The 288,358-nt window shown below is 44.6% G+C and overlaps 1 protein-coding gene across 6 annotated transcripts; it reads left to right on the top strand.

Moving 5' to 3' along the window:
• The first annotated feature begins 65,266 nt into the window (after positions 1–65,266).
• On the top strand, positions 65,267–266,319 carry AMOTL1 (angiomotin like 1). Of its 6 annotated transcripts, XM_027979153.3 has the most exons (16): positions 65,267–65,478; positions 81,444–81,493; positions 101,626–101,760; positions 115,576–115,626; positions 175,990–176,136; positions 182,562–183,495; positions 200,024–200,315; positions 207,570–207,714; positions 208,905–208,994; positions 233,274–233,419; positions 237,805–237,954; positions 243,696–243,886; positions 249,160–249,285; positions 250,366–250,592; positions 258,388–258,663; positions 260,324–266,319. In XM_027979153.3, the coding sequence occupies exons 3-16, from the start codon at positions 101,676–101,678 to the stop codon at positions 260,428–260,430; spliced, it is 2,967 nt and encodes a 988-aa protein (XP_027834954.1). In that variant the 5' UTR covers positions 65,267–65,478; positions 81,444–81,493; positions 101,626–101,675; the 3' UTR covers positions 260,431–266,319. The 6 variants fall into 6 exon arrangements, with proteins under 6 accessions (XP_027834954.1, XP_060255242.1, XP_027834956.1 ...); XM_060399259.1 differs by lacking the exons at positions 81,444–81,493; positions 101,626–101,760; XM_027979155.3 differs by lacking the exons at positions 65,267–65,478; positions 81,444–81,493; positions 101,626–101,760; positions 115,576–115,626 and adding an exon at positions 143,771–143,977.
• Positions 266,320–288,358: the final 22,039 nt, after the last annotated feature.

Below are 288,358 nucleotides of genomic sequence, written 5' to 3'. Positions count from 1 at the left end.
CAGTAGAAGGTCCAGAGCAGCGGTCCCCAACATTTTTGGCACTAGGGTCTGGTTTTATGGAAGACAATTTTCCATGGACCCTGGTGAGGGAATGGTTTGGGGATGATTCAAGTGCGTTACATTTCTTATGCACTTCATTCCTATTATCATTACATCAGCTTTCCACTTTGGACCATCAGGCATTAGATCCCAGAGCTTAGGGACCCCTGGAGAAGATCTAAAGCTGTATGAGGCCAAGGACAGTGCATCCTTGCTCTCAGCAGTAGCTTGCTGAGCAAAGGGCAGCCGGAGCAGGTGTGGAGAAGCACCTATGTCTCTCTGGGGCTAAGAGAAGGTGGTAGCCTGCACGTACAGACCGGCAGGGCCTCCGAAGAGATGCACGTGCTTGTGTGCTAAGTCGCTTCAGTTGTGTCCAGCTCTTTGCAACCCCATGGACTGTAGCCCACCAGGCTCCTCTGTCCATGGGATTCTCCAGGCAAGAATACTGGAGTGGGTTGCCATGCCCTTCTCCAGAGGATCTTCCTGACCCAGGGATCGAACCCAGGTCTCTTACATCTCATGCCTTGGTAGGGAGGTTCTTTATCACTAGGGCCACCTGGGAAGCCCTTAATTCCAAATCTGCTCTTCTTTGTACCATATGAAACCTCATTTCAGGAGGAATTATCTCAATATGATTTTACTCTGTGAACCCCAAGAAGAATCCTTTGGGGGACTTTGATCCTCAACCAGTGTTCCCTAGTGATAGACACATGATGCTTAGGAAATGGGTGGGGGGTGGCTAGGGAGAAGACACCCATCACTCCAGGTGGCATCACTGACTTTGGAGAAACCACTACCATTATTCAGGACTTGGGGGAAAAAATCATTGAAATACTACTGAATGAGGCCAAGGAAATCCTTCAGGATAATTTCAGTGGTCTCAGGGATATCTGCAAAGAACAAGAACAGCAGAGTTGGAAGAGAATAAAGTGATGACATTTGAAACTGGGGTACTTCTTCAAGCCTACAGTAAAAGAAAGTTTGCCTGATATCCACAGGGACTGGAGAGGAACGGACTGTGTGACGCAGAGGGAATTGTCAAGTGGTGTCTGGCTCTTTGCGATGTAGGACTCTCCTCATCTCTCCTCATCTCCATAAGGGAAAATTCACACTCCAAACAAAACTCAGGGGCCCTCACGGATGTGGCCCAGGCCACCTCTCCAGACTCAACTCTTTGCTTATTATCCCTTGCCCACCCCACCATGACATTTGCTGTGTTCTTATTGGACTATTTGCCTGCAAAAGCCACGCTCCTTAAAGATGGTACACTTGTTGCTCCCTTGGCCTGCAATATCTTTTTTTGACGTCATCAAGACTGAATGCAAGAGTCTTTTTTTTTTTAAGATTTTTTTTGATGTGAACCATTTTTAATGTCTTTATTGAATTTGTGACAATACTGCCTCTGTTTTATGTTTTGGTTTTTTGGCTCTGAGACATGTGGGATCTTAGTTCCCTAACCAGGAATTAATCCCATACCCCTGCACTGGAAGGCAAAGTCTTAACCTCTGGACCACCAGGAAGTCCTGCAAGACTCTTTTAGGAAGACTCATTCAAGGGGAATTAATTACTACATGCTTCTCTCTACTTTTCGCTTCATGCACCTACTGTACCCAAGGTAGTTGACACTTGTTATTAATAGCAATTTCTGATTTAAATTCCATTAGTTTGAATGCTATTAAGCAATTGGAACATTCGCAACATATAAAAATGTGCTAGTTTTGCTGGGGCTACATTTTGTAGTATATGTGCCGGGAGGCAGGTTTCCAGAAGGTGGTTACTAGCTAGGGAGAGAATTTAGTCAACTACTCAGCATTTGCCTCTCAAAGTGACATGTTTTCCCTGCTTGTGGTCACGTAGGCACTAACCTCAGGAAGGAATGAAAAAATTATGTAGACCCCTACCCACAATATTACCTATTCAGCCCTATACAAATAGCTTTTCATGTAACTCTTACAAAACTCCCATGAGGTCTTCTTAAAATTCCCATTTTGCAGGTAAGAAATTTGAAACTTCAGTACTTTTCTGACACTTAAACAGTCAGCAAGTGAAGTCAGAAATCAAACTCAGCTTCAAAACCAACAAAATGGAACGGAGAACATATTATACAACTTGCACCAATGATTTCTAAAGTTGGTGAGAAGGGATAAAGGCTTTCAAGAAATTTAAGAATGGGATTATTCTTGACTTTAAAAAAGATTTTTAGTACATGAAACAGAGGGGAAAATTATGTTAGAGAAGAGTTTGGCAATTGGAGGATGCTTGAAGTTGTCCTGACAAAGTTTCTGGACACAGAGCTTCAGTTGTTGTTATTATTCACTGACCAAGTGGTGTCTGGCTCTTTGCGATCCCATGGACTGCAGCACTCCAGTCTTCCCATCCTTCACTATCTCCCGGAGTTTGCTCAGACTCATGTCCATTGTGATGCCATCCAGTGATGCCATCCAGCCATCTCATCCTCTGTCACTCCCTTCTCACCTTGCCCTCAATCTTTCTCAGCATCAGGATCTTTTCCACCGAGTCAGCTCCTCACATCAGGTGGCCAGAGTATTAGAGCTTCAGGTTAAGTGTCAGTCCTTGCAATGCACATTCAGGGTTGATTTCCTTTAGGATTGACTGGCTTGACCTCCTTGCAGTCCAAGGGACAGATCTTTAGGAATAGCACTTAATGCTAAGGATCTGCCCTTCCTTGACCTCCATGTTGGTAAATCCAAGCATCAATCCACAGATTTCCAGAGTAATGGGCAGAGTCGATTGTGTCTCCTCCTGGGAGAGCTCTCTTTGCCTGGCTTCTGGGACCCCAAGCTCACCTGGGTCTCCTGCCTCCTCACCAGCTACTCCTTCTCAGTCTCCTTTGCGGGTTCATCCTTATCTCTCCAGCCTCTAAGTATCAGAGGACCCAGGGACCCCTTGAGTCCTTTCTCCTTTCTATTTACATCCTTCTTGACCCTTTCTAGTTTCCTGGCTTTACATTTCCCCTATAACCTGGCAACTTCCCTTGACCTCCAAGCAATGATATTTCCATGCCTACCAGACAACGATATTGCAGACCTCCAAGTTGGATACCTGGTAGACATCTCAAACATGAAATGTCTCCAAGTGTTTATCTTCTCCTTCAAACCTGCTCTATTTTTAGTCTTTCACATTGTTGCTGATGAAAATATGTTCTAGTTGCTTCAGACAAAAGCCTCGAGTCTTCATTGATTCTTACTGATCCCTCATGTCCAGTCTGTAAGGAGATTTCTGTCAGATTGAACTTCAGCATCAACCCAGAACATGGCTACTTCTCACCACCCCCATTCTATCACCTGGCCCAGATCCTTGCGCTTCTCTCTTGGACTGTAGAGGATTTTCCTAACCGTTTCCTTTCTTCCACCCTTACCACCTACTCCCAACCTCCACTGTTCTCAGAACAGCAGCCAGTTGATGCTATTAAAGCATAACTCAGATGATGTCACTTTGTTAAAAATATCTCTTAAGGCACCCTTTGTTCAAAAAACTCTATATTTCTCAAAGTAGGAACCAAAATCCTTACATTGACTTATTCTCTCTGACACCACCGCTGACTGACACACCATATACTTCTTTATGTAGCAGACATCATCTCTTTTCCCTTCCATCAGAGAGCAAACATTTTATTCTGCTTTACTTATTATGATTTTTATGTATCACCTACCTAGGCAACACTGGGAGATATTGGGTGCTTAAGAGGTATTTGCCTAATGTTGCAATGGAATGTCATTGAAGGCCAGTCCTGAGTGATGTGATTCTTGGCGTCTGTCCCACGGGTGGTGGATGCTCTCCTGGAAGAGAGTAAAGTGCAAGTTAATATGGGAAATAAATTAACAGCAGTATAACTGTTACTCTTGAGAGTCCCTTGGAAAGCAAGGAGATCAAACTAGTCAATCTTAAAGGAAATCAACCCTGAATACTCTTTGGAAGGACTGATGCTGAAGCTAAAGCGCCAATATTTTGGCCACCTGATATGAACAGCTGACTCACTGGAAAAGACCCTGATGCTGGGAAAGTTTGAAGACAGAAGGAGAAGAGGGTGACAGAGGATGAGATGGTTGGATGGCATCACCAATTCAATGGACAAGAACTTGGGCAAACTCCAGGAGATGGTGAGGGATAGGGAAGCCTGTTGTGCTGCAGTCCATGGGGTTGTGAAGATTTGGACATGACTTAGTGACAGAACAACAACAAATGTTATGGGTGTTTGTTTGTGATACTGGTTTCCCAAATGGAAACTTCATTCTTAATGAAATCCTCTTTTCAAGTGAAACCTCTTTCTAAATTAATCAGAGCAAACAAACCAGGCCAGTGCCAGTTTTTTTGTTGAATGTCAGTATAAAATCGCCCGTCTGCTGCTTTACAAGGAGTCAGCAGTTGCCTGGGCACACAAGGAATCAGTTAGGTGGTGGCGAGGACAGATATGGCCTATCCTTCACCAAGACTGTTGATGGAGAATGGGTTAAATTCACCAAACTTTGAGTGAAACTTTTCCCTCCAAAGAATCTGATTCTTCTTTATAGAGTTCTAGTATTCACCAAGTGGCTTCCCTGGTAGCTCAGCTGGTAAAGAATCTGCCTGAGATGCAGGAGACCAGGATTCAATCCCCGGGTTGGGAAGATCCCCTGGAGGAGGCCATGGCAACCCACTCCAGTATTACTGCTTGGAGAATCCCCATGGACAGAGGAGCCTGGTGGGTTATAGTCCATGGGGTCTCTAAGTGTCAAACATGACTGAGCAACTAAGCACATCACAGCATAGTGTTAACCACATGCAGAGATAAATTTTGTTTAACACAGTAGATGTGATCCCAGCAAGCTGCAAATCAACATTCTGTGAATTAAATTGTGTGAAAGGAGATGTGCACACTCTTAACAGGACCCTGATTAGGGGCCTAGTGGGTATAGGGAAGCCTGGGCCTCCCACTTCCAGGGGAGCCTCCTCAATCTCTCTGTAAGTACTATGCTGCTAAGTCGCTTCAGTCGTATCCGACTCTGTGTGACCCCACAGATGGCAGCCCATCAGGCTCCGCCTTCCCTGGGATTCTCCAGGCAAGAACACTGGGTTGCCATTGCCTTCTCCAATGCATAAAAGTGAAAAGTGAAAGTGAAGTCGCTCAGTCGTGTCCAACTCTTAGCAACCCCATGGACTGCAGCCCACCAGGCTCCTCCGTCCATGGGGTTTTTCAGGCAAGAGTACTGGAGTGGGGTGTCATCGCCTTTTATTTAATAGGTTTGAATACTACCTAAGTCATAGGGTTGTTGAGATTATCTGAGATCATCCGTACCTATGAAAGCATTTTGTAGAGTATGAAGTGATGTCTAAATATTGGTCTATGACTAGGTAGTAACACATTTCATAAGTCAGAATGCTCTTCCCATGATTGTCCTATGATTTATCTATCTTGTCAGTTTGGATTGTTACCTACAAAGCTGGGTCAGATTCTTTTTTTTTTTTTTACATTTTTTTTTTAAAATCACCATTTCTGTTATGAAAACTGAAAGTTGCCTAGTCCATTCATTATTTGTTTGATGAGTTTATGCCAAAAAAAAAAAAAAAAGGTGTTTTAGGTCAGCATCTGATTAAATGGATAATTTTCTGAACTTTCCTAGGCCTTCACCAGATTGCTTAGGTTGGCCACTTTCATAGGTTGAATTGTGTGTCCCACCCCCCGCACCCCTGCCCCCCACTGCCACCATAAAAAAAGATGTGTTGACATCCTAATTGTCAGTATCTGTAAGTGTGACTTTATTTGGAAACAGGGTCTTTGTAGATGAAATCAAGTTATCGTTAGGTGAACCCTAACCCAGTAACTGGGGCTTCTCCATAACTCAACAGTAAAGCATCTGCCGATAAAGCAGGAGACGAGGGTTCAATCTCTGGTCAGGAAGATCCCCTGGAGGAGGCCATAGCAACCCACTCCAGTGTTCTTGCCTATGAAATCCCGTGGACAGAGAAGCTTGGAGGGCCACAGTCCATGGGGTAGAAAGAGTTGGACACAACTTATAGACTAAAAAGCAACAACAATCCAATAACTGGTGACCTTGTGTAACAAGAAGAGACACAGACTCACACACAGAGGGAAAACAACGTGATGACACACAGGGAGACCTCTAAGCGATGCCGACGATCGGGGTGAGGTGTGTCAAAGCCAGGGACTGCCAGCAGTTCACGCCTAAGAGAAAGGAGTGAAACAAACCATCTTTTAGAGTCTTCAGACAGAGCATGGTCCTGCTGATACTCAGATCTGGGATTTCTAAACTCCAGAGCTGTGAGAGAGTAATTTTCTGTTGCTTTAAGGCATGGGGTTTGTGTATTTGCAGCCCTTGGGCTTTCCTGGTGGCTCAGCCAGTAAAGAATCTGCCTGCAATGTGAGAGATTGACCAGGGTCCGATCCCTGGGTCAGGAAGATCCCTTGGAGGAGGGAACGGCAGCCCATTCCAGTACTCTTGCCTGGAGAATTCCATGGACAGAGGAGTCTGGTAAGCTACAGTCCATGGGGTCACAAAGAGTCAGACACAACTGAGTGACTAACATTTTCACTTTCACGTCATGTCAGCCCTAGCAAACTAAATACAGCTGCTTCTCGCACTGGCTCATTTGAGCTGGGGCTGGTCACTGTGATAGGCACATGGCTTATTGCTGAGGTTTGATAAATGATCTGCCAAGTCCGCAACACTGCTAAGAGACAATGAGGAGACCTTGAAATAAGAGGTCTGGAGTGAAGGTTTCATCCATTTATGTTCCCAAATGAGCAGGCTTAAAACCTCTGTCATATAACTGACTGTACTAATGGACTACTGGTATAAGAACACCCTTCTTGTTGATTTCTTTCTCCCATCACTCTCTTTCCACTTGTACTTGTGAATGGTTAAAAAAAAAAAAGCAATTTGATGTTTTAAATTTTGTTTTATAATATTAAGTTTTTGAACTTAGGAAAAGCTGCTTTGTTTTTTTTTTTTTTTCCCAGCACTCTAGAGTAAGATAGATGCATACTTTTTTCCCCCCAAATATCTTTGGGGAAGATATAAATATGTTGTTAGAAATTTTCTATTTTGACTTGTCTTCATGCTTTGATGCCATTCCAAGACTTATTTAGCTCTTTGAAATGCATGTATATTCCTTTCTATAATATCATATATTATTAGATTTTTATTAGTGAAAAAAAGGAAGGGGAGAGCTGTATCAGGCTTATGTCAATATGAAAGAGAAAAACTCAGGAAACATAGTGACCTGCTATTCCAGTGGCTCATGACCCTGGTTGCACTTCATAATTACCTGGGGCCCTTTCAAAATACTGTCACTTGAGTTCTACCCTTAATGGCTCTGATTTAACTGATTTGAGGTGGGGCTTGGGCTTTGACACTGGTTTAAGAACCCCAGACAAGTCTCACCTCTAGCCAGGATTCAAATTCAAGAACTGTTGCGAAGATCTCATCTCACAGAAATGTTGAGATCAAGCCAGGTTACTGACTTGCCTTGGATCAAAACATCTAGTGCCCAGCCACTCCATCCTCAGATCATCCTGCTCTCACCTCTCCATCTGCATAGTTCTTGGCCATTCATCAATGTTTAGCTCAAGTGTTGATTCCTCTCTTCCTCTCGGGGCCTTTTCTGACCCATTGACTCCTAACTTCACAGGCCAGGTCGGGCCTCTCTTCTGTCCCCTCACCTTTCACAATCACTGCCCTTGTCACACGCTCATTTTCTGTTCATTTTTAAAAATAACTTGGAGTACAGAATGAAGCAGGGCAAAGGCTAATAGAGTTCTGCCAAGAGAATGCACTGGTCATAGCAAACACCCTCTTCCAACAACACAAGAGAAGACTCTACACATGGACATCACCAGATGGTCCACACCGAAATCAGATTGATTATATTCTTTGCAGCCAAAGATGGAGAAGCTCTATACAGTCAGCAAAAACAAGACCAGGAGCTGACTGTGGCTTGGATCATGAACTCTTTATTGCCAAATTCAGACTAGAATTGAAGAAAGTGGAGAAAACCACTAGACCATTCAGCTATGACCTAAATCAAATCCCTTATGACTATACAGTGGAAGGGAGAAATAGATTTAAGGGACTAGATCTGATAGACGGAGTGCCTGATGAACTATGGATGGAGGTTTGTGACACTGTACAGGACACAGGAATCAAGACTATCCCCAAGAAAAAGAAATGCAAAAAAGCAAAATGGCTGTCTGAGGAGGCCTTTCAAATAGCTGTGAAAAGACTGGAAGTGAAAAGCAAAGGAGAAAAGGAAAGATATACCCATTTGAATGCAGAGGTCTTAAGAATAGCAAAGAGAGATTAAAAAAAGCCTTCCTCAGCGATCAATGCAAAGAAATAGAGGAAAACAGTAGAATGGGAAAGACTAGAGATCTCTTCAAGAAAATTAGAGATACCAAGGGAACATTTCATGCAAAGATGGGCTTGATAAAGGACAGAAATGTTATGGACCTAACAGAAGCAGAAGATATTAAGAAGAGGTGGCAAGAGTATACAGAAGAACTGTACAAAAAGAACTTCACAACCCAGATAACCACGATGGTGGGATCACTCACATAGAGCCATACATCCTGAAATGTGGAGTCAAGTGGGCCTTAGGAAGCATCACTACAAACAAAGCTAGTGGAGGTGATGGAATTCCAGTTGAGCTATTTCAAATCCTGAAAGATGATGCTGTGAAAGTGCTGCACTCAATAAGCCAGCAAATATGGAAAACTCAGCAGTGGCCACAGGTCTGGAAAAGGTCAGTTTTCATTCCAATCCCAAAGAAAGGCAATGCCAAAGAATGCTCAAACTGCTGCACAATTGCACTCATCTCACACGCTAATAAAGCAATGCTCAAAATTCTCCAAGCCAAGCTTCAGCAATACATGAACCGTGAACTTCCAGATGTTCAAGCTGGTTTTAGAAAAGGCAGAGGAACCAGAGGTCAAATTGCCAACATCCGCTGGATCATCAAAAAAGCAAGAGAGTTCCATAAAAACATCTATTTCTGCTTTATTGACTATGCCAAAGCCTTTGACTGTGTGGATCACAATAAACTGTGGAAAATTCTGAAAGAGATGGGAATACCAGACCACCTGACCTGCCTCTTGATGCAGGTCAAGAAGCAACAATTAGAACTGGATATGGAACAACAGACTGGATCCAAATAGGAAAAGGAGTACGTCAAGGCTGTCTATTGTCACCCTGCGTATTTAACATATATCCAGAATACATCATGAGAAATTCTGGGCCGGAGGAAGCACAAGCTGGAATCAAGATTGCTGGGAGAAATATCAATAACCTCAGATATGCAGATGACACCACCCTTATGGCAGAAAGTGAAGAACTACAGAGCCTCTTGATGAAAGTGAAAGAGGAGAGTGAAAAAGTTGGCTTGAAGCTCAACATTCAGAAAATGAAGATCATGGCATCTGGTCCCATCACTTCATGGCAGATAGATGGGGAAACAGTGGAAACAGTGGCTGACTTAATTCTTCTGGGCTCCAAAATCACTGCAGATGGTGATTACAGCAATGAAATTAAAATACGCTTGCTCCTTTGAAGAAAAGCTATGACCAACCTAGACAGCATATTCAAAAGCAGAGACATTACTTTGCCAACAAAGGTCAAGGCTATGGTTTTTCCTGCGGTCACGTATGGATGTGAGAGTTGGACTGTGAAGAAAGCTGAGTGCTGAAGAATTGATGCTTTTGAACTGTGGTGTTGGAGAAGACTCTTGAGAGTCCCTTGGACTGCAGGGAAATCCCACCAGTCCGTGCTGAGGGAGATCAGTCCTGGGTGTTCATTGAAAGGACTGATGTTGAAGGTGAAACCCCAATATTTTGGCCACTTGATGCAAAGAGCTGACTCATTTGAAAAGACCCTGATGCTGGGAAAGATTGAGGTCAGGAGGAGAAGGGGACGACAGAAGATGAGATGGTTGGATGTTGTCACCGACTCAATGGACTTGGGTTTGGGTGGACTCCAGGAGTTGGTGATGGACAGGGAGGCCTGGCGTGCTTCGATTCATGGGGTCACAAGGATTCGGACATGGTTGAGCGACTGAACTGAACTGAACTGAACATTTGGATGTATGTTTTCAAATTGATGTTTGGGGTTTGTTTGGATTTTTTTTTTTTTTTTTTTGTATTCATACCTGGGAATGGAATTTCTGGGTCATATGGTAGTTTTAGTTTTAGGCTTTGAGAAACCTCCATACTGTTCCCACAGTGGATGCACCAATTTATATTCCCACCAACTGTGTATGATGGTTCCCTGTTTTCCACATACTTGTCAACATTTGTTATTTGTGGTCTTTTTGACAACAACTATTCTGACAGGTGTGAGGTAATATCTCATTGTAGCTTTGATTTGCATTTCTCTGATGTTTAGTGATGTCAAACATCACATGTGTCTGTTGGCATCTATGTGTCTTCTTTGGAAATTATCTATTCAGGTCTTCAGTCCACTTTTAAAAATTGGTTTGTTTTTTTTTTTATATTGAATTGTAAGAGTTACTCATATGTATAGTAGATATGAACCTCTTATTGGTCATATCATTTGCAAATATTTTCTCTGATTCATGTTGTCTTTTCATTTTGACAATTGGTTTCATTTGCTGTGAGAAAATTTTTAAGTTTCATTAGACCCAATTTGTTTATTTTTGCCTTTGTTTATTTTGCCCAAGCAGACTTCCCTGGTGGCTAAGATGGTGAAAAAAATCTGCCTGCAATGCAGGAGATTCAGGTTTGCTCTCTGGATCATGAAGATCCCCTGGAGAACAGAATGTTTACCCACTCCAGTATTCTTACCTGGAGAATTCCATGGACAGAGGAGCCTGGTGGGCTACAGTCAATAGGATAGCAAAGAGTCAGACACGACTGAGTGACTAACACTTTCACTTATGGTTCGTGTCAAAGAATATTCTGTCTATGTTTTCTTCTAGGAGTACTATGGTTTCTGGTTGAAAGGTCAGGGCGAGGTCAGGATGAAGGGTCAGGGCAAGGCCAGGAAGAAAGGTCAGGGTGAGGTCAGGCACGCCTGGGCATGTCGGGACATGCCCCAGCAGAGGGCGCTGCAGACACACCCCGGAGACGGGCCAGCAACCAAGCCGACCAATCAGGAGCCGACACGAAGCCCTCACCGTCCAATCAGGAGCTGACACGGAGCCCTTGGACACCAATCACCACTGAGCCCGCGTTTTCTTCCTTATATGGGAGGCCCAGCCCGGGCTATAAAACCCCTTCCCCACCCCTCACACTTCGCAGAGTCCTTTTCCCCCGCAGACTCGTTTTCCACCCGCAGACTCCCTTTACCCCGCTGACTCCCTTTGCTTCGCAGACCCCCTTCGCTCCCCTGCTTACCCGCCCCCGGGAGTTCTGCCCGAGAGCCACCGCCCAATAAAAGGCCCTGAACAACGGTCCGTAGGGGTGGTTCCTTCTTCCCGCGGCGTTTCTTACACTGGTCTTACATTTAAGTCTTTAATTCATTTTGAGTTTATGTTTCTATGTGATGTTAAAGAATGTTCTAATTTTGGGAATTCCCTGGCAGTCCAGTGGTTAGGACTCCTCACTTTCATTGCTACATGCTTGAGTTTATTCCCTGGTAGAGGAAATAAAGTCCTGCAAGCCATTCAGTGTGGGGAGAAAAAAGTTCTAATTCCATTCTTTTACATGTAACTCTCTAGTTTTTTCAGCCCTGCTTACTGAAGAGACTGTTTTTTCTCCAGTGAATATTTTTGGCTCCTTTGTTGTAAGTTAACTGACCATACCTGCGTGGGTCTATTTTTTGCCTCTCCATTCTGTTCCATTGACCTGTGTGTCTTTGTGTGTGTGTGTGTCAGTTTTGATGACTGTAGCTTTGTAGTATAGTCTGGAGCCAGGGAGCATGATACTTCCAGCTCTGTTCTTTCTCAAGGTTGTTTTTCTCAGAGTCTTAGTTTCACACAAATTTTAGAATTATCTGTTCTCAGTTCAGTTCTGTTGCTCAGTTGTGTCCAACTGTTTGCCACCCCGTGAACCACAGCACACCAGGCCTCCTTGTCCATCACCAACCCCTGGAGTCCACCCAAACCCATGTCCATTGAGTGGGTGATGCCATCCAACCATCTCATCTTCTGTCATCCCCTTCTCCTCCTGACCTCAATCTTTCCCAGCATCACAGTCTTTTCAAATGAGTCAAGTCTTCGCATCAAGTGGCCAAAGTATTGGAGTTTCAGCTTCAACATCAGTCCTTCCAGTGAACACCCAGGACTGATCTCTTTTAGGATGGACTGGTTGGATCTCCTTGCAGTCCAAGGGACCCTCAAGAGTCTTCTCCAACACTACAGTTCAGAAGCATCAATTTTTTGGCACTCAGCTTTCTTTATGGTCCCACTCTCACATCCATACGTGACCACAGGGAAAACCATAGCCTTGACTAGTCAGACTTTTGTTGACAAAGTAATGTCTCTGCTTTTGAATATGCTATCTAGGTTGGTCATAACTCTCCTTCCAAGGAGCAAGCGTCTTTTAATTTCATTGTTGCAATCACCATCTGCAGTGATTTTGGAGCCCAGAAAAATTAAGTCAGCCACTGTTTCTACTGTTTCCCCATCTATCTGCCATGAAGTGATGGGACCTGCTGCCATGATCTTCATTTTCTGAATGTTGAGCTTCAAGCCAACTTTTTCACTCTCCTCTTTCGCTTTAATCAAGAGGCTCTTCAGTTCTTCACTTTCTGCCATAGGGTGGTGTCATCTGCATATCTGAGGTTATTGATATTTCTCCCAGTAATCTTGATTCCAGCTTGTGCTTCCTCCAGCCCAGAATTTCTCATGATGTACTCCGCATAGAAGTTAAATAAGCAGGGTGACAATATACAGCCTTGACGTACTCCTTTTCCTATTTGGAACCAGTCTATTGTTCCACGTCCAGTTCTAACTGTTGCTTCCTGACCTGCATCAAGAGGCAGGTCAGGTGGTCTGTATTCCCATCTCTTTCAGAATTTTCCACAGTTTGTTGTGATCCACACAGTCAAAGGCTTTGGCATAGTCAATAAAGCAGAAATAGATGTTTTTATGGAACTCTCTTGCTTTTTCCATATTTGTTCTAGATCTGTGCAAAATACCATTAGTATTTTGGTAGTGATTGCATCAAGTCTTTAGACTGCTCTGGGCAGTATGGTCATTTTAGTAGTATTAATTCCCCCAATCCATGAATATGGTATATCTTTCTATTTGTGTCATCTTCAATTTCTTTTGTTAATGTCTTATAGTTTTCTGAGTACAAGCCTTTTATCTCCTTATTTAGATTTATTCCTAGATATTTTATCCTTACCGTACATTTTTAATTATAGGACTTTCTTTCCACTAGAGAGTAAGCTGTTTTGGTGAGACAGGAAATAGCCAAGTGGAAAATCATAAGAATTTGTTCCAAAGTTCAACAAAGATGGACCCCACAATAGTGACAGTTAACTAATTTGCATATAATTTTTATGGTCAAATTCATCTCTGATCTTCATTAACTTCTCTTGACCTCTTCCTTACACTTGTTTGCTCATGTTTATTGGATTTTTTAATTAAAAAAGTAATCCACATTCATGGTTTGAAATTTGGAAAGCATTAATAATTACAAAGATAAAATAAAATTCCCACTGAAACTTCACCTGAAGATTTGTTGTTAGTGTGATTCCTCAATTAATCTGGGCTTCCCTAATAGCTCAGATGATAAAGAATCTGCCTGCATTGTAGGAGACCTGGGTCTGATCACTGGGTCAGGAAGATGCCCTGGAGAAGGGAATGTCTACCCACTCCAATATTCTTGCCTGGAGAATTCCATGGACAGACGAACAAAGAGTTGGACATGACTGAACAAACTAACCCACTTTCAATTAATCTAGCATTTACTGAGGGCCTATTATATGCCACCTGGTATCAACACCTGGCTTCAGGTCAACCTTCCATCTCTGTGTCCTTTATTTGTAAAATGTGATTTGATTGTAAAATGTTCATTCTCACAACAATTCCATAAAGTGAGAGCCTGAGCTCTGCTGGTTACCATAAAACACAATGTTAAGAGTGAGTAAACAGTGTCACAAACAGCTGCACAAGTTGTACAGTCAACCCCGGGAGGTGTCATTCACATTACAGTCCACATGAACTGTTATACCAGACACTGTGCTGTGACAGAGACTTGAAGACTGGAGCCTGCACTGAACCCAGGACTGTAGCCCTGAGCTGAGCCAGAACATCTGCAAGTTGTGGAATGACAGAGGGCTAAATCACCTCGGATGGATGGTCAAGCCCCATGACCCACTTAGCCGTGGTACTGAAATACCACACTCATGCTGACCTTCCAAAATGCTCTGAAATGCTGCCAGTAACACAGAACAAGAGGAGGAACGCTGGACAGGAGCTTTGCAGAGCAAGTCAAAGGCCACACTTACTCATCTCAAGGCAAAGCGCTTTTTCTGAGTGTAAAGCAGGAGGATGTGTTGATGGGCTGGCTACAGGAGGAGGAAGGCTCCTAGGGGCACTGAGAAAGTGTAGTGAGAACTACTCTTTAGGCCAGGGAGCTTACAGCAGATACATCCATGTCTGCTTGAGAAATAGCCTCACTGATTCCCGGGCATCTTGGGGAAGTGAACAAAGCTGGCAGGGCTTTCTTCTCAGCAGGAAAGTGTTGGCCATGTCCCATAGACCCTCAGAGTGAGAAACAAAGTGCTCTCCCTTAAACTCAGAAAAACAATTAGGAGGAAGAGTTAGGAGGATGGTGGGAGGAGAAAAGAAACAAAAGACACTTGTAGGAGAGGCAGCATGCTGAGCTTTAATAATCAACATTGTAACTCTAGCAAACCTTGGCATTTCCAAAGCATTTTCATATGCTTTTCCCATTTGGTCCTCTCAACCACCCTGTGAAGTTGGAATCATCAACATTTTACTAATAAGGAAACTGATGCTCAGAGGGACCTGAGATCTGGCTCCTGTATATCAAGGACCACAGACAGGACCTGATCTCCACATACAGCCAAGGCCTCTGATAACACATCTGAGTTCCCATTGTAGGGGACTCTGTGGGAGAGGGAGAGGGTGGGACGATTTGGGAGAATGGCATTGAAACATGTATAATATCATATGTGAAACGAATCGCCAGTCCAGGTTTAATGCATGATACTGGATGCTTGGGGCTGGTGCACTGAGATGACCCAGAGGGATGGTACAGGGAGGGAGGTGGGAGGGGGATTCAGGATAGGGAACACGTGTATACCTGTGGTGGATTCACGTTGATGTATGACAAAACCAATACAATATTGTAAAGTAACTAGCTTCCAATTAAAATAAATAAATTTATATAAAAAAAAAAAACTCATGGTGGGAAGATGGTCTTGGGAAACATTGGGAAGAATGATTAGGAAAAACTCCTAGAAAAACACACAGGACTCTAGCAGGCTGGTCCACCTTTGATCTTGCTGGGGATGGCCTCCTGATCCCTCAAGGTCTGGCCCCTGATCACTCTCCAGAGTCTTTACTTTCTATTATTCTTATTTCTGAAACTCCCAACGCCCTGAAGCCTAGCCATTTTGAACTGCTACTCTGCTCTACTCATGGAGAAGATAATTCTTTCCTTGTTTAATTGCTAACCAGCATTTGCCTACTCCAGGAAGTGTGCCCTGATCTTCAGAGTGGGCGCTCCTGCTCTGAGTTCCCATAGCTTCCTTTTTCGTATTTCTTTCAAAGCATTGACTAACTGGCTATTAGCTGTCTTGGTAGTTCTTGATACCACCTCCCACAGAGATCCCCCGTTACTACTAGCCAAGCCTTCACCCTCTCTCACCTGGTGACAGCTTCTTTTCTGCTTTTGTTCCCTTATAGTCCATCCTCCATATGGCAGTCAGAAGCAACTTTCTAGATCTAAATGAGAATATATCACTATTGCTTAAAACTCTATTCAGAAGCTGGCAAATTACAACTGGTTGGCTGAATGGCCCTGAACATGTTTTTGTAAAAAAAAGTTCTACTGAAGCACAGCCATGCTCATTTATTATGTATTGTCAGTGACTGCTTTTGCTGTGAAACAGCAGAGCTGAAGAGTTGCCACAAAGATCCTCTGATCTGCTAGGCTCCCAATATTTACCATGTAGCTCTGTACAGAAAACCTTTGCTGAAGAACTCCTGTTTTATCAGCATCCCATCTGTTTGGGTTATCTATAGTTACATAACAAGCCACCCCAAAACATAGGCGACTGAACAACAGCAATTGTTAATTTTGCTCATGAATATACAATTAGCACATGGCTCATAGGAGCAATGCTGCTCTGCTCCATGTGAGGTCAGCTGGCTGTGTGATTGGGGTGAAAGGTCCACTTTAAAAAAAAAAAACATATTGTATTCAAGTATAGTTGATTTGCAATGTTGTGTTAATTTCTGCTGTGCAGTAAAGTGATTCAGTTATATATATATAGGTAGATATATAAACATATATACACCTTCTTTTCATATTCTTTTCCATCATGGTTTATCCCAGGATACTGACTATAGTTCTCTATGCTATAAAGTAGGGTCTTGCTGTTTCTCCATTCTACATATAATAGTTGCATTTGCTAGCCCCCAAATCCCAATTTATCCTTCCCTCACTCTCCCTCCCTCCTTAGCAACCACAAGACTGTTCGCTATGTCTGTAACTCTGTTTCTGTTTTGTAGATAGGTTCGTTTGCGTCATATTTTAGATTCTACATAGAAGTGATATCATATGCTATTTGTCTTAATCTCACTTACTTCCTTAGCGTGATAATCTCTAAGTCCATACATGTGCTACAAAAGGCATCATTTCGTTCTTTTGATGGCTGAATAGTATTCCACTGTATGAATATACCACAACTTCTTTATCCATTCATCTGTTGATGGATATTTAGGTTGTAAATAGTGCTGCAATAAACATTGGGGAGCATGTATATTTTCAAATTATGGTTTTCTCCAGATATATGCCCAGGAGTGGGATTGCTGGATTATACGACAACTCAACTTTTAGCTTTTTAAAGGCCACTGTTGGTGGGTTCCCTCTTTTCCCACACCTTCTCTACCATTTATTTGTAGACTTTTTAATGATGGCCTTTCTGTTCAGTGGAAAGTGGTACCTCATTGTAGTTTTGATTACATTTCTCTAACGATTAGCGATGATGAACATTTTTTTCAGTGTGCCTATTGGCTGTCTGTAGTCCATCTTTAGTGACATGTACGTAGGTCATAGGCCCATTTTTTGATTAGGTTGTTTGGTTTTCTGTTATTGAGTTGTATGAGCTATTTGTATATTTTACAAATTAAGCCCTTTTTGATCACAGTCTTTGCAAATATCTTCTCCCAGTCTGTAAGTTGTTTTTCCTTTTGTTTTTTACAGTTTCGTGTGCTGTACAAAAGCTTGTAAGTTTGGTTAGGTCGCATTTGTTTATTTTTGCTGTTACTTCCATTGCCTCTAGAGATTGAGAACTGGTCACTGCTTGACTTGTCCACTCCCACGGCTCACACATTGATACCCTCTGTTTTCTGAGAGCTCAGCTTGAATTCTTATTCTAGGATTTCTGTTCCCCTTTGTGGATCTCTCCAAGGAGCTGTTTGGATTTCCTTGTAGCATGGGTTCCAAGTGTAAGTTTCTAAGAGACAGGAAGTAGAAGCTGTCTTTTAAAACCTGACACAGCGTCATGTTTCCTGATTTCTATTGGCCAGGCAGCCACAAAGGAAGAGGAAGAGACAGATCCCTGAATTCTCGATGGGATCATGCACAACACAAAATCTAGGCTCTCCATGAGTCAAGCACGGACCCCCACTTTGCTCTTGTTTCTGCACGCTCCCCCTTATTTCCTTTGCTCCAGCCACACTGGCCTTGTTGCTGGCCCTCAAACATGCTGAATGGGTTGCTTTTTGCCTTTGTCCTGGCTCTTCCTTGTGCCTATTCCCACCGGAACCCTCTTGTCAGCTCCTTCCCATCTCTCAGCTTGACTGTCAACCCCCACTAGTGGCCCTCTTCCGCCTTCTCATCCAGTTCAGTCCTCACCCCAGTCACTCCCTCTTGAACACATCCCTTTCTCTTCTTAGCATCTATCTACCTGAAATTCTCTTGTTTCTTGTTATGTGTTATGTATTTACTTACATGTTTACTGTCAGCTTCCCTCTCCCACAACAGAAGGTAGAGACTTCCAGGGGAAGGATAGATTAGGAACTTGGTATTAAAATATACACACTGCATGCATGTTAAGTCAATTCAGTTGTGTCCGACTCTTTGCTACCCTATGGACTGTGGCCTCCCAGGCTCCTCTTTCCATGGGATTCTCCAAGCAAGAGTACTGGAATGGGTTGCCATGCCCTCCTCCAGGGGATCTCCCCAACCCAGGGATCAAATCTGCATCTCGTGTGGCTCCTACATTGTAGGCAGAATCTTTACTGATGAGCCAATAGGGAAGCCCAAAATACACACAATACTATATATAAAATAAACAAGAATCTACTGTATAGCTCAAGGAGCTATACTCAAAATTTTATAATAACCCTTAAGGGGAAAGAATCTGAAAAAGAATATATATGAATCACCTTACAGTCCGACACACCATAAGTGCTTATTAAGTAACTGTTGAAAGAATCTGATTTGAGTATCCTTAAATCAGAAATAGGAAAATCAGAGGTAGGTATCAGTCCACCCCACCTGGCCTGCTCCTTATAGATTAAGCTATTGGCTCAAAAGAGTCTCTCTGCTAGTTGGTTGGATTCTATAGCTGACAGCATGCACTGTCTCCACCCTGTGTCTCTCCCTTCTTACTTCTTCCTACATCTGTGTCTCAGTCTCAAACGGCTCTGAGGCTGCCCTCAGGATGTAGGTAGTCCATAGCGTACTCCATAGTCTGATGCTCATAGGCTCCAGGTACCACTGTTGGTCCTGACACTTTCCCAAGTGTTTGGATCTGCTACAGGATGGTCCCAAGATGAACTTAGGACCTAGATCTCTGACTCACTCCAGAAATGGGACCCTTTAGGCTATAACGTGTGAGTCCCAGTGTTGAGCCATGAGTAGCTCTGTCCAACCAACATTTGTCGAGTGTATAAATGAGTGTAAGGATAATCCAGGTCCCCCATCTGATTCTCTATCCTGACCAGAGATTCTCTTTTCTGAAGTTAAAGAAGGAAGGCGCAAGTCTGGCTGTGAGTCCCAGGGTCTGAATCCCAGGCCAAGGGCTTCTCCGCTCCTGCCTGATCCCTCCTGTTCTCTTCCTTTCCACCCTGAACCCCTGACATGTCTCTACACTCATTGCCCTTTGGACTGGGAACAGTGAGCTCTGATGCTGGGAACCTTGGGAAGGAAGGATACCCACATACACATATATTCTAGAAAAAGAGGAGAAAATGGGCCAGAAGATGACTCTGGGCTCCTGCTCCTTAGGGAAAAAAAAAAAAATCTCCTCATGAAGGCATAAAGTAGAAGGAACCTGGCAATTCTGTTTTAAATAAAACACTTCTCCTCCTTTAAGGTATTTCAAATTGGAATCACATCCTCCTCCCCTTTGGCCCCTGCCCCATTGCTCTTTCTTCCGTGTTCAGTTGCAGTGGGGAAATGTGAATTTCACTGATTAAAAGCAGCCCATGATGGGCCTGCCACCAGCTAGTTCTGAAGAGACATGTCCAATTAAAACAGACAACATTTCAAAGACCCCAGTCAGGCATTTCATATCCTCAGCACTTTCTCTAATGTGTCAGTATTACCTGTGGCAGTTCTTTCTTTTTTTCAAAATTCTCCCCCAAGTGTGAAATTTAGGTCAGTGACTACAGAATCCACAAAAGCAACCCTGGCTGCCTGTCTCCCTCCTCCCACTTCTCTAGCTGGATGTTTGGAAATAAATCACTGGGCCCAGATATTGGCCCTGGCTGACCTCAGGGTTTGGGTGGGAACCCAGCCCTGGAATGCTGGGTGGCTGGTAGGCTCTGCTGCCCACAGGACCTGTGATGAGAAAAGGGCCCCAAAGTTGGTTGTGTGATCCAATAACAAAGTCAAGCCATGCTCCTGGCCCAGGGGGCTAGTGCGCTATCTCACTGTGATACTAAACTCAGCCCCACATTGCAAGTCAACGGTGTGACCTCAGCAGAGCCACTGGCCCTCTCTGGGCCCATCTTTTGTTCATAAAAAGAGGTGAGCCGGCTGCACCTCTACACCACCCCTTGTTGCTTTTATGCCAACTCCTCTGTGCTTTGACAGAGCGTTTTGGGGACAGTTGCCCTCTCAGGGAGTAAAGAGCTCTCCTACTAATCGGCTGATGGTGAGTCTATGTCCACTTGTTTCTCTGGACGCTTTTATGAGAATGTTCAGGCCCCAGGGAGATGCAGAAATGGGCCTCTGGACAGAGGAGCCTCCCTCAGCCAAACAAACAGAGGGACTCAGCTTCCTTCCCATACACGAGCCAGGATGAGCGCTGTGCCTCCAGAGAGACAGCACTATGTTCTCAAACACAGGAGTAAACTCCAGGCTTGGACAGCAGGCTGGCTGGAGCCAGTCCCAGAGGAAGAGGACCCAGAAAATGTCTCTCTGCTCTACTCCTCTCTAGCCAGCTTCTCTTGCATGAGAAGATCTCTGGCATTTGCCAGGTGAACTCGGGAAAACCTTTTCATGCCTCATTTTTCCATGGGAGAAAGCAGGGGAGACTGACGTAGGAACTGTCCACTGGTTTTATCTGACCCTGTCTGGCCCAGTACTGCAGCCCTGACGGGCCACATGGGGACACACTGGGGTGAGCTGTGGTCATTCATTCTCTGTTGGGTCACACTCACTTCAGGAACATATTGCTAGGAGAACTCTCAAGATGTTCTAGAGTCCAACCTCTCCAACCTGCTGAGAGTTTGGAGGAACCTGAACCTGAACCAGGCTCAGACAGAGGAAGTGACTTGCCATGTTCATGCAGAGTTATTGACCCAGTTGGTGGGCCACGGTTTCCTAACTGCCCGGCTAATAAAATCTCCATCATCTTACGGCCTTCACACTATCCTAGCTTCCTTCTTCCCTGTCTGAGAATTAGTTAAACTTGATACAAGGGGTGTTTATGGAGGACCTGCCTTGTCCCGGGCACTGTTTGAGAGGTGAGAGGTGAAAAGTCACAGATTCTGATCATAAGAAGCTCACTGTACGCCAGAAAGGAAATTTTTATGGAGAAAGAAGTGCAGGTGAGCATGATAAACCCTAAGCTGAGCCCCAGGAGTACCTTCCTCAGTAACTGCACTGGCTATGTTGAATTATAAGTGATGGCCGCTCGACTCCAAGATCTTGGAACACAAGGTGTTGGCTTATTAATTTTGTATCCTCAATGCCCAAGACAGTGTCTAATACATGTTAGATGCTTAATAAAAAGATATATATATATACATATATATACACACACATATATATTTAATAAATGAGTAGATGTTTTACTTAAACATAGTAATGTGAGGAGTCATTGAACATTCCTATGCTTCAGTCTCCTCATGTATGAAATAGGGACTAAATACTTTTTCCAGCTCTGGTGGACGAGTTTGTATCAGAATATCTCTCTTGTTAAGAAAAGTATAAAAGCAGAACTATATATATTTGAATTATATTAAAAATATCTATTTATGTGCATATGTGTATATATACATATACCATTACATAAATGCATATTTTAAAAATTACATTGTGTATAGATAAATATATTTTTAAAGGGCATTGGCAGGAACAAGAAAAGTAGGACTGCAATGGTCTAAACCCCAAAGAGAAGGAAAAAGGGAAGTTAGCCCAACATTTGGAAGCAGTTTTCTCCCCCGAGGTATTTGCTGGTTTCCAGCAGCAGCCAGGAGCCCAGGAACAGTAAAGAGCAGCCAAGGAGCTGAGAAGCTGAGCAGGGTTTCAGTAGTCACTCGGAAAAGTCACTTTGGAAAAGTTAAAAATCGAATTTGGCTGTCCCCAGGATGGAGACACACCGAAACAAAGATGAAAAACCCCAGAAAAAAAGAGGAATTTGAACCACTAGACATCACAGACTGAGGCACAGCTTAGAATCAGCTTAATCTCGGAATCTGTGAACCTGATCTGCTTTGATCTTGACTGCCTTCAGAAGCTGAAGTAAATCCTGTCTGGAGAAAAATAGCATCTCCGGAACCTTGAGCTATCTCTACCATTTTCCATGCACAATTACTAGCATTCAATCCCAAATCATCAGACATACCAGGAATCAAGAGCAGAAAGGAGCAAAGTCAAGAGAAAGATTGACAAGAGAAATAGACCAATGAGCGATCCAGCTACTGGAATATGCTTAAAATGGAATATACATAAAATCAAATATACATAAAATGGATATAACAGTAATGCTTATTAAATAAGTTAATACATGTTTAATGCTCAGAATATTGCCTGGTATAGTGAGCCTAAGATTAAGTGTGTGTTATATATATAATAAATACTTTGGAATCATGGGGGTTCTGATAGAAAATATCATTCGCTAAACAGACACTTATTGGATCAGGTAGGCACTGCACTAGATCCTGATTACAAACAGGCGATGATCCTCGTTTAAGATGGTCATACCGGATGAAGAGGGAAATTGTAACCAAGCAGGACACTGTTAGTCTTTCCCATGATAGAGCCCTCGCCCTAGGTCTTCTGCTTTGGGTCCTCTCTGAAGTACCTAGATACTCAATAATAGTATCTGATGAACATTTCCTGAATTGTTTTACAGATGCATAAACCACCACCAAACGGAAGAAATTTACTACTTGATGACCATGAGCATTTAGTGCCCAGACTTACTGGCACCTAAGGGGTGATCACGGAGAAGGCAATGGCAACCCACTCCAGTACTCTTGCCTGGTAAATCCCATGGATGGAGGAGCCTGGTGGGCTGCAGTCCATGGGGTCATGAAGAGTCAGACATAACTGAGCAACTTTACTTTCACTTTTCACTTTCATGCACTGGAGAAGAAAATGGCAACCCACTCCAGTGTTCTTTCCTGGAGAATCCCAGGGACGGGGGAGCCTGGTGGGCTGCCGTCTATGGGGTCGCACAGAGTTGGACACGACTGAAGCAACTTAGCAGCAGCAGCAGCAAGTACTGATCATGACATGACACTGCCCTGTTACCTCACCATCAACCAATCAAAGAACTGTGAATAAGCTGATCACTTATCTTGGGACTCCCCTCCATCACCTTGCCTTTAAAAATGCTTCTCTGAAACCCATTAAGAAGGTTGGGTATTTTGATCACTAGCTGGACCCTGCAATAAACGCTGCACTTTCCTTCACCACAACATGGTTTCACTAAATTAGCTATGCTGTGCATGGGTGAGCGCACCCAAGTTTGGTTTTTTAACAAAATTTCTCTGTATGGGAGGGTCATATAAGGTTGTTTTAAAGAAAACAAAGAAAGGAACAATCATAGTGTATGGGGCCAGTGGATCTAAGTAAACAAAATGAAGAAATAAACACTGTGGCAGGCACTGTGGACAGGGCAGTGGTCAGTTGGGTCTGATGCCTCCCTATCGCCCTTGGCATTGGTTTGGGTAATCTCCAATTCCTCAGGCAGCTGTACTTGTCAACAGAATTCACATTTTATACACCAGAGAGCAGAGACTAAGAGAGGTTAAGGGGTTTGCCCTGGTTGGCCAAAGCAGAGCTTGTGTTCAGATCAGGATATTTCCTAACTGCTACCTAGTATTCTTTTTCCCTTTCTATTATTCAACTATTTCAGAATATAGAGGTTAAGGGGTTTGCCCTGGTTGGCCAAAGCACAGCTTGTGTTCAGATAAGACTATTTCCTAACTGCTACCTAGTATTCTTTTTCCCTTTCTATTATTCTACTATTTCAGAATATGGGACTTTGGCTTGAGATGAAGATATATAGTGTATAGCAAGACTCTCTCTTACTAGATTCCAGTTGAGTTATTTCTAACCCTAAAAGATGATGCTGTGAAAGTGCTGCACTCAACATGTCAGCAAATTTGGAAAATTCAGCAGTGGCCCAAGGACTGGAAAAAGTCAGTTTTCATTTCTATCCCAAGGAAAGGCAATGCCAAAGAATGCTCAGACTACGGCACAATTGCACTCATCTCACACGCTAGTAAAGTAATGCTCAAAATTCTCCAAGCCAGGCTTCAGCAATCACGAACCATGAACTTCCAGATGTTCAAGCTGGTTTTAGAAAAGGCAGAGGAACCAGAGATCAAATTGCCAACATAAGCTGAATCATCAAAAAAACAAGAGAATTCCAAAAAAACATCTATGTCTGCTTTATTGACTATGCCAAAGCCTTTGACTGTGTGGATCACAATAAACTGTGGAAAATTCTGAAAGAGATGGGAATACCAGACCACCTGACCTGCCTCTTGAGAAACCTGGATGCAGGTCAGGAAGCAACAGTTAGAACTGGACATGAAACAACAACTGGTTCCAAATAGGAAAAGGAGTATGTGAAGGCTGTATATTGTCACCCTGCTTATTTAACTTATATGCAACATACCTCATGAGAAATGCTGGCCTGGAAGAAACACAAACTGGAATCAAGATTGCCAGGAGAAATATCAATAACCTCAGAAATGCAGATGACACCACCCTTATGGCAGAAAGTGAAGAGGAACTCAAAAGCCTCTTGATGAAAGTGAAAGAGGAGAATGAAAAAGTTGGCTTAAAGCTCAACATTCAGAAAACGGAGATCATGGCATCCGGTCCCATCACTTCATAGCAAATAGATGGAGAAACAGTGGAAACAGTGGCTGATTTATTTTTTTCTGGGCTCCAAAATTACTGCAGACGGTGATTGCAGCCATGAAATTAAAAGAGGCTTACTCCTTGGAAGGAAAGCTATGACCAAGCTTGACAGCATATTAAAAACCAGAGACATTACTTTGTCAACAAAAGTCCATCTAGTCAAGGCTATGGTTTTTCCAGTGATCATGTATGGATGTGAGAGTTGGACTACAAAGAAAGCTGAACTCTGAAGAATTGATGCTTTTGAATTGTAGTGTTGGAGAAGACTCTTGAGAGACCCTTGGACTGCAAGGAGATCCAACCAGTCCATCCTAAAGGAAATCAGTCCTGGGTGTTCATTGGAAGGACTGATGAAGCTGAAAGTCCAATAATTTGGCCACCGGATGCGAAGACCTGACTCATTTGAAAAGACCCTGATGCTGGGAAAGATTGAAGGCAGGAGGAGAAGGGGACGACAGAGGATGAGATAGTTGGATGGCATCACCAACTCAATGGACATGTGTTTGGGTAGACTCCGGCAGTTCATGATGGATAAGGAGGCCTGGCATGCTGTGGTTCATGGGGTCACAAAGAGTCTGACATGACTGAGCGACTGAACTGAACTGAAGACTCTCTCTAATAGTTTACTTCTTTATCCTCCTGACACTCCATGCTCAGCTTCTAACAGTCTGGAAACCCAGACTGCTTCTCAGCTGACGGTCTGCAGCTGGGAGGAGCTGTGTCAGAGCCCTTACAAGGCAGAAAATTCTCCAGGACAGGACTTGTGGCTGTGTACCAGGAAGCTGGGTTAGAGCCCTTGACCTTCTGCAGCTCACTCCAGGGTCATCAAATGTCCAACAGTCAAACGGCTGTGGAAACCACAGAGCTGAACTTTGGAGCTTTCCCCACAGCTTGCTGCTTGGAGGAATGGCTAGATCATAACTGCACATTTAGGGACTTCTTTGGTGGCCCAGTGGTTAAGAACATGAGTTCAGTTCCTAGTCAGAGAACTAAGATCCCATATGCCATGGGGCAACTAAGCCCGCACATTGCAACTACAGAGCCTGCATGCCACAACCAGAGAATCTATGCCCTGTGATGAAAGACTGTGCAAAACACAACAAAGATCCCAAATCTGCAACTAAGACCCAATGTAGCTAAATCAATAAATTATTTTTTTAAATAACTGAAGATTTATAATTCCTTAGGCCTGGAGGATCCCTTCTCTCCTGTCCTGTGTGACTTCTCCCATAGCTGTCTCCACTTGCTCTTGGCTTCTTCATCTAAAGGGGAAAAAAAAAGTAAAAGAATCTCTGTCCAGGGAACTGTATTAGAAGGGAGTAGAGGGGGTCACTCACCATAGTACCTTGGCCCAACCTGGCAGGGTAAGAGCAACACGCCTGGAATCAGATCTGTGGAAAATGAAGCCTATTTTGATTAGCTGCCTGCTGTATCTCTGAGATAATCTCTCCCACGGGGCTGATGCCAAGCCCTTCTGGTAGTGAAATGTCAAGCGTTCAAGCAGAGCTGGAAGAGGCCCTCCTGGGATGGCTTCACAGTGGGCAGATGGAAAGGGAGAGTCACCCTGCCTCTATTTATGATGCTGCAGAAATATGAGACAGAGGAACATGAGAAAGGTCATATGGGGTCACACATGTGGCCAGCTATTCCAGATTCTCTTTCTGACATTTGTTTCTAGGGACGTGCTGGCCATGAAGCCCTCTCACCTCTCAGCATTGCTTTTCCACACAGCCTGGAAGAGAGGAGGCTGGGAGAGGCCTCCGGGCTTCAAATCCTGGCCTCCAATATCACTGATGAACATAGATGCAAAAACCCTCAACAGAATTGTAGCAAACAGAATCCAACAACATATTAAAAAGATCATACAACATCATCAAGTGGGCTTTATCCCAGGGATGCAAGGATTCTTCAGTATTTGCGAATCAATCAATGTGATATACCACATTAACAAACTGAAAGATAAAAACCATATGATCATCTCAATAGATGCAGAGAAAGCCTTTGACAAAATTCAACATCCATTTATGATAAAAACTCTCCAGAAAGCAGGCATAGAAGGAACATACCTCAACATAATAAAAACCATATATGATAAACCCACAGCAAACATTATCCTCAGTGGTGAAAATTGAAAGCATTTCCCCTAAAGTCAGGAACAAGACAAGGGTGCCCACTCTCACCACTACTAATCAACATAGTTTTGGAAGTTTTAGCACAGCAATCAGAGAAGAAAAAGAAATAAAAAGAATCCAGATCAGAAAAGAAGTAAAACTTTGCAGATGACATGATCCTCTATACAGAAGACACTAAAGACACCACCAGAAAATTACTAGAGCTAATCAATGGATATAGTAAAGTTGTAGGATATAAAATTAATACACAGAACTCTCTTACATTCCTAAACACTAACAATGAGAAGACAGAAAGAGAAATTAAGGAAACAATCACATTCACCAATGCAATGAAAAGAATAAAATACTTAGGAATAAATCTACCTAAAGAAACAAAAGATCTATATATAGAAAACTATAAAACACTGATTAAAGAAATCAAAGATGACACAAATTGATGGAGAAATGCACTGTGTTCATGGACTGGAAGAATCAATATAGTGAAATGAGTATTACTACCCAAAGCAATCTACAGACTCAGTGCAATCCATATCAAGCTACCAATGGTGTTTTTTACAGAACTAGAACAAATAATTTAACAATTTGTATGGAAATACAAAAACCTCAACTAGCAAAAGCAATCTTGAGAAAGAAAAATGGAACTGGAGGAATCAACCTGCCTGACTTTGGAATATACTACAAAGTTACAGCATCAAGACAGTATGGTACTGGCTCAAAGACAGAAATACAGATCAATGGAACAAAATAGAAAGCCCAGAGATAAATCCACACACCTATGGACACCTTATCTTTGACAAAGGAGACAAAAACATACAATGGAGAAAAGATAATCTCTTTAACAAGTGGTGCTGGAAAAACACCAATACAGTATATAAATGCATATATATGGAATTTAAAAAGATGGTAATAATAACCCTATATGCGAGACAGCAAAAGAGACACAGATACAACGAACAGACTTTTGGACTCTGTGGGAGAAGGCGAGGGTGGGATGATTTGAGGGAATAGCATTGAAACATGTATATTACCATTTGTGAAATAGATGACCTGTCCAAGTTCGATGCATAAAGCAAGTTACTCAAAGCCAGTGCACTGGGACAACCCAGAGGGATGGGATGGGGGGAGAGGTGGGAAGGGGGTTTGGGATGGGGGACACATGCACACCCATGGCTGATTCATGTCAATGTATGGCAAAAACCACCACAATATTGTAAAGTAATTAGCCTCCAATAAAAATTAATTAATTAATTATTTTTTAAAAAGTATGAATGGGAAAAAAAAATCGTGGCCTCACTGTTGACCTGCTGTGTGACTTGAACCTTGACCTCTCTGAAGTTCACCTTCCCTCGTGTAAAATGAATACATGGAAACCTGCCTTGCCAAGCTCACAGGATTTTTCTGAGGGCAAAACCTCCATCTAAAAACCATTTGTTAGTGATTCCATGAAGGAGCTTGGGCTGGAATGTGAATCTGTGGTCACCAAACACACAGTTGAGAGGACAGTTCGTGTATGGTCAGGCCACTAAAGATGGTTGCTCTCTTGCTCTCTGTACATCCCATGCCAAACAGCGTCTGCTTCACCAACACACTACTCCCATGACTGAACTTCCTGCATTCTTGCCTCAGGCCATAGCTAGTAACTGTTCTTACAGGAGAAGTTGGTAGGTGCAGCCAATAGCAACATAACATGGATTCCTCATTGCTTACAATGTTGCTGTCCCTGTTGTGGAAAAAGCACAGCTCCCAGGGTAAAAAATTAATTTTTATCTGTTTACAAATGCAATTATTGAGAAATTTTGATTGCCAAATACATATTTTATGGTTTATATTGTAGTGGTGTGTATAAAATATTTAGAATTTTACTTGTGGAAACTGTATATATAGAGAAAAGTATTGAAATAGGTCTTTCCAAATTATTTGAATGAAGAACCAGATATGACTGTACCTGATATGCAATAAACCAACTAGAAAAAGTGTTATGTGCTTTAACTTCTCAAGTCAACTGCAGCTGAAATGCTGCTTATGGCTTCTCCTTCCAACTCCCCACACATGTATAAATATCAGAATAAAGAATGCACGTTTCAAAAAAATAAATAAAAAGAGGGCACTGAGAGGCCTGCCCCTCTGCTGGTTTCCCTGGTAGTAAATGAGCCAACATGAGGTCAACTCCCCTTATAACTGCCAGTCTCCACCCTCTGCCCCTGGAGTGAAGTCTGCTGCCATGTCCTGCCATCTGCTATACATGGTGGGTTGTCACTCTAGGAGCTTGCTTCAGGCATGTACATGTCTCCATCTATTAAACCAGTGATGTCTCTGTCTCTGACTCCAGAGGCTCTCTCTTCAGCCTTGAACTGGGCAAGTACAGGATTTGCAGGCCTGTGGGATGCAGCCCAACAGTTTGTTTATCCTAAGACTTCTTCATGAAAGGAAGCAGTGCTGGGGTGAGTTCCTTAGCCCTTTGAGTGGCACTGCTGTAAACATGATACCTATGGGGATCTTTTGTCTTAGATGCTCTTGTTCCAGCTACCGTATGCTCTCCCCTGGCCCTCCCAGCCTAGCCACATACTAGGCTACAGCCTGCTGAACACATACACATTTTTCAAGATGGAGCTCAAGCATCTCCCAACTAGATTGCCAATCCCTTCCTCCTTGAGGAGGCAATTATGAATGGCAATTATGAATGCCATATCTGTAGTCCAACTGGGCTGTGACATTCGTGAGGTCACATTCATCTCTGTTTCCAGAGACTGGCACAGAAGAGATGCCCAAAGCACATCTGTCAAATAAAATAAAGTTTAGAGATATGAGACGTGAAACAGTGGAATATTACTCAGTCATAAAAATAAATGAAATAATGTAATTTGCTATAATATGGGCAAACATAGAGATTATCATGGTAAGTGAACTAAGTCAGACAGAGAAAAGCAAATATATATCACTGCCATCTGGAATCTATGGCTTTTTCAGCGGTCATGTATGGATGTGAGAGTTGGACTAGAAAGTAAGCTGAGCGTCAAAGAATTGATGCTTTTGAACTGTAGTGTTGGAGAAGACTCTTGAAAGTCCCTTGGACTGCAAGCAGATCTAACCAGCCCATCCTAAAGGAAATCAATCCTGAATATTCATTGGAAGGACTGAAGCTGAAGCTGAAAGTCCAATACTTTGGCCACCTTATGCGAAGAGCTGACTCATTTGAAAAGACCCTGATGCTGGGAAAGATTGAGGGCAGGAAGAGAAGGGGGTGACAGAGGATGAGATGGTTGGATGGTATCACCAACACAATGGACATGGGTTTAGGTGGATTCTGGGAGTTGGTGATGGACAGGGAGGCCTGGTGTGCTGTGGTTCATGGGGTTGCAAAGAGTCAGACATGACTGAGCAACTGAACTGAACTGAAAAAATAATACAAATGAATTTATTTGCAAAACATAAATAGTCTCACAGACATAAAGAACAAATTTGTGATTACCGGAGAGGATCGGGGGGGGGCGGGGTAGAGATAAATTAGGTGTTTGGAATTAAGATATATACACTACTGTATATAAAATAGATAAACAACAAGGGCCTACTGTTTAGCACAGGGAACCATACTCAATATAGTAACTGAGTATATAACTATTATATTGAGTATATTATATAAGTTATCTTTTAATAAACTATAATTAAAAATTGAAAATATATATATATAAGTTTAACTAAATCACTTAGCTGCATACTTGAAACTAACACAACATTGCTAATTAACTATAAAAAAGTGAAAGAGTTAGTTTCTCAGTCATGTCCAATTCTTTGTAACCCCATGGACTGTAGCTTGCCAGGCTCCTCTGTCCATGGAATTCTCCAGGCAAGAATACTGGAGCAGATAGTCATTCCCTTCTCCAGAGGATCTTCCTGACCTAGGGATCGAACCCGAGTCTCTTGCATTGCAGGCAGATTCTTTACTATATGAGCCACTAGAGAACTTCATCCCTGCCCATTTCATGGGTTCAGTTCAATTCAGTCACTCAGTCGTGTCTGACTCTTTGCAACCCCATGGATGGCAGCATACCAGCCTTCCCTGTTCATCACCAACTCCCATTTACTCAAACTCATGTCCACTGAATCAGTGATGTCATCCAACCATCTCATCCTATGTTGCTCCCTTCTCCTCATGACTTCAATATTTCTCAACCTCAGGGTCTTTTCCAATCAGTCAGTTCTTGGCATCAGGTGGCCCAAGTATTGGAGTTTCAGCTTCAGCATCAGTTCAGTTCAGTTCAGGCTCTCAGTCATGTCCGCCTCTTTGCAACTCCGTGAACTGCAGCACGCCAGGCCTCCCTGTCCATCACCAACTCCCAGAGTTCACCCAAACTTGTCCATCGAGTCAGTGATACCATCCAGGCATCTCATCCTCTGTCGTCCCCTTATCCTCCTGCCCCCAATCCCTCTCGGCATCAGAGTTTTTTCCAATGAGTCAACTCTTCCCATGAGGTGACCAAAGTACTGGAGTTTCAGCTTTAGCATCAGTCCTTCCAATGAACACCCAGGACTGATTTCCTTTAGGATGGACTGGTTGGATCTCCTTGCAGTCCAAGGCACTCTCAAGTGTCTTCTCCAATACCACAGTTCAAAAGCATCAATTCTTTGGCGCTCAGCTTTCTTCACAGCCCAACTCTCACATCCATACATGACCAGTGGAAAAACCATAGCCTTGACTAGATGGACTTTTGTTGGCAAAGTAATGTCTCTGCTTTTAAATATGCTATCTAGGTTGGTCACAACTTTCCTTCCAAGGAGTAAGCGTCTTTTAATTTCATGGCTGCAATCACCATCTGCAGTGATTTTGGAGCCCCCCAAAATAAAGTCTGACACTGTTTCCATGGTTTCCCCATCTATTTCCCAAGAAGTGATGGGACCACATGCCATGATTTTAGTTTTCTGAATGTTGAGCTTTAGCCAACTTTTTCACTCTCCTCTTTCACTTTTATCAAGAGGCTTTTGAGTTCCTCTTCACTTTCTGCCATAAGGGTGGTGTCATCTGCATATCTGAGGTTATTGATATTTCTCCCGGCAATCTTGATTCCAGCTTGTGCTTCTTCCAGCCCAGCGTTTTTTATGATGTACTCTGCATAGAAGTTAAATAAGCAGGGTGACAATATACAGCCTTGACGTACTCCTTTTCCTATTTGGAACCAGTCTGTTGTTCCATGTCCAGTTCTAACTGTTGCTTCCTGACCTGCATACAGGTTTCTCAGGAGGCAGGTCAGGTGGTCTGGTATTCCCATCTCTCTCAGAATTTTCCACAGTTGATTGTGATCCACACAGTCAAAGGCTTTGGCATAGTCAATAAAGCAGAAATAGATGTTTTTCTGGAACTCTCTTGCTTTTTCCATGAGCCAGCAGATGTTGGCAATTTGATCTCTGGTTCCTCTGCCTTTTCTAAAACCAGCTTGAACATCTGGAAGTTCATGGTTTACATATTGCTGAAGCCTGGCTTGAAGAATTTTGAGCATTACTTTACTAGCGTATGAGATGATTGCAATTGTGCGGTAGTCTGAGCATTCTTTGGCATTGCCTTTCTTTGGAATTGGAATGAAAACTGACCTTTTCCAGTCCTGTGGCCACTGCTGAGTTTTCCAAATTTGCTGGCATATTGAGTGCAGCACTTTCACAGCATCATCTTTCAGAATTTGAAATAGCTCACCAGGAATTCCATCATCTCCACTAGCTTTGTTCGTAGTGATGCTTTCTAAGGCCCACTTGACTTCACATTCTAGGATGTCTGGCTCTAGGTGAGTGATCACACCATCGTGATTATCTTGGTCATGAAGATCTTTTTTGTACAGTTCTTCTGTGTGTTCTTGCCACCTCTTCTTAATATCTTCTGCTTCTGTTAGAATCATCTCTGTCCTTTATTGAGCCCATCTTTGCATGAAATGTTCCCTTGGTATCTCTAATTTTCTTGAAGAGATCTCTAGTCTTTCCCATTGTGTTATTTTCCCCTATTTCTTTGTATTGATCACTGAGGAAGGCTGTCTTATCTCTTGCTATTCTTTGGAACTCTGCATTCAGATGCTTATATCTTTCCTTTTCTCCTTTGCTTTTCACTTCTCTTCTTTTCACAACTATTTTTAAGGCCTCCCCAGACAGCCATTTTGCTTTTTTGCATATCTTTCCATGGGGATGGTCTTGATCACTGTCTCTTGTACAATCTGTCCATAGACTGATTTCCTTTAGGATTGTCTGTTTGGATCTCTTTGCAGTCCAAGGGACTCTCAAGAGTCTTATCCAACACCACAGTTCAAAAGCATCAATTCTTTAGCACTCAGCCTTCTTTATGGTTCAACTCTCACATACGTACATGACTACTGGAAAAACCATAGCTTTGACTAGATGGACCTTTGTTGGCAAAGTAATGGTCAAACTCTTTTGTAAAAATGTGTTTATATGTCTGCTTCTATTCCTGGGCTGTGAGTTCCCTGAAGCACAGACCAAGTTTCATTCTTTTCATTTTTTATCGAGTGTGTTTATTTCTTGCATAAATGGATAATTATCTATACTTACACAAATGAAGACCTGGGTTCAGGAATACTGTATTCTGCCTAGTGTCACAGGCAGAGGCTGGACATGAGCCAAATCTTCTGACTCCAGCCCTGGGCTCATTCTGAGGTCCAGCCAAACCCACAGGATGGCCCTGGGGACTATAATTAGAAAGCCAACTACCCCAGATCAACTTTCCTCTTCTGAGAAGAGTAGAAAAAGCAGAGACATTTCTTGGGTTGGTTCCATTAAATCTGTTAAAGAGACTGAGTGGTCCAGGTGTGGTGGTTGAGATGCACTTTTGCTTGGAAGCTGGGAAATCAATGAGGCAATGATTGAAATTGAAAGAGCCCATGGAGTTTTGTTTATTCAGGACACAAGTATTGGTCACCTACCATATCCCAAGCATGGCATGAGGCATTAAGAACACAACTATGAACTAAACACAGTGCCAGCTCTATGGAAACTACCGTACCTCGTCTCCATATATTGATGTCAGCTTATGGAAGGTGGAACCTTCCACCAATGATGCATCCAGCTCGTGATGTTGGGGGTTAATAATATGGACTAAATTGACATTTTGCTCTTTGATGAATCCCTCAGGGTCTCACTTGCAGGTAAGGAAGAGGATTGCTATTTAGATGGCAGGAGGGAGAGGTAAGGGTCACGGAAGGGCAACAAGAGTTAGGGGAGGGGACGGGAGGCTGAGTCTGACTCTTTCGAGGCAGAGCTGGCCCTCCCACCCTCTTCCTGATTGTCCTCATCCTATCTCTAGATTCTGCTCCTGCACTTACTGGTCCTTCCCTTCTTTGGCCCACCTCCCTCCATCTACATTTTTCAGCATCCTGGCACTGGTCAAGCTCCTTTGTAAAAATTTGTTTATATGTCTGCTTCTCTTCCTGGGCTGTGAGTTCCCTGAGGCACAGACCAAGTTTCATTCTTTACATCTTTTGCCGAGTGTGTTTATTTCTTGCATAAATGGATAATTATCTCTACTTATACAAATGAAGACCCGGGTTCAGGAATACTGTGTTCTGCCTAATGTCACAGGCAGAGCCCGGACGTGAGCCAGATCTTCTGACTCCAGCCCAGGGCTCGTTCAGAGGTCCGGCCACACCCACAGGATGGCCCTGGGGACTATAATTAGAAAGCCAACTACCCCAGATCAACTTTCTTCTTCTGAGAAGTAGAAGCCGAGGCCTACCAGGGGATGGTGATCTGCACTGTGACAGTTTCAAAATAATGGCCAAGCGCGGGCTTGGATCCAGTTCTCTGGTCTTCATGCCAGTAAATCTGGAAGTCATCCTGCATGTCTCCCTCTGCTCACATAGCATCTTATATACTAAGAATTTCTCAATTCAGTGGATTCTGCCTCTTCACACCTCTCGTTTCTCTCTCTCTCTTGCCATTGTCACTAAATCAGTTTGGGCCCTTAGCAGCTTTCTAACTAACTACTCACCCTCCCCGCAGTGACCCTACTGCAGCCAGAGTGGTCTTTCTAGAATGCAAACCCAATCATGCCCCTCCCCTTGTTGAAAACGTTCCAGGGTTCCCAGTGTCCCAGGAATACATACAAGCCTTACCTTGGCATCCTTTTCATCTAACTCCTCACCTCTCCAACTCTTTCTCACCCTTCAACTCCAGCCTTAAGACTTTTTCACTCTGCTCTGGAGTCCTGTGTTTCAGTTCTAAGCCCTGGGAACTGGGTCTTTCTCTGACCAGTCCCTTCGGGTTGATCACATCTACCTGGCTTTGCTTATTATTTCAAACTCACCCTGATGGCTCCAATAACCCCTGTGGGGTGGTCAAACAGCATCTTCATCCCTCCCTTCATCCCCCTGCCCTCACTCCATGAGCTACTCCTGCCCCCAAGTTGCCAGTCTAGATCTGATCGTTCCAGTTCCCTCTTGTCTGGAAGGACTATGAGAATGAATGAATGAGTGGGTGAACAAATGATAGAATGAATACATTTCCATACTTTCTCCCCTACTTTCTGTTCATTGGAAAAGACCCTGATACTGGGAGAGCTTGAGGGCAGGAAGAGAAGGGGATGACAGAGGATGAGATGGTTGGATGGCATCACTGACTCAATGGACATGAGTTTGAGCAAACTCTGGAAGATGGTGAGGGACAGCAGGGAGGCCTGGCGTGCTGCAGTCCATGGGGTTGCAAAGAGTCGGACGCGACTGAGTGACTGAACAACAACTTTCTGTTCAGATTCCCAGGGCCCTCATCTTGTGCTCTGGTCTTAGACGAGTCTCCCTAAGGTTTCTACCAACCCAAGCCTAAGCTCTCTGAAGTGGCTCATTCTCCAAAATAATCTCACCCTTCCTTGCTCTATTGGCTTTCCCTGTGGCTCAGCAGTATAGAGTCGCCTGCTAACGCAGGAGGCGCGAGTTCAATCCCTGCGTCGGGAAGATCCCCTGGAGGAGGGCATGGCAACCGACTCCAATATTCTTGCCTGGAGAATCCCACGGACAGAGGAGTCTGTGAGGTCTCAGAGAGTCGGACACAACTGAGCATGAACGCATGGGCATCCTTGCTTTATCTCCAAATCAGAATGTCCCTCCCCATTGGGGTGGCTGATACGGAGACTGGGTACAGGAATAAGCCTCAGGAGGCATAGAGTTTAGTCTCAGCCCTGTCCCTTAGCTCCTGTGGCACTTTTCCTTCAAGGTTTCCCCTTCTAGAACCATGTGAGGCTCAGTAAGATCATAATTGTGGCAGATAGCCGTTTGTGTAAAAGTTTAAGGTCCAAAGAAAAGCTGAAACTGTGGGCAGGGCTTTCCTCTACCCTCAGGTCCCAGGCCTGCCTGTCTTCCTGAATTGAAGCCCACTAACCCACTGCTTCTTTTCTGTTTTCCCCAACCCCCATACCCACACCGGCTTGGTAATGTAGCTCTCCCCATCATAACTGGGGATAGGTCACATCCTAGCAACGCTGCTCTTCCAGGCTTGCTCACACTAAAGCACTTGGCCATGCTTTATGGTATGCTATCCTCACAACATCTTTCTGAGTCAGGCAGAGCAGGTGTTAATACCCCCATTTTATAACTAAAGAATGCAAACTCAAAAATGTGGAAAAACTTGTTCACGAACATAGAACTAAGTGGCAGAACCAGGATTCAACACCAGGTTTCTTGAACTTAACGCTGTATTGCTGCCCTTGTAGCAAGGTAATGCAATTGACTGGGGCCCCTTTAATCCTTCCTTTCCTTCCTGCCTTCCTTCCATTTATTGGAATGCTGGGAATATGAAGAGACTGGTTCTGGCTCAGGGGACTTAATCCAAGGTGATGAGAGCTGTCTTTAACAGATGCAGACCTCATAAAGAGCTCTGGGGGCCCAGGGCAGGGCGCTGGCACACCCACAAGTGTGCCTGCAGATAGAGACATGCATCTTTTGAATAGACATGCAAGCCTTATCCAAATAACCTTGCTCAGGGAGGCAGCAATCATCATGTCTACAGGAAAACATGCTTCAATTTGCCTGCCATGCCCTAGACTCCATTCCAACTTGATGTGAAAAGCTCCCATGGTGAGAAAGACAGCAGGTCCCGTTTCCAGGCTTTTCTCTTGAGGCTGCTTTGAAGAGCAGCCAGTCAGCATGGCACTGGGGATGGCTGATGTTCCTCTTTGGGGTGAACTAGGTGAGAAGCTGCCTGGGCCCAGCCTGAATCTGTCTGCCCAAGGCTCACCCAGTCTCCCCTGCCGGTTAGAGAGCCAGAGTCTTCATCCAGAGCTGTTGACACAGCTCTAATCGCCCCACTGAAAGTGAAAATCAAGTGAAAGCCAGCTCTAATCGCCCCCCCTGAAAGTGAAAGTCAAATGAAAGTCAGCTCTAGTCGCCCCTGAAAGTGAAAGTCAAGTGAAAGTCACTTTCACTTTCAAAGGTGCGATTAGAGCTGTGTCAAGAGCTCTGGATGAAGACTCTGGCCCTCTAACTGGCAGGGGAGACTGGGCGAGCCTTGGGCAGACAGATTCAGGCTGGGCCCAGGCAGCTTCTCAAATGCACCCTGGGCACTAAAGGGGAACAGCTCAGAAGTCTTCCTTTCCCAAGGAATCACCCACCACACAGCCTTTGAGAATCCACCTCACCCCACTCCTGTGGCTAGGGTACCCAGCCTTCAGTGACACCGGGTTCTAAGGTCATCCTGTGAGAGCAGAGCTCGCCCTGGAGCAGACGCTGATCAGCTTCATGTCGTAGCTCTGTCCTAGTTTCCTCCACTGTAAAGCTAGGGCAGTGATAATACCCACCTTGCCCGGCAGCAAGGACGACAGGAGCTCACCCAAGTGTGTTTGCAAATTCTAAACTGTGATTATGGAGATGATGGGGCTTCCCTGGTGGCTCAGATGGTAAAAAATCTGCCTGCAATGCAAGAGTCCAGGGTTCAATCCCTAGCTTGGGAAGATCCCTTGGAGAAGGGAATGTCTACCCACTCCAGTGTTCTTGCCTGGAGGATCCCAGGAGGAGCCCGGTGGGCTACAGTCCCTGGGGTCACAAAGAATCGGACACGACTGAGCGACTAACACTTTCGTTTTACTTTCACGAGGATGATTACTGTTAATATCAGGATCATATGGCCACTCCCTAGTTTGGGCCCAGAGACCCAGACAGTGAATTCAGGTGAGGGCTGAAGACAAGCTGAAGTCGTGGGGATGTGCTGATTAAAATGTGCCTGCCTGCCATTGGAGGGCTAGAAAGAGAAGGGGGGTTCTGTCTTTTCAGAGAGGGATTTCAAGAGCAGGGGTCCCCAACCTCTGGGCTGAGGACCAGTGCCTCCTGTCAGACCAGCGGCAGCATTAGATTAGAAATGAACTGCACAATAAGTGTAATGCACTTGAATCATCCCCAAACCATCCCCTCAACCCCCTGGCTATGGAAAAATTGTCTTCCATGAAATCAGTCCCTGGTGCCGAAAAGCTTGGAGATTGCTGCAATAGAGCATTTCCGGGTTCATTTTCTGGAGGAAGAGAGATGGGATGGAAGCTCCAATGTAATGAGTTCCCTATCCACCTCCACACTGCTGAGCACTGTTCAGGGTCACTGTCCTGGGAACAGCGCCTGCACGCCCAGCTGACACTAATTGGTTCTCGTGGCACGTTTGGCTGCTCAGCAGAAGCACTAAATGGCTGGGCAGAGCTCCTGTTTCTGAGTCTCCCAGGATGGCACCCACAGAGGGAAAGAGGCTGAAAACCAACCTCACATCCCAGGATTTCCCAGGGCTCGGCCCACTTGACCACTAGGTCACTTTTCATCTACACAACACCTAAGGCTCCCAGTGTAAGAGGACCTGGAAATACCAATTAATTCCATCTCTTATGGGGCAGGTTTCTTGTTGTTCAGTTGCTCAGTCATGTCTGACTCTTTACAACCCCATGGACTGCAGCACACCAGGCTTCCCTGTCCATCACCAACTCCCAGAGCTTGCCCAAACTCATGTCCATCGAGTCGGTGATGCCATCCAACCATCTCATCCTCTGTCGTCCCCTTCTCCTCCTGCCTTCAATCTGTCCCAGCATCAAGGTCTTTTCAAAAAAGTCAGTTCTTCACATCAGGTGGCCAAAGTCTTGGAGTTTCAGCTTCAACATCAGTCCTTCCAATGAATATTCAGGACTGATCTCCTTTAGGATTGACTGGTTGGATCTCCTTGCAGTCCAAGGGACACTCAAGAGTCTTCTCTAGCATCATAGTTCAAAGGCATCACTTCTTTGGCACTCAGCCTTATTTATGGTCCAACTTTCACATCTGTACATGACTACTGGAAAAACCATAGCTAAATCCAAGTACAATCTCCTAAAAAGGCTTAATGATAAGAGCTTGTTAGGAATGAATGGGATGATGGAGGTTTCTGACAAGTAGCCAGTATTTAATATTTTTGTGGTTTGGGATTTCTTGATCTAAGATACTTTCACTGTAGAGGTGGATAAACAAAGCATTGACTAACATTATCTGTCATGAGAAAATTAGTCCAACTGCCCAAGTTAGAAACCTAGGTGTCATCCTTAACTCCTCTGTCATCTTCATCACCAAGTCCAGTCAGCCAGGTCCAACTCCCAATTTTCTTTCATATCACAGCTGTTTTAGAATTCCTACAAAGGGCGCCTGCCTAGCAGCCTCTGCTTATTTTCGCAGACAGCAGTCAGTGGGCAATAGCCACCTACTGTGAATTTACAGCCCAAATTACTTCTCCAAGGCAGTCCAAATGGGAAGTGGACTGATTTCAGGCTGCATTTCAGTTTTTGTAACACTGAGTGTCTTTCATATTTGCCCTAATTTGGGGGGCACAGCTTTCAAAATAACAAATGGAAAGCTGAGATTTCCAGGTCCCCTCTCCTTACCATGCTTAAGTGGCTGAAGTCTCAGTTCTCAGCCTCTTATTTGATGCTTTTGGCTTGGCTGACCAGCATGACAGCATGCAGTTTATGAACAGAGGGATGCTTTGAGGAGAAGAGCATCTCAGATAGTCAGATCACTTGGCTGCACTCCTTTCTCTCTTGATCCCTCTATTCCCGTCTCCCCTGGTGGTCCTGAACTTCAGTTTGTGTCCAAAGCTCTACTAAGCTTTGCTTTCTGCTTGGCTTCTCAGTCTCTCATCCTAAACTGACTATGAACTGACAAATCCTTTGAGGAGAAAAGCAAGACAGACTATCAGGCTCACCTGAATGAGAGTTTCCTCTTCTCTTAGAGACTTTGGCCCCTCGAGTTCTGGCTTCCATGGAAACATTCTAATGCCTTCAGACCCTTTTAAAGTCTAGCCTTCTGCTATGTGTTTGCTTGCTTGCTTGTTTGGCAATGGGGAGGTTTGGTCTCTTGCAAATCAGGCTGATACAGCTGACACCACTGAAAGTAAAGCCAGTTCCCCCCCACCACCCCACCCTTTAAAAAAAATTCCACTAAAAGGTAGTTTCCACCTAACGACACATTCTCAATAGGTTTTAAGATGATGAAAAATTTGAATTATTATATGGTAACAGCTCATTATAAAGCAAATCAAATTCTATGAACTTGGGGTTCAAGAGAGAGAACAACCATTTAAATATCGTGGGCAATTCTACTTAATAGACAATTCTATATAATAAATGTGCTCCAGAAGGAATGGGAGACATGAATTTCAGGCTGCCTCTGTCAGCTTCAGTTTCAGATAGATAGTTGCCATCCTGAATGTGATTCTAGATAAAAAGAGATAGCACAACGCTTGTTTGTCTAAAAGCCAGCTACCTTAACTGAGGAAATGGGAGTTCACTTCTGTATAGGATGCAGCTGTTGTGTTGGACTTACTGAAAAATAGCACTTCAGTCTCCAAAACTGATAGCTTTATAAGAGATTTCCTATGCTATTTTGAATTCTATGCAATTTTCACCTTGTATGCTAACTCTCAAGGTCTCGTTTTGTGTCAAATTTAACTCAACCCGTGGATCAAGCTGGATTTAGAAAAGGCAGAGGAACCAGAGGTCAAATTGCCAACATCTGTTGGATCATCAGAAAAGCAAGAGAGTTCCAGAAAAACATCTATTTCTGCTTTATTGACTATGCCAAAACTTTTGACTGTGTGGATCACAACAAACTGTGGAAAATGCTTCAAGAGATGGGAATGCCAGACCACCTTACTTGCCTCCTGAGAAATCTGTATACAGGTCAAGAAGCCACAGTTAGAACCAGACCTGGAACAACAGACTTGTTCCAAATAGGAAAAGGAGTACGTCAAGGCTGTATAGTGTCACCCTCTTTATTTAACTTATATGCAGAGTACATCATGAGAAACGCTGGACTGGAGGAAGCACAAGTTGTAATCAAGATTGCCGGGAGAAATATCAATAACCTCAGATATGCAGATGACACCACCCTTACGGCAGAAAGTGAAGAGGAACAAAAGAGCTTTCTGATGAGGGTGAAAGAGGAGAGTGAAAAAGTTGGCTTAAAGCTCAACATTCAGAAAACTAAGATCACGGCATCTGGTCCCATCACTTCATGGCAAATAGATGGGTAAACAATGGAAACAGTGACAGACTTTATTTTGGGGAGTTTCACAATCACTGCAGACGATGACTGCAGCCATGAAATTAAAAGATGCTTGCTCATTGGAATAAAAGCTATGACCAAGCTAGACAGCATATTAAAAAGCAGAGACATTACTTTGCCAATAAAGATCCACTAGTCATAGCTATGATTTTTCCAGCAGTCATGTATGGATATGAGAGCTGGACCATAAAGAAAGCTGAGCACCAAAGAATTGATGCTCTTGAACTGTGGTGTGTGGTGTTGGAGAAGAATCTTAAGAGTCCCTTGGACTGCAAGGACATCCAACCTGTCAATCCTAAAGGAAGTTAATCCTGATTATTCATTGGAAGGACTGATGTTGAAGTTGAAACTCCAGTACTTTGGCCACCTGATGCAAAGAACTGACTCATTTGAAAAAAACCCTGACGTTGGGAAAGATTGAAGGCAGGAAGAGAAGGGGACGACAGAGGATGAGATGGCTGGATGGCATCACTGACTTGATGGACATGAGTTTGAGTAAGCTCCAGGAGTTGGTGATGGACAGGGAAGCCTGGAGTGCTGCAGACCATGTGGTCACAAAAAGTCAGACATGACTGAGTGACTGAACTGAACTGATCTGACTGATAGGGCACCCATTATTCTGCTCTAATTACCTCACAGAACCAATGCTTTATGGGGAAGGGTCATCACGCCCTTCTAGAAGTGTGGAAGGTGGGAGCCACACTCAAGAATAAGAGAAGACAAAAATCCAGAGGCATTTTCTGCTTTCATGGAAGTCAGGAGCTGAAAAAGAGCAATGGAAAGATACCGTAATCTTTTATCAGTTCTCCACATTTTAAAAAATACCTGCAGCATGTTTTCCTCAAGTGAGTAAAAATGGAAAGGGCTTCTTTGGATGAACAGAGAGCCTCAAGGATTGGGAAGTGGCAGCTCTGAAGGCCACAGGCAGCACACTGAGTGTCTAGGACCCACCACGAAGGAGAGGAAAGGAAGCCTCAGCAGGAAGCCTGGGCTTCATCAAGTTTTACATTTTTAAGATTTGTGGACATTTTTTATAATTCTCTAAGAATTTACTTTAAAATGTGGTAAGCTCTTTCCGATGGGACCAAGACCATCATGCATGATGTAAGAAATCTTCTTTTTCTGAGGAGATGAGAGAAGAAAGAGGGAGAAGGGGTGGAGTTGGGAGGAGACCAGGTATAAGGGAGATGGAGAAAGAACCAGAAAGAAAGAGAGAGGCTGGGACCAGGTAGGTCAAAGACTCTGTGCTACTCCATACTGGAGCTGCTTCAGGAGGATTTTGTGCTAAGTCACTTCAGTCATGTCCAGCTCTGTGTGACCTTGTGGACTGTAGCCCTCCAGACTCCTCTGTCCATGGGATTCTCCAGGCAAGAATACTGGAGTGGGTTGCCATGCCCTCCTCCAGGGGATCTTTCCAAACCAGGGATCAAACCTGCATCTCTTATGTCCCCTGCATTTGTAGGGTTCTTTACCACTAATGTCACCTGGAAAGCCCCAAGCGGGACTTTAGCATCATGTTTTATAAAGCTCCCTTTAAAGTCTTTGTATTAGTTTGCTAGTGCTGAGACAGGAAGAAAGCAGGGCACAACCTTTAGAAGAATGACAGTCAGGCTTCCCTGATGGTCCAGTGGTTGAGAATCCTCCTGCCAATGCAGGAGACTCTGGTTTGATCCCTAGTCCATGAAGATTCCACATACCTCAGGCCGACTAAGTCTATGAGCCACAAATCCTGAGCCTGCATGCTACAGCCCATGCTGCGTAACAAGAGAAGCCACCGCAATGAGAAGCCTGCGCACCGCAACTGGAATACTTCTCACTTGCCGCAACTAGAAAAAGACTGCGTGCAGCAACGGAGACCCAGCGCAGACAAAGATAAGAAATGACACACCCACCAGGGCCATGACAGTTCCAAGGCCTCCCGTAAAAGGTCTCAAAGTGGTGGTGGCCCAATGCCTCGAAGTCCCCACCCCTTCCCCAGAATAGCTGGGATACGCCTCCTAATCATTAGTCTATGAGATTACTCACCTCTACAAAAACTGACAATCCCGTATCCTAATACCTTTCTTGCCTTCCAAGACGGCCCACACTCTTGTCCATGGAGTGTGTTCCCTCCTTAAATAAACTTTCCTTCACTTCACTATGGCTCGTTCTTGAATTCTTTCCTGCCCGAAGTCAAGGACCCACACTTGGTGCCCATCCCAGGGACTCACCTGAGACCTAGGGCGTGACCAGCCTCTCACGCCCCGTTCTCTTTCCTGCAACAGTGCTGCCATAATGAAGTACCACAAGCTGGGTGGCTTAAACAGAAATATATGTGTCACAGTTCTCAAAGCTAGAAGTTTGAGACCAAGGTGCCGGCCAGGTTGGTTCTTGCAGGAAGACTGTTCCACGCCTTTCCCCTAGCTTCCGGTGAAATCTTTGGTATTCCTTACCTTACAGAAGCATTACCCTGATCTCTGCCTTCTGGCTTCACACGGTATTCTTCCTGTGTATAGTTCAGTTCAGTTCAGTCACTCAGTCGTGTCCAACTCTTTGCGACCCCATGAATCGCAGCACGCCAGGCCTCCCTGCCCATCACCAACTCCCGGAGTTCACTCAGACTCACGTCCATCGAGTCAGTGATGCCATCCAGCCATCTCATCCTCAGTCGTCCCCTTCTCCTCCTGCCCCCAATCCCTCCCAGCATCAAAGTCTTTTCCAATGAGTCAGCTCTTCGCATGAGGTGGCCAAAGTACTGGAGCTTCAGCTTTAGCATCATTCCCTCCAAAGAAATCCCAGGGCTGATCTCCTTCAGAATGGACTGGTTGGATCTGCTTGCAGTCCAAGGGACTCTCAAGAGTCTTCTCCAACACCACAGTTCAAAAGCATCAATTCTTCAGCACTCAGCCTTCTTCACAGTTCAACTCTCACATCCATACATGACCACAGGAAAAACCATAGCCTCGACTAGACGGAACTTAGTCGGCAAAATAATGTCTCTGCTTTTGAATATGCTATCTAGGTTAGTCATAACTTTTCTTCCAAGGAGTAGGCGTCTTTTAATTTCATGGCTGCAGTCACCATCTGCAGTGATTTGGGAGCCCAAAATATAAAGTCTGATACTGTTTCCACTATTTCCCCATCTATTTCCCATGAAGTGATGGGACCAGATGCCATGATCTTCGTTTTCTGAATGTTGAGCTTTAAGCCAACTTTTTTACTCTTCTTTTTCACTTTCATCAAGAGGCCTTTTAGTTCCTCTTCACTTTCTGCCATAAGGGTGGTGTCATCTGCATATCTGAGGTTATTGATATTTCTCCTGGCAATCTTGATTCCAGCTTGTGCTTCCTCCAGCCCAGCGTTTCTCATGATGTACTCTGCATAGAAGTTAAATAAGCAGGGTGACAATAGACAGCCTTGACGTACTCCTTTTCCTATTTGGAACCAGTCTGTTGTTCCATGTCCAGTTCTAACTGTTGCTTCTTGACCTACATATAGGTTTCTCAAGAGGCAGTTCAGGTAGTCTGGTATTCCCATCTCTTTCAGAATTTTCCACAGTTTATTGTGATCCACAGAGTCAAGGGCTTTGGCATAGTCAATAAAGCAGAAATAGATGTTTTTCTGGAACTCTCTTGCTTTTTCCATGATCCAGCAGATGTTGGCAATTTGATCTCTGGTTCCTCTGCCTTTTCTAAAACTAGCTTGAACATCTGGATGTTCACAGTTCACGATTGCTGAAGCCTGGCTTGGAGAATTTTGAGCATTACTTTACTAGCATGTGAGATTAATGCAGTTGTGTGGTAGTCTGAGCATTCTTTGGCATTGCCTTTCTTTGGGATTGCAATGAAAACTGACGTTTTCCAGTCCTGTGGCCACTGCTGAGTTTTCCAAATTTGCTGGCATATTGAGTGCAGCACTGTCACAGCATCATCTTTCAGGATTTGAAATAGCTCTGCGGGAATTCCATCACCTCCACTAGCTTTGTTCATCGTGATGCTTTCTAAGGCCCACTTGACTTCACATTCCAGGATGTCTGGTTCTAGATGACTGATCACACCATCATGATTATCTTGGTCATGAAGATCTTTTTTGTACAGTTCTTCTGTGTGTTCTTGCCACCTCTTCTTAATATCTTCTGCTTCTGTTGGGTCCATACCATTTCTGTCCTTTATCGAGCCCATCTTTGCATGAAATGTTCCCTTGGTATCTCTAATTTTCTTGAAGAGATCTCTAGTCTTTCCCATTCTGTTGTTTGCCTCTATTTCTTTGCATTGATCGCTGAGGAAGGCTTTCTTATCTCTTCTTGCTATTCTTTGGAACTCTGCATTCAGATGCTTATATCTTTCCTTTTCTCCTTTGCTTTTTGCCTCTCTTCTTTTCACAGCTATTTGTAAGGCCTCCCCAGACAGCCATTTTGCTTTTTTGCATTTCTTTTCCATGGGGATGGTCTTGATCACTGTCTCCTGTACAATGTCACAAACCTCTGTCCATAGGTCTTCAGGCACTCTATCTATCAGATCTAGGCCCTTAAATCTATTTCTCACTTCCACTGTATAATCATAAGAGATTTGATTTAGGTCATACCTGAATGCTCAAGCGGTTTTCCCTACTTGCTTCAATTTAAGTCTGAATTTGGCAATAAGGAGTTCATGATCTGAGCCACAGTCAGCTCCTGGTCTTGTTTTTGTTGACAGTATAGAGCTTCTCCATCTTTGGCTGCAAAGAATATAATCAATCTGATTTCGGTGTGGACCATCTGGTGATGTCCATGTGTAGAGTCTTCTCTTGTGTTGTTGGAAGAGGGTGTTTGCTATGACCAATGCATTTTCTTGGCAAAACTCTATTAGTCTTTGCCCTGCTTCATTCCACATTCCAAGGCCAAATTTGCCTGTTACTCCAGGTGTTTCTTGACTTCTTACATTTGCATTCCAGTCACCTATAATGAAAAGGACATCTTTTTCGGGTGTTAGTTCTAAATGATCTCGTAGGTCTTCACAGAACTGTTCAAGTTCAGCTTCTTCAGCGTTACTGGTCGGGACATAAACTTGGATTACCGTGATATTGAATGGTTTACTTTGGAGACGAACAGAGATCATTCTGTCGTTTTTGAGATTGCATCCAAGTACTGCATTTCAGACTCTTTTGTTGACCATGATGGCTACTCCATTTCTTCTGAGGATTCCTGCCCGCGGTAGTAGATAATAATGGTCGTCCGAGTTAAATTCACCCATTCCAGTCCATTTTAGTTCGCTGATTCCTAGAATATCGGCGTTCACTCTTGCCATCTCCTGTTTGACCACTTCCAATTTGCCTTGATTCATGGACCTGACATTCCAGGTTCCTATGCAATATTGCTCTTTACAGCATCGGATCTTGCTTCTATCACCAGTCACATTCACAGCTGGGTATTGTTTTTGCTTTGGCTCCATCCCTTCATTCTTTCTGGAGTTATTTCTCCCCTGATCTCCAGTAGCATATTGGGCACCTACTGACCTGGGGAGTTCCTCTTTCAGTATCGTATCATTTTGCCTTTTCATACTGTTCATGGGGTTCTCAAGGCAAGAATACTGAAGTGGTTTGCCATTCCTTTCTCCAGTGGACCACATTCTGTCAGACCTCTCCACCATGACCTGCCTGTCTTGGGTTGCCCCGCGGGCATGATTTAGTTTCATTGAGTTAGACAAGGCCGTGGTCCTAGTGTGATTAGATTGACTAGTTTTCTGTGATTATGGTTTCAGTGTGTCTGCCCCCTGATGCCCTCTTGCAACACTTACCATCTTACTTGGGTTTCTCTTATCTTGGGCATGGAGTACTTCCAAATGCATCCTTTTTATCAGGATACCAGTCAGATTAGGGCCCATCTTAAGGACTTCATTTTAACTTGATGACCTCTGTAAAGAATTTACCTCCAGAGAATTCCCTGGTGGTCTAGTGGTTAAGAATCTGCCTTGTAATGCAGGAGACATGAATTCGATCCCTGGTTGGGGATTCGAAGATCCCACAAGCCATGGGGCAATTAAGCCTGTGCATTGTAACCACTGAGCCTGCATGCTCTGGAGCTGGCGTGCCACAACTAGGGAGCCCATGTGCTGCAATGAAAGATCCCACACTACACGGTGAATTACTGTGTAAAGCAACTAAGATCTGACAAAGTCAAATAAATAAAATAAAATTTAAGAAAACAAACCAAAAAAGCTTACCTTCAAAAGAGATCTCATAATGAGGTACGGGGCTTAGGACCTCAGTATATCTTTTTGGGGGAACACAATTCAATGCAAAGCAGCCTTCCTCTCACTCCTCACCAAATCACCAGGGCTCATAGGAATTGAATTTTATTTAATAGAACCCCCATGAATAAAACAATGTACAGTCAGAGACAACACAGGAGCTATAAGCAGGAGGTCAGAGGGCAAAGGGGTCATGGATTAACAGAAAACTTGAAGAAGTCTTTGCCTGTCTTTGCCAGGTCACCGTGCCAGGGTGTTAGAGGCAACTTTTCAGAAAATTTCATTGACAGCACAGGTCAATGTTTTATTACAATCTCGTGGCAAATGAAAAGGCCTCCAGCCAACCAATTCATGCCTGTCCTCGTGTTCCCGGAGCTGGGAGTTCTCCTCTTATCAAGTTCGGACTCCTTCTCAAGGCCCTGTGTCTTCCTTCTCTCTCTCATCTGACCTCAGTCTGCCTCTTCTTGGCTCACTGTCCCCCATCCACACAGGCCTCCTTCCTACTCTGCAAGCTGTCAAGCTCTCTGCTATTTGGGGGGTTTTGCACAGGATCTTCTTTCCACCTAGAGTGTTCTGCAGGGCCGCCTTCGCCTACCATTGAGAGCTGGGTCCCAAGACTCTTCCTCAGAGGCTTCCCTTCATTGTTGTTCAGTTTTTATAGCACACTAAGCTCCTCTGTCTTTCACTGTCTCCTGGAGTTTGCTCAAATTCATGTCCACTGACTCAGTGATGCTATCTGATCATATCATCCTCTGCTGCCCCCTTCTCCTTTTGCCTGCAGCCTTTCCCAGCATCAGGGTCTTGGATTTTCAGTGAGTAGGCTCTTCACATCAGGTGGCCAAAGTATTGGAGCTTCAGCTTCATCATCAATCCTTCTGATGAATATTCAAGATTGATTTCCTTTAAGATTGATCTCCTTGCAGTCCAAGAAGCTTTCCTTACCCCTCTCCAAATGACCCTCCACCCTTCAGCCTGTTCATTTTATTCACAGCTCTCAGCACCATCTGTCTTGGTCTTGCTCTGCGCTCTCATCTGCCTTTTCTTCCAGATCATTAGATGCATCTGCACAAGAAATGGGTCTATTTACCACAGATCCAACTGTCTGGGTCACGCAATAGATGCTCAGCACACTGCTGGTGAATGTTCCGTAAATATATGGAGTAACTGTAGCTCAGAGCAGTTGAGCAATTTGCGTAACATCATACAGCATTAAGTGATGGAATGAGGAAAGTAGTTTGACTCACTCTAAAGACTATTCTTTTCACTGATCTTCTCTATCTTCTTTATTAGCCCTGGGGAACCTCAGCACTTCTTTGCTGTTAGCCTATGGACCTGATCCTGTAAGAGTTAATTTCTCCTTCCATTTCCCTCTTGATTCAGAGGCCACAAATTCCTTCTGATGCTGTGGATCCCTTAGACCGTCCTTTGACACCCAATTTGCTCCAAGCTGGTTGCCCTTCCTTCCAAAGCACGAGATGCTCACTGGGCATTCCCAAAGTGTCTCTCTTTCTCTACCTTAGAAGGCCTTCACTCTATGCTCATGCAGCAAATAGTCATTAAAAGCTTCCTCTGGGCCAGGCCTGTTCTAGGAGCTGCCAAGTCATCCTTAGTTTTCTCAATCAGGGCTTTCTGTCACCATGCTGCTTCATCCTATTTCCTTCTCAGTTTCTCCAAAACACAAATAAATCAATAACTGTTTCTATCTTTTCTCTTAATTAGCCTCTTTTCTGCAAGCTGTCACGTCTGAGGGCCCTGTGCCTGCCTGCCTGGTCTTGTCCCTGGGGAGGCAGAAAAGAATCCATCCCAGTTTAGAACAAGCATTAGCATATCAAAAACTCAGGTTGACACTGTGGCTACTCCCACTCAGCACAGCCCCTGAGGCTCATATCCAAACAGATTTTGAGGCAAATGATTTCTTGAATTATGTTTCCATATAAGGTACCCGGTAGGATGCAGACACAAACCCTGTGGCAACACCTGCACAACTTTTCTCTGTAAATTCCAACCCAGATACTAAAGAGGGGTGGGTACTAAGGTTGGACTTGCCTGGCCTTGCTTTTTCTCAGATGTTAGTCCAGGACAAATGTAAAATTAGCCCCACCCCCTCCCAGTGCTAAACTCAGCTGGAGCCATGATGAGGCCAGTTACTTTTAGAAACCATCACTTTGGGGCTTAGAGCTGAGCAACAAAAACAGGTGTTGGAAACTGGGCCGCCTGTAACTTGCAAGGCAGGAAAGAAGAGCCATATCAAGTTCAGGGGCCGGGATCAGAACGCCAGATCCAAAGACCAGGGCTGCAAATCCAGAGTGATCCAGGGTCATGGTCAAATCAAGGAGAAACAGCACAAAACCAAACCAGAGCTGCCCATACCTCTTATTGCAATGCTAAGGTAGGGTGAGGATGGGAGGTACAGGGAAAGCAGGAAGTCAGATGTTTACTAGATAAAGAGTGTGCTGGATGCTTTGTATATGGGGTTTTGTGGAGGGTTTCCCAGGTGGCACAGTGTTAAAGAGTCCACTCCTGCCAATGCAGGAGATGCAAGAGACGCAGATTTGATTCCTAGGTAGGGAATATCCCCTAGAGTAGGAAACAGCAACTCACACCAGTATTCTTGCCTGGAAAATTCCATGAACAGAGGAACCTATTGGGCTGCAGTCCATGGGGTCCAAAAGAGTCAGACATGTTTGAGCACACACACCATACACGCACACACACACACACACACGCACACATGGAATTTTATTGCTGGGAACTATTGCTTTGCCTCTTTTAGCATTGACTGAATGGAATGTCAGAGCTGTTGAGTAAGTTAGCCAATATCACACAGTCAATACACAGCCAAGCAGGGATTCAAACCCTAGCCTGTTCAACATAAGGCGTGGCTGCCTCTAGGAGCAGCAGTAAGGGAAATTTCAAATCCACCCACAGCCCGTGAGAATGGATCACTAAGTTGCCTCATCGGTATTCCTCACCTTGGATCATGTACTAATTTCCTAGGGAGCCTTGACAAAAGTACCAATGCCTGGGCACCATCACCCAGTACTTCTGTGTAACTGCTCTGGGGCAGGGCCTAAGCAGAGGTATTTTACAATCTCCTGGGAGAGTCTCTTATGGTACCTGGGTCAAGAGCAAGGCTCTTGTGGTTGATTGCTGATCAGTTCCCCCATTTATGTCTGACTTATCTGGGTTCCACTCCAGACCAGCTGGCTACTTGGTCGGTAATGGCCATTTTCCATAGAAGATTGTCTGGTTGAGGATTGATCATCTATGAAGTCAGGTAAAAAATTAACATACATCCCCATAAAGAGAGGATAGAGGCCAGGAACTTATAAAGGATTCTATAAAGCAGAAAATTTCAAAAATGGGAGGAAGGGAGAACAAGATGGCAGAGGAGTAGGTGGACATTGAGTACGTCTCTCTCTGCAGATACATCAGGAATACACCTTCAGACACAGCAGTGCATACAGAACAGCCACTGAGAGCGGAGAGGAGTACCTGAACAGTGGAAAAGAATATTTAGAACCACGCAAAACTCGGTAGGATGAAAGAACTAGGGGGAAAAACAGGACTATTAGTAGAATTGGACCTGCCCTTGGCGGGTGGGGGAACTAAAGCAGGGGTCCGATCCCCACATAGGGACAAATGTCTGAGTCAGAAGAGAAAGATTTAAGGCTAACAGTGAAACAGCTCATCTGTGGCAGCCTAAATGGAATGAGAATCAGACAGTCCTTGCCACAGCTATGCATACCCCGGACAGGGACGCAGGTGTCCTGCGCAGCAGGAAGGCACAGCAGCTGGGAGCTGGAGTGTAGGGATTGTGGAGCAATCCCAGGGCGAGGGCTGCTGTTGACTGTGGAGAGACAGATTGAGGGGATGTGAGGGAGGAGATTTTGGTGGGAAATGCCTGTGGAGGAAAGCCAGGCAGCCACGGAAGCAAGGCTATATTGCTGAGTCACACATATGGGGCTGAGCCATCACCATAGCCTCTCTCTTCCCACGCACCAGCATCAGCAGCTGAACAATAGAAAGACTGGCCCATCAAATGCCTGACCCACTGATCTACAGAGTAGGACCCCACCCAGGGTGTACTGTTCTTTTCCCCTTGCAGTTAATCCTTAATGTATATAAATCTTGTTCATTTACTTCTATTTAATTTTGCATACCTATTCTTTCTTTCTTTTCATTCTTTCCTTTCCTCTCAAAATGTTTGTTAGTTTTGTTTTCACTGCTTTATTCCCCACTTGGCACCCTGCTTTAGTTTTGTTTTCCAGTTTGTGCTTTAGTTAGTTTTGTTCTTAACTGGTAAATATAATTTTTTATTTCCTTTGTTCACCAGGTTAATCTACTGTACTTTATTTTTTTTTTGTTGGACTGTTTTGACTTTGCTTCTGGGTATATATGCATATGTGTATATTCCATTATTTTAATTATTATTTGCCTGAATTTGTAACTGCCATTTGTCTGGAGTTCATCTTTGGTTTCTCATTTCTGGGTATTTGTTTTAATCTCACTTAATGCCATAACAAACCGAATCTTCATTCCTGACCAGAGATCAAGCCCTGAGCCTTTGGAGTGGGAGCACTGACTCCAAGACCCTAGACCACCAGAGAACTAACCCTAGGGAATATCAAACAGTGAGAACTCACAGCAAGGAAACCAGTTAAATACAAGACCTGGCATCATCCAACCACCAGTAACACCCTGAGCAGGACACCTCATCTAAACAACAAACAAAACAAAAATACAAATCAAATAATCAGCAGACAGGATTACCACCTCACTCAGCCTTGCCTATCAGAGGAAAAAACAAACAAACAAAACCTCAGCACAAATCTCATCCAATGCAAAGCTTGCACAAACCACTGGATCAACCTTAAGAGGGCAGAAATGAAAAGGAAGAAAGAATTCAAACTTGAAGCCTGGGAAAAGGAGACCTCGAACACAACAAGCTAAAACAAAAATAATGAAAAGGCAGAGAAATACTACACAAATAAAGGAACAAACTAGAAACACAGAAATCCAAATAAATGAAAAGGAACTAGGCAAACTACCTGAAAAAGAATTCAGAATAATGAAGTAAAGGTGATCAAAAACCTTGAAAACGAAATGGAGAAAATGCAAGCAATTAACAAAGACCTATAAGAATTAAAGAGTAAGGATTCAGAGCCAAACAACACAATTACTGAAATTAAAAATACTCTAGAAGGAATCAATAGCAGAATATCTGAAGCAGAAGAATGAATCAGTGAGCTAGAAGATAAAATGGTGGAAATAACTTTTGAAGAGCAGAATAAAGTAAAAAGAATGAAAAAAACTGAGGATAGTCTCACAGACCTCTGGGGCAATATCAAATGCACCTACATTTGAATTACAGGGGTCTCAGAAGAAGAATAGCAAAAGAAAGGGCATGAGAACATTTTTGAAGAGATTATAGTTGAAACTTTCCCCAACATGGAAAAAGAAATAGTCAGTCAAGTGTAAGAGGTGCAGAGTCCTATACTGGATAAACCCAAGGAGAAACACGCCAAGACACATACTAATCAAACTAACAAAGACTAACACAAAGAAAGAATATTAAAAGCAGCAAAGGAAAAGAAACAAGTAACATACAAGGGAAACCCCATATATTTAACAACTGATCATTCAGCAGAAACTCTACAGGCCAGAAGGGAATGGGAGTATATATTTAAAGTACTGAAAGGGAAAAATCTACAACCAAGATCACTGTACTTGGCAAGGATCTCATTCAAAATTGATGGAGAAATAAAAAGTTTTTCAGATAAGCAAAACTTAAGAGAATTCAGTACCACCAAATAAGCATTATAACAAATGTTAAGGGGACTTATATAGTCAAGAAATATAAGAGAAGAAAAAAGATCTACAAAATCAACCCCAAACAATTAAGAAAATGGCAATAGGAACATATATATCAATAGCTACTTTAAATGTAAATAGATTAAATGCTCCAGCCAAAAGACACATACTGAATGGATAAAAAAACAAGACCTATATATATATACTGTCTACAAGAAACCCACTCCAGACCTAAAGACACTGAAAGTGAGAGGATGGAAAAATATATTCCATGCAAATGGGAAGCAAAAGAAAGCTTGAGTAACAATCCTCGTATCAGACAAAATAGACCTTAAAATGAAGAATGTTACAAGAGATAAGGAAGGACACTACATAAAGATCAAGGGATCAATCTAAGAGGAAGACATAACAATTGTAAATATCTATGCACCCAACATAGGAGTAGCTCAGTACATAAGACAAACACTAAGAGACATAAAAGGAGAAATTGACAGTAACACAATAATAGTAGGAGACTTTAACACCCCACTCAAACCAAGAGACATTATCGAAACAGAAAATTAATAAGGAAACACAAGTCTTAAATGATACATTAGATGGAATGGATCTCATTGATATCTTCAGGACATTCCATCCAAATGCAGAAGAATAAGCCTTCTTCTCAAGTGCACATGGAACGTTCTCCAGGATAGACCACATCCTGGGTCACAAATCAAACCTCAGTAAATTTAAGAAAATTGAAATTGTATCAAGCATCTTCTCCCACCACAATGCTATGAGACTAGATATCAATTACAAGAAAAAAAACTGTAAGAAACACAAACACATGGAGATTAAACAACACATTTCTCAATAACCAACAGGTTACTGAAGAAATACAATGGCATTTTACTCAGCCATTAAAACGAATACATTTGAATCAGTTCTAGTGAGGTGGATGAAACTGGAGCCTATTATACAGAGTGAAGTAAGCCAGAAAAAAAAAAACACCAGTACAGTATACTAACGCATATATATGGAATTTAGAAAGATGGTAATGATAACCCTGTATGTGAGACAGCAAAAGAGACACAGATGTATAGAACAGTCTTTTGGACTCTGTGAGAGAGGGGGAGGGTGGGATGATTTGGGGGAATGTCATGGAAACATGTATAATATCATATAAGAAACGAATCACCAGTCCAGGTTTGATACAGGATCCTTGGGGCTGGTGCACTGGGATGACCTGGAGGGATGGTACAGGGAGGGAGGTGGGAGGGAGGCTCAGGATGGGGAACACATGTACACCGTGGCAGATTCATGTTGATGTGTGGCAGAACCAATACAGTATTGTAAAGTAATTAGCCTCCAATTAAAATAAATAAATTTAAATTTAAATAAATAAATCACTGGAACTAAAAAAAAAAAAGAAAGAAATCAAAAGGGAAATCAAAAAATTTCTGGAGACAAATGACAGTGAAAACATGACAACGCAAAACCTGTGGGATGCAGCAAAAGCAGTTCTAAGAGGGAAGTTTATAGCAATGCAATCCTACCTCAAGAAACAAGAAAAACATTGAACAGACAACCTAACTTTAGCCCCTAAACAACTGGAAAACGAAGAACAAAAAGCCCCCAAAATTAGTAGAAGGAAAGAAATTGTAAAGATCAGGGCAGAAATGAGTGAAAAAGAAATGAAAGAAACAATACTAAAGATTAATAAAACTAAAAGCTGGTTCTTTCAGAAGATAAACAAAATGGACAAATGTTTAGCCAGACTCATCAAGAATAAAAGAGAGAAGAATCAAATCAACAAAATTCAAAATGAAAAAGGAGAGGTTACAATAGACAGTGCAGAAATACAAAGGATCATAAGAGACTATTATGAACAACTATGTGGCAATAAAACAGATAACCTGGAAGAAATGGACAGATTCTTAGAAAGTTCAACCTCCCAAGACTGAACCAGAAAGAAATAGAGATTACGAACAACCCAATTACGAGCACTGAAATTGAAGCTGGATTCAAAAATCTCCCATAAAAGCCCAGGACAAGATGGCTTCACAGGAGAATTCTAGCAAACATTTACAGAAGAGCTAATGTCTATCCTTCTAAAACTCCCAAAAAAATTGCAGAGGAAGGAACACTTCCAAACTGATTCTATGAGGCCACCATCACCCTGATACCAAAACCAGACAAAGACAACACATAAAAAAAGAAAACTGCAGGCCAACATCACTGATGAACATAGATGCAAAATTCCTCAATAAAATTTTAGCTAACAGAATTCAGCAACACATCAAAAGCTCATAATCAAGATCAAGTTGGGTTTATTCCAGTGACGCAAGGATTCTTCAATATATGCAAATCAATCAATGTGATACACCACATTAACAAACTGAAATATATAAACCATATGATAATCTCAATAGATGCAGAAAAAGCCTTTGACAAAATTCAGCACCTGTTTATGATTAAACTCAAAAAATGGGCATAAAAGGAACATACCTCAACATGGTAAAGGCCATATACGATAAGCCTACAGCAAACATTGCATTCTCAATGGTAAAAAACTTAAGGCATTTCCCCTAGGATCAGGAACAAGACAAGGGTGTCCACTTTCACCACTGTCATTCAACGTAGTTCTGAAAGTCCTAGCTATAGCAATCAGAGAAGAAAAAGAAATAAAAAGAATTGAGAACAGAAAAGAAGTAAAGCTCTCACTGTTTGCAGATGACCTGATACTGTACATAGAAAACCCTAAAGATAGCATCAAAAAAGTATTAGAGCTAATCAGTGAATTTTGCAAATTGCAGGATACAAAATCAATACACAGAAATCACTTGCATTTCTATATACTAACAATGAAAAATTAGAAAGAGAAATTAAGGAATCACTCTCATTCACCGCTGCAACAAAAAGAATTAAATATCTAGGAATAAACCTACCTAAGGAGAAAAAAGGACTATACTCAGAAAATTATAAGACACTAATGAAAGAAATCGAAGATGACATAAACAGATGGAGAGATATTCCATGTTCCTGAGTAGAAAGAATCAATATTGTGAAAATGACTATACTTCCAAATGCAATCTACAGATTCAATGTGATTCCTATCAAATGACCAATGACATTTTTCATGGAACTAGAACAAAACATTTCACAATTCATATGGAAACACAGAAGACCCCGAATAGCCAAAGCAGCCTTGAGAAAGAAAAATAGAGCTGGAGGAATCAACCTTCCTGACTTCAGATTATACTACAAAGCTACAGTCATCAAGACAGTATGGTCCTGACATAAAAACAGAAATATAGACCAATGGAACAAGATAGAAAGCCCGAAAATAAACCCATGCATCTATGGGTACCTTATCTTTTACAAAGGAGGCAACAACATGCAATGGGGCAATGACAGCTTCTTCAATAAATGGTACTGGGAAAACTGGACAGCTACATGTAAAAGAATGAAATTAGAACACTTCCTAACACCATACACAAAGATAAATTCAAAATGGATTAAAGACCTAAATGTAAGAACAGAAATTATGAAACTCTTAGAGGAAAACATATGCAAAACATTCGATGACATAAATCAACGTAGGATCCTCTTTGATCTACCTCCTAAAATACTGAGAATAAAAACTAAGTGGGACCTGATTAAACGTAAAAGCCTTTGAACAGCAAAGGAAACTATAAGCAAGGTGAAAAGACAACCCTCAGAATGTCAGAAAATAATAGCAAGTGAAACAATTGACAAAGGATTAATTTTCAAAATATACAAGCAGCTCATACAACTTAATGCTAGAAAAAGAAACAACCCATTCAAAAAGTAGAAAAAGACCTAAACAGACATTTCTCCAAAAAAGACATAGAGATGGCTAACAAACACATGAAAAGATGCTCAATATCGCTCATTATTAGAAAAATGCTAATCAAAACTCCAATAAGATATCACCTCACACTGGTCAGAATGGCCATTATAAAAAGTCTACAAACAATCAATGCTAGAGAGGGTGTGGAGAAAAGGGAACACTCTTGCACCATTGGTGGGAATGTAAATTGATAGAGCCGCTATGGAAGATGGTATGGAGATTCCTTAAAAAAAACTAGGAATAAAACAACCATATGACCCAGCAATCCTACTCCTAGGCATATACTCTGAGTAAACCAAAATTGAAAAAGACACATGTATCCCACTGTTCTTTGCAGGACTATTTACAGTAGCTTGAACATGGAAGCAACCTAGATGTCCATCAACAGATAAATGGATCTTTATCCATTCTTTAAGTTGTGGTACATATACAGAATGGAATGTTACTCAACCATAAAATGGAACACATTTGAGTCAGTTCTAATGAGGTGGATGAACCTAGAACCTATTATACAAAGCGAAGTATGTTGGAAAGAAAAGGAGAAATATTGTGTTCTAATGCATATATACAGAATCTAGAAAAATGATACAGAATTTATTTACAGGGCAGCAGTGGAGAAATAGACACAGAGAATAGACTTATGGACATGGGGAGAAGAGGGTGAGATGAATGGAAAAAGTAACATGTAGACTTACATTAGCATATGTAAAATAGATAGCCAACAGGGAATTTGCTGTGTGTCTCAGGAAATTCAAACAGGGGCTCTGTGTCAACCTAGAGGGGTGGGATGGGGAGGGAGCTGGAAGGGAGGTTCAAAAGGGCAGGGATATATGCAGACCTATGGTTGATTCATGTTGAAGTTTGACAGAAAGCAACAAAATTCAATAAAACAGTAAATTTAAATAAATAAATAAATAAAATCACAAAGCATTCTCAACAACCCTTCATAAAAAGAAAAATCGGGAGGACAAGAATTAGCATCATCTATCATTTTAACGTGTGACTGTGCCCATTTCACCAAAACTTTATAGAGGGAGGAGAGTCCCTTGATGTAACTCGCAGGGCTCCCAGCCAAGAAGTAAGAAGTACAGATGAGTGCACTTTTGCTATCACTCAGGAATGTCTGTCCAGGCACATTTAACTTAACAGCTTCTATGCAGTTTAGCACTTGATTATGTATCTTTAATGTTCTGATTTCTACTTGTTTCATATTTAATTGCTTCAAGTCTTGCCTAGTTTGAAGTCTCCTGGAAAACAGGGACTGTATCATCTAGGAGACAGAAAATAAGATCTGAAAAACCTCTGATAGTCCCAGCTGGGACATCTTTGGGTCCTCTTAATTGCATATTGGCATCATCTTGGAAATTAAAAATAGTACTAACTCCTGGGTCCAATCCTTGAGAATGTGATTAAATTGGTCTAGATGTGATATGAACATTATCACTTTTCAAAGTTGCCCAGAGAATTAGAATATGCACCCAAGGCTGAGAAGCAAAACTGAAGGATAATAAAAAGCTATGTGAAAAAAAATGATTAAAATGGTTATGTCTGTGAAGGGAAAAAATGGGGTTTGTTGATTTATTTTATTTTTGCTGATCTGTGTTCTCTATTTCTCTACATTGGTTATACAATTTCAAAAAGTAAGACTAAGGTAAAAATGAAACTGGATTGTGCTGTGCTGTGCTAAGTCACTTCAGTCATGTCCAGCTCTTTGACAGCCCCATGGATTGTAGTCCACCAGGCTCCTCTGCCCATGCAATTTTCCACTGAAGAATACTGGAGTCAGTTGCTATGCCCTCCTCCAGGGGATCTTCCTGACACAGGGACTGAACCTGTGTTTCTTATGTCTCTTGTATTGGTAGGTGGTTCTTTACTACTAGAGCCACCTGGGAAGCCCCAAAACTGGATTTGGTATTTCTAAATTGTCTACTTTTTTCAGAGATAAATTGCTAACAATGATAACTTGTACCAAGTTGGAATGGGTCCTGATCGCACACTATTCTCATTCACTTAGCAAATATTTATTGAGAACATGCTATATTCCAGATGACAGACACTGGTCATATAAATGTGAATTTTGCAAATACAAATCCCTGCTCTCAGGAAGTTTACAATTTAACAGAGAAGATTAACAGTCAAACAAGTAAGTACAAACTTCAGGAAGATGTTCTGGTAGGTACAAACAGCTAAGTATTATATTGTTTTGTAAATAACCGTAATAGAAATTGCAAACATCCAGCTTACACCTCCCCTCCTTTGCTTATTGATTATGTCACACTTTTCTGCTGTAACTCAGTATCCATTTCAACATAATCATTCACTCTGAGGTGGTACTTGAAATAAAACATAACTAGTACCCCAGGAAAGAGCTATGAATTATCTTTTTGAAGGTAAACTAGGTGATTCAAAAGGTAATTGAATGTTATGGCCATGTAGCTCCTCTTGGATCATACATCTTATAGATAACAAATATAAGCTCTGGACAAAATGTAAAAATGTCTAATTGAAGCTGCTAAAGAGGAAAAAAAAAAAAAAACAAAAAACAGACAGAATCCACAGGAGACTGAGCCATTGGAAGAAGAAAACGGCATGGGTTAAGTTCCCTGATTTACAGCTTTTAGCCTAAGAATAGGGCCCTATCTGTCATAAACAGGGAAAAAAGGAAGCCCTACACTCTATGGATAAATTCTGCCCAGATCTATGGCTGATCGTGAACCATATATAGAAGAAGAAGACTTTAAAAGTCCCAGCTAAGCTAAAAGAACTGAATTAAAATTCTAGCTACTACAGGGGAGATAGAGTTTTGTAGTTTGAGTTCAGCCACTTCAAATATTTGAATAAAGAAAATTTAGTACTCAGCGGAAGAGCAATATAGAATCCAGACTTTCTACAGCATGTCATTCTTAAAGACAATAGTACACTCCAAAACTATTCACCATATAACAAAATAAGAAAACATGACTTATTTTAAAAAGAAAAGACAATCACCAGAGACCAACATCTGAGACAATTTGCATGATGAAATTAACCAACAAGAATTTTCAAGAAGTTATTGTAAGTATGCTCAAGTACCTAACAGAAAATGTTATAATGAAGGAAAATATAGAAATAATATCTTAGCAGATAAACAGAAATTATTTTTATAAATCAAATGAAAATATAAGAACTGAAAAATAAATTTCTGAGATAAAAATTCAGTGTGTGCTTAAAAGCACAAAGGAAGGAAATGAAAGAACAAAAAGTTGGTGAGCTAGAAGACAGATGATAAGAAATGATTCAAACTGAGGAGCAGAGATATAGTAAATGTACAGAGACTCATAGATCCTTGCAATAATATCAAAATGTCTTATATACATATAATTGAAGTCCCAAAAGGTGAGGAGAGAAAGAACAACACAGAAAAGTATTCGAATAAATAACAGGTGAAAAGTTTATAAATTTGGGAAAAGACAGATATTTATAGACTCTAAAACTTCAAAAAATGCCAAGAAAGATTAATATCAAAAACAAGCAAAAGAAAGATAAAAAACCTTTATGCATATCACAGTCAAACTGCTAAAAATCAATGATAAAGAGAAAATCAACAAAATGCTGAGAGAAACTGAAGAAGTAACTAAATGGAGAAATATACTACATTAATGGATTGAAAGATTTGGTATTGTTAAGACGGTAATTACTAACTTGAACTATGGATTCATTACAATCCTAATCATAATCCTGGTATGCTTTTTAGTCAAAATTGACAAGCTGATTCTAAAATTTCTGTAGAAATGTAAGGAATTTAGAACATTAATAGAAAGTTTGAGAAAAAGAAGTCAAAGTTGTAGACTTATTCTACTTGATTCAAGACTTACCCTGAAGCTACAATAATCAAGACAGTGCAGTGCTGGCACAAGGATCAACAGATGAGTAAATCAGAATAGAGTCCAGAACTAGGTCCATTTTTAGACATTTATTTTATTTTTGACAAAGGTGTTAAAACAACCCTGTTAGGAAAGGAACAAACGGTGTTGACATGATTACGTATTCATATGAAAACAAATTAATCTTGCCCTAAATCATACTATTCACAAAAATCAATTTATGATTGACCATGGATCTAAACATAAAAGCCAGAGCTATAAAACTTCTAGAAGAAACAGGAGATTATTTTCATGACTTGGGGTGGGGTGGGGGAGACAAAAGCAAAAAAATAAAATCTGTGCTTAATCAAAATTGAGTTTTTGTTTATCAGAAGAAACATCATTAATAGGCAAGCCACAGGGCAGGAGATGATATCAGCAAAACATGTCAGACAAAGAACTGGTATTCTGAATACACAAAATGCTCCTAAAACTCAATAATAAAATGACAATCAGTTTTTAAATGGCCAAAAGATTTGAGCAGACACTTCATAAAAGATGGTAAATGAATGGCCAACAGGCACATGAAAAGGTGTTCAACTTTTTAGTTATCAAGGACATACAAATTGAGCCACAGTGAGGTACCATTCCACATGCACCAACAGAGCTGAAATTAAACTGACAGCACCAACTGTTGTCAGAAGAATGCAAAGCAACTAGGGCTCTTGTACATGGTTGGTAGGGTTAGTAGGAGGGAAAAATGGTCATGACATTGGGAAAGATACATACCTATTTTAAGACCCAAAGAATTGATCCTTTCAAACTGTGGCATTGGAGAAGACTCTTGAGAGTCCCTTGGACTGCAAGGAAATCAACCCTGAATATTCACTGGAAGGACTGAAGTTGAAGCCAGTACTTTGGCCACGTGATGCAAAGAGCTGACTCATTGGAAAAGATTCTGATGTTGGAAAAGATTGAAGGTAGGAGGAGAAGGGGACCACAGAGGATGAGATGGTTGGATGGCATCATCAACTTAATGGACATGGGTTTGAAAAAACTCCAGGAGATGGTGAAGAACAGGGAAGCTTGGTGTGCTGCAGTTCATGGGGTTGCAAAGAGCCAGACACGATTGAGCAACTACAACAATTTTAAGACCCAGCAATTCTATTCCTAGATATTTACCCAGGGGAAAAAGAGGGAGGCCTGGCATGCTGCAGTCCATGGGGTCGCAAAGAGTCGGACATGACTGAGCAACTGAACTGAACCGAAACAAATACATGTCCACAAAAATTTGGTTAGAATATGTTCATGTTAGCTTTATTCATAATAACCCCATAATAAAGTCATAATAAGTCGTAATAAAATTGAGGACCCAGTGTCCATGAACAGGAAACTTGAAAAAGCTTGGCATATTCATACAATAAAATACTATTCATCAAAGGAAAGAAACCAACAACATGGATAGGTGAATCTCAAAACATGCTGAGTGAACACAAATTCCACAAAAGAATACAAATTATTTGCTTTTATTTATATGAGGTACTAGAATAGGTAAAATTGATATCTGGCGAGAATAAGAGGAGGTTGGATCTCTCTAGGAGTGTTAAGGCTAGAGTTTGCTGGGAAAGGACAAGAGAAACATTCTAGGGTGATGGTCCATGTTCTGTTTCCTGATAGGGTCTGGGCTGCAAAGGTGTGTGCATTTACAGGAACTCATCGAATGATATAGTGACAGTTTTTGCATTGCATAGTACAAGATTTTCATCTGAAAAGAGATAAAAGAATTGTAAACAAATTTTGAACTCTGATTAATAACATTGAAGTATTTGGGGGAATGTATTAATGTCTGGAACTTTCTTCGAAATTTAGTAACAAAGTTAATTAGCTGCTGAGTGTATAAAGAATAAACATATAATAAAGCAAATACTGTAACATGTCAGTTTAAGAAACTACGTGGTATGTATTTGGGTGTTCACTATAAAATTCTTTCAACATAGCTGTAAGTTTGAACATTCTATATTGGAATGTTGAGAACAAAAGAAAACTGAGGAGAATTGGCAGATTGCCTGTGAGAAGGAGTCCTGGGCCTGAGGAAAGACACCAGAGTCTACTTGATGTAGAGGGAAATAGGGTTAAAAAGGGGGCTCCTGGGTCCAGATATTGGCTTTCTTTGCTCTGTTCTAACTGTGGCAATGAACCTGGAGACTAAGACAAAGCAAAGGACAAAATGCCTCTTGCATTTCATAAGACCCACTGGTTCATGCTCTCTGCAATTGCCTTGCTTACCAGATAGGGGCTTTAAGAATTCTTAATGCATATAAATATCAAATCACAATGATGTACACTATGATGAACACATATAAAACTACTATGCTATTGTGTGTCAGTTATGCTTCAATTTAAAAAAAAAAAAGATCCTCAACAGATCTGTTCTAAAAATCTGGAACAGAAGGGATTGTCAGACACCATTTACTCTCTGGCTACTGGGCACTTAATATGTACTACTCTCTGTGAAAGGATATGAGGAGTCCGTGATAAATCAAATAAAAGTAGTTCCTGCCCTTTTTTGACTTTATCATTGATGAAACTCTGCTCCTCTTCTACTCTCAATGTTTACACCCCGACTAAGAGATTTGCAAGTTTCTTCTATAAGGCCATGTTGACATTGCTTAATCTCTGAATTCAAAAACTCCTTTCTAATGTTGGAACTGAATGTCTTCATTTCAATAGAAAGAACTTTTTTTTTTCTTGTTTTATCCTCTCTGGAGTGAAACTTGACACAGGAAGATTCCCCAAAGTCTCAAAATAGTTCAGCAAGAAACTGGACATGTGTGTAGTGACCCAAAGTCACCGTACACTCTCCTAAAGTACAGACGTGAGAGGGAAGGCAGCCAGCTGCTAAGCTCTGCCCTACTTCCAACGGAGGTCACTGGCATTACCGTGTCTCATCCTGGCATCACAGCCGGAAGGTCTGCCCAAAGTTTAACCCAAGGACGTGGCATCAGGCAGAGGTACCCTGCTTACTGGGTAGCTTGACGTGGCCTTGAATTCCATGTTCCAAATCCCATTGCTTCAGTCTTACCTTTGACATATAAAAGAGACAACTCCTGACTTAAATAAATGTCTCTTCCCAAAGCTTGGTGGAATGTGGGCTTGTTATAAGCTAATGCATAAATGTTACAGATGATTCCAAACAGATTGAGTGGTACCATATTCAATAAAAAGAAAACAAAAATAGGTCACCTTCATTTAAAAGACCGTCACCTTTTTCCTAAGTTTAAACTCAAGCTCATTTCCCCCATACCATTACCATTACAACCATTTCTTTCATGTACACACTGCTATATTTAAAATAGATAACCAACAAAAACCTGTTGTATAGCACATGGAACTCTGCTCAATGGTATGTGGCAGCCTGGATGGGAGGGGAGTTTGAAGGATAATGGATAAACGTATATGTATGGCTGAGTCCTTTCACTGTTCACCTGAAACTGTCACAACACAAAATAAAATTTTAAAAGAAAAGAAAAGAGAAATCAGAGGTCCTATCTTCTAGACCAAGTGTTACCACCATTTGTATTATTAACAAATTACCTTCGCTTCAGTTTTCCAGTGATAATTCAAAGTTCACATCAGTCTTAAAAAAAAGAAAGACTATCACCTTTCCTTTCTTACAGTGACTCATTCCTTTTGTTGAACTAGATACTTTCCCTCCTGAAAAGTCCAGGCCATCACCTATTTGTCACCTTTGTAGGCTCGCAAACTCACCAGCTCTGCAAACCTCTTAGCACGGTGATCGGTGATCGTTCCCAGCTTCTTACTGCCCCCCACCCGCATCCTGCTTGAAAGATTTTCCTTCTTCTCTCTCCCCTTCTTTCCCAAGAATTGCTACCTCTCGGAAGTTTAAATACCTGTTTTCCTTCCCTAGAGTGCTGGATTCTTGGGAGATAATAATATGACTCGGGGGGAAATAAGTGTGTGGTTTCCCTACCCCTGGTGCCAGTGAAGGCGACTCGTGCTTCCGGACTTTCTGAAACTTACTGAAAATGACGGGGCAAGTCAGATTCCAGCGATCCACCTTCTGAAGGCTGAGCATGTCTGGGCAGTGGCTGCATAATTTGGATGGAGTCATCGCTGGTGAGACAGAGTTGGCTCAGCCAGGCAGCATTCACTGTTCTTCTAAACACCACGGCACCGGGGATGAAGTCACCTTTCTTCTTTTAAAAGCAACAGATCTGCTCTATGAGTCCCTGTCACGTCTGCTGGAACTTGGTTTTTGGGTTGTTTTTTTTCCCCCACAGCCGGGCACCGAGACCTTCTCTCAGGTAAGGAAGCTCCTTTTTAGAGGGTTTCCATGCAAGAAAGCTTGATTTGAGGGGGAGCTTTTTAGGGCCTCTCTGGGTAAAGTTGGAGTCGGGTCAAAGGACATTCTGAATAAGGAGGGCAGTTGGTTCTCAGGCAGCTGGTCCCCACCTGGTGGTCTGGCAGGCCCTGAGCTGGGTGACCACTTAACTAGCACTGCAATGAGAGTTTAACCAGGGCTTGGTTTTGGGTGTCCTAACACAGGCACGGTGAATACAGCGAGGAAGCAACTACAAGTAGTCTCCTTGAGCTGGGAGACCCTATGCAATTTACCTTCCTAGCAACTGGCTTTGGATTTGGGGTAGAGGGTTTCATGATGAAAGTTCATGTGCGGAAAAGCAGTAGCTTCCTGGGGAGTCTTCATCTGCTCATTCACCCGCTTGAATGCTTCCCTTCTTCCTCTGTAGCAGGCACGAAGGCCCAGGCTCCCTGTCCTGACATGCAGGGGCCTCGTGTAAACAATGCCAGTGCTCTTTTGTGGGGCAGAAGCGTGCAAAAATGTCTTAGAGCCTGTCCATGCGAGTTTTAACCTATGAGGTGTGTGTGTGTGTGTATGTGTGTGTGTATGGCCAAGCTGTGGCCCTAGGGGCCGCTGAAACCTCCCTGCCACAATTTCTATGAGTTATGTGAGTCACTGCCACTGGTCGAATCATACTGCCCCTATGAGCTTTGGAAGTCTCAATAAAGACATCTTGGTGATGACAGAGGCCCCTACTGGGTGATAAATGGCTTTTGAGAGAGAGTTGAACCACAATAAAGTGAAAACATTGGGAACTGCAGAGTTGCTTTATGACCTGACGCAGAACCCTGCGTCACACAGGCTTCAGTGCTTTCATCCACAGCCTCTGAAGGAGACAAAGAATCTCACTGAGATAAGAGAGGCTTGTTTTGTTTTAAATGTAATTGCATTCTGGCTGCCAGTGCCAGCTTACACATTCACCTCAAACCTGGCACATCCAGAATCCCTCTTTGCCTGCAAGCTGCTTGCGCTCCCCCCAGCCCTGCGTCCCCCACCTCTGTGAAAAGCACCCGGCTGTCCGCAACAGATTTCTGGACTTCACCCTTGGCCCCTCCTTCGCCCTCACATTCCCACGTCTAGCTTGGCGGCACATCCCCTAGATTCTTCTTCCATGTTCTTTCTAGATCCATCCTCTCTCCCACTTCCACGACTACTTTCAGCCCTATCATCTTCTCCCTGAAATACGGAAATCTCCCATCCCGGCTTCCTCTCTCCAGCCTCGTTCTCCCGGAGCAGCCATAGCAGCGATTCTACAATGACTGATCAGCGCCTGCACAATCCAAATCATCACTAGTCTATTGATCTGTCTTCTAATAGTTTTCACACCTTCCCATCCCGCCACTCTTACCTTCGTCCATCCCATCAATGCTTTTTGCCTGAACTATTGTTAAGAGCTGCTTAGCTGACCTCTTGGACTCACTCCCTTCCTAGTGTAAGACACTTTAAGCATCTTGCTCTCCCAAGCTGTTTTTTTCCTTTTTAAACAGTAGAGTTTTTTTTTTTTAATTAATAACTTATTTTCACTTTTGGTTGCACCGGATCTTTGTGCTGCCCAAGGGCTCTCTCTGGTTGCGGTGAGCGGGGACTACTCTTCGTTGCAGCGTCCAGGCTTCTCATTGTGGCTTGTCTTGCAGCAGAGCACAAGCTCTAGGTGTTCAGGCCTCAGTCGTTGCACACGTGGGCTCAGTAGTTGTGGTGTGTGGTTGTAGGGCACGCGGGCTTCAGTATTTATGGCCTGCAGGCTCAGTAGTTGTAACACGCGGACTCAGTTGCTCTGCAGCGTATGCAATCTTTCTGGATCAGGGATCAAACCCATGTCCCCTGCACTGGCAGGCAGATTCTTATCCATTGTGCCACCAGGGAAGTCCTCTCCCAAGCTTTTTAAGGATGTTTCTTACAAGAGCAGAACTTGAAACAGCTATTAGTCTATCTGGGGTTTAAAAACATTAACATTTCTATGACTTTTGTGACTACTTCAAGGTGCGGGGGGCAAAGAGAAGTAGAGGGGAGATGGGAGTGGATATTTCAATGGGAAAGAACACGTAAAGCTCTGGCTTGGACCCATGCAGGTCTAGGTTGGAATCCTAGCTCCCTGCTTCCTAGTGTGGATTTGACCAAACTGGTTAAATTTTCTTGAGAGTCATTTTCCTCAACTGGGAAATGGAAATGATAATGCTTACTTCACTGGATGAATATGAGTTAAATGAGAACTGTTATGAAATACAGCCATTGAGAGCTTTTAGTTCTTTTCCTTCTTTCGTTATCCTTTAAGGTTTATAAGCTCCAATTATCATATCTCTTATAAGTAGCCATGTGTATGTGTATGTAGGATTATCTAGTTTGGGTAAGGTGGGGAGAAGGAATGGCAAAGAAAGACATGTGAACTCTGTCAAGGAATCTGCAGTTTACTCACAGAGGTAGAGCAAACGTACCTAGGATGAAAATATCAATGAAACAAGCAATCTACCATTGTTATGTGTACAGTCCCAGTTAAGCACGTAAGTGGGACGGGCTTGAGTAAACAGGTCTGTGAATACTGGCAGACAGAGTGTAAATAGATCTATATCAAGCAGCGTTAGATTTAGGCTCTTTGGGGACTTAAAGGTCACTGGCCTCTCTGATGTTGATGTAAAACTTTCCAGAAGGCTTTACACTTTCAGGGTGATTTAAGGAGATACAGATTAGAGTTAAAGTGTCTTTTCTCATTCATTCATTCATCAAACACTTGTTGAATGCCTATTCTGCGCTGGCTCCTCTATTATACAATTTCTTTGCTACTCTTCCATGGGACATGGGTAATTCTCCTCTTCTTGAATCAGGCATAGCCCTAGGGACTTGATGATCAACAGGATAAAAAGAAAGTGAACTATGGGAGCATCCAGATAGGTTCTCAGAAGCTTTGCAGCCTCATCCTGACTTTCTTGGCATATTCTAGGGGAAGCCAACCACCATATAAAATCATGTGCTGGTAACCTGGATCTCTGGGGGTTGGGGAATCCCCCTAATTTGCACTATTTACCAGTTTTCATGATATAAATATTCCATCCCACCATGGCTGATTTCAAACCACCAGAGTGACAGCACTGAAAGCAAGAGTTGGAAAGAAATACATTGAATCAATTCTTACAAGTTCGTAAAAGCCAGCCCCAGTGCGTGACTGCTGGTGACTCTGAGACCGTTACACCGTGAGAAAGCCCAAGCTAACTACATGGAGAGGCTCCATGGAGAGAAACCCAACCTGCTCCAGATTTTCCAGCCATCCACACTTAGGTTACAGGGAAAAAACTCTCAGATGACTCCAGACTCAGCCACTGTGTGACTACATTGTATAGGAGACCCTGAGGGGCAGCCTGTCAGCTCAGCCCACTCACCCCACCGCATCCTGAGAGATGTGACAATTCGTATCCTCTGAGTTTAGGGGTGTTTGTTACACAGCAAAAATAACTGGAACAAGGTGGCATGTATTCTTGCTAATGCAGAAGCCAGCCTAGATTAAGCCTCCAAGAGTGTTGGAGGTCTAGAGGGGTCTATCCAGAGAATTCTTTGTCCATGTGTAGTCTCAGGCCTCTGCCTGGAGAATCCCAGGGATGGGGGAGCCTGGTGGGCTGCCGTCTCTGGGGTCGCACAGAGTCGGACATTACTAAAGTGACTTGGCGGCGGCAGCAGCAGTCTCAGGCCTCAGATCACAAACGGAGAAAACATTTTGATTAAAAAGGCCTGAGAGGACTTCCCTGGTGGTCCAGTGGTTAAGAATCCACCTGCCAATGTAGGGGACATGGGTTCAATCCTTGATTTGAGAAGATTCCATATGCCACGGGACACCCAGGCCCATTCACCACAACTACTGAGCTTGTGTGCCCTAGAGCCTGTACTCTGCAGCAAGAGAAACCGCCGCAATGAGAAGCCCGTTTACTGCAACTAAGGAGTAACCCTTGCTCGCTGAAACTAGAGAAAACCCCTACGTAACAGTGAAGACCCAGGGAAGCCAAAAATAAATAAAATGAATAAAATAAAAATTCAGCATATTATTTTTTAAAAGCTTGCCAAAGAGACTCAATTACTTTATTACCTAGTTTTACCCTTATAGCCAAATCGGTGAAAGAACTCTGTCTCTCTCTCCTCTTGCCATCTGCCCCATCACTTCTGCATCTAACTCCACGCGTGCAAAGCTCTGCCGGAAGCGCTCCTTCACTTGCTCCATCCTTCACCTGGAATTTGCTGGGAGAAACAGGCAGAAAAACACGTGGAGTTGAGAAAATGCCCAGAACCCTGGGGGAAAGCACGTGAAACCCTTAGAAAAGAGCAACCAAGAGGAGGATTTAAAAACACGCTCTTGTCTGGACACAGGGATGAGGAGTCAAAGCACGGGCTTTGAAATCACATGACCTGGGTTCCAATCTGGATTCTGACATTTTCTACTTGGCTGACCTTGGAAAGCATCTAGACATCTCTCTTCTCAGTCTCTTTCTTTCTATTGAAGTACAGTAGTTGATTCATACTGTTGTGTTAGATAGACTCAAGTGTACAGCAAAGTGATTCAGTTATTTCAATATCTATATATGTATCTTCTTTTTCAGAATCTTTTCCATTATAGGTTATTATAAGATACTGAATATAGCTCCCTGTGTTATACAGTAGGACCTTATTGCTTATCTGGTTTATTATATATATAGTAGTGTGTATGTGTTAATCCCAAACTCCTGAATTATCCCTCCCTCATCCCCTTTGGCAGAGAAGGCAATGGCACCCCACTCCAGTACTCTTGCCTGGAAAATCTCATGGACAGAGGAGCCTGGTAGGCTGCAGTCCATGGGGTCGCCAAGAGTCGGACACGACTGAGCGACTTCACTTTCACTTTTCACTTTCATGCATTGGAGAAGGAAATGGCAAATCACTCCAGTGTTCTTGCCTGGAGAATCCCAGGAACAGGGGAGCCTGGTGGGCTGCCATCTATGGGGTCTCACAGAGTCGGACACAACTGAAGTGACTTAGCAGCAGCAGCAGCAGCATCATCCCCTTTGGTAACTGTAAATTTGTTCTCTACATCTGTGATTCTATTTCTGTTCTGTAAATAAGTTCATGTCCTTTTCTTAGTTTCCGCATGTAAGTGATATCATATGATATTTGTCTTTGTCTGTCTTACTTCACTCAGTATGATAATCTCTAAGTCTATTCATGTTGCTGTAAATGGCATTGCTTTGTTCTTTTTTATGGCTGTCTTTTCCGTTTCTTCATTTTTAAAAGCTGGATAATAATACCATCTCATAAAGGTCTCATGATGATTGACTGAGATGATGTTTAATACATAGTGCTGAATGAACAGCAGTCAACCCATCAGTAGTGATAGTATTGGAGTCCTATGGGTTACTGCTGTCACAAGTGCCAAAGCCACAGGCTCCCCACAAGACCAGAGACTGTCAACCAGCCACACCACAGATGGCCAGGAGAAGTGTTCAATGAGTACTCAGTACAGACCAACTATCTATATTCTGACTATTTAATCTACCACCAATGTTTTTTCTTATTTTCTCCCGAATGTATTTCCAAAGGCTTTAAAAGCATGACTGTGCATTACTTCTCCTGTGTCTTAAGCAATAAGCTAAAATCATATTTTCTTATTTTTCCATGAGTCATCTTCTGACCTTCTACTGCATAGAAGTTGAGCAGTTCAACAATCAATACATTTTAACTCATTATTCTAAGCATTCTATTTAATAAGTTTGGGTGACTTTGCAGGAATCCTGAGCCCAGGGTGCTACAGAAATGTCAAGACCATTTTGCAGATGCCATCACTTTGGTAGGGAAATCAGGGTGAAGGATAATATGATTCTTGAGAGCAAATGTGAGTGTTACGTTCTCCTGCTTTATTTATACTTTGTGAATGAAATGAAAAAGTGAAAGTGTTAGTTGCTCAGTCCTATCCAATGCTTTGCGACCCCATGAACTGTAGCCCACCAGGCCTCTCTGTCCATGGAATTCTCCAGGCAAGATTAGTAGACTGGGTTGGCATTCCCTTCTTCAGAGGATCTTCCCAACCCAGGAATCAAACCCAGTTCTCCTGCACTGCAGGCAGATTCTTTACAGTCTGAGACACCAGGTAAGCCCTAAGATTTACTAAAACCATAAACTATGAGTTGACATTAGGCAGACTTGTTTTGTTGAATTTGTGATTGGTCTAGTTATGTGGATCTTTTTTAATGAAGAATAATGCAAGAATTCTGACTATTTAAAGAAACACTAATCTGCGTTCAGTTCAGTTCAGTTGCTCAGTCATGTTCGACTCTTTGTGACCACATGGACTGCAGCACATCAGGCTTCCCTGTGCATCACCAGCTCCCAGAGCTTGCTCAAACTCATGGCCATTGAGTCAACAATGCCATCCAACCATCTCATCCTCTGTCATTCCCTTCTCCTGCCTTCCATCTTTCCCAGCATCAAGGTCTTTTCCAAGGAATCAGTTCTTCGAATCATGTGACCAAAGTATTGGACTTTCAGCTTCAGCATCAGTCCCTCCAATGAATATTCAAGACTGATTTCCTTTAGGATTGACTGGTTTGATGTCCTTACAGTCCAAGGGACTCTCAAAAGTCTTCTCCAACACCACAGTTTAAAAGCATCAATTCTTCAGTGCTCAGCTTTCTTTATAGTCCAACACTCACATCCAGACATGACTACTGGAATAACCATAGCTTTGACTAGATGGACCTTTGTTGGCAAAGTAATGTCTCTGCTTTTTAATATGCTGTTTAGTTTGGTCAAAGCTTTTCTTCCAAGGAGCAAGCCTCTTTTAATTTCATGGCTGCAGTCACCATCAACAGTGATTTTGGAGCCCAAGAAAATAAAGTCTGTCACTGTTCCCATTGTTTCCCCATCTATTTGCAATGAATTGATGGGACCAGATGCCATTATCTTCGTTTTTTGAATATTGAGTTTTAAGTGAGCTTTTTCACTCTCCTCTTTCACTTTCATCAAGAAGCTCTTCAGTTCCACTTTGCTTTCTGCCATAAGGGTGGTGTCATCTGCATATCTGAGGTTATTGATATTTCTCCAAGCGTTCTTGATTCCAGCTTACACTTCACCCAGCCTGGCATTTCTCATGATGTACTTTTGCATATGAAAGTTATGACCAGCCTAGATAGCATATTGAAAAGCGGAGACATTACTTTGCCAACAAAGGTCCATCTAGTCAAGGCTATGATTTTTCCAGTAGTCATGTCTGGGTATGAGAGTTGGACTATAAAGAAAGCTAAGTGCCGAAGAATTGATGCTTTTGAAGTGTGGTATTGGAGAAGACTCTTGAGAGTCCCTTGGACTGCAAGGAGATCCAACCAGTCCATCCTAAAGGAGATCAGTCCTGGGTGTTCATTGGAAGGACTGATGTTGAAGCTGAAATTCCAATACTTTGGCCACCTCATGCGAAGAGCTGACTCATTGGAAAAGACCCTCCTGATGCTGGGAGGGATTGGGGACAGGAGGAGAAGGGGATGACAGAGGATGAGATGGCTGGATAGCATCACCAACTCAATGGACATGAGTTTGAATGAACCCTGGGAGTTGGTGATGGACAGGGAGGCCTGGCATAGCTATGATTCATGGGGTCACAAAGAGTCGGACACGACTGAGCGACTGAACTGACTGACTGACTGACTCTGCATATAAGTTAAATAAGCAGGATGACAATATACAGCCTTGACATACTGCTTTCCCAATTTGGAACTAATCTGTTGTTCCATGTCCAGTTCTAACTGTTGCTTCTTGACTTGCATACAGATTTCTCAGGAGCCAGGTAAGGTGGTCTGATATTCCCATCTCTTGAAGAATTTTCCACAGTTTGTTGTGATTTATACAAAGGATTTGGCATAGTCAGTGAAGCAGAAGTAGATGTTTATCTGGAATTCTCTTGCTTTTTTGAAGATTCAACAGATGTTGACAATTTGATCTCGAATTCTTCTGCCGTTTCTAAATACAGCTTGAACATTTGGAAGTTAATGGTTCACATACTGTTGAAGGCTGGCTTGGAGAATTTCGAGCATTACTTTACTAGCGTGTGAGATGAGTGCAATTGTGCGGTAGTTTGAGCATTCTTTGGCATTGCTTTTCTTTGAGATTGGAGGAAAACTGACCTTTTTCAGGTCTATGGACACTGCTGAGTTTTCCCAATTTGCTGATATGTTGAGTGCAGCAATTTCACAGCATCATATTTTTAGGATTTGAAATAGATCAGCTGGAATTCCATTACCTCCACTAGCTTTGTTTGTAGTGATGCTTCCTAGGGCCCATTTGACTTCGCATTCCAGGATGTCTGGCTCTAGGTGAGTGATCACACCATCGTGGTTATCTGTGTCGTGAAGATCTATTCTGTATAGCTCTTCTATGTATTCTTGCCACCTCTTCTTAATATCTTCTGCTTCTGTTCTGTCAGTTCAGTTCAGTTCAGTTCAGTTCAGTTCAGTCGCTTAGTCGTGTCCGACTCTTTGTGACCCCATGAATTGCAGCATGCCAGGCCTCCCTGCCCATCACCAACTCCCGGAGTTCATTCAGACTCACGTCCATCAGGTCAGTAATGCCATCCAGCCATCTCATCCTCGGTCGTCCCCTTCTCCTCCTGCCCTCAATCCCTCCCAGCATCAGAGTCTTTTCCAGTGAGTCAACTCTTTGCATGAGGTGGCCAAAGTATTGGAGTTTCAGCTTCAACATCAGTCCCTCCAATGAACACCCAGGACTGATCTCCTTTAGGATGGACTGGTTGGATCTCCTTGCAGTCCAAGGGACTCTCAAGAGTCTTCTCCAACACCACACTTCAAAAGCATCAATTCTTTGGTGCTCAGCCTTCTTCACAGTCCAACTCTCACATCCATACATGACCAAAGGAAAAACCATAGCCTTGACTAGACAGACCTTTGTTGGCAAAGTAATGTCTCTGCTTTTCAATATGCTATCTAGGTTGGTCATAACTTTTCTTCCAAGGAGTAAGCGTCTTTTAATTTCATGGCTGCAGTCATCATCTGCAGTGATTTGGGAGCCCCAGAAAATAAAGTCTGACACTGTTTCCACTATTTCCCCATCTATTTCCCATGAAGTGATGGGACCAGATACCATGATCTTCGTTTTCTGAATGTTGAGCTTTAAGCCAACTTTTTCACTCTCTTCTTTCACTTTCATCAAGAGGCTTTTTAGTTTCTCTTCACTTTCTGCCATAAGGGTGGTGTCATCTGCATGTCTGAGGTTATTGATATTTCTCCAGGCAATCTTGATTCCAGCTTGTGCTTCCTCCAGCCCAGCATTTCTCATGATGTACTTCTGCATAGAAGTTAAATAAGCAGGGTGACAATATACAGCCTTGACGTACTCCTTTTCCTATTTGGAACCAGTCTGTTGTTCCATGTCCAGTTCTAACTCTTGCTTCCTGACCTGCATATAGGTTTCTCAAGAGGCAGGTCAGGTGGTCTGATATTCCCACCTCTTTCAGCATTTTCCACAGTTTCTTGTGATCCACACAGTCAAAGGCTTTGGCATAGTCAATAAAGCAGAAATAGATGGGTTTTTTTTGAACTCTCTTGCTTTTTCCACAATCCAGCAGATGTTGGCAATTTGATCTCTGGTTCCTCTGCTTTTTCTAAAACCAGCTTGAACACCTGGAATTTCATGGGTCACGTATTGCTGAAGCCTGGCTTGGAGAATTTTGAGCATTACTTTACTAGCATGTGAGATGAATGCAATTGCGTGGTAGTTTGAGCATTTTTTGGCATTGCCTTTCTTTTGGATTGGAATGAAAACTGACTTTTTCCAGTCCTGTGGCCACTGCTGAGTTTTCCAAATTTGCTGGCATATTGAGTGCAACACTTTCACAACATCATCTTTCAGAATTTGAAATAGCTCAACTGGAATGCCATCACCTCCACTAGCTTTGTTTGTAGTGATGCTTTCTAAGGCCCACTTGACTTCACATTCCAGGATGCCTGGCTCTAGGTGAATGATCACACCATTGTGATTATCTTGGTCGTGAAGATCTTTTTTGTATAGTTCTTCTGTGTATTCTTGCCACCTCTTCTTAATATCTTCTGCTTCTGTTAGGTCCATACCATTTCTGTCCTTTATCGAGCCCATCTTTGCATGAAATGTTCCCTTGGTATCTTTGATTTTCTTGAAGAGATCCTAGTCTTTCCCATTCTGTTGTTTCCCTCTATTTCTTTGCATTGATCGCTGAGGAAGGCTTTCTTATCTCTTCTTGCTATTCTTTGGAACTCTGCATTCAGATGCTTGTATCTTTCCTTTTCTCCTTTGCTTTTCGCTTCTCTTCTTTTCACAGCTATTTGTAAGGCCTCCTCAGACAGCCATTTTGCTTTTTTGCATTTCTTTTCCATTTCCTTGATCCTTGTCTCCTGTACAATGTCATGAACCTCAATCCATAGTTCATCAGGCACTCTTATCTATCAGATCTAGTCCCTTAAATCTATTTCTCACTTCCACTGCATAATCATAAGGGATTTGATTTAGGTCATACCTGAATGGTCAAGCAGTTTTCCCTACTTGCTTCAATTTAAGTCTGAATTTGGCAATAAGGAGTTCATGATCTGAGCCACAGTCAGCTCCTGGTCTTGTTTTCGTTGACTGTATAGAGCTTCTCCATCTTTGGCTGCAAAGAATATAATCAATCTGATTTCGGTGTGGACCATCTGGTGATGTCCATGTGTAGAGTCTTCTCTTGTGTTGTTGGAAGAGGGTGTTTGCTATGACCAGTGCATTTTCTTGACAAAACTCTGTTAGTACTTTGCCCTGCTTCATTCCGTATTTCAAGGCCAAATTTGCCTGTTACTCCAGGTGTTTCTTGACTTCCTACTTTTGCATTCCAGTCCCCTATAATGAAAAGGACATCTTTTTTGGATGCTAGTTCTAAAAGGTCTTTTAGGTCTTCATAGAACCATTCAACTTCAGCTTCTTCAGCATTACTGGTTGGGGTATAGACTTGGATTACTGTGATATTGAATGGTTTGCCTTGGCGATGAACAGAGATCATTCTGTCATTTTTGAGATTGCATCCAAGTACTGCATTTCAGACTCTTTTGTTGACCATGATGGCTATTCCATTTCTTCTGAGGGATTCCTGCCCTCAGTAGTAGATATAATGGTCATCTGAGTTAAATACACCCATTCCAGTTCATTTTAGTTTGCTGATTCCTAGAATGTCAATGTTCACTCTTGCCATCTCCTGTTTGACCACTTCCAGTTTGCCTTGATTCATGGACCTGACATTCCAGGTTCCTATGCAATATTGCTCTTTACAGCATCGGATCTTGCTTCTATCACCAGTCACATCCACAACTGGGTATTGTTTTTGCTTTGGCTCCATCCCTTCATTCTTCTGGAGTTCTTTCTCCCCTGATCTCCAGTGCATATTGGGCACCTACTGACCTGGGGAGTTCCTCTTTCAGTATCCTATCATTTTGCCTTTTCATACTGTTCCTGGGGTTCTCAAGGCAAGAATACTGAAGTGGTTTGCCATTCCCTTCTCCAGTGGACCACATTGTGTCAGACCTCTCCACCATGGCTGCCCGTCTTGGGTGGCCCCATAGGGCATGGCTTAGTTTCACTGCGTTAGACAAGGCCGTGGTCCTAATGTGATTAGATTGACTAGTTTTCTCTGATTATGGTTTCAGTGTGTCTGCCCTCTTGCAGCACATACCGTCTTACTTGGGTTTCTCTTACCTTGTACATGGGTTATCTCTTCACAGCTGCTCCAGCAAAGCGCAGCCGCTGTTCCTTACTTTGGATGAGGGTTATCTCCTCACCGCCTCTCCTCCCTAATTGGAACATGGAATAGCTCCCCTAGGTGCTCCAGCACCCACGCAGCCACCGCTCCTTGGACGTGGGGTCACTCGTCCTGGCCGCCCCTGGCCTCGGGCATGGGGCAGCTCCTCCCAGCCGCCACCCCTGGCCTCAGGCGGGGGTAGCTAGGTCCATACATGCTTCTGTTAGGTCCATACCATTTCAATCCTTTATTGTGCCCATCTTTGCATGAAATGTTCCCTTGGTATCTCTAATTTCTTGAAGAGATCGCTAGTCTTTCTCATTCCATTGTTTTCCTCTATTTCTTTGCATTAATCATTGAGAAAGGCTTTCTTATCTCCCCTTTTATTCTTTGGAACTCTGCAATCAGATGGGTATATCTTTCCCTTTCTCCTTTGCTTTTAGCTTCTCTTCTTTTCTCAGCTATTTGTAGGGCCTCCTCAGACAACCATTTTGCCTTTTTGCATTTTCTTTTTCTTGGGGATGGTCTTGATCACTGCCTCCTGTACAATGTCACTAAGCTCTGTCCATAGTTCTCTAGGCCCTCTGTGTATCAGATCTAATCCCTTGAATCTATTTGCCACTTCCACTGTATAATTTTAAGGGATTTGATTTAGGTTATACCTGAATTGTCTAGTGGTTTTCCCTAATTTCTTCAATTTAAGTCTGAATTTGGCATTAAGGAGATCATGATCTGAGCCACAGTCAGCTCCTGGTCTTGTTTTTGCTGACTGTATAGAGCAATCTGATTTTGGTGTTGACCACCTGGTGATGTCCATATGTAGGGTCGTCTCTGGTGTTGTTGGAAGAGGGTGTTTGCTATGACCAGTGCATTCTCTTGGCAAAACTCTGTTAACCTTTGCCCTGCTTCACTTTGTATTCTAAAGCAAAATTTGCCTGTTACTCCAGGTGTTTCTTGACTTCTACTTTTGCATTCCAGTCCCCTGTGAGGAAAATGACATCTCTTTTGGGTGTTAGTTCTAGAAGATCTTGTAGGTCTTCAAAGAACCGTTCAGCTTCTTCAGCATTACTGGTTGGGACATAGACTTGGATCACCGTGATAGTGAATGGCTTTCCTTGGAAACAAACAGAAATCATTCTGTCATTTTTGAGACTGTATCCAATTACTGCATTTAGGACTCTTTTGTTGCCTATGATGGCTACTCCATTTCTTCTAAGGGATTCTTGCCCACAGTAGTAGATATAATGGTCATTTGAATTAAATTTGCCCATCCCAGTCCATTTTAGTTCATTGATTCCTGAAATGTCAATTTTCACTCTTGCCATCTCCTGTTTGACCACTCCCAATTTACCTTGATTCATGGACCTATCATTCCAAGTGCCTATGTAATATTGTTCCTTACAGCATCAGAATTTACTTCCATCACCAGTCATATCCACAGCTGGACGTTGTTTTTGCTTTGGCTCCATCTCTTCATTCTTTCAGGAGTTATTTCTCCCCTCTTCTCCAGGAGCATACTGGGCACCTGCCAACCTGGGGAGTTCATCTTTCAGTGTCATTTCTTTTTGCCTTTTCAGACTATTCATGGGATTCTCAAGGCAAGAATACTAAAGTGGTTTGCCATTCGTTTCTCCAGTAGACCACATTCTGTCAGACCTCTCCACCATGACCTGTTGGTCTTGGGTGACACTACGTGGCATGGCTCATAGTTTCATTGAATTAGACAAGGTTGTGATTCACTTGATCACTGAAGTGATCTGTGTACTTCTTTAAAAAATTTTTCTAGTGAAATATTTATTGATTCATGACTGTGTGCCTGTTGAGGTCCTTTATTGGACCAGAACCTGGTGGTCCGGAGTCGACGATAAGAAAGTAAAGAGAGAAAGAAGCTGATATTCCTTGGTTTACACAGAAAGCCAATAAAGCCCCTACACAGTGCTTGCTCTGTTCACAAAGACCTCAGGCGCCCTCTCGATGGGGTGAAGGTGCAGAGCACCTTCTCGAGAGGGTCTTAGAGACCCGGCCTGGGCAGGAAAGTGAACTCAGAGAGCCTCTGCTCTCCAGGGGATCAGCCTGAAAAAGAGAGGAGGAGAGAGAGAGAGAGGGAAAGAAAGACATGGGGACCAGAGCTCTGATGGAGCAAAGGTGTTTTAATCAATAAGGTGTAGGCATATATACTGTCTTACAAGGTAGTTATTCTCAGAAAAGATAAATATTAAAATTCCAGACTTACAAAACATAGGCAATCCATATTAAAGAGAGAGAGGGTTGTAAACAATCACTTTTACCGTATGGTTCACAAGATGGAAGAGGATTCTTATCACTGTATAGAAAAACTAATGAAGGAAATGCCTGGATTCTTCAGCCCGTGGGAGAGTCTTGCCTCTCCTATTAATTCCTGAGTATTCAGGAATTAATAAGGAGCAGAGAATTCCTGACAGATCCAAAACAGCACACAGGAAGCCTCCTGTTCAATGCTTCCTGACATGTGCCCACTTCAATCAGTCTCCCCAATATTAACATTTTGCATAACTATGGAACAATATCAAAATTAGATAACTGACCTTGGTACAATCTATCAACCTTATTAGAATTTTATGTTATACATGAACTCATTTGTGTACATGTTTATAACTGTGTGCCATTTTATGATGTTAATATCATATAACTATATGGTATAACTATCACAACAGTTCAGATATAAAACCCTACCATCACCACAAGGCTCTCTTTCACTATCCTTTTGCATCCACTCCACTCATCTCTAACATTTTGAAACCATTAATCTGTTGTTCATCTGGATGATTTTATTGCAGAAGCATTATATAAATGCAGTAATTACATGGTATAGACAGTCTTTTTCCACTCAGCAAGATTTTCTTAAGACCTATCCAAGTTGTTGCATGTATCAATAGTTGATTCTTTTTTCACTGCTGAATAGTATTCCTCAGCATGTGGAATTGTTCAGTTTGTTTAATTAGTCATCCATTTACCCACTGGAGGCTATCTGGGTAGTTTCCAGTTGGGGGAACTACAAATTATTAGCATTTGTGTATATGTTTCTGCATGAACATAAATTGCCATTTCTCTGAGATAAATGCCTGAGAGTACAATATCTGAGTCTTATGGTAAGTTCATTTCTAGTTTTAGGGTGAACTGCCAAACTATTTTCCAGGGTGGCCGTAACGTTTTGTATTACTCTTAGCAGTGTAGAAGTCATGGAGCTTCTCTGCATCCTTGTCAACATTGGTGTCATCACTATTTTTTACTTTAGACTTTCTGATAGGTGGGTAGTGATATCTCATTGTGATTTTAATTTGCATTTCTCCAATGGCTAATAGTGTTTAACATTGTTTATGTACTTATTTGCCATCTATATATCCTTTTCAATAAGATGTCAAATTAATGACTTTTATTCATTTTTAAATTGGATCTTTAGTTTGTTTTGGGTTTTTTTTTTTTTTTTACTATTGAGTTCCATGAGTTCTTTATATATTCTTGGTAAATATCCTTTTTCCAGATGTGTAGTTTACAAATATTTTCTCCCACTCAGCAAATTTGTACTTCATCCTCTAAATAAGATCTTTCAAAGAGCAAATGTTTTAAATTTTGACAAAGTCCAATTTATCAATATTTTCTTTTGTAGGTTGTTCTTTTAGAGGAAAGAATAAAAACTTTTTGCCTAGTCCTAGTTTTCAAAGATTTTCTCCTGTTTTTTCTAAATGACTTATAGTTTTACATTTAAGCCTCTAATCCATTTTGAGATAGATTTGTATAGTGCCACCTGGGAAGCCCTGTACACTCTGTCTCTAGAGTTTATTCATGTTATAACTGAATGTATACTTTGATCAATATCTCTTCAAAATACGATTAATTTTTGTGTGTTGATGTTAAATCCTGCAATCATGCTTAACTCAATAGTTTTGGGATATTTTTTCTTTTATTAATAGATTCTTTGAGATTTTCTACATAGATCATCATATCATCTACAGATAGAGATTGTTTTAATTTCCCCTTTCCTATCCGTATGATTTTGATTCCTTGTCTTGTCTTATTGCACTGGCTAGAACTTTCAGTACTATGTTGAGTGTGAGTAGTGATTCAGGCACCCTTACCTTGTTCCCAATCTTTTTTTTTTAATCAAATGTTTTAATCTGTAGGAAAAGTGACAAACTTCCTAGAAAATTGAGACAGATGTATATTAACTAAGGTAAGTTACCTAATGTGATTTTTAAATTAATTTATTTATTTTAATTGGAAGCTAATTACTTTATAATATTGTGGTGGTTTTTGCCATACATTGACATGAATCAGCCACGGTATACAGGTGTCCCCGCATCCTGAACCCCTCACCCATCTCCCGCTCTACCCTATCCCTCTACATTGTCCCAGAGTACCAGCTTTGAGGGCTGTGCTTCGTGCATTGAGCCTGCACTGGTCATCTATTTTACATATGGTAATATACATGTTTCAATGCTATTCTCTCATATTGTCCCACCCTCTCCTTCTCCCACAGAGTCCAAAACTCTGTTCTTTACATCTGTGTCTCTTTTTCTACCTTGTATTTAGGGTCATTGTTACTGTCATTCTAAATTCCATATACATGTGTTAATATACTGTATTGGTGTTTCTCTTTCTGACTTACTTCATTCTGTATAATAGGCTCCTGTTTTGTATACCTCATTAGAACTGACTCATATGTGTTCTTTTATTTAGCTGAGTGATATTCCATTGTGTATAAGTACCACAACTTCCTTATCCATTCATCTGCCTATGGACATCCAGGTTGCTTCCATGTCCTAGCTATTGCAAATCGTGCTGCAATGACCACCGGGGTACATGTGTCTCTTTCACTTCTGGTTTCCTCGGTGTGTATGCCCAGCAGTGGGATTGCTGGGTCATAAGGCAGTTCTGTTTCCAGTTTTTTTAAGGAATCTCCACACTGTTCTCCATAGTGGCTGTATTAGTTTGCATTCCCACCAACAGTGTAAGAGGGTTCCCTTTACTCCACACTCTCTCCAGAATGTATTGTTTGTAGACTTTTTGATGGCAGCCATTCTGACTGGCGTGAATTGATACCTCATTGTGGTTTTGATTTGCATTTCTCTGATAATGAGTTATGTTGAACATCTTTTCATGTGTTTGTTAGCCATCTGTATGTCTTCTTTGGAGAAATGTCTGTTTAATTCTTTGGCCCATTTTTGGATTATGTTATTGACTTTTCTGGTATTGAGCTGCATGAGCTGCTTGTATATTTTGGAGATTAATTCTTTGTCAATTGTTTCATTTGCTATTATTTTCTCCCATTCTGAAGGCTGCCTTTTCACCTTGGTTATAGTTTCCTTCATTGTGCAAAAACTTTTAAATTTAATTAGGTGCCGTTTGTTTATTTTTGCTTTTATTTCTGTTACTCTGGGAGGTGGGTCATAGAGGATCTTGCTGTGATTTATGTCAGAGAGTGTTTTGCCTATGTTTTCCTCTAGTAGTTTTATAGTTTCTGGTCTTACATTTAGATCTTTAATCCATTTTGAGTTTATTTTTGTATATAATGTTAGAAAGTGTTCTAGTTTCATTCTTTCATGATGGTTGACCAGTTTTCCCAGCACCATTTGTTAAAAAGGTTATCTTTTCTCCATTATATATTTTTGCCTCCTTTGTCAAAGATAAGGCCTCCATAGGTGTGTGGATTTATCTCTAGGCTTTCTGTTTTGTTCCATTGATCTATATTACTGTCTTTGTGCCGGTACCATACTGTCTTGATGACTGTAGCTTTGTAGTATAGTCTGAAGTCAGGCAGGTTGATTGCTCCAGTTCTGTTCTTTCTCAAGATTGCTTTGGCTATTAGAGGTTTTCTGTGTTTCCATATAAATTGTGAAATTATTTGTTCTAGTTCTGTGAAAAATACAATTGGTAGTTTGATAGGGATTGCTTTGAATCTATAGATTGCTTTGGGTGTATGCTCTTTCACTATATTGATTCTTCCAATCCAGAAACATGGTGTATTTCTCCATCTATGAGTGTCATCTTTGATTTCTTTCATCAGTACTTTATACTTTTCTATATATAAGCTTTTGTTTCTTTGGGTACATTTATTCCTAAGTATTTTTATTTATATTTATTTTGTTCTTTTTGTTGCAGTGGTGAATGGGATTGTTTCCTTCATTTCTGTTTTCTCATTGTTAGAGTATAGGAATGCAAGAGATTTCTGTTTATTCAGTTCAGTCAGTTCAGTCGCTCAGTCGTGTCCGACTCTTCGCGACCCCATGAATCGCAGCACGCCAGGCTTCCCTGTCCGTCACCAACTCTTGGAGTTCATTTAGACTCATGTCCATCAAGTCAGTGATGCCATCCAGCCATCTCATCCTCAGTCGTCCCCTTCTCCTCCTGCCCCCAACCCCTCCCAGCATCAGAGTCTTTTCCAATGAGTCAACTCTTTGCATGAGGTGGCCAAAGTACTGGAGTTTCAGCGTTAGCATCATTCCTTCCAAAGAAATCCCCAGGTAGATCTCCTTTAGAATGGACTGGTTGGATCTCCTTGCAGTCCAAGGGACTCTCAAGAGTCTTCTCCAACACCACAGTTCAAAAGCATCAATTCTTCGGTGCTCAGGCTTCTTCACAGTCCAACTCTCACATCCATACATGACTACTAGAAAAACCATAGCCTTGACTAGATGGACCTTAGTCGGCAATGTAATGTCTCTGCTTTTGAATAGGCTATCTAGGTTGGTCATAACTTTTCTTCCAAGGAGTAAGCATCTTTTAATTTCATGGCTGCAGTCACCATCTGCAGTGATTTTGGAGCCCAAACAAATAAAGTCTGACACTGTTTCCACTGTTTTCCCATCTCTTTCCCATGGAGTGATGGGACCGGATGCAATGATCTTCATTTTCTGAATGTTGAGTTTTAAGCCAACTTTTTCACTCTCCTCTTTCACTTTCATCAAGAGGCTTTTTAGTTCCTCTTCACTTTCTGCCACAAAGGTGGTGTCATCTGCATATCTGAGGTTATTGATATTTCTCCCAGCAATCTTGATTCCAGCTTGTGCTTCCTCCAGCCCAGTGTTTCTCATGATGTACTCTGCATAGAAGTTAAATAAGCAGGGTGACAATATACAGCCTTGACATACTCCTTTTCCTATTTGGAACCAGTCTGTTGTTCCATGTTTTTTAGTTGTTCCCAATCTTAAAGGAAAAGCCTTCAGCCTTTCTTTCACAATTAAGAATAATGTTCATTTTAGATTTTGTTATAAGTGCTCTTGATCAAGTAGGGAAAGTTTTCCTCTATTTTTAGCTCATTGAAAGGTTTCTTTGTTTAAATCATGAGTGAATGTTGAATTTTTTAAAATGTTTTCTCTGCATTAATTGATATGATCATATGATTTTTCATCTTTAGCCTGTTGATAGAGGGGATTACATTTGAATGATTTTGAAATTTGAGGAAGCTTTGCATATCTGAAATTAAACCCCACTTGGTCATATTATTCTTTTTTAGAAAAAACTGCTGGATTCAACTTACTGATACTTTGTTGACAATTTTTGTATATCAGTTTGTGAGTTACTGATTTGCTATTTTCCCTTTTTGTACTATCTGCTTTTGATATCAAGGTAATACTAGTCTCATAAAATGAATTACAAAGTGATTCCTTCTCTATATTTTTTGGACATGATTATATAAAATTGGTGTTAATTCTTCCTTAAATGCTTGATAAAATTCTCCAGTGAAATAATTTGAACCTAGAGATTTCTTTTTTGTGAGCTTTTAAATTATAAAATCAATTTTTATAATAATTGTAGAACTATTTAGATTACATTTCATCTTGACTTGAATTTTCATTATTCATGGTTTTCAAGCTATTAGTCCACTTCTTTTCTGGATTTAAAACTGCAAAATTGTCCATTTATTTCTTTATTATCCTTTTAAAGGCTACCAGATTTGTAGCAATATCTCCTATTTCATTCCTGATGTTGGTAATTTGTCTTTTTTCTTTTCATATCTATCAGTCTAGCTAGAGGTTTACTAATCTTGATTTTTTTCTTATAACAATTGGATATTTGTTTTTATTGATTTTCTCTATTGTGTTACTGTTTTCAGTTTATTTCTGATGTTATCTTTATTACTTCTTTCCTGTTTATTAATTTCTGTTATTGTATATTTAATGGCTTGATTTTTACACTTAAAAAAATTCTTCAGCATGGAAACACACAACTATATATGTATAAAGATGTTCATCACAGTACTGAGACATAACCTAAATTTTCATGGTGGGAGATGGGTTAATTAAATTATAGTCTATCTATACAGTGGGATACTATGCAGTCTCAGTTCAGTTCAGTTCAGTCTACTACTACATAATATCCTATTAAAGGGGCTTCCCTTGAAGTTCAGCTGCTAAAGAATCTGCCTGAAATGCAGGAGACCTGGGTTTGATTCCTGGCTTGGGAGGATCCTCTGGAGAAGGAAATAGCAACCCACTCCAGTATTCTTGCCTGGAGGATCCCATGGATAGAGAAGCCTGGCAGGCTACCATCTATTGGGTTGCAAAGTCAGACATGACTTAGTGATTAAACCACCATAACTTTCATTTCTTTGCTGAGATTGTTTCATTTGTTTCAAGAGAATTTGTAATTATTCTTGAAACATTTTTATAACAGCTGCTTTAAAATTCTTGTCAGATATTTCCAACATCTGATTCACCTCAATGTAGGCATTGTTTGATGGTCTTTTCTCATTCAAGTTATGCTTTTCCTGGATCTTGGTATGAGAGTGATTTCCAACTATATTTTGGACATTTTGGATAACATGTTAGGAGACTCTTGATCATACCTAAATATTTTATTTGAGTAGCAGTCACCTTATTTAAACTTAGAGTGTAGGTTCTGGCCAACTTTTGTGAGCTATAGTTGCAATGACAATTTGTTTTCAGAGCGCCTTCAGTACTGATATGGGATACTTTGTTTTGGTATTATTGGGCTCTTGCTTTATTACTGGGCTTCCCTGGTGGCTAAGTGGTAAAGAATCCACCTTTAACGCAGAAGACACAGGTTCAATCCCTGGGTCGGGAAGATCCCTTGGAGGAGGGCATGGCAACCCACTCCAGTATTCTTGCCTGGAGAAGTCCATGGACAGAGGAGTCTGCAGTCCATGGGGTCCCAAAGAGTCAGACAAGACTGAGCATCTAACACCTTCACTTTCACTTTATTATTGTAAGTGCCTCCTGGGCTGCTTAGTCAGTGTGGAGAAGGTGATGAATCCCTAGCCAGGCAATATTTGGGGGGAAAAGTAATGTCAGGAAGGAAGTCTAATCATACTAGATATTTTTAAATGTCACAACATATAATAATTAAAATACTGGTGCAACACTAGAGAGATTATGGAAAAGCACCGAAGCAATCAGAAATAGATCTAATAAACCTGTCAAGGTAGCATTTCATTCTAGCAGAATTGGGAATCCACCAGTGACCACCACTTGGAAAGAGTCCACCTTTTAAAAAGTAGCCAATTACCCCAAAACAATTTATTGAGTAGTCTATCTTTTCCCCTACTTATCTGAAATGCCAATTTTTTCATATACCAAATCAATTTCATTATTTTTTAAGTTTTTTATTCTAGTCAAACAAACCACTTATTCTAGGAATAAGATCACACTGTTTTAATCACTTTAGCTTTATAATTTGTTGTGTTATCTGGGAAAGTAAATAACTTCTCAAACACTGCCCTTATTTTATATATATATACCTATATCAACTAATAGGATGTTGCTCAGTCATGTCTGATTCTTTGTGGCCCCATGGACCATAGCCCACCCTCTCTGTCCTCGGATTTTCCAGCAAGAATTCTGGAGTGGGTTGCCATTTTCCATCTCTAGGGGATCTTCCTGACCCAGGGCTCAAACCTGCATCTCCTGTGTCTCCAGTGTCATCTGAGAAGCTTATTTGTTTATTTGGCTGTGTCAGTTGCAGTACTTGGGATTTCCCTTGCATCACGTGGGACCTTTCCTTGTGGTATACAGACTCTCGAGCTGTGGTGTGGGCTCAATAGTTGGCAGCATGTGGGCTGCAGAGCATGTGGGTTCCAGTAGTTGCAGCGTGTAAGCCTAGTTACTCTGTAGCATGTGGGATCTTAGTTCCCCAACTGCAGATCAAACTCGTATCCCCTGCATTGGAAGGTGAATTCTTAACCACTGGACCCCCAGGGAAGTCCCCTGCTATTATTTTTTAAATCACAAATTTCTAGGCTAATAACTAAAATATATTAGCATGAAAAAAGCCAACCATAGGGAAAAAATGTATATGTGCACACATATTTGTTTATATGTATGCCTCTCTCCACAGATATACCTATGTTTCTGTATATAAATACATGTGCATATATACATATATAAAAGATGCTTACTCCTTGGAAGGAAAGTTATGACCAACCTAGATAGCATATTCAAAAGCAGAGACATTACTTTGTCAACAAAGGTCCATCTAGTCAAGGCTATGGTTTTTCCAGTGGTCATGTATGGATGTGAGAGTTGGACTGTCAAGAAAGCTGAGAGCTGAAGAACTGATGCTTTTGAGCTGTGGTGTTGGAGAAGACTCTTGGACTGCAAGGAGATCCAACCAGTCCATTCTAAAGGAGATCAGCCCTGGGTGTTCATTGGAAGGACTGATGTTGAAGCTGAAACTCCAGTACTTTGGCCACCTCATGCGAAGAATTGACTCATTGGAAAAGACTCTGATGCTGGGAGGGATTGGGGGCAGGAGGAGAAGGGGATGACAGAGGATGAGATGGCTGGATGGCATCACCGACTCAATGGACATGAGTTTGAGTGAACTCTGGGAGTTGGTGATGGACAGGGAGGCCTGGCGTGCTATGATTCATGGGGTCGCGAAGAGTCAGACATGACTGAGCGACTGAACTGAACTGATATACATATATCCATACCTATATTTACATGCTGTGCTGTGCTCAGTCACTCAGGCATGTCTGACTCTTTGCAACCCCATGGATTATAGCCCACCAGGGTCCTTTGTCCGTGGAATTTCCCAAAGAAGAATACTGGAGCAGGTTGCCATTTCCTTCTCCAAGGGATCTTCCTGACCCAGGGGTTGCACCTGCATCTCCTGTGTCTTCTGCACTGCAGGCAGCTTCTTTACCCACTGAGCCACCTGGGAAACCCCATATATTTGCTTTGGCACAGACAATTTTTGGATAGGGCACATATGAAGCTAAAATAGTTATTTCCAGGGAGTGAGACTGTTGGGAATTCTATTGATGAAAGAGACTTTCCCACTTTGGACCTTTCTCCACTTTTTATGTATTCTTTGGAAAACAAATATACATTTCTTTTATAATTAAGAAAATACCTGATTTGATCTGCCATAAACCCAAACCTATACAAAAGCATATCCTGTATATCAGTATTTCTCAACTGTGGCTGCACATTAGAATTATTTGGAGACGTTTTAAGAGATCCAGATGTCAAGGGACCTGCTCCCAGAGATTCTTGTTTCATGGGTCTGGGAAGGGCTGTGGGCATCGATAGATTTTAGAAGTACCTCAGGTGTTTGTGGTGTGAAGTCATAGTTGAGAATCACTACTGTTGATGATGTGCAGCTTAAAAGGGTCCCTGGAAGGTCACTGAAATGAGGTCTTCTCAGAGCATAATTATTTGAGAATGCAACCCAAAGTAATCTATCATTTCTCTGTCAGGCTAAATGTAAGCATGAGACAGACTGCAAACAAGCCTGGAAGGGAGTGATGGAAAAGATCTTTGCTTGAATGTGTGTAGAAGCATCCATCTCTGTGGTAGGCCTTTTTGTTGAAAGGTATAGACTCATTAAGGATTCCTCCACACGTATGCCTGCATGCATGCTCATTCGTGTCTAACTCTTTGTCCATGAGATTTCCCAGACAAGAATCCTGGAATGGAATGCCATTTCCTATTCCAGGGAATCTTATCAACTCAGGGACAGAATCTGCCTCTCTTGCATCTCTTGCATTAGTAGGCGGATTTTTTACCACTGCATCACACATAAGGGAGTCTTATAAGCTAATCATAACCATGAAAGATACAGGAATCTCACGGTAAACTAGAAACAGCAAAACAGCTATGCTTTAGGAGCCCAGAATGTGGTTGATACTAGAAGATTCCAACAGAGTTCCAAGAACCGGGGTTGCTTGGAGACCCTCCCATAGGAGGCTTTGAAAATTCTTTCACCTGGAGAAGTGCTTTGTTAAAATGAAATGCCTTGGGAATCCTGAGGTGGAAAGTAGATCTGAGAGGAACCTGAAGAACTAACTGAAAACACAATTTTATTGAAGCTCTTTCTGCTTCTTGTGTGTGTGTCTTCCTCTGATGCTTCTCTCCAAGTCTGATTCTGCCTCCATATTCCTGACAGGGGAGCTGATTGGCCCAACTAGTCCTCAGTGGTCAGTCTCTGCTTGGACAAGCTTTTCCACACCAGGTGACTATAGAGATAATTCCAACAGTTCATGGAGTCATGTGCCTATTCATCCCTGGTCACCTGAGCCAGAGAGGGTATAGCGAGAAGAGGTGGGTACATAAAGCTGCCTTGGGATTGCAGGGAGAAAGTGTGGGTCAGGCAGTTTCCCTTAAAATGGGAGCGTGGACAGAACATCCACCATGATTAACCTGCCCAGACCAAGCACTTGAGCTTCCCCAGTGGCTCTGTGGTAAAAGAATCCGCTTCCAAAGCAGGAGATACAGGAGACAAAGGTTCGACCCCTAGGTCAGGAAGATGCCCCGGAGAAGGAGACGGCAACCCATTCCAGCATTCTTGCCTGGAGAATCCCATGGACAGCGAGACTGGCAGGCTACAGTCCATGGGGGAGCAAAGAGTAGAACACGACTGAAGTGACTTAGCACATGCACCAAGCACTTAGTCAGTCATCAGCGAGTGTTCAATTAGAGGAGGTTTTCAGTGGGGTGTGAACTATTTAAGTTGAAGCAGAGATGTTAAAGAAAAACTGTTAGGAATAAATAGATAGCCCTTGCCCATAGTACATCTCCAAAGGTCTTTTCTTGCTCTATGAATCTGAACTTCTGAAAGGTCTTAAACAGCAGCCTAGGTCAAGAGAATGGAATTCATTTTCCCCTGGGATTAGCTCTGGGCTACACATGGCTACTGAGCACTTGAGGTGTGGCTGATACAAGTCAGCATGTGCTATAATTGACTGGATTTTGAAACTTTGGTATAAAAAAAGAAATCTGACATATTCATTAGTAATTTTTTTTATTAAATGCATATAGAAATATTGTGTCGACCAAAAAGTTCTTTTTCCCTAAGATGTTATGGAAAAATCCAGACCAACTTTTTGGCCAACCACATACTATTTTGGATATAGTGGGTTAAAGAAAATATATTATGAAAATTAATTTCGTCTGTATTACTTTTTGAAAAAACTATGTCTATTAGAAAATTTTAAATGACACATAAGGCTCACATTATGGACACAGAGACAGCTAGGTTAGATGGTAACTCTGCTGTTTTCCCCTGCACGGATTTGGCTGTAAAGATCTGTATATAAATGACAGGTCTTTGCTGCGGGGCCCAAGTCTGTATCTTATTCTTGGTTCGTAATTAGAGCTGTGGCAGTTCATCCTACTCTGGTTCTTTCTGTTTGCCTCATAGACTGCGGCCCAATTGCTTTTCTCAAAGAGAAACACTTAATCCTCTCCTTTGGTTTCCCAACATCCCCCAGACAGGCAGCCCTGTCTATGGCTCTGCCTCAGAGAATCTTTACAGAATTTCACTCTGCCTCTAGGTCTCTGTTATTCTTTCTTGCCTCGATTCCCTCCTTCCTTCCCAGGACTGGCCCACAGCAAATAGCTTGTCTTTGTATTTTTGCCCACTTTTTACAAATGTCCTTTCCTCTGGGGACAAATGTCTGTTTCTTAATGCTTTGTCACCCTTTAGATTTGCTCCCTATGGAATGAAGTTTGTGGATGGAACTAAGTCACTTCTGGAGATGTATCAGCTTCAAAAATTAATAATGATCTTAATAAAAACAACTACTGTCATTTATTGAGTTTTATTACTGGCCAGGATCTATACTGGTTACATTACAGATAGTTTTCATTTAACCCTGACAACAATCCCACAAAGCCTATGCTGTGATCCCCTATGACAAATGGGAAAAGTTATATTTAATGACATTACAGTCCTTGCTTACCTATCACTGGGAAATGGTGGCCCTGGGGTTTAAATCCACATCTGTCTCAAAGTCCTTGCTCTTACCCACTACACTTAGCACTGCCTTCCACATGCTGTTTCATCTCCCAAGTTAGGAACTCAAAATTGGAGTTAATGGATCATAGCAAGTGACATGTATAAGCAGATTTGCTGCAGGATAACAGTGACGTGCATTTGTATACTGTTTTGATGATTCTCTAGTTGACATACAATTCTCACAAAACTTTGATTAAAAAATTATAATGGGCTTTATAAGCCCTATTTCACACACTGGAAAAACTGAGCTCCAAGATGAAATAATTCTTCTGGGGTTACTTAGTTGAGTAACAATCCCCAGCCAGGCAAGAACCCAGTTTTCTGGAAATATTTATTCTCCTTTTTCTTTCCTCTTCAGAGTATACTAGGCATTATGCTGCTTGGATGGCAGAATATGGTGGCAAATCATGTGTTATGATGCCTGATTTAATGTGAGTTATGGGAAGTGTTTGCAGGTACAGACTCATACGAGTTTCTCAGCTGTAGATGTGTCAGTTTCATTCATTCAGCAAAATTTCCTGACCCTAAATCTGGCCAGCCAGTGTGCTAACAGTGGGCATGCAAAGGTGGATAAGATACGACTTTGTCCTAAGAAGATTACCTTCTAACAAGGACAGGAATCATCTTGCAAAGACAGTATTATCCAATGGGAAAGTGTAGTCTTAATGGAATTTTAAAAGTTAGGAGAGGCAGAAAGGGAGAAGGAAATAACTCTCCCTGGGAAAGTTTCATGGTGGAGGGAACTTCTGAGTTCTGGTTTCAAAGGACTGACTTTAGAGATGAAAAGCCTGAGTCACTGAGTGTTCTGCAAAGGACTTCTTCATCTTATAACTTCATTAAGTTTCCTAAAAATATGCTTGTTGCCACAGCTCCTTAGAGAGTAATAGCATGAATTATTCAGTAGAGTACTTAAAATATTAAAACATCAGTAAATTCCATAGGAATTTCATGAATACTCTGCCCAGTTGGTTAAGCCAATTTGGAAGAATGGTTTCCAATTCTACAAAGTTAGTAAGACTATGTGGAAAAACAAATGAAGCCCAGAAGAATCATGTCAACTCTCTAAACATCAGCCCATTTCAGAGAAAGACTTCATGCCTCTAGATTCCATGTACTTTTATTCATCAAAGAGGTATTTTCTTTCACAGGGGATATTTAGAGTGTTCTACTCTCTCTTCTCTTCCAACCAAGCAAAAGTCTTGTATGTGCTCCTGAATTTAATCATTGGAATATCAAGAGCCCAGATGTACACTCTAATGTGTTTGTTTTATTTGGAGTTAAAATCAAACCTAAAGGAAATCAACCCTGAATATTCATTGGAAGGACTGATACTGGGGCTTCAGTTCTTTGACCACCTGATGCAAAGAGCTGACTCATTGGAAAAGATTCTGATGCTGGGAAAGATTGAGGACAGGAGGAGAAGGAGACATCAGATGATAAGATGATTGTATGGCATCACCGACTCAATGGACAAAAGTTTGAACAACCTTCGGGAGATAGTGAAGAACAGGGAAGCCTGGTGTGCTGCAGTCCATGGAGTTACAAAGAGTCAGACACAACTTAGCAACTGAACAACAACAACAAAAGGAAAATATCCATCAAAGTTTAGAAATTGAAACTCATCAGAGTCAAACCCTTGGGGCAGTCCAAGAGGAGAGTGTGGTCCATAAGGGTGCCTATGATTGAGTTTTCTGATAGCTAATACCAGGCTAGACATTGTGCAATGGACTGAGGGTTTGTGTTCCCTCAAAATCCATATGTTGAAGTCCTAACGCCCACTGTGGTGGTCTTAAGAGGTAGGGCCTTTGGAAAGTAATTAGGTCATAAGGGTGGAGCCTTCATGAATGGAATTAGTGCCCTTATAAGAGGACCCCTCTCCCCAGAGAACTCTCTAGCTCTCCTGCCATGTGAGAATGCAATGAGAAGTCAGTATTCTATAATGGAAGAGAGTTCCTCCAGAACCTGACTGTGCTAGCAACATAATCCCAGACTTCCAGCCTCAAGAACTATAAGCAACACATTTCTGTTGTTTATAAGCCATCCAGTCTGGGGTACTCGGTTATAACGTCCCATCTTGACAAAGACACCTAGCCCCTAGGTAATGGAGATCTTAGCTAGAAATTCCTAGTTGAGAAGGAAGATCTCATCACACGACCTCTTCCCTCCTGTGCTTCAATTTAGTTGTTTGGTTTGTTTTCTGGATGTAATCAGACAGATTACATTCAAAGCCCTCCCTATTCAAACCCAAGATGGAGCATTCCTTCTGATTCCTGACTCACTGAAGAATAAGCCCCAGATCTGCAAAGCTTGGAGAGCATTAGAACTGGGGTAAAATCTTAATATTCCAGGAAGAGTATCTCATCTTCAGCAACCTATGAAGAATAGGACGAGGGGCAGGAGGTCCCAGAATGGCTTAGCAGCACTGAGGACTTTTGGTGACTTGATATTTTGTTGAAAATTTTAAAATGGATTTCTTGACAGAAGAGTTCACAGATACAATGTCTGTCTGGGAGAAAATTAACTCCTTACTGGGTACTGAAGTACAGGTTGCAAAGCCATAGACTGGAGAGTCGTGCATAATGGAAGGGTTAGACTAAAGGTCCTCAGCTGCTGTCTAACTTCCTGATTCTATTATTTGCAGATCCTTGATTCATCTGTGCATGCCTCAAAGCTTGCACTTGGTACATTGTTCTATAGTAATATGCCAAGATATGTGTCTCCCCCTCAAGGTTGAAAACTTCCTGAAGGAAAGGCAAGATTTATCCTTTTCTATCCCAACCACTTAGCACAATGACTAGTATATCGGAGACATCAAGTAAGTATTTATCAAATGAAGGAACAAGTTTATTTTATATACTGATATCTCTAGCTAGACACACACACACATATATGTATGTGTATGTATATATATATATATATACCTTGATTTATTGTGTAAGTTATCAGCAAGTGGAGGGTGTTCAAATTCTTCATGGGTTCCATGGCTGCTTGAATGCGTGAATGATGGAACATGCCATACGAATCTCCAGACATGGCACTTCCAATTATTTCACCACTTCACTACAAAATGGAGCTCTGTTATGCTAGCTAAGGCAGAATCAAAGTTGGGACAGGGTTTTTATGAATTTGTATTTCTAGATTAAACCCCCCACCACTAGAGAAGACCCTGGAGGTATTGGTTAGAGGTCTAGGTGTGACTTGGCTGCATTCAGTGGGCAGGAGTCTCCTGCGGATGATCAGAAGTGTAGTTTCATCCAGTCTTGGGAAGGGAAGCAGGTAGGTGTACAATGGGCAGAGGCATGCCGGGTGGAGGAGCAGGTATGTACACCGAAGTGGGAGCATAAGTGGGAGAATTGCAGCCAGTTAGACCAGATGAGAAGGTAAGAATAAAGCCAGGAAGCAGAGGCAGATAGGGTGTGAGTTTTAGGTGGAGAAATTACCAGAGAAGCAGAGGAGGTAGCTGAGGTTGCAAAGGGAATCCTTGCTAAAGGGACATGTTAAAATGAGGCATGCAGTATCATGCATTGAACCTGGACGGGCGATTCATTTCATGGAGCTGGTGCCCTGGGATGACCCAGAGGGATGGTACGGGGAGGGAGGTGGAAGAGGGGTTCAGGATGGGGAACACGTGTATGTCCGTGGTGGATTCATGTTGATGTATGGCAAAATCAATACAATATTGTAAAGTAATTAGCCTCCAATTAAAATAAATAAATTTATATTAAAAAAATGAGACATGCTTGCACCAAACACCACCATTCAGTCATATATTCATTCATTCAACAAACAAATAATCGGTGCTTGTGAAACCCCTGTATCAATGCTAGGGATACAAATAGAATCTCTGCTCTTATGTACATAAACTTGAACTAAACTCTACATACATATTAACAGATAATTACAGTGCAGCGTGATACCACTGTAATGAAGCAAGCACAGGGCAGTCTGGGAGACAAGGAACCAAATACAAGATGAAATGTGAAGGATAAATTGCAAGGTGAGGAAAGAGGAGCACTCTTGCTTAAGCTCCGGGAATAGCTGAATATCCAAAAATCCAAGAAGGGAGCTAATTCAGGGATTGCAAATACTTTGCAATAGTTGGCCCTTATATGCCATGTTAAGGGGTCCAGACTTTCTCCTGGGAATAATGAATCATTAGAATATTTTGATCAAGGAGGGACATGATCAAATCTGTGTTCTAAAAATATTACAGCAAAGTGTAGAGAAAGGGTTGGAGGAAAGAAAGACCAGGGACCCACTGAAGTCACCACAGTGTCTCAGTAAGAGGGGATGGTGGCTGCAGTAAGGCTGAGGCAATGAAAGCAGAGGGTAGCAATTGCCATCTTGAGATATTTAGATGTTATACTGGACAAAGTTTGGTGATTGATCGGATGTGAGATGCAATCAACTAATCAAGGATGACCAGGGAATTCCCTGGTTGTCCAGTGATTAAGACTTGGTGCTTTCATTGCCAGTACCCAGGTTCAATCCCTGCCTCAGGCAGCTGGGGAGGTGGCTTGCTCTAGAGGCAGCTCCAAAAAGAATTCTGGTGGTTGGAGAACCTGAGCCCTAAACTCAAGTCCAAAGATCCATTTGGCTTCACACCCTCTCTTAGGGTAGAGAGGTTGCCTTTGGGAGCTTAATAGGATATAGTATCTGACTAGGGTCCTTACCCACACTGGCCATTATCATTTATTCATTCGTTCAATGCTTTTGAACTGCGGTGTTGGAAGACTCTTGAGAGTCCCTTAGAATGCAAGGAAATCTAATCAGTCAATCCTAAAGGAAATCAGTCCTGAATATTCATTGAAAGAACTGATGCTGAAGCTGAAACTCCAATACTTTGGCCACCTGATGTGAAGAACTGACTCATTGGAAAAGATCCTGATGCTGGGAAAGATTGAAGGCAGGAGGAGAAGGGGACGACAGAGGATGAGATGGTTGGATGGCATCACCGACTCAATGGACATGACTTTGAGTAAACTCCGGGAGTTGATTATGGACAGGGAAGCCCGTCATGCAGTAGTCCATGGGGTCGCAAGAGTTGGACACGACTGAGGGACTGAACTGAACTGAATCATCCAGTATTTATTAAATATCAATATTAAGCTCAAAGTACTCCAGTATTCCATAGATCCCAGTGTCCAACTCTGCTCAGTTCTTTCTGTCTCTCTCCCCATTTTTTGCTATTTATTATTTTAATTTTTTTAGATTTATTGAGGTATAATTGACAAATAATATTGGAAGACATTTAAAGTATACATCATGATGATTTGAGATGTATATATATGTACACACACATTGTGAAATGATTCTCCCATCTAGTAAACACATCCATCATTTCACATATATTTATCTTATTTTTTCTCTCAGTGAGAACATTAAATTCAACTCTTTTAAAAAATTTCAATTATACAATAGTGTTATCAGTTATAGTCACAATGTTATACAATTAGATCCTTAGAACTTGTTCATCTTATAATTGAAAGTTCTACCCTTTATACCAACCTTTTCCTATTTCCCCTGCCACCCTGCCCTTGGCAACTGTTTTTTATACTCTTTTTCTATGAGCTCTTTCTTTTCTTTAGATTTTACATGTACATGATACCATGCACTATTTGTCTTTCTCAGTCTGGCTTATTTCACCAGCACAATGCCCTCCAGGTCCATCCATGTTGTTGCAAATGGCAAGATTCCCTTCTTTCTTATGGCTGAATAATGTGTGTGTGTGTGTGTGTGTGCGCACTAAGTCTCTTCAGTCATGTCAGACTCTGTGCAACCCTATGGACTGTCGCCCGCCAGGCTCCTCTGTCCATGGGGATTCTCCAGGCAAGAATACTGGAGTGGGGTGCCATGTTCTCCTCCAAGGGATCTTCCTGACCCAGGAATTGAACCTGGGTCTCCTGCAATGCAGGTGGATTCTTTACCGCTGAGCCACCAGGGAAGCCCCAGCTGAATAATATTTAATTGTATGTATCTTCCACATCTATTTGTCCACTGACAAGACACGTAGGTTGTTTCCATATCTTGGCTATTGTGAATAATGCATCAGTGAACATGGGAGTACAGATATCTCTTGGGAAAAAAAAGAGCTTCTCAAAGTCAGAATTACAACAGTAAGTTCCCAGTACTTTCCCACTCATGCCCTCTTCTCTGCCTTATCATATGTATTATTGTTTGAGCTGCCATGTGCTGCTTTACAGAAAACTTTCTTTACTTCTTATTCCTATGCTTGCTTTTTTTTTTTTTTCCTTTTAGTTTCTTTTACATGGACTCGGTCCTTGATAGAATTTTGACTTGGCTACAGATTAAACATTTTATAGAAAACTCTGGATAAGTTGTCTTATATGGCTAGAAGCTAGGAAAATATCCACTAGCCTCCAGAGTTTTGTGAGCAACTCTGTGACTGGTGTGATGGTGTTAGAATTTCAGGAACAGATGCAACTGGTCAGTCTTCCTTGAAATATTTGTGTTTGATGCGATTTCATTTCACATTTTGTGCTTAACTTTCCCAAGTTGAGGTGTGACATTCAAGCATCAGAGAAACCAGCAGGGCTTTCAAGTTGAATTTAATAAAACACTCAACATGAACCTATGTAGTTCAGATTAATAAAATGAAATGTATGGGTGTGAGAGCCTCACCTCCCTCATCCAGAAGATAGCACCTTACAAATCTCTTTCCTGGGGTCCAGTGGGTTTCATCCCCCTGCCTTCTTGGTGGCTCAGATGGTGAAGAATCTGTCTGCAATGTGGGAGGTCCAGGTTCAATCCCTGGGTTAGGAAGATCCCCTGGAGAAGGGAGGTGGATGTCTAGGCCATTGGACCAAGAGAGATGAAGAATCTACTTTGAAAACCCTTCTCCAATGATTCAGTAAAGTTCCATCTTTGTCAAACAAAGTTATTATAATCTCCAACTCACTTCTCAAGATTAATAAAATGATTTTGAATGAACAATATATGACAAATACATGTTGCTTTTAAAGGATGTAATATTATTATTAATGTTATTTTACCATTGGTAAAGATATAAGACTTTGAATATTTAGCTTATTTGATTAGATGATGATACCTGTATGACCTTCAGCCATGAAATTAAAAAGTACTTTCTCCTTGGAAAGAAAACTACAACAAAACTAGACAGTGTATTAAAGCAGAAACATCAGTTTACTGACAAAGGTACATATAGTCAAAGCTACGGTTTTTCCGGTAGTCATGAATGGATGTGAGAGTTGGACCATAAAGAAGGCCAAGTGCCAAAGAACTGATGCTTTTAAACTGGTGCTGGAGAAGACTCTTGAGAGTCCTTTGGACTACAAGGAGATCAAACCAATAGATCCTAAAGGAAATCAGTCCTGAATATTCATTGGAAGGACTGAGGCTAAAGCTGAAGCGCCAATACTTAGCCACCTGATGTGAAGAGCCTACTGATTAGAAGAGACCCTGATGCTGGGACAGATTGAAGGCAAAAGCAGAAGGGGGTGACAGAAGATGAGATGGTTGGATGGCATCACCAACTCAATGGACATGAGTTTGAGCAAACTCTGGGAGATAGTGAAGGACAGGGGAGCCTGCATGCTGCAGTCCATGGGATTGCAAAGAGTTGGATATAACGTAGTGATTGAACAAGAAACTGGTATGATCATGGCCCAGGATTGAATTTCTGTTCCAAACATGTTTTTAGTTTTGCACAGAGCACCCATCTTGTTCCAAAGGCAGACTACCTCTAGTCTCATCAGCCACCTCTCTCACATGCTGAGGCTGAAGTCTCAAATTTGCTAGTGGACAAATAACACAGCTTTCTCAGCCTACTAACGTGATTGGATAGGTGACCTTTGTATGTAAAAGCATAGTGTTACAGACTTCACAAACCTTTGACATCATCTAGTCCTAATTCCTTCATTTGCAGTTGAGGAAATTAAACCTCAAGAGTATAAATGGATTTTCCCAAAGTCACCCAGTTAGTACCAGCATTAGCATTAAAATCTGAGTCTAATGACAAATCCAGTGTTGTCCCTATGGTATTAGGCTAGACCCATTCTGGTCTAGAATTCCCCTCTAAAATTTTGGGGTGCTTGGATTGAACACAAACCCCTAGTGAGCCAGGACCCAGTTAAGTGCAGTACAATCTTTGGTGCCTCCTGGTATTCGACTAGAGATTTGTGGATGTTTGTTGCAACTCTCCAAGAGTACCACCCTTCTCTAGGCAGACAGCCAAAACCCATCACATCAGTCTGCCTTGTCCACGGACAGACTGGCAGTGCAGGAACCTGCAGGGCAACTCTGAGCAGCATTCTTGAGACCGAAGGAAGCCAGCTGCTCTGATTGCAGCTGGTGATCACCAGGGCCCATCCTAATGAGGCTGACAAGGTTTCTGCCCTGGAGAATGTCTCATTGGCTGTACTCACAGACTAGGTCCATCAGTCACCTTCAATTATTCAGTCATGTTCTTTGGAGGACCTGCAATGCAGAGCATTATAAAGTCTCTTTGAAATGTAGGGAGAAGTTTGGCTGTGAGTTGTAATCTTCCCAGATACAGTTTACTGGAAGGGATTCCCAGGCTGGATTTCTTGGAGACAGCCAGTGAAGCGTCCTTTTTATGAAAACTAGAGCCTTCGTGACATGGACGTTCTACCATGGTTTTCAAGAGAAAGTGGAAAATACATGGTCCTTCTCAGCCCTGGGATTTTCTTTCAAAATAATATTTATTATATATTTTTTTCAGATTATAAAAGTAATGCTTGTCTCTCATGGAAAATGCAGAAGATTACAAAGAAAATGAGAAGTACTCATATTTCCAATATGATGGGATTTACCTCCAAAGTTTAGTTCAGATTTTCCAGTCTGTTTCTTAGTCACATATAGAAGTATATACTTAATTTTTTTTTAAATGAAACTCTTATCCTACCCTGAAGTTCGAGGATTCTATAAAACCTGCAGAACTAAATACAGTAAGTTTCTTGCTCAAAGTCTTGAATGTGATTGTTGTTCCACAAACATGCTAATTGAATGAAAAGGGGAACCATGGTTTTTTGACTCAATTAGACTTGTTGAAGATCTCACACTCAGACTATGCCTGAATCTTTTAATTTTTATGTTTTATTGAAGTACAGGTGGCTCAGATGGTAAAGAATCTGCCTGCAATGCAGGAGACCTGGGTTCAGTCTCTGGGTTAGGAAGATCCCCAGGAGAAGGGAATGGCAACCCATCCCAGTGTTCGTGTCTGGAAAATCCCATAGACAGAGGAGCCTGGCAGGCTACAGTCCATGGGGTCACAAAATGCCAGACATGACTGAGCAACTAACACGCACACATGCACGTGCACACACACACATAGTTGATTTACAATGTTGTGTGAATTCTTGCTGTACCGCAAAGTGACTCAGTCACATACACACACACACATACATATATTCTTTTTTATATTATTTCCCGCTATGGTTTATCCCAGGTCACTGAATATAGTTCCCTGTGTTATGCGTTAGGACCTTGTTGTTTATCTGTTTTGTTCTATATGTAATAGTTTGCATCTACGAGCTCCACTCTCAGTCCATCCCCCACGACCCTCCTTCCCTGTTGGCAGCTACAAGTCTGTTCTCTATGTCTGTTTCAGCTTCATCGATACCTTCAATTGTGTCACATTTTAGATTGCTCATATATGTGATATCATATAGCGTTTGTCTTTCTCTCCCTGACATACTTCATTTGGTATGAGAATCTCTAGTTGCATCCCTGTTGCTGCAAATGGCATTTTTCATTCTCTTTTATGCTTGAGTAATATTCCATTGTATATATGTACCATTTCTTCTCTATCAATTCATTTGTCAGTGGACACTTAGGTTGCTTCCATGTCTTGGGTATTGTAAATAGAGCTGCTATGAACATAGGAGTGTGTATATCTTTTAGAATTCAGAGTTTTCTCCTGGATAGATGCCCAGAAGTGGGATTGTCCTGGCTATTGTGAATGCCTGAATCTTGACAATGATCTTCACGTGCTAAAGAAACATAATAAACTAGAAATTGACTGCTTTCCTTCAAGAATATGTTCCTGCCCCAGCAGAGTATCAGTAGTCAATTATCTCCATTTTTTCGTGCTCATTATTTCAGGAGATTCCGTTTGATGAGAGAGCTGCACATACAAGAGACTTGCGGGAAGCATGGACCTTAGTGAAACATGGCCTTTGGAGGAAGGAACCTGGCTGTCTCACGCTGGAGTTCATCATTTTGCCAACACCAGAGGGGGTATGGCTGCTTTTGCTGTCCCAGATACACGCGGTCCTCTTCAATTCATGCACCCACTGGGTCAACCCAGCTGTACACACTACGTGCCCAGTGCTATCTACCTTTTCAAAACCAGCTGGGTGGAGAGGCGAAGGCATGGACTTTGGAGTCAGACAGACCCAGGTTCAGATACAGAATTTTCTCTTTATACACTATGGGGCCTTAAGAAGCTCTATTGTTTCCTCAGCCTTAACATGAGAGTAAGAAATCCTACTTGGAGGCTTGTGATGAGCACCATTAAATAATGTAAGCTGTCATTGACTGAGCCCTTACCCTAGCTGGGTGGGAAGCCAGTCACATAGCTTTGAGCACCTAACATCCAGGCGCTATTTTCTTGCCTGTCTCCCATCTCTTCCCTCTCATCTCCTCTCCACAGCCATGCAAAGATTAAAACTGGGGATAATGCAACTGGTATAACCGGCGTAGATTTCCTTCTGTGTCCACATGCTAGCATCTGATTAATGCAACTCAGTGTTAAGTTGTTACTGTCCTGGCATGGAGCATATAGGTGTCAAAACCATACCCCTGACACAGGCAAGTGGTCCTCTGTCAGGTCCAAGGTCTGCCCCATTGCCCGTCCCCCAGATCTAATGGGGATCCACTTTGGTAGGAGCTAATCTGTGGATGAGAAAACAGAGGCCACTGAAGTTAATGCAGTCACATGATCTTTTTAGAAATGGTATGCCTCTCATTTGCTGTTATTTATTCATTCACTCAATTAATAATGAGCAGCTACTACGTGCCAAGCACTGGGAATATAAGAAAGAGATTAAGATAGACACAGAGATCACCAGACTGCACTCCCTACAGTGCCCCATCTCTAAAATGCAGTAACTTAGATAGCAATAAACACTTACTTAGTTTTTGCACTGCATCAGGGTACATTTTCCAACCAAGACGACTACACACAATGGGAGTTTCCCCAGAGGGAAGCTTTAGGTTCTGAGAGAAGAAACTTGGATGCAGTCCAGACAAAAACCAATCTCTGTTCACTCCTACGCCCTGTCACATTGCCACCTGAGCCACTTTTTAGAGGTTCTTAAGCCCTGTCTCCTCACAGCCCAGGGCACAAAGTTGGACCTCCTCAGCTCCACACATAGCCTGCCTTTCCTGGTCTGACCTCTGCTTGCCTCTCTAGATTCATCTCCTGCTGCTCCTCACTAAACACGAAGCCCTTCCTCATCACCATATCTACCTCCCCCTGCATCCTTGAGTACCGCATGCCCTCATACACCTGTGAGCCTCTGCAAAGACTGTTATTAGTATGTGCCTTCTACCTGGCCAGGTCCTGCTCATCTCTGAAGCTGCAGCTTCAGTCATCTCTTCTGGAATCTCTTTACCCGTCCACCCCCATCCTCATCTGAACGAGCTGCCGTGTTACAGAGTTGCTATGTTGTATTGTCACTGCCTGCATCCTAGATGACCTGTGAGCCTCTCAGGGGCAGACATCTTCTTTTACTTGCCTTTGCCTCCCTTTCACAAGCAGCCTGGCAAATATTTGATATGTATTTGGTGGCTGGCTGGCTGGCTGGCTTGATGAATGAATGGGTGTATGAATGAATGATGGCTGAGACCAGGTCCTCTGCATATTTCTGTGGTCACTGAGAATGTTTTTGAACTGTGGCAGCCCAATGCATTGCACAACTGCTTCTGGCATCACTTCACCTTGCTTTTGGCACACCTAGAGCATTTTGCTCGGTGACCCCAGGCTTGTTCATCAAAGCTGGATGGCATAAGAAAGAATTAAGTATGGTTTGTCTGCATCATCCATCATGGAAGTTTAGAGCAGAAAGAAGCCTCAGGGGTCACTGTGACAAAGGGGTGGCTGGAAATTCTACCGTGAGCTGTTTCAAGCATTACCACACATCTCCTTGAGTTCACCACATCATGTATCTACAGTCTTTGGAGATACAGCTGGCTTGTAGGAAGGGGACCCAGGCTGGTGTCTAGATCTGCCTGATGGAGAGGCACTTTGGGTAAGTGATGAGCCTCTGGAGCTGATGGAAAAGCTTGGCTCAGATGGGCAGCAGATACCATGTTATCTGGCCCCAGTTCAGACAGTCCGTCTGTGATGTTGGAGGTGTTGTCCTGCGTGGGTGAAGCACCCTCACAAGGAAGAGGTATGCTGAAATGTGAAAGTTCTTGTGAGCGGCTGGATTAGGGTGGTTCTCAGGCTGGATTAAGCTGGGCTTCCCTGGTAGCTCAGTCAGTAAAGAATCTGCCTGCAATGCAGGAGACCAGTGTTCCATCCCTGGATTGGGAAGATCTCCTGGAGAAGGAAATGGCAATCCACTTAAGTACTCTTGCCTGGAAAATCCTGTCGATAGAGGAACCTGGTGGGCTACAGTCCATGGCATCTCAAGAGTTGTACATGACTTAACAACTAAACCACCACCACCACCAGAGGCCTAGGTCAGGGTTCAGGGAAAGGATGCAGGTCCTGAGAGGACTAGGTAGGGTGGTAAAATGGAAATACGGTGAAATGTTGAAACGAGGTGAGGAAACACACTCAGAAACAAACAGACTTGCACAGTGGGAGACTTCCGTGCCAGACTTAAGTCAGAACTGGATGAATTACAAAAGAATATTTGTAATCCCTCATTAGATAGATACCTTACACCGGATGTGATACTACACCCTTTTTTAGTATAAAGACCATCACTATTCACTCTCACACAACCTTATTCTCCTTTTATGAATGAAACAAATTGAGCCTGAAGATGCTGGGAAACTTGCTCACGGTCACAGGCAATGTGGGGATTTGAACGGAGGTCTGCCTAACACTTAGCCCTGCCAACTTATTGCCTGACAATTCACCCTCCAAAACTGGGTACTCTGCCTTCTCCATTAAAAGCTCTGGGGGCCCAGTTACAGACTTTTTTTTTTTTTTTTTTTTGCTGCTTATTTTGTTTTCACAGTAGAAAAGAAAACTAGCTCTTAACAAGGCCAGAAAACCAACAGTGCTGTCGCAATGTGTGGATTACCATCCAAGAGCCACCGATGGCCACCTCAGCTAATACATTGCCAAGGCCTTGATCCACCTGCTTTGGACCATCCTCCCTCCACCCCTTACCCCACGTCCCCCATCTCCCAACACTGGCTGGTGCCAGCTGCTCCATCTCGGAGGCTCACTGTAGGCTAGTGGGGTTTACATTTCTAGCGAGCTACCAGAGAAAGTCCTGAAAGTGTCCAGGCCTTGAGATCTTATTCTTGGCTTCACCAAGTCGTTTGAGAACCGTGTTATCTGCCAGAAAGGCTCAGTTATCCTGGTGAGTCATGAGCCTGGAGGCAAGGCCAGTTCCATGCAACATCTGGGCCTCTCAGCTACCATGAGGGGGGGTCAACCTCCTGGAAAGCTGGCTGGGAAGAGCCCAGGATGTCTGGGGGAGATACAGAATTTCTCCAGGAAAGTCCCTCTGCCACTCCCAATGCCTACACTCTTAAAATCCCCTCAAGGGCCTGGGCCAGTGGTTACGCAAATTTATTTTAAAGGCCTGGAACACATTTTCCAAATGAAATCAAATGCAGAGCCTGACACACAAAATAGAAGGGGGCCAGAGCCCTGGTTCTGACCGCTGTGCTGTAGGCGCCTCTGATTCACCAGCTGCCCCATCAGACATGTGGGGATTTGGCACAGGAGGGGAGGCTTCCTCAGACCTTCACAGTGAATCCATAAAACACATCTTCCTGTTATACATGTGTTCATTCAGCTGTGTGGGAACCCTGCTGTCATTCACTATTCCCAGGGGACCCAACCTGCTTAAACTTATCATCAGGGAAGAGGCAGGAAGTGTGGGGAACATAACCTGGCAGCCCGAGCCAGGTGTGTCTAGAAATTCACTGGCGCTGTTTCCCCATTCTGGTTATAAAAACAGGAAGGGGCGGACTTCCCTCCTGCACGAAGGAAGGACATTTTTCCGAGTGTGGTCTGAGTGCCAAGCACTGCTGTAGACATTATTTCGTTTTGTTCATATCCTCACTGAAATCTCTTTGAGCAGTTACTATTAACCCCATTTTGCGGATGAGGAAACTGAGGTGTGTGAAGACACAAATATGAAGTCCAGCTTGCACAGCAAACGACAGTAGAGCTCACAGTCACACTTAGGTCTTTGTTCTCCAGGGCTCTGCTCCATCCAGTTCACTTCCCTGTCAGTTTCAAGGGGGCAGCGCCATGTGTCTAGGAAGCTTGATCCTTTGAGTCTATTTCTTAAAATATATATATATATATATATTATTTGCTTACTGTTGCTGTGTTCGATCCTTGTTGCTGTGTGCGGGCTTTCTGTAGCTGCAGTAAGCAGGGACTACTCTCCAGCAGCAGTCTGTGACCTTCTCATTGCTCTGGCTTCTCTTGTTGCAAAGCATGAGCTCTAGGGCACGTGGGTTCAGTAGCTGTGGCCCACCAGCTTAGTCGCCCTGCAGCACGTGGCGTCTTCCTGGATGAAGATGGAATCCCCTGTAATGATTCAGGAACCCCCTGAAATGATTAATTTCAATAAGCACTGCTCTGACTTAGACAACCTGAAGGCAGCACTCCACGAAACGTGTCTAGGAAGATTCTGCATGCTTTCTCTAGTTTGGGTGAGTGGGGCTACTTTCTAATGGCAGGGTGAGGGCTTCTCACTATGGTGGCTTGGGTACGTGGGCTTAGCTGTCCCGCAGCATGTGGAATCTTCCCAGATCAGGGATTGAACTCGTGCCTCCTGCATTGGCAGCTGGATTCCTAACTGCTGGACCACCAAGGAAGTCCTATTTCTTTTTTTAAAAAAAAAATTATTTTATTTTATAAAATAAAACTGGATATAGTTGAGCTTTGTGTCTGTTTCTCCTGCATACAGGCTGGTAAAAAGATACAACATAATCTGTCATCCCTGGTCTCCTATTGGCATTTGTTTTAGCAAGTTTCATAAACGTCTGTTTTTTTTTTTTTTTTTTTTTTTTTTTTTACAGAGGAGATCATAGGCTAGGTGGGTCTGGAGACTTGTCAAAGATTTAGTGGCAAAACTAAGGCGAGAACTCAGGCTTCTGCTTCTCCTTTCAGCACCTACATTGCTAAGACCATAGTTTGTTGGAAAAACCATTTTAATGTGAAACAAAGAGAGGCTCTTATGCACCAGGTAGACTCTATTTGCAATGTCTGAAAGAAGTGATTCCCTCTAAGGCCTCAGTCCAAAATGGGAGATGAGGACAGTCTCTGCATGTCAGCAGAAACTCACATCCATTCTAAGGACCTCTCATAATGGTTTAGTTATAGATTTCAATGACACCAAATGTTTTTACCTTTCGTCTTAACCCAAGGTATTTTGTCTGATTTCACTCAATAGATCCAGCTGAATGCAAGCTGGAAGTGTATGATTTTCTTCTGCAGGGACCTTTTTCTGTGTGTATTTTTGGAATGGTTTGTTCTGAGTCATAGCCACATATACCTTCTAGTCGCTTCTTGGCTCAGCCAGAGTTCATTTCCTTTGATATGATGCTGAGTGAAGAGTCTTTTAAATCTTCACCTATTCCATAGTTGGTAACAGGGGGTGTTACCTAGGGGTGGGAGGTGGGCTGGATGGATCGCAGTTCATATACTTCATAAAACACTTTGCTGTGGTTAGTAGCATCTACTGCATTGGTATTTCAATTGTTCAGAGAACATACTAAGCATTTTTACCAAAATGAATCCTTGTCTTCCTGTCAGACTTAGTACCATATCATCTCTTGGCTTGTACTGTTTCTGTAAGAAGAATGATTTTTTTTTTTCTTTTCAAGTGACATATAGTGACATATAGGTGGCACTAGTGGTTAAAAAAAAAGCCCCGCCTACCCATGCAAGAGACATGAGACATGGGTTTGATCCCTGGGTGGGAAAGAGTCCCTGGAGGAGGGCATGGCAACCCACTCCAGCATTCTTGCCCGGAGAATCCCATGGACAGAGGAGCCTGGCGGATTACAGTCCATAGGGTCTCAGAGTCGGACACGACTGAAGCAACTTAGCATGCACGTACCCACAATTCTTCCGTTAGGGCCATTTCTTTCTTCTGGACAGTATCAAACACTTAAAGCATTCTCTGAGGCTTGATTTTCATTTAAAGGGAACGAAGCAACTCTGTTTTCTTTCTGCCTTTCATCAAGGATTATTAAAAAAAAAAAAAAGTGGGGTTGTGCTTAAAGAAAAGAATATTAAACCCTAGGAGAAGAGAGATGTCCTTTGGGCCATTTCATCCCTGGAGCTAATGCTGAGACCAATTAAATGAAAATTTTCTTTGATGAAGCCCTATGGGTGGGTGCATATGTGTCCCTGCTGTCCTCTGTCTTCTTGTCCTAAGAGGATGCACACAGAGACGGGATAACAGCAGAGAGTCAGCCCGGCCCGGGCAGCCACAGCCTCTCTCTTCTCTCCTAAATCAGTCTCGCCCTCGCTCCCCAGGGTGGGGAGGGGAGGAGAAGCGTCACATCTCCACTCCCTTCTGCCATTAACTAGCAGAGAGCCTACAGGAGACAGAAGGCTACCCACAGAGAAGATGAGCAAAGGGCAACATCAGGGAGAAGAGGGAGGCAGACGGAAGGTTTAGCTCTCTCCTGCTTGTCTTTCATGCTTGAAATCGGTGACCTCCCAGGGGTAGGGATCGGAAGGCTGTGCACAGATGCTAGCCTGTGGCTACCATCCTAACTTACTACAGAATCCATGCAGCTGTTTCTTGCAAAGGGAATTGATAGCATACCTTAGCCGAAAAATAACCTTTTCCCTGTGTGGCATTTTTTTTTTCTTTTTAACTTTTTGTTTTTAAGTTTTTGGCGGCATCACAGGGCATGTGGGATCTTAGTTCCCCGACCAGGGATCAAACTTGCATCCCCTATATTGGAAGCATGGCGTCTTAACCACTGAAACACCAGGGAAGTCCTTGCTAGGGTGGCATTTAGACCTCTCATCCATCTCTTGGGGGAAGAAGTCACCTCCTGTATGAGGCCCGTCTCCTCCTTTTCTCCATTGACCAAGGGGCCTGCGGTATCAAAGCAGCCCATCTAGGCTGGCCCTCCCTGTGGTCTCTGCTCTAAGCGGCGCTGCAGCAAGGCAGGCCCTGGCCCCGTTGCAGCAGAGGCCAGCCAGGGGCTGATGGCATCCCCAGCCTCCTGGGGGCAGGGACAGGTACACAGCTGCCGTCCTGCCCACCATGCAGGATATTAGTGATGGCTGCTTTGCTAGAAACACCTCCAAAAGCATTTTCTAGTGCTTTTAGCTTTAGAAAAATGGATCAAAGAATTCCTTTGATTTTAGCATTATGTTCCATGTTGCCACGTGAGCGTAGCTCCTGGGTGGAGGGATGAGAGCTCTGCTTAGTGAGTTTCCAGGATAACTGAAATAGAACCCTTTAAATGCCTACATACTGTTCAAGATTTTACTGTTCTGTACATAACAGTTGATAAGACTTTTTTTCCAAAGATGTGTTTATACACTTTCTTGCCCTACTAATAAACAGAAAATAGTCATACCTCAGTTTATGATTAAGGTTGGACCAATATCTCATTTAGAGATGCACTGTGTCTTTCATTTAGAAGCCATCATAGGATACCTAATTTGTTTCAATAATTCATAAACATGTTTGAATGTGCCTAAAAAGCAATCTCGATGAGCACACAAGAAGGTGTGGATGGTATTTCAGTTTGTGGATGGAAACTGAGAAAGGAGGACTTCCATTTTTGCAGTTTATACCCATGGGGAATAAATATCTTTTTCTTTCCCCTTGAATACATATTATTTGCTTATAAAATAAAATTATTTGCTTATAAATAAAATTAATTTAAAACATTTAAAGTTTGATGTATTCTTAACTTTGTATATACAAAGAAATATTAAAGCTAGGGGTTGGGTTCCCAGGTTAGCTCTCAAAAGTCTGCTCACCTCATGTAGAGGATAATAGTAAGAGTGGAGATTAGCCATCAGCCCTTTGTTGTACTCCGCTTCTGTGGAAAACCTGAATCCCAGAAATAATTCACCCTGAGCCCCAGAAATATTTCCTTCTTGCTGCTTTCACTCCATATGTCCCACTTTCTAATAAATGCTGCCCTAGAAATAAGATCTGAGATTACATCCCTGTCTTTAGAGGCCATAGCAGCAGGAAGCCCACTCTCCTGTGGTGGTTGAGTTGCTAAGTCATGTCTGACTCTTGAGACCCCATGGTCTGTAGCCCGCCAGGATCTTCTGTCCATGGGGTTTCCCAGGCAAGAATACTGGAGTGGGTTGCCATTTTCTTCTCCAGGGGATCATCCCAGCCCAGGAATTGAAGCCGGGTCTCCTGCCTTGCAGGCGGATTCTTTACCGACTGAACTACAAGGGAAGCCCCAGTAGGAGAGTCAAAAAAAAAGGGACTCCAGCATGCCCAAGCCTTCTGTGTGGGAGAGAAAGGAACATTTCTTCCTCAGCATCCACGGTGTCCAGCACTGTGCTTGGTCTGTTTCACACTTGACCTGCTCAGCTTCTCCCAGCAATACGGTATTAAGTATTATCGTCAGGAAACTGAAGCTCTGGGAGATCTAGTAACAACCCTGTGATTTCTCCCCTAATAATTTGACAGAACTGAGATTCCAACCTATAATATTGTGTACTCTCTTTTATAACTTCCCAGCAGAACAATTTCTTTTTATATTGGAGTATAATTGCTTTGGGCTTCCCTTGTGGCTCAGCTGGTAAAGAATCCACCTGCAATGTGGGAGACCAGAGTTTGATCCCCGAACTGGGAAGATTCTCTGGAAAAAGGAATGGCTACCCACTCCAGTTTTCTGGCCTGGACAATTCCATGGACTCTATAGTCCATGGGGTTGCAAAGAGTCAGACACAACTGAGAGACTTTCACCTTCACTTCACATAATTGCTTTACAATGTTATGTTAGTTTCTGCTGTACAACAAAGGGACTCAGCTATATGTATACATACATCCCCTCCCTCCTGAGCCTCTTCCCTTCATCCCACCCCTCTAGGTCATCACAGAGCACCAATCTGAGCTCCCTGTGTTATACAGCAGCTTTCCACGAGCTGTCTATTTACACACAATAGTGCATATGTCAACGCTACTCTCCCAGTTTGCCTCACCCTCCCCTTCCCCCCGCTACGTCCACGAGATCGTTCTCAACATCTGCATCTCTATTTGTGTCCTGCAAATTGAATAGTACCTGTCATGTGGAGTAAAGTAAGTCAGAAAATCAAATATTGTATATTAATGCATTATATATGAATCTAGAAAAATGGAACTGATTAACTTATTTGCAGAACCATTTCTTTATAAGAGGTCTATAAGAATCCAGTTTGAGATATTGCCTAAGGGTAGGAAGGGCTTCTGAACCTATTGGAAGGTGAGCAACATGAGGACAGGAACCCATTCTGACCACTATTGTATCTGCCTTGCCTCGCAGATGCATTGCCTACCATCCTGGCAGCATGGTGTGTATGCTTAGTTGCTCAGTCGTATCTGACTCTTTGCAACCCCATGGATGGTAGCCTACCAGGCTCCTCTGTCCATGGGAATTCTCCAGGCAAGAATACTGGAGTGGGTTGCCATTCCCTTCACTAGGGGATCTTCCTGACCCAGGGATGGAATCTAGGTCTCCTGCATTGCAGGCGGATTCTTTACCATTTGAACCACCAGAGAAGCATGGTACTTCCCCATAAATATTGTTTAACTAACAGGAAATGTTATTGTTTGCTCTGCTTTGCTTCCTAAGATAGAAAATTGGAATCATACATTTTAGAAAAATTGTCAACAACAAATATTAAAACAAGAAAAATATTTTTTCATTAACTTTCAGCTGATTAGGAAATTTAAATAACTGAAGGGCTGCAAGAAAAGTTCTTAGCTTATGAGTCATCCATTTATAGGGAACAAATTGAAAGGGAGTCCATTGTGAGTTAGAACAATCTGGCAGGCTCCAGAACCTAATCACCTGGTAGAATATTTGTAATGCTCTTCCTATGGGGAATGGCTGATCCTAATTCCACATAACCGACTTTCAAGGAAACTCTTAGAAAGCAAACTAAGAGGTGGGACCATGTACATTGCTTTTAATTGGAAGCGTAATCTGTGGTTAGTGATTTCTTTCAGTAACTCGAAGTCGTTAAAGAAAAGAGCCTCATTTTCCTCAGTTGTGAAAGAGCATACCATCTAATAATAATTAACATGTACTTGATTTTCAGTGTGACAGTCTCTATTCTACAGGCTCTAAATGCTGTAGTTTATTGCATTCTTGCTACAACCTTATGAGTTAGGTGTAATTATCTCCATTTTTATAGAAAACTAAGGTTAGTAGAAATTAAACTACTAGTTAATAATGAATCTGGTATTAGAGCCAAGGTCTGGTTGACCCCTAACCAGACTGTTGCTCTCATACCAAAGCCCTCTGTAGATTCTCTCTCTTGGAACACAAAGGCTAGTTGCCTCCTGATCTGACAGGGAATTGGAGGCGACTAGTCCTGCAAACACGCCATCTGAGCTCACCTCCTCATGGCATCAGGGAGTCGAAGGCTCCTACTCAGATCAAGAACTGACCGTTGGAATTTGGCAATGCCAAGGTCAGTCTTGACCTTGACAGGAGCTACTCTGGAAGAGTGATGAGCTATAAGCCTGTTTGCCTTTAAGATTAAAGGAAGATGGTGGAAACAATGAGTGTAAACAATTCTTTGATGAATTTTGAGGTAAATTGTCACTGAGACTTGAGATCGGTAATTGGAAGAGAGAGGTAGAGTTGGAAAATTTTTTTTTAAAGATAGAAAGATAGTAGCATAGTTGTATACTGATGGGAATGATCCAGAACAGAGGAGAACATCAACTTAGAGAAGGGAGGGGGCAGAAATCCATGTGAGAGGGCACGGAGGATCTGATACACAACGGAGGAGTTGGCCTTAGCTGGAGAACGGATGGTTCATCCATAGTAACAAGAGAGCAGGAGAGAAGTAAATCAGGCAAACACAGAGGGATTGCTGGGCTGCACTAATGTCCACTTGAGGCTAGTGGTCACACATTGAAAATAAGACCAGTCAGCATGATGCTATGCTTCTCTGATCATGTTTCACTGGGTGCTGGCAGAGAGAAGATAAAGAAATAGATTTTATCAGGGGTATAGTTTTCCCAAAGACTTAGTAGACATAGAGAGAGGTGGATTTGAAGGCACATATAAGAGAAATGATAATAGTAAACCTAGAAACTAGGCTGGTTAAAAGAGAAAAGAATGTCAAGAGGGACAGTAAGGGACACAAAGAAGGTCACAGGATCAGCAAATTACAGGAGCGGTTGGGGTCAAGGAGACATTGGGTGAGGATAACAGGAAGAATAAGCTGGAAAGCTTGGAAGGCTGAGTGATGGTGATAGGAGAGTGGAATGCTTGGTGTTGAGATTACAGATGGTGTTACTAGGAGGGCAGGAAGCTGGGATAGCTGGAGCTGCAGGAAGGGAGAGGATGTTGAAGAGCTGAGAGACCAGAGTATGAGAAGAATCCACTGGTAGATTTGGAAATAAAAATTACCATGGGAACGGTATTGGGGAATGTGACAGTGAGCCAGATGCCAACACCTTCAAGAAATGAGGTAGAATAACACAGAGGCCTGTAGACGGCTGCAGTGAGTAAAGGTCGTGGACAACGTGCTCTGTTATTTTCAAGGAGAGCCAGGTTTCCAGCAGAGTGAGGAGTTGAAAGAAAGTTTGACGAACCATGAATGAAAGTGAAAGTCGCTCAGTCGTGTCCAGCTCTTTGGGATCCAGTTCATGGAATTCTCCAGGCGAGAATACTGGAGTGGGTAACCATTCCCTTCTCCAGGGGATCTTCCCAACCCAGGAATCGAACCGGGGTCTCCTGCATTGCAGGTGGATTCTTTATCAACTAGCCATCAGGGAAATCCATGAATTCCTGAGAGCAAATGGAGGTTTTCAGGAGATGGGAGGGGATGTCTTGATATGGCAAACATACACCCAAGCACATTCACTTCTTGGATTTCAGAGCTCAGACTGTCAGGAGTGGGGAAAACAGAAGAGGATAGAGAGATAGGCTAGGCAGTTCAAGAATGGTTGCTTTGGGGAGTCCCTTGCCCTAGTGGTTAGGATTCTGGGCTTTCACTGCTGTGGCCCTGGTTCAGTCCTTGGTCAGGGAACTGAGATATCCCTCAAGCCGCTCTCAGGGCAGCCAACAGAAAAGGAAGAAGAAGAACGGTTACCCTGGTGTGGAAGGAGGACAGTCTCAGCCTGGTCCCTGGCCATTCCTCTGTGGGTACTGGGGCCAGGGTGCCTTCTTTCTGTTCTCCACGGTAAATTGTAGACTGACCATAGAACACTCAGAGATGACCGAGGTTTACAGAATGAGAGCACCTCAGCACAGGCCCATGGGCCCTTGGGCTGCTGCAGCTGGCGATCTGATCAGTCTGAGACTGTAGAAGGTCCCCGGTTCGTTGCCCAGACTGTTACCTCTCCAACTATCAGTGTCCAAGGCCGGGGACGGAGAATAGAGAGCCGTTTTCTATGTCTGCGCCTTCCTTCCTCTGCCTCCTCCCAGCATCTCTAGAGCACTTTCCCATAGTCCAGGGCCCTCCTGAGTGAGGTGTCAGTCTGGTCCGATAGGAAACACATAATCCATCTGTACAAGTTATTCAGGCCACTGACCCAGGGAGGGAGATTCCCGCAACCTGACATCAATTTCTTTAGGACCTACAACTCAAACTTTCAGATCCAAACTTTTGTTTCTACATTCTGTACGTGAAACTGCTCAACTCTTTTTATATTAGAAGGAATATGGCTCTGCTCTTTCCTGATACGTGTAAGCGCGCGCGCGCGCAAACACACACACACACACACACACACACACACACAGTATAACAACAGTGCGCAGTCATATATAAGTTACTTAACTTCTGAGCCTCAGTTTCCCTATCTGTGAAATGAAGGCATATTATCTTCCCTGCTAGTCTCTTAAAAGGAAGAAATATTGCTTGGAGTGGAGTCAAAATTCAGGTTCAAAGGAGAGGGTTGGGGGCGTTGGAAACCCTTCCTTGCTGCAGGGAATATTCAAGCTCTGAAACTCCTGCCTTTCCCCAGGAGAAGCAAAGCAAAAAAACAAAAACAAAAATGATTTCTCAAGCATGGGAACAGGACAGACATAATACAAAAATGCTGCAGAAATCGTTTTACAACTGGTTACCCGCTCTTTTGTCATAAATGGTCAGAGAGAGTGGGGGTGGGGAAGATGCCCTCCCACCGGGAGTCGGGAGGCAGCGCGCGCGCCACTGCCAAGCGTGAAGGCCGCGGTCTCCTAGCAACGGGTAGTGGGGATGCGCAAGGGCGCTCCATCGGGTGGGCGCAGGGAGCTCGCAGCCGCCGCCGCTGCGCGGTCTCGGGCCTCCCGGACCCGCCAGGAAACTTTGGGGCTCCTGGGCGCCGGGCGTCAACACTAGACCCGGGGGACGCCGCGATGCGCCCCGCAGGCTGAGCGCAGAGGGGGAGGTCGCTGCCTGGCGCGGCCGGCCTGGGGGATCCATGGGCTCGCACCTACGGAAAGTTGGCGCACACTTGCGTGCGCCCAGAAGACGCTTGGTTCCTGGGCCGAAATGCTCCCCGCCAAGTTTCTTTAACGATTTCTTCCCCCCAGTGGATCTGGCATCTGGAACTCCGTGAGGCCCCGGGTTCACGGATTCCCGTCTCTGGGAGAGAGAAACGCGCGCTTTTCTAAGGGATCTGCGCGGTAACTGATTTTTAATCGATTAGCCCTGAATGGTTGAGATTCTATTTTTGTTTTCTGCTTTTCTTCTTCCTCCAGACAACGAGTTTGTGGAAGCCTCTCCCGCGCCCTACAGCCCGGAGGAGTTTGGTAAGTCTGCCCTTTTTGCCTTTTCTTGTTCGAACCCAGCCTGGGAATCGCGAATGTGGAGTCCAAGCCCGAGGGGCGGAGAGAAAGGGCTGGCTGGGGGACTCTGGCCCTGCTGCACGTTCCTTTTGCGGTGAGAACTGGCCTTTTCCTGGAGCGTGTGCTTTGGAGGTGGCGGGGGAGGGGAGTGTGTGTGAGTCGGCTGTGAGTGTGTGTGTGTGTGTGTGTGTGTGTGTGTGTGTGTGTGTGTGTCCTGGTCTTTGCTCATGCTCCCAGGAGCGCGCCACAGCAAACTTCCTGATCAGCGGGCCCCTGCAAGCAGGCGGTCTCATCCTGCCTGGAAAGATGCAGCCAGCAGGTAAATGCCACAAGGACATCGTGTGGCTACTCCCTAACCTGAATTTAATGAAGTCCAGGGCCAGAAACGTTCTGGTAATTAAATTTCAAGACCTTGGAGCTGCGATCGTCCTTGACGTCTGCTTTTCCTCCAGGTGTCTGGGAATAGGGTATTTCATCCTCTTCCGCCTGTCATTCTAAGTGTAGATTTGTGGTGGGTGAGCCAGGACACACTTGTCAGAGACAGACTTCCTCCCGTGAAGAGAAAGACATTTGCATTGTTGGGATACCTCCGCGTATTCCTGTCACCCAGCCTCATTTCGTAGCTCAGTGGTTGACGGTTTTTGGTGTTGGTTTTCTTTCTCATTCTCGGTTTCCTTAAGCCGCTAACAATCTGGGCTGTCAAGTCTGTCTCTGCTGTTCTTTTATCACCAGCTTGAACATCTCGCCTTCCTTCCATGAAATGACAGCTGTTTAAGAATGTTTATCCACAGTGAGGCTCTGAGCCTTGGGTACCATGTGTCTGATCATCCTTTCCTCCTTGTCTGTGTGTCCTCGGCAAGACCCACGCTGGCTGAAGTTAATTAAATTCCACCGCAGCAAGGACTTTCATCCATGTCTAGGAGCCAGGCCCCCAAAATAGGTCTGGATCAAGGGAGGCATTCTGAGGCAGGGAAGAGGACCTTGTTTTATTCAGAAAATGTGTTTCTGACAAGTTATGAAGCAATCACATCTCTGGAAATGGAATCACAAATTAAATGCATGAACAAAACTAGCTTCTGAAGGAACACTGTGGTGAGCCTTTTTATGAAATGGAAATGACATCTAAACCATAGCTTTGCATGAAGCAGTTTCTGAAGAGGGCAGATTCTTGGTGATCTGCTCTATACGTGTCTACTTGTGTGTAAATGACACCAGCATTGGTGCTTTACGTGGGACAGAAGCTGTTTGGTTCTCTTAAATTATAGATAAGTGTCAGCCATGGCAGAATGAGCATTCCTTCCTCCAGAAACCACCTGTATAAACACGTAATTGTTTGCATTGGCAGAGTGATTTATGTACCTGAAAGGCCCAGGTGATTGATCCTCTTTTGTTTCCATCTCTCCCTTTGGGACTAACACAGCCCGGATGGCCCAGCTGATCAGTAGGGGGAGCCCTTCAAATCAGCAGTAGAAATTCAGAAAACAGCATTTTTTTCCCCCTTCAGCTTCTCTGTGGGGAAAGCCCCTTTTTCATGAGGAGGTGAGAGTGTTATAGGAATCATGGGGTTCCCTCCTGGGCTCTGGGATGCAAGATGATTGAGAATACAAAATAATATAAAATACAGAGTCAGAGTTTGAGACCAAGTTTCTGGCTGCTATGCCTTGCTTAGGCTTGTGCTCAGTCGTGTCCGACTCTTGCAATCCATGGACTGCAGCCCACCAGGTTCCTCTGTCCATGGGATTCTTCAGGCAAGAATACTGGAGTCGGGTGCCATTTCCTACTCCAGGAGATCTTCCCGACCCAGGGATTGAACCCGTGTCTTCTGTGTCTCCTGCGTTGATGGGGAGAGTCTTTACCACTGAGCCACCTGGGGAGCCGTGCCTGCTTTAGTAGATCTGTTAACCAGTCTGTTTTCTCATCTTTGCAAAGCAGGGGTTGTGCCAAGCAGCCTCTAAGGCATCACCGAATTCCAGCCTCCTGAAATCTTAAGCCAAAGGAGGCGTGTGGCTGTTGGATGTTTATTATTTATACCGGGTGCCATGCTGCTTGGGTGCATGGTGTCTCCAGATGGATTTCCTCTTCCTGACAGAGCAGCTCACTGGATGAGACTACATTGTTTCCATGCTATTCAGGTCAAAGAGGGAGCTGGCATTTTTTTCCTTGGAAAGAATCGTGATACTTTTCGGTGCTTTCCTTAGACACACAGCAGGAAAGATTACCCTACAGCAGTTGGTGAACTTGTCAAGCAGCCATTCTTTCTGAAGCACAAAAGAACACAGATTTACCCCTTGGCCAGGATCTTAGGGACCTGGAGAAGAGATGGAGGGAGGCCATGAAGACTTAGTTTGAATTCTATCACTGCACTTACCTGTGACCTTGGGCAGATGACAAAACTGCTCTGAGCCTCGGTTATCTCTCAGCCTAATTGCAGACCTTGCGTGACTGTGGTCAATGGTGTGTGTAAAGTCCTAGCCCCACATGTTGTACGTGCAGATATTCAGAAAGTGCTATGGCTGTTAATGTATTATTATTATTATTCAGTTAAAATACACATTTCCAATACATAAAGTATGGACTAGCTCTCACCAATTGTCCCAACCTATTAACTGAAACCATTTTTATTTCTAGAAATTCCTCTGTAATTTGCTTATTCTTCAAACAGATGCTCAGAAATGGTGATCAGGTTATTTGAATTATTTAGTGATTTGTTTTGGAGCTGCATGTGGAATGGTGTTCCACTGAGGGTCTTCAGTGACAGTCCCACTACTTTTTTGAGATGCGATAGGTAGTTTGTTTCAACTCCAAATTTTCATATCAGTCTCCAAATAAGCTATGACTAGCGCTTTGGGGCATTTATTCTCAGTGTTGCAGCAAGATCCTGTAATGAATTTAAGTAACCAAAAAGGGGTTTTTGTTCCCCTGCACTCCTACTTTCTGCCCTCTGACCACCCTGAGGCATCTCTTGTGCCCCCCAGAAGTTCGTCACACTTCCTGTTTCTTAGGCCTGTGAGTAAAATAAACTTTTATTTCCCCCTACAAAACAAAAAGGAATTTTTGAAAAGGCAGTGAAAATAGGAGTCTAACTCGAGACGAATGCTGTATTGAAGGTGACTTCTGATGGAGAGTCCAGAAATATGCCCTCTCTCCTGTGATGGTACCATTTTCTAGAGGCAAAATTGCATCTTCTCTCCATAGCCTTTCTATAGCCCCACGTGTACGTAGAAATGATGGCCATCGGAGAGGGTAGGAGAGAATGCATGGAGAGTTGGAATGAAGCCAGGTGTGATCATGTCTGCCCCTGTCTAGTAACCTTTATCAACTTCCTACTACCTAGAAGATAGACATTCAGTTAGCCATGGGGTAACGCCCACCATTTGCATCATCCCCGCTCACCCTAACCTCTGTTTACATTGAACGACGGGACAGTCTAAATGCAGCTCTGGCTACATAATACTGCCCCTTCTCTCTTCCTTTCCTGGCTGGCTCCTAGCCTTCCTTCAACACTTAGGTCATGTGTCACATGCTCCTAGGGATTCTCCACCCTGCTCATTAGAATCAGGGGAGCTATTAAGAGTCCTAAGACCAAGTCGTAACCCTGACCAATTACATTAGAATCCCTGGAGCGTGGACCTAAGCATCCATATTTTATCACTGTATGTTTTAAAAACCGAATCCCAAGTTATTCTGGTGTGTAGCCAGGGTTGTCGGCTACTGTATGCGGTTGTGGCCACTTCATTCTTCTTTGCAGATCTAGCAGCCAGCCCAGTACCTGGTACAGGAAATGCTTATTGAATGAGCGAAGGAGGGTCACCTCTGAGGTGCTTTGTTTTTTCATCGTTGTATATTCCTAAGACTGAACTGTCTGTTTGTCATACCAATGCCTTGGGGCACTTGTATCCTTTGACCTGTATCTCTCTCATCTATTCATTCCTTAGGCTTAATCAGTTTATCTTGTTTCTTAAAAATGGAAATTTTAAAGCCACTTTTTAATATAAAAGTAGCACATGCTTACTTTAGAAAATTTGGACATTAGGAAGAATGGAAGAGAGTCCACTCCCTTACCACTGAAAAGGACATGGACATGGATGGGTTGCTGTTTCCTTAACTTTCCCTAATTTGCTGCCCTTTGGGGTTTCTTGACCCTCTGAAATGCCTCAGTGTGTTCAGTTGATGCTCTTTTTTGCTCAGACTCTGTGAACTTTCCTGAGTCCCCAAAGGAATGTTCATGGGAATAGCATTCTTGAGAGATCAGGCCAGTGCCCCAGGGCCAGTGTACCATGAGAAAGGGTTTTCTTGTACTATTCTTGCCTGCCTTATTCAAGCAGGATGTAGGGGCTTTATTACAATAATTGGTAACAGTTGTGTAACTTCTTTAAAACAGTAAATGTTTGCCAGCCCACCCCTTGCCCTCCTAAAACAGGGGCTAAGACTGCACTGCTGGATAATAGTACTCACGTCTGTCAGAGTGCAGCAACTGGGAAGTATGAAAATAGTCAGAATAGACAGACGAACTGCTGCTGTAACAAACAAGCGCAAATGTCAGTGAACACCATAGAGGTGGTGTTTGTTGCTTGTATTGTAGTCAAGTGTTGAGTTGTCGGAGGGCTCTGATCCATGTGGTCATGGAGAACCCCAGGCTCCTTTCCTGTTTTCATCCATCCTACTCTAGAACATCACGTTCCTTCACTGGATGCTTTACATGCTTTTGGCAGACAAGTGAATCAGGTGAGCGGGACAAAGGTACGCTCACTGATGGTTGTCTCAGCCTGGGGGTAGCACACTCACCTTCCCTCCAATTCCAGAGGTGGGAGCTAGTCCCATAGCCTCACGCAGATGGAAGGAGGCTGGGAAATGTAGTCTAGTAACAGGGGGAGCCTGTTGGGCTGCCGTCTATGGGGTCGCACAGAGTCAGACATGACTGAAGCGACTTAGCAGCAGCAGCAGCAACAGCCAGAAAGAAGAGGAGCGCACTTGCATTGGTGATCACTAACCACCTCTACCGGTCACGTCTCCTACTGCTTTAACCACAGTGACTGAGCTACATCCTGGTCTTTGTATTGTTTAAGTTACTGGTTCGGCTGCTACAACCAAGGCTAAAATAACAGTGAGTGAAACAAGAAACAAGTTAAATTGTCTTTCACTTGGAGCATAAGCAGTTCAGCACTGATATAGTGGCTTCGCCATCCTCTGATAACTTCAAATGGAGTTTCCCTGCCGTGGGCTAAGGTGGCTGCTTCAGATCGCACCATCACATCCCACATCCCCGTCTGTAGGACAGAGAGAAGAAAAGTGGAGGGTGTTATCTAAAAGCTGCTCACATTGTTTCATTTGCATTCCTTTGGCCTGAACTCTAGTCAGATGGCCATACCTTGCTCCAAGAAGGCTGGAAAATCTGGGTGGGAGTAAGTGGAGTCTATTAGTGGAAGGATGACTGAGCTGGATGCAGGGGGAAAAGGTGCTGGATAATGAGTAATCTTTTCAGTCAGTTCTAGGGTGCATGTCTTAGTGGTTGAGAGCATGAATTCAGAGTCATACTGTGTGGGCTTCAGTTTGATCCCACCTCTTATTTGCTCTGTGACACTGGGCAGGTTATGTCATCTATATGTCTGTTTCCTAGTCTATAAACTCACGTGTCAGCTCTCTTCTGATGCTCTTCCAGACCCACTTACCATCCTTCACCACCCTGCTCACTGCCCTGGAAAACTTACCTTTCTGGATGGACACCCCTGGCTTCCGTTTTGGTCAGTGAAAGGTACCACCAGGATGTGGGAGGGTGGAAACCAAGGGATGTCAGGGTACTTAGTCCCTTCCCACGGGGCTGTGGGATGACATGGCTGGATCAGTCTAGGCCACTGCTTGCTCTCCTGCAGCGTCGGATCCTGCTGGGTTCTGGAACCTCCCCTTCTGAATGAGGGGTGGCAGCCACACCCAATCTGGCTCGACCCAGGCTGCTCCCCCATCGCCTGTTTTCCCTTCTCCCTGCCCATCACACTCTCATCAGCAGGCCCTTCAACCACTTTTTTTAGAGTATACCACCCATTTCCTGTTGGGACTCTCTCTGATATGATAGGGCTAATAATAGTACCAGCCTCAGACCATAGTGGTGAGAAGCAAATGGGTTTTAGAAGGAACACTTGAATGTCGTCGTTGTTGTTCAGTCACTCAGTCGTGTCTGACTGTTTGGGAACCCAGAGACTGCAGCATATAAGGCTTCCCTGTCCTTCACTATCTCTTGGAGCTTACTCAAACTCGTGTCCATCACGTCAGTGATGCCATCCAACCACCTCACCCTCTGTCGCCCCTTCTCCTCCTGCCCTCAGTCTTTCCCAGAATCAGGGTCTTTTCCAATGAGTTGCCTCTTTGCATCAGGTGGCCAAAGTATTAGCACTTCAGCTTGAGAATCAGTCCTTCTGATGAATATTCAGGGTTGATTTCCTTTAATATTGATTGGTTTGATCTCCTTTGCAGTCCAAGGGACTCAAGAGTCTTCTGAATGTCGTAACCGTCATTAAATGTTGACTATGTTTCATGTCCCTGGACGAATGCCCTGATCCCTACAGGCATGGTCAAGCCTTCTGAAAGACCTGGTTTTTGACATAAATTAAATAATATGGCCACTCATCTCCTCTTCTGCACCCTGTGTTAAGAGGATGCAGCAAGAGGTTGCAGATCTGTTCCTGCAACCAAAGTTTCTTCCTTCTCATCATGTGGGGAGAAATAAGGAGAAAAGTCCCAGACCTTTATTATTATTCACTTACCCTGTGCTGGGCTCTGTAGGGGTGTAAACAGTCTACCCAGCTTCCCAGCTTGGAGTTTAAATCATACCAACCACATTGATAGCCCAATAACAATTTCCAAGGATTTTCCTGTGCATATTACTAACAAATTGGGCTTCCCTGATGGCTCCTGCCTGTAGTGCAGGAGACCTGGGTTCAATCTCTGGGTCGGGAAGATCCCCTGGAGAAGGGAATGGCTACCCACTCCAGTATTCTTGTCTGGAGAATCCCATGGACAGAAGAGCCTGGCAGGCTAGTCCAAAGGGTTGCAAAGAGTTGGACATGACTGAGCGGCTAAGCACACATTACTAACAAATCAAGTCTTTTTCTAAGGCTACCCTCTAATTTTAAGCCCAGTAATTCTCAGGGGTGCTTGTTCACATCCACAGAGTCAGTTCTGATTGTTCCAGTCTTTTGCCAAGGGAGCTGGAATCCAGATACACCTTATTGAGGCCAGTGGACACCTTGGTAACTGCTCACAACCTCTTTCTCCAGAAACCAGTGACCCCACGACATAGCCATCACTGCTGCTGCCTCTACTCAGGACAGAATCCAGGGCTTGGCGTTCACCTGCCTGGAGCCTAACTGGTTTCCCAGTGACCTGCCTTGTGCTGGCCAAAGGGCCAAGGGCACCCCTCTCCAAATGCTACAGAGTTGGCCCAGGGCTTTCTAGTCACTACACAAGCCCCCACTCACCTAGGGGCTGGGATTAGGTTGGCCACATGCCTGGCTCTGAGCTGGTCTTTAAACGGCCAGGGCCGTTCACTCCACCCATGGATCTGTCCCAGATCTCTGCAGCTTTCGAAGCCTGTCTGGCCTGCCTTCCTCCTCCCCTGGCCGTGGCTTCTGAGAGGGAGGGAGTTTTCACTCCAGTTTAACTTTTCTCAGGATGATTGACTGTGGAAAATTCAATTCTCTTCACAGGAAACCTCACCCTACCGCAAGGCGCGGTCTGGCCTCCTGGCTCCAGCAAAACAATTACAGAGTGGCTCACCATTGTTACAGTTTCCGAAATCTGGGCACTCAGCCTCTTGCATGATTGATCTCCTTGAGTTTATCAGTTCGTTTCAAATGCAGAAGAACTCGGTGAGGCAGAAGGAATTATCTTCACCTCATGGAGGAGGAAACAGAGGCTCAGAGGGATTAAGTTATCTGCCCCACGTCCCTCAGCTAGTTAGAGGGAAAACTTCCACTCGAAATAGAATTTCTGGCTCCAGAAACAAGTCTGTTTCTTGGAGAGGAGAATATAGAAGTTGCCCTCCTCCCAGGGGGATTGAAGAAGGAAATGGCAACCCACTCCAATATTCTTGCCTGGAAAGTTCCATGGACAGAAGGGGCCTGGCGGGCTATAGTACACAGCATTGCAGAATCAGACACAACGGAGCATGCATGTAGGAGGATTTGGTTTCTATAAATGATGTAAAAGTAACTGGCACAGGGCTTGATTACACAGTAGAAGCCTGTCCAATACGTTCTGGTTGAATAAATGAATGAATAGTAGATGCGCAAAGCCATATGTGTGTGTGTTATATATATATATATATATATATATATATATATTTCCTTTAGACCACCAAATAATGATTAATATATTCTAAAGGAATTTTCCATAATGGGATCTGAAACGGCAATCAGAAAAACTCTTCCTAGCTTCCATCATCCAGTTCCAGCTCTCCTATCCGTGTTTCAGCAGCGCGGAGCCGCTGGGACAGGAAAGCTCTTACCGTTTCCGGATGGTGCCAACGCCATTTCTAAGGAAACCAGAGCTTGGCGGCAGCGCAGTTTGGGGCAGGGCAGGGGCAGCCTGGAGGGGAATGTCTGAAAGTGTAACTGAGGGCAGGTGGACCCCGGCCTGGGTGCAAAACTCATCCCAGTTCCCTTGGTGTTTGTCGGCGAAGTGATACTGCTCACTGCGCAGGAGGCAAGGTCTTATTTTGAGGTGTTTTCCTTGGGAGAGAGAATGGAGTAGGCAGGAGAAAATGAGAATCACTTTTGGCCAGGCGGGGCGGCGGATAAGTGGTTATCTGTGCTGTGCTGTGCTGTGCTAAGTCGCTCCAGTCGTGTCTGACTGTGACCCCATGGACTGTAACCTGCCAGGCTCCTCTGTCCATGGGATTCTCTAGGCAAGAATAGTGAAGTGGGTTGCCATGCCCTCCTCCAGGGGATCTTCCTGACCCAGGGATCGAACCAAAGTCTCTTAACATCTCCTGCATTGGCAGACAGGTTCTTTACCGCTAGCGCCACCTGGGAAGCCCAAATGGTTGTCTATCTAGGCTAAAAGGGCAAAAGAGGTATGGAATAGTGGGATAAAAGACACACACACACACACACAGAATGGAAAGGACATTTTCCTTGCCAAAGAGATGTTTTACTAGAAAAATATAGGACTGTGTCCATTTATTCCTGAATGTTAAACACAAACCACTTTGAAATGATGATATTTCATCAACTGTTAAAGACTTTCCGAGTCTAAAGAGTGTTAAATAACCAGCTTGATCTGTTCGAGAATGCTGTGATTACGGGTTTCTGGGTCACATTTGTACTGGATGATCTTTCTGGAATATGTCCTGTCTGTTTGGGTTTCTTTCAAATCAGTCGTGCCCCCTGGGGTGGGCATATTAAAGTGGCCTGCTGGGACTCTTCGGCTCTCTCTCTCCTGGGTGTCCCTCCCCTTTTCTCCTTTCTCCCCGCATCTGGATCCCTGTATACCCTCTCCCCAGTGTCTGCCTCAGTTCCCCTCTGTCTTTTCCTCTCCCTTCACCCTCTTGCTGCCTCCTTCCTGTTCCCATCTGAAGCTGAAATACAGACAGAAAAGCCAGTGCTTGCCTTGCCAGGGCCCTCTGCCAGAAAAATGGAACAGGTCAGATTATTAAAAAAGGATTAAAAAAGAATGCTCTTTGGCAAAATGGGGGAAACAGATGTTCAGGGGTGGTTTTGCTGTCTCGGGCTGTCAGTTGAAACACCTTCCTTACAGAATAGCTAGATGTGGGCATTCATCATCATGTCACATATGTGGTGGTTTTAACATCAAATCTGTGTATGTATATGTATTTGTCTCTGCTCAACTCTCATCCCGCCGTCACCTTTGTAGCCCCAAATCCAGAGTAGGCAAGATTACTGATCACCTGCTAGCAAGGTTTATTTTCACCCTCTTTTCAGAAGGGTTATTTTTTTGGAGGGGGCCCTAGAAAATTTTATTGTATCTATTTACAAATATTTTTATTGAAATATAGGTGACTTACAATGCTGTGTTGGTTTTCAGGTGTACATCACAGGGATTCAGCTCTCTCTATATCTATCTATCTATCTATCTATCTATCTATCTATATATATATAATTTTTCAAATTCTTTCCCCTTATAGGTTATTACAAGATATTGAATTCCCTGTGCTATACAGTAGACCCTTGTTGGTTACCTATCTTATGTACAATAGTGTGTATAATCCCAAACTTCTAATTTATCCCTTTTCCCACTTTCCCCTTTGGTAGCCACAAATTTGTTTTCCACGTCTGTGCGTCTATTTCTGTTTTATAAATAACTTCATTTGTACTAATTTTTTTTAGATTCCACACATAAGCAATTTTGGTCTTTGTCTGACTTACTTCACTTAGTATGGTAATCTCTAGATCCACCCGTGTTGCCCCAAATGGCATTATTTCATTCTTTTTTAAGGCTGAGTAACATTCCACTGTATATATACCACATTGTCTTTATCTGTTGATGGCCGCTTAGGTTACTTCCTAAGGTCTTAGGCCTTGGCTATTGTAAGTAGTGCTACAGTGAACATTGGGGTGCGTGTATCTTTTCTAATCGCAGTTTCTCTGGGTGTATGCCCAGGAGTGGGATTGCTGGATTTTAAGTTAAGCTCTGTTTTTAGTTTTTTAAGGAAGCTCCATACTGCTCTCCATAGCACCAACAGTGTAGGAGGGTTCCTTACCACACCCTCGAAGGGTTTCTTTTAAAGACCACCAGGAAGACTGGACAATGGAGCTGCTTTCAGGTCACTGTTTAACAGTAAATATCTTATGGAACTTCAGGTTCTTCCAGGTGGCTCAGCAGTAAAGAATCTGCTTGCAATGCAGGAGCCTCAGGAGATGGGGGGTTCGATCCCTGGGTCGGGAAGATCCCCTGGAGAAGGATATGACAACCCACTCCAGTATTCCTGCCCGAAGAATCCCATGGACAGAAGAGCCTGGTGGGCTATAGACCATAGGGTTGCAAAGTCGGATATGACTGCAGTGACCTAGCATGCACTCACAGGTTCTTAAGAAAATAGAGAAGGAGCTTGTGTGTCAGAACCTGGTCTGAGATGAACCATATGGAAAGTTCATGGTCGAACTCTGGGACCATATTACAAGCTGGGACTTGTAACCTGTCAGGGCTCCTTTGCTTCTGTCTGCCAAAGGACCGGCTGTTGATCAAAAATGGAAGTCCATTTTGTAGCCCTGGTGGTGGGCCAGCCACCCACCTGAGAACTCAGATTTATCTCCTTTAAAAAACTATTTTCCTTTTGGCTCTAAAAGCCATTTCCACCATAGACTCAAAAGAGAGATTCCAGATTCTGAACATTTTCATAGACTAAGGAGCGTAGCCAGCAGTGTCTGTCCTGGGCAGATGCACGTGTGGGTTAACCTCACGTGCCCACCTGCCAGCTCCTTCTCCAGTGGTTCTCCTTGTCGTGTAGGAGTGTAACCAGGACCCAGTGAGTCAGCGCAACTAAAGCACATGGAACAGTGCCCGACAAATGGCCAGCATTTACTAAACGTCACCCTCATTCCACTGCTTTCCTTTGTTCCTGCCTTCCTTCACGTCCCTCGTCACTTTCAAGTATGCTTTCCTTCCCTGAGCTCCATTCTGTTTCTTCTCCCCTGTTCTGTCATCTGTACTGGTGCTTAGTCGCTCAGCTGTGTCCGACTCTTTGCGATCCCATGGACTGTAACCCACCAGGCTCCTCTATCCATGGAATTCTCCAGGCAAGAATACTGGAGTGGGTTGCCACGCCCTCCTCCAGGGGATCTTCCCAACCCAGGGCTAGAGCCCAGGTCTCTTGCATTGCAGGCAGATTCTTTACCATCTGAGCCACCAGGGAAGCAACACTGAAAGAAAAGAACAAACTGGATCAATCACAGAGGTATAAAGCTAGAGCCACCACAGGCCCAAAGAGTGCCTTAGAGCAAAATAGAAAAAAGCATGCTCTCCAAGTGGATGAAAAGCAGAGACTGTGTTCCCAGTTTCATGAGTAGAGGGCAAGCTAGATTCTGGCTCCACGCCTCTGTTTCAAACACACCCTCAGCCAGGCACTCTTGTGCAGTGAACAGCTTATGTAACTGGACGTGGTAGCCCTCATCCCCAACCTTCTCATGGATTTTTTTCCCCCTCCTTTTCTGGGAGCTCTTTCAGTGTTGTGTAAATACAAGAAAGCCCAAATTCTTCTTGGAGTAATTCTGTAAAAGCGATTTCCCCCAGGACTTCCCTGATGGTCCAGTACCTGGGACTCCCTGCTCCCAGTGCAGGGGGCCTGAGTTCAATCCCTGGTCAGAGAACTAGATCCCACAAGCTACAACTAAAAGATATGGCACACTGCAATGAAGAATCAAGATCCTGCAGGTCACAGCTGAGACCTGGCACAGCCAAATAAATAACCAATTATACAAGAAATTTCCCCAAAATTATTTACACATTTTCCCGAAGTTCTGATCTCCTGAATAAAAGCTATGTCTAAAGCTTGGCAATACTTATGCCAATAGTTAACTAAAATTTATTTACTCCAGTTCAAATGGCTTTATAAAATGCAGTATATTAATAATAAAAAGAGTTGGGACTTCCCTGACAGTCCAATGGTTGACAGTCTCCTCCTTGCAGTGCAAGGAACATGGGTTCGATCCCTGGTTGGGGAACTAAGATCCCATATGCCTTGGGGCAACTAAGCTCATGTACCTCGACTACTAAGCCCAAAGACCACAGATAGAGAGCCTGCACCCTGCAACAAAAGACCCTGGATGCCGCAACAAAGATCTCACATCCCACAGCTAAGACACAGTGCAGCCAAATTAATTAATTAATTAACTTTACAAAGAGCTAGTTTTTGTGGAGTGCCTTTCACGTATTAGGTGTCTCACTAAGAACTCTATGTCAGGCATCTCAAAACAATCCTGTGAAGTAGGTGCTGAGGTAGGAGATTTCCCTGACTTGACAGGTGGAGAGCAACAGTTTAGACAAGCTCAGTAACTTGCCAAGTCACATCTGGGGAGTCGGGGAGCCAGGGCTTGAGCCAGTTCTGTTCTCTCTTGCTGGAATTCCTAACCTCTGTCCTCAACTCTGGAGCAAATTATTAGAACCCGGACTCTTGATTCTCAGTGGCAGATTCTTGGCAGAACCATGATTTGTATCCAGGCTTGTTCTTATTAAGTTACTAAGTCATGTCACACTCTTTGTGACCCCATGGACTGCATCACGCCAGGCTTCCCTGTCCATCACCATCTCTTGGAGCTTACTCAAACTCATGTCCATCGAGTCGGTGATGCCATCCAACCATCTCATCCTCTGTCATCCCCTTCTCTTCCCGCCCTCAATCTCTCCCAGCATCAGGGTCTTTTTCAGTGAGTCAGCTCTTCACATCGGGTGGCCAAAGTATTGGAGCTTCAGCTTCAGCATCATTCTGTCCAATGAATATTGATTTTCTTTAGATTGATTGATTTGATCTCTTTGCTGTCCAAGGGCCTGTTTGACTATAATATTATGGGCTGACCCATTTGTAATACTGCCTACAGCTTACCAGACACAGCAGGCTGGGCTTGGAGACATGAGGGTGAATAAGACCTAATCCTTCCCTCAGAGACTTGATAACCTAACTCGAGGAGAAAGCTCAACAGACAGAAAAATTTACAATTTAGGAGCTCTGGCTTCTCTAGGCCAGTGGGCACCTACTGACTGTGTGACCTTGTGCAAGTTATCTGACCTTTCTACGCCTCAGTTTACCCATCTTTGGTATGGGAAGGCAAATACTTCATAGAGTAGAGCTGTACTTATTCACTCAGTCGGGTCCAACTCTTTGTGACCCTTTGGACTGTAGCCTGTCAGACGCCTCTGTCCATGGATTTCCCAGGCAAGAATCCTGGAGTGGGTTGCCTTTTCCTCCTCTAGGGGATCTTCCGGACCCAGGGATTGAACTAGTGTCTCCAGTCTCTTCTCCTCTGCAGGTGGATTCTTTACCTGCTGAGCCATCAGGGAAGGGATTAAATGAGATGATCTATGCAAACTATGTGCTTAGCACATATTAACAGTTGGCACTCCAGGAGTGTTTTCAGTTACTTTTTATGATGATGAGTGCTATAAGGGAAGTATTCAAGGAGGCGTGGGACCCCAGGGAAGATGAGCCTGACTCAGCCATGGAGGTCAAGGGGAAGCCAGGCAAGCTTCCTAGGGGAGAGCCACCCTTCACAGCATGAGCTGCAAGAGGAAAGATATAGGGCATGAACAGGTTATGTCTGTGTTAGAACAGCTGGTGGCAGCTAAAGTCAACTCCTCCTCTGGGCTCCCTGAAATTGAGTTCTGAATGCTGGGGTGCAGGTGAATGAGGCAGGATCTTCTCCCTGGTACAAGCCCAGTCTGAGCATGGAAACTCTACAAAGTGAGACTGTAGCCTCATTAACCCCTTCCTCAAATTCTGTGCACATCCTGTGGGGTCTGTTTGTCCCACTCTTTTATATATATATATATATATAAGATAATTCTCTTCCTTTTAAAATATTTTTATTTATTTATTTGGCTGAATCTGGTCTTAGTTGCAGCACACAGGAGCTTTTGTAGCATGCTGGATCTTTCAGTCGTGGCATGCGAACTCTTAGTTGGGGCATGTGGGACCTAGTTCCCTGACCAGGATCGAACTCAGGCCCCCTGCATTGGGAGGGTGGAGTCTTAACCACTGGACCACCAGGGAGGTCCTCTGTTTGTCCCACTTGTTTGGCCCTCAGATTTGGAGTGGTAGGGTTCAGTGGGACAAAGCTTTCAAACCATGTCCTTTTGAATTTCACTGCTTTTTCCATTATAATCATTATTATTTTTGTGACTGTCAACTTGACATTCCAGACTGTTTGCCAAATGAGAGACTGAGGGATCCTCTAAAGCAAGTTTAGAGACATCACCCATGTAGACAGGTAACGACAGAGAATGAAATGGTTGGATGACATCACCAACTCAACGGACATGAGTCTGAGTAGGCTCCCGGAGTTGGTGATGGACAGGGAGGCCTGGCGGGCTGCAGTCCGTGGGGTCTCGAAGAGTTGGACACGACTGAGCGACTGAAATGAACTGATTATTACAGTCAAAGAAGTTTTAGCTTCTTTGAAAAAGCTGAAACCTGATTTCTTGTTTCTTGCACCCACTTGTCCATATTTTCCCTTCTAGAGCTTTCACACTTTTTTTTTTTCACTGTGGCCCAACATAAGGATACATTTTATATTAGACTCACACAAATTTGAATATAAATATAACTAAAACAGAAGTTTCGTGGAATAGCCATTACCTCTTATTACATTGACTGCATCTGATATTTTCTATTTTGTTCTATTTTATTTACTTAAAATGTTGATTAACCTGTTCAACTGATTTCCAGTAATGGGTTTTCTACTACTGTTTGAAAAAGAATGCTCTAGAGGTTTTATAGCAAACACAGAGTAAATCTGTTCCTCTTTTTCTGAAAGCTCTAGAGATATTCAAAGATGGCTATCAAATTGTATCTTAATCTCCTCCCTACTGCCTCTAATTTTAAAATTAGATTTAATTGATTTACCATATTGTGCTAGTTTCAGGTATACAGCAAAACGATTCAGTTATACATATATATGTATATTCTCTTTTCTATTTTTTCCATTATAGTTTATTACAGGATAATGAATATAGTTCCTTGCACTATACAGGGAATCTTTGCTTATCTCTTTTACGTACGGTAGTGTGCATTTGTTAATCCCATACTCCCAATTTATGGTTCCCTCCTTCCCCTTTGTTTACCATATATTTCTTCTGTTTGTGAGTCTTTTTCTGTCTTGTATATAGATTCATATGTATTATTTTGTAGATTCCACATTTAAGTGACATCATATAACATTTGTCTTTCTCTGTCTGACTTCACTTAGTATATAATCTCTAGGTCTGTCTACCCGTGTTGCTGTGAGATGGCATTATTTCACTCTTTTTGTGGCTGAGTAATATTCCATCGTATATATGGACCACAACTTGTTTATCCATTCAGCTGTTGATGGATACCTCGGTTGCTTCCATTTCTTGGCTATTGTAAACAGCGCTGCTATGAACATTGGGGTGTCTATATCTCTTTGAATTAGGGTTTTCTCTGGATGTACGCCCAGGAGTGTGATTGCTAGATTATATGGTAACTTTATTTTTAGTTTTTAAAAGAACCTGCATACAGTTTTCCACAGTGGCTGTGGGTCTCTTTTTTAACATGCTCTGGTTTGCCATCGCTTCCCATCCTGCTCAACCTCTGCCAGGTGCTTTCTAAGAGAAGATTCTGGTTTTAACTTGTCATTAAGAACTGAGCCTGACCTCATGTATGACTTGACCGATACTTGTCATAGTGGGATCATCAGAACCCTTGACCTCAAACCCCCACCCAAATTAATCTGTTGCTGTTGTTTAGTTGCTCAGTTGTGTCTGACTCTTTTTTTGAGCCCATGGACTATAGCCCACCAGGCCTCTCTGTCCATGGGACTTTCCAGGCAAGAATAGTGGAGTGGGTTACCATTTCCTCCTCCAGGGGATCTTCTTGACCCAGGGTAGAACCCGAGTCTCTTATGTCTTCTGCACTGGCAGGCGGATTCTTTACCCCAGAGCCTCCAGAAAAGGCCACTCAAGTTAATATCACTCCATTAATCAGTACCCATTGGGTGTGCTTATTTAATTTTTTTATGTACCCAAAATGCCTAATCAAAAAATCCCTCACGTTTTTCCTGTTTTGTCTGTTAAGAGTCTCTGGAGATGTGTTTCCTAGTTGGGATGTGGGAGAGGCTCAAATCAAGATACCATCATTCATATTTCCTGGATCCACCAACCAAATGTTCTTAAACTCAAGACATGTCAAAAGGGACTTTCCAGGCGGTCCAGTGGTTAAGACACTGTGCTTCTGTTGCAGGGGGCACAGGTTTGCCCCTGATCAGGGAACTAAGATCCTGCATGCCACACAGCATGGCCAAAAGAAAAAAAAAAAATGTCAAGAAGAAGCTGTGTGTCTGGCACTGTCTGGCACATCAATAATTAAAAGTCCTCTAAAATGGCTATATTTTGAAAAAAATGGGTAACAGGTTAGCAATCATTGCTAATAATTATGGAGTTTTTGCTGCATGCTAAGAGCTGGCAGCTTTTCACGAAACTGACTCATGAATTTCTCACAACCCTTTGAGGCAAATACTGTTGTAATTACTACTTTCTCAAAAGAAGAAAACCTGATCTTTAGTCAGTTAATTTGGCCAGGCATGTAACTAATAAGTGACAGAAGGGAAGTTAAGCCCAGAACCGTCTCAGTCTTCAGCCTGAGTTTTAAAATACTTAACTGCACCCCACAGACTGAAAACCACTTCTGTTGGTTTAGAAAGAGATAATGTATGTAACATGCTTCCCCCTACCCAGTACGGGCTCAGTCGTGTGCGACTCTCTGCAACCCCTTGGACAGTAAGTAGTCCACCAGGCTCCTCTGTCCATAGGATTCTCCAGGCAAAAATACTGGGGTGGGTTGCCATTTCCTACTCCAGGGGATCTTTCCAACCCAGGGATCAAACCCTTGTCTCTGACATCTCCTGCGTTGTCAGGCAGATTCTTTACCATTAGCGCTACCTGGGAAGCCCTGTAACATACTTTGGGCATTGCATTTGTGGGGGCTTAATAGAGCTTATTCCGTCTCCTAAGGAAAGAGAAGAACTTAATAACAAGTTCAGGTCCCTAGCAGCCCTCAAGAGACAAAAGAAAGAAAGTGTTAGTCTCTCAGTCGTGTCCAAATCTTTGCTACCCCATGGACTGTAGCCCACCAGGCTCCTCTGTCCATTGGATTCTCCAGGCAAGAATACTGGAGGGGGTTGCCAGTCCCTTCTCTGGGGGATCTTTCCAACACAGAGATCGAACCTGGGTCTCCCACACTGTGTGCAGATTCTTTACCATCTGAGCCACTGGGGAAGCCCAGGTGACAACTGTCTGTATCCGTCACTGACTGCACGGGGTAGGCCCCAGAGTGCTTTGCAGTGGCGTGGTGGGTGTGGGGCCAGGGAAGCATCTCTCCTCTCCAGGGGAGCTTGGAGGAGGGGACATGTGCTTGGGAGGCTACAAAGTGTAGCGGCAAGATCAAGAGCTCTGCGCTGAAGAACAGGTTTGAAACCTGGCCCTGTCACTTTAGAGCCATGTGATCTTGGAAGATTCCCATAACCTGGCCCAGCCTCTTTCCCTCAGGTGTAAAACACAGGTAATGATGCCTCCCATGCAGTGTGTCATGTACCGATGAAACAAGGTAACACACGTAACGCACGACATCGCCTGGGACACAGGAGATGCTCCTCCGTACTTGCTTGCTCCAGAAAGAAAACTGAGTTTTGATCAATCTCCTCCTACAGTATCACTTACCTGCTCCCTCATTTAGGTTGGGATTCTAAGTGCATTGAAATGTAGGTCCTCAAATATTCTAAACCTGGGGTTCTCAAGGTGTGGTCCAGACCAGCAGCATCAGCAGCATCTGGGAGCTTGTTAGAAGTGCAATCCTTGGACCCTACTCTGACCAACAGAATCAGAAACTCCATGGTGGGGCACAGTAGTCTGTTTCAGCAAGCTCATCTGGTGACTTTCATGCAGCTAAAGTTTAAGAACCACTGCCCTGTAGGCACTGAGCATCCTGAGTCTTCCTCTGTTTTCAGCAGGACTCACTTGAAGGCTCTAGAGAGCCTGCACCTTTCATGTGGTTAGGTGACCAGTGTGGAGTTCATGTGCAGGTTTCCATCTTAAACTTTTTACAGTTCAGTTCGGTTCAGTCACTTTGCGACCCCATGGACTGCAGCACACCAGGCCTCCCTCTCCATCACCATCTCCTGGAGCTTACTCAAACTCATGTTCATCAAGTCCGTGATGCCATCCAACCATCTCATCTTCTGTCATCCCCTTCTTCTCCTGCCTTCAATCTTTCCCAGCATCAGGGTCTTTTAAAATGAGTCAGTTCTTCGCATCAGGTGGCCAAAGTATTGAAATTTCAGCTTCAGCATCAGTCCTTCCAATGAAAATTCAGGACTGATTTCCTTTAGGATGGACTGGTTGGATCCTGCAGTCCAAGGGACTCTCAAGAGTCTTTTCCAATACCACAGATCAAAAGCATCAGTTCTTCAGTGCTCAGCTTTCTTTATAGTCCAACTCTGACATCCATACATGACTACTGGAAAAACCATAGCTTTGACTAGATGGACTTTTGTTGGCAAAGTAACATCTCTGCTTTTTAATATGCTGTCTAGGTTGCTTATAACTTTTCTTCCAAGGAGCAAGCGTCTCTTAATTTCATGGCTGCAGTTACCATCTGCAGTGATTTTGGAGCCCGCAAAAATAAAGCCTGTTACTATTTCCACTGTTTCCCATCTATTTGTCATGAAGTGGTGGGACCGGATGCCATGATCTTCGTTTTCTGAATGTTGAGCTTTAAGCCAACTTTTTCACTCTCCTCTTTCACTTTCATCAAGAGGCTCTTTAGTTCTTCTTTGCTTTCTGCCATAAGGGTGGTTTCATCTGCATATGGTTATTGATATTTCTCCTGGCAATCTTGATTCCAGCTTGAGCTTCTTCCAGCCCAGCGTTTCTCATGATGTACTCTGCATATAAGTTAAATAAGCAGGGTGACATCAAACAGCCTTCACATACTCCTTTCCTGATTTGGAACCAGTCCATTGTTCCATGTCCAGTTCTAACTGTTGCTTCTTGACCTGCATACAGATTTCTCAAGAGGCGGGTCAGGTGGTCTGGTATTCCCATCTCTTGAAGAATTCTCCACAGTTTACTGTGATCCACACAGTCAAAGGCTATGGCATAGTCAATAAAGCAGAAGTTGATGTTTTTCTGAAATTCTCTTGCTTTTTCAATGATCCAGTGGATGTTGTCAATTTGATCTCTGGTTCCTCTGCCTTTTCTAAATCTAGCTTGAATATCTGGAAGTTCACGGTTCACATACTGTTGAAGCCTGGCTTGGAGAATTTTGAGCATTACTTTGCTAGCGTGTGAGATGAGCCAAATTGGTCATTTTCTGCTGTTCCTTTTCTCTCTTCCACTTAATTTGAAACTCATGTTGCTGGAGACTCATAAAGTATACATCCTAAAGTTAAAGTGTTAATCTCTCAGTTGTATCCAACTCTTTGCAACCCTATGGATTGTAGTCTGCCAGGCTCCTCCGTCCATGGAATTCTCCAGGCAAGAATACTGGAGTGGGTTGCCATTTCCATCTCCAGGGTGTGTTCCCAACCCAGGGACTGAACCAGGGTCTCCTGCATTGCAGGCAGATTCTCCACCATCTGAGCCACCAGGGAAGGATGATTGGAAAGGGACCATTCCCACAGGCTGGTAGCTATCTGCCTGCAGTGCGGGGGACCCCAGTTTGACTCCTGAGTTTGGAAGATCCCTTGGAGAAGGGATAGGCTATCCACTCCAGTATTCTTGAGCTTCTCTCATGGCTCAGCTGGTTAGGAATCTGCCTGCAATGCCGTAGACCTGAGTTTTAACCTGGGTTAGGAAGATCCCCTGGAAAAGGGAATGGCTACCCACTCCAGTATTCTGGCCTGTAGAATTCCATGGACTGTCCATGGGGTCGCAAAGAGTCGGACATGACTGAGTGGCTTTCACTTCCTAATGGAAAAGGAAATGGCAACCAATTTCAGTATTCTTGCCTGGGAAATCCCATGGACAGAGCCACCTGGCAGACTACAGCCCATGGGGTCGCAAAGATCTGGCATGACTGAACAACTTACACACGTAACCTTCCTAAGGAACTCATCCCGGGGTGCTCTGGCCTGGGTCCCTACAGGCACCCCTTGCTTTGCCTCCTTTAAGCTCCTTCTTGCTTTAACATCCCCGCTCAGGCTGTTTGCTCAACAGGACTGTTCTGCATCCTCTTCTTTGTCACCTTGGAGAAGCCTTCCTTTCCACTCCCTCTCAGTAGCTACCCTGTCCATCACTAATCTTTGTTATTGAACCCTGTTCCTTTTCTTCATCACAGGTAGACCCGTTTGTAGTTATAGATGTATATACATTGTAATGAGCAGGGCCTGTGGTAGGGTATCTGCACACCTAGTGGAGGGTGTGGCTTATTCAACGTAATTGATAATATTTTTTGAGTAAATGAATGGATAAATGAACCACTGCCGCTCTCACATGGTTCCGCCTCCTTTCAAACCCTGTTGTGCTTTCTGTTAATTCGTTCACGTAGTCTTTCTGTTTAGGACTTAATTTTTTTTCGAGTTATTTCTAATTTTTCCCCTCCTGACCTTGGACTTTCCTGAAGATTATGTTCTGCTTAGCATAATACTGGCTCTGTCACTGATGCACAATAAGTAATTTTTGATTTCTGGATGGATCATGTATAAGATGTGAATTTTAACTCCTCACCCCCACTGCTGGGAAAGATTGAAGGCAGGAGGAGAAGGGGGCAACAGAGAATGAGATGGTCTGATGGCATCAACGACTCAATGGGCATGAATCTGAGCAAACTCCAGGAGATAGTGAAGGACAGGGAAGCCTGGTGTGCTGCAGTTCACGGGGTCGCAAAAGGTCGGACATGACTGAGCAACTGAACAACCACAAAAACCCCCACTCTGAGATTATGCTGTAAAAGAATTTTTTTCTCTTGAATTGAACCATACGGAATGGCTGGAGTCCTTGGGAATGGTGAGAGCTTCCCCATTTCTTTGTCTTTGGCATTTAAGGTACAAGATGTACTGGAAGATGTTCTTGTCTTTAATACATATTCTAGAAAGAGAAGAACTAGATAGGCTGCATAGGCCGTGGAGGGGCCATTCTTCTCGCTGTTCTTTCTAGCTATGAACAGAGAGGACATGTTTTTGGAATAAAACACACCAGCATACTTTTCAGAATGGTAACTGTAAGCAATCATAAGTGTAAACATTCTGATCGAAGTTATCTCCAGTTATAACAGTCCTTGTTTTTAATAGTGATTGTCTGTTGCTGTTGTTTTAGAAACTCAGTATGATTCCAGGTTTTAGGAAAAAAAGACACTTTCTATACCATCTTTGGAAACAGAATAAAACCTAACTAGTTTTTTGTTCGTGAAGACAGAAAGAGAAAGAAATTGTCATAATATAACATAAACTGTAGAATGAACAAAAGTGAGGCTGGCTCATATTAGTAATGCAATTGGATTCACCCAACAACTCAATGGAATGATCAATATAGTTAGAAGCTTGGGAGCTTGTAAGCTGGGCAACATTAACTACTCAGCTAATTTAGACGATCTCAACCAGGGGCAGTTTTGCCCACAGGAGACATTTGGCAATGTCTGGAGCCAGTATTCCCTGGAGAAGGAAATGGCAACCCATTCCCTTATTCTTGCCTGGAAATCGCAGGGACAGAGGAGCCTGGTGGTCCGTTGGATCATAGAAGAAGCTAGAGAATTCTAGAAAAACATCTACTTCTGCTTCGTTGACCACACTTAAGCCTTTGGCTGTGTGGAGCACAACAAACTGTGGAAAATTCTTAAAAAGATGGGAATACCAGACCACCTGATCTGCCTCTTGAGAAATCTGCCTGCAGGTCAAGAAGCAACAGTTAGAACTAGGCATGAAACAATGGACTGATTCCAAATTGGGAAAGGAGTACCTCAAGGCTGTATACTGTCACCCTGCTTATTTAACTTATATGCAGAGTACATCATGCGAAATGCAGGGCTGGATGAAGCACAAGCTGGAATCAAAGTTTCCAGGAGAAATATCAATAACCAGATGACATTACCAGATACACAGATGACATTATCCTTATGGCAAAAAGTGAAGAGGAATTAAACAGTCTCCTGATGAAGGTGAAAGAAGAGTGTGAAAAAGCTGGATTAAAGCTCAACATTCAAAAATTGCCAAAGATCATGGCATCATAGTCTCATCACCTTATAGCAAATTGATGGGGACACAATGGAAACAGTGACAGACTTTATTTTCTTGGGCTCCAAAATCACTGCAGATGGTGACTGCAGCCATGAAATTAAAAGACGCTTGCTCCTTGGAAGAGAAGCTATGACAAGCCTTGACAGCATGTTACAAAGAAGACATATTACTTTGCCAACAAAGGTCCATCTGGTTAAAGCAATAGTTTGGATGGATGTGAGAGTTGGACCATAAAGAAAGCTGAGCACCAGAAAATTAATGCTTTTGAACTATGATGCTGAAGAAGACTTTTGAGAGTTAAACTTGGATGGCAAGGAGATCAAACCAGTCCATCCTAAAGGAAATCAACCTTAAATAGTCATTGGAAGGACTGATGCTGAAACTGAAGCTCCAGTACTTTGGCCACCTGATGTGAAGAGCTGACTCATTGGAAAAGACCCTGGTGCTGGAAAGATTGAGGGCAGGAGAAGAAGGGGACAACAGACGATGAGATGGTTGGATGGCATCACTAATTCAATGGAGATGAGTTTGAGCAAACTCCAGGAGATAGTGAAGGACAGGGAAGCCTATAGCGCTGCAGTCCATGGAGTCACAAAGAGTTGGACACGACTGAGCGACTGAACAATGACGAGACGTTATTAGTTGCCACGACGTGGAGTCGGAAGGTTGCTACTGGCATCACATGGGTAGAGGCAGGGATGCTGCTAAGCATCTAACAATGCAGAAGGCAGTCCTCATCACAAAAAACCTCAACCCCAAATGTCACATGTGCCAAGGTTGAGAAACCTTGAAACAACCATTCATCCAAAACAGTATGAGCTTTCAATATTCTGAAAGTTTCTGTAGTAAGAATAGCAAATAACAATGATTATCATTTAATAAATACCTGTGACATGCCAGGTGCTTTATATTCTGAGCTACTGAGTGTCTCAGTCAGGATCTTGGGTTTATTTGCAGCTAACGTCTCTCCTCTTCCTTATGAGCTTTCTAATGTCGGTGCATTTTCCCTGTACATGATCGTATCCACCCTCTGCTTTTGTGTTTTATATAGATCAGATTATGTGTTTAACGGGCTTCCCAGATGGTGCTACTGGTAAAGAACCTGCCTGCCAATGCAGGAGACATGAGAGACTCAGGTTCAATCCCTGGGTAGGGAAGATCCCCTGGAGTAGGGCCTGGCAACCCACTCCAGTGTTCTTGCCTGGAGGTTCCCCTGGACAGAGGAGCCTGGTGGACTACAGTCCATGGGGTCACAAAGAGTCAGACATGACTGAAGAGACTTAGCATACACGCACATGGGTTTAATGAGTATTAGGTAGTGTGCTCAGAGGAGAAAGCCATGAGGCAAGAAGAGACCAGTGTGTCACCATGGGTGTGAAGCTGAAACATCCAGACAAACCGGCCTCATATCCATCATTCACTCAATGAACCAAATGCCTGCGTAGGATGACAGCACAGAGCCTGGCCCTGCTTGTTTTATTGTTCAGTTGCTCAGTCGTGTCCGACTCTTTGCGACCCCAGGGACTGTGGCACGCCAGGCTTCCTTGTTCTTCACTGTCTCCTGGAGTTTGCTCAGACTCACGGCCATTGAGTCGGTGATGCCATCCAGCCATCTCATCCTCTGTCGTCCCCTTCTCATCCTGCCCTCAGTCTTTCCCAGCATCAGGGTCTTTTCTAATGAGTCAGCTCTTCACATCAGGTGGCCAAAGTACTGGAACTTCAGCTTCAGCATCAGTTCTTCCAATGAATGTTCAGGGCTGATTTCCTTTAGGACGGACTGGTTTGATCTTGCAGTCCTAGAAACTCTCAAAAGTCTTCTCCAGCACCACAGTTTGAAAGCAATGTAGGGTATGTAGATCCAAAACCACAGATGCTGACTCGTTAACTACCTTTCTGCCCGTAGAGCTGCATTCAGTTTTTAGTGTAAACATACCTTGTTTCTATTTGGTCCCAATCATAGTTGGAATCTGAAACCAAATATATGTAAAATGTTATTGATGACCTCTTACCGGTCAAATCCAAAGTGTTTTTCTCAGGTCTTAGCGCCTGAAAAATAGTCACATATATTTGATGTAGAAGACTATTCATTTTCTGTATTTGATATAGTGATTATTAATGGTTGAGAAAATTAAAATGTTTGGAGGGGAAAAATTTGCCTGCCAAATTAATCATCACTCGGGATCAATTTGAAAATTCTAGGTGTCGTCTGCTTGATTGGATCAGCAGATTCTTGAGCCCACATACTGTGCCTGTCACTTCTTCAGAAGCCTAAGAATCTGTAGTATTTGATAGCATCTTCTTAAAACCCCCTCTGTCTTGCTGCTGCTGCTGCTTCTAAGTCGCTTCAGTTGTGTCTGACTCTGGGCGACCCCATAGACGGCAGCCCACCAGGCTCCCCCGTCCCTGGGATTACGTGTCTTTAAACCTTCCTAGCTCTTCTACTGGACTTCCCTGGTGGCTCAGATGGTAAAGTGTCTGCCTACAACGTGGGAGACCCATGTTCTTCCCCAGCTCCTGCCTCTTCTGCCTCCTTCTTCCCTGAATTTTCTGTCATGGGCATTCTCCGAGTAAACTGATCTTCACAGTTTCATCTCTTTTTCTCTATAATTCTGTTCTTGACTTCTCAGCTAAGGCCCTTGTGCCTTATTTTATCTTGTTCAGAGGACAGGAAGCCCTTCAACATCTTTTTCAAACCAGTTTTCCTTCTCAGTTCTTCTTCTTCTTCCATCCTTGGTCCATCCTTTGGATTAACTCATTTATAAATCTTCCAAGAATGATCCATTCTTTCTATGACCCAGCCACAAAATCCGAGTTAACTTGATTACTTTGTTCTTTCTCCCAGGATAGCTGTCCAGTCAATAAAAAGAGATAAAATGTTGCTTCAAAGATTTGGTTATCTTCCCTTTATTTGTTATCTTCAAAGATTTGGTATCTCTCTTTTCTACCTCCTTTGCCCAACCTCACGTGTCATTGTTTTCTGCAGCTACTTCCCCGATGGGCTTCCTATCTCCAGGGCTATTGGAGTGTTGCTTGAAATAATAGCAAATGTGTGTTGAGCACTTATGTGCATTGTGCTATTTTATATTTACTACTTTATTCAGTTCCTACAACCACCTCGTGAGGTTTGATGCTATTTCCCTCATCTTGCAAAAGACGAAACTGAGATTTAGCAAACTTAGGTGACTTGCCCAAGTGTCCGCAGATAGAGTGGTGGAACTGTGACTCACCAATCCATCTAGGTTTCATTCCAGTGGATACTTTTAACTATTAAATTCTGCTGTCTCTCGGGATATAGTGATATAGAATCATGGGCAATTAATACATTTTAGTTTCCTTCCTACTTTTCCTCCTCTTTCTATACATCATTCTCCCTCAGCCTATGTTAGTCACTTAGTCATGACTGACTCTTTGTGACCCCATGGACTGTAGCCCATCAGGCTCCTCTGTCCATGGGATTCTCCAGGCAAGAGTGCTGGAGTGGGTTGCCAGTCCCTTCTCCAGAGGATCTTCTTGACCCAGAGATGGAACCCAGTCTCTTGCATTGCAGGCAGACTCTTTACCATCTCAACCACCAAGGAAGCTTGATTTGAAGAAGCCCCAGCCGATGCTAAATCCCTACAAATGCCAGTGGCTCTGAGCCCAAGAACCCTTCACGGCTCTCCTTTCTCCTGCGTGTAGCTCAGTCCTCTCAGTTTTTCCAAGTATCTTCAGTGCTTTCCTGCTTTGTGGTGGCATATTTTGTTATTTTAAATAAATAAATCCTTGAAGGGCTGGTTAGCTGCTGTTTCTTTTGTGTGTTATCAAGTACTACGGTATCAAACTCTAAATGTGATAGGTATTTGGTAAATAATTGTTATATATTATTGCACCTTGATGCTTTTGAACTGTGGTGTTGGAAAAGACTCTTGAGAGTCCCTTGGACTGCAAGGAGATCAAGCCAGTCAATCCTAAAGGAAATCAGTCCTGAATATTCATTGGAAGGACTGATACTGAAGCTGAATCTCCAATACTTTGGCCACCTGATGTGAAGAACTGGCTCACTGGAAAAGACCCTGATGCTGGGAAAGATAGAAGGTGGGAGGAAAAGGGGACAACAGAGGATGAGATGGTTGGATGGCATCACTGACTCGATGGACGTGAGTTTGAGCAAGCTCCGGGAGTTGGTGATGGACAGGGAAGCCTGGCGTGCTGCAGTCCATTGGGGTCACAAAGTGTCAGGACTTCGTGACTGAACAACAACAAATCTTGAGAGCAGAGGTTCCTGAACTATTAGGGATGTATTAGGAGAATAGACTGGAATCAGAAGGGCACACAACGCACTAGGATTGAGTGGAGAAGTAAAACTGCTGGTGGACTGGTTAGCTCATTGCCTCAGTCCAGGCAGGAATCCCTGAAAGAACCCTGGTCTAGAGAGGAGCACAGGGTGAGAGGTTTGGAATGCCCTGACTCTCCTCCGCTGAGCAGCAGAGCCAGCTCCTGGAAACTAGGGAGAATGTTACAAGATGTGGGTGAGTTTCGGGTCCCCAGATCAAGGCTCCAGAGATGCATTAATTGGATATGCAGGAGCGGTTGAGAAGTATTATACTCAATATTGCCTGACTTAAGACTTGAGACAGAATCAGCAACCTTTTCCCAGAGTTCCTTTCTTTGCCTCGACTCCTAGAGGGTGTATGACCACCGGTTGCAGGCTCTCGGGTTGTAGAATCTGTTTTGGCCCTTCTGCTTGTCAACGGAGCCCATCGCAGCGGTTGGTCGCCCAATCCCAGTGCGTGATAGAAGCCCTGGAGACCAGGGCAATGCAGAGAGAAAACTCTGGCCACTTTTCATCTGAAAATGCTTCTTAAGAAGAAGAAGAAAAAAAAAAGAATCCTATAGAGACCTCATCTGGACTTTGAGGGCAGATCGGGAGAACGATTTCGGCTGGAGTTGGCCTGGTGGGGAGGAAGAGAAAGTCGCAGGAAGGAGACCGAATCGAGAGAGGCCGTCGCCCTCCTCACTCCGGGGCGGACACTGGAGCTGGAGCCCTGGGCGGTGGCAGCAGGCGGTCTCCGGGGCCTGGGGAGGGGCGGCGAGCGGGTGCAGGCGGGCTCTAGGGCCCAGCGGCCGGGCGCCCGGCGGGGGTGGAGTGTAGGGTTACGCGGACCAGCCCGGACCACCCTCCCCGGGCGGCGGCGCGGGCGCGGGGCGCTCTAGGACCCAGAGGCGGCGCTGGGGTTTGGGGCTGGAGGGGAAGCCCCGGGCTGGTCTCCGCTTCCCGTGTGAATGGGGGCGATCGCCGGGCGCCGCTTCCGCAGGCTGCCCCCACGCCGTGCCCTGCTCGCTGCCTGGCGGCCGCCGTCCCCAGTCACGGAGCTGAGCTGGCCATGATCGCCTCATGTGGAGGGCAAAGTTGCGCCGGGGAACTTGTGAGTCTGCGGTGAGAGGTAACCAGTCCCCGGTCGGGGTGCAGGGAGGGGCGCCCCCGAGTCTCCAGCGCCGAGGACCCAGCCGATCGATGCTCTCCGCCCCCAGCCACTCCGGGCCGGGGGAGGCGGGTGGGGGAGAGCTCCTTTCCCGGGGGGCTCCGGGCTGAGGTCGGGCCCGGCTCCAGAGCGACTTGGGCAGCCTTTTTTCGGCCCCGGGGGCCGAGAGTGCCCGCCACCGGAATCTTGATCTCCCTTACCCAGATTACTTAAAAAAAAAAAAAAAAAATTAGAACTCCGTTTCCGCGCCACTCCGCAGGCCCCAGACTGGGAGTCGTTTGGCCGTCGCGGCCCGGGACCCGGGGTGCAGGGGCGCCCGAGCCGTGGGGCGGGCCTTTAACGGAGGGGCGCTGCCATATGGCCGCGCTCCGCGCGACCCGCCCACGCGCGGTCCCCGACGGCCGAGGGAACGGGTGGCCGGCGGTCGCTTCCCGGCGCGCGAGACAAAGGCGCGCACGCCCGCCCGCCCGACACGCGGGACCTTCCTACGGCCCCAAACTCTCGGCCCTGGCTGGTGGGGGCGGCGAAGGGACGCCCCAGCCTCGGTTCGCCTTCTCCGATTGCCCCTTCTTTGTTCTCCGCGGACAAGTTTCTTTGGCCGAAACTGGGGAGTTAGATCCCTTTCTCTCCCTTGCTGTTACTGTTGCTTCAAAAGCATCTGTTTTCGGGGTGGGAGAAACATTAAACTTTCCAAGGCACTGGCCTTTCTTGGAATGGGACTTCCGTGGCAGGAGGGAGACTGGCACTTTGGTTGATGACAGCTGGGCAGAGCCGGGCCCCCGCGCTGGGCCAGGGGCCGGACGTGCCCCGTGGGCAGCCGAGCTGGAGGACCGGGCGGCCGAACCGACGAGCTCCTGGCGCACACCCAGCTCCGGGGCCTCCGCCGCGGCGACCTTTCCAGGTTTCCCCCTTAGGAGCTCGGGCTGAGAACCTGGCTGGCGGCCCGCTGCTCCCGCTCCTCGCCACGCCCTGCCCTCTAGTATCTTGATTGATGGCTGTAGAGACTTTACATTTTGGTTCCAAGGGTTTTTGCATCTTTGACTTCGGTGTTGGTTTACTGTCCCCAGGTGGCACGTGCTTTGGAAAATGCCCGGCTGGTGTGTGGATCACCTGGACTGGGGCTTCTGTAGACGTGGTCCTGGTGATGGGCCGGCCTCGGAGACTTGGCTGTTGGGACAGAACACTTTTTGCTCTCGGTCCCTCAGTTCCTTTGCCCTGTCCTGGTGGACTGTGGACATGGTTGCCCGCTTCCTTCTTCCAAGGCGTGTTAGGAGGATCGAGTTTTTGTTCCATCCGTGGGTTGGGAAGATCCCCTGGAGAAGGAAATGGCAACCCACTCTAGTATTCTGGCCAGAAAAACCTCATAGGCAGAGGAGCTTGAGGGGCTACAGTCCAAAGGGTCGGAAGGAGTCACTGACTCGACAACTAAACACACACACACACACACACACACACACACACACCAGGCACTGGAGGTAGGGAATCAGGAGGGCCCTTTATGATCCCCAAAGATGCTTTGGACCACCCCCAAACAATAAGGGTACTTGCTATAAGCAAATACAACCAGAATAGAGGGCTTATTCATAGCTCCTATTCCAAAAAATGTCCTTCCTTTTCGGGAAGTGAAAAGTCTGGACTTGAAATGTTGAACAGTCATTCCTCTCTCTGCTTCCAGAACTGGCCAGTGTGTCCCTGCCAGACTGACTTAAGATTTCCCCTGACTGCCCACCTCTCCTGGACCCCGCAGCTCTCCTTGGATATCTAACCCATGGTAGGGATTGGAGTCTCTCTAGATTGCAAGTTCTTGAAGCATCTAGACCAGTGTGACATTTAACCCCCAGGACCGGGCTCAGATCATCATGGTGCATCTACTATAATGCTTTTTATGGAAGAAGTGTGGTCATAGTACTTCTCACATTTTGAGCTGTTCTGCAGGGGAGCAGAGGATTGGAAACCACTGATTTAAATAAAAAGGAGTAGGGCATAGAGGAGAAAGCTTTAGAGCCGCCAGCCTCTACTCCCTGGTGAGGTGTGGGTGGATGCTTAGTTTTTGGATGGATATACTTTGCTTTGTGAGATACATTTTTTCAAGATAAATGAAGAAACCCTTGTGAACTCTATCAGTAGGATAGGATGAGAAAAGGCGCTCTTAAAAAAAAAATTATTTTGATTTAGGTGGGGAGGCAGTCTTAGTTGTGGCACTGGGATATAGTTCCCTGACCAGGGATGTAACACAGGTCCCAGGTTTTGAGATCAGGGAGTCTTAGCCACTCTAGCACCAGGGAAGTCCTGAGAAGGTACTCTTAACTCCACTTCCCTCTCCCTTCTTTTTAAAATGTGCACAAGTCCTGGTGTTTTGCTTCTGTGCAGATGGTGGAGGCTGAAGAATACTAATGTACAGAAGGACATGTGGAGATCAAAGCACTTAAAAATGCATCTTTTCATGGAAACTAATGGAGGACTTTGAGTTTAAATGAAATTTTAAAGTACTGTCCTTAAGAAAAGCACAGGAATGCAGAAATGTGAATGATTTTATGGGAAGGCACTCTGCTGATTAAACTTGAGAGTGTCTGCCCTTGACTGGTTTGTCTGGAAGGCTTATGTGTAGAGTACTCTGCTTTTTTTTTTTGATGTCCACCCCTGTGGAGAAGTGTGGACCCAGCGCCTGGGGGAAACATGGCTGAACTAATTGAAATTAGATGGCAGTCTGGCTGGTGAGTTTTGTGGAAAAGTACAGCCCATGGGTACCAGTGCTGTGTTTCTTAGTAATTTGTGAAAATGCTTTGAAAATGATGAAGTATCGTGTGACATAAAGCTTTTCAAAGAAAAAATAATAATGAATGACTTAGGAAAGGAGGGGATTGCTAGTGAAAATTGTAAAAATCTGATTTTCCAGGCCAGTAAATGAAAAAGGAAGTAACTTTGTAAGACCTGTTAATAGTCCTGATAAGCAAAATTCTCACAAAGTAGCATTCTCCTATCCCGCCCCACCCCCCACAACCCCTCACCACTTCCAAGAATCTGTCTGCATTTTAAATGGATATGGTAGCTTAGATCAGTAAATTCTCTAGTGTTTTGAATAATTTTTCTCCTCCTAGTTTTTCACTAATTTTGGTAGGTTCTTATGTCCCAGAATTAACTAGGCAGTGGAATACTTGAAAAGCAAGGGATAGCTTGGAGGTCATGGAAGAGGACATATTTAATTATAAGTTTTGTTGGAAATAGTCTGGGGTTGTTGAGGTTTTTATTTGTTTGCTTAGCAATTTATTTTTTAAAATTTATTTTGTTGGTTTGTTTTGTCTCGGAAGGAAGGCAGAATTTAAATCTTGGCCATCGTGGGTAGATCCGCACAGGGCATTTTCTGAAAGAGAGCCTCGCCTGGGCTTGTGTGTTGGCACGACTTTCAGTTCTCTGACTTGTGGGCCCTTGGCCTCCATCCTTGTGAAACTTTAGGGTCTGTTCATGCCAGGCCGTTAGGACCAGACTCCTGGATTCCCAAAGTGGCTCACACATCAGGCGTCTTTCCTCCCTTTATTGGGGTATGGGGGAGTAGCTCCAACATATTAGGAAATGTATCCCCTTTATGCCTATGGAGAATTGAGTTTAACTTAAAAAAAAAAAAATCAAGCCAGTGGTCCTACTTTGTGTGTTTAAATCTGTATTTGGGACCTCACTGGCCAGTTGTGCAGCTATGTATACTTCTTTGTTTGTTTGTTTTAAGTGAAATTCCTGTAATTCCCTTGTTTAACTTTTAGTTTTGAAATGATTGTTGCTTTATGGGAAGTTGCAAAAATCGTAGAGAGGTCCCGTGTTCACTTCACCCAGTTTCCCCCAGTGGTAACATCTCACGTAACCAGAGCATGGCAGTGGAACCAGTAAATAAACGTTGGTACAATCGAAACCATATTCACACTTCACCAGTTTTACATGCGGACATTTTGTGTGTGTGTGTGTGTGGGGGGGGGGTGGCGTGTAGAATCGTTCGTCTGTGTGGATTTCTGTAGCTACTTCCACAGTCAAGATACGGAGCTGTTCTATCACCTCCGAGCTCTTTGCACCACGCCTTTGTAGTCACGCCTCCCTTAACCCCGCCCCATCTCTTAACCCTGGTGACTACTCAACCCCTTCGCCATCTGTAATTTTGAGAATGTTACATACATAGCTTTATGCGGTATGTGGTCTTTTGAGATTAGCGTTTTCACTCAGCTTAACACCCTTGAGATCCACCCAGACCGTTGCATCATCACTAGTTCATTCCTTTTTATTGCTGAGTAGTATTCTTTGGTGTTGTTATACCAGTTTGTTTAAGCATTTACCCACTAAAAGACACCTAGCTTGTTTTCAGTTTTTGGCTCTTACAGTTGAGGTTGCTGTGAACATACATGTACAGGTTTTGATGAGGACAGAGTTTTCATTTCTCTAAGACAAATGCCTTGGATTGCAATTGCTGGGTTTTGGATGGTAAGCATATGTTTAGTTTTTTCTTTTTTAAAGAAATCGTCAAACTTTTCCAGAGTGGCTGTACTATTTCACATTCCCACCAGCAATGTGTGAGAGGTGCAGTTTTTCTGCGTCCACACCACCATTTGTTTATTATTTTAGCGTCCCAGTAAATGTTCTAGTCTCATCATGGTTTTGATTTGCATTCTCTAATGGCTGATGGTGTTGGACCATCATGTGCTTATTTGTCATCTGTGTGATCTGTGTGTCCTTTATGGTGAAATGTCTGCTCCTGTCTTGCCGATGTTCTAAGTGTATTTTTTTTTTTTTTTTTTTGGCTATTGAGCTTTGAGAATTCTTCATGTAGTCCAGATATGACTTTGTCAGATATGTGGCTTGTGTATATATTTTTTTCCAACATGTATCCTGTCTTTTTGAACTTTTAACAGGATCATTTAGAGGACAAAATTTTTTAAAATTTTGCTAATATCCAATTTATTCTTTTTTTTTTTTTTTGCTTTTATGAACTGTGCTTTTGGTGTTACATCTAAGAACATTTTGCCCAAGTTAATTTCCCAAAGATTTTCTGTTTTTTTTTTTAAAGTCTCATATTTTACGTCTTCAAATTGCAGTTCCCTTATACAGTGCAGTCCTCTTAATAATGTGTATGTCTTGCTATCCGTGTTATCAACCATCTCTTAGGTGTCGATTGTGTATTTTAGTGCTCTGGAAGCCCACTGGTGAATCAGATATAGTTCCCACTCTCCCGAGCTCACTATTGGTGCAGTGGTGTGTGGACATTCCCAGGTGTTACTGTCGGAATAGAGAAGAGCGAGGCGTATGTGGGAACCCAGAGAAGAGAAGCCTCAGGGAGTTCCCGCTCTGATCTGGTGGTCAGGGAGGGCTTCCCTGGGCATGTTGCCTGAGCATGGTGAGAAGACAGTGGATTCTTGCCTTTGATCTAGTTTTTGAATATTTTACTGGCATGAATTCTTCAGTGTAAGTTACCCTGGTTCTTGAGCACGGGCTGAAGGACTCTGGGTAAGCCGAGTGGTTGAGGACTCTTTTGAATAGCACGTGGCATACTAGCCTTTAAAAGGAAGTACTTAAAACTGAATAACAGAGTATGAGTAAGGTTGAATAGATTTAAACTTAGAATATGTGTCAAAATGAAAAAAGCAGTAGTATTTTGGATTGTTTAGGTCAGATAGATCTGGTTTGCTTCTTGGCCCTGCCACCTCCTTGCTGTGTGATCTCAGTGAATGTGACCTGCGCAGCCTCACAGAGACAGTGGAGATAGTCATAGTGCTCACCTGGGGGAGGAGGGTGCAGGTGAAATGAAATGATGCATATATAGTACTTAGCACAGTGCTGGGCACATTCAATAAATGCCTATTATTATTTTAAAATAGCAGGAGATAAATGATTTTGTTTTGTATATTCTCATTTCTTTCTCTGAGAAACTGGAATACCAGCTCTTAATCATTGATGCTTAAAAAAAGCCATAGAACTTTGTCTTTTCACACTTGGGAACATGGTTGTATACTAAATACTATTCTAAAATTTATTTAAGTATAGTTGATTTACAATATTGTGTTAATTTATGCTGTACAGCAAAGTGATTTTTATATATATATTCTTTTTCATATTTTCTCCATGATGCCTTATTACAAGATATTAAACAGTTCCCTGCGCTATACAGTAAAACCTTGCTGTTTGCAAATATTTATTGAGATTAGAAGCTAGGATACTCTGTTCACAATCTAGTATTCTCTATAGAATATACCTTTCCCCTATTTCTAAACCAATTTCTTTTTTAGAATTTATATAAAAAAATTTTTTTTTGGCTGCACTCGTGGCTGAGCACACAGGCTTAGTTGTCCTGCAGCATGTAGTTAGCTCCCAGACCAGGGATGGAACTTGCATCCAGAATCTTATCCACTGGGCCAACAGGAAAGCTCCTTAACCAAGATTTCCTGGTAAAGAACAATTTCCTCTGTGCCCTGACCACAGGAGGTGTGTGCGGTCCCGAGCTAGTTCAGAGCTTGGTGGTGGTGTCACTAAGACACTAAGTCGTGTCTGACTTTTGTGACTGCATGGACTGAAGCCAGCCAGGCTGCTCTGTCCATGGGATTCTCCAGGCAAGAATACCAGAATGGGTCGCCATTTCCTTCTCCAGGGGATCTTCCCGACCTAGGGCTCAAACCTAGGTCTCCTGCATTGCAGGCAGATTCTCTACTGACTGGACTGAGTCCTTTATTACCCGAAGTACAGTACATCAGGGCTGATGTCACCAGGACGTGTCTCAAACTTCACTCCTGGCGGCTCCCTTTCCTTTCCCTTGATGACCAGGTTGTTTATTTCCCAGAGGAAATGGCCTGGGCTTCAGATGTAGAATTGTGGTGCTGTGGTTCTCAAACGTGGGTGGACATGGGAATCGTCAGGAGGGCTTGTTTTAAGCCAGACTGCTGGGCCCCACTGGCTGTTTCTGTTTCCACAGGGCTTGGAGAGGGCTTCAGAATTTGCGCTTCAGACAAGTTTCCAGGGGCCACTGTTGCCGCTGGTTCTGGTTCGGGGACCACACTTTGAGAAGCACTATTTTAGGGCATAGCCTCCCCGCCCCTATAAATTAGCCTAGACTGGTGCTTTACTCTTTGGAACTGAGTTTGTCCTGTTTAATAGTTGAGATTAACGTCAGTTTGATTTCTGTGGCTCCTGGCTGATATGCCTGATTGCATCCTCTAATCCCTCCTCCACGCCTTCCCCCTTCACCACTACGACTTTTCCATTGTCTTTTGACCTCTCACTCCTTGGAAGACATGTGAGGTTAGGATACATGGTCACCAAGTGCCGGCGATATTGCCTTGGCCAATTCACTTTTGTAAAATAAATGTGTTACTAATGCTTATATCCTGACGTTAGGTGAGGCTTACCTGAGATAATGCATGTGAAAGGACCACATAAGAGGTAAAGCATGGTGCAAAATTTATTTTTTTATTATTTTGAGCATCCTTGATTTCCCTTTGAAAGAGTATCCTAGGATTTGGGGGGTGGATTGATGCTGAGTCTCACCGCTGCTGAGGGCACCTGGTAAAGATGGTAGGTACATTGTAGAGTGGCTTCCTACAGTGGACCGTTTGGGCTCGGGTCTCTAAGGGCCTTCCGAGTTGTGATGTGTTGGAGGCACATTGATATATAATTGTCATGACCAGAGAAGAGTTCAGGGCTGGAAAAATGCTTGAGCGGATGCTGCTCTGTTAAGGAAGTTCACTTCCTCACGGTAGAGAAATAGAATTCCATGATTTTTTTTTTTTTTTTTCCTGGCAGCTTAATCTGGCCCCTGTCTATTTTTTTTTTTAAAGTTCTAGATCTCCTCCGTCCTCAGTAACCACTAGCCACATGTGGCCATCTAAAATTAATGAGCATTAAATGAAATTAAACCTTCAGTTTAGTTTAGTCACGATTCAAGTGCCTAAGAATCATTTCCAATCATCACAGCAAGTTCCACTGGCCAGTGCTATTCTAGAAAGATACTAACCCTGTTTGTCTGAAGGCAGTATCACTGCGCTTCGTACTGTGGGACCAGGACATGTTTCTGAGTGAAATGAACCACTCCTCCTTGGAGGTCTGGTGTGGACTGATGGGGAGAAAATACCACGGGGGATGCTCTTGTCAGCTTGAACCTCGCTTTGCCGCTTGGCATTTCTGAGACTCTTCACTTGGAAGGTAGGTCAGTGAGGCATCGGGGTGTGGAACTTACCAACTTAGCAGGCTGCTGTCAAGGGAGGGGGGTCTACTGTTTCTCAGGGGTATTCCTAGATTTGTTTGTGGGGTTCTTCCAGGAATCTAGTCCTTGAGAGAAACAAATGGAAGTGTCAGGGTGGATTTAGCCCTGAGATGCCCCTCTTCTGGGGAGGGCTTTAGCCCCGAGATGCCCCTCCCCTGGGGAGGACTTTAGCCCTGAGTTGCCCCTCTCCTAGGGAAGGATTTAGCCCTGAGATGCCCCTCTCCTGGGGCGGGATTTAGGCCTGAGATGCCCCTCTCCTGGGGAGGGCTTTAGCCCTGAGATGCTCCTTTCCTAGGGAAGGCTTTAGCCTTGAGATGCCCCTCTCCTGGGAAAGGATTTAGCCCTGAGATGCCCTCTCCTGGGGTCGGCTTTAGCCCTGAGATGCCCCTCTCCTAGGGAAGGCTTTGGCCTTGAGATGCCCCTCTCCTGGGGCGGGCTTTACCCCTGAGATGCCCCTCTCCTAGGGAAGGCTTTGGCCTTGAGATGCCCCTCTCCTGGGGCGGGATTTAGCCCTGAGATGCCCTCTCCTGGGGAGGGATTTAGCCCTGAGAAGCCCCTCTGTTGGTGTGGGATTTAGCCCTGAGAACCCCTCTCCTGGGGAGGCCCTGCCATCAGCCTGGCCTCCTCCACCTCGGGTTGGCAGCTCTGTTGCACCAGCCTGTGCCAGCGGGTGGTGGGCGGGGGGCTCGTTCATCTGGTTCAGGGCGCCGGTTCCGACTTGCTCGGATGCCATTCCCCACTGCGTCATTCTGGCTGTTGCTGCCTTTGAAGGTGTTCCGCAGACTACCGAGTGCCTCTCCCTCCTCACCCGCGCCCGCTCAGTCACAGGTGGGCCCCAGGAAGTTTCCTGGACCCATCCCCTTCCTTCACGTGTCTCCACCGCCCCGCTGGCTGGACTCCAGTGACCTGGGCTCGGGTGGGAGCCACGCGATAGGAGCTCCCCTCTCTGCGGTCTCGCACCTCTTCCGATGAGCCCGGTCCTCCCCCCTACCCCTCTCAGAACTGGCAGAGCCAGACGAGGATGGCAGGTGTCCTGTCTCCAGGCCCGCTCTGCCTCCTCAGCGTGAGGTCAGGCCCACAAACGCCCCGTGGCCCTGCGCCTCCCTGCGTGCCCCTGGCACCTCCCTGCCAGCAGCCGCTGCTCAGCGGTAAGGGCTGCTCCGGGAGGTGAGGCCCAGGCATGGGGCCCCGCAGCAGGTGTGGGCCCGCCTTGCCCTTCCTCGCAGGAGCCATGCTCTGAAGGGCTCTGAGATCCAGGTTTCTCGTGAGTCAGCCTTTCTGTCTGGGCAGTCTGGGGAAAGGAGGGAATGTCATATTCTCCAGTGAGTCTGTTTCCTGAGGGATGGCCTCCTAGAATCACGGCCACCAGGTTGTTCATCCTGGTGATGGGGGAAAATTTGGTTGAAAGATGTGAGGGCAATTTGTCCATTCATATGAACTCTTAATTTATAATCAACCCTCATTTTAGGATGTTAGGTTTGTTTTCAGTGCTTGATATTGCAGGCAGTATTTTAATAGCTTTATGCCTACCTCTTTGCAAATGTGCTAATATATATCTAATATAAATTCATAGAATGATAACCACATATGAGTACCTTTTGAATGTTAATGGATATTGCCAAGTTACCTTCCAGAGGTTCTGTTTTTTTTCCATAAATTCTCCTCAAATCAGTTTTGTTCAAATTTTACCGACTGATAAACAAAACAACTGTTATATTTTAAATTTTTATTTATTTATTATGAGTGGCATTTAGCATCATTTTAGACATTTATAAACTGTTTGTTTTCCTGAGAACTTTCTATTTCTGTGAAACTTTTGCATATTGATTTGCAAGGTCTCCTTACACATTGAAGGATGAGCCGTTAATTGTCAAAGAAAAAGATGTGAGGGCAGACAAGAGGGCCTCTCTGGGGTCTGTTTTGAGGGACGGGTCAAGAAGGAGGAAGGGTAGAAACAGAGACTAGGAAATGTTCTTTCTCAGAATCATGGAACCTTGTGGATGCAGTAGACATCTGTCTGTGCATTAAACTCCCTGCAGAACACACCTAACTGCACTCTAGTTTCTGAAAAAAAGAGTGGTCTAATGTTCCTTTCACTAGAAGAGGAAAAGAAAATGCCTTCTGAAATCGCAGTAGGCTTAAATGAAGGCACCTGGGAAAGTACTGTAACCAGCAGCACAATACCATTTACACAAAACCTTGAGGACAGTGGGGATTGTGAGTGTAAGAAGTTGGAGGTTTGTTAAAGGTGAGGGGTCCCCAACCCCCAGGCCATGGACCTGTAGTGGTCCGTGGCCTGTTAGGAACTGGGTGAGCAGCCGGTGAGCCAGCAAAGCTTCCTCTGTATTTACAGCCACTCCCTATCGTATTACCTCCTGAGCTCCGCCTCCTGTCAATCAGCTGTGGCATTAGATTCTCAGAAGAGCTCGAACCCTACTGTGAACTGCGCATGTGAGGGATTTAGGTTGCCGGTTCCTTCGGAGAATCTAATGTCTGATGATCTGTGTTGGTGAGGCTAGTCTTGGGGAGTGGCTGCCACTGTCTCCCATCACCTCCAAATGGGACTGTCTAGTTTCAGGGAAACAAGCTCAGGACTCCCCCTGATTCTGTCGTATGGTGAGCTGTATAATTATTTCAGCTGTATAAAGTAATAATAATAGAAGTAAGGCTCACAGTCAATGCCGTGGGTCTGGACTGTGGCAGCGCCTAGTAGAGACCGCTTGTTTCTGTCCTCTGTGCTGAGAAGAGGCCGGCGGTGACTGGATGATTTGGGATTGGGTCATCTCGAGACTCCTTCATTCATTAACCTGGCCCCAGGGCTGGGGTGCACTTCAAGGCTAGGTGTGCAGACTGGAGCTCCTGCAAGTGGCCTTTCCTCTCAGTATCAAGCTAGTCAGAATTCTTACATGGTGGCTCAGAGCTCCAGCTGTGAGTGTCCCAGCAAGCAAGGTAGAAACTGCTCTGCCTTTTATGTTTGTCTGCATCCACTAATCCCAAACTCCCAATCCATCTCTCCACCAGTCGCCTTGGCAACTACAAGTCTGTTCTCTACGTCTGACATAGAGAAGTTCATTTAAGTTGAGATAAGTTCATTTATGTCATATTTTAGATTCCACATGTAATGATATCATATGATATTTGTCTTTCCAACTTACTTCACTTAGTCTGATAATCTCCATCCAATAGTCATGATTCTTGTTCCATTTCCCCATTCTCGTAAAAGAAGCCAAAATGTATTGAACATACACTTTGTGCCAGAGCATCTGCTTGTAGCCCTTGCCATTGTCTCAGTTAAACTTTATAACAGCCCCGTGTAGTAGGTCCTATTATCCCCAATTATTAATACCAATGTAATGGCCAACAAGAAGTTAACTCATTTGCTCTAGTTCAGGTAGTTTAATATATGGCAGAGCCTGGATTCTTACATTGTTTAAGACTCAACGTACATTGTTTAAGAAGCAGATTTGCCAAAATAAAATGAAAAGCATGGCACATCCTTTCCATTTAGTGGATATTTTCTCTTCTGTCATTTTTATTCTTTAAATCTTTCTAATACTCTGGTCTTCTGGCTTGAGAGTATCATTCTCTTTTCCTTCCAGTCATCCTTTCTTACATCCTTCCCTTTGTCCAAGGGTTGCCTGACTTCCTGCTGAGCTAGTTATTACAATTTCTTTTCTTCCCGCCTCTTAAAAGTAATCTCACGGAGGCTTTTTGCCAGTCACATATCATTGTTGATTTGTGTTCCTTTTTATAAGAATTCCTCAAGGGCAAGAAAATGTATTCCTGTGCAGGTGTTTTCTAGAGAGGCTGCTCTCTCTCTTCAGATGCATTTTCTTTAATCAGCAGGATTCGTTCATCTGATAGAGTTCAAGCAGGGCTTTGCATCAAAGGGGCTGTGTGCGTCTTCTCTGTAAGTTTCACCAGCTTCTGAGGGCTGTGGGCATCTTTCTTTGCCTGGGCAGGGAGGTGACTCATTTTCAGGTATGATTGACTTGCAGCCGTTTTCATCTTAAAGTTATCCTTAAGTTTCACATCTTTTCCTGGAAGAGGTTATAGAACAGAGTAGTGTTTTTCAAAGTGGTGTCGTGCGGAACACCAGGAGGGTTTCTGAGACCTAATAACTATCTTCATAATAATATTAAGACTACTAAGATGTGTGTCTTTTCCACTGTATTGATGTTTGTACTGATGGTACAGAAACAACAGTGGGTAAAACTGCAGGCAGGTTGATATGAATCAAGGCAGAGGCCTCCGACTGTACTGGAAATCAGGCCACTTCTAACCAACATGGTGTAGAAAGCCCATTTCACTTAAGAATGTTCTTGTTGAAGTGGTACAAATGATCAATTCTATTAAATCTCCAGGCTCAAGTACATCTTTTTAGTGTCATGTGTGACCACATGGGAAGTGCACAGAAAGCACTCCTGTTGCAAAGGGAAGAAGAGTCCTTGTGTGACAAGCACTTGAGTCCTGAGTTTAACTAGCAGCTTCTCTCAGGTTTAGCTGAAAGAACAATGGACAAACTATGGTTATTCTGAGTTAGGTATTTGGTAGCTGCTGTTTTCTCAAAAGTGAATAAAGGGAGACGTCAAGAAAATCAATGGACAGTATTTGCTACTGACGGTAAAACTCAAGCTTTCAAGTGAAAATTAGAATTTTTGAAAAACTTGCATTTGCCAACTGTGAGCTTGACAGCTACCCAATATGTGAAAGAGTTTTCTGATGATTGTGATCTGTGGTGTATTAACAAATGTGATTTTCTTGATATTGCTTACTTGAGATATTTCCACGTATGGAAGATTTTGTATAGGTCCATGAACCATTATTTTTCTATGACCAACCTATGAAGTTAGCAAATCCTGCACTGATAAAGAAAATTCCAAAGTGAAAGGTGGACTGATAGATTTTAACATAACAGAATATAGAGACATATCCAGGAAACGTTCACCTGAAATGGCTTTTTGAAAAGCTTATTTTTTATTGAAATGTAGTTGATTTGCAATGTTGTGTTAGTTTCAGGTATACGGCAAAGTGATTCAGTTCTATTACCTATTCTTTTTCAGATTCTTTTCCTATATAGGTTGTAAAATACTGAGTATAGTGCCCTTTGCTATACAGTGGGTCCTTGTTATTTATCTGTTTTACATATAGTAGTGTGTATGCTGGATGGGCTGCCGTCTATGGGGTCGCACAGAGTCGGACATGACTGAAGAGACTTAGCAGCAGCAGCAGTGCGTATATGTTATCCCCAGATTCCTAATTTATCCCTCCCTTCCACTTTTCCCCTTTGGTAACCATAAGTTTGTTTTCTAAGTCTGTGAGTCTGTTTCAGTCTTTTGTAAGTTCATTTGTATCATTTTTTAAGATTCAGCATATAAGTGTATGATATTTATCTTTGTCTGACTTACTTTACCTTGGTATGACAGTCTCTAGGTCCATGATGTTGCTGCAGTTAACATTATTTCATTTTTTTTTTTTATGGCTGAGTAACATTCCATTGTCCCTGGAGAAGGAAATGGCAACCCACTCCAGTATTCTTGCCTGGAGAATTCTGTGGACAGAGGAGCCTGGCAGGCTACAGTTCATAGGGTTGCAGAGTCAGACACGACTGAGCAACTGACACACACAACATTTCATTGTGTGTGTGTATATATATATATATATATATATGCACACATCTTCTTTATCCATTCATCTCTTGATGAACATTTAGGTTGCTTGCATGTCTTGGCTTTTGTAATAGTTCTACGGTAAACATTCGAGTACGTGTATCTTTTGAATTATGGTTTTCTCTGGATATATGCCCAGTAGTGGGATTGCTGGATCATATGATATCTCTATTTTTAGATGAGGAACCTCCAAACTGGTCTCCATAGTGGCTTCACCAGTTTACTTTCCCACCAACAGTATAGGAGGGTTTCCTTTTCCGCACACCTCTAACATTTATTATTTGTAGACTTTTTGATGGTGGCCATTCTGATTGGTGTGAGGTGATACCACTTTGTCATTTTGATTTCCTTTTCTCCAGTAATTAGTGATGTTGAGCATCTTTTCATGTGTCTTTTGGCCATCTCTGTTTTTTCTTTGGAGAAATGTCTATGATATGGTTTCATAATGCACATTGCAACTACTTTTAAAGAATTATCACTTGCTGTGTTTTGGTATAGTTTCAAAGAATAGTCACAAATACATGAGAAGGGTATTAAAATACTTCTTCCAACTGTGTGTTTGAATGAGGCCAGATTTTCTTCATCTACTTCACCTAAAAATTGTGTAGCAGTAGATTGACAGCAGAAGCGAATGTTAGAGTACAGCTGTCTTCTGTTAAGCCAAACATTAAAGAAATCTGCAAAATTATGAAACAATACCATTCTACTTACCTCTTTTTGTTTTAGAATTGAGTGTTCCTAATGTGTAACTTATACTGGGTTTATTGGTTTTAAATGGTTGACATATATTTTATTAACATAAATTTTAATGGTTTTCAGTTTTAGTTTCCAATGCAGTAAGTAGGGATAGATTTGACCTCTGGAAACAAAAACTTATGGGTCCTCAATAATTTTAAAAAAGGTAAAGGAGAGCACTTTTTTCCTTTTTGAGTGGCAAAGACTATAGATTCTAGAGCCAGACCAGCTGGGCTTTTTTGCCATTTACTAGTTATGTAAGTTTTTAGCAAGTTATTCTCTGTGCCTTAGTTTCCTTATTTGACAAATGAAGATAAGCCTCATAAAGCGATTAGGAGGACTAAATGAGTTCTTGTGAGTTACTCAATGCCCTTCACGTAGGAAATTGTCAGTAGGGTTTGCTTACTTCCATTTCCCTTTCCAAGACGTAGTTCATTTGCCTCCAGGAAATTGTATTTGGCAGCATGTTTCCCTCTGTTCTAGTATAAACTGGGGGTTCTTATTACAAAACATAAATAGACTCACAGACCTAGAGAGTGAACTTATGGTTACCAGAGGGTAAGGGTCGGGGGAAGGGATAATTAGGAAGTTTGGGACCAACATGTACACTTGCTATATTTAAAATGGATAACCAACAAGGGTCTACTGTGTAGCACAGGGAACTCTGCTCAGTTATATGGCAGCCTGGATGGGAGGGGAGTTTGGGGGAGAATGGATATGTGTATGTGTATGGCTGAGTCCCTTTGTTGTCCACCTGAAATTATCACAACATTGTTAATCAGCTATGCTCCAATACAAAATTAGAAGTTTAATAAGTCATCAGATGTGAATTAAGGGAAACTGAACAGCAGAAATAAAAGCAATGTCACAGACCTTAAAAAAATAAATAAATTGTGTTTTTTCTACTGGCGTTATTGTGTGTGAACTTCATGAGTTCAGTATGTGTGCATTCTTCTTGACCTAGCTCTGTGGCTCTTGACAGATTCTTTGAAAGGTGGTGTCCGTGATCCCAAACATGCAGGTGAAAGAGAGGAAAGGAGGTAAGCGTGGCCCAGTAGATCCAGTGTGTGTGCCCTGAGAGGGATGTGGGACTCTATCCCTGCTCACTGCTTGTTCCATGCCACCATCCAGCTGCTTGCGTTGTTACGTTTCCGTACCGGTGAGCAGTCTTCCACTTTGTACAGCTGTCTCTCTCACAAGCACGTCATATTTGTCACAAGCCTCGTGCTGGGCACTCTTTTACCCTGACAGATACTCAGCGTCATAGATCTTTGTGGAACGTATAGATGAGTTGTTTAGTCGCTGAGTTGTGTCTGACTCTTTGTGATCCCAGGGACTGCAGCCCGCCAGGCTCCTCTGTCCATAGAATTTTCCAGGCAAGAATACTGGAGCGGGTAGCCGTTTCCTTCTCCAGGGGGGTCTTCCCGACCCAGGGGCTGAAGCTGCCTCTCCTGCATTGGCAGGCGGGTTATGTACCACTGCGCCAACAGGGAAGCCCATACATGAGGAGATGAGTGAATTAGTGATTCCGCACGGTGCTGCTAATCCAACTCACAGACCCGTGAGCTTTTGTAACTCGTAGCAGTTGTGAGAAACCCAGATACTATCACAGATACCTATGTGTTTTAAAATATCATTTAAATTCTGTGGTGTGCTTTGGAAGAGTCCAAGTTGAGTTTGCATCTTAACCTTAAGGCTCTGAGCTTTGTGACTCAGAGTGTCATTCCTGTTTTTTGTTTAGGTAAAAAGGAGATAATGAAACCTAATTCTCAGGGATGTGAGAATTATCTGAGGTAATGTTTGTACCATATCGTGCTCAATAATGTTACTTTCTCTGCCTTCCTTCCCTGTAATTAGATAGCTGCTTGTCATGTTTGGCTTGGTGACAAACAAATAGTTGGCCATGTGATTGCTGAGTTTCAGAGGTAGACATATTTATTGTATAATATGATAGGCAGTTTCCCAGGCTTTTTTCCATCATATTGAGTTAGATGTATTTTTTGTATGATTGCTTTGTTATTGTATCTTTATAACAATATTTTAGATGTAACTGAAATAGCTATATTCCATTATGCTAACCAGTCATTCAGGTTAGCAGTTATGAAATAACAGGGTACCAAAACTATCAACTTCAAATACAAATTTATTAAAAAGTAACACATTTATGCAAAGAATTCTTCACTTTAAAGGAGTAAATGCAGATTAGTTGGTTCACTAATTTTAGGAAAAGTTATCACTTTTAATTGTTCATCATCATTTTGGTTCATAAATCTAACACGTTTTGGCTTAAAACATGATTGATTTACAAAATTTCAGTTTACTACAACTTTTCAGTTCGTGTGTTGTACAAGATCTTATATGACAGGGAAGTCCAAACTTCCCAACCCTGATCTGCATTCAAGTCAATTGTGAAGTGTGGCTCTCCAAAATTCATTTCTGGTCCATACTTGAGGTGATCTTGATGTTACAGGTCTGACATGGGGACTTGGAGGTGACATTTTTAAAATGTCCCTGAGTACTTTGACGCACCACAGGTCTGGAATTCATTGTTAAAGTGGAGACACTATCGTGAAAATAATAGATGGCTAAATGAGAGAGGTGGGAGGGGCGGCTTCATCCTCTGCCTTGGTGTTGCAGTGGTTGGCAGCAGCTTGCTCTCCTAAGCTTTTATAAGTAATAACACAAACCTGCTTGTATATATTGGCATTTATGCAGGCATATAGGGAGAGAAGGAAGCTTTCTCTGAGCCTTTTCCCATTGTTCACAAGCAAGGACATTTCATTAAAACTCCTCTAATACTGAAATTAGGCAGGAAAAGAGGACTTAGAATCAAGTGTGCACTTTGCTGTATACCTGAATCATTGTAAATTAACTAGACTTCAGTTAAAAAAAAAGAATTAAGTATACATTACAATCCCAGTCCTGGGCATATATCCAGAAAACCCCCAAGAATACTAATTCAAAAAGATCTATGCATCCCAGTGTTCATAGCAGCATTTTTTACAGTTGCCACGATATGGAAGCAACCTAAGTGTCTGACAACAGAGGAATGGGTAAGGAAGATGTGATATATATACACAATGGAATACTGCTGCTGCTGCTCCTGCTGCTGCTAAGTTGCTTCAGTCATGTCCGACTCTGTGCGACCCCGTGGACTGCAGCCTACCAGGCTCCTCCACCCATGGGATTTTCCAGGCAAGAGTACTGGAGTGGGTCGCCATTGCCTTCTCTACTCAACCATAAAAAGGAGTGATATTTTGTCATTTGCACTAACATGGATGGACTTGGAGGGCAAGACATACAGAGAAAGTCAAGCGCTATATGATATCACTTATATGTGAAATCTAAAAAATACCCCAAACTAGTGAATATAACAAAAATGAGCAGACTCACAGATCCAGAGAAACCTGACCATTGGTTACCAGTGGGAAGAGAGGGAAGCAGGGGGAAGGTCAATATAGGGGAGAGGATTAAGAGATACAAATTATTACGATTAAAATAAGCTCCAGGGATATACTTAGCTTACCTAGCCAACATCTTATTATACTAAAAATGGAGTATAACCTATAAAATTGTGTATTACTGTATTGAACACTTGTAACATATAATATTGTACCTCAACTATAATTCGATAAATTGTGTGCACGACTGACTGGTCTTTGGAAGGCAGGAGTGCTTAGTAAGAAGAACTTTGTTGTTGGAGGGGCTGAGGGACTCTTCTGCTGGCTGGTTTTGTGACTCTGGGCATGACTTAACCACTACGAGCCTAGTATCCTTGTCTACAAAATGGGAATAGTGTTGTGATAATTAAATACAGTAATTTTTATATCACCCTTGCACTTAATGTTGTTCAGTCACTCAGTCATGTCTGACTCTGCGACCCTGTGGACTGCAGCACGCCAGGCTTCCCTGTCCTTCACCGTCTCCTAGAGCTTGCTCAAACTCATGTCCATTGAGTCAGTGATGCCATCTAACCATCTCATCCTCTTTCATCCCCTTCTCCTCCTGCCTTGAATCTTTTCCAGCGTCAGGGTCTTTTCTAGTGAGTGGGCTCTTTGCATCAGGTGGCCAAAGTGTTGGAGCTTCAGCATCAGTCCTAATGAATATTCAGGGTTGATTTTCTTTAGGATTGACTGGTTTGATCTTGCAGTTTAGGAACACTCAAGAGTCTTTTGCACTTAATAGGCCCTCAATGAATGGTAGCTCCTGCTTGAATGGTTATATTCTTATTACCAAAGAGATGTTTAATTTCTTGGGGGGATATTGGCTGCTTAAATTGTGTAGTTCATTCATGAGCCGATGTTGATTTGTGAAGTTGGTGGTGAGTGTGATGAGAAGAAAGGTACTTTGCCTCTTGAGAGTCCCAGTCCCCACAAGACACTGCTGCCTGGCAGGCCTCTGGGTGTCGCTCAGCCACAGCAACCTGCGTCCATAAGATCTGGAAAGCTGAAGGAACAGGGCCAGGCGTGACTGGACTGCTCTTCTCGCCACAGTGTGGGTGAGAGGGAGCCATGAGGAGCACAACTGTGCGTTTATTTTCTGTCTTGGGGTTTGTTGTAAGGCTCTTCATCCTGTTGTTTTCCTTTGCTCCCCAAGCATTAAGTACTTACTGTCTGCATACAGTGATAGAAACACGTTTGAAGCTTATGTGCTGGTGATAATTTTTCTTCCTCAGCGGGAACAAAATGTGAGCCAGGGTACCTGAAAGAATCCCTTTGTGGTCCTGAAATAAGCAAATACGTATGTTTAAAGATGATTTAAATTTCAGTCATTCAATTTATATAGGACTTATTTATTGAAACTGATCCGAGTAAATAATTTCTAGAGACAGATCTGTCATACAGCGTAGTGCCTAGAGCTGACAGTACTGTATTGTGATGTGAAAAGCTGCTAAGAGGATGGGTCTAATGTAAGATCTTACCACATACATGCACATATCACTCTCGCACCAAACAACAGAGATGGTGAGAGAAAACTTTGGGAGGTCATGGATATGTCCGTGACCTTGATGGTGGTGATGATTTCATGGTATATTATCCCCAAACTCATCGAGTTGCATACATTAAACATGTATAGCTTTTTACATGTTTATAACACCTTAATAAAATGGTTTTAATAAAACACATGAGGAAAAGATCTCTGAAGTCTAGGTACTTCTAGTTTTAAGTACGTTAAACAGCAAATACATCAATGTGAAATATGAATTATAATAATATGTGCATTTGAGTCAAGATATTTACATAGTCTTTGGATTTGATATTAAAATTCAAATTTAGGACTTCCCTTGTGGTCCACTGGTTAAGAATCTACCTGCCAATGCAAGGGACACAGGTTCGATCCCTGGTCGGGGAAGATGCCACATGTTAAGAGGCAACTAAGCCTGTGGACCACAGCTACTGAAGGCCAAGCTCTAGAGCCCGAGAGCTGCAACTACTGATGCCCTTGCACCCTAGAGCCTGCGCTCAGAGACAAGAGAAGCCACTGCAATGAGAAGCCAAGCACCTCTACTGCAGAGTAGCCCCCTGCCAGCCACAGCTAGAGATTCCACATGCAGCAGTGAAGATCCAGCTTAGACAAAAAGAAAAAACCTCAAATTTAAAAAATGATTTCCTCTTGGTAGGTAAAGTTCTTTTATCATGGACTCTCTCATTGTGAATCCAGGTGGTAGGACTGGGATGATTCCTTTTTTGTTTGTTTGTTTTAATGGGGCATGGTTGGATACCCTCAGAGGTCTCCTGACTTTGCACCAGCTCTCAGACCTGTGGGAAGGAAGCAGAAATCAAGGGCTACATTGAGAACACAATCCCAGGGCTCCCAGGGTGGCGCAGTGGTAAAAGAATCTGCCTGCCAATGTGGGAGATGCTGGAGATGCAGGTTTGATTTTTGTTTCGGGAAGATGCACTGGAGAAGAAAATGGCAATCCACTCCGGTATTCTGGCTTGGAGAATCCCCATGGACAGAGGAGCCTGGTGGGGCTGCAGTCCATGGGGTCGCAGAGTTGGACATGACTGAGCGACTAAGCGTGCGCACACACGTGCCTGTAATTAACCTGTTTTAGCACTAGATGGCTATCTTTTTTTTTTTTTTTCCCCAGTAGCTTTTACCAAGCCTTGGTTCCTGAGCAGTTTGAAAGAGACAACTCACCTTTGAGTTAAGCTCTGTAGAATTGAGAATATGTTTGTAATTGGTTATTTTTACATGTACCTTAATTCCATTAATATATGTTTAGTGAGTATCCCTGGTAGTTCAGATGGTAAAGAATCAGCCTGCAATGCAAGACGCTCGGGTTCGATCCCTGGGTCAAGAAGATCCTGTGGAGAAGGGAATGGCTGCCCACTCCAGTATTCTTACCTGGAGGATTCCATGGACTGAAGAGCCTGGCGGGCTATATAGTTCACAGGGTTGTAGAGTTGTACCCGACTGAGTGACTAACATTTTTCCTTTTTTTTTCTTTTTCATTGAGTATCCATTATATGCTAGAGACTGCTACATTGGCTTATTGTGAATGTGTGCAGATGAGTCATTGATCCAATAAATATGTATTGAGCACTTACTTTGGTCTTATTCCTGCTAGAAACTAGAGATACAGAGATGAATAAGACATGGCCCCTGCTGTTAATCAATTATAAGTTATTAGGGGGATGGACTAAAAAAATTTAAATGCACAGAGAATTTAATATATTGTGGCATAAGTGTGCATGAACTGTGATGGGAACGCAAGTGAGTGGCATGTAAAAAATTGGGAGAGGAGGGGTAGAGGACTTCCTGGAGGAAGTGGCACTAGAGGAGGACTTCCAGAGACATTCGGATAGTCAGGGTGTATATTGCAGTGTTTAGTGTGTGCTGAAGTTAGAGTTTCCTTGACTCAACTCATACAGGGAGAAAGTCCCTCCAGATGGAGAAAACTCTGGAGGAACTGCAAGTATTACTCTAGGTTTTGTGCAAAGGATATTTGGGTTAATAGACACGAGATTGTGCTAAGTCGTGTAGTACTTTAGTTATTAACAGTGTTATTTTCCTAGAATAGGTGTCAGAACAATTAATTTTTTTAATAAGTTAGATATCAGAAGTTCTCTTTTAAAAATTTATTGAAATTTAGTTAATTTGCGATGTGTTAGTTTCAGGTGTATAGCAAAGTGATTCAGTTATACATATATGTATAAATGTATTATTTCTTTACGTTCTCTTCCATTATAGATTATTACAAGGTACTGAGTATAGTTCCGTGTGCTATACAGTAGGTCTTTGTTGTTTATCTATTTTACATATAGTAGTGTGTATATTTTAATCCCAAACTCTTAATTTATCCCTTTTCTCCTTCCCCTCGGATAAGTGTTAAGTTTGTTTTCTATCGTCTGTGAGTCTTTTTGTGTTTTGTAAATAAGTTCATTTGTGTAATTTTTTTAGATGCCACCTATGAGTGGTATCATATGGTGTATGTCTATCAGAAGTTCTTGATGGAAGTTGCCAAAAGTAAGTTTGGCTAACTTAAGCAGTTTGTTGTCATCGCTCAGTCGTGTCTGACTCTTTACAATCCCATGGACTGCAGCATGCCAGGCTTCCCTGTTCTTTACCATCTCCCAGAGCTTGGTCAAACTCATGTCTATTGAGTCAGTGATGCCATCCAACCATCTGGTCCTCTGTCGTCCCCTTCTCCTCCTGCCTTCAGTCTTTCCCAGCATCAGGGTCTTTTCTAATGTCAGCACTTTGCATCAGGTGGCCAACTTAAGCAATAGAAGAATTTATTGGAAGTACCTTGGGCAGCTCACATATTAATGGAAAGGCTCAGAAAATGAACAGTATATCTTTAGGTGAAAATATACTGGGAAGCGAGGCAGGGCTAGACTACTTGTCTTGTGATGATGGTGGTCACCATAGACACCACTGCTGCTCTTAAACTCTTGGGGGTTCTGTTACCATAGACACGTTAGCAACACCCTTTGTTTTTGTCATTTCCTCGAGATTCAGAGTCTTTGGTTGGAATATCAGTTGACTAGGCCTAGGTCCTTCTAACTGCTAGAACAGAGAGGGGACCTTTTGGCTTCTGTAACAGGAGATGGACTCAGCCCCAAGGCTTACACAGTGAATTCAGAGTTCTCCAACACTATTTAATTTAGTATTTAATTAGAGGTGATTGCACAGAGTCGGACACGACTGAAGCGACTTAGCAGCAGCAGCAGCAGCAGCAGCCTACCAGGAATATGATAGGTGATAGTTGAAAGTTGAACCACATAATTCTAAATTATTTTCCATTTCTATAGTGTTTATAATGCACTAGGGCTTTTATTTATTTATTTATTTTTATTGAAGTACAGTTTATTTATAATGTTGTGTTAGTTTCTGGTGTACAGCAAAGTGATTCAGCTATAGATACACACACATATATATTATATTATTTTCAATCATGGTTTATTTTTAATACTTATTTAATTGGCTGTGCCTTATTTGCACATGTGGGATCTTCACTGTGGCATGCAAACTCTTAGTTGGAGCGTGTGGGATCTAGTTCCCTGACCAGGGATTGAACCCTGGCCCCTTGCATTGGGATCATGGAGTGTTAACTGCTGGACCACTAGGGAAGTCCCTCGATTATGGCTTATTAAACGATATTGAATATAGTTCCCTGTACAGTAGGATCTTCTTGTTTATCTGTTTCATATTTAGTAGTGTGTATCTGCTAATCCCAAACAATTCATTCCTCCTCCCATCCTGTTTCCCCTTTGGTAACCATAAGTTTGTTTTTTATGTCTGTGAGTCTTTCTGTTCATTTGTATCATGTTTTAGATTCTGCATGGAAGTGATGCCACTTGGTATTTGCCTTCCTGTTTCTGACTTCATTTACTATAATAATCTCTAGGTCCATCCACGCTGCTGCAAGTGGCATTATTCTGTTCTTTTTTATGGGTGAGTAATATTCCATTATGCATCCCGTATTCTCTATCCATTCCTCTGCTGATGGACGTTAGGTTGCCTCCGTGTCTTGATTGGTGTAAGTCGTGCTGCTGTGAACATTGGGGTGCAGGTATCTTTTTGAATTTTCTAGGGGTGCCAAGGGGTGGAATTGCTGGATCCTGTGATAACTTTATTGGATTTTGAAAACCTCCCTTAAATACTGGATTCTGGGTCTGTAGATGCAGCTTCGTCATGCTCCCTACCCGTACTTAAGCGCCAGTGAACTCCCTATTGCCTAAAGTGCCCAGGCATCTCGGTGAGTCAGTCCCTGTGCCTCACCTTTACTTCACTGGGCTCATCTTTCCTCACTAGCACCCTCTCCTCACCCTGAATTGGATTAACAGCCTCCTCCTTTTTTCCACTTCAGCTTAGGAGTCTCTTTCTCCCTGTCATTTCAGCTCCCAAATCACCTCCATCAATCAACAGGTAGGAAGGAATTACTCCTGAGTTTCCAAAACTTTGTGTCCCTGTAATAGGGCACTTACTCTGCAGTGAAATTTGGATTGCTGTGTGCACCTTGTCTCCAGAACCAAATCATAACATCCTAAGGCCAAGGACAGTCTTACTCATTTCTTTGTTATTTATAGCTCCCAGCACAGTGCCTTGTTGAACTCAGCTGTTACTTTAAAGGTTAAGCATACATTCGCATTTTGGTTCACACTGATAATATCTCAGAGATATTTTTAAATAAGCATTACAGTTATACTTCACACAACTTTAGAGAAAGTTATTCATCACAAATTCTACCTTGAGAGAGTCTAAATTAAATAAGTATATTTACTGTACATGTACTTTATGATGGTCCCAGGATTCAAATTCAAGTTCAGTGCCCAGGATGACCATACCCTGTAGGGACTGGGAAGTTTGGAAACCTTCCCCGCTCCCACCCTCTTCCCAACCCTACCTTAGGTTTCACATACTGGTTCCTTGGTGAAAAGTAAGTGAGAAGGCCTCTTCAGGTATGTGCCTTCAGTTTTGTGTTGGAGATTCCTGTTACCTTTTACAATGCATGCAGGTATTCATAGCCTGGGTTGCTGGGACCTGTCTTCCCCCAGGCCTCAAGTTCAAAAGTGTGACTTGGCTACCCCAGGGAGGGAGCTTGGCTTCACATGAGGGCCTGTGAACAGATCAGCCCTTATTTTTCTGGTACTGGCCGTGGGGTCTCCAGATTGCTCCTAAGACCTCGTTTCTAGGGCATCTGTCTCCTGGAGTGGAGTATTCAGCTCCCCAGGGAAACCTCCAGTCCTGCCAGGATCGGAAGGCTTGATTGCTTACATTTGACTTTGAGGACGCTGGCATACTCAGTAAATTCCTCAGCTCTTTGAAAAGGAAGGTGGAGGCTGCAGAATTGTTCTGTTGCCTGTGGTTAAAATCTCTGTTATAAAGTTAGAGGAGGTTATTCTCATCTCGTCGGTAAAGTTGTTTTTGAAGGCATTAGGTGGTTTTGGCTTACGTGGGCCTGGCAGAAAGTCTTGCACTTGGGTGCAATGACACCTGGGAGGTTTTTGTTTTGTTTTGTTTTGTTTTTTGCAGTGAGTGAAGGCTTTGAGGAACCTGGCCTGCAGACCCCAGAGCATCACTGCCAGCTACAGTGGGGATAGTGAGTGCTTCCTCCTCTTAGGGGACTGAGAGGGCCTGGGAGTCATCGGGAACTCTCAGAGACCCACTTTGGAAAGACCTCTTTAAACTTGGCAGTGACTGCATCCCAGAGGATATGCCAAGTCTCTCCATCAGTCAGCAAGGAGGGAGTAAGAGAACACAGGCCGTATACAGAAAGTAGCAAGGACTCGGATAGTGCCCAGCTGCAGGCTTTCCAGGACACTGGCCCCAGCCTATATGTATTTTTAAAATTTTATTGAAGTATAGCTGATTTGCAGTACTGTGTTTAATTTCTGCAGTTATGACAAAGTGACTCAATTCTACATATGTATATTCTTCATTATGGTTTTATCATAGGCTATTAAATGTAGTTCGCTGTGTTATACAGTAGGATCTTGTTTATCCATCCTACATATATAGTTTGCATCTGTTAATCGCAAACTCCCAGTCCTTCCCCAATCTCTCCCCCACCCTTGGGAACCACAAGTCTGTTCTGTGTATCTGTGAGTCTGTTTTTGTTCATTTGTGTCATATGTAGATTCCACGTGTAACTGGTATCATTTGGTGTTTATCTTTCTGACTTACTTGCTTAGTCTGATAATCTTTAGGTCCATCCATGTTGCGGCAAATGGCAGTATTTCATTCTTTTTAATGACTTAATAAATCTCCATTATTTACACACACACGCACATATATGCTTGCATGGTTAGTTACTTCAGTTGTGTCCGACTCTTTGCATCCCTATGGACTGTAGCCTGCCAGATTCTTCAGGCAAGAATACTGGAGTGGGTTGCCGTGCCCTCTTCCAGGGGATCTTCCCAGCCCAGGGATCAGACTCACATCTCCTGTATTGCAGGTGGAATCTTTACTGCTGAGTCACCGGGAAAGCCCCATATATACATATATAATCACATCTTCTTTAGCCATTCATCTGTGGATGGATATTTAGGCTATTTCCATCTCTTGGCAATTGTAAATAATGCTGTAATGAACATTGGGGTACATGTCTCTTTTTGAATTACAGCTTTGCTTGGATATGTGACCAGGAGTGGAATTGCTGGATGCACCAGCCTGTGTTAAATGACTACTGCAAACTGCTGGACAGTTCAAGTGCTCAGTTGTGCGCTTTCGATCATAATTGCCGTGGCTGTTGGGGGCAGGCAGGCCATTGTAGGGGGAGGTGTTCTAGAGGGAGTAACCTGAAGAGGTAGATGTCTTGGGGTGAACTTTAGAGGACCTCAGGAAGGGAGTGTGAAACTGGGCCTTGGAGAGTGAAAGTGGCACGTTCATGGGATGCTGGAGTGCTGAGGGGACCGGCGAGACTGGTGACAGCTAAAGGAAGGGTCTGAGTGTAGTGGCCTTGAAAACCAAGCAGAGTTTGAACTTGAAGCTATAGCCGAAATGGTTATGTATAGGGGGATTGACAAGCTGGCAGTGCAGTTTGATTAAGGACGGGTGATTCCCAGCTGTGTGTCCTCTGCTGTCTACACCTGAAGGAGGCTCCCGAGCCTGTTACGTTGGTCTGTTTGTGGATTCTGGATCTGGTCTTAGGGAACAAACTAGTTAACGGTGAAGGCAAAGCTGGTGAGCAGGTGACCAGGGTTCTTGTGCCTCTCGCTTCCACCAGGAAACTCACTTCATTTTTCCCTTGATTCATTTCCCCTCAACAAGGAGGCCTTTGTCATCACTACTATGGAATGAGGCAGAAAAAAGCCTCGTTGGTTCCGTGTCGCGTTGCCTAAAGGCCTCTGGACATTTACAAAGAAAGTAAGAGAGTAGAACCATAATGGGAAGGAAGTCTTCAGTGCTTTAGAAGCTAGCCAGAAGCAGTCATGCTCATAGAGAAGCAAAGGGTTCTTCTTGTTGACAAATGACATACAGTTTTTGCAAAGAGAAAGAAACTATTCTGGGTGAAATGGGTCATCATCAATCAAGGCAGAAAGGTTGAACCCTGAAACTGGACTTGCAGAATTTCACCCTCTGTGGACTGCAGCACAAACAGATGTCTGGTTTTCCTTCAGGTGGGGCCCCTTCCCAGAGGGAGACCCTGAGCTTGTTTTCTGTTGCTCCTGCCACTTTCCCCATGCAGACCAAAGCTGTGTCCTTGGTGGTCCTTAGATGAAGGTCTGGCTTGAAAGCAGGTAACTGCAGGTTACTGAGTCAAGAGAACCTTATGTGGAGATTGACTTTTTTGAAACCCTAGAGGCAACTCCTTGTAAAGATTACACAGAAGCAGAATCCTTGCTCAGCCACTGTTGTTGTTGTTCCGCTGCTCAGTCGTGTCCAACTCTTTGTGACCCCAAGGACTGTAGCATGCTAGGCTTCCCTGTCCTCCACCATCTCCCGGAGTTTGTGCAAATTCATGTCCATTGAGTCAGTGATGCTGTCTAAACATCTCATCCCCTGTCGTCCCCTTCGCCTCCTGCCCTCAATCTTTCCCAGCATCAGGGTCTTTTCCATGAGTGGGCTCTTTGCATCAGGTGGCCAAAGTATTGGAGCTCAGCTTCAGCATCAGTCCTTCCAATGAATATTCAGGTTGATTTCCTTTAGGATTGACTGATTTTGATCTCTGCAATCCAAGGGACTCTCCAGAGACTTCGAAAGCATCTGTTCTTCCACACTCAACCTTTATGGTCCAGCTTTCATGGATGCCCCTAAACACTGCCGTGTTCCTTATGCCCTGGGCCCCAGCCAGGCCCTGCAGCACTCTCCGGGAAGGGGTGGCGTCCAGGCGTCTCCTGTGGTTTCTTGCAGTTCCTGCTCCCAGGACTGAAGAAGTGCTAACGAGGAAAACCGCTGTGTCTGCTCATGACGAATGCTGACATCCAGTTTTCTGATTTCAGAGACCCTTCACCCTACTGGTTAGATTATGGACAGTGTGTTTTTACATAGGAAAACAGATGCAAATTATACGACCAGTGTTCCTAATGAAGATCCTGAACTGAACAGGAAGGGAAAGATTACGTGCTCGTGGGCCTGGGATTGTTCTGTCTGTTTTTTGCCGCAGAGCCCAGGAAGCTCTTTCAGAGCCTGTGATCCATGTTACTGTTGTTTGCCCTTGTCTTCCCAGTGAGGGAAGGGAAATAAAGTGATTCCTTTTGGGTGTGGCAGTACCTGACCCCCCGCCCCGCCTACCACCCCCCGCCCCCACCCCCCCCCGCGCCTCCAGGGGAGGGATCTCTGCGCTCAGTGGAGTGATGAACCCTGGGCCTGTCTGTCCGCAGGGTCTGTCCTGATCATCTTCTTGGCCAGCCTTCTCTCTCGCCCTCTAAGAGGGGCAGAGTGGGAACAGGACTCAGTGTAGGGGCTGCCGCGTCTTAAATGACTGTCGGTGAGAAACTGGGCATCCTATCCTTCAGTCTCCATAGGTGCGTGTGTTCATGCACGAGTGTGAACTGCATTCTGTTTCCTAATACTGAAGGCTGTGGAAGAAATGGTGACAGGGGCACGTCTTTGATGTCCTCAGTGCTCACGCCCAGCATCCAGCGCTGCCCTCTGCACAGCGCTCTGTGGCCTGGAGCCTGGGAGCTTGCTGTCACTTGGCAGGCCGTTGGATAAGATGTGGAAAAGTGATTTATACCGGTCTGGTGGTGATAGGAGTGACTTAGTGTGGGCTTCTTCCCCCCCCCCCAATTAATTTATTTTTGAAAAAATATTTTAACTGACGTCTAGTTGATTTACAGTGTTTTAATTTCTGCTATACAGCAAAGTGATTCAGGTATATATGTACATATACACACACACACACGCTTTGTTTTTTCAATCTCCTTTCTCCATGATGATTCACTACTGAATGTAGTTCCCGGTGCTGTGCAGTAGGACCTTGTTTATCCATTCTGGATGTAATAGTTTGCCTCTGCTAATCTCAACCTCCCACCCCACCCCTCCTCCAGCCCCCTCCCCCTTGCAGCCACAAGTCTGCTCTCTTTGTGACATTGTTTCTGTTCCATAGATAGCTTCATTTGTGTCTTATTTTAGATTCCGCACTTTATTGATATCATATGGTGTTTGTCTTTGTCTGACTTACCTCACTTAAGATGATAATCTCTAGCTGCATCCATGTGGCTGCAAATGGCATTGCTTTGTTCTTTTGATGGCTGAGTAATATTCCATTGTCTACATGTACCATGTCTTCTTTATCCAGTCATCTGTTGATGATGGACATTTAGGATGTTTTCAGGTCTCGGCTGTTGTGAATTGTGCTGCTGTGAATACAGCAGTGCATGAGTCTTTTTGAATTCAGAGTTTTGTCTGGATATATGCCCAGAGTGGGGTTACTGGAGCGCATGACAACTGGCATCCATGTTGAAAGCATGTATCCACACATACGCACATCCGCTACACGCTCCTTCATACACCCATGCAATACACGTGTGTATTTTAGGTATGCCTCAGTTTTATTGGCAGTTTGCTCTCTGTTATCACTTATAATTTGAGGTCAATCTGATAATACAATTTGATAGTAGGGCCTGAAGTTGTAATCCGCCGGCATCTGCCATTCCTGACCCAGATCTTCTGTAAGAGAATACCACACTTAAAAAAAAAAAAAAGTTGAATTGGAGTGTAATTGATTTACAATGTTGTGTTTCTTTCAGGTGTACAATAAAGTGATACGGTTTTATGTATATGTATATATATATATATATATATATAATTTTTTTCCAGATTCTTTTCCATTTAGCTCATTCCAAGGTATTGGACACAGCTCCTTGTGCTGTATAGTTTATCTACCGTTTATCTATTTTGTATATAATATGTTGTTGTTTATCTGTCTTATACACAGTGGTATGTATCTGTCGCAGTCTCTCCCCTTTGCCGAAGTGTGTGGGCCCTCAGCTGCCCCTGACGCTCCTCTGGTGGGGGAGGGGCTGCGGGGGCAGCAGGGGTGTCTGTGTTTGCCTGTTTCTTTTCTGTGTACACTGTCTCCTTCTGGCTTAGGGCTTCTCAACTGCGGCTGCATATCGGAATCATACGAAGAGCTCTATGAAATGCAGATGCCCGGGTCCTATCCTGGGACGCTGACTGCCAGGTCTGGGTGAGGCTGGGGTGCTGGCATTGGAGATCTCCCCGGGGGATCCTCTCGGGCGGCCACGCTTGCTCCATGCGGCTCTCCAACTTTCCACCAACATTTTCCACCTGTCTGAATTAGAAGCCAGCCTAGATTTGCCTTTGGATCCAGGCCATTGACGATTTCTAATTTTAACTCTCGACTTTGAGACTTATAGATGTAGAGGGTGAGGCCCAGAAGGGGCTGAGTTGTCTTTCCATGGTAGTCCCTGCGGATTGGCCAGAAAGAGAGTGCTGACGGATGCTCTCAGAGGCGCTGGAACTGTCATTTTAGGCTGATCTTTATATAGTATGTCATTCATACTCGGATTATATTCAACCTTAAGCTCTAACTCACAACTGCGTTATTTATTTTAACATTGTAAGATAAATATTCAAGTTGTCAAAATCTTTTTTTTCTCTTTTTTCTGTAGTCTAGACATGCTTATGCTTCATGTGAAAAGAAAGATAGGTAATCACTTGGTCTGTGACCCCATAAACTGTAGCCCACTCTGTCCATGGAATTCTCTAGGCAAGGATACTGGAGTGGGTAGCCTTTCCTTTCTCCTGGGCATCTTCTGAACCCAGGGATCGAACCCAGGTCTCCCTCATAGTGGGCAGACTCTTTACAAACTGAGCCACCAGGAAAGCCTTTTCCTACATGTGAGCACATGTCCAGATGTCATTTCATGGGTTGAGGGAGAGAAACTTAGGAAGAGGATGAGTAAATTTCCGTCTTGTGGCCTCTCGGAGTAATTAGGTGCTTTGGTCTTATGGGAAATGGATAGATAACCTTCCTAGCAAGAAATTACGAAATGCAGATGCAAAAACTGTATTTTTTTACTAATGGAATGATCTTGGAGGCAGGGATTTTAATTTTTTAAAAAAGCATGACTCTTTCCCCAGAGTAAACTAAATTACCTTTGCCAAAAAGAGCCTTCAACTTGGTGCCCACGGGGAGAAGTCAGTGCAGAGAGAGCGGAGCCTGGACTCTCCCCTCATACCGAGTGCTCCCACTCATCACAGTGAGTGCTCCCTCAGTGTTGTTTGTGGTGTATCAGCGTCATGTCATGGTGCCTCATGTTCAGTGAGAGCAGGATTGAACCCAGTGTCACGTTTAATTGAAACAGGAAGACTTTTCAGCTTTGTGTGTAAAACAGACACGTGGGATCCGAAAGGCCAGTGCTGGGCAGAGGGCCAGAACCCATGACCCAGGCTCACACTGCTGCATAAGGCTCCAGAACTCCCAGAGTGGGGCCACACTGTGCTGGGCTGCAGCCAGCCCTTGCTAACACATGGTCTGGCAAAATGACCACTCCTCTGCATCTTCAAGATGCTCCAAGAGACAGCTGCTCTTTCTGTTTTAGTTTTCCCTGTCTGGCCTCCCCGCCCCCTTCCCTTTGACTACTCCGAACCTGGTGGCTTGTCCAGCTCCACAGGGGGCTTAATGCTTGTGGGTGCTGCTACTGCTGGCCTTGGTAATGAGTTGTGTGAAAGGGCCCCTGCCTTTGCTCAGTGTGTCTTGAAAATTATGATTATGACCTCACGGGTCATTGTGGTGGGTGCCAGACTTGTGATGATTCTGAATAGTTACTTTGGAATTTTATGAGTCAAAAAGACAGAGCTGCCCCTGCCAGTGGAAAGGCATGGGGGAGAATGGCTGGCGTGAGTCACATGGCGAGGAGGACTTCGTTGACACTGAGGTGTACTTTACTCTCTGCCCCCAGGTCCCCCTCCAGCCTGTTACAGCCCCAGCAGTCCTGTCCAGATTCTGGAGGACCCCAGCTACTTTTTCCCAGACTTTCAGCTCTATCCTGGGAGGCATGAAGCATCTTTGACAGTGGAGGCAAACAGTAGCATCAGAGAAAAAGTTGGTAAGTTCTTTCACTGGCACTCATTTTGGCAAAGCAGAATGATTTTATGTTTCTCACTCTTCTGAATAATTTTTTCTCTATCCTCTTTTTAAAAAGCAACATATTGGATTACTGGTTGTTTCTTTATTGGTAGGTGCCTTATTTTTAACGTTTGCTATTAACATTGTGTGTGCGTGCATGCTAAGTTGCTTCAGCAGTGTCCAACTCTTTGCAACCTTATGGACTGTAGCTGGCCAGGCTCCTCTGCCCATGAGATTCTTCAGGCAAGAATACTGGTGTGGGTTGCCATGCCCTCCTCCAGGGGATCTTGCTGACCCAGGGATGGAAGCTCTGTCTCCTGTGGCTCTTTCATTGCAGGCGGATTCTTTACCACTGGTGTTAATTTATTATAATACATGACTCACTCAACAGAGAGAGTTCCTGAGTATGTAGGAACTTCCGAATTATAGCATTGAGTGCCTAATTTTTCTCTAATTCCTAAAGGTTCTTTTGTACTCTTCCTATAATTTTTCATTTCTTTTTTCTTCTCTGCTTTCATTTATACCTCTTTTTGCAGGTAATTCAGAAATTCAGAGTAATTCTAAACTATATTTGGAAAGGAACCGCTTGCTTTGTACAAATTTCCTGCCTATTTTTAAGGGTTTATGAGATTGGTTACACCCTGAAGGACTCTTCAGAACCACATTAAAGAAGGATCTTAAGGTTCTTGCCAGATGTGCTCATGAAAAGGAGATTCAGTAGTTTCTGGGTCTAATGAGACCCCATTCCTTTTATTATTCATCTAAAAAATAATTTTCCTTTGGAAATATGTTTTTATTTAAATTTTTATCCATTTTGTTTTAAAGTGTTGATTTTTTTTAAAATTTGAATTTGCTTGTTCATCAAACCCTGAGGATAAGAACTGTCTTCTTTACTCTCCTAACCCAGCACTTGTCAGAATGCCTGAATATCACAGGTTGGCAGTTGGTATTTGTGGAGTGAGTGATGGCTCAACTCAACCCACGCTGTTAATTGCTTTCCTAGGATTGTGCATCACTTAGTACAGTTACTCAGCAGTTCATCTTGGGAGAACTTTCAATGGTCTGTTTTTGTTGTTGCGAAGTTCTAATTGTTGAAGTTCAGGTTTATATCTCAGTTACTGTGCACATTCTCTGAAAATGAGCAGTAAGTTTGAATTTATTCCACATACCATCCTGTGAAGTAGATATGAAGCCTGACCTCAGAGGAGAGAGAGGTTCAGAGAAGCCAAGTCATTGCCTGAGCTCACGAAGGGTAGATCAGAGGTGAGCTTCAGAAACCAGTCTGTAGAGTTTTTACTCAGCAATTCTTTCTTGTTTTTTAAACCATTTTTTTAACTGAAGTATAGTTAATTTACAATACTGTGCTAATTTCAAGTGTATAGCGAAGTCATTCAGTTATATCTATATATCTGTATATGTCGATTATTTTTCAGATTTTTTTCCCTTATAGATTATTCAGTTCAGTATCAGTTCAGTCGCTCAGTCGTATCCGACTCTTTGTGACCCCATGAATCGCAGCATGCCAGGCCTCCCTGTCCATCACCAACTCCCGGAGTTCACTCAGACTCATGTCCACCGAGTCAGTGATGCCATCCAGCCATCTCATCCTCTGTCGTCCCCTTCTCCTCCTGCCCCCAATTCCTCCCAGCATCAGAGTCTTTTCCAATGAGTCAACTCTTCGCATGAGGTGGCCAGAGTACTGGAGCTTCAGCTTTAGCATCATTCCTTCAAAGAAATCCCAGGGCTGATCTCCTTCAGAATGGACTGGTTGGATCTCCTTGCAGTCCAAGGGACTCTCAAGAGTCTTCTCCAACACCACAGTTCAAAATCATCAATTCTTCAGCACTCAGCTTTCTTCACAGTCCAACTCTCACATCCATACATGACTACTGGAAAAACCATAGCCTTGACTAGATGGACCTTAGTCAGCAAAGTAATGTCTCTGCTTTTGAATATACTATCCAGGTTGGTCATAACTTTTCTTCCAAGGAGTAAGCGTCTTTTAATTTCATGGCTGCAATCACCATCTGCAGTGATTTGGAGCCCAAAAAATAAAGTCTGACACTGTTTCCACTGTTTCCCCATCTATTTCCCATGAAGTGACGGGACCGGATGCCATGATCTTTGTTTTCCAAATGTTGAGCTTTAAGCCAACTTTTTCACTCTCCTCTTTCACTTTCATCAAGAGGCTTTTTAGTTCCTCTTCACTCTCTGCCATAAGGGTGGTGTCATCTGCATATCTGAGGTTATTGATATTTCTCCTGGCAATCTTGATTCCAGCTTGTGTTTCTTCCAGTCCAGGGTTTCTCTTGATGTACTCTGCATATAAGTTAAATAAGCAGGGTGACAATATACAGCCTTGACATACTCCTTTTCCTCTTTGGAACCAGTCTGTTGTTCCATGTCCAGTTCTAACTGTTGCTTCCTGACCTGCATACAGATTTTTCAAGAGGCAGGTCAGGTGGTCTGTATTCCCATCTCTTTCAGAATGTTCCACAGTTTATTGTGATCCACACAGTCAAAGGCTTTGGCATAGTCAATAAAGCAGAAATAGATGTTTTTCTGGAACTCTCTTGCTTTTTCCATGATCCAGCAGATGTTGGCAGTTTGATCCCTGGTTCCTCTGCCTTTTCTAAAACCAGCTTGAACATCAGTAAGTTCTCGGTTCACGTATTGCTGAAGCCTGCCTTGGAGAATTTTGAGCATTACTTTACTAGCATGTGAGATGAATGCAATTGTGCGGTAGTTTGAGCATTCTTTGGCATTGCCTTTCTTTGGAATTGGAATGAAAACTGACCTTTTCCAGTCCTGTGGCCACTGCTGAGTTTTCCAAATTTGCTGGCATATTGAGTGCAGCACTTTCATAGCATCATCTTTCAGGATTTGAAATAGCTCGACTGGAATCCCATCACCTCCACTAGCTTTGTTCGTAGTGATGCTTTCTAAGGCCCACTTGACTTCACATTCCAGGATGCCTGGCTCTAGATGAGTGATCACACCATCGTGATTATCCGAGTTGTGAAGATCTTTTTTGTACAGTTCTTCTGTGTATTCTTGCCACCTCTTCTTAATATCTTCTGCTTCTGTTAGGTCCATACCATTTCTGTCCTTTATTGAGCCCATCTTTGCATGAAATGTTCCCTTGGTATCTCTAATTTTCTTGAAGAGATCTCTAGTCTTTCCCATTCTGTTGTTTTCCTCTATTTCTTTGCATTGATCGCTGAAGAAGGCTTTCTTATCTCTTCTTGCTGTTCTTTGGAAATTTGCATTCAGATGCTTATATCTTTCCTTTTCTCCTTGGCTTTTCACTTCTCTTCTTTTCATAGCTATAGATTATTATAAGATATCAAATACAGTTCCCTGTGCTATGCAGTAGGTCCTTGTTGGTTACTGATTTCATATATGAAAAGTGAAAGTGAAAGTGAAGTCACTCGGTCATGTCCAACTCTTTGCAACCCCATGGATGGTAGCCTACCAGACTCTGCGGTCCAGGCAAGAATACTGGAGTGGGCTGCCATTTCCTTCTGCAGGGGATCTTCCCAACCCAGGGATCGCACCCGGGTCTCCTGCATTGCAGACAGACGCTTTACCGACCGAGCCACTATAGTACTGTGTATATGTTAATCGCAAATTTCTAAGATATCTCCCACCCTCCAACAGTTCTTTCCTGAATGCCTTTTGTGTATCATGGTAGTGTTGTAGACAGTGGGTTCACAGCACGTGTTAAGATAAGGCTGTCTGTTCCCTGGTACTAGAGAATTCTAGTAGAAGAGAGGTAATAAATACACTGTTGATTGAAAGAGAAGGCCAGTGACAAGGCCCAGATGTTAGGCTGTTCAGGACATTTAGCAACTGGTTAGGGGAGCTTGCAGAGAAGGCAGTGGCACCCCACTCCATTACTCTTGCCTAGAAAATCCCATGGACAGAGGAGCCTGGTAGGCTGCAGTCCATGGAGTCGCCAAGAGTCGACACGACTGAGCAACTTCACTTTCACTTTTCACTTTCATGCATTGGAGAAGGAAATGGCAACCCAGTGTTCTTGCCTGGAGAATCCCAGGGACGAGGGAGCCTGGTGGGCTGCTGTCTATGGGGTCGCACAGAGTCGGACACGACTGCAGCGACTTAGCAGCAGCAGCAGCAGTAGGGGAGCTGGAACCCGGGGAATGGTTGAGATCATAGAAGCTGGGGCTGCAGTCTTTGCTGTTACAGAGACACCCAAAATATCATCTACTGTCACCTTTTCTCATATTTTAATACCTAAAAGTATAAGAGGAATGTAGTCCTTGATAGCAGCCCCTGCTAAAAGAAGGTAGTAAACTCAGTTTACGTGTACCTAGGTATATACACATATATATGTGTGAGTATGTGTGTATTTATATATCTTGTAAGAGTATCGCAACCACCTTCATTTTTTTCTTATTTTACTATAAACTGAAAACCTAGCTTGGCACTTGATTAAATGTAGGGAGCAAAGGGGACTTCCCTGGCAGTTCAGTGGTTCCGACTCCATGCTTCCAATGCAGGGGACATGGATTTGACCACTGGTTGGGGACCTAAGATCCCACGTGCCATGTGGTGTGGCCAAATACATAGATAAATAAATTAATGAAGTACCTCTACAATTCGACAATTTTAAAAAAAAACTTCTTTTAAAAAATGGAGGGAGCAAAGGAAACAAAAGGGACAAAATTGTATCTGCACTTTGTATCTGGATGACTCTGTGGTCGTAGATGAGGATACCATTTATCAGAAAAAAGGCAACTCTGGGGAAGGGAGACGGTTTGGGGGGAAATAATGTGTCCTTCGTATATATAAAAACACAGAACCATCACTGCTTGGAATTGTAGGGCTGAAGGCTACTTAGAGATGGGCTCACCTAGCTCCCTCCATTTACAGGTAAGGATTTTGAGCCCAAAGACAGCAAGTGATTTGCTCAGAGTCTTATTAGTAGTAAGTAGTAGAATGTTTACTAGCCTATCACTATAAATATCCTCAATACACTCCTTCTAAGTACTTTTGTGAAAAGGCATGAATTATATATTTCATGGTACCCTTTTACTGGTTAAATGTTTGACACCCATTACATGCAGGCACTAGGTTGCTTGTTGTTGCTCAATTGCTAAGTTGAATCCAACTCTTTGCAACCCCATAGACCACAGCACCCCAGGCTTCCTTGTCCTTTACCATCTCCCAGAGTTAGCTCAAACTCATGTCCATTGAGTCCATGATACCATCCAACCATCTCATCCTCTGTCATCCCCTTGTCCTCCTGGCTTCAGTCTATCCCAGCATCAGGGTTTTTTCCAATGAGACAGCTCTTTGAATCAGGTGGCCAAAGTATTGGAGTTTCAGCTTCAGCATCAGTCTTTTCATTGAATATTCAGGGTTGATTCCCTTCAGGATTAACTGGTTTGATCTCCTTGCAGTCCAAGGGACTGTCAGGAGTCTTCTCCAGCACCACAGTTCTAAAGCATCAATTCTTCAGTGCTCAGCCTTTTTTGTGGTCCAGCTCTCACATCCATATATGACTACTGGAAAAACCGTAGAGTTGTATGCTAGGGAGACCCAGATGAGGAGCCATGATCTCTGCCTTTAAGATGTTCAAAGTCTTGTTTACATAAATAAGTGCCATCTGACACAACTTAGCAACTAAACCGCAACTTGTGATGATTGGTCTTTGGGATGTATGACAACAGAGGTTCGATATCGGAGAAGGAGGACTCAAGCCTGCTGGGCTGCAGCAGGAAGGGTTTTACTTAGAAGGCAGCTTTAGAGCCATCACTCAAAGCACATCTAGGACTTTCCCAAGAAAAATGTAGTGAGATGCATCTTTCCAGGCAGAGGGATGAATGGGGACAAAGTCCTGGAGGCCAGAGCGAGCTAGCATGTTTGGGAACTCTATGTTCTTGGTGTGTTGCTGGAACTTGAACTCTCAGAGCAGTAGGGCGGGCAGTGGCTGGAGTGTTCGGAAAGTGGAGACGGCAAGTGTTGGTTGCTTGCTTTCTGAGGACAGTTAGAAGAGAAGAGAGAAGAGAAGCCGGGTAGCACTTAGAGGTTTACACTGGGCTGTGAGAAGGTGGTTTCTTTTTTTGTTGTTCTGATTTTAATTTTTTAAGATGGGAAAGACTGTTTATATGATGAAGAGAAGGGGTCAGTGGAGAGCTTAAAGGGAGAGCTTGAAGGCCTGACCAGGGTCTAGAAGGAAGCAGGAAGTGAGGGGAGGGAGAGTGGGAGAGGCGCACTGAGCTGGAGAGATGCTCCCTGGGATAAACGGCAGGGTAAATGGGGGTGACGGGGTATTGCAACACTTTAAATGCCTCTATCATTAGAAAGTTCATTATTCACAATATACACTGAGACCTGTATGGAACAGCCTGACATGTTTTTCCCATGTTTATCTTCCAGTTGAGGATCCTCTCTGTAACTTCCACCCCCTGAACTTCCCGAGGATCCCAGAGGTGGAGATGAGAGGTTCCGAGGATGCGGCAGCTGGAACAGTGTTACAGCGGCTGATCCAGGAGCAACTGCGCTATGGCACCCCGACCGAGAACATGAACTTGCTGGCCATTCAGCACCAGGCCACAGGGAGTGCAGGGCCAGCCCACCCCACCAACAACTTTTCTTCCACGGAAAACCTCGCTCAAGAAGACCCACAAATGGTCTACCAGTCAGCACGCCAGGAACCGCAGGGTCAGGAACACCAGGTGGACAACACTGTGATGGAGAAACAGGTGCGGTCCGCACAGCCTCAGCAGAACAACGAGGAGCTGCCCACGTACGAGGAGGCCAAGGCGCAATCCCAGTTCTTCCGGGGACAGCAGCCGCCGCCGCCGCCACAGCAGCAGCAACCAGGGGCCGTGGGGCACAGCTATTACATGGCCGGGGGTGCCAGTCAGAAGGCCCGGACTGAGGGCAGGCCGACGGTGAGCCGCGCCAACAGCGGACAGGCGCACAAGGATGAGGCGCTGAAGGAGCTCAAGCAGGGCCACGTGCGCTCTCTCAGCGAGAGGATCATGCAGCTGTCGCTGGAGAGGAACGGCGCCAAGCAGCACCTCCCTGGCCCCGGGAACGGAAAGGCGTTTAAGGCGGGAGGGGGCCCCTCCCCAGCCCAGCCTGCAGCCAAGATGCTGGACCCCCGAGGACCTCCACCTGAGTACCCCTTCAAGACCAAGCAGATGGTGTCCCCGGTCAGCAAGACCCAGGAGCATGGACTGTTCTACAGCGACCAGCACCCCGGGCTGCTCCACGAGATGGTCAAGCCTTACCCTGCGCCCCAGCCTGCAAGGACAGAAGTGGCCGTCCTGAGGTACCAGCCACCCCCAGAGTACGGGGTAACGAGGTGATTATCTAGCCTAGAGAATTTTAAACAATTTATTCTTTTAATTGAAGTATAGTTGATAGATAATATTATTACTATTTTGCAGATGTACAATAGAGTGATGCATAATTTTTAAAGATCATGTCCCATCTAAGTTATTATAAAATATTGGCTATATTCCCCATGTCTTACAGTGTATCCTTGTAGCCTGTTTTATGGCTAATAGTCTGTTCCTCTTAATCCCCTGCCCCTACACTGCCCCTCGTCCTTCCCTTCTCCCCACTGGTCACCACTAGTTTGTTCCCTGTATGCCTGAGTCTGTTTCTTTTATATCACTTTTACTAGTTTGTTGTATTTTTTTAGATTCCACATATTAGTGATATCAAACAGTGCTTGTCTCTCTCTGTCTGACCTATTGCAGTTAGCAGAGTGCCCTCCGAGTCCGTCTGTGTTGCTGCAAATGGCAAACCTTCATTCTTTAGTATGACTGAGTGGTATTCCATCATGTGCATCTACCACAACTTCTTTATCCATTGATCAGTTGATGAGACTTGGGTTGCTTCCCTATCTTCCATGAAGTTGCATCATCTGTGAATGCACGATTCTTGATCTGTGCCCCTTTGAACACTTTTGCGTACGTGCGTGCTCAGTTGCTCAGTTGTGTCCAACTCTTTGCAACCCCGTGGGCTGTAGCCCACCAGGCTCCTCTGTCCATGGGATTTTTCCAGGCAAGAATATTGGAGTGGGTTGCCATGTTTTCCTCCAGGAGATCTTCCCAACAGAGGGATCGAACCTGTGTCTCCTGCATTAGCAGGCAGATTCTTTACCATTGAGCCACTTAGAATGCTGCTGTGAATACTGTGATGCATGTGTCTTTCTGAATTCGTGTTTTAATTTTTCTCAGATATATACCCCGGGGTGGAATTGCTGGGTCATATGGTAGTTCTGTTTTAGTTTTTTGAGAAACCTTCATACCATTTTCCACAGTAAGCCTAGTGGTTTCACTCATGGTTTTAACACTCATTATTTTCAAGGCATATTAGGTTTTTGTCATCAGTTTTTTTTTTTTTTTTTTTTGGTCTGTGCACAATATTTAGTAAGCAGCATTTTGGCCAAAATATATAGAGTAAGACAGAATAGAGGTCAACTGGGGATTTTCTCCAGGTGTTCCAGAAGGCGGGTGGGGATTTCTGAGTTTAGGGCGGAGCCTCCATTGCGGGCTGTCCCTGGGGAGCTTGGCCCAGTGGTCTAGAGGAGCAGTGGTTTTCCTGGCTGGCTTTGTGGAGAGTGTCCAAACTTCTGAAACATGTTATTACCATGGGGTTTTATAGAGTTTTTCTTCACTGTAGATTTTAAAGGAAAATGTAGTCTGAATTCTAGAACAGAGGAGCTAAAGGGACCTAGAAATCATACAGCCTCACCCCTTTATTCAACAGAAAAGTGAAAGTGTTAGTCGCTCAGTCGTGTCCAACTCTTCGTGACCCTGTAGACTGTAGCCCACCAGGCTCCTCTGTCCATGGGATTCTTCAGACAAGAATACTGGAGTGGGTTGCCATGCCCTTCTCCTGGGGATCTTCCTGACCCAGGGATCGAACCCAGGTCTCCTGCATTGCAGGCAGATTCTTTTACCGTTTGAGCCACCAGGGAAGAAGCTCTGTTTATTCAAGAGATGAGAAACTCAGTTCCTGCAGTACTCAACTCTGAGGCGGCTGGAGTGAGGCTCAGGTATCCTGACTCTCAAAACCATTTTCCCTCCATTGCCTTAATTACTCCAACTGATGAATTCAGCAACACTTACCGTGTGTAGTCTGTGCAGCCCTGTGCAACTCAGTTCAGAGATAAAGATACAGTTTCCACCCTCAAGGTCCTCCCAGCATCGTCTCAGGGAAGCCAGCATCTGAACACATCCTTGGGCTACAGGGTACCGTTTTAGGATAGAAAGGTGCAGAGAGCATTCGAGAACCGGACAGAGTGCTATGACTCACAGCTCGAGGGCTTGGGGAGAGCTGCATGGAGGAGGTGACGTTTGAGTTGGGTCTTGAAGAATAAATCAGAGCTGTGGGATAGAGGTGAAGTAGCCAGAGGTACTATGCAGGGAAAGGCCATTACTTCAGACCAGAGCTTAGGGGGTTTTGTCTGGCATGAGCTGCAGTCATGCAGAGCCATGCGGGGTAGGAAGTGTCAGAAAGTGTGTTTGGACGAAGAAACTGAGACCCGTTGATGAAGATCTTTGAGTGTCATACTAAAGAGTTTAGAATTTATCCATAAACAATTGCAAGAGCCAGTTGTTTTTCAGTAAAGACTGTGTTGATGTTTACTAGGCTAATGTTAACGGCAGCAAAGGATGAATTAGAGAAAGGGGAACCTCGAGGCCATGAGGACCATCAGAGATGGGGTCAGTTGTGTCCAGTTAAGACTTGGGGAGGGTAGCCCAGCTTGGAGGCCGTAGGTATGGAGGAGCATTATATGCTAAGAGAAATAGAGCTGACATCATTTAATGATTGATTAGATATGGACACTTGGAAATAAGGCAGTTGGAAAGCAAACTCTCAGGAGAGAAGTTGGCTCTGGAGATACCCATTTGGAAATTGCTAGAGTTTAGATGTTTTTGTTTCGGAAAAGGCAATGGCAACCCACTCCAGTACTCTTGCCTGGAAAATCCCGTGGACGGAGGAGCCTGGTAGGCTGCAGTCCATGGGGTCGCTAAGAGTCGGACATGACTGAGCGACTTCACTTTCACTTTTCACTTTCATGCATTGGAGAAGGAAATGGCAACCCACTCCAGTGTTCTTGCCTGGAGATCCCAGGGACAGGGGAGCCTGGTGGGCTGCCGTCTATGAAGTTACACAGAGTCGGACATGACTGAAGCGACTTAGCAGCAGCAGCAGGTGTTTCTGAGCTTGCTCTGCCTGGGGAGACTATGGAGCATAACAGAAGACAAGTGGGTCACTGCCTGTTATGGCTGTGTCTTCATTCTCGCCAGAGGCTTTATTGATCGGATTCCAAATCAAATGAGCTGAGATTTTCCCGAGTGACCCCAATGGCTGGGTGCAGGGCCTACTTTGGCTGTACATCTTCTGAAAAGACAGTGACTGGGCCTTGGCAGAGAGAGTGAGCTGGCCTGTCGCTCACTTGGCAGCTGCTGACCCGTTTCCCTGCCTTCGGTGGCAGTGGCAGTTTTGAAGCAATGTACTGACCTGCAGGCCCCTGACAGGCAGCAGGATGCAGTGGACACGTGTGACCCCACTGGGGTATCCAAATGCAGCCTGGGAGAGCTCTTGTTCTCACCCTTTTATGAATCTTTAAGCCAAGGAGAAGTTGAAATTTAAAAGCTCTCAGGTTGGAAGAGGAAAAATATATCTTCAAATCTCTGGTTATTAGCACGTTGATTTGCCAGAGTTAAATAATCCATGGTACTGACTGCAGAATCATATCAGAGTTTGGGTTGTGATAGTTCACATTTCTTTCTCTTAATCATATAACTCTGTGTCTAGAGCTTGATCAAAAGTGGAAATATCCCCCAGTTTCCTTACTTCTCTTGGGCTTTATTCTTGGTTACGTGGCAGGGCATAAAGGGGTCTTGCTGCTTTTTTACTATTTGGCAGTAGGTATGCTGTGAGTGGAAGACAGGAAGGGGGAGGAGGAAGCTATTCCTGGAGGGCTGCCCAGGTATTTGTGGGCGGTGTCATGTGTTTCGATGTGGTGACGTCAGAAAGAAGCAGCAGTGTCTGAAGGATTTGAGCTGGTTGCCGGGCTTGGCAGCTGGGTCCACATGACACATCAAAATGCCCTAGAAGATGTAACAGACAGACCATTGAGGCTCAGCCCCAGAGCTACAAGGTGGCTTTGTGAGCCTGGCCGCAGCTCGCCAGCATGGCTCCCCCAGGGCAGCCTTTGGCAAGCAGGGTAAACAGTTGCGTCCACACCAGCCCTGCTTCAGACACATTCAGTGTGGCCTGAGCTCCAAGGACTGGATCTGAAGCTCAGCACGGTGTGGCGTTCAAGCTATCTTTGACCCAAAAGATGCGTGCGTGCTCAGTCATTTCCGACTCTGCAGCCCTGTGAACTGCAGCCCGCCAGGCTCCTCTGTCCATGGGATTCTCCAGGCGAGAATACTGGGGTGGGTTGCCATGCCCTCCTGCGGGGGACCTTCCCGACCCAGGGATCAAACCTGTGCCTCCAGCGGCTCTCGCAGTGGCAGGCAGGTTCTTTCCCGCTCAGCCACCTGGGAAGCCCAGAGAAGAGCAGGTCTCCCTTTAACTTCGCTGTCACCTTCCCTTGTGCTTAACAGTTTGTCATTAACAGTGATGGTTTGGGAAGCCGCCGGCTGTTAGGTCAGTGCGTCATGGACGACCCTTGAGTCAGGGAGGCCTTTGTCTGAAATCACTGGGCTCATGTTCTGGCCTCGAGCTGCAAAGATGGGCTCAGTATGTTGTGGATATTTGGCGCTCTCACCCCATCCATCACACACTGTCGAGACTTCACTGCTTTCTGTCTAGAGATGGAAAGGTCTGAAGAGCACAGAGCTTAGGATGAGTAAGAACCTGGAGTTCTGGCCTCCGTTACTGATTTACCATAGCTTACGGATTCTCTCACCTGCTCTGATCAGCGGACCATGGGAGGTGTGTAACAGGTCATGGTCTCTTCTTGTGGGAAACCCCACGGACAGGTCACCGGTCAAGGCCTCCTTGACTTTCATCACTTCAGTTCAGTTGCTCAGTCGTGTCCAACTCTTCGTGACCCCATGGACCGCAACACGCCAGGCCTCCCTGTCCATCACCAGCTCCTGGAGTTTAGTCAAATTCATGTGCGTTGAGTCAGTGATGCCATCTAGCGACCTCATCCTCTGTCGTCCCCTTCTCCTCCCGCCTTCAACCTTTCCTAGCATCAGGGTCTTTTCAGATGAATCAGCTCTTCACATCAGGTGGCCAAAGTATTGGAGCCTCAGCATCAGTCCTTAAAATGAATATTCAGGATTGATTTCCTTTAGGACTGACTGGTCTGTCCCATTAATGGAAGTGAAGGCGCGAATGAATACTGCGGAACTGGATCTCACACACCACAACTAAGTTTGCATGCTGCAACTCAAGATTCCAAATGCCACAACAAAGATCCCCCAAATAAATATTTAAAAAGAGATGACGTCAGAGCCAGTGGTGCCATGGATCCCCTTCCACAGAACATGCTTGCTTCGTCTCTTCACAGGCCAGCCATCAACACTGCCATCCTTCCCATCAGTTCAGGGGGCTCGTGGTTTCCTGCATTCGTGGAGGGGACCCTGTGGTGTGCTCAGCCTCCCAAATCATGCATGTTTTCCTTAGAATATTCACTATGAATTTTCCTCTAGAAAAACCTCCTGGTTTGGTTTTATTTAGCATAGAGTCAAAGTTCCTGATGCTCTCTGGTGCTCAGGTGCTTCAGCTGTGTCCAACTTTCTGCGACCCCATGGACTGTAGCCCGCCAGGCTCCTCCGTCCCTGGGATTCTCCTGGCAAGAATACTGGAGTGGATTGCCATGCCCTCCTCCAGGGGATCGTCCCGACCCAGGGATGGATCCTGGGTCTCCTGCATTGCAGGTGGATTCTTCACTGTCTGAGCCACCAGGGAAGCCCCTATGCTCTCTGGGAACATGTCAGACAGTGCAGTGGGGAGAGGGGGAGCAAAGAGGAGAGTCCTGGAGCCCACGTGGCCGATTAGAGAGAAACCGTGCCTCTCGCCAGGAACCCACGCCGACGCGGCAGTGCGGCCAGAGTGCAACAAGCGTGAGAATTCGGGCTGAAGAGCAGCTTTACTCTGGGTGGGCGTGAGGTCTCAAATGTGCTGTACAGTACAACAGAGAATGTTCAGTGGCCCTCTCTCACTCTGAGTTGGAAAAGGCTAGAGGAGGAAGGGGGGTTTTCGGAGTGAGTGTGTTTCCAAAGTGCGGATTTGCAGTTTAGATAGTTAACGAAAATGAATTGCTATGTGGCATTAAAAGGTGAGCTAAACCCAAAGTTTTTGGATTAACCACCATGCGTTGCTCTGAACAGAAATGAGGCCAGGGAGTTGTTTTTTTTTTTTTTAATCCCACCAGCTAAACATGTGTTTTGAATACCAGCATTCAAATTTACGAGTTTGTACAATTTTTAAGCTGAATTGTGGCTGGGTGAGCCAAGTAAAATGCCCTGTTTATTGTGAGGAGCAACTCTGCAGTGTGGGAATTTGAAAAGGCTGGGGTCAAGTTTAGGTTGCTTTCTCAGGAAATTTAACACAACTCCAGCTGCAGTGCATTAAATGCGTGGCTTCTCCAAACAAGAGGATCATCCATATGCATCCTGCCTAGCCACAGTTTGGGTTTTAGTTTACCCAAGAGTCTAGACTCAGTCTGAACACTTAAGAGTCCTGTGTCACACCACCAGAGGGGTCCAGGTGGGAAGGCTGTGGGTTTGGGAAAGGCGATTTGAGGGGTTTTAAGTCCTGGCTCTTCCACTTTGTAGCAAATTGCTTAGGTTCTCAGAGCCTCAATTTCCTTATCTGTAATTTGTTGTAGCTGATGTTTCCTGAAAGTGACTGATTTTCTTCCTTACAGCAATGAAACACTTTCATTATAAAAAATCTAGTTATATAGATCCTATAACTCCCACTTCCCCACTCCCTAAAAAATGGTAAAGAAGGGAAATAGAAATTGCCTGCAGTTCCATTATCCAGGCAAAACCACTCTTAAATACTCTGTTCACTGTTGCTTTTACAATCAGAAAATATAAGAAAATACTCTAAATTGGAAACCTCTAGGGAAGAGGAATTTTTACTGAGGGAGAAGTCGTAAAATTTGAACTTTGCCATTTGTTATTTTCACCTCATTTTAAAATTATTTTGTCATGTTTACTTCCTCTGATTATTAAAATAACAGTGCTGATTTTTTACTATCTCTATTTTCTAATTTTTCTATAAGTGAAAGTCTCTCAGTCATATCTGACTCTTTGTGACCCCATGGACTATACAGTCCATGGAATTCTCCAGGCCAGAATACTGGAGTGGGTAGCCGTTCCCTTCTCCAGGGGATCTTCCCAACCCAGGGACCGAACCCAGGTCTCCTGCATTGCAGGTGGATTCTTTACCAGCTGAGCCACAAGGGAAGCCCCTGTGGCTAGTATATATGTTTTTCTATGATGAACATATACATTAGTGCAGAACTTTTTGAATAGCTACCCATATTCATTGTATAAATTACATAAAGAATAGAAAAATAGGAAGAGAGAAAACAAATCCATGAATTTGTCATCTGGAGATAGTCATTCTGTCCTTTTTCATAGTTCCTTCTAGTCATTTTTCTGTAATGTTTTACTCAAGCAAAGTCCTAATATGTAGCATGTCTTGAGAATTTTAAAGACTCTTTGCTTTGAAGCTCAATAAACATTCATTGAACTGATTGTTAATACTGATAAACTGAAAAAAGTTGTTTTGATTTTAGTTGTCTATTAATAACTTTGCTTTGGGAAATTTATTTAGCTGTTTGCATTTTCTCTTTTGAATTACTTGGTCACACATCCTTCTTATCCATTGATGTCTCTTTTCCTGTTATGTTTTAGACAACTTTTGGCAATCACACAAGCCATATTAAATGTTAGCACGATGGCCTAATTGTAGATAAACATGTTGTTGTTGTTGTTGTTGTTGTTTAGTCACTAAGTCATGTCCAACTCTTTTGTGACCCATGGACTGTAGCCCGCCAGGCTCTTCTGTCCATGGGACTTTCCAGGCAAGAATACTGGAGTGGGCTGCCAGTTCCTTCTCCAGAGGGTCTTCCCCTCCCAGGGATAGAACCTGCATCTCATGTATTGGCAGGCGGACCCTTTACCCCTGAGCCACCTGGGAAGCCCCCAAAACATATAGTATTTTGAATATAGGTTGCTGGTCACCATTGATGCTTGCAGATCTGGGGTTAGTAGAGTGGGGACTACTGGTCTGTTTGCATGAATTGCTCTGTTGCTCACTGAATTCTGGAATTGTTTCCAAAATGAAGCCTTTTGATGTACATGTAGTGTGGACCAAAGCAGTGCTGAATAATGGAAATATACTGTTGAGGAGGGAGGGGGGAGGGATAAATTGGAAGACTGGAATTGACCTATAGATGCCACTGTGTATAAACTAGATAACTAGTAAGGACCTGCTGTGTAGCGCAGGGAACTCTACTCAGTACTCTGTAATGACCTATGTGGGAAAAGAGTCTAAAAAAGAGTGGAGATAGATTTGTGTGGATATATGTATATACACCACACACACATATATACACATATATCTGTGTATATATATATACACACACACATACACATATATCTGTATATATATATACACACACACACTCTTTTTTAGATGTGTGTTTGTGTGCCTGTGTGTGTAACTGATTTACTTTGCTGTACAGCAGAAACTAACATGACATTGTAAATCAGCTATACCCTAATAATAAGAATTTAAAAATTTAAAATGCTAAATTAAAAAAATAAAGACAGTGACATCCTTTAAAAAAAGAAATATAATGTGGGTCAGATATCTAATTAAAATTTTTCTCACAGCCACATTTTTATAAAGTTAAAAGAAACAGGTGAAATTAATTTAAAAACATGTTTTCGTTCACCCGTTTTTAAAAATTGAATATAGTTAATTTACAGTGTTGTGTTAGTTTCTGCTATAAAGCAAAGTGATTCATTTATACATTTTACTTACTACATTAAATTTTTTTTCTGCTCTTGAATATTGTTCCCTTTGCTGTACCGTTAAGACTTTGTTATCTGTTTTATGTATAGTAGTTTGTATCTGCTAATTCCAAACTCTTAATTTATCCAACTCCAATTTATCCCCCCCCCACCCCGCCCCTGCCAAGCCTTCCCCTCTTTGGTAACCATAAGTTTGTTTTCTGTGTCTGTGAGTTTATTTCTGTTTTGTCAGTCAGCTCATTTGTTTCATTTTTTTAAGATTCCAGATACAGGTGATATCATATATTTGTGTCTGTCTGACTTCTCTTAGTATGAGAATCTCTGGGTCCATTGTAGAGATTGCTGCAAATGGCATTTCTTCCTTTTTATGGCTGAGTAATATTCAACTATGTACGCCTAGAACATCTTCTTTATCCATTCATCTGTGGGTGGACGCTTAGGTTGCTTCCATGTCTTGGCTATTGTAAGTCGTGCTGCTGTGAACGTTGAACTATATGTGTCTTTTCAAATCGGTTTTTGTGTTTGGTGGATATATGCTCAGGAGCAGGATTGTTGGATCATACAGTAACTGTATTCTTAGTGTTTTTAAGGAACTTCCATACCATTAGTTAATCCATTTTAAAATGTACATTAAGATGCATGTTTTATTTAACCCATTATATCTAAAGTATTATCATTTCAACAGGTTATCAATATAAAAAACGATTGCTGAGGTATTTTACCTTTTTTGTCCTGTCTTAAAATTTTGATGTGCCTTTTATATCTCGTGCACATTTCAGCTCAGATGAGACACATTTCAGGTGTTCAGTAGCCACATGTGATTTGTGGCTAGTGTTTTGGACAGTACAGGTCTAGAAGAAAGTGAGGATCTGTGTTCAAGAGAGAGTGTCCCGACATGCATGGGCATCACCTTGACATTATACTCTTGTTCTGCATTGCATTGCAAGAAATCTCTTCAGAAATAGAAGCTTCTATGGTGCTAGCATTTGCTTTGTTTCCAGGTTGAAGCTTTAGTGTTAGGGACTGGGATTCTCCACACAGACTGTAAGAGGAAGGGACACCCCAGGGTGCATTATCCTTTGCTTTTCTCCTGACACCCATTAGCAGTGTAATAAGAATAACAGAGGCTAGCTAGCAGTTATTAAGTATTTTCCCAATGATAGACACTGTGTGCAGTGCTTTATATACATGGTCTCCTTTAATTCTCATAACAACTCTGTGAAGTAGATAACTACCGTTATCCCCATTTAAAGGTGAAGAAGAAGTTAAAAACTTGCCCGTGGTTACATGGCTAGAAAGAAGCAGAGAAAAGAGTCCCATTTTAAGGAATACTGCAGTCTTGTCCCAGCATGAGGCGATGGCCCTGGTATGGTAGAGGTATGTGAGTTCCAGCCCCCAGTTCATAGCCCATTGTTTTGCTTTGTAAAGACTGAGATCTCTGGTTTATTAATCCTCTGAGCTTTAGTTTGCATACTTTAAAAACAGAATAATAATATATGTTGTGAGAGCAGGGAGAATGTGTAAGCTTGTGAGAATGAAATAACAGTGGAGGTAAAGTGCTATTCATGGCACGTTTAGATACGTTACACATTTAGGTGTAATGTAAATACAAATGTTTAAACGAGCTTAGTTATGGGAACTTCCCTGGTAGTTCAATGGTTAAGACTCTGTGCTTCCAATGCAGGGGTCATGGGTTTGATCCCTGGTTGGGGATCCCACATGCTGTGAGGCACGGCCCCCCAAAAAATTTTTTAAGAGAATATATAAACAAGCTTATTTATGAAGGCTTGTTGTGTGCAGAGAGAAGCAAAGGGACTGTTGAGTAGTAGCTGTCACCAATGACCTTGCTTCCCTAATCCAAATTACATTATCACTTCAGTCTTGAGCTGCATTTTGTGTATGAGAAAGGAAGCAACATGGAGCTGTGTTATTAAATTAGCAGTGTCGTGACTGGAGATTCTAACTATATTATCCAGATCAAATATAAATACCAGAGGTCTCTTCCTCAATAAAACAGTGTTGAAGTTCATAAAGCATATACGACCTCCTAACTGGCTGTTGGGCTCTGGGGCCAAATCAACTGACAGAAATGTATTGGGTACCAATTTAGTGTAAGTCATAATTTTCTACCCTCAGAAAACATGCCTGCTACTAATTAGGAAAAATAATAATGAATGAAAAATTAAATTATATTTAAATAAAAATTCAAGAGAACAAAACCATGACATAGGCCAGTGGTGGTAGGTTGTCAAGACTGTGAGTCGGGCAGGGCTGTAAATTAGGAAGCAAGAAATGAGTGCAGATTCCAGGTCAGGCTATGTGTCACGGTCCCAAGTCATTAATGATGGAAGATCAGCCCATATATATTCCGTGTATGACCCTATTTTGAATCATAGATGCGGCTCTTTGTTTTTTTATTAAAATTTTTTTGATGTGGATCGTTTTTAAAGTCATGGTCCAAATCATCGATGATGGAAGAGCAGCCCATATATATTCCCCGTATGACCCTATTTTGAATCATAGATGTGGCTCTTTGGTTTTTTTTAATTAAAATTTTTTTGATGTGGATCATTTTTAAAGTCTTTGTTGAATTACTTACAGTATTGCTTCTGGTTTATGTTTGGATATTTTTTTTTTTTTTTTTTTTGGTCATGAGGCATGTGGAATCTTAGTTCCCTGACCAGGGCTCAAACGCGTACCCTCTGCTTTGGAAGGTGAAATCTTAACCACTGGACCACCAGAGAAATCCCAGATGTGGCTCTTTAAATGTTCCTTGATTCTTGTTTCTAATACCTCACTGTGGACTTGGGGCGAAGAGGCTTTTCAGCCCCGCTCAGATATATTTAATAGTCAGTGCGATGGCAGGCGGGAAAAGATCCCTTTCTTCAGTGTTCCAAGATTTCTCCAATTCCATGAGACAGGAGCAGAACCTGGTGGTGGTCCTGCCTTGGTGTGTGTGAGGATAAAGCGAGGTGATGAGTTGTGCTTCCTGGCAGATGGTGTAGACCCTTAATAGTGTTAGTTGAGTGCTTCTGTAGAAGCGATTAACCTGCGAAAGACAATAGCATTGAAGGTAAGTAACAGTCCAAGAGAACAACACAGGGGCAGGTTTCTAGCCTTCATGCTTCCCCTGAGGCGGCTCGAACGTACGGAAAGCTCTGATGCTTTCTCTAGGGTGTGAGTCAAGGACATGGCGGTCACTCAGACTGAGCCGCGGGACCTGGCAGCAGAGGTCACAGGGCGCCTGCCTGTCCTCCCTGTGTTCCCCCGCACTGTTCAGGGAATGAGTGAGCTGCAAGCTCTGGAATCCCAAAGCCTGTGCTTTCATCTTCTTTATGTTTCTGTTATCTCTGCTCTATTTTGTTTGGGAGAAGGAAATGGCAACCCACTCCAGTATTCTTGCCTGGAGAATTCCATGGACAGAAGAGCTTGGCGGGCTCCAGGCCATGGGGTCGCAAAGGGTTGGACACGACCAAAGCGACTTAGCACAGACCTTCTTGTGCCTTGTTTTCTCACCTAAATACAGAGACTTGATAGTGATGCCTATTTTATAAGGCAGTTATGAAGGTCAAGGTGAGATGATGTGTGTAGCAGTGCATACTACAGTGGCTGGAGTCAAAAGTGCTCAATAAATGTTAGCCGTAACAGAAGAAAATTATTGGACTTCTCATGAAAGCCACACTCAGGGCTGGGCTCTGGGTTGTTGTCGTTCAGTCACTGAGTCGTGTCCGACTCTTTACTGCAGCATGTCAGCCTCCTGTGTCCTCCACTGTCTCCTGGACTTTGCTGAAGTTCACATTCATTGATTCAGTGATGCCATCCAACCATCCCATCCTCTGTCCCCCAACCATCCCATCCTCTGTCACCCGCTTCTCATTTTGCCCTCAATGTTTCCCAGCATCAGGGTCTTTTCCAGTGAGTCGGCATTTTGCATGAGGTGGCCAAAGTATTGGAGCTTCAGTTTCAGCATCAGTCCTTCCAGTGAAGGATTAAGGATTAAGTGAAGGATTGACTGGTTTGATTTCCTTGCAGTCCAAGGAACTCTCAAGAGTCTTCAGCAGCACCACAATTCAAAAGCATCAATTCTTCAGTGTTCAGCCTTCTATGGGATACAGATGATACTAATTATAATTATAGTGGTAATAGCTAACATTTGTCCAGTGCTTAATTTGTGCCCAGCTTTATACCTATTAACTCCTTAAGTCCTTTAACTTAAGCCAAGTGGTGGTATAGTCCCAGGATACCGAGACAGATGTCAAGTAACAGCTCTCTGCCTTCACATTCTAATAGAGGAAGTAAGTGAAAGTGTTAGTCGATCAGTTGTGTCCTGCTTTTTGCTACCTTATGGACTGTAGCCCACCAGGCTCCTCTGTCCATGGGAATTCTCCAGGCAAGAATACTGGAGTGGATAGCCATTCCCTTCTCCAGGGGATCTTCCTGACCCAGGGATCGAACCCAGGTCTCCCACATTGCAGGGAGATTCTTTACCCTCTGAGCCACCAGGGAAACCCCAACAGAGGAAGTGAACTATAGTCAAACAGACAGTTGTGGCATAGAATTCTGGGCTTACCTTTACTAGCTCAGCTGGTAAAGAATCTCCCTGCAATGCATAAGACTCTGGTTCAGTTCCTAGGTCAGGAAGATCCTCTGGAGTAGAGTGTGGCAACCCACTCCAGTATTCTTGCCTGGAGAATTCCCATGGACAGAGGAATCTGGTGGGCTAAGTCCATTGGGTTGCAAAGAGTCGGACACCACTGAGCGACTAAGCACAGCACAACATAGAATTCTATACAAGGTAGTTTCTCAATAAATATTGGTTCCCATCTCCTCTTTTTCTTTTTTCTCTGTGTCCTCATTGCAAATAAGTCTTTATCCTAATGGTGGCCGATCAGTAGCATTATCTTTGGGAGCGGAGGATATCTTGATTCATAGCACTGGTCTGATGGTGTGTGACATTTTCCTGTGACCCCCCCCCCCCCCCCCCCCCCCACCGTTCTTTCCCCTTCATTTACTCTCATCCAGATCTGCCTTGTACGGACCTTTGAGCCCACCTGCCCCAGTGGCTGAGAAGTGGAGCCAAGGAACAGTGGTTTGCTCTCCTGGCTATATATCATCCGTTGTAATACCATGCTTCTTGAATGTGTATTCTTGAATGTGTAACTGGGTTATTTTTTGAAGCCAGTGTTCTCTACTTATCATAAAAGACTTCCTATTTTGAAAAACCCATTCTTTCTGTCCCTGAACTTGGCAAGAACCTTTTTCCTGCCTTGCCACTCAGGTGGCTAGTCACCATCATGGATGACTTAGGCTGGCATTATGAAAACTTCCTTTTTGTTATATAAAGGAAGATGACTGAGAACATAGGCCCATCCTTGATTGTGAGTTCCAAATGCCAGAGCCCAATAAATATCAAAAGGTAGAAGCCCCACCCTGAAGCCCATGCCTGAAGGGTCAGAGGGCAAGTCCTGTTGGGGCCCTGATGCTTCGTCTGTGCCCACCCCAGCTCCAAGGAGACATGCCATGCTTGTTGTTTGCGTTGGATGAAGTGGGAAGGGAGAACTTGGAGGTGTCTGCCTTTAGATTGAGGCAGTGTAATTTGTGATATTTTGTCTCTTGTCAAGGTAACCTCTTTGCATGAAAAATACACTGTAGAATTTAGCCAGGCTGTAGGAATGCACTTACTCACAAAGGACCTGTGGTGTTTTGGGTCCACAACTGATAGGAATCCCTGTGTGGGGGTGAAAGTTGGGCATTGTGAAAGGCAGCCAAGGGCATTTCACTCTCACTGTGGAGTTGGACCTCGTACACACAGACATCCTCATGCACACGAGACAATACGTTCACGTATACTTCAGTGTAGAAGAGGCACAAATTCATCAAACTGCAGAAACGCTTTATTTCTAATGAGAAGGTCAGATAGTAATCATAGGTGTGGAAAGGGAGGGAAGGCGGAGGGTTTACACCTCCCCACCCTGAGCACTCCTTTCTGAAGTCTGAGGCCCTTAAGGAGTAAAGAACCACCTTAAGTTCCATGGTTCCCTACTTTGACTCAGGGAGCTTAGACCCCAGCTATTTTAACATGAAATGGATGGGCTCCTAGATCAAAACCATAAGGAGATCTAGTTGGAAACTGGCTTGGGAGCCCGGTGGAGCACTCTGATGTTGGGTACCAGAACAGAGCCAGTGGTTAGTCACTCGGGTGGGATCCCTGGGTTTCTTCTGAGGTTATCTTTAGGGGCGTTTGCATCTCCATGTAGGGAGGGCTAAGGTGACACCCTTTCTTCTCGAGTTTGACGTTTAGCTGCAGAAGTCAGCATTCAGAGGATGCTTAATGCTGTAAGATACACTTGCATAGTGAGATATGGAGGCTGACACAGTCCAAAAGCGCTGCGGCAAATATACTTAAAAGGAAATATAAGGTCAGATGACCTCTGAGGATAAAGGGAGGTAGTTCTGAGAGATTTGGCCCTGGAGGATCAAAAGGAATGGAGGTAACACATGAAACTGTTACGGACTAGAAGGCGCTTAACCCTTTGACATAAAGAAGTCAGTGATTTGGGGGTTGCTGATAATTCTTAGCACCCCAGTTCCCAGACTGGGACCTAAAGGTTGGAGGGGTAAACAAGAACACCAGTTTCCCCAAGTCTACAGAGGAGAGATAGCCATGGTCGCAGAACTAGATGCCAAGACTGTCTTTGCTGTTTATACTATAGAGTTGTTGTTAGGAGCTCTTGGCGTAGGCTGGAAGAAAATACAGTGATTCTTAGGAAACCGATTAACAGAATCAGGAGGTGGGGATCCTTCGGAAGGGGGGACTGGAGATGAAAATTCATGACTTCAGGTAAAGAAGCTCGTACCAGAATTTGGACCATCAAGGAACATCTGTGTTTTTCTTAACCTGGCTGTTGTTGTTCAGTCACTAGGTCATATCTGTCTCTTTGTGACCCCATGGATGGCAGCTCACTCCTGTGTCCTGCGCTGTCTCCTGGAGTTTGCTCTAATTTACGTCCATGGAGTTGATGATGCTATCTGACCATCTCATCTTCTGTCACCCCCTTCTCCTTTCGCCTTCAGTCTTTCCCAGGTTTCCTCACTGGGCACCTTTGGTCCATCCTTGCCAACATACATCCTACCCACAGGCATGAAGACAGCTCCTCCCCTGCCCCCTCCACACTCCAAGGGAGGGTCTGGCTTTGGCTCCTAGAGGCCCATGCCCATCCCTCTGGCCTCATCTCACTGTTCCTGCCGTCTGGGCTCTGTGTCCACTTGCTTTCTTCCACTTGATCTCCTCTCCATCCTGCCTTAGGTCCCGTTCGCCCCTGATCCTGGAAAACGTCCCCTGCTTCTCCACCCCCTGCCCCCAGCCACTCTTTACTCCATGTCTGTCAACAGACTTCAGCTCAGGTGTCTGCTTCTCAGAGACCACTTCCCTGACCCTCTGTATGAACTGGCCACTCAGTGATTCCCCATCCCTGTCCCTCGGGTTGATTCTTGGAGAGGTGTCATTGCTTTTCAATACCCAGCTTTGCGTGTTCATCATTTGGTGGTGTGCCCATCTCTCTCTCTCCAAGAACATAAACTTCATGAGAGCAGGGAAAGACCTTGTCTGTCTGGTCCACCTTTTCCCGATGACCAGAGCAGTGCAGATTCAGAGGGAGAGCGCTGAATATCTGTGGGATGGGGGGTTGAAGCTGCATCTCTCAGCCCAGCCTGGACCCTGCGTTGATGCTGACCCCTGGCATCACTGTGGGTAGGGACCACCCACAGTGCCCGTGCTGTGGGCTTTCCTCCCACCCCACCCCCACCCCCGCCCCAGCCTGTGGCCCTGGCCCTGACTCCTGGTCTGTTCCCTTGCAGCCGCCCATGCCAGCTTCCTTTCCCGTCCACGGCGCAGCAGCACAGCCCGGTGTCCTCGCAGAACTCCTCGGTCAGCGGGCCGCTGCACTCCGTGCCCCTGCCGCTCGCTCCTCCCATGGCCCTGGGCGCCGCGCCGCCCCCGCCCGCCGCCTCGCCCAGCCAGCAGCTTGGCCCTGACGCGTTCGCGATCGTGGAGCGAGCCCAGCAGATGGTGGAGATCCTCACTGAGGAGAACCGCGTGCTGCACCAGGAGCTTCAGGGTTACTATGACAACGCCGACAAGCTCCACAAGGTAGGGGGGCTTCCCCGGGGACCGGGCGGGGGAAGGTTCTCAGTACTCCAGGTAGACAGATCGCATCCGGGGCTAGCGGGACCTAAGGCAGGAGTGAGAGGAGCAGATCAAGTAGGAGAAAGCAAGTGGACACAGAGCCCAGTCGGCAGGAACAGCACGAGATGAGCCAGAGGGAAGGTTCTCGAAAGGCACATAGTTCCTTACGTCTCAAGGGGGTTGATTCACTGACTCACTGGCCAGTGTTTAATTCAACACCTTTTCATGCCAGGCACCATGTAAGGCTTTAGGAAGACAAAAGTAAATATGCCAGGGTGCCTCCCTTGGAGGAGCTTATCTTCCAAAAGAGGGAGAGTCACTCCTTCAGGTTTGATGGAGAAATCAAAAGCTTTCCCGACAAAGCAAAAGTTAGAGAATTCAGCACCACCAAACCAGCTTTATAGCCAATGCCAAAGGAATTTCTCTAGGCAGGAAACAAGAGAAGAAAAAGACCTAACTACAGAAAATAAACCACAAACAATTAAGAAAACAGTAATAGGGTAATACATATCGATAATTGCCTTAAACATAAATGGATTAAATGCACCAACCAAAAGATATAGGCTGGCTGAGCAGATGAAAATCTGTGCATATATGTACTTCCACTTACCTCACCACTCTGCCTGACGGCCTCCTGCCAAATGGTAATTATTTTGTATTGTTAGGTTACTCGTGTTCCCATTATGGCTTGCAGTTGTAATTATCTTGTATTTTTTGTCTGGCTATTGATTGTGAAAACTGATATACATCTTTTACTATTGATTATGTAAAAAAAAGCAGGGGTTGGGGGGGGAGTCACCCAAGCTAAACCTGCAGTAGAATGTCAAGGGGCTACAGGAGAGAAGGAGAGGTGCCCCTGGACAGGGACTCAGCAGCTAAGCAGCATCTCCCCAGATGGACAGTGTGGGAGAGGGGACACCCAGAGGGATATAGAACAGCAAGCTGAGAGAGACAGGTTCTTTCTTTACATCTAGGATCTTACACAGGAACCTGGTGATTGCCGTGCTGGTTTCATTAGCCCGTCTCTGCAAAAAAAAGCAGTGATGCCTCAGCTCCGAGGGCAGAGTGCAAGTTCCGGCATGCTCTCCTTCTGCTTGTGACTCAGCAGGTGGGGAGATGCTGCAGAATTCCAGCCCGTGTCTTTGTCATGGGATCATCAGGACTCACGGCAGCCTTCATTCTTAGGGCTTTATGCCGAGACCCAAAGTCAACAGGGAGACATCTATCGAGAGTGAACTGTTACAGGCAGTGATTTCACCATGACCCACACGCCAGCACCCGAAAAGCTGCAGGTAGAAAGGCCCTGCCGGTCAGGGACAAAAGTCATAGGATGGTTTCAGGCAGCAGAGCCACAGGGCACCGGAGTTGCCTTTCTGGGGACAAAGCGGCATGTGTGGTTAGGGCCATCTCATAAGAGTCTAGGGGCCTCCTCTGTCCTGGGCAGGTGGGGGCTTTTGTAAAGAGAAAAGGTGGGACTGTAAACCCCCCTGAGCACAGCAGCCTTGCCCTTTGGTTCCTCAGGCCAGGGCTCGCTCCCAGCTGAGGAACACAGTGGTCACTGCGTCTGTATGACGAGGCTGCTCTGTGCTGACTTCTCCGTAAAGCCTGGCCTTTCTGCTGGTCCGGGTGTCAGAGCCGTCAGCCCCTCTGATTCCCCCGAGGGCTGGGTGCTGTGGATGGGATGATGCAGCCGTTCACAGACGGGACCTGTCCCAGCGCGTTTGTGTGGAGCTTCCGCGGCGAGGGTCTGGAGCTCCCCCAAGTCAAGACCAGGCTTGGCTCCGAGAGGCCTGACCGCCTTTCCTGGAGGCTGCAGACGAGGGGCGGGGACCGGTGGGCTGCGCAAGATGGCGGCCTCCGCCCTGGGCCGGTCACGCGGTTGCGCGTGTGCGGGCTCCTGGCCGTGTCTGGAAGTCACGCTCAGGCCTCGGCTTGCCTCTCACGCCTCCCAGGCAGCTTCTTTCCTGGTCCAGGCTGAAAATTGGGACTGGCCACCTCAGCACTTCCTGGGAAGTCTGTCACCTTTTTTTTTTTTTTTTTTTAACCCTCTCTCTCTGAGGGAGCCCAGGGGCAGATGTGTCCAGGAGCCGTGCAGACTCCTGAGGGCCGAGTGTCATTCTCCCGCTTTTCCATAAATATTTTTGAACAGTTACAGGGAAGATGCAGAAACTGGGAGTCCTTATTATTCTTCATTGACTTTTTAAAAATTCAGACGTATCTTTATTGGCCTGTAACACACATCTTTCTTGATGGCGATGACCATTTCTGTTTTTGAAAACCAAAATCAGCCTCGCAGGGACTCAATTTCCCTGCATGGGTATGATCCTTAAGTTTCGCGGCCAAAAGCATTTTGGTAACTTCTGGAAAAGGGGAAAAATCAAAGGCTGTACCCCTTCTGAAATCCCAAACTCCTTCAGTCCCTTGAATGTTGTGAATGGGTCTGTAAATATTACATTTCATTAATCACTAATTAGTTGTGTATCTAATTGAAATTGTGGGTTTGAAAACTCAGATTTCGATGGATACAAGCCATATTCAGCACTAGTTTTGTAGCTCTCCTCGGCAACTGGGACCAAGAGACACAAGAGTGGCCTGAAACCGTGACTGGGTGGTTCAAGGCCTGTGTTCCCGAGGTCGCCCTAGTCCAGGCCCCACTGCTCTGTGTGTCTCTGTAGCTGTGTCTCTTATTTGAGCCCCAGGTCTGGGGAGAGGCTTGTCCAGTGAGGTAACTGTACTCCTCAGGGATGAAGACCCCCACTTTGGGTGGTGCCACATCGTAGGATGTGGCCACCCTGTGTTGGCAGGAACGCCCATTCTGGAATCCTTCTTCACAGCCTTGGGAGTGCTCAGAGATTCATCTCCAGGGCAGAACCAAAAATAGATAAATTTTTAATTGCAGGGCTTTAGCCTATGTGCGGCACGCCAGGAACACAGCAGGAAACAATGACTGAGCTCAGAGGCTGCCAAAGAACCACCTGGAAATGAAGACCCTGTTTCCAGAGAGGGGCAGGGTGGTGATTACCCTTGTTAGTGTTGGAATGAGGACCGTGGACCCCCAGAGAGAGTGGCGGTTTTTCATCACTTCCTTTCGGCCACTCATTTTGCTTCTTTTTCCTCCCAGTTTCCCTGAAGCATAATTCATGCATGGAATTTCCAGCAGAACCAGACTGTGGGCTGCTGAGCAGGCTGGCCTCAGAAGCCACCAGGGTGTAGGTGGATGTTTGAAGAGCCTCATGTCGATGGTTCCTCTGGGCTTGCTTTAGCAAAGACCCTCTTCTTTTGTCAGTAAAGCAGCAGTGGCTGTGGTTGGGCAGTCTGAGGCATGGACGGCAGGCCTGTCTTCAACCCTATAGGTCCCTGAGTTGTGCATGTGAAGGTGTCTGGGAACAAGCCAGTCTCTAAACTAGGAAGGGCTGAGACTTTCTCACAGCCCTTCTCTGCCCCTTTGCTTCATGGCGGCAGCCCCTGCTGAAACTGTAAGCTTTCCACTCTGCTTGGAGTTCCGTTTCTGGGCCAGAGATTGCTTCTCGGAGATTCCCGGATCTCCTGCAGCCTGCCCTAAGAGCTTCCTGATGTCTTTGCTGGGAGCTGTGGAGGCAAACTCTCTTCAAATATTCCTGCTCAGACTCGGGACTGGCCCAAATGGTCTGTATATCAAGACCAACCTGTCCAACTCCTTTCACCTCTGACACACATTGTGTGTGTGTGCTAGGTCGTTTCCGTCGGGTCCAACTCTGTGCAGCCCTCTGGACTGTAGCCTCCCAGGCTCCTCTGTCCATCAGATTCTCTAAGCAAGGATACTGGATGGGTTGCCATGCCCTTCTCCAGGTTATCCTTCCAATCTAGGGATCGAACCCATGTCTTTTATGTCTCCTGTATTGGCAGGCAGATTCTTTATCACTAGCACCACCTAGGAAGTGAGATTAAGAGGGCGTTAAGATATTTTGACCCAAGGCACTGAAGAAAAGGGTGTGGTCGTCCTTCTGAAGGAGTGTGCAGTCAGAAACCACAGAGCTTTAGACTTAAAATTCTTAAAGTGATCCTAGTCCAATTTCTCACTCCTTAGAAATCTCATGTCTCTGAAAGGAGGTCATTCGTTTTTTCACTTGAATGCCTCCAGAGCAGAGATGCTCACTACTGGGTAGACTTCTGGAAGAGATTGTTAGGAAATTTTGCCTAAGGTTGAATCACAATTTCATCTTGCTAACTTCCTACATACAGTTGTAGTTCTGTAAGACATTTAAAGGTTAATTATGCAGTTGGTACTTTTGTCATGAGGCAGGGCACAAGTCTAGGGCTTTGGGGCTGTTTCTGCTCTCAAGGAGTTGACAGTCAAATCAGAGACACAGAATGCATCAGAATTCCAGTCAGCTGAATATAACATAGGAGAGTATATGAAATCAGGTGGAGGGAAGTTCCTATGGGTGGCCTAGTTGAAGAACGCTTCACCGCTGCCTTGTCTTACTGGGGGATTGTCCCTGCAGCATTGCCCATCTGTCTGCAAGCAAAGGCTACCTTTTACAGATGAAATTAGCATAGAAGTGGTGGTATGTTTTGGAGCCATCTCTTTTGAAAACAAAATTAAAAGGAAGGAACATAATTTTGCGGTAGGACTATGAGCAGGATTCAGGACAGGCTGTTCTTTCTGCTGCCACATGACCAATAATTCATGATATCTTTGGAAGAGATAGAAAGGCCTCGTTGAAATAAGGGGACTGTGGAGGAACCCACTCTGGTATTAGGAGGCCTTTAGGAACATCCATGCCGAATGGAGCCTTGATGTTCAGCCCTGCCCCGGCTGGAGGCCACCGAGCAAGGAGGCCCGACGCCCTGCAGCCTCATCACCCACCTCTTCTCTGATGTGTCTTGGCTCCGTTGCAACCTCTAGGGCAGCGACCACACTCTCCTTTAGTTTCTGGCTTCCTGGCTGCTGAGGCGGCCCTGTGTTGGTCTCTCTCCCGGGTCCTCCACTCCCACCTTCTGCAGTATCAGCGCTCCATCCTCGGCCCTAGGAGCATCTGGTGACCTCCCTAAGCGGTCTCCACTTCGTGGCCTCATCTGTCCTCTACACACAGCGGCACAACTTTGCCCTCCCAACTTTCAGACCTGTCTCTCCCCGGCCAGCTGGAAATCTTTGCCATGTTGTTCTGCAGGCACTTCAGGCCTGGTATCTCCAAACGCAGACTGGTTTTCTTTCTTTGGTAAACGTGTTTGCCTTATCGTCATTTATCTTGGCTGACTCTCGTTACTCTGTCTTCTAAGCTGTGGCTGTGTTTGGTTTCTTTCTCCCTTGCCCGTCCAGACCCGTCACGGAGGCTTACTGAATCTTCTCTTCAGTGTCTTTGGGATCTGTCTATTTGGTTGTCTGGGTTCACTCTCTGTCATGTGTCACTGAACTGTTTACAGTAGCTGTTACCTGGACTCCTTTCTCCTGCCTTCTGTCTCGGCAGCCCCGTCCTTTAGTCTGAACTCTGTAAAACCTCAGGTGAGATTTATGCTGCCCTGCCCTCCCCAAGCTCTCCCATCCCATCATTCTCTTTAAAGCCCTGCCTTTGGGCTGCCTGGCTCCTGCCTCTCGCCCCTTGCTGCCATCCTCAGATGACCTGCCCTGTTAGACACACACACACTCATTTGTGGCTCTGTCTTGGCTGACGCCCTCCCTGTCTTCTGCCTTGAATGCCAAAGCCCTTGAGCCTTTTCTTTTCTGCTTGGCAAGTTCCTGTTCATCTCTCAGGATTCATTTTAAATGGTGTTTTCTCTGAAATCTTATTTTAAAGAAACCCCTTCTTACCCCTGCTAAGGGATCTGTAGACTACCATAGCATTAACACCACACCTTTTGTCCGACTGCACTGGAGAGGAGGCATGTGTGCCTACACACAGGCCAGCAAGGCTGCGAGACCCGCAAGAGCAGACACTGTCTTATTTCTGTTCCCCTGGCACCCAGACACGCAGTGAGTGTATGGTAGATGTCTGTTAGGGTAGGTATTGGTTTAGCAATAGTTATAGGAATCTAAGCAGAGACTTTCTGATCTGGGCATTTGGAGGCAATCAGGGTACCTGGCTTATGGTGACATAGCTCTCCTATGAAGAGACCAAAACGCGGTGTAGGTCTCTGTGCCCAGGGAGGGGTGCTGGAGTTCTCAACCCCGCCACTTTGCCTCTGATTCCAACTTTTAGTAGCCAAGTTTGCAGGTACGCTTTACTTTTTATGGGCTTCCCTTGTGGCTCAGCTGGTAAAGAATCTGCCTGCAGTGTGGGAGACCTGGGTTCAATCCCTGGGTTGGGAAGATCCTCGGGAGAAGGGAAAGGCTACCCACTCTAGCATTCTGGCCAGTGTTCTGGCCTGGAGAATTCCATGGACTGTAGAGTGTCCAGAGTCAGACACGACAGAGCAACTTTAACTTTTCTTTTCCTCCTGCATGTATGTTGCACAGCAATAAAATGGGATTTATTAATATCTACTTTAAAGCATGCTATTGTGTTAGACTCCTGTTATAACAGTTTCAGCTACTTGTTATAGATTTATATATGCCATAGATTAAAGAGTTTACCAGTGACAGCCCTGGATTCAGTGAAATACAAAAGAGAAAAGGTGGTTTTAATTCATGTCTTTTCAGTTCCCTCACATAAACAATCTGGCAGATTGGTTTACACTTAGATACAAATCCATTAGTCCTTTATATAGATAATTTCATAGACAAAGGGGTAACAAAACTAAGCAATGAAGCCTTTCTTCATGTGGATTTTATATTTCTTTGGGGATGAGGGTTTCAGGAAGAGCACTGTACTTGGACTCAGGCAGTTTGGGTTCTAGCTGTGATCCTTTCGTTTTCTTGTACTTTAATATTTTTCTTAAGTTAACTAGGAAAAATAATAGTTATAAATTAGCATACAAAATGTAAGAGTATGAGTTATGTTTAAATTCACCCCTTCCTAATAGACATCTGATGGACATTGTACTGAGAGACATCTGATGTACCAGGTGACATCAGATGGTCCCACCAGACTTGCAAGTCTGTTATTCACAGGATCCTAATGTGGTCCTAGGGGACACGGGGGAGCAAAGTTGACTACAGGATCTGCTAGCCAAACTTGAGGTGCAGAAAGGCTGTGTTGAAGATACAGCCTTCACACTGGGAACGTCCAAGAATTGGTATAACTAAGTCATAGGTGAGAATGTCAGAGGTTCCACTTCCATGCTGTTTCTTTCTTTCAGTTTGAGAAAGAACTTCAGAGAATCTCAGAAGCCTACGAGAGCCTGGTCAAGTCTACCACTAAGCGAGAGTCACTGGACAAAGCGATGAGGAACAAACTCGAAGGCGAGATTCGAAGGCTCCATGACTTCAACAGAGACCTCCGAGGTACATCACCCACGTTTTCCCTGCCCTAAACACCCTTGCCCCATGTAGCTGATAGTCTAACTCCAGGTCTAAGTTGTGTTAGATAACCTTGTAAATCCCAAACTCTTGGGGAAGGGGCACCAAAGAGCAGACGTGTTCTTTTCACCTTATGGGTTGTCCAGTGCAGCACTGAGCCTGAGAAGTGACAACCTCTATGCATGAGTCCTTGAAAGGGAGGGAATATGTGTGCAGCTCCTTCTTGCTTCAGAAGTACTTAGCATGATTCTTGTTGTGAATGGGAATGTCTGAAAAGACCAGTGTTGCATGCATAACCCTTATCATGTCAAGCTGAAGCATTTGATTGCATTCTTTGAAAGCCAACACTTAACACTTGGTCAATACGTAGTGTAGAAGACAGAGCTAGACACATGTCCCTCTTGGAGAAAAAACAAACCCATGGTTATGAGAAGAGTAAACATATATCATTTTCCTGAAAGCTCGGGTCCCATGTTGCAGGATCTTGACAGCCTCCCACACGCAGATTGATTTGACCCATGAACTTGTACTTCACTTTTAGTCAGCCAAGCCATTTTTTTCAGTTTTCTCATGTCAAAAGACTCAGTGTGCTTGGACTCTGTAGGTGGAACCTACATTTTTTTTTTTTAATTACTGTAAACCCTTCAGTTTTGGGGTATGCTGTATGCTCAATAAAACCTTGTTAGGTTGAATTATTTAATTGAATAAATGAAGACTGACGAAATGGCATGAGCAAACCTAGAACTCACTGAGTAGAGTCCTCATCCGTTAGGTCATCTTAACTTGTTTTCTGGTATGTATTTATTTGTTATTTTTAAGTTTTTTTGTTTCCTAGCTACAGAGAACTGATAGTCAAGTTTAGATGAGGGCTGGGTTTGAGGCCAGGGGGACTCAAGCCCTTTGCGAGGACCTTGCTAGGCTTGCAGGTACCTGCTCGTCACTGCCTGCCGCTGGTGCACCCCTTGGCAGTAGATAGCATAAAGACACAGCGTGGCCACTGAAGACTTTCCTTTCGATGTTTTGGAACATCTTATTCCTCCCCAGGAGTTGTTCAGTTTGGGGATCCTGCCTGCGTAGCTCTCCCTACCAGCTCTCAGCACCCAGGTCATTTGTCAGTCGCAGGATGACTTAGATCCACATGCGTGTCTTTGTAACCATCTCCTCTCTATGTCCAGATCGACTGGAGACAGCCAACAGACAGCTGTCCAGCAGGGAGTATGACGGACATGAAGACAGGGCGGCTGAGGGGCTTTACGCATCCCAGAGTGAGTCTCCTTGCTTATCTTTCCCAACTGTGTGGTTTTAAAAGCTTAGGGCCCAAGGAGAGTAGCCTGTTCATTTTGAGTAAGATTTGTGCTGCTTGCTTTTCGTTTGTTAACTAGGGAAATAAGCTGCTGGGCCAAAGATGAGGCCCAAGACAAAGCTGAGGCTGTAAGACTTCAGTAGTGTTAATTCTGACCTCCAGTTTCTGTCTCTCTACGATACCCTCCGAGGAATAGCACTCTTGCGGTGTTCCCTGGCACGCACCACCTGAAGTAAGGCATAGTTCTTTATCTCCATGGAAAAGGAAGGAGGTCTGTGGTGGGATTCGCTCTTTTGTCATGCTGTGTGTACACGTAGGTTGAGCATTTCTGAACTGTCCACCCCTGGCAGCATGAAGCAATAGAGATGTTCCCAGCATGGGTCTTCATTGGTGATGCTCGATGGTGAACCCAGCGAGCCCATTTCAGCCAGAAATTGGCTTCCTCTGCCTCCAGATTTATTGGGAAATACTCTATTAATTTCATCAGAGGCAAATAATAGAAGCAAATGGGTTTTGAAAAACCGTCAATTAAGGTCTGAATTTCTGCAAATTCATTGTCTAAATCAGAAACAGAAAAAATCCGGCTGTCTTTTTTGGGAAACGGTATAGAAAATTGAATTCATTTCTCTGTCATAACTCTCAGCAGCATTGTGAGTTAAGTGCTCACAGCTAAAGACAGTTCTAACAGCAAAAAGTCTTGTTCAAACACTAGCCATCCACTGTATAGTGATAGTATATTCTGGTGCACGGACCCCTCAATACAGGTCTACATTTTCAAAGCTGAGAAATGCTTGGTTACATTTTCTAATTTCCAGTACTGTCCATTGGGGTTAATGTTTCTTCTTTGTTTTTTCCCAAATTAACTCACAATTGCACTCCAGTTTTTCCCAGATTTTCTCATGATCAGACTCCAGCTTGAGTCTCAGCTTCATTTTTCAAACTCTGTCTGGCAAATAGACACTCATACAGTCTTGAGCTTTTGCACCGGATTCCTTTGCATTAGGTGAATTGGCCTGTGCTCCAGACTTGTATACAAAGCTATATATATATAAGTATCTTGAGTTATTCACTTTCCTAACAAAAGTTATTTCTACTTATAGATGCGTGGATTTACTGTTTCATCTGAACATTCATTTGATAAATGAGTCATCTGTACTGTTAGCACTTAGGATTTTGACACCTTAATTTTTAAAAATTAATTTATATTTTAATTGGAGGATAATTTCTTTACAGTACTGTGATGGTTTTTGCCATACATCAGCATAAATTGGCTCAGGTATACATATGTCCTCCCCATCCTGAACCTCCCACCCACCTTCCTCCTCACCCTGTTCCTCTGGGTTTGACACCTTAATTTTGGAGGATCATATTACTAGGTAGAGTAAGTATCCTTGTGGCCGTTATGTGAGCAGTGTCACTCTGCTGATACTCTGCCTTCTTGTCAGGAGATATTATTTTGTCGTGTAGTTCAGGTCAAAATGGAAAAGTCAATGAGTTTCATCAGATGAGCATTTGCTGTGGCCTCCCAGCTCAGGCTATGCTGATGGACTAATAGGTTTTGGTGTTGTGTGAGTTCAGAAATGTTCCAGCAACTTTAACCTTCTGGCTCCAAGCTAAAGCATCAATAGTGCAGGCAAAGAGGCCCTTGCCGCTTTACAAGGAATGAGTTGTTCCGTGCAAATATGTTCTGCTGTTCCAAAGGTATAAACAAGAGAGTCCAGGGGCATTTTTCAACTGCCGAAGGGGGCCTCAGTGTTGATGTGTGATGTAATTGCATCTCGGCAGGGCCTTTGAAGCAGGGTTGCTAACACTGATAACTAACCAATGTTTCATTACCTAGTCTTTGCAGGACACTCTGTGCCTGCCTGCCTGCCAGCTTTATAATTATTTGCATTAGCTTTTCCTCTCCTGGAGTGGCCAAGAGGTGGACTTGAGATGTTATTTCAAATTTACAAATAGTTTTTGTGAGTTGGAAGAATTCCTTGTATGAAGAAAATTAGCATGTTTCCTGCCATATATAGTGCAGGTATTTTTTCCCGAGTTGTTTTTGTATCTTTGAATATAGTGCCCTTTATCGTATAGATTTTTCAAGTGACTATATTTGTGCCTTCTAGGTTTTAGGTCATGCTTAGAAATGCTTTTTCTACTCCAAAATTATTAACATATTCACCTGTGTTTTCTTCACGTATGTTTATGATTTCATTGTTTGTAAGGCTTATGTTTTAGAAGCTAGTTAAGGAGGCACCAAAGAAGGGAAATTCATGAAGAACTAATCTGGAGGCAAGGAGACTGGTTAACAGATAATTTAGTGTCTGGGCAAGAGAGGTGGAGGTCCTGAACTAAGAAGTAGTAGTGGAGGGTAGGAGACAAATCAGCAGTTGACAAATTAGAGGACTTGGTGACCAATCGAATAATGACAGAGAGTGAAATGAGTGTGACTAGAACCACTGGGTGTATGGTCATCCTTTACCAATAAAAAGCAGAAAGAGGAGGAGGAGACATGGGGATTCGGGAACAAGTGAAGGTTTGAGCATGTTGAGTCATCTCCTGCTGCAGCCCATAGCTAAGTGAGCAGCTGTAATGACAAAGGTGCAGACATACCCTGGAGGCTGGTGATGGGAGGTGCTCTCTGTCAGGCTTTCCTTTTAGCACATGGGCACAGAATGGCAGGCACAAATCACTATATCTTCAGTAATTAATGTGTTCCATTATCTGTATAGTCTTTTAGAAAGTCTATTATAAGAATACTTCTCAATGCCTAAGAATCATAATCATAAACACTGAATATACACTCAAGAGGAGCCATGTTTTCCAGGTGAGCCTTTTGAGAGTCTAATGCTTGGCTAAGAGAAAGGTAAGACTGACTGCATAGCAAATAGTAGTGATGTCTCTGGATCCTACCTACCAGGAGCTAAGGCTAAGTTGGGAAGGCCCTGACAACCACCTTGGCCAATGGAAAAGTTACAGGGAAAGGGGAAAATAGAGAATAACACGTTTGATGCTTTTGGTCCATGTTCCAGCGGAAGCTCAGAGTCCAGGTCCCAACACACCCAAGGCATTCTTGCAATATGAGCGGTTGGGAGGATTTCTGTAAAGTCTCAACCAGTGGAAGGGGATGTCCTTCCTGGCCCGATTTCCAAGTTTCTCTGCTGCCCAGAGTACTTTTCCTTTAAAGACAAAACTCTTCTCTTCGTTGGTCTGCCTGGATCATTACACGTAGCTCTACAAGTCGAAATAAGCATTCAACAGAGCATTAATTATGCTCCTCTCGGACATGAGATTGTCTGAATTAAAAATCTCTCTGAATGAAGTGATTAGGAGCTTTAAAACTCGGTTCAGTTCAGTTCAGTAGCTCAGTCGTGTCCGACTCTTTGCGACCCCATGAATTGCAGCACACCAGGCCTCCCTGTCCATCACCAACTCCTGGAGTTCACTCAAACTCACGTCCATCGAGTCGGTGATGCCATCCAACCGTCTCATCCTCTGTCATCCCCTTTTCCTCCTGCCCTCAATCCCTTCCAGCATCAGAGTCTTTTCCAATGAGTCAACTGTTCGCATGAGGTGGCCAAAGTACTGGAGTTTGGATCATTCCTTCCAAAGAACACCCAGGGCTGATCTCCTTTAGAATGGACTAGTTGGATCTCCATGCAGTCCAAGGGGCTCTCAAGAGTCAGGAGAGTGTTCTTCTCTATCAAAGAATTCAAAAATTTGTATGTGTGTTTTCTGATTCTGTGTGTGTGCTCAGTTGCACAGTCATGTCCAGCTCTTTGCAAGCCCATGGTCTGTAGCAGTTTCCCAGGCAAGAATCCTAGAGTGGTTGGTCATTTCCTTCTTCAGGGGATCTTCCTGATCCAGGGATCGAACCTGAGTCTCCTGCATTGGCAGGCAGATTCTTTACAGTGGAGCCACCTGGGAAGCCTTTTCTGGTTTTACTTCTTATTTTTCCAAATATGTTTACAGCCAAATTACTCCTTAAAAACAGGGCATCTAGCCAATTTCTTTTTTGATCTGGCTGAGTGAAACTGGGTACTTCAGCTTTTTTAACTTACTGAGATTCCTGGTTTCCCCATTTACTCATCTGTCTCACACACACACACACACACACACAAACACACGGAGCAAAGAGACCACTGTCCACCAAATGAAGTTCCCCAGGAATGTCTGTCGTCATTCTCAGCTCTGTCTTGTCAATAAGTGAAAAGTTTTATCTGTTTCTTTCTGAAAATTAGTAACTCTGCAGAATTTCTATCACTAGTCTGTCTGGAGTGGGTTGCCATTTCCTCCTCCAGGGGATCTTCCTGACCCAGGGATTGAACCTGCATTTCCTGTGTCTCTTACATTGCAGGCTTATTCTTTACTGCTTGAGCCATTGGGGAAGCCCATACTAGTAGGTCAGAAAGCCAAAAATAAAATATTAGATATGGGGAAACTAGACTGGCAGAGGTCTTATGTTCTTGAGTGGAGGGGCAGCTGATGAGCTCTGGCAGCTTGTATTATTCCAGGATAAAACCCATGTGTGTTACAGGATGGCTAGAAACTTCGCTCCCCATCCACTCCTTGGGATTCTTTAGGCCTCATGGGTTCAGCATATTTGGTTACACTGAAGTCTGTGTACATTAAATTCTGTCTGTTAAATGTCCCTCTCTAAGAAAAAAAATATTTGGGGGACATTCATTTATTTGTTTAAATTAATAAGTTATGGGTATAAATAAGAGTAATTCATAGGATTTGATTTCCTTTATAATCCCCATGGGTTTAAAAATGAACCCCCCAGAAAAAGTGTGGGACCACTGTTTTAGAAATAACAATAATTTGCCGTTTTCAATTTATCTTACAATCATCATCTTATCTTTAAGTCTTACTTTAGATACTTTGATTTTCTGTCTTTTTTAGAACATAAAAGAGACAAAAATAATTTCCTACAAGAAAATCCTTCTTTTTCTATTTCCTCTAAGGGCTTACGTGAAACCCAAAGCAGAAATTACAATGACATAAATATTAATTCTGTTGACCCACATAGAGCCTAAGGAGCTTATTCTGAATCCTCATTGTGTTTCATTCCATTCTGTTGTGGGTTTCTATTAGGCTTCAGTAGGAAGGAGAGGCTAGATGTTGTCACACGTGGATGCATCTGGGTTCCCTCCTCCTCTGTGGGCCCGATGGTGCTTGCAGCTGCCACCTGGGCGCAAAGCCCGTACTGCAGCACTTACTTTGCCTGCATTCTCTGTGGGCACCATTTCTTAATGTGAATCTCCTCCACTAGATGAAAGAATTACAGGCATTCTTTGTCAACATCCAGCCCCAGCCTTCATTAAAACCCCTTGGATCTTTATGTACCTGGAGCTCAATAAATGTTTATTGAGGAAATGAGTAAAAGTGGGAAATCCTTGTAAGAACAGGCTTGAAATTTTCATCATGGCACATCAGTATCAAAATGTTCTTTTTAGCTCCCACCCATGTTAGGAGCTACCCCTGGTTCTGCTCAATTATTTCAAGATACTAGGTGAAATTGTTAATGAGAATAGAATAGAAGCAACTTAAAAATGCTTGATTTTTTTTTTTTTTTTTTTTGCCTTTCACCTTCCCCCTTCCCCTCCTTTCTTGCTTTTTCAAGTATGAAGATATCCAGGTAAAGGGACTCTTCCTTCTACTTCCAGGAACGGTAGTATTTTTCATGAAAATGACTACTATGTACTAAAATGTAGTTGGTTCCCTGATTCCTTTTTCACTCTGCTGTGGTTGTGTTGAAGTTGAGAGCTGACTGTGGTATATAAAAATTTTGGGGGCAGCCGGCCATATTCTTGCACAGACCAGTCCATAGACTATGCCAGACACGACAGATCAGCTCCTGGGCACAGAGGAAGGGAATGTCTACGAAAGCCTGCTAAGGTACATTTCTTAAACTGAGAAAATTTTCTTGCCCTAAATTAACCTTTAGATGGCCTCTGCATTTAGTTGTTGCTCAGTCATGTCCTACTCTTTGTGATCCCATGGACTGTAGCACACCAGGCTTCCCTGTCCTTAACTATCTCCCAGAGTTTGCTCAGATTCATGTCCATTGTGTCAGTGATGCTATCTAACCATCTCATCCTCTGTCATCCCCTTCTCCTTCTGCCCTCAATCTTTCCCAGCATCAGAGTCTTTTCCAGTGAATCAGCTCTTTGCATCAGGTAGCCAAAGTATCAGAGCTTCAGCATCAGTCCTTCCAATGAATATTCAGGGTTGATTTCCTTTAGGGTTGACTGGTTTGATCTCCTTGCTTTACTAGGACTAAAAGTTCAGTCCTAAAAAGCAAAGGCTTTATAGGCACAAGCTCAAGCAACCTAATTTTGGATCAGTCACCACATCTTCCAGTTCTTGGGTTCTCACTCACATGCTCAGTGACCTGAAGTAAGATGCTTAATCTCCTTGTACCTACATTTCATCTAAAGAAATAGAGAACAAAATCTTCCCAATTCAGCCAGCAGAGCTCTGTGGGCTCATCAGTGATAGGAAATGCAAAGAAGACTTTATGTATTTATTCTGCAGACTTGCATTTATGGATTTGTTAGGCTATACATTTATTCTGCAACGCTTCTTCCTGTTCCTTTGCATCCTTCCTCCACCTTCTCTGGAAGAACCTGCCAGTTTTCAGGGTGGGGAAATGGGCCGTGTTCCCAAGGAATGCCTGTGTGGCTTGCCGAGCCTTGCTAGGTTTTGAAAGCACAGTGTGTGACTGCTTACACCACTTGATCAACCTCGACAGGCAGCACTGAGAAACTTCAAACCTTCATGACAACCAGCAGTGCATCCAGCCTGCAGGGTGTCTGTTTACATTCCATCAAATCTTCTCCCCAAGTGTGAAAATTAATGTTATTCAATTTAAGCTGATTTTCTGTGCCTGAAGAACCAGAGCTGATGACAGAACTGTCTCTCGGTCACGTGTTGATGTCCAGTCTCTAACGAGCGAACGTGGCTTATGATTTTCACGTCATTGGTTTTTAAATTATTTGCTTACTATTCCTGTCTAAGGGTTGAAAAATCAAGTGTCTTAAACTTCATTATGATCTGTGTTCCTTGCACTCATAGCTAGATGGATGGATGGAAAAAGCACAGACTGAAACCCATTTGCATTCCATGTGGCATCAAGGACCCTTCACTTTTGCTGACAGTTCAGAGCCAGGAAATCCACGTTCAGGTCTCAGCTCAAATTAAATGGCAGTTACTCAGAGAAGGCTGCCTGAGATAAGTTCCAGTCTTCCTTTTATATTTCCCTCCAGTCCCCCGTTCCCTTTATAAACACTCATCATACTGTAAATAAGGAACCATTTGGATGACCATTTTCTCCCTTCCCTTTCTAAGCTGTCCACACCATGAGGGCATGGACCCTGTCATTCCCACCACTATAGTCTCAGTTACTATGTTTCCAGAAGCTGGCACAGTGCCTGGTGCTTGGAAGCATTTAATAAGCACTTGCTGGATGTTGAATGAAATGATGACCATTATCATTTTGTCTAAAACAGTTACTCAGTTCAGTTCAGTCGCTCAGTCGTGTCCAACTCTTTGCGACCCCATGAATCGCAGCATGCCAGGCCTCCCTGTCCATCACCAACTCCTGGAGTTCACTCAGATTCACGTCCATTGAGTCCGTGATGCCATCCAGCCATCTCATCCTCTGTCGTCCCCTTCTCCTCCAGCCCCCAATCCCTCCCAGAATCAAAGTCTTTTCCAATGAGTCAACTCTTCGCATGAGGTGGCCAAAGTACTGGAGCTTCAGCTTTAGCATCATTCCTTCCAAAGAAATCCCAGGGCTGTTAGCTACCTACTATGAATGAGCTGTGTTCTAGACCATGGATCAGGAAACTCTTTCCATAAAGGGACAAAATGTAAATAAGTCTAGGCTTGGGGGCTACAGCTATTCAACTCCGTCCCTATGGTCTGAAAGTCACTGTAGATGAGCCATGGACAGATGCTGTGGCTGTGGGCTGGATTCAGCCTGCAGGCCATAGTGTATGGACTTCTGTTTTAGGCGCTGGTTATGGAGAAGTGACTTAGCATGCATGCCTATGGAGGAGGAAGGGAAAGAAGAAGCCCCAACAAAAAAGGAGGATGGAAAATAAAGAACTTCAGAAACATTTATTAGATCTCATTTTGTTAATTGTCTGAATTTATAAATCAGGATTTAATTGTTATTTTCTTTTCCTGGTAGGGTTTTAGTCATCTCTTACTTCATTCCTAATTAGGTGAGCATGGTTATTTCACATGAGATAAACTGAGACACGTATGAATGCAGTTACAAGCCTTTGTTAGCCCAGTGGGAATCCATAATTAGCTAATGGTGGAAACAGGGCTGGGCAGGATAGTCCTGTGGTTAGCCACCGGTGGTAGCCTTCTGGGTGCCGAGGTCTTAGGGGTCCCTCTCCCAGCAGGGCCATTAATCTTCCCATAAGCATCCTGCTGTGAGGTGACGTCTACAGTTCTTGGGTTGAGGAGTATCTGAATGGCCGTACCAGCAGCGCGTGTATCCTCTGAACTGGAGCTCGTTAAAAGCCATCTGATGGCCATTATGAGTGACAGTGATTTCAGAGACTGTTGATCTGATGGTTCAAAGTTTACCTTTAGGTGGAGTTGCAGGCATGCTCCCTCGTAATCTAGCCTTCAGGTCCTTGTTCAGATCATGCAAAAACAGTGAGGTGGCCACCATGGATTGAGCACTTCCTGTTCACCAAGCACTGTGCTGACCTCTGTTGGTGCACAGTCCTGGTTCATCCTGCAAGCAGCCCTGTGAGGTGGGTATTACAGGTCTTTAACGGATGAGGGAACTAGGGCACAAGAAGGTTAAGGAACTTGTCCATGGTCATACAGGCAGGTGGAGCAGACAGGCTTTGAACCCAGGGCATCCTGATTCTCGAGAGCCGCTTCCTGTATACCAGGCATTGGAGACAGGTAGCAGAGGTGGATTCCCAGTGATTTTAGGGCTTACTTAGTGTGGCCACCATGCTTCATTAAAGAAGAAACTGTGACCAAAGATGACTAAACGATTTGTCCAAGGCTCCCTCAGTACTTAATGCAAGACCATGATAAGAATAGGGACCTCCTTTTTCTTTTTTTTTTTTTTCCAGCCTCCAAAGGTCATCTCTGTTAGCTCTGGGAGTGATAAGAGATTTCACATTTTTTACCCAGAGAAGAATCCAGCTTAGTAAGCAAACATAAATAATTCTTGTACTAGAATTTCTACTGCAAATTATTTAGCCCAGTACTGTAACTTAATGATAGTGTATTCAGGTCATCTCAAATGAGTTCTAGCTACTGGAATGAACATTTTTTGTTTCTTAACCTTTTACATCTGTCTTTGAACCTGAGCCAATTATAATAAAAAGCCTTGCTGGATAATTCAGTATATCTCCTCAGATACTAAAATAAGAAAATTGTTGAGACCAGCCTAGAATCTTAAAAGTTTTCTCAAATATCTATGAAATTAAACTCTTTGTTCTCTGGATCATAAGAATTAAAAAAAAAAATTACAATAAGTAACCCTGGGGTGTGGTTTCTTACAATTAGTTTTTGAAATTATTTTTGGTTCATGAATTGGAAAGAGAATATGCGGTTGTATCTTAATGGAATCCAAGAACTTTGAGGGGACAAAGTGTTTCTTTTAAGTTCAGAAAATTTGGTCTTGGACCATTAAAAATAAGCTCGCATCTGCTTCTAATTTGCTTCTTGCCGACAAAGACTGTGGTTTGGTAGAAAGAAGAAGAAAAGGATCTGCTCAAAGCAAGTTACAAAATTGACAATGGAAGAGCTCACAGAAGCTAAAGGAAGGGAGAATCTGTCATTGCAGATGACTCATTTCTTTCTCCCTGATCAGGAGATTAAACCACTTCTGTTCCCACATATAACAGTTTCCCCAGCATCTACTTCTTTCACCCAGGTTTTGGTGTTAAGCCATATCTGCCATTCAGAGGTCCCGTTTAGAAAGCATAGTTTTATTATACATATTATAATAATGCCTTGAAGTGAAAGTGAAGTATTAGTCTCTCAGTTGTGTCCAACTCTTTGCAATGCCGTGGCTGTCACCTGCCAGGCTCCTCTGTCCATGGGAGGAAATTCTCCAGGAAAGAATACTGGAATGGGTGGCCATGCCCTGCTCCAGGGGATCTTCCCGACCCAGAGATCAAACCCAGGTCTCCAACATTGCAGGTAGGTTCTTTACCATTTGAGTCACCAGGGAGGCCCTTAATTAAACCAAATATAGGTTTATAACACATACCTATATTTTCATACAGTAAAGTTTACACATTTTAAGTGTACAGTGCAGTAAGCCGTGACAGCTGTCACAGTCCAGCCTCAGTGCAGGTCGAGCATGTGCAGCTCTGACCTCTGCAGTGAAAGGCCTCCCCACGCCATCTGTCTGCCTGCCTCATGTTTTACTCCCTTCAGGTCGTTGGTCTCTGCATTATGTCCAGGCTTTGTGGTGGTTTTCTGCAGGGGCAGCAAAATTGTCTGGTAGGTTCTGACTGTCATACTTGGAAACAGACATGTCTGTTCTTTATCTTTTTGTGTGAAGAGAGAAGGCAAAAAAGGACTTCTATGGAGATTATAGAAAGCATAAGCCATCAGGTTTCATTGACAGTCAGTTCATGCATAGGTGTATAGTCAAAATCAAATGCCCTATGTGTCCTGGCATTTTTAATGCATTGCATAATTTATTATGCTGTCTGCAGTGACACAGAAGTAGCAGTACATTTTTACTTCCTGTTAAAAATATAAAGTGGAAGGTCAAATAGCACATGAGGAGGCTGAGCTGGGTGAATGAATGTATGAATATAGAAGGCTTTGCTGAGTAAGTTTGCAGGTTGGGTATATATTTAGGCAGGTTAAAAAATACCTATGAATTATACTTGAAAGTATAAGTATAGTTTCTAAAATAAAAATGCAATACTAAAAATGATTAGATTAGAATTCTAAGTTATATTGAGAGAGCTTTTACTGCTATTCAAATATTTTACCAAATCCATGCCTGAGATATTTTACATTGGGTGCTGTAAAAAGCACTTTGGGGTATTAAACTCACTTTCTGGATACTAAAGAGCAACAGATAAACAGAGTATGATAAGACCAAAATCTGTTGTTTTCCTCAACTAGATCAATAGATTTTGTGGTTTGAGTTCATTACTTTCCAGGGAAAAGCATCCGAAAAGGATTATTTTTGAATTTCATTTTAAAGATTAAGTTAGAATTTGATCATGTCTTAATAGATTAATACTCATTTGGTGAGGTGTTGCCTAAACTTTTTATATTTCTTCCCATAGGAAACATTTCTACTATCTTAGATCCCTAAAATCCTACAAAGATAGAAGGATTTAGACAAAGTATAAAGTAAGTCCAGGAGGTGGAAGGATTAACTCAGACGTTGGCCACTGTCCCTGGAGTACAAGTAGAAAACTGTCAAGACTCGTGAAAGAACTACTTTCCCCCTCAAAGTGTATGTGTGCAGGTTCTCCCGTGCAGGAGAGGTCTCCTTTATTGCAAGAATCAGTGTGTGGCCTTCAGTGTGGGCCTGGAAAACAGGTTTGTATGTTAGAGTAATTTAGCTGCCATGCTGCTGCTTAGTGGCTAAGTCATGTCCACCTCTTTGTGACCCCATGGGCTGTAGTCCACCAGGCGCCTCTACCCATGGGATTTCCCAGGCAAGAATACTCAAGTGGGTTGCCATTTCTTTGTCCATTTGTAAAAGGTAAATTTTCTATTTTCTTTTTAACTTTGGGCAATGAAGACTGAATGAATCCTTCACGCTTAAGGCTTTTACCTCCCATATTGATTGATTGATTCATTTCTCCCAGTGTCTTCCCTACATTTTAACAGCAGCCATATCCACAAATCTGTGTTCCCCTTGTAATGTCTGAACTATTGGCTGTCAACCTCAGAGGTCTTATTTAAAGAGAGTTTATCTGGGGACTTCTCTGGTGGTCCAGGGGTTAATATTCCATGTTCCCAAGGCAGGGGGGTGCAAGTTTGATCCCTGGTCAAGGATCTAAGATCCCCCATGCTGAGTGGTGCGGCCAAAATAAAGAAGAAAAGAACGCTTATTTGGAAGCCCAGATAAAACGCACGAAGCCGGAACAGATTTCTGGTTAAGATGGGCGCATTTGTCAGGAGCCCCTTCCTTCCCGCCTGACCCAGCATCCCTTTTCTCCCCTCCCCCTCCTCCCCACAGGACTCTGCAGAACAGAGTTTGGTCCTTAATCTTTCTTACTACAGAATTCGTTTTGAAACAGTTCACTCTCAGCCATTTAAAGCAAATCTTGGCTAGAGCGTTCTGTTTGTTCACAGAACTATTTAGCCACCCACTTACAACCCGGGTCTCCCTGTTGCCGTGAACCGTGGCAGCACGCACGCGCATACGAGGATGGCAGGGAGCCCAACAGCCTGGTCTGAAATAATGAGCTTCCTTACCTGAGAAACTTTTATCAGCTCAGTTTACAAAGACAGCAAAAAGCCAAACCAGGAGGATATGGGGTCAGCTTTGTATTCTGTCACTTTTGCATTTCTGAATGAATGAGTGTGGCTTTTAAAGGGGGATCATCTCTCAGGTGGTTTTGCATCAGATAAACCTCGTGAACAGATCGCTCTTATGTGCTGTAAACAGTGCTCTGTTTAGATTATGTTTTCTGGATGTGTCAGTGTGGCTTTCAAACTGGAGTGAGGGAGTGAGGGCAGATGGAAGAAGGAGCTTCGGAGGGCATTAAGAGTATCTTTGAGGCAGAATGAACCTAAATAGCTTGGCTTATAGTGAAGTACTTGGAGTACCTTCCTCTTGTCTTTCCACTCTCATAACCCCAGTAGAGTGGACTTGCAAGTGGATCTGACTCTCCAGTTATTCCATGAGTCATAGCCAACCCTTGGAATAGGCTCCTCTGCCACGTCTGCTCAGAATTACAAGATACGGTACCAGGATATGGCCAAAGAATCCTGAGGAAGAAGAAACAGGAGGGGACATTTTAAGAAGGGATAGTAAGGCAAATAATTATTCAGATGTCTTTCCAGAAGAAGGACTCCATTTTATCAGCATGGTGGAGCAGTGTCCAGTTACCAGAATTGGTGCCAGGAGTCCTGGGCAGCCTGTCCTGAGGCATTACTACCAGGTCCTTTCTTGGTGGAGAAGGGAATCAGCTCAGTTCAGTTGCCCAGTCGTGTCCGACTCTTTGCAACCCCATGAACCACAGCACACTAGGCCTCCCTGTCCATAACCAACTCCGGGAGTTCACTCAAACTCATGTCCATTGAGTCAGTGACGCCATCCAACCATCTCATCCTCTGTCCCCTTCTCTTGCCTTCAGTCTTTCCCAGCATCGGGGTCTTTTCCAGTGAGTCAGTTCTTCACATCAGGTGGCCAAAGTATTAGAGTTTCAGCTTCAGCATCAGTCTTTCCAATGAATATTCAGGACTGATTTCCTTTAGGATGGACTGGTTGGATCTCCTTGCAGTCCAAGTCCTTTTTTGGTGGAGGAGAGAATAGAGGTATAAAGAAAGAACAGTGAATGTGTTAGTGACCTTTCAGTTACAAAAAGAAAAATTTGATTGGGCTAGCTTAGCCCTGGATAAGAGAACTATTATTGTTGAGTTTGGGTTTTTTGTTTTGTTTTGTTTTGTTTTTTTTAGTATCTTTGTATGTGAAGGAGGCCCTAGGCGAGATGTGTAGACACGCTTCGCAGAGGCCAGGGGCCCAGGCCAGCCTGTCTGTGAGAATCCAAGGGGAGATGGTTTGGGGGGACTTTCCTTTCCCTCTCCCCTTCCTACCATGGCCTCTCCATGTCCATCTGTTTGATTCTTCACCCTCTGCATGTACACGCTCTGTCTGGCGCACATGTGGGATGTGGTCCCTGGCCTCAGAGCTGGGCTGCCGGTCTGTGTCAGCACCCCCCTCGCCCAGGTGCCCCCTCATGCAGTTGCGGAGAAGACGTTTTGCTTGGCCTGGCTTGGATCACAGGGCCCTTCAGGTTTGCTCCTGTCACATGGAGAGTGGGGTGGGGGATGAGAAGGGCTTTGTAATGCAGACGTGGCTGCTTGGAATTTAGCCCTGCAAAACAGGGACCATAGTAGACATTTTTCCAAGTGGAGAGTTCTCTGAGCAGCCACTGTGACAGCTGTCTACTCCAGGTAAAGATGTACTTGCCTCTTTATGTAGATGGGTATCGAGTTAATTTACACCTTTGTATTAGTTTCAAGTGTACAGCAAGGTGATTCAACTTTATGTATATACATACATAAGTATATATGTGTGTATATATATGATATATATATATATATATCATCATCCTTTTTAGATTCTCTTTCATTTTAGGTTATTGTAAGATATTGAGTATATTCCTGTACAGTACAGTCCATCCTTGTTGGTTATCTATTTTATATACAGTAGTGTGTATTTGTTAATCCCAAACTCCTAATTTATTAATATCTCTCCCACACACACAAGCACCATCCCCTTTGGTAACCATAAGTTTGTTTTTTATGTCTAGGACTCTATTTCTGTTTTATAAATAAGTTCTTGTTTTTTTTTAGATTCCACATATAAATTACATCATGTGATATTTGGAAAGGGACCTCTCTTTTGCCTTCCAAGCATTCTAGTGAATTAGTCACCCCTTGGTCAGGCTGGTGGTAGCCAGACTCCTCTGTCCCTCTAGCTATATTGGGCTTAGGGGAAAACTTATCAAAAAACCTTTATATCAAGAAAGGCCTATAACAACCTAGAGAGGTGGGAAGGGGTGGGAGGTGTAAAAGTGAGGGAATATATGTGTACCTATGGCTGATTGATGTTACGCAGAAACCAACACAATATTGTAAAGCAATTATCCTTCAATTAAAAATAAATAAATTTTTAAAAAGAAAGGCCTAAAAAATTAATTCCTGCTTGAGAAGGGCCAGTTTGTAGCTTTGCTCCCCTCATCAGCTCCAGCCATGAGTTGGGGCTCTGCATTAAAAACCAGCAGCACATTTATTAGAGAAATGCAAATCAAAACTACAATGAGGTATTTGCTCACACTGATCAGAATGGCCATCATCCAAAAAATCTATAAGCAGTAAAAGCTGGAGAGGCTCTGGAGAAAAGGGAACCCTCTTGTACAGCTGTGGGAATGTAAATTGATGCAGTCACTATGGAGAATAGTATGCAGATTCCTTAAAAAATTAAGGAAAAAAAAAAAACTGCCATATAACCCAGCAATCCCACTACTGAACATATACCCTGAGAAAACCATAGTTGACAAAGACACAGGTACCCCAGTGTTCATCACAGCACTGTTTGCAATAGCTAGGACATGGAAACAACCTACATGTCCATCAGTGGATGAATGGATAAAGAATCTGTGGTACATATATACAGTGGAATATTACTCAGCCTTTAAAAGGAATGAATTTGAGTCCATTCTAGTTGGGTGGATGAATCTAAAGCCTGTTATACAAAGTGAAGTAAGTCAGAAAGAGAAAAACAAATACCATATATTAATGCATATGTAAGGAATCTAGAAAAATTGTATTAACCTATTTACAAAGCAGGAATAGAAACACAGACATAGAGAATAGGCTGATGGATCCAGCAGGGGATGGAGAGGGTGGGACAATTTGAGAGAGTAGCATTGAAACATATAATATACACTACCATATGTGAAATTTTATGAAAGTGAAAGAGGAGAGTGAAAAAGTTGGCTTAAAACTCAACATTCAGAAAACTAAGATCATGGCATCCGGTCCCATCACTTCATGGCAAATAATGGGGAAACAATGGAAACAGTGACAGACTTTATTTTTTGGGGCTCCAAAATCACTGCAGATGGTGACTGCAGTCCTGAAATTAAAAGACGCTTGCTCCTTGGAAGAAAAGCTATGACAAACCTAGACAGCATATTAAAAAGCAGAGACATTACTTTACCAACAAAAATCTGTCTAGTCAAGGCTATGGTTTTTCCAGTGGTCGTGTATGGATGTGAGAGTTGGACTGTGAAGAAAGCTGATCACCGAAAAATTGATGCTTTTGAACTGTGGTGGTGGAGAAGACTCTTGAGAGTCTCTTGGACTGCAAGGAGATCCAGCCAGTCAATCCTAAAGGAAATCAGTCGTGAATATTCATTGGAAGGACTGATGCTGAAGCTGAAACTCCAATACTTTGGCCACCTGATGCGAAGAACTGACTCATTGGAAAAGACCCTGATGCTGGGAAAGATTGAAGGCGTGAGGAGGAGGGGACGAAAGAGAATGAGATGGTTGGATGGCATCACCGACTCAATGGACATGAGTTTGAGTAAGCTCCAGGAGTTGGTGATGGACAGGGAAACCTGGTGTGCTGCGGTTCATGGGGTTGCAAAGACTTGGACACGACTAAGCGACTGAACTGACTAACTGGCCATATGTTAAATAGATGGCTAGTGGGAAGCTGCTATATGACACAGGATCCCCAGCCTTGTGCTCTGTGACAACCTGGAGGGGTGGGTGAGGTGACAGGGAGGTTCAGGAGGGAGGGGACATATATGTATACATATGACTGATTCACATCATAGTATGCCAGAAACCAGCACAACATTGTAAAGTGATAATCCTCCAGTTAAAAATAACAACAACAAAAACCCAGCAGTGCAGGGCACAGTACCCTGACACCCCCACTGCCAGACCCCACAGCCCAGGCTCCACCCTCAGTTACCCTAGTAACCACAGAGGTTACTAGGATGCATCATGCTGTGGTTCAGCCAGCAGTTAAGCTTGGTGCTCAAATAGTAATTGCAGGAACACTTGCAACAGACAGTCCACTGCAGACTTTGCCCAGAACTGGCAAAGGTGAAGGGTAAGACGGGAGGGGAGCTTCTTTGAATTCTGGACCCAGTTCTCATTTCCATCGACTTCTGCTCTTTTTCAAGCCAAGAGATGACCCTATGGGTAGAGGCACAAACGAAGCTACCGTTATACCTGTCGCAAGTGTCATAGCTCATGTTGCTTCAGATTTTCCAGTTGACAAATGGAGTTGATGCGAGGATTCATGAAATGAGGTTGTGTGGTAAAGCTGAAGGCACAGTTCCCGGGGCAGGAGAAGCACCAGTGTCGTGCGTCTCAGCTCTTGTTGTTTATTAAGTGTCTTGTTAAGTGCCAAGCCCCACGGTAGGTATTTTATGTGCTAAGTCGCTTCCGTCATGGCCAACTCTGTGCAACCCTATGGACTGTAGCCCACCAGGCTCCTCTGTCCATAGGATTCTCCAGGTAAGAGTACTGGAGTGGGTTGCCAGTCCCTTCTCCAGGGATCTTCCTGACCCAGGGAGTGAACCCATGGCTCTTATGTCTCCTGCATGGGCAGCTGGGTTCTTTACCACTAGTGCCACCTAGGTCGTCATTTTAATCCTCACTACATTCCTGCAAAATCAGTCTTCTTAGTTGCCTCGGAGGAGATGGAGTCTGCAAGGGGAAGTCGTGTTTAAAGTGAGCCAGCCTTCTGTGAAGGTGCCAGAATCGTACCAGGTCGGCCAGCTACAAAGCTCATGCCATCACTGTGGTTTCCAGAGTCAACAGTGTGCGAGCAGACATCCTCTGTGTAAATGGGACTGGAGCCATTAGGCTAAACAACGCCCCACTCCACACAGTCGAGGGTAATTCATATCCACTGAGTAAACAGACCATTCTGGGCATGAGTTCCCTTGTGTCAACTTGCCTGTTCTAAGAATTCTCAGTATATACCTTGGAGCTCAACCAGAAGTTTAGTGTGAGGCTGGTCTTTCTCAAGATCCATCCCAAGGGGCTTCACTAATACACTGGAGGGACCTTCCTATGAGATGGTTTCATTTATAGGACTTACCCTTGGCATCTCCCAAGAGATGACTTTTTCAGATGGCTCTGACATACCTAGTCCCTGTGTCTCCAGAGGATTAGGGGGCACAGTGACCCCACCACATAGGCTCACTGCCTTGACACCCCCTCTTCCTCCTACCCTGGGCCTGTGGTAGGGGTCCTTCCTGTGTTGTCATAGAAACTGCGCCAGCATCTCTTAGAGCAGCTGGTCCCAGGGCCTTTGCCTGTGTCCCTGCCTCTCTTCCCACCCGACTAAGAGCAGGGTGCTCTGGCCTACTCACCTTGTAGCTCGAGTATTTATCACACTTTTTGGACAAGAAGAATAGCTTTAGCATGGCATAGTTTATATTTTCTATATGCATATATGCATTTTGAAATAGGTACTGTTGGTGAGTAGGTGAGTAGGATCCTTACCTTAAAGACAAGGAAACTGAGGCACAAAGATGTTCATTTATTCTGAGTCACAAAATTGTATAGGAAACTTGATACTAGATTCATGCTTTTGTACCCGGAGGAAAACATGATCCGAAAGGATATGTACACCTCAGTGTTCATTGCAGCACTATTTACCATACTGTTTACTCTTTACCTAAATGTCCATTGACAGGGGAATGGATAAAGAAGATGTGGTACCTGTTTATAACGGAATATTACTCAGCCATTGAAAAGAATGAAATAATGCCATTTGCAGCAACATGGATGGACCTAGAGAGTTTTCATGCTGAGTGAAGCAAATCAGAGAAAAAGACATATGGTATCTCTTATACCTGGAATGTAGAAAGAAATGATACAAATAAGCTTATTTACAAAACAGAAAGAGACTCACAGACTTAGAAAATGAACTTTATGGTTGCCAGAGGGGAAGGGATAGCTAGAGACTTTGGGAAGGTCATGTATACACTGCTACATTTGAAATGGATAACCAACAAAATCCTATTGTACAGCACATGGAACTCTGTTCAATGTTATGTGGCAGCCTGGATGGGAGTGGGGTTTGGGGGAGAATGGATTACATGTATATGTATGGCTGAGTCCCTTCACTCTCCACCTGAAACTACAACATTGCTGATTGGCTATACTCCAATACAACATAAAAAGTGTAAAGTGTTTTAAAAAAAAATTGTAAGATAACTATGCTCCAGTAAAAGTTAATTAAAAGAAAAAAGATTCATGCTTTTGTCCAGTACTCTGAATCCTCCACGTAACAAATACAATTAATATTTGCAAAAAGATACACATGTAGTATCAATTGCTGTGTATTGAGATGATGATATGACCCGTGACATACTTACGACATGACTTGTGCCATGATGAGCTGGGTAGCGATGGTGCTCTCCCACACCTCCTGTTCTGTCATTCCGGGGGTCTTCACCCTTCATGCTTGTACAGCAGAGGCATGTGGCACTTTGCCTGTGAACGTACACTACAGAGGTGCGGTGAGGGTCCTGGCTCTCCCACTGACGAGCGTCAACCTCTGTGGGCACGTTACTTACTCTCCACTGGAAAATGGGAGTCCTAACAGTGCCTCCCTCATAGAGTAAGTTGAAAGGAGAGATCAAGAATGAAATAATGAAAGGGAATAATGTAAGTCACCATTCCTGGGACACAGTAGCCGTTCACAAACACGAGCTGTCATGAACATTGGTTTTAAAATGGGAGCACTACTTCCTGTCAGTGGACAAGGAGTTCTGAGCCAGTGTGAATGACACTAACATTGCTTCAGCCTGAAGTTTAAGGTCATCAAACTCAGGGCAGAGATGTCTGAACCCAGGAATTCGAGCTAATGCAGTCTCCACCCAGTACCCACATCTTTGTCCTGATGCGCCAACTGTGAGATTCAGGGAGCCTGGGCAGAGAAGGGAGCCAGAACCCTTCCAGGTCAGTAGCAGCAGCCATCTGATGAGTGCTGGCTTCAGAGGTGAAGTGGACCGCTGCATAGCAAAGGCTGTCAGGAGACCTCAAGGAGGCCAAATGCTAACTGCTAACAAGAGCTGCCGTTTATTGTACTGTTGGCAGTGAACTTGGCACCCAGTAGAGATTCGTTCATTCACTTATTCATTCAACGTTTACTGAGCCAGGCAATGGTCTAGGCTCACGGAGTCAATAATGACCTAAAGAGAAAAAGATCTATCTATTTCCGTCCTTTTAGTCTTTATCTGCCTCATTTTTGTCAACAGACTCATCACAACAATTCCATGATGTAGCTTTTGTCTTTCCCATTTGATAGATGAAAGCTCTGAGATTCAAAGAGGCTATTCCTCGCCCAAGGCCTCAAAGCTGGAAAGTGGTGAACCTGGGATTTGAATCCAGTTCTTTCAGATGCCAAGTCCATTCTCTATCTACAGGTTGATACTGCCAATCAAAGGAATAGCAAAAGCTGGACTTGTATGTGTTGGGGAATTGGGAGGTATTCATTAATCCAGAAATCCAAGGAGTTGTCATAGTTGTCATTGTGACAAGGCAGTGTTTGTGATCATCAGCTTGCAAACTGCAAGAAGCTCTAGTTGTGGCTTCTAGACTTTGCCTTTGGTCAAACCTGAGGTGTCTTTGCCCTCAACAAAGATAGAAACTGTTAAACTTAGGTTGATAACCAAGCAGAAACTCTGAAATCCAGTGGTTCATCCCCAGGTCTGCCTGCTGAGAAACTAACCCCTGGGTGCCCTCCAGAGCCTGGACAAGGCCAGTGGGCACCATGCCTGTTCAGATGTTGTCCAAACCCAGGGAGCTAGTGCTCAAATGTCAGTAATTTTGCACAGAAGGCGTGAAATACTCTGGTCCTCCGGGGCTGTGGATGGGGATGCCCACAGCTTCTGGCCCATTTGTTTAGGCCTCTTGTGTGCACTGGGAAGGAAGTTTCAGAAGTAGCGTCTCATGCCACTGAAAGGGAGAAGAGAGAAGGCAGTTGGTCGTTGCAGTGGGATCTGAGAGCCCAGAAGTAATGCTCTCTTCCGGGTCAGGATGTTGGTGGCCTCACTTTGTTTTCAAGAGATGCCATTATTTCTCGCCATCACAGCCAGCGCTCTCTTTACAAGTGTGCTCATTCATTCCATCCGTTCTGAAGCTGTTCCATTGTACGCTGATTCCCTTGACATAAGCTCACAGGGCAAGGACAGTGCAGTCAGGCGGGAAGGACATCACGGCAGCCGTCAGGAGACCGGCCTTTGTCCCTGGCTCTGCCCCAGCTGGCGGGCACACTGGGCAAGTGCCTTTGCTCCCGGGCTTCCCTTTCCTCACACGTTAAACAGAGGGGACAGAACTGGATGGTGACATTTCCTATGATTCCCTCTGGCTTTAAAATTGTGAGTTGTTTACTCAATATTAGCCAAAGGATCGATGCTTTTGAACTGTGGTGTTGGGGAAGACTTTTGAGAGTCCCTTTACAAGGAGATCAAACCAGTTAATCCTAAAGGAAATCAGTCCTGAATATCCATTGGAAGGACTGATGCTGAGGTTGAAGCTCCAAATACTTTAGCCACCTGATACGACGAACTGACTCATTTGAAAAGACTCTAAGATTGATGGCAGGAAGAGAAGGGGACAGCAGAGGATGAGATAGTTGGATGGCATCACTGACTCAATGGAAATGAGTTTGAATAAGCTCCAGGAGTTGGTGATGGACAGGGAGGCCTGACGTGTTGTAGTCCATGGGGTCTCAAAGAGTTGGATACAACAGAGCAAATGAACAACAGTAAGCAGCCCTAAAATGTCTTCGCCCTATATTCAGAACCACACTTTCCCTTCTCCTTACGAGCGGCATTGCTTCTACTGCTTCAGTGCCTGTAAGACCAGTCCTTGATGTTTGATAACTCTGCTAAATGAATGAGTGGCCATCCAAGGAAATCATGAATGAATGGAACCACTGTCACAAGCTTGTACAGCTTCCAGACTTTGGTTCTTAGTGTTTCAGTTTGGTTCGCTAGGAGGACTAGATAACCAGGATGAGGCATTTGAGTGGTGTGGGCACAGGGAAATCAATTTCTTTCTTTTTTTTTTTTTAATTATGAAAGTATGATAACACATTTACAGGAGACTTGAAAAATTCAGAACAAGGTTACATATAGTTCCACCATATGTTACAATTATTTTTTAAGTAGATAAATTAAGATTTTTAGTTGGAGTTTCAGTATTAAACTCTCAAAAAGTAGTAGAATGAATATATAGAGGTAGAATATAGTGGACCTGAAAAGCACTATGAAATGATTCAACATAATTAAGATTTATATAATTTTCACACAATAGGATACAAATTCTATTCAAGTTCCCATAGACTCTAAACCAGGAGACATTGGAACATACCCAGGGGCATAAAACAAGGTGCAGAAATTTGATGATCTAAAGATATTGAAATCATACAGTCTGTTCTCTTATCACTGTGGAATTATGTTAAAAATCAATATCAAAAGATATTTGAAAATGACCAATATATTTTCAGATTCTGTGTGACATTTACCAAGAGAGATCTTTGACTTAGCCATTGAAAGCCTCAATAAAGTTAAAAGACTGAAAAAAACACAGAGGGTGATTGCAGAGAAGAAATAATTTTTTTCTTAAAAGAGAAGAATCTCATTTAAATGAGAAATTGATATCAAAGATACTTTTAAAAATCCCATGTATGGAGAAGTCAATTTGTAATTATTGTTGTTGCTGTTAAATGCCCTGTTTTCTACAAATATGAAAGTGTATGCACAGGGTTTTGTAACCACCTTTTTTCAACAATGCAGATGTTTTTTTCCTCATCACTAATATTCTCTTATTTAGTTTTAATAGTAGCATCCTATTCTATTGTAGGGTTTACTGTGCTTTATTTAACCAATCCCTTAATTTTACACATTAAGTCCATTCAAGTTTCTCCATATTATAATCAACATATCTAAATATTCTAAGTTACTTTAAAAATAAAGTATACAGGCATGTCTCATTTTATTGCACTTTGTTTTGTTGCCTTTTTTTTTCTTTCAAATTAAAGGTTTGTAGTTACAAACTTTTGAGTAAGTCTCTTGGTGCCGTTTCTCCAAAAGTATCTACTCCAGTTCCTATGTTATGTTTTGGTAAATCGCACAATATCTCAGACTTTTTCATTATTATCATACTTGTCATGGTGACGTGATCAGTGATCTTTGACAGTACTGTTTTGGTTTGGCCTTTTTTAGCAATAAAGTCTATTTTAATGAAAGTATGAGGATTGTCTTTTAGTCACAGTGCCGTCCCTGCAGGCTTGTGCGGGCTCAGTTGCTTCGGTTGTGTCCGACTCTTTGGGATCCTGTGGACGGTAGCCCAACAGGCTCTTCTGTCCATGGGATTCTCTAGGCAAGAATACTGGCATGGGTTGCCCTGCCCTTCTCCAGGGGATCTTCCCAATCCAGGTATTGAACCCACGTCACCTGTGTCTCCTGCATTGTAGGCGGATTCTTTATCCACTGGGAAGCCCATTGCACACTTAGTAGGCTACAATATAATTTAAGATCTTCTGGACCCAGGGACTGAATCTGTGTCTCTTACGTCTCCTTCATTGGCAGGCAGGTTCCTTACCAACCTGGGGAGCCCATAACTTTTATATGCACTGGGAAACCAAAAAAATTTATGTGACTTGCTTTATTATGGTGGTCTGGAGTAGAACCCACAGCATCTCTGAGGTATGCCTGCACTGCTTTGTAACAGGAGACATGTTTTCCGTAAAAAATACTGACCTCATGACACCATGGGCCCTGTCTGCTTGTGAAATGGCAGGCGAGGCTACTGGAGGGCCACGTGGGAGCGGCAAGGGGGAGGCGCCCATTGCGCGCCACATGCGGAGAGATGTGATCACCCTCAGTTACAGCTTCAGCGGAGGAGGAGAAGGCTGTTTGCACACATCCAGAGCACTTCATCTTTCCTCTCATGAACAGACCAAGAGAAAAGGTGAAGCTGGGTTACATGGAAGAGGACCCAGCCAGAGATTGGAGGCCTGGGTTGAAGCTCCCCTCTGCTGCCTGGCTTCAGAGCAAAAGCTGAACCTCCTGGACCAGGGTTTATTTTTCAGTGAATGGGAGTGTTAGTGTTATCATTAGTATTGCCTGCCTTTCCATCACTGGTTTGGAAGTTAGAAGTGGGAGAGCTTGTGAGCCGAAAAGGAAATCGTAGGCCCAAGGTTAATTTGAAGCCTTAAAGCAAATGTTGTGCAGAAATGAACCCCTGAGAATATGGGCTCACTAGGTCTGTGTGTGCCGTACATCTCTGGAGCTGTGACCAGGAATATGTCTAGAGTTAACAGTGGTTTGTAAGAAAATGCTTGCCTTACACACCACCCCTATGAACAAGAAGCAGAAGCAGTAGTTCCAGCATCCACTTTGTGCATGTTTTTCAACTCCTAATCCTTGCCAGATGTAGACTGGCGGGGAGCCCAGACGGGGAGTGCTTTCTGATAGAGCTCGTTTTGTTCCTGTCTCCCTTCTAGACAAGGAATTCCTGAAGGAAAAGGAGAAGTTAGAGATGGAGTTGGCGGCAGTGCGGACTGCGAGTGAGGACCACCGGAGACACATCGAGATCCTAGACCAGGCTCTGAGCAACGCCCAGGCCAGGGTCATCAAGCTGGAAGAGGAGGTGAGCTCGTGGGGGAATTAGGGGGTACAAGGGGTGGTGCCCAGAGCCCCAAGGGCTTCCATGTCCATTTCCTAACCCAGCAACTTTAACCAGAGCCAACTCCAGGGGAGCGATGTAGGCGACCTCTCAAATAAAAATGAGTAAAAACGGTGCTTATCCACCCCAGCGTTGGGCAAAGGATGAGAGGCAGTGGTGAATACCGTCAGCAAAGACCTCAGTCTCAGCGATAAACCCAGCCTGCCGCCCACCACCTGGCAGGTGTCCAGGGGCTGGAAATAAATGGAAGGACTGGGAACCACTGGTGCCTGTGCAGAAAAGAGACTCAATTAAGAAAACAGTTCAAGTGTTGTGTCTTTGGGTTCTCCCATACGTAAAAAAGGCCCAGTCTTCTGACTGGGTGGGGTGAACAACGCTAGGAGTGTTGTTCAGTAAACCTGTCTCCAGTTTTTAGAAGTTGGCTCAGTTAACAACGACCATCGCCCACACCCCTGCCCCCAACCCGGTCCAGGAAATATTGATGCTGCTCAAGCATTATGGGTTTAGTGCTTTTTTGTTGAAATCAAGTCTTCAGGTGAAGTTTTGAGAAGTAGAAAGTAAAAACATTCATCTCTTAGTTGTGACTGACTGTTTGCAACCCCAAGGACTGTAGCCAACCAGGCTCCTCTGTCCATGTAATTCTCCAGGCAAGGATACTGGAGTGGATACTGGAGTGCCATGCCCTCCTCCAGGGGGGATCTTCCTGATCCAGGGATCAAACCCAGGCCTCTCTTATTGCAGTCAGATTCTTTACCATCTGAGCCACCAGGGAAGCACTTTTTCCTTTAAACCTGACCAGGGAAGGAGAATGACCACTCCTGAGGCCCCAGTTCCAGGATCCAGGGTATAGATACCACAGCACAGAGAAGCCAGCTGCACAAGCCCCTGTGTGGTGGGGCTGAGTTGAACAGACCTACTGTGGAGTGCAGGAACTGGAAGTCAGGGAGATACAGGACTGAAATACACTCCATCAGAACCCAGTTGGTGCTTGGCACTCAGGATGCAGTATTGTTATTAATCTAAGTGCTTTTATTCTTGTTGAAAATGAAAAACTGTTCCTTCCAAAAACATCTCCTGGTGCCAAGGGACTCGAGTGTCTCAGCAAACTTCAAGCCTGAAGCAGTTAAAGGCAAAGATTGTTAAATCAGTAGTAGTTGTTTTTCAGTTGCTCAGTCATGTCTGACTCTTTGCAGCCCCATGGACTGCAACACACCAGGCTCCTCTGTCCTCCACTATCTCCTGAAGTTTGCTCAAATTCCTGTCCATTGAATTGGTGATGCTATCTAAGCATCTCATTCTCTGCCGCCCCCTTCTCCTCCTGCCCTTAATCTTTCCTAGCATCAGTCTTTCCCAGTGCATCAGCTCTTCCCATTAAGTGGCCAAAGTATTGGAGCTTCAGCATCAGTCCTTCTGGTGAACAGTCAGGGTTGATCTCCTTAGGATTGACTGGTTTGATCTCCTTGTAGTCCAGGAGACTCTCAAGAGTCTTCTGCAGCATCACAATTCAAAAGCATCACTTCTTAGGCCTTCTTTATGGTCCAACTCTCACATCTGTACATAACCACTGGAAAAACTATAGCTTTGACTATGTGGACCTTTGTCAGCAAAGTGATGTCTCTGCTTTTTTAATACACTGTCTAGGTTTGTCACAGTTTTCCTTCCAAGGAGCAAGCATCTTTTAATTTCATGGCTGCAGTCAGCAGTGATTTTGGAGCCCAAGAAAATAAAATCTGTCACTATTTCCACTTTTTCCCATTCTATTAAAGTCAGTAGGGTTTCATCCATTAGATCTGTTTGTTAAATCCCACAAGTGTTATGTACAATTTTTTTTCTAGCAACTTATGCTTAATTTTCTTTTTCTCCCCCTATTTTTTGGTCACACCATGTGGCATGTGGGATCTTAGTTCCCCAACTGGGGATCAAACCCATGCCCCTTGCAGTGGAAGTGTGGCATCTTAACCACTCGACTACCAGGAATGTCCCCACATACAATTTTAATGCCTACATGAGTTTTCTCAGGCAACAGCCCCACAGTTTTCCCTGTCGCCACCAAGCAGCTCATTAAATAGGAAAACATTTGCTACAGAAAGTGACCTTAACCCCTGAAGGACAGGAGGCCTGCTTTGAGCAATGGAGGCTGGGACTCGTTATCGGTATAACTAAGATCATTTCTCAAGGGCCCATCTCCATGTGTGGAGTGAAGAAAAATGATTATTTTTTAACCTTTTCATTTAATATTTCTGTTAAAGCCAAAGTTGTGAACTCCTTGAAGACAGGTTCTTCATAATCACCACTATGGATTTTCCCTTGTCATTATATTTATGTAAGATCTTTGCTCGACTGATTGTACATAACTTCTCCAAAATGTCTCATGTGTCTGGCTTCCAGTATTCCTCCTTGTTCTTATTAAAAAAGGGTGTTAACTCAGCTTAGATGGCTCACACTGAGGGCTTACCATAACTTTCCACAACACTTAAGTGTTTGGACTCTAAAGGCAGACCACATGAGTTAGAATCCTGACCCCAGGACTGGTAAATCAGCTGTGTAACCTTGAGTGAATCACTAACCTATTCAGTCCTCAGTTTTCTCATCTGTTAAATCGAGATAGTAAGAGTTTACCTTCTCTACTGTCATTGGGCAGATTAAACGAGATATTGCATATAAAGCACAAGGCTTGGCATGCTGTGCTTGTAAAATGTTGGGTGATTAATTACTGTTATGACTAATCACCCTCGTCATTACATACTCCTTGCTGAGCTTAGGGCTATTACAAGGGTGAATGAGAGAGAACCATGTCTTCAGGAATCCTGCAGTTAGAGTTAATATTAATTCATTCATTTAACAAATATTTACTGAACTGGATGGCAGGTACTGTCCCAAGCCTTGGGGACATACTGCACACTCTGCCCCGGGGAGACAGGTCTTGTGGCACTTATGTTAGTATTTTAGGGGCTACACACTCAGAACAGTATAAAATCCAGGATGTGGTAAGTGGTATATGAATAGTACTCACAAAATATTCTATCAGATGAGGCTGTTCTAGCACAGGAACCTGCAGTCAGTAGGTCCTCAAGCAACCAAAGTCACAGTGAAGGAAAAGCCAGAGGAAAACTAAGCCCAAGAGCAGATGTGGAAAAGGCTGTTGCTGTCTGCACTCCCTGCAAAAGGTCAGAAGCCTCTCCTTTCTTTATCGCAGTGGCTTTGGCTAGGACACAGGCATTGGTCACAGCAGGACTGCCTGCTGAAGTCAGACACCGACCTTTGCAGTGAGCAAGTACTTTAATCACTAGCGTGTTCCACTAGCATGTTGCCAGTGTAGTCAGGTTGAACTCAGGATCTGAACCATCTGCCAAGTGTCTGTACACTGAGGTGCGGAGTGACAGGAAGTAGCATCTGGTGTCTTCTCACCCAGGACCAGATCAGATAAATGCCTCAGTCTGATTTTTGGCCCCAGCCAATCCCCAGCAAGTTAGAAATGTACCTGGAATTTATGACCATGGACCAGACACCTAATTGGGAGGAAATAAACTCTGAGGGTAAGAATTTGAAGCTGTTGATGGATGGTTCTAAATCCATACCTGACATGATATTTACATAAATCATTTTTACCTTAATCTGCCTCTCCTCAGTTATTGTGTGGTTTGCATGTTCATTAGGCCCTTCCTTCTCTCCAGGGCTGTCAGCTATTCATCCGTAAAGGGCTCTGAAATCTTTAGGAGAAAGTTACTTCCAAATATCTATAATAAGAAATGTTTATACTTATTCACACATACACAAATTGATACACATGCATATGTACATACAGACACAATCTCTCTGTTACAATAGTAATTGATACTATAGAAAATTTGAAAAATACAGAAGAGAGTAAAGGAGATGAGAAATTATCATTCTGCTATACAGGTAAACACAATGCTTTCGTTTCCTTTCAGTCTTTTTTCATACATTGATGATAGACATATTTGTGATGATGTTGTATATAACTTTTGACTCTAGATTTTTCAGTTAACATAGAATAATCATTTCCTCATGACAATTAAAAATTCTTTATTAACCTCATTTCCAATGCCCATACATGCTGTAATTACCAAGCAATAACCAGAGCTATATAAATGACTGAAAGCAGGTGCCCTCTTAGGGTCTTCAGTTCAGAGCATCCCAGCCGTTTTAGGTGTAACTGCTGGCCTTGGCCTAAATCTTTTCTGTTTCAGCACGGCTAAGGTATAGGAGTGGGGAAAGGACAGCATCTCCAGGTACTTTGACCTTTTCTTCCCCCGACCCCGCCCTCACCTCCACCCCAGCTTCGAGAGTCACTGTCTAAATCCCGCGTTCCTTTTTACTCTGCTCAGCTCCGAGAGAAGCAGGCATATGTGGAGAAAGTCGAGAAGCTGCAGCAGGCCCTGACCCAGCTGCAGTCAGCATGTGAGAAGCGCGAGCAGATGGAGCGGAGGCTTCGCACCTGGCTGGAGAGGGAGCTGGACGCCCTGAGGACCCAGCAGGTGAGGGGCGGGGCGGGGCGCGCATGCGTGGAGCGGGGGGCGCATGCGTGGAGCGGGGGGCCTGCTGTCGGTGGGTTGCGCTCTGCTCTGAGAGCTCAGGGGTAGTGAGAGCGTCTGTGCTCGGTGGTCCAGCCAGTGGAGCAGTCAGTCCACTCCCTTGGAGGGACAGAGGTCCTTACAGAAAGAAGTAGGTGACCCCTGGGGGCTGAGCAGGGGGTAATGCAAGTATAGACGACTTCACAGAAGATGACTTTGAGTAGGACTCGGAGAGAAGAGTTTGTTGGCCATTCGGCAGGAAGCATCAGAGACAGAGGAGTTCAGTGCATAGAGGAGAGGTGTGAGACACGCGGTGAGTCCAAGACAGTCGGGGGAGTGTGTCCAAGGAGCTGGCTGGTCAGGAGGCAACTGCCAGTTTGTGGAGGGCATTTGCTCAGGTTGGGAAAGTGGATCCCCACCCCTGCCCCCACCCCCGTAGGATCGAGGGAGGAGCCCTCCAGTGGTGTCAGAGGGGCCGTAGGGACAGGTGTCAAAGTCAGGAAGGCCAGCCTGAATGGCTCTTAATGTCTCCAAGGGGGTAGATATGGTGGGAGTCGGGGTGGGGGAGGTACCTCGAATGGAGGTGAAATAAGGAGGACATGACCATCAGTGAGTTTTCAGAGGTAAAGGACAAAAGAAGTCAGGACTATCCCGAAAAGCTAGTATTGGCCATAGGCGCTTAGTCTGCCGCTCCGTTTCTCCTGGTAACACCTGTTCCTGTAATGCAGCTATGAAGAAGCTCAGATGAAAACACCCCAGCCCAGGGTCCATGTGGGCCTCGGCAAGGGCAGACATCCATCAGCTGGGTCAGACCCCTTTACAGGCTGGCCAGGGGCTCCCAGCATATCATCGGCCAGCGCTGTGGGCCCAGTCCTCTGTGCAGCTGGTGAAGGGTGTGCTGTAAGTGTGGAACCAGGGAAACACAAGACAAGGCTCCATGGAATTGTCTAGTGGACAGCGCATAGTGGTTATGGTTGAAACACTTGAAAACGCTGGAAAGCATAGGCTCAGGCCAGTTCAGCCCTTTCTGTGGCAGCACACACAGCTCCCTCTGCACATGTGTACTTGGCTGGAGATGGAGGTGTTGGCGAGATTGCCCGGAAAATTCAGGAGCCCACCCAGGCCCCCACCAACTTGGCTGCTTAGGAAGAAGTGAGTCTGTCTCCGATCTATCTAACCTGTGCCACATTCCTCAGCATTTCAAGTCCACCCTTCGGCTGTCTCTGTTGCTCGGTTATTGAGATCTTAAGCTTCCCGACTGAAGGGTAGGCTCTTTGGTGCCAGGCTCTCTGGTACTGTGCTGGCACCTGGTGGGTATTTACGAGTTTCTGGCTGACGGAATAGGCACGTCTCAGTACGTAGAGCAAAAAAGAATGTTCCTTTCCAGTTAATGTGCCACCCACACCCTACAGTTAAATTACTTATCCCTGGATCTTCTGAGTGCCATGAAACCAGACTCTTCATTTCAGCTCCTCTGTGTATTCTCAACCATCTCTCCCCCACTGATTACTCTCTGGATTTTTGTCAGTGGTATTGCTGTTGTAGACTACTCTAGTGAGCTGCCTTTTTACATGTCTTCTTGCTAAAGAATGTGAGAGTTTCCCAAGAGGATATACCTAAAAGTGGAATTTCTGGATAGCGAATGCATATGCTAAACATCGCTAGATATTGCCAAATCGCTCTACAAAGTAAATGTACCAATTTCTTATCTGAAATGTATAAGAATATCTTCCTGTACATTATCAACATTATTTAGTTTTGTATGATGTCTTTTTCTTAAAAAAAAAAAAAAAGAGGAAAGAAAGAAGCCAGAAGCCAGACTCAACTCCATTATCCTTGTTATATATCCAGAAGAAATGTGAAGTTAACATTATTTGGAAAATATCTCTATTGCCACAGAGGCCCGTTCCCATATGCACACTTAGACCCTTGCACGCTCACATCCTTTTTTTTTTTTTCCTTAGACCAGCAAACACAACGTTCCTGCTGTACATAAAGTCAGCTGCTAGGGGAGGTAGTTAGGCTACCTGGGGAGGACAGAGGAATTCCTGGGTGGTGCTAGTGGTAAGAACCCACCTGCTAATGCAGGAGATGTTAGAGATGCAGGTTCCATCCCTGGGCTGGGAATATCCCTTGGAGGAGGGCATGGCAACCCACTCCAGTATTCTTGCCTGGAGAATCCCAAAGACAGAGGAGCCTGGTGGGTCCAGTGGGTTGCGAAGAGTCAGACATGACTGAAGCGACTTAGCTTTGCATGCACGCACTGGGAAGACGGATGTTTCAGAATTGGGACTCTTATGTGGCTTATAGTTTGGACTTGTCTTTGGAGGGGATAGCAGACCCCAGCTGTGTGTGGCTGACATGAGACCAGAGAAAGGGGAAACAATCTTCAAACAGAACTGCCCAGCATTTCTTCACATTAATATTACAGGGTTTTTTTGTTGTTTTTTAATGAGAGTGTTAATCTGTCTCCTCTGTTATGAAAGGCACTTGAGGGTTTCCCTATTTTCCCTACTCATTAAAAAGATACTTTTTTTTTTCCTTTCATGCTTCATTTTCTCATTTTACCAGTGAGCATACTCCCTAGTGGCTCAGACAGTAAAGAATCTGCCCGCAATGCAGGAGACCCAGGTTCAATCCCTGGGTCAGGAAGATCCCCTGGAGAAGGGAATGGCAACCCACTCCAGTATTCTTGCCTGGAGAATCCCATGGACAGAGAAGCCTGGCAGGCTACCGTCCATGGGGTCGCAAAGAGTTGGACATGACTTACCAACTAACACTTCACATACGTTATTCTATAACCAGAAAAGGCAAAAATGTTGTCTCAAAGAAACCCACCAGAACACCTTGGGGTTTTAATAGTTCCATGTGGAAGATGCTGTATAGATTGGTCCAATTCCTGCCTGTAGTCTGTGAATAAGTGTGGTGATCACAGTTCTGTTGACCCTCAGCAGGGATGACCAGCATCCACTCTGGAGTTCGGCGTCACCCAAGGAACTCATACTCTGACCCGCTTCCTCCTCATTCACTGTGAGGAGCTCACACACCTGCCCGCCTGGGATGTGGGCAGCCCACACTGCACCCTGCTCCTTCACCCTAGTGCCAAGTCAGAAGGCATACTGAGGTTACACAAAAGGAATAAAGCTCCCGGTCATCTCTCTCTTCAACAAAGCAGTAAGGTCACATTGCCCACCCTCCCCATAGAAAGTCATTCTGAAAGGACCATTGAGAGAACAACTTAGAGCACTTTTGAATCAACTACCCCGCAAAAGGGCTCTGCCTTTAGACACACATCAAGACACTGCTGACTCTCTCCACCCAGCCCTCTAACAACACTGAGCCCCAGATGAGCTCCATTATCCCTGCAAGGTGCCCTGGAACCTTCCAGAAGGATGGTTAGACTGGAGGTGAGCACAGTGGCATGGAATCGTAAATCAGTTCAGAACATGGACACTGAGGTTAGGCTGACCAGTGTTGAATCCTGCCTTCTCCTATTGAAAGAGTAATCTGTCTGAGCCTTCACTTCCTTGTCTCTAAAATGGGGCACATAAATTATACTTACCGTACACTTGTAATTACAAATAAGAGAATCTGCACAAAATCCTTACAGTGATTGACACTTAGCAACTGATGAAGGAAGAATAACTATCATTGCTGTTTTTTCTCATTATTACCTTCAGAGTCGTTTGATCAAATTACTCCAACTTTTCCAATGCCACTGAAATAAAAAGTGACAAATGTGGCTGGACTGAGAAGAGGGAAGAGGAAGATAGGTCAAGACGCTAGGACCAGCAGGAAATAGCAGTTCTCCGCAAACAGATTCTTTTCTTAGAAGCCACCTCCCTCTACTTTGGGAGGTGAAGTGTAGTACTCAAGCATTATTAGAAGTTGGGAGAAAGTGAAATAGAGTAACAGTAAAAAGGGAAGGGAAATTAAAATTTTTAGAACTCACAGTCTTCTTTCCTGAACAGAGCTCAGGTGGTCTTAGGAGGTAGAAGAGAAGGGGAAATATTCTTTTTTAAAAAAATATACTGACTTATTTTTGCTTTGGTTACACTGGATCTTCATTGCAGTGCAGACTTTCTCTAGTTGTAATGAGTGAGGGCCACTCTTGGTTGCGGTGCATGGGTTTCTCACTGGGATGGTTTCTCTTGTTGCGGAGCACAGGCTCTAGGCATGTGGTCTTCAGTAGCTGCAGCACGTGGGGTCAGTAGCTGTGGCTCTCAGGCTCTAGAGCACAGACTCAATCATTTTGGTACACTGGATTAGTTGTTCCACGCCATGTGGAATCTCCCAGGACCAGGGATTGAACCCTTGTCCCCTGCATTGGCAGGCAGATTCCTATCCACTGCACCACCAGGGAAGTCTAGGGTAAATATCCTTGAAGAGCAAAATGAGGTCAAGGACAGCTGAGAGACCATTTTAAGGTCAAGGCGCTAATTAGGGCATTTCTCCCAGGTGAACACATTGGGGGCAAAGATTTTCTCTGCACTGTTCTTTGTGGTACCCCTGTACAGAGTGCATGCTTAGTAAATATTTGGTGACTAGCTGAACAGGCAGCAGAAGCTGGCCTGCCTGACTCTTCGTATGTTTTTCTGGCCAACATACTTACCCATTAGATTGTGCTATCTCTGAACACTTGAGGTGCATGTATTTGCTCAAATAGCTCTTAACCCGAGAAGGTCACCAGCCTCAGATGCAACACAGGGGATTTAGACAGAAACTGAGAGGTGGCTTTCTTGTGGACCCAGATGGAGAGAAGGGGCTGGGAAATGAGCTTGACTTGCATCAGAGGTTTTCTGGTAGCACTTTGTTTAGCCCCTTAAATTGTGTTACGTGCTTTCATAGTTGTCCTATTTGATTACTCGGCTTCCACGTGGGGTAGGTGTTAATTTCTGTTTCCCAGATGACAGTGGTGAGGCTGGGCAGCATGCCCTCAAGGCAGGGGTCTCCAGCCACTGGGATCTAATGCCTGATAATCTGAGGTGGAGCTGATGTAATAATAATAGAAATAAAGTGCACAATAAATTAATGTGCTTGAATCATCCCGAAATCATCTTCCCCCTGCCCCACCCCCAGTCTGTGGATGTCTTCCAGGAAACCAGTCCCCATGCCAAAAAGGTTGAGGTCTGCTGCCTTAGGGCACCTCACTCCCACTTCCTGTGCCTCCCTTCTGACTCCCAGCCTCAGGGAAAGCAAACAGCTGAATCACTTCCTTGAACTCTGGAGAAAATGCCCTAGACCCAGAGGCCCAGTCTTCTTTCCTGTTCTTACTCTTGGGGTAAATCAACTGGGAGACATTGGACAAAGGCACTTCCTGACAGGTCAAGCTGAATGTAGCCAGACAGACTTCTGGTTTAAATCCTGAACCTACTTAAGAATAGCCTTAGAGACACAGAACAGTGCATTCAAGCTTCCTCGACAGCTTAGTTTTCCCATCTGCAGAATTGGGATCACATTGTGCATTTGGTAGAATTCCAGGAGAATCAAATGAGCTAGAGGAACCGGACATAGGGGTTGACAGTGTGGGGATCCACCCGTTAGGGTCAGCAGTGCTGGAGAGGAGGCAAGGGCATGCGGATGCGTATGAAACGCGCAGCAGGACCTGCATGAACCGCGCGCTCTCCCCGGGGGAGCTCTGCCCACGCCCAATCTCCTTTGCAGCCAGGTTTAGCATCAAGGTGTTATTTCTTCCGCTTCTCCAGAAACACGGCAACAGCCAGCCGGCCAGCCTGCCAGAGTACAACGCTCCCGCGCTCATGGAACTTGTGAGGGAGAAGGAGGAGCGCATCCTGGCGCTGGAGGCTGACATGACTAAGTGGGAGCAGAAGTACGTGGAGGAGAGCGCCATCCGCCACTTTGCCATGAGCGCCGCGGCCACCGCTGCCGCAGAGAGGTGAGGCCCGGCACCGCGCGGCTCGGAAAACACAGTGGAAAGAAGCGTGGGGTGTCCGGAGTGGTTCACGGGTGCATCCCAGGGAGTGAGAGCGGTTAAAAATAATTTCAGCGTGGCTGTAGTGCTAGTTGGAGAGCAAGCTGTGGTGTAAGATTTCTGGAGAATGATTTCGGTAATTTGTCCGTCTTCTTTGGAGGACTCATTGGAAAAGACCCTGATGCTGGGAAAGATTGAGGGCAGGAGGAGGAGGGGGCGACAAAGGATGAGATGGTTGGATGGCATCATTGACTCAGTGGACATGAGTTTGAGTAAACTCCGAGAGTTGGTGATGGACAGGGAAGCGTGCCTGCTGTGGACAAATGGGGTCACAAAGAGTTGGATAGGATCTAGCCACTGAGCAACACCACCTCTGCTTTGGTTCCACAATTCTGGTTCTCAGCATTTATTTTAAGGAAATCATATAAGTGCCTGAAGACTTATGTCCAAGGACGTTCATCTCAGTGTGGTTGAAAACATCAGTACATTTAAAACAGAGTAGAGCCCAACAAGTAGGAGTCAGTCAATACTTTAAAGTCCATCTGTTCAGCAAAGTACTATGTGGTCTTTCAGAATGATGCTGGAAAAGTATACTTCATGCTCTTTTTAACAGTGGGTATGTTTCATGGGCCAGACAAGAACATGCAATCCTCATAACAGCCCTGAAAGTGAGGACTACTATTGCAGGTGAAGAATTGGGGTTTAGAGAGACACAGTGATAGTAATTGGTGGTACCACCCACCAAATTGAAATTTGCCCGGCTTAAAGCCTGATTTCACTTGGTTTGAAATGGTTTTCTGTGACTATCAGTTACTACGTTGTGGGTGCACAGCCTTATTCTTTCTTTAAAAATTAGCTCAAAATGCTTGATAATTCACATGATAATCCTGTTAGGTTCTACCCTTGTCTGAATGAGCAGGTCGTTTCCCTCAACTGCTGGACCTAGCCTGCATTCACTTCTGCTGCACTGACCTGCAAGGCTGTGTGTTCTGCTAGTCCAGATTCTCACCACCCTCCTTTTTGCCCATAAATTGTGGGCATTGAATTCAGAGTTGTTTGGAATTTACCAAAATTTTGAGTCAGCATATTTGGCAGAGAGCCTCAGATAAAACTGAGCATCAATAAACCTGGACTAAATAAGGGTTGTTGTACCTTTGGGGATGGTAGGGTGTGAACCAGGCAGGAGAAGAGAAGGCTGTCGTTTAGCCAGCCCTCCACTTCTTGGGCTCTGTGATTTCTTCTTGAATGAGGTAGAGAAGGTCCCTTGTGGTTCGAGGAAGTTACTTTATAAGTTGAGCGTGGGCTGGCATGTTCATTACCCAGGTAGAGAATTGCTAGCTGAATGCCCAGATGGCACCTCCAGGAACTTAGACCAGTGCTACCCACATGGGCACAGATGCCTTCTTCTGGGTGCTCAACACACTTGCACCTGCAGACCCAAGTGGAAAATGACTATTTGGGGATCCTTTATTAGTGCTCAAGTGTTGATTCTGTATGTCTGTGCTGTGAGGGAAAACAGCCCACAGTGTCCCCTCTTAGTGTGTCTTTGGGAGTGGAAATAGGCATTCAGGATGCATGTCAATCTCTTGGTGAGTTGCAACTCCAGCTGTGGAGGAAGTTGCAGCCTCAGGCCAGCCCTTGAAATGTGTGGGTGACATTGGTGAAGCCCTTGGAAACACTTTTGATTTTTTACATAACTGAAATGTTTTTATCTTCAGCTCTTTGTTTTCTGAGCTAATAACTAAATCACCTCTGGATCCCGATGCAGAGAACAGCCCATCATAAAGTTGCATGGAAGGATGTGGCCTTGTTTGCCAGCTTAGTCTAACGCCTGCCTGTCAGTGGTTGCCCTGGGAATTGTCTTTCTGCGTGACTTTTGATGGAAAGAACACCGAGTAGGCAGGCAGGACGTCCACTTTCAGCCCTTCTGTTTCACCAGCATGCATTTTCACTGCGCTGACCTGCAAGGCTGTGCGTTCTGCCAGTCAGGGCTCTCACTGCCTGCTTTTTGCCCACTATAGGTGTGTGACTGCACAAGGCCTTTCTGAGTGTCACTTACTTTACAGAAATTACCTAATTTCTGAAATGGAAATTATAGTTCTTGACTGGTGATGTGCAAGGAAACAGACTGTATTCCCCTGGCTGAGAACACAGAAACCCCAATAGCGCTACCTTGGAAGCATGACCCAAGGCTGTTATGGGTCCTTGTTGTCTCAACTCCTGATTTATCAGATGAGATGCGTGCTTGGGATCCCCAGGAGGGCTTCCTTGATGGCTCAGTGGTAAAGAGTCCACCTGTCAATGCAAGAAACTCAGGTTTGATCCCTAGATCGGGAAGATACCCTGGAGAAAGAAATGGCAACTCACTCCAGTATTCCTGCCTGGGAAATCCCGTGGACAGAGGAGCCTGGTGGGCTATAGTCCATGGTGTCGTGAAAGAGTTGGACAGGACTTCGTAACTAAACAACCAAAAAAAAAAAAAGAAGAGGGGTTCAGGAGACAAATGGGACTGGAATGTAAAGTCAGAAGTAGGGGATGGAACAGGTCTGAGGCATGAGACTGCTCAGTGGGCACAGGATGGGGGTGGCAGAGTGTTGTGAGTCGAACCAGCCAGAGCCCGCACGCAGTCAGCCCCATCCCACTATGTTAGGCCCAGCCTTGGCCGTCTGTCGTCCTTCAAGCAGGGGAAAGGCCTCTTGCACTCAGGCAGTAATCCTGTGGGATTTACCCAGCCCTGTTGCTCTCCTCCTTAGCTCTGTTTAAAGTCCCGGATGGATGGATGGATGGATTTGTAGGTGGATGGGGATGCTTTGCACCATCCCTCCCTTCCCCTTTCTTTGCTTTCACATGTCATTACTGAGCATCTAACAATTCCGTGGGAAACTTCCCTCCCTTCTACTGACCACTGCTTCCCCCAGTCTTGCGAAAAGTCAGTTCAGAGGAGGTCACATTTGTAACTCCTATCTTACTGTTCTTTTCAAAGAAAACCTCTGTAGTTTAGCATGGCTTTGCCGTTAACAAAAAGGGAGAAAGGGAAAACAAACTTTTGAGAAAGGTCAAAATTCTGAGCTGTTATTGCTGAGATGCTAAATGGCTACGTAAGAACTGGTACAAATGACTATTCCCAGCCATTAGCTTAGGGACTTTGCAGCGACTGCTGCATACTTCATTGTTTATAGGCAGTGTGATATTTGTGTACCAACTGCTTTTGCCATCTGGATGGATTTTTGGCACCAGTGATCAGAAGTTTGAGAGGCTAGGCTGTTTTGTGGGGTGGGGAACTTTTGAAACTTTTTAAACATTTCAAAGCAATGTAATATTTTGTTGAGAGTTGTGCGTGTATACCTTCTAAGTTGTTTTCATCTAATTGTACCTCCTGTCCTTGATAGTGTAAATACGAATTTTTAAATATGTCTCCAGTAAATTCTCTAAAAATAAATCAGTTGCAAATGTTTCTGGCTCTAGTTCCCTGTATTGATGAGTTTTGAGCACCATGGAGTGAATTTATAATTGTGTCAGTATGTTTAAAGCACTCTGCTGGCTTCCTGTCTTGTTAGGCGTTCTGACTTGTTTTAGTCAGTTTGCACTTGGCCACATTCTCACGTGTGCCCTCTTTGTTGGTTTGTCTTACCATTTGTGTACCTTTGATGAGGCCTTCTTCATAAAGACACGGGACACTCAGGAGTGTGAAGTGATGGTTAAGAGCATGGACTTTGGAGTCAGGGATATCTGGATTTGAATCCATGTGCCTTCACTAACTGGGTGCTCTTACAAACTCACTCGTTTGTTCATCTGTAAAATGAGGATAATAATGCTTACTGCCCAAGTTCCTAAGAGAGCTACATGAGATACCTCGGGTAATGTGCTTCACCCAGGTCCGGGCATGATGAAACACTCCCTCATGGACACATGCAAGAAGGCCCCTCTTTTTGCTACTTTTAGGTGTTCTAGAAAAGAGCTTTAAGATTTTAACACTGTAATGTGAAGTTAAAGGGATGTGAAGCTGGATCACTTCTTACTAAAGATTCACTTCCTAATTTAAGAGTATGCCTTTCAGCCTCAGACATGCTTAGATCTCTTAGAATTCTGAGATCCCCAACCCCCAGGCCGAGAACCAGTACCATGGGCTCTTAGGAGCAACCGACTAACACAGCGACTGAAGCTTCTGCATCTGTCTGTCACTCCCCATCGCTCGCATCATCGCCTGAACCATCCACCCTCTCCCACCCCACCCGACCCCTGTGGACAAATCGTCTTCCATGAAACCTGTCCCTAGTGCCAAAAAGGTTAAGGACCACTGACTTAGATGACATGGTTATCTTGTCTTTACCAGGCATCATTGAAAGAGAGTGTTGGTTGTATCCGACTCTTTATGACCCCATGGACCATGCCTGCCAGGTTCCTCTGTCCGTGGGATTCTCCAGGCAAGAATACTGGAGTGGGTTGCCATGCCCTCCTCCAGGGGGATCTTCCTGACCCAGGGATCGAACCCGGGTCTCATGCATTGCAGGCAGATTCTTTACCATCTGAGGCACCAGGGAAGCCCTGTTAGGAGTAACTATATTGACAGAAGCAGAGACAGGAGAGCAGTCCCCTTTGAGCGGCTGTTTCCAGCCAGGCACCTGCTGCCAGCTGCACTGCTTTGCAGTCTCCCTCTGTCTGTCCCTCCCCGACTCCACCCCCTCGACTGGACTTTGCCAGGACATAGGGTGTGTCTTCTTCACGTTTGTGTCCTGCTGCCCAGCACAGTTGTCACACTGAACGGACCTGAATCCTAGGCAGGAGCTCACAGGAGAAGCGAGCTGGACGTAAGCGTGGAGGGGACTCCAGCCAGGGCCTTGCTATCCAGGAGGACCAGTCTCCATCTCAGGGATTTCCTGAGTCCCCATTTACTGTAAACACTGAGATAGCTCCTAAATGGGGGAGAAATAGAATGACACCTGAATGCTGGTTGAGAAGGTAAGAAAGGAGAAGTGTGAAAGAGCACAAGCACGGCCATACTAACTGACATGATACTATCCGGTGTCCACATGCTAGGAGACACTTGCCCTTACACCTGTAAGTATACAGTGTCTGTATTCAGCACACACCACGTCGCTTGTGATTCAGGATCGTTGGTAGAAAGGGCAGGGAATTTGGAATTTTGCATTTTATGTTCCTTAGATACTAGCTTCGTTCTAGCGGTTCAGGGAGAGAACTGACTGACATCAGTCTGTGTGTGTGTCCTGTGTTGCCAGGGACACCACGATCGTCAACCACTCGAGGAATGGCAGCTATGGCGAGAGCTCACTGGAGGCCCACATCTGGCAGGAGGAGGAGGAGGTGGTGCAGGCCACCAGGAGGTGTCAGGACATGGAGTACACGTAAGGGACGGCCGTGCCCAGCCCTCGGGCCCCACGCCTGCCACCCCTCACGAGCCCGGCGGGGCCACCAGCCCACTGTGTGCACTCATCTCCAGCCCTTTCCCGTTCTAGACAGCCCTTCAGCTTGAGCCCTCCCAGTCCTCATTCCAGGGAAAGAGTCCTGTTAACAAGGGGCTGGAGCCCGAGGTCTCTGGGAACTAATTTCATGTCAGATGCAGATATTTAGGTGGAGGCTAATAACAAGAATTTAGAAGCCCATGTGTTTTCTGGGTGTCTGTCTCAACAGCCTAGTCGACATTATCAGCTGGACAGAGGGAACCATCATATGCCAGAGTCTCAGAGTTTTTGAGCCAGTATTTGTATATTCCAGCCAGTAATAAGATATGTAGCTAATGTGTTTTTCTCCTGAAGTAAACAAGAAGTCCTCCAGCAGGCTTTGTGACATCGCAGAGCTAGCCTGCCACCCACCCCCAGCCCTCTCCGTCAAGCCCTGGGAAGCTGAGCTTCTCATTCTGTGAAAATAGAACTGCGTGGCTGAGTCGTTGATAAGCTCAGCAAGTTACTACTTAGGTTGTGAAAAAGAACTCGCGTGTCTCCTAATTCTCATCTTTGACCTTCAGGGAGGAAAACATCATCTCACAGAAAACTTGTCCATTTCCTGCCCACCCCACCCCCCCTCATCCCCCCCACCCCGCTCAGAAAATAGGCAAATTGACTCTTGTGAGCAGCCTACCCTGTGTGAGGCTTGAGTTTGTGTGTGTTTCCCTGTAGTTCCTCGTGCCCTTCCCACTGCCAGGCTTCTAGACACACTTCAGTCAAGAGGTCCCTGCCAGGTGGCCACAGGCACTCAAACTGTGTGTCCTCAGGGTCCCAGAGCCTCCTAAGGGGCCAGAGAAGGTGCCCCCTTTTCAGGTACTATAAAAGATCAGTCTTCTACAATGGAGATTGTAACTGAAGACTCAGGCGGCAATTAACTCTGTCCTTGGAATTATAGTTAAAATCTGTGGGGTCCTGAGAGAAATATAAATATCCCTGTCATTCCATGGATTTTGATCATGACTGTTCTGTTTTCTTACACAGTATTAAAAATCTCCATGCCAAAATCATAGAGAAGGACGCCATGATTAAGGTCCTTCAACAGCGATCCCGTAAAGATGCCGGGAAGACGGACTCCTCCAGCCTGAGACCCGCCCGCTCTGTGCCATCCATTGCAGCAGCCACCGGGACTCACTCCCGCCAGACCTCTCTCACTAGCAGCCAGTTGGCTGAGGAGAAAAAGGAGGAGAAGACCTGGAAGGGGAGCATAGGTGAGCGCCACGCCCTCAACAAGCCCTGCCCCTCCCCAAGCAAGCCCTGCCCCTCCCCAAGCAAGCCCTGCCCATCTGCAGAGAGCCCCACCCCCTCAACAAGCCCCACCCCTCCCCAAGCAAGCCATGCCCCTCTGCAGAGCCCCACCCCCTCAACAAGCCCCGCCCCTCCCCAAGCAAGCCATGCCCCTCTGCAGAGTCCCACCCCCTCAACAAGCCCCGCCCCTCCCAGGCAACCCCTGCCCCTCTGCAGAGAGACCCACCCCCTCAACAAGTCCCGCCCCTCCCAAGCAAGCCCTGCCTCTCTGCAGGTGAGCCCCACTCCCTCAACAAGCCCCACCCCTCCCCAAGCAACCCATCCCCCTCTGCAGATGAGCCCCACCCCCTCAGGCAAGGTCCTCCCTCCGTAAGTGAGCCCCACTCACCCCCAGGCAAGCCCCACCCCCACATAGGTGAGCCCCTCCACTCCTCATGAGAGCCTCTGAAGAGCAGGAGTCACATAAACACTGAGGCACCTCAGTTGGCCAATGGAGTTCAGACCCCCTTGTGAAAATAGGAATTTTGAGTATCTCCAAGTCTCAGTTTACTCACATGTGAAGTTCGGTTCCCTCGCTCAGTTGTGTGCAACTCTTTGTGACCCCGTGGACTGCAGCACACCAGGCTTCCCTGTCTTTCACAATCTCCCAGAACTTGGCTCAAACTCATTTCCATGAGCTCGGTGATACCATCCAGCCATCTCATTTTCTGTAGTCCCCTTCTCCTCTTGCTGTCAATCTTTCCCAGCATCAGAGCCTTTTCTAATGAAAAGACCTTCCCATCAGGTAGCCAAAGTATTGGGGCTTCAGCTTAAGCATCAGTCCTTCCAGTGAGTATTCAGAAGTGATTTCCTTTAGGATTGACTGCTCTGATGTCCTTGCTGACCAAGGGACTTTCAAGAGTCATCTCCAGCACCACAGTTCAAAAGCATCAGTTCTTCAGCACTCAACTTTCTTTATGGTCCAATTTTCACATCCATACATGAGTGGATGATAGGAAAAACCATAGCTTTGACTATATGGACCTTTGTCGGCAAAGTAATATGACTGCTTTGTAATAAGCTGTCTAGGCTTGTCATAGCTTTTCTTCCAAGGAGCAAGCAACTTAATTTCATGGCTGCAGTCACCATCTGCAGTGATTTTGAAGCCCAAGAAAATAAAGTCTGTCACTGTTGCCATTGTTTCCCCATCTATTTGCCATGAAGTGATGGGACCAGATGGCATGATCTTAGTTTTCTGAATGTTGAGCTTTACACCAACTTTTCACTCTCCTCTTTCACTTTCATCAAGAGGCTCTTCAGTTCTTCTTCACTTTCTGCCGTCAAGGTGGTGTCATCTGCATATCTGAGGTTATTGATATTTTTCTCGGCAGTTTTGCTTCCAGCTTGTGCTTCATCCAGCCCGGCTTTTCTCATGATGTACTCTGCATGTAAGTTAAATAAGCAAGGTGACAGTATACAGCCTTGACGTACTCCTTTCCCAATTTGGAACCAGTCCATTGTTCCATGTCTGGTTCTAACTGTTGCTTCTTTATCTGCATACAGATTTCTTAGGAGGCAGGTCAGGTGGTTTGGAATTCCCATCTCTTGACGAATTTTCCACAGTTTGTTGTAATCCAAACAGTCAAAGGCTTTAGTCTTTGACTAAAGTAGTCAATGAAACATAAGTAGATGTTTTTCTGGAATTCTCTTGCATTTTTGATGATCCAAAGGATGTTGGCAATTTGATCTCTGGTTCCTCTGCCTTTTCTAAGTCCAACTTGAACATCTGGAAGTTCTCGGTTCATGTACTATTAAAACCTAGCTTTGAGAATTTTGAGCATTGCTTTGCTAGCATGTGGGATGAGTGCGATTATGTGGTAGTTTGAACATTCTTTGGCCTTGCCTTTTTTGGGATTGGAATGAAAACTGACCTTTACCAGTTCTGTAGCCACTGCTGAGTTTTCCATATTTGCTGGCTCTTTCACAGCAGCATCTTAGGATTTGAAATAGCTCACCTGAAATTCCATCACCTCCACCAGCTTTATTTATCTTTGATGCTTCCTAAGGCCCACTTGACTTCGCACTCTAAGATGTCTGGCTCTAGGTGAGTGGTCACACCATCGTGGTTATCTGGGTCATTAAGATCTTTTTTGTATATTAGTTCTGTGTATTCTTGCCACCTCTTCTTAATATCTTCTGTTTCTGTTAAGTCCATACTGTTTCTGTAATTTATTGTGCCCATCTTTGCATGAAATGTTCCCTTACCATTTCTAATTTTCTTAGAGAGATCTCTAGTCTTTCCCATTCTATTGTTTTCCTCTATTTCTATGCATTGATCACTGAGGAAGGCTTTCTTATCTCTCCTTGCTATTCTTTGGAACTCTGCATTCAAATGGGTATATCTTTCCTTTTCTCCTTTGCCTTTAGCTTCTCTTCTTTTCTCAGCTATTTGTAAGGCCTCCTCAGACAACCATTTTGCCTTTTTGCATTTCTCCTTCTTGGAGATAGTTTTGATCACCACCTCCTACACAGTGTTACAAACCCCTGTCAGTAGTTCTTAAGGCACTCTTTTCTATCTGATCGTATCCCTTGAGTATTTCTCACTTCCACTGTATATTCGTAATGGATTTGATTTAGGTCATACCTGAATGGTTTAGTGGTTTTCCCTACTTTCTTCAATTTAAGTCTGAATTTGGCAATAAGGAGTTCATGATCTGAGCCACAGTCAGCTCCTGGTCTTGTTTTGCTGACTGTATATAGCTTCTCCATCTTTGTCTGCAAAGAATATAATCAATCTGATTTTGGTGTTGACCATCTGGTGATGGCCATGTGTAGAGTCACCTCTTGTGTTATTGGAACAGGGTGTTTGCTATGAGCAGTACATTGTCCTGACAAAACTGTTAGCCTTTGCCCTGCTTCATTTGGTACTCCAAGACCAAAGTTGCGTGTTACTCCAGGTATCTGTTGACTTCCTACTTTTGCATTCCAGTCCCCTATGATGAAAAAGACTTTTTTTTTTTGGTTTTAGTTCTAGTTCTTGTAGGTCCTCATAGATCCATTCAACTTTAGCTTCTTTGGCATTTGTGGTTGGGACAGAGACTTGGGTCACTGTGATATTGAATGGCTTGCCTCAGAAATGAACAAAAAAAATCTCATTTTTGACATTGCACCCAAGTACTGCATTTTGGACTCTTTTGTTGACTATGAGGGCTACTCCATTTCTACTAAGGGATTTTTGCCACAGTAGTAGATGTAATGGTCATCTGAATTAAATTTGCCCAATTTGGTCCTTTTTAGTTCACTGATTCCTAAAATGTCAATATTCACTGTTGCTATCTCCTGTTTTACCACTTCCGATTTACTTTGATTCATGAACCTAACATTCCAGGTTTCTAAGCAATATTGCTCTTTACAACATAGGACTTTACTTCCAACACCAGTCATATCCACAGATGGGTATTGTTTCCACTTTGGCTCAACCTCTTCATTCTTTCTGGAGCTATTTCTCCAGTCTTTTCCAGTAGCATATTGGGCACCTACAGACCTGGGGAGTTCATCTTTCAGTGTCATATCTTTTGCTTTTTCATACTGTTCATATGGTTCTTCTCAGTATTCTTCTGAAGTACACTGAAATGGTTTGCCATTCACTCTCCAGTGGACCGTGTTTTGTCAGAACTCTCCACCATGACCTGTCAGTCTTGGGTGACCCTGCACAGCATGGCTCATAGTTTCATTGAGTTAGAGAAGGCTGTGATCCTCGTGATCGGTTTGGTTAGTTTTCTGTGACTGTGGTTTCCATTCTGTCTGCCCTCTGATGGATGAAGATAAGAGGCTTGTGGAAGCTTCCTGATGGGAGGGACTGGCTGTGGGGGAATCTGAGTCTTGCTGTGATGGGTGGGGCATGGGTCACCAGTTGCCTGCCACGAGAACAGGAGCTCTGGCTGCAGCAGACCTGGGAGGTATGGGGTGTGAACCCCACCACAGAACCACCCAGCAGACAACCCACAAGCTGGAGAACAGTTAATACCAAAGAAGTTTTTGCACTGTTGCGAAAGTTCTGGGACCCACACCAGATTTCCCAACCTGGGGATCTGGCAAAAGGACTGAGAACCCTCAGGGAATTTGACTTTGAAGGCCAGTGGGATTTGATTGCAGAACTTCCACAGGACTGGGGAAACAGATTCTTGGAGGGCACAGACAAAACCTTGTGTGCACCAGGACCCAGGAGAAAGGAGCAGTGACCCCACAAGAGACTGAGCCAGAATTGCCTGTGAGTGTCCAGGAGTCTCCAGTGGAGGTGTGGAAAGGATAATGCATCATACTTTGGTGGTGGAAGCAAAGGGCACCCCACCAGAGTCACTGTTAGCCATGAGTTGACGCACATCATAATCATTATCATTATGACTGAAAGCTAAGGTGTCTTACGCTATAAAAATTTTTAGTAGGAAGACGACTTTGAGACTTCAGGCCTCTCAACTTGGTTCTGCCCCAAACCAGTGGTAGGACTACTCCACCTCTGCTTGTGGTGTCTAGAGGTGTCTTTCCTGCTGTACCTCATGGGGTCATTGCAAGGCCAAAATGACATACTGGAGAGAAAGCGCTTTGCAAGCAGTGCTCTCGTATAAGGGGCTGCTGGTGGTATTTTGTTGGGTTGTTGTTGCACAGGCAGAGTTTGGAAGAGCATTCTGCAAACACAGTCATAGCCATGAACTGGTATCCTAGGGTGACGGGGACCAGCAGCCCAGCTCGCTGAGTCAGAGAGGATGAGACAGCTGCCCAGGTCACAGGCAGCACTCCCGGTCACACATCTTCCGCTCTTGTCCCTGACTCTGCAGCCCCAGGGGCCTGGCCCTTCTTTGATGCATTTCCCTGGGTCAGAGTGTGTTTTGTTTATCCATGGAGCTGAGAGCCTGTTTTTGTTAGCCCAGGACAGTGGAGGAGCCTGGCTGCTTCATGTCAAAGGAGATAAGAGCTTCCAGGAGGAAGCTGACAGACTTGGGGGAGAATCAAAGGCACCCAGCCATTATCTCCGTTTGAAATCCCCCCATGGGTTACTTCTGGAGCCCCTGCCCTCCAAGGAAATGCACTTCAAAGAAGAGGCATGTGGACAGCAGCTGGGATCTTCAAAGCCCCTCCCAAGGACTCTTAGCTCCCCTCCCCATTTAGAGAGCCTCAGCAGCAGTGCTCATGTGGACTTGAGAGGGGACTCAGCACGTGCTCAGCTCCCACAGAAACCTCTCTGGCAGAAGCCTGTCTGTGACATCCAGCCAGGCAGATATTTCCATGGGGGCTGTGCCCGTAGCCCTAGCATTTGATGTGCCTCAGCCAGGCCTGGAAGCGGAGGACTCAGCTGCAGGAAGAGCTCCTGTGTTCTCCACACTCGTATTCCCCCTCCTTACTGTGATCAGCATCCACATGTCACAAGACAGTGGAGCCCTCCCACTGCAGAGGGAGGCACAGGTTCAATTCTCACAGACCTCCTGCACAGGCTCCGCAGCGTTCCCACGGTGTCTTGTCTGAGGAGCTCTGGAAGGAGGTGGAGGTGATAACATATCCCTTTCTGATGGCTCGGGCTCGCAGGTGAGATGACCGGCCAGTGGCTTAGTTGCACAGGAGCATCCTCACTAGACTGTGGCTCTCCACGCAGGGGTAGGGTGATGAGGCGGAAAAGGACAGAAAGTAGACTTAAAGGCAGGCACCTCTGGCTTCAAATGCCATTTCTGCTACTTCTCAACGGTGAGACGCTAATTTCGGCCATTTCCTTTTCTGTAAAACAAAAGATAGCAACAGGACCTACCTCATAGGAAGTGAGATGATGTCTAGGAAGCACCTAGTCAAGGCTTCTTGCTCCTCAAGGTGTGGTCTGTGGGCCAGCACCACCAGCATCGCTTGGGAGCTTATTAGAGAAACGGAAGCTCGAGGTCCCCCGCTGACTTGAATCTTCATCTTAACTATATGCAAGTAATTGATGTGTGTGTGAACATGTTGAGAAGCATCACTGTAGACAGACTGGATTGAGTTGTGTTGCATTATGAATGGGCAACCTGAAATAGCCCTAGCAAGGAGACTGAACTTCGTTAAATGAACAGACACTTGATTGTGGTTACTGCATTTTGTGTAGGCTGGTGTAGAACGAGGGCCGTATTTCACAATTAGAACAATTGCTGTGCTGTCCAGCTCGCAGAAAGACATTGAGGAAACGGGGCACATCACACCTCCCTTTTGCCCAGCCAGCCGCCCTCTTCCCACCCCGGACACTTTGGTCTTGGGACAGGTGGGTTCGAGCGGCCCTCCGCAGGAACCCAGCTGGCTTCCTTCCTCTTGGAGGACATGGCTCTTCATCACAAGGAGCTCTCTGGGGAATATTGTACACAACTCTGTTGCCGTGACCAGGAGGCATGCTTGTCTTGACCCAGGCCCTGGGGAGATAATTCATTACCAGAGAAGAGTGGAGTTGCGGGCTATTAAGCAAGCAGCAGGCCAACAGGGCTGTGTCTAGGAGCAGAGAAGCCGATACAGGCTGCCACTGCTCAGGACTAGCCCTCTTGGGCTGCATACAGAAAGAAAGCATTGTCTCCAGAAAGCCTTGCAGAGTGCCCCTGCCCCTTGACACTCTGCCTGTAAGGCATCTCTTCTCCCTTCTTTCCATAGAATCCTCAGAATAGTAGTATCCTATCATTTGTCATGTTACATTATAACCAGTTTATGTGACAGCTCCTCCCCTGCGCCATGCTAGGTTTTTTGTTCTTGGTTTTTAATTGGGGTATTCAGTTCAGTTCAGTTGCTCAGTCATGTCCGACTCTTTGTGACTCCATGGACTGCAGCACGCCAGGCCCCCCTGTCCATCACCAGCTCTCAGAGTTTTCTCAAACTCATGTCCATTGAGTCGGTGATGCCATCCAACCATCTCATTCTCTGTCGTCCCCTTCTCCTCCCACTTTGAATCTTTCCCAGCATCAGGGTCTTTTCCAGTGAGTCAGCTCTTTGCATCAGGTGGCCAAAGTATTGGAGTTTCAGCTTCAACATCAGTGCCTCCAGTGAACATCCAGGACTGATCTCCTTTAGGATGGACTGGTTAGATCTCCTTTCAGTCCGAGGGATTCTTAATAGTCTTCAGCATCACAGTTCAAAAGCATCAATTCTTCTGTGCTCAGCTTTCTTTATAGTCCAACTCTCACATCTATACATGACTACTGGAAAAATCATAGCCTTGACTTGATGGACCTTTGTTGGCAACGCAGTTGGTCTTATAATGTTGTGTTAGTTTCTGCTCTACAGGAGAGTGAATCAGCCATCCATATACATATAATCCCTCCCCCTTGGGCCCCCTTCCCACTGTGACCCCCATCCCATCCCATCCACAGAGCACAGGGCTCCTGTGCTATACAGCAGGTTTCCACTAGCTGCCTCTTTTACACACGTGTGTGTAAGCTCAGTCATGTCTGACTCTTTGCAACCCCGTGCTCTGCAGCCTGCCAAGCTCCTCTGTCCATGAGATTTTCCAGTCAAGAATAGTGGAGTGGGTAGCCATGCCCTCCTTCAGGGGATCTTCCCGACCTAGGGATCAAACCCAAGTCTCCTGCATCGCCTGCACTGGCAGGCGGATTCTTGACCACACATGCCACCTAGGTGGTGTATGTGTGTCAGTCCTGATCTCCCAGTTCACGGCTCCCCAGCCTTGTACAGACGTCCGTTCCCTTTGGCGTCTGTATCCCTGCCCAGCTGATGGGTCTTGCTTCTTGAGGCGCGACACTGAAGAAGCTGTTCTTCCACCCGCAGGGCTGCTGCTGGGGAAGGAGCACCACGACCATGCGTCCACCCCTGTGCTGCCCACCCCCTCTGCCACCACGCTGTCACCCCCAGCCCCCGGCACGTCGGCCAGCAGTGCCCATGCCAAGACAGGCAGCAAGGACAGCAGCACGCAGACCGACAAGAGTGCTGAGCTCTTCTGGCCCGGCGTGGCCTCCCTGCCCACGCGCAGCAGGCTCAGCGGGACCCCTTCCAACAGCCCCGTGCTGAAGCACCCAGCGGCCAAGGGCGCAGCAGAAAAACTGGGTACGAGGTCTCCACCTGCTCTCACGCTCCATAGAGCCCCCTATCCTGTCAGGGGTGGGGGAGGGGCTTCTACTGAGCTGGGGAGGGAGCCGGGCTACCAACCTACTCTCGCTTATGGGTTATCTTATGGTATGATTGGAGAAGGAAATGGCAACCCACTCCAGTATTCTTGCCTGGACGGAGGAGCCTGGTATGCTGTAGTCCACAGGGTCGCAAAGAGTTGGACATGACTGAGTGATTTCACTTTCTGTGGTATGGTTAGTCGCTCAGTTGTGTCTGACTCTTTGCAATTCTATGGACTGTAGCCCACCAGGCTCCTCCATCCATGGGATTCTCCAGGCAAGAATACTGGAGTGGGTTGCCGTTCTCTTCTCCAGGGGAGCTTCCCAACCCATGGACCAAACCTGAGTCTTCTGCAGTGCAGGCAGATTCTTTACCATCTGAGCCCCCAGGGATGCCCTAGACTCTGCAGGCTCTGTATTATTCTGGGATTGAAATTTGTGTGCTTGCGTGCTAAGTCGCTTCTGTCGCGTCCGACTCTTTGTGACTCCGTGAACTGTAGCCCGCCAGGCTCCTCTGTTCATGGAATCCTCCAGGCAAGAATACTGAAGTGGGTTGCCATTTCCTTCTCCAGGGGCTCTTCCTGACCCAGTCTCACGTCTCCTGCATTGGCAGGCAGGTTCTTCACCGCTAGTGCCACCTGGGAAGCCCTAAAATGTGTGTAGAGACTCCTAACCTATTACCATTTGAAAGAGCAAACAAATTGGCATTTGTCCTTTTAGCGGATGTTTAATAGCTAGCCCTTCCCAGAAGGTGTGCAAACAGACCCTCCGAGGGATGCTAAGGAATTAGCCCTGCCCCCCCCACCCCCCGTATGTTTGGGACCTGGTACCAGGTACCAGGTCCATCAAGAGCATCAGATACAGAGATGTTGCCTTCAGGGTGTTTACTCATCAAGGATTCAGTGTCGACTGAAGGAGACACTGATTCAGTCCCGATTGAAGCAGAAGGTAGATTTAAGGTAGGTGAACTGGCCCAGCACTCAGGCCAGTTCTGAGGAGTTGCTTTCAAACATTTAATAGAAGACAAGTTGGGAGGAGTTTTGCAACAAGTCCAGAAATGTCCTTGGAGAGAGCAGACTTGGCTTTGGACTGTTCAAAGTCGTGGGGTGAGGATCCCTCTGCTAGGGAATCCTTTGGAGGAGGTGGGGGCTCCTGGGCATAAATGAGTTGTTTTCTCCAACGGGATTCCCTGTGTTCATCCTCCAAAATAAACAAGTACACATAATATTCTCGATTTTTGGAGATGTAATTCCTGGGATACTCTTTTGCCGAGAAGGCAGGGAACCAGGGAGGGACCAGCCGCATTGTAGGCACTTGATAATTTTAATTTAGAGGAGAGGAGGGGAACAGGGTGGGTGAGCTCCCCGCACAAAGTCCTAATGCCCACTTCCCCCTTCATGTCCTGGTTGTGTTCTTTGTGTCTGAATCCCAGGCCCAGGCATTTAGCTTTGGTCCACCAAAGCTGGGCTCTGTGGCCTTAACCTGTGTGTGCTGATGGTGATGGGTGGTACTTGAAGTGGTTCCATTTGAGAGAGAGCTGGGTAGGCCTGTGGTCCTCCTGGGGAACGAGCCACTGATACGTCCCTTCTGTTTGGCAGAGAACTCTCCCGGCCACGGAAAGTCGCCTGACCACAAAGGCCGCGTCAGCAACTTACTCCACAAGCCCGAGTTCCCCGACGGGGAGATGATGGAAGTTCTCATCTAACCCTGGGCTCCCTGTTGAATTTAACAGCGGAACACTGAGGTGCGAGGAACATGGCAAAGAGAAAGAAAGATCACGAAGGTTGCGGATGGGAAATCAGGGATGGTTTGAGCAGATAAGGATTTCAGATTAGTGAGAATACTTTTTATAAATGTTAAAACAAAAACAGGAGACCTACATGACTGAAGATGAAGAGGATGCCGTGGATTTTTACTGCTTATGGTGGAAGAGAGAAGATGCATGTAGGTTTGGAAACAAAGAAGATCTAGGAAATGAAATTTTTTCATTGTACAGAAAAATGTACCTCTCGGGGAGGGTCTGTGTACACCCATGGTCTGGTTATAAACAGATAAACCTGAGCATGGATCTTCCTTGGAATACGCCCATTCTCCTTGCTCTTAGCTTGTTTTGAGAAGAACCTCCTAGAAATCTTGTAGTCTGTCTTGACATAACATCATTTCACCTGTGCCCTCCGTGATGTGTCCTGTGAATGCATGTGGGTGTGGCAGGGAAGAGAAATGTCTGGGGTGATGGAGGGTTTAAAAGGCCATCTCCACCTCTGTACCTGATTGGTTTGGATTTTCAGGAGGTTATGGGCCTTCTTGGCTTTTCTGCACTGAGCAGTATATTCTAAGCAGGATGGGAGCTTTCTGGTCTTGGGGTTCATCCCCCCCCTCTACTTCTCTGAGTTCATCTCTGTCTCTGCTTCATTCTGTTTCATTTTACCCTTTTTTCCTTCTTTTTTTTTTTCCTCTTGTAATAAGCCTTGCAGAGTTCCTTCGCTCTGGGGGTTGCCAGAGCAGTATCTGATCGGTCATCATGCACAGTGACGAGTGGGACAAAGCCTTTTGGTGTCTTTCTGGCAGCTTCCTCCGCCTTGGAGGAGTTGGGCTGCAGCAGTTGACGTTCTGACAGTGAACTTGGTCAGCTCCAATGAGACAGAGGATTCATGGCCACTGTGACGTCCTGCATTCAGCTCCTGCCATCACCACTTTCTCCCCTCACATCGGCTCTTGCGTGGAGTTTGGTGTATCCACCTCACTGCTCCATTGAGGTCAGACTTTCAGGATTGCCCTCCAGGAAACAAGGGACACTTGACTTGGTGGCATCTAGAATCTGCCCTGACACCTTGTCCCGCTTGCTACTGTTTGTGGCCCCTGCTCTGCCAGCCCCTTGAATCCTTCTGGATGTAGTTGGTGAGCACGCAGATTCTGTGGTTGTCAGCAGGTCAGGTCTGCCCTGCTGGGGACTTGCTTTGTAACCTGATAGGCCAGTATCAATACAGTGTGGTTGGACTGTTCAAGGGTTTAGTTTGAAGCAACTGGTCCAAAGTAAGACAGAAGCACCAGGTCAGAGAGCCCGGAATGAGTGAGGTCGTGGCCCCCTTTTCCCCGTGCTCTAGGGCTTCACATCTGACTTCTCAGATGTCAGCTTCCTTTACAAACCTGGAAGGTGCTGGATCAGTGGAAAGAGGCTAGCCAGGCCATCAGATGCCCTTGTGGGGTCCTGATGAATTTGCTCCCTCCCGGCCAGCGGCATCTTTGTCACCCCAGGTCCTCATGCCCACGATCTGAGACTTTCTCACATCCCACCCAAATGGGGCCCTGAAGACCATGTTACTTCAGAAAGTTGGCTGGGGTAGCTCCTTGAAGGGTGGGCCTTTGGAGTGTAACCTGGGTGCCTGCCTGCCTGCTAAGTCGCTTCAGTCGTGTCCAACTCTGTGCAACCCTGTGGACTCTAGCCCGCCAGGTTCTTCTGTCCATGGCAATTCTCCAGGCAAGAATGCTGGAGTGGATTGCCATGCCATCCTCCCAGGGATCTTCCCAACCCAGGGATCGAACCCATGTTTCTTATGTCTCCTGCCTTGGCAGGTGGGTTCTTTACCACAAGGGCCACCTGTGGGGAGCCCTGTAACTTGGGTGAAGCCTCCCCAGATCCACATGGTAGAAGAGGGTGATGAGTGTGGGTGGAGGGAAGGAAACTGTTGGCTTTGCCCAGGAGCTTCTCGGAGCTGCCTGGTGGTCAGAATGAGCAGAAGGGAGGCACCTCAAGCCTGGCTCTGTGGGGGGCTCTGTGTATCACACGTGTTGCCTTCTGTGGCCCCACTTTAAGCATCACTGAGGGTTGTGCAGCCTGAGGAACCGGAGCGGCTTTGCGGGGCCGAGCAGTCCCGGGTTCCGCCAGAGCAGTGAACCTCATGGGTGGTGCAAGGCCGTGGCGAGTATGGACACGTTGGGGTGGAGGGGCATGAGGGCTCCCCGTCCCATCTCTCTTCTCTTTCACTTTCAACAAGTGATGAGGCTCCGTTGATGGCACCTGACTCTCTTAAGGACCTTTTGACCGCTGATTAATGTTGAGAATGGAAAAAATTAGTATCTAGAAATAGGAGGGCCCCACCACCACTGCTGTCCATGCCTGGGCCACCCCAAATGTGAGCTGTGTCCCCCAGAAATGGGTGAGAGCCAGAGCCTCGTCTTTAGGCCCCAGCACATCTTGTTGGCAGTGCAGGCACAAGGCTCGCTGACTGTCCTTGGACCCCCAAGTTGCCAGGCTTGGTAACTCTCACAGTGCACAGACGTCACCATTTTTCTACTGTGCTGTGGTGTCTGTGCACCTTTTGTGCTTCTGACCTGCCTCCTCTGCAACAAAAGGGACTTACAGCTTTGAAATCTCTTCTTTTATGGCAGATTTCCGGCCCAGCAAGGGCCTCACTGCTCTTCATCTCCGTAGATTTCTCGAAGCCTTGCTTGCCTTTAGGAGAAAGCAGATACTGAACTCCTGCTGTGCGTTCTCGCCATTAATGATACATGATCTCATTGGATCTTTGGAAAAGAATCCTTGCTGCATTTTTTAGTGCCAACTGTGTGCAAGCACTGGGTACCTTTCAGTGCATCCTCAGACCACATGGGAGCAGGGGCAGGTTTATATCCTTATTTCGCAGAGGAGGAAACGGGCTCAGGGAGGTCAAGTCCCTTCTGCAGGAGAGACCGGCATCTGGACCGAGGGTTTGGGAGAGCAGCCTTGACGCGGGCCGGACTGCCTCTGACTTGGGGGTGATAAGCATCTTTCGGTGTCACACCTTGACCCGCTCTGTCCCCTGTGTGTGTCTGTGCACATGTGCACACACACACAGCTTCCTTCTTCATCCCCCTGACCCTCTGAACTGCTAGGACTGCCCATAAACAAGCTATAGATGGGAGTCTGTGTACTGTTACACTAGGCCACAAAGTGTTTTATAAAGCTCTTACTTGCATGGAATCCAGAGGCCGGGCCTCCTCCAGAACATCCCAGTGTGGTGTCTGATCATGAACTCCTGGGCCCTGTCTCAGAGTGAAAGGTCAAGGCCTAGGCCCTGGGTGATGATGACATGCCGAAGTCACCCTGCCGCCTCCTTGATTATGTCATCTGGCAGTTTCCGCGTGCCGCCCGGGGTACCGTGTGGAACAGGTGATGTCACTGCTTTCTGGCACTGATTTCCGAGTGTGTGCAGAGCCTTTCCTTGACATTTTCTTCTCAGCTTGTCTTCGGCTTCCCACAGGTTGGAGGCCAGCCACAGCGTCGCGCTGCGCCTGCTCGAAGTGGACACGTGGGACAGGGCTGCCATGTCCCTCCCGGGACTTGGGTTGGAGGCAGAGAGTGGGGGCCCTTCTTTCTGTCTTTAGGTTTGCGGAGCTTGCTCTTTGGGACTCACGTGAGCATTTAACTACACAGGACTTGGGTTGGGTATCCAGGCGTGCCGGAATGCCCCCTGCAGAACAGTCAGCCACCCCTGCTGTTTGTTGTCTCGTGGCTTTGACCTTGTGATGCTGAGTGCTAACAGTTAGAGATGTCTCCTTCGTCCTCTGCAGTGCTGGTGATTTAGTCTGGAAGTCGTGTGTGACTCTTGCGACCCCATGGACTGCATGTAACCCACCAAGCTCCTCTGTCCAGGGATTCTCCAGGCAAGAATACTGGAGTGGGTGGCCGTTTCCTTCTCCATTCCTCCTTGGTAGCTGATGATGATAGAAACTCCCCCCACTGCATCCTGAGTCCCAGAGCCTGGTGTGAATACAAACATCAGAAGAGGCAGGGTTCTAAGAGTAGGTGGCTGGTTGCAAGGTTTGGAGGCAGGGAGCTCACGTGAGCAGAGAGGTGTGTCTTCCAAAACAAAGCCCTACAGCCAGCGTATGTGCCCTGGTGCCGGTGGGTGTGCTTCTGTGTGCCCCCTGTGATCTCACACTCCTCCTGAGCCAGGGAGGACCGTGGCCGTGATATGAGGGAGTCCTTTTACACAGAACATCCTGCCCACAACTGCCTGCTTATCCCCAAGCTTGACGCAGCTGCAGTGTATGCTTTACAAATGTTTTTTCTCTTCTTCTTCTGTGTGTGTGTGTGGTTTGTTTGTTTGTTTGTTTGCTAATTAATCAGTGTGTTTAGAATGTCTTCATTCAACATGAGGGTTGTTCAGTGGGTCCCCGTGTGTGTGGCTCCATGGAAGATAGGCAGAGTCATTAAGAAGTTACCAGAAGCTGATCAGCTGGGAACATGAAAAGGTTAGCACTTCAGTAAATGGATTTCTTCTGGACCTAATAAGCAGTTTTTTTTTTTCCTCTCACTTTTAAGTAGTACCCCCCCCCCCTTTTCTTGTTTGGTAATTTAAAGGTATCTAAAGACATGCATTAAAAAAAAAAAACAAAAACCTGTATATATTGTCAGTGCATACATATGCGATGTGGCTCTAAGATTGTATGTCGAGTTTCTTTTCTTAATATCCAGAAGATCCAAGTGTTTCATCTCACCCTTGCCAATGACTGCAGTGCTATCCAAGTAGAAACATTCTGTAAACACCTCTGTTAGGATGGATCTGGGGGCCTGGCATGTTCCTCTGGTTGTCCTTAGAGATGAGGGATCATCATCCTTTGAGAATGGGTTTAAGTTTGGAAATAAACCCAAGTCATTGACTCAGTTGGATAAGTAAAAATGGGTGATGAAGGTAAGTCACATCCTTTTAGCTCTTTCTTTTAGAAAAAAAAAAAAGTCCCTAAGATATGCCTGGGCATGCTGCATCTTTGGACTCCTTTCAGAGTGACCACTTCAAAGGAAAACAGTAGTCACTAGTACATGTAACTTCCAATGGATTAAAAAAAAAAAAAAGCTGCTCTCTTGTCACGCCTTATACATGTTGCCATCTCTGCGTACACACGGATGTAAACACACATTCGTGCTATCTGTCTGCCTCCAGTTGGAATTCCATAAAACCATGTTAGACTTAAGTGCATGTTATTGTCATATTAGGCCAAAACCGGGGTGTTTCTTTGTCGTGAAACTTTGCTTCTTCACAGAATTAACACACTGTTTTCAGTATAATGGAGCCCATATACAGCGTTCTCTTGTATCAGCTCCTGGAGTTCTGGTACCCAGTGGTCTGTTTCCATGTGGTTTACCTAGAATTCTGTTCACGCAGAGACACCTGCAAGTATTTATTACAAACTGGGATGTGAACAGACTGACCCATAGTGGTTTTCTTTGATTTAAGGTGTTTTCCCCCTTTTGCGGAGCAGAATCTGGGACGTTCTGTGAGGCAAGGCGGGTCGGGCACCCACCTCGGCCAGAACTCCACTGGCCTGGGTGCCACCGCGCTTCCCACCAGCTGCATGTGCTGTGTTCTCTCCAGCAGACTCTGATGTAACATTCTGGCATCTTTGTATGGCTGGTCTGTCCTGGGGGCCGGGGAGCCCAGAGCTGCAACGGCCAGATGGGTCTGTGTACAGAGCAGGGAAATTCAGGAAGACGGTGTGTCCCCTACAGCAAATATTGATCCTGTTGGTCAGCCAAAGATTTTCCTATCCTTTGCTGCTTAAATTTGTGCCTTAATATTGTATATAATAAATGGATTAAAAAAAAAAAACAAAACAGTTCTTTCCCTCTCATTTGCTCTTTTCTTTCCCTAGGAGCTTATGTACCCGGTGCTCAGTCAGTGTGGGTTGAATTTCATCTCGTTTTACTCCTGGAGGCGGCCTCACTTGCTGTTTTGCTTCCAGAGGCCTCCAGTCCCCCACTGCACCCCTCCACCACCATCCCCTCCTTGTGGAACTCCTGCTCTTGATCCCAAGGAGGAAATGAGTCATCCAGGCCACTGGAGCTTGCTGTCCAGACCCCACCCGCCCCTCCAGACAAGTACGAGGAAACACAGGGACGTGGGCCCGGGAGATGGTGGCCACTTTGATGGCATCTGAGCTTCCCCTTGGGACATCCGTGGGCTCAGGGCCTGCCAGCGACCAGCGTCACACAGGAATTAACCTGAGTAGCCTGGGCCCTGAGTCTGGGCTGGGGTCAGACGTGTCTCTGCACCCCATGATGGACGTGGCAGATGTTGCTGCCTTGTTAGTTTCTTAGGGTCATAGGAAGTGTGGGGGGCTTTGGTAGAAAGAAGTCACGTGGTAAATGGTGGGGGCCTCAGAATAAATGTCAGGAGAGTCCCCAGGTGTAGTACTGTCCCAAGGGGACAGTGGACTGGGAACACTGTCGGAGGACGAGATGCCCTCTTTGTTCCCTAGTCCTGTGTCTTTTAGCGGAAGCCTCTCTTGCCGCCCAGCCCACCCCCCAACCCAGGCTTGGCAAAGGCTTCTTCAGTGTGAGCGCCGGGAGAGAGAGGGGCCTACCTCAGTCCGCAGTGATGGCTGTTGTGGCCTGCACGTGTTCCTGCCTTCAGTCTTCACAACAACCTGGTTGGCCCCATTTTAAAGACAAGGAAACTGAGGCTCAAACACCTCGGACAGGTCACTTGTGAAAGATGACAGGATTGGAATCCAGGTCTGTCTGACCAGGAGCCCATGCACTTGGCAATACTTGTGGGTAGGGGCTGAGAGCTTGGGTTCTTACCTGTCCTGCCTTCTACCCAAAGGAGCTCTTCTCTGCAGGGACCCCTGGACCCCTGCATGCGTGCAGATGTGACACGTGAGAATAAAGGGCAAACTGGGCAGCCCCCAGCCTCCGCCTCCCAGCGTGACTTTGGGAAGACAGCTGGAGGACCCGCATGCCCTGGGGCTCAGAGGAGGAGAGGGGGGCTCCTGAGCTGGGCGCCCCGCTCTACCATCTCCCTGCCCTAACCCCGTGCCTGCTGCTGGAGAGAGTCGCCTGCAAGCTCTGGCCTTTGTCCTGAATCCTGGGCCGGGGCCTCTGCACCGCAGGGAATAGTAGCGAGGCCTTTGAGATTGCCTGGGCTCATCTTAGTCAGGAGGCAGGTCCCAAATGAGAAATAAACCCGGAGCTCTGAAATGCCCTTCTTAAAATATAGAGTTCAGTGATGATGAAACAGGAGCTTTTGCTGTCTCCCTGTTTCCGGTGCCCTTTTAGCAGGTACCGCCCTGTCTCCCACATGCTCCCTTTAGCCACTGAGTTCCTGGCAGGCATCTCTCTTGGCCGGTCTGGCTCCCTCCGAACTCTCCCCTTATGAAGCCCCAGAAGGAGACTCTCCCCATCTGATGTGGCTTTCTGTCAAACAGTGACTCTTCCCAAGTAACTCGTGTGAAAACAGAGTATAGGGCTCGCAGAATGAGTAGCTGGGTAAGTAGGAGTAAAATAAAGTGAATCTACCCACTACAGGAGGTAGCCAGAGTTTATCAGCAGCACGCCCAATCCTGGGGCTTCCCAGGTGGCTCCGTGGGAAAGGATCCACCCGCCAGTGCAGGAGACGTGGGTTCAATCCCTGGATCGGGATGATCCCCTGAAGAAGGAAATGGCAACCCACTCCAGTATTCTTGCCTGGAGAATCCCATGGACAGAGGAGCCTGGCGGGCTACAGTCCATAAGTCGCAAAGACTCAAGACACAACTGAAGCGAATGAGCACACATGCCCCCGTGAACCACTCCTGCCTGAGGGCGTTGAATTCTTATGGTCACTCTGAGGCCGGCACTGTTACTAGATCCTCGTTTTATTGGAGGTAAAACTAAGAGGCAGAGAACTAAGTCTCTTGCCCAAATTCTGGAGTTTGTGAATGGCACATTGTTGTTTAGGCGCTAAGCCATGTCCAATTCTTTTGCGACCCCGTGGACTGTACAGCCTGCCATTCTCCTCTGCCCATGGGATTCTCCAGGCAAGAATGCCAGAGTGGGTTGCCATTTCCTCCTCCAGGGGATCTTCCTGACCCAGGGATCGAACCCTCGTCTCCTGAGTCTCCAGCACTGGCAGGCAGTTTCTTTACCTCTGAGCTGCCTGGTATGCCACCCTGTATCCAGAGGAGATGCTAATTAAAATTTCAACCACATATGAGTTCTCCCGAGCTGCTGCTTTCATATCTTCAAGGATAGTTTTCAGGCAGACCAGAAGAGGGAAGCTAGAGTAAAATCGTGCTGGAAAAAAAAAAAAAAAACACATTAATTACAAAAACAATCCCATAAGGAAGTGCACAAAATAGAAGCTACCTCCCCCTCTAAACGCCTATAAGTCACCACTGTGGACAGTTGTGTACAGCCAAATAGGTAGGTGTACAGATACATGTGAGTGAGTATTAATTTTAAAATTATAGTCATGCTAGTTCACACAATGTGTTTTATCCACTCAGTAATAGATCACAGGCAGATTTCTCTATCAGTGTGTATATGCCTGTCTCCTTATCTTTGGCGGCTGCGTAGTGTTTTGTATGGAAGAGGGGAGATGATTGACGTCTACATTCCGTTGTAGCCTCTCCCCCAGCTACCCCATAGCATTTTCCCAGCCGTTGACAGACAGCTAAGAGCTAAGAAACAGGCCCAAACTTGCAGGATGAGTCAGGCTTGGCCAAACACTGCCCCCGAGTTCCTCCAAGGCCTCGTAACATTTCCACACACCCATCCAAGCCTCAGTTGGTGATTCCTGTCATGGTGACATTGGGATCCCAAGGACTGGACAATGCCACAGCCCCAGCGGATGGCTCAGGCCTGGCCCGGCCTGGCCTGCTCTATGTCTATCCAGAAAGCCTGCCAGCTCTGACAGGCTCATTTTCCATCCAGTGTCCTAGCCTTTCGCCCCGAGAAAAACATTTTCCTGGCATAACCCAGCTCAACGTGAGCCCAGTCTGACTTTGTCCAGTGATGTTGATGACATTGATCCCTGTCTTGTCCCTGGCACTTTCATTTTGTAAAGTGTCTACCAGATTTTTCAAATATTTAGATTTAGGAATAGCCTGTAAACAGAAGCCCAGCTCATGATTCACTTACCATGTTGAGGATGCATGCGTGCGTGTGCTCAGTTGCTCAGTCATGTCTGACTGCAAACCCACAGACTAAAGCCCGCCAGACTCCTTTTGTGCATGGAATTTTCCAGGCAAGAATATTGGAATAGGTTGCCATTTCCTCCTCCAGATGATCTTCCCAACCAAGGACTGAACCCATATCTTCCGTGTCTCCTGCACTGGCGGGCGGGTTCTTTACCATGGCACCACCAGGGAACCCCTCATTTAATCGTGCTACTACTGAGAATTAATTATGCACCTAGCACGTCTCAGATCCTGAGGGGAAACCAGGGGTAGAGATTGCTCTAGTGATTCCTCTCCTGAAGGAAGAGGAGGGGAGCAGGTGAGCTGACCACCTTCTCTGGGCAAGCATTTTATATCGGTCACTGCACTGCAGCCTCAGAATAGCAAGTACAGGGGGATTCAGAGAGCTTCTGCAAGTAACCAGGATCCACCCTTACCCAGATAAGTGTCAGGGTGGCATTTGAGCCTAGGCTTGGGTGCCTACAAGTCAAGATCTTCCCGTTATATCAGGCAGCCACTGCCTTTAAGTCTAATTGACATTGCGGGTACAAGAAATACATTGGTCCCTGCTCATCCTTGTTGGGGTATGTAAACCAGCTTTCCTGGACAGACCTGTTAAGATCCCATCACCCCTGGCAATTGGGAAGCAAGGATTTGGCTGATTTTCCAGCCAGCTACTGCCATCCCCAGCTGGGACTCCATCTTTTCCCTCTTCTATTTTTTGGGGGGTGGGGGGATAAATTTTAAATTTTATGTTGGATATTGTTGATTTACATGTAGTTCTGTTAGTTTCAGGTGTACAGCTAAGTAATTCAGGTATACATATACATATCCCCATTGTTCAGATTCCCTTTCTCTTCCCCCTTCTGCTGTGTCTGCAAGCTCCACGGCCACCAGCAAGGCCCATCAGCTGTCCTGGGCCAGCCTCTGGAGCAGAGCCACCCAGGGGACGGAGCCGGGACAGCCACAGAGGGGGAGGGGCTGGGAGGGCCATGGAGGGGGCGGAGCCTGGACAGCTACGGAGGGGGCGGGGCCGGGAGGGCCATAGAGGGGGCGGAGCCTGGACAGCTACGGAGGGGGCGGGGCCGGGAGGGCCATGGAGGGGGCGGAGCCTGGACAGCTACGGAGGGGGCGGGGCCGGGAGGGCCATGGAGGGGGCGGAGCCGGGAGAGCCACCAAGGGGCAGGAGCCAGGCGTGCTCCCTGCCCTCCCCTCTCAGTGGCCTATTTACTTTCTCAATTTCATTTTACCTGGAAGGGAGGTAGTTGGAGCCAATAGCCATAAGCAGTGCCTTTATTTAAAATTAAAAAAAAAATAATGTTTGGAAATGCCCTGGCAGTTCAGTGGTTGGAATTCCATGCTTTCATTGCCAGGGGTCTGAATTCGATCCCAGTTGGGAAACTAAAATCCCACAGTTAGCCATGCACTGCTGCCAAAATAATTTTTAAATTCTGTCAATAATTTATATCTTAAAAAAATACAAAATTCCCTTTCCCATTTCTTCTTGCTGTTTGATCACTGCTCCCCTTTCCCACTGGATTCATGAACTCAGGCTGTCCCGGCAGTGCAACTGACGTCATACCTCAGTAATAAACACAGCGAAAGGGCAGAGCCACTGCTCTGTCCTCTGACTGCTCAGTCCTCTGTGCTTCTCAGTCAAGGCCATCACAGTGAGCTGGAGGGGAGCCCTTTGCATTAGAGCTTCTGGTAACAAACACCACCCACGTCTGCTTTCTGTAGGGTAATACCAGACAGCCAATGCAGAGAAGGCAATGGCACCCCACTCCAGTACTCTTGCCTGGAAAATCCCATGGATGGAGGAGACTGGTAGGCTGCAGTCCATGGGGTCGCTACGAGTCGGACACTACTGAGCGACTTCACTTTCACTTTTCATTATCATGCATTGCGGAAGGAAATGGCAACCCATTCCAGTGTTATTGCCTAGAGAATCCCAGGGACGGGGGAGCCTGGTGGGCTGCCGTCTATGGGGTTGCACAGAGTCGGACATGACTGAAGCGACTTAGCAGCAGCAGCAGCAGCAGCCGCCGCAATGAGTGGCTGATAAATGTGAAATCTCTACTTAGTGACATTCCCACTCTATGCAAAATGAACCTAAGTGCGTCTTTCATTGCCATTTGGTGTGGGGTGCATGCACACTCAGTCACGTCCAGCTCTTCGTGACCCCAAGCACTGTAGCCCGGCAGACTCCTCTGTCCATGGAATCCCGAGGCAAGAATACCTGGCGCGGGTGCCGTGTTGCCGGTGAATCTTCTCAACCCAGGGACTGAGCCTGCATCATCTGTATCTCCCGCACTTGCAGGCGGCTTCTTTACCGACTGAGCCACCAGGGCACCCCTATTGCTATTTGGTTATATGCTATTAAAGCTGCCTAGGGATGGGTATGCGATTCCTTGTTACACAGCTGGGAGAACAAGAACAGAACTGGGGCACCTTCCCAAGGCCATGGTGAAGTGCCAGCTGAGCCAGATTAGAACTGGGGCCTCCCACAGCCCTTTGAGTGCTTTTTGGAGCAGATGGAGCCATCTGTGCTGATGCTGTGTGGGCATCACCAGGTCTTTTCAGAGCCCTGCACCCTTTCCTGCCTGGGAAGCAGCGAACGGAGAAGTGATGGGTGTGGAGTGGAGCGATCAGGGCATCACCCAAGAAGAGCTTCACATCTAACTCGTGTCTAAAGAGCCAAGAGATTTCACAGAGACATCCTTCCAGACTCGGAGGTTGGGATTTCTCCCAGTGTCAGATCCAGGAGACTGGGGTCCAGGATCATGGGAACGCAGAAGACAATGCTTGAGGACTCTTCCTCTGACAGCCTCAAAACCTGACCTTATTGCAGAGCTGAGATGAGCATGACCCTGCAGCAAGACAGCACGTGGAAACAGATAAGGGGCCTCTCCCAGCGATGAGAGAGCTGATGGCAGATGCAGGGCCCCTTTGTATTTGAGAAACAGAGTTGGAGTGCCACCTCCCATGACAGTCTGGCAGGGACCACATGTAACAGGCTGAGTCCCAAATCATCCCAATAGCTCATGACTTGGGACTTTTCTGGTGGGCCAGTGGTTAAGAATCCACTTTGCAATGCAGAGAACACAGATTCAATCCCTGAACCGGGAACTAGGACCCTACATGCCACAGAGCGACTAAGCCCGTGCACCACAACCAGAGGGTCTGCACGCCACGATGAAAGAGCACACGACACAACACAGATCCTGCATGCAATGACTAAGACTCAATGCAGCCAAATAAGCTAACTGCAAAAAACAAAGCCAAAAACCACCTAGTTTATAGTATTAAAAAAAAAAAAAACCCTCATGATTCATACTGAGAAGCACGCTTAAACAGTATAGACCCAACAGAAGCAGAAGATATTAAGAAAAGGTGGCAAGAACACATAGACGAACTATACAAAAATGATCTTAGTGACCCAGATAACCATGATGGTGTGATCACTCACCAAGAGCCAGACATCCGGGAGTCCAAAGTCAAGTGGGCGTTAGAAAGCATCACTACAAACAAAGCTAGAGGAGGTGATGGAATTCCAGCTGAGCTATTTCAAATCCTAAAAGATGATGCTGTGAAAGTGCTGCACTCAATATGCCAGCAAATTTGGAAAACTCAGCAGTGGCCACAGGACTGGAAAAGGTCAGTTTTCACTCCAATCCCAAAGAAAAGCAATGTCAAAGAATGCTCAAATTGCACAATTGCACTCATCTCACACACTAGCAAGTAATGTTCAAAATTGTCCAAGCCAGGCTTCAACAGTACTTGAGCTGAGGACTTCCAGATGTTCAAGCTGGATTTAGAAAAGGCAGAGGATCCCGCAATCAAATTGCCAACATCTGTTGGGTCATCAAAAAAGCAAGAGAGTTCCAGAAAAACATCTACTTTTGCTTCATTGACTACACTAAAGCCTTTGACTGTGTGGATCACAGCAAACTAAAAAATTCTTCAAGAGATGAGAATACCAGACCACCTTATCTGCCTCCTGAGAAATCTGTAGGCAGGTCAAGAACCAACAGAACCGGACATAATGGACTGGTTCCAAATTGGGAAAGGAGTACATCAAGGCTGTATATTGTCACCCTGCTTATTTAACTTATATGCAGAGTACATCATGCGAAATGCCAGACTGGATGAAGCACAGGCTGGAATCAAGATTGCCAGGAGAAATATCAACAACTTCAGATATGCAGATGACACCACCCTTATGGCAGAAAGTGAACAGAAACTGAAGAGCCTCTTGATGAAAGTGAAAGAGGAGAGTGAAAAAGCTGGCTTAAAACTCAACATTCAAAAAATGAAGATCATGGCATCCAGTCCCATCGCTTCATGGCAAATAGATGGGGAAACAGTGACAGACTTTATTTTCTTGGGCTCCAAAATCATTGTAGATGGTGACTGCAGCCATGAAATTAAAAGATGCTTCCTTCTTGGAAGAAAATCTATGACCAACCTCGACAGCATGTTAAAAAGCAGAGACATTACTTTGCTGACAAAAGTCCATCTAGTCAAGGCTATGGTTTTTCCAGTAGTCATGTATGGGCGTGAGAGTTGGACCATAAAGAAAGCTGAGTGCCGAAGAATTGATGCTTTTGAACTGTGGTGGTGTTGGAAAAGACTCTTGAGAGTCTCTTGGACTGCAAGGAGATCCAATCAGTCCATTCTAAAGGAAATCAGTCCTGAATATTCATTGGAAGGACTGATGCTGAAGCTGAAGCTCCAACACTTTGGCCACCTGATGCGAAGAACTGACTCAGTGGAAAAGACCCTGATGCTGGGGAAGATTGAAGACAGGAGGAGAAGGGGGTGACAGAGGATGAGATGGTTGGATGGCATCATCGACTCAATGGACATGAGTTTGAGCAAGCTCCCAGCGGTGGTGATGGACAGGGAAGCCTGGCATGCTGCAGTCCATGCAGTCTCAAAGAGTTGGACATGACTGAGCTACTGAACTGCCATGAACTGAACTGAACCCTTATTGCATTAGAGGAAAGATGCAAGGGTAAACCAGATGCTATACCTGATCTCCACACCCCACACCCCGTGCTCATAGTCTGGGCGAAAAGATCAGAGGGAACCACAATACCATGTATAATAAACATCAAACTCATGGGTTATACAGGTTGTTCTGTTGGTCTGAAAGAGCAGGAAAACAGAAAGGTAGGTGGTGTGTGGGTGGAATGTGGATGAGTGAGAAAAATGAGAGAAAGCTGAGGTCAGGGCAGAGGGGACAGTAGGCACAGAGGCCAGGTGTGCTCCAGACACCATGGCTCTGGGCTGCAGGGGCCAGTGGGCATGAGACAAGTGGTCTGCTGTGCCAAAGATACTGGCCTTGGTCCTGTGGTCATCGGTGTTGGGAGCTGGCAAAGGTATATACTCTGATTCCATCAATGCCATGCTGTAGGAAAGTAACCAAGGGCTGCTTTGAGTCTTCACAGTGAAGAAGGGACAGTAAAGACACGGGATGTTTCCATTTCTATGGCCATGTCCCAATTACTCTCAAACTTAGTGGCATAAAACAATTGTTTATTTTGCTCAAAACTTTGCAATTTGGGCAGGACTTAGGGTGGGGGTGGGAGTAGTTCTGCTTGGCTCTTCTTGGTTCAGCTGGGGTGGCTCAAAAGCATAGAGGCTACAAGAGTGGGGAGTCCGAGGCATCTCCCGCTGTGGTCTCTCCCAGGTTCTCTCCAGCATGCAGGACGGGTGAACCTCGGGGTGAATGGGCTTTTGACATAGTAGTTTTGAGTGCCAAATGCACATGAGAAGACAGTGCCAGAGAAAAGACATTCTGCCTTTTATGACCTGGCCCCAGATGTCACATAGCATCTCTCTGCCACAACTATTTGGCATTTGCCAGGACCTGCCAGGGTTCAAGGGCAGGTGAGGGGCAGGGCAGGGTAGACTTGATCTCTTCAAGTGGAAATGGCAAGCTTATAGAAGAGCACAAGTGCCTGGAAATCCGTCCATTACCATGACTCTTTTGGAAAACAAAGTCTGTCTCACTAAGCACCCGCCCAACCCAGTATCCTGAAGTTTTACATACATTTTCTCATCTTCCTCTCCCCTCTACCTAAGAGGTAGGTATTATCTTGCCCATTTCATATATCAGGAAATTGAGGCCTGAAGATGTTAAGAGGTCTGCCCAAAGGGACAGAGCTGGATTCTGTGTGTGAGTCTAATGACCCCAAGGCCCCGTGTGTGCTCCCTGATGCAGCTTCAGCCACAGGGAGGAGAGCATGGAGACAGACTTCAGAGTTATTGTTCTGCTCCAGAATGCTTCCGCCAGGAAGAAGGGCAGGTAACTGATGAGCTGAATAGGACCAGTCAGATTCGGACTATGTCTGCATCATGGTGCCAGATGACAGGCACTTCCCATGTCAGCAGGGCAGCCACCGAGGAGGCAGAGCTGACCGTTGTCACTTTTCAAGGGCCAGGCACTGTGCCAAGTATTCTCTGTGCATTAACTAATTTAATATTCCCTGGTATTATTATTGTTGCTGTTATTAGGTGTCAAGTCATTCATTAACGTTGTGCAGAGAGGACATCACCCCCAAGGGACTTCCCACCTCCTTGGTACGAATCCCTTTGCCATCCAGCAACATGATGACATGAGTAAATAAAGTGATCGCCTCCCCTCTCAATGGCACCGTTGGCCATGGAGTGGTCAGGAAGGCCTGTCTCTGGAATCAGACTGGTCGAGTGGAAACCAGCTCCACTGTTTACTAGCTGTGAGCCTGGGCCCATCACTCAGCCTCTCAGTACCCCAGCATCCTCACCTGTAACATGCAAATACAGTCTCTTTCTCACAGAGGTTCCCATCAGAAGTACAAGACACCCCTGGGTAGTACCCGGTGCAGACCTTGGCCAGGAGAAAGCAATTGAGAGATGCCAGCTATTGTTCTTAGTGTGCAGGCCAGTGCCAAGGGCCTCTTGGTGAATTCTCATGGTCCAGGGTCATGCATTGTTTTCTGCAGGAGTCCAGGAAGCAACTGATTTTACTGGCCTTGTTGGGGTGGAGATGGAGTCAATCTGTCCAGCCAGATGCAAGGGATAAGCCAACAATTGAGACAGCGGAGGAGGAGAGCAGTTTGCAGACGAGCAGCTTCATAGATGCTGGAAAGTGCAAAGAACTGGCCCCAAACACAGAGGCGTGACTGATGCCCTGAGTCAGGGCCCATACAGCTGTATCCCCTATGGGCCAGAGGCCCTGGATTCAGGCTCCTGTGCTTTGGGTTAGCAGAAGAGCTATGGATGTGCTACGGATGAAGCCACCAATAATTGTCAGCATCTTACCACCTGTCACCTCCATTCTTGGCCCAACCCACTTTTGCTTTCAAGGAGAAAGAAAGCTGTCTGGTCCTCCCTAGCACTCTGCAGCAAACTTTTCAGCTCAAGCCAGGCCGCAGTCCTTCTCTGCTGGCAGAGCTGGGGTCTGGTGGACAGGTGCCCAGTGGTCTGGAATCAGAGTTGAAAGATCATAGCAGAGAGGAGAGGCTGCGAGCCTCCCGGCTGGGTTCCTGTCCTTTGTTCCTGCTCTCCCAGCCCCACCGCGCTCCTGTCCTTCTGGTGACTTGGTGAGGTGCCAAAACATCTCTCCTCTTGCCCAAGCTGGTGACCTGTGTCCCTGAAGTCACCCATCACTCAGGGTCCCAAGTAAGGTAGGCACAGGAGGGCTCCTGGATCAGCCCAGGCAGCTTGCCCCCATGCCCACCTTGAGGGTAGAGAATCCAGAGCATGGTGCCCTTCCAAACACCTCAAAACCAGATCTCGGGGTGTCCTCACTGTGCACCCCATTGTCAGACTTCTGACAGTTTCAAATGTGAGAATGCTTCCTGTCTTTCTATGGTATCAACTCTGCAGGCTTTCTTGTCAGCTAAATCTGCCCTTTTCTCCTTTCCTTTTTGAAAAGCAAGAATCAACATTAAAGACTATAGCTATACCTTACATTTCCACCCTCTTGACGCCAGACACAGGCCCCCGAGAGCCCCAAGTCAAGAAACGGCCCCTTCCACCCCACCATGCGTTTCAAGTGGGAGTTTTACAATACTTCTGTTTACACACAGCTTTCAAAAAGCACGTCAGTTTCATGTTCTCAAAATCTCCATCCCTCCCCTCTCTCACCTCCTTTGAAGTTGGCCAGCATCTCCCACAGGAGATCTGATTGTGAGCTTTCTGACATTTGTTTGCTTACTTGTTTTTATCTTTTATCTTTCCCACAAGGATTCCAGGCGGCTAGCAGCAAAGTACACACAGAGAATGGTTCATAAAACAAAAATAGGAGACCTTTGATGTTTGTGATTTCAAATTCCCAGTTTCAGCTCTTATTTAATAATGCTGAAGATCAGTGACGTAGAATTTTAAAACCTCCTGAAAGTCGAGCCACTCAGCCTCAGACTTTCCTAGGAGACAAGACGGTCTGCACACTCCAGAATCAATAAAGGATTGCAGGCTCACCCCATTCCCTCCCCAAGCCCAGCAGCACCATCTGGGACACAGCCAGCAGTGGGCCAGGGTGACCAGCCTCCCAAGGCAACTCGCTTGCCTCCTGAATCATGAGACACTGTCCAAGACCGTGCTGATGCCAAAGGGGAAATTTGTGGGGCGGGGCAGGTGTGTCAATACAATTTCAATGTGCTCTCCTGCCCCTAGTGTGTTTGATAATCAGATGCAACTTCAAGAATTTCTATAAACGCTGGAGAGGGTGTGGACATTCCCTCTATTGGTAGGAATGTAAATTGGTGCAGCCACTCTAGAAAACATTATGGAGGGTCCCTAAAAAATTAAAAAGAGAGCTACCATATGACACAGCAATGCCACTACTGGGCATATACCCTGAGAAAACCATAATTCAAAATGACACATGTACCCCGATATTCATCACAGCACTATTTACATCAGGACAGAGAATCAACCTAGATGTCCACTGACAGATGAATGGATAAAGAAGATATGGCACGTATATGCAGTGAAGTGTTAGCCATAAAAAGGAACGAAATTAGCTCATTTGTTATGTGGATGGACCTAGAGTCTGTCATACAGAATGAAGGAAGTCAGAAAAAGAAAAATAAACATCTTTATACATTGATGGATACATGTGGAATCTAAATAAATGGTACAGATGAACCTGTCTCCAGGAAGGAACAGAGACGCAGACATAGACGACAAATATGAACACAGAGGAGGGGGGAGGGTGGGGAAAACTGGGAGATTAGGACTGACACACACACTGCGTGCCTGCTCAGTCGTGTCCGACTCTTTGCAGCCCTCCCAGCTCCTCTGTCCATGGGATTCTCCAGGCAAGAATACTGGACTGCGTTGCCATGCCCTCTTTCAGGGGATTTTCAGACCCAGGGATTGAACCCGCGTCTCTTACATCTCCTGCACTGGCAGGCGGGTTCTTTACCACTGAGCCACTGGGGAAGCCTGACATATATCCGCTACCATGTGTAAAACAGACAGCTAGTGGGAACCTGGTATAAAGCACGGGGAGCTCGGTTCAGTGTCTGTGATGACCTACATGGGTATGAAGCGGGGAGGTGGGTGAGAGGTCCAAGGGGGAGGAGATATGTGTATACATATAGCTGATTCCCTTCACTGTACAGCAGAAAATAACACAATACTGTAAAGCACTTATGCTCCAATAAAAAATAAAACCACACCAACCAAAAACTAAAAATAGAGCTATCATATGCTGTTATTGACAGAGGAATGGATCAATAAGATGTGGTATACACACATACACACACACACACACACACACACACACACACACACACACGCACACTGGAATATTACTCAGCCATAAAAAAGGAATGGAATAATACCATTTGTAGCAACACGGATAGACCTAGAGTTTATCATACTGATAAAATATCATATGATATCACCTTTATGTGGAATCTAAAAAAAACTCAAATGAATTTATTTACAAAACAGACACAAACTCAAGGATATAGAAACAAATTCATGGTTACCAAAGGGGAAAGTGGTGGAGAGTGAGGTAAATTAGGAGTTTGGGATTAACAGATACTTACCACTATATACCAAATAGATAAATAATAAGGATGTACTGTATAGCACAGGGAATTGTATCCAATATCTTATAATAACCTATAATGAAAAATCATCTGAAAAAGCATATATGTGTACATGTAAATATAGAGAGAATTGCTTTACTGTACACCTAAAACTAACATAATATTGCAAATCAAACGTATGTCAATAAAAAATTAACAATAAAAGAATTATAAAATGACAAATCTCCATAGTCCTTCCTCCCAACAGAAGGCTCCCAACCCTCCCATCTGGGTCTGGGATTTCGCCCCACTTCCCAGGTAATAAGCTAGCCTGTTACTGTTCCAGGGAGGCTGGAAGAAGGCATGACACCCTTGAGTCAGAGACAAATGACTTTGTTATTCACAGCGCAGAAAGCAGCGTGAGCATCACACTGGCATTTCCCACATCCCCATGCCACTGGGGACGACATCACACAGGACCGTGCAGCTGGGTCCAGGTGGATGCTGGCCATGCAGTGGGTTTACTTCAAAGCTGGAGATCACTGAGCTTGATTGAGGCAGCCATGCTTTCAGAGAGCATGGTAAGCAAGCTTCCTCTTCGTCCAGAGGGAGACACTACCCTGACCCTCAAAGGTGCTTGCAGCAAATACAACCCTGAAAATTGGTCTGGATAAAGAACAGTCAGGCCCTTGCATTCTTGGCATACGCAGGAGATGTCATCCCTCTCAACAACTTTCCTGTGATAAATTTGGGGTGGGACTTCCCAACTTCCCAGGTCAATCAGGATGGCCAAGGGTTTCTTGGCTCTGGGTCCGTGACTTCCACATTCCCAGCCCACAGACCTCCAAGTCCACAACCTTGACTGCTGATCTGATATCCACGAGCCAAGGTGGTGGCTGAACTCTGTGGGGCCTAGACACTGCCTGGCACCATGCCAAGCCCTCTGTGTGCTTTATTTCATTTAATCCTCGCATCTTTTGAAAAAGTGTGACCCCTCCCTGTCTACCATTGACGGATAAAGAATCTCAGGTTCAGAGAAGGTAAGGGACCTACTGTCTGTCAGCCAGCTGGTAGGTGATGGTGGCGAGTATTGGCCACAGTCTGGCTGCCTCCGCAATGCAAGCTCATTGGAAGTGTTTCTGTTCCTTTCCTAGTCGGGAAGGAACAGCGGGGGGTCGGGAGGGTCGGGGGGTGGCGGGGACTTCCTGGTGGCCCAGTGGTTAAGACTTCACCTTCCAGTGCAGGGGATGTGAGTTCAGTCTCTAGTCGGGGGCTAAGATCCCACATCCTTCGCGGACAAAAAGCAAAGCATGAAACAGAAGCAATATTGTAACAAATTCAGTAAACACTTTAAGAATGGTCCACATCCCAAAATATATACATATATCTTAAGAAATGGGTTTCTTTTTCATTTTTTCTTTCTTTCCTCCTTCCTTCCTTCTTTCCTTTATTTCTCTCTTTCTCTTTTTCTTTCTTGTTTATTTTCAATTATTATTATTATTATTATTATTATTATTATTAGCAAATTCTTCCTCACTCAAGGGCATCTTCCACTGACCTCCAGCCTCTGTCTATACCCAAAGGCCTGGTTGGGATTCAGCAAGTTCTCATAGACCCTCATAGAATTAGGGCGAGTAAAGGTACATGAAGGAGTCAACTGAGCAGGACCAGCCCTCGAGGCTGATCTTCTGGGCACCTGGAACCACCACCGTGGCTCCACTTCCTCATAAAGGAGTGACTGCAGCCATGCCAGGAATGCTGGAAGATCAAATGGCCCCTTTAGCAAATTAGAAAAAGGCACCCTCCCTCAAGACTTTTGATTAACATTTGCACATTTGCTGGAAACCTATGATTGTAAACATACATATCTAGGGAGGTCCCTAAATTCATTCACTTCCTGCAATTGGCTAGTGCCCAACCAATACAACCTTACTGGTCAGGCCAAGTCACACAGTCCCGGTTCTACACTGGTTCTGCCATTTACCAGCTGAGTGATCTTGGGCAGGTCACTGGGCTCACCGAAGCTCAGTTTCTGATGGAATGGAGTCCATGTGGCCCCCTATCTACCTTGTTCACAGGTTTAAATGGGGAAGCTCTTTCTTAAGAGCTGTTGCTTAAGACCCAGAGGGAGAGCTTTGCTTCTTGGAATAAGATGGAAATACTCAAAATCAGAGGCTGGGGCCTTGTCCCAGGAGGACACACAACCCTCCCAGCCTCTCCACCAGCCACGGGGGGATAATGGAGTCCTTTTAACTCCTCATGTGTTTTCTTTTCACATGGGGAGACAGCTGGGCTAGTAATTGAGGTTTGCCATTAGTTTCCTCTGCTCCTACTTTCTCAGTGACCAGTTCCTCCCCTAAATCCTGCCCAACTCATTGCTTTTCTATTCTTTCTCCTATTCAATCTACTTTCAGAAAATGATTGGTAAGCCTCAATGATTCTCAATGGACATGAGTCTGAGCAAACTCTGGGAGATGGTGAAGGATAGGGAAGCCTGGTGTGCTGAACTTCATGGGGTCACAAAAAGTCAGGTGTGACTTAGCGACTGAACAACAACAACGATTCTTTGAAAAAGTGAAGTGAAGTCGCTCAGTCATGTCCGACTTTCTGCGACCCCATGGACTGTAGCCTACCAGGCTCTTCCGCCCACGGGATTTTCCAGGCAAGAGTACTGGAGTGGGTTGCCATATCCTTCTCGAGGGGCATCTTCCCAACCCAGGGGTCGAACCCAGGTCTCCTGCATTTCAGGCAGACACTTTACCCTCTAAGCCACAGGGAAGTTGCCTCTAAATAACTTCAGACCAAAAAGAAAAAACACCCAAATCTAATCAATGCGTTTGAATCTCAGGAAAAGATATTTGGGAACCAGTTCCTACATATGACATGGAAATATCACCAAGAAGTTGACCATCTGTTCTACTTTTGAAATGTCTAGAATAAAGGAGATGACCTGGTGTCAGAACTTGCTGCTCTGAATCCCTCTAGTGGTTCACCATGGAAATGGCCACCATTCTCCTAGGATGGGGACTTGAAAGTTCTGCTAGTCCAGTGCTGGCTTCCAGCCTGCCTCACTCTTTAAACAGTCATAGCAATGAGGTGAGACATGATTTGGGCTTTCTGGTCATCTTTTGATGTCTAGAGGGCAAGAACCTCACTCCCTCAGATTGTTCAAGAGACCAGGTCTCTAGGCCAAGCTCAGTCTTTAGCAGGGCCAACTCGTTAGCCTCAGTTTAAGCTCAGTTTTCTTATCTGTGAAATGAGATTAATGATGTCTGGTGTCTGCCTCTCATAAAATTGTTGTGAGGATCCAAAGAGATAGTAAAGGAAAAAGGAGGTGAAAACTGCATCCATAAATAAATGTTAAGGTAGTTCTGTATGCTGTCTAGCCGCATGCAACTACTTAAATTTAAATTGATTAAAACTAAATAAAAATTTGGTGCTTCACTCACACTGGCTACATCTCAAGTGATCCGTAGCTACATGTGGCTAGTGGCTACCGTATTACAGAGCACAGATCGAGAACATTTCTATCATCACAGAAAGTTCTGTGGGACAGTCCTGCAGCCTAGAGAACTGAAGGACAAACTTCACATTCCCCCCTTCTGCTCGGCCCTTGAAGGAGAACGTTTTCATGCAGCGGAGTGTAAGTCTAGGAAGACGCCGGGATCACAGCCACCCTGGGGGATGCAGTTCACGTTGGCATGGCCTTATTCGTTTCACGTGTGCATGTGTCCCATAGAATACACAGCGCACACACAGAGAGAACCTGCATGTCTCGGCCAAGCACTGTACTAAGCGCATCGTCCTACCAGGAGGAGGGCCTGGGTTGTGCAAATACGTTTCTGCATCAGAGTCTCTGGATAAGAGGCTGTGAACAGTGCAAGTTTTATTCGCATGTCAACCTCCTGCCTCACACACAACTGAAGTGGCTCCTGTTGCCTCTGGGAAGATTTTCCTGCCCTCTCCACACGGTCTGAGTCCTCCCATTTCCTCCCATATTCCCCTGTTCTTCCCTTTTCATTGCGCTTATGAAATTGTATTGCAGCTTGCTGGTTTGTAAGCGCTCTGAGGTAGGAGCCAGATTTGTCTCATACTCCCTTGCATCTTCAGCTTCTCATACATAGTAGATGCTCAGAACTATTAATTAATGAGTGGTATTTATGGATGGGCGGATTTCCTGCATTCCCCCACAAAAAGCCCTCAGTTACGGCTGCTAGAGATTCTCTTCATGCTGGGACACCAAATGCTTTTTAGGGTGAGGGCTAAAAAGGCAGCACAAGCTGAGTGGGAAAAAGCACAACTTGATTTCTGTTTCTGGCAGTTCAGTCGACAAAAACAAAGTGTTAGATGAAATTTTTAAATTGTATTAAAAGAAAAAACATTGCTAACTCACACAAAAGCTTGTACACAAATGTTTATAGCTGCATTACTCATGGTCGCTCAAAGTGGAAATGACCCACGTCTCACATTTGACAGTGAACAAAATTTAGTATGTCTCTACAGCAATGTTATTCAGAAATTAAAATGAATGAAGTATTAATATAAGGATGGTGAAACTTGACAGCAACATGCTCAGTAAAGGAGACTGGTCATAAATGCCATATTTTTGCATGATTTCATTTGTATAAAATATTCAGAATAGGTACATCTATAGGGACAAAAGTAGGGCACTGGTTGCCTCGGGCTGGGAGAAAGGAAGAGTTACCGCTAATGGGCACAGGGCTTCTCTTTGGGATGACAGAAATGCTCAAAAATTAGAATGCGGCAATGGTTGCACAACTCTCTGAATATACTGAAAACCTGGTTTCTCTGATGAATTCTATCAAAAGCTTAAAAGAGTAATTAATGCCAATTTTCCACAAACTCTTTCCATCCCCCCCCCCAAAATAGAACAGGAGGGAACACCTTCCAACTCATTCCATGAGGCCAATATTATTCTGATACCACAACCAGACAATGACGTTACAAAAAAGAAAACTACAGACTAATATTCACTGTGAATCTAGAGCCAAAATCCTCAACAAAATAATAAAAAACTAATCCCAGCAACATATAAAAGGGATTATATATCATAACTAATTTATCCCAGGATGTAGTGAAGTGAAAGTCGCTCACCTGTATCTGACTCTTTGCAACCCCATGGAATTCTCCAAGCAAGTATATGAGAGTGGGTAGCCATTCCCTTCTCCAGGATATAAGGTTGGTTCAAATTCCAAAAGCAATTAGTGTGATAAACCATATTAATAGAATAAAAGATAAAAAAAATCATCATCTTAATATATGGAGAAGAAGTATTTGACACCATGCAACACTCTTTCATGATAAAAACACGCAATAAAATAGGAATAGAAAGGAAACTTTCTCAACCTGATAAGGGCAATTACCAAAAACCCACAGCTAACATCATACTTAATGGTGAAAGATTAAATACTTTTCCTTCAAGTTCAGGAACAAAACAAGGATGTCTGCTCTCATCTCATCACTTCTATTCAATGTTGTATTGGAAGTTCTAGCCAGGGCAATCAGACAAGAAAAAGAAATAAAAGGCATCCAGGTTGAAACGGAAAAAGTAAAACTATTTTTATTCACAGATAACATAATCATGTATATTGAACATCCTGAAGAGTTCACAGCAATAGCAGGAAAAAGAAAAAAATTAGAACCAATAAATAAGTTTACTAATAGGCAGGATAGAAAATAAATATATGAAAAATCATATTTCTATAAACTAGCAATGAATAATCTGAAAGTGAAATTAACAATGCAATTCCATTTGTAATAGCATCCAAAAGATGAAAATATTTCAGAATAAATATAACAAGATTATTATAAGATTTGTACACTGAAAACTATAAAACACTCCTGAAAGAAATGAAAGCAAACCTATGGGAAAACATACATGTTCAGGGAACGGAATATTTAATCTTGTTAGGATGGCAATAGTCCCCCCAAATACTTACAGATTCGATATAATTCTTATCAAAATCCCAGCTTCTGTTTTTTTTTTTTTTCAGACATAGGCATAAAATTCACATGGAAATGCAAAAGATGTAGAATATATCAAACAAACTTGAAAAGAACAAAGTGGGAAGACACACTTCTCAGTTTCAAAACTTACCTCAAAGCTACACTTATCAAGACAGTATAGAACTGACATAAATTTAGATGTGTGGATCAATGGAATGGAATTGAGAGCCTAGCAATAAACCCTTACATTTATGATCTCTTGTCCTCAGTTCTTGACATGAGAGCCTTAGAGGCTAACTGGGTGTCTTGTTATTTATTAATAACAAGCCACTTTCCACCATAACTTGGTTTATATTAATAAGGTGAGTTTTGAAAAGCAGGAAGGATGGAGATTGGTGGCCAAGGGAACCAACCCTGAATAGAAGTTTCCAACTTTCAGTCCTACCCCAGAGCACTCCAAGGAAGGGAGAGGGACTAGAGGTTAAAGCGATCACCGACAGTCAGTGATTTAATCAATCCTGCCTGTGTAAGGAAGCATCCATAAAGACCCAAAAGGCGGTGCAGAGAGGTTCCAGATTGGGGAAACAGGACACTTCCTATGCCCCATGCCAGGCTCCAAACTCCATGAAGATAGAAGCTCCTTTGTTCAGGACTTCACCCTATCTGTCTGTTAATCTGGCTATTGATTTGTATCCTTTAATATCCTTTGAGATAAATTGGCAATCTAGTAAGTAAGCAGGTTTCCTGAGTTCTAGGAGCTGCTCTAGGCTTCCCAGGTGATGCTAGTGGTAAAGAACTGGAATGCTAATGCAGGAGACATAAGAGACATGGGTTTGATCCCTGGGTCAGGAAGATCCCTTGCAGAAGGAAATGGCAACTCACTCTGGTATTCTTGCCCATGAACAAGGAGATTGGCGGGCTACAGTCCTTGGGGTCACTGAGAGTCAGACATAACTGAAGCAACTTAGCACACGCGCATGTATGAACTGCTCTACCAAACTAATAGAACTCAAAAAGAGGGTTGTGGAAACTTCCAGTTTATAGCCAGTTGATCAGAAGCATAGGTAACAATCTGGACTTGGGCATCTAAAGTTCATACTGGCAGATTAAACACGCCTGAGAAAGCTCCAGTCTGTAGTCAGTTGCTTTGGGTTTACAATTAGCGTCTTCAGTAGGTGGAGAGTGAGTGGCAGTCTCGTAGGAGATGCAGCCTTTAGACTGGAATCTGAAAGTGTCAGAATTGGGTTAAATTGTAGGACACCCAGCTGGTGTTTGGAGAATTGCTTGGTGATGTATGAAAACCACCCTCACCGCCATCCCTCCGCCCAACCACCCCAACACTGGAACTGGTCCCAGAACTTTTCATACATTTAGCATATTTCAGAAAGTCAGTTACAAGGCAGGCTCTGGGCCTTTATAAACTGGGTCATTGCCGACACAGCAGAACATAAGCCCAGTGAAGCGGCTGTCCCTCTGCCCTCAGGGGCCTCCTCTTGCCCTGAGAGCTGCCATGATCAGTCCCTATGACGGGCACCGTCTTGGTGAGGTGATGTCACTTGTGGCTCAGGTGATGGGTTATGGAGTCAAACCTTGATTTGGATGTTCCCACAAACTCTGGGCATCTTCATCTCAGTTTCAGCTTCTGTATCTGGTTGGGGATAACATATGTCTCCCAGGTTTGCTGCAGGCAACCTGCAGCCTGTTTACTCAGATAACCAACACTGAGCTCACAGCACAGGCCTGGTGCATATGAAGCAGTCAGCACACGCCAGATATTCTTATTACTCATTTTGTTCTGTGGAGACTCGGCTCTTCTGCTTGTAGGGCACGGGAAAGAGAGAAGAGGGTTTTTTTCCCCTGTGTGTTCTGATGACCGTGCAGCTACTCAGGAAGAGAATCCAGGCAGCCTCTCTCTGACTGCAGATTACTTATGAAAAAGGGGTCTAAAACAGCCCCAGAGAGCCCCGTGAATGTGAAGGAAGACTCAGCATACCTGCACCACTCCTCAGGCCCTCCACATCCCAGAGGTCAGTTCCCATTCACTGCTCAGCCTTTATGAGTATTTTTAAAACTTTTCTTTGAACCTATCTATAGGATGGTGTCTTCAAATGTCTTGCCCAGGCGACAAAGTTCTTTATTAATAGATCCAAAGGATAGCTATGTCCATTGCATAACTCATCTTTCATGGTTCTCTTAATAATCCACCTATTTTTAAAAAACGGTGTTTCTTCTCTAAAGTTTCTCATGACTCTGAAATGTTGATGCTTTCCTTTCATTAACAATGGCTTCCTAGACCAAATGGTGCAAAATATAAAAAAAAAGTAGGGAAGTCATTTATGCATTCCATGAACAGTAGGATTTTCACACTGATTTCCAGTTCCCTCCTCTTTGGGGTTTCTGTGAGTTGACTGAAGGTCAGTTAAGTACTGAGAACTGTATTAGGTCTGGAGTGCAGCAAGGTGAGCCTGCAAGGTGGAGCTTCTCATCCAGCGGGGGCTAAAGACTCTTACATGGACAATGATGATGCAGGGGGGTGGTGACCTGAAAGAATGGGATGAGTGTGGGTGTTGTTTGATGAGCTAAAAGAGGCGTTTACCCAGAGTTGGGATCAGCAGAGATGTGGGCTAGGGGCAGGATGGCAGGCTGGATTCTTGGGAAGAGGATGCTGAGATGGAGTTTGGGGTGTGGGATGTTGCGTGGGATGAACTCCTGGGAAAG

The sequence above is a fragment of the Ovis aries genome, chromosome 15, assembly GCF_016772045.2.
Source record: "Ovis aries strain OAR_USU_Benz2616 breed Rambouillet chromosome 15, ARS-UI_Ramb_v3.0, whole genome shotgun sequence".
Taxonomy (NCBI): domain Eukaryota; kingdom Metazoa; phylum Chordata; class Mammalia; order Artiodactyla; family Bovidae; genus Ovis; species Ovis aries.
Note: the sequence above shows the minus strand (reverse complement) of the source record. Positions and strands in the feature narration are given on the sequence as shown.

What these genes read in the sequence shown, in the direction of transcription:
- AMOTL1 (XM_027979153.3), top strand. Translation starts at nt 101,676, where the DNA reads ATGGACCTTAGTGAAACATGGCCTTTGGAGGAAGGAACCTGGCTGTCT. An exon ending in TAGCATCAGAGAAAAAGTTG is followed by an intron (nt 176,137 to 182,561) that starts GTAAGTTCTTTC and finishes TTTATCTTCCAG; the next exon opens with TTGAGGATCCTCTCTGTAAC. An exon ending in GGGCGCAGCAGAAAAACTGG is followed by an intron (nt 258,664 to 260,323) that starts GTACGAGGTCTC and finishes TCTGTTTGGCAG; the next exon opens with AGAACTCTCCCGGCCACGGA.